This window comes from Thamnophis sirtalis, unplaced genomic scaffold, assembly GCF_051295495.1.
Source record: "Thamnophis sirtalis isolate CommonGarterSnake01/CBP01778 unplaced genomic scaffold, rThaSir2_p1.2 scaffold_3, whole genome shotgun sequence".
NCBI classification, from domain to species: Eukaryota; Metazoa; Chordata; class Lepidosauria; order Squamata; family Natricidae; genus Thamnophis; species Thamnophis sirtalis.
In genome coordinates, this window is record NW_028261383.1 from 47168950 (window position 1) to 47424771 (window position 255822).

A 255822-nucleotide genomic window follows, 5' to 3' on the forward strand; every position below is an offset into this window, starting at 1 on the left:
TGGTTAAAGTGCAGTACTGCAGGATACTTTTGCTGACTGCCAGCTAACTGCAATTTGGTAGTTTGAATGTCTTCAGGATCAGGATTGACTCAGCCTTCCATCCTTCTGAGGTGGGTAAAGTGAGGACCCAGATTGTTGGGAGACAATATGCTGATGCTGTAAACCGTTTAGAGAAAGCTGTAAAGCACTGTGAAGCAGTATGTAAGTCTAAATGCTATTGCTATTGATATCAGGATTAGTATCTGTGGCCATCAAGATGATGTAGAATTGTTCTGTGCTCCCTGGATATTTATACAATAATGGTAAGATGAGGCTAGTTTCAATGTCTCTGTAATACAAGCACTGGGTGCATACAAGTACATTCTCTGTTTTGTTCATGTGTCCAGAGTCAGAGAGCCATTCTCTCCCCAGCTGAGGATTTTCCTACATCAATCTTCAAGGACAGCTGAGGGACATTATGTCAGACTAAAGGCCCATTGTGGTTAGGTACTTCAAGCTTAGTTAAGTATGTCACAGGAGAGACAAAATACCTGTTGGATTTATTGGCAACAAAGGTTGAGGACCAGATGAGGTCCATTTGGATTCTGTGTCTGCTACACATTGTTGAAGGAGTATTTTGATCTGATCATGCTGAGTAGAAAACCTGGAGAGAAGCTCAAGGTTGAGATTTTAGTTGCCACCGATTTTTCCATGTGGAGTGAAAGTCATATTTTGTAGGTAATAAGGCCAAGGGGAAGGAGAGAAAAAAATAGCTTGAACCGGTTGTTAAGCATAAGTACTCATATTCTAGACTCCTCCATCATGAGGCTTTGTCTCCAATCTCAAAATGTCATCAGAGACATTTTGGGATTTGAAGGGCCAGTCTTAGTAATTTGGACTGAACAAGTTTTAATGGTGCAAAGTTGGAGAAGAGGTGCAGCTGGCCAAGAAATGGCACTATTGGCTTGGCTTCTAATAATTTGAGGGATGCAGGTGGTATAGTGGCCATCTTCTGACTCGAGAAATTTGAGGATGACAGATGAACTCCTCTAGGCATTTTCAGCAACATAGTCCCAATGGTTTCTTTCTGTTGGCAGAATATGGGACCACTCCCAGCAGTGGTGGGATATGACTGGTATGTCCCGGTACGGGCGTACCAGTGCCTGCTGGGAGCACAGGTTACCGTTCCGGTACAGTGCTCCGGAGGGCCCACCCGCCCACTCTCCTTACCTGTATTTGAGCCAATCGGGGCTTATGTGCATGGAGTGTATGGCACCTGCACGAGCATCAGAGTGCTGCAGGCAGTAAGTATGAATGCACGCACTGTGCGCATGCTATGTGCATGCATGTGGTGGATGCCCGGCCCCGTTGCACCATACCGGTTGCAATGGGATCCGGAACCGACCACTGACTCCCAGATATTTGAAACACAGTCTTGGTGTCTTGGTGTCATCTATCCTCGAGGAGTGTCTTTTGGGAAATACCATGGTTTTAATTTTCTGAGAATTGAATACAAACTGGTCTGTTTTTTCAACACTGTGTTATTGAAAGCCAACAGTTCTTATTGAAACAATTGTATCATCTAAATAGAGTAAAACCGTAAATTGGAACAGTAAAACCTCCAGCAAGTTTTGGAGTGTGAAAATTCATGTTGAGGCGATGGACTTCATATAGAAATTGAATAAAAGGGAGGAAGGAATATGCAGGCTACCTTGAAGCCTTTCTCAGTTATAATGGCACTGGAGGAATGATCCCCTTACTTTGATTTTCACCACAACTTAACTGGAGATATGGAGTCAAAAGCTATTTTGAAATCTATAAAAGTGACATATAGGGAAGTTATCTTCCAGGAGGAGGATTTTTCAAGGAGAAAGTGAAGATGATAAGCAGGTACACTGTGAGCCAGGGGCTAGATGGGTAATTTTTGCAGGGCAGTAGTTTCTCCCACTGGGAGAATGAGGTACTCCCTGGTCTCCCTTCTCTGCTATCGGTTTGTCTACCAAGACTTAGTTTTTATGAAGGGCAGGACAGTGTATATTCTAGCAAAGAGACCAAACCAATCAGAGAAGCATGAGCAGCAAAATTGTGGGTTCACTGACAAGAAGGGATCCTAACTCTTTAGCAAGGGGAGGAGCATCCTTTGGCTTGTTCAGTGAGAGATGTAAGGAGAGTCAGGTTCCTGCAGGGCCAACAGAGTCTGCTGAAATTTGGAGGTAGATGAAGGTACTAGATACCTGTAGTTTGGATTTCCATAGTCCACGTGATGGCACGTGGAGCCATTTCTTAGGGCATGGGAGGCATTGCCTGTCAGCTCCAGCTGATTTCGGCTTTCATTTTTGCCTGTTTTTTGCCCTCCGGAGGCTCCCCTGAAGACTCTGGAGAGGTAAAAACAACCCAACATGCAAACTGGAAGTTCAGAAATGGACTTCTGGTTTGCCTTATGGGCTGTTTTTCACCCTCTGGAGGCTGCAGGAGGGCGAGAAACATCCCAACAGGCAAACCGGAAGTCGGAAAGCGGGCTGTTTCTAGCCTTCGGAGGGCCTCTGGGGAGGGCAGGGGAGGCTGTTTTCACCCTCCCCAGGCTCCAGGAAAGCCGTGCATGCATGCGCAGGGCAGCAGGGGGAATCACACGCGCATACACTGGGGACACAGTGCAGTGAGGCATTAAGTTATGGGGGTAGACATGCTGAAGATTGTTTCTTTAAAGCAGTTTCTCTTGGGGATCCTTGACTATTGCTGGAGCGCTGAGTCACTGCCAGGGTCACTGTTATTGGTGAGGAAGTCAGAGAGGCTGATGACAATTTTCTCTGTGTGTGTGTGTGTTTGAGTCAAAGATTTAGATGAATATCTCAATGGGGCAGATGTATTAAGTTAGTGCTAGATTTGCATATCACTTCCAGCCTTCAGAAGCTATGTTAGAATTGTTGTTTTAATGTCTGCTAATTTTCTTCCTTGATTTAATGAATTCTGTATTTATATACGTATATTTAGCTTTCTCACTTGGAGTTTGCTTAGCCCCCTTGCTCTTGGCAAGTCTATTTTACTACTTTTGAAGCATATATTTTTTTGGCTCCTATCCGGGTCATGACCATTTGTCACTTTCCTAGTGATGAAGTGATGGATTAACTACTCCTTAAAAATTCTGAGAGTTTGGATATGATGTGTCTGATTCGCCCATTTGTGAGTCAGGTGGGGAAAATGACTGTTTGAAATCCAGGAATGCGAACTTATCATTTCTTGAACTGGGTAAGCAGTGAAACGTTTTCAAATGAATTTGACAATTTAGGGGCTGAGATGGGGATGCACAATAATCTTGAACCTGTTTGAGATTTGATTGAGAAGTTTATTTATATGCCGCCCTTTTCCCTGGGGGGACTCAGGGCAGCTTACAACTCTAAGAGCATTCCAGTAGATTTCTAATTGTTTTTTTTCTGCAGCACACGGTGATGGTTGGGTGCTTTAGGATGCGCTATTGACATAGGACAGGCTGCTGGAATATCAGCATGGCCAGCTTCTGCTGCCAATCTCCCGATTGCCAGAGAGGAGCTGCAGATCAAGGAATGGTTGGAATCTGTCCATGTTGATTTCAATGCCATTTAGCTTAGTGCAACCTGAAAATTAAGAACAAAAGGAAGTTGAAGTGTGTGTGTGTGTGAGAGAGAAAAAAAAAACACAGTGTGTGTGTGTGTGTGTGTGCGCGCGCGCGCGCGCGCGTGCAGGGGACTTGTTCCATAAAGTTATCTCCACTATCTTCCTGGTCTGGGGAGTGACTGGAGCTGAGATCTTGGGAGAATTGTGGGGGAGTAGTTTTGTTAGTGGCTTTTGTGTTGTCATATTCTTTGTGGGGGGTGAGGGGGATCCTGAAACTGTAGATCCATTACTCACATTTTTCGTTGTCCCTGCAGTGGGGAGATGGGAGTAACTCCTCCTCTGTTCCTCAGCTTTGTTGCACTTATAGGCCCCAGTGTCATTATGTTTGGCCCAGGTTCTTTTCTTGCCTTCTTGCATTGGGAATAAGTTATGGGGTGGGTGGGTGAGAGCTTATTTTAGGAGCTGCTGTTTCATCACCATCTTGGTTCCTCCCCTAAGAGCCCTGATCTTATGACCTTCCAACAACAGTGCTCCGAGGGAGCCCATTCAACAGAACAGCTCTATTATGAAATTTGGGTGCCACCCAAAGCATTAGTGTGCAAATCAACAGATCTGCACACAATAAATCGTGTTCATTTATTCTTGCAATCTGATGCCTGCTTGGTCTTTGGTGTGTTTTAAATCAGTTACTGATCTATAATAATATATCAGTGATAAAAGGAATGTATGTTATCAAACATAGTTCTTTCAGTGCCCATACTTGGCGAGGAAGAATAATTATATTGTTTTCCTTTTTTGAAGCAATACTATATACAAGACCGGAGAGCTACCACCTTCATCTAAGGTCTGACAGTTTTATTGCCAATATTTAATTTAATCTTATTTGGATGTAAATTTATCCTACAAATATTTTATCTGCAGGGGTTTTTGTGTGTGTGTGGGGGGGGGGGTAAAACCAGAAACTTCTTATAAAAAGGCATTGTGAAGTAAATATTCACACAACGATGATAGCATAGACTCTTAGTAAGATTTTTTTTATTGTTGGTGTTTTTTTCTCCTATACAAATAATGAAACTATTTAATGGTCCATAAAATAACTCCAACAGTTAATTTAAAGCATTCTCTAATGTGAACTTCTGCCCAAAGTTTAAGAGGACCATAGGTAAAGGTAAAGATTCCTCTCACACATATGTGCTAGTCATTCCCGATTCTAGGGGACGGTGCTTATCTACGTTTCAAAACTGAAGAGCTAGTGTTGTCCAAAGACGTCTCCATGGTCATGTGGCTGGCGTTTAGCCAAATGTGCATGAAACGTTGCTACCTTCCCACCAAAAGTAGTCCCTATTTTTTTAACTTGCATTTTTACATGCTTTCGAACTGCTAGGTTGGCAGAAGCTGGGACAAGTAATGAATGGGTGCTCACGCCATTACACAGTACTAGGTATTCGAACCACCAACCTTTCAGATCGACAAGCTCAGCGTCTTAGCCACAAGTGGACCATATCACTAACCAAATAATGTAAAGAACATTCATGGTTTCAAATATGAAACAGGATTGGATGGACTAATTCTACTTCATTGTAAGGCTGCATTAACAGAATTTTACAAGTCTATAAATACAAACTTCCCACCACCATCCTTTTTAATTGTTTGATCTGTTAGTGTGGGTCCTTTCTAAGTTTCTTCTTCTGAGTGCTAAGACACTGTTAAGATTCTGGCTCTCTTGTCTTATTGGTTTCCTAGGCAGAATCTCTTTCCCCAACTTTTCCACTTTCCACTTACAGATATTTAAAAAGGCTGTGATTCTTGGCATTCCTTCTGGAGAACTATTGACTGATTGATTGTTTGATTGATTGATGAAATTTACTTTCTGCCCCTCTTGTATCCAACAACACTGGGAAGCTTATAATATAAAAGCATTTAAAAATCATTAAAATCATCAATCCTAAAACACAGTTGATAAAATCATTAACAAATAAAAACATTTAAGATTAGATGACAAAGTAGAGAGCCGTACACAATGGGGAAGGAATTAAGTTTAATTAGTTAAGATTAATTTAGATTTTATGGGTGCCTGTTTCCACTAACTCCAAAATTATTTTTCCACTCTACAAAGAATAGAACATTGACTTGTTTGATCAGGAATAAGATAATAAATACTTTTATTGGAAAACCTTTATGGACATTTTGCTGAAAATGGACAGGAATGAGTTGGTTATTTCTGGATCAGAAACCTCTTTCTTCTGAAAGAGGTTGAAGAAGCAACTATATAATACAATTTTAAGTGGGATGAAATGATACTAAGTTTGCACCTGTTGTAAAGAAGATCAGAAATCACTTCTTTAAATGTCTTTTTCTGCACTTTTACCTCTATCTTTTCTTTATTAATCTCATTTTCTGTACTTTTTTCATGTTAATCTTTTGCGTGTGTAAAAATCTCTAAAATATATTTTTTAAAAGGATTATGGAAAATTGAAATTTAAAGTGTAGCAAGGTGAAATTGTTTATCCGTAACTTTCACTATCTGCAGATACCTCCCCTTGAAACTGGCAGACTACATGTCCAACCTGATCAAGTCAAAGCATGTCCATCCATCCATTCATCCATCCTTTGAAAGCTAGTAGAATGAAAAGGCCATCCTCAGTACCCTGGTTCCATCTTTATTTCCAAACATGTCCTATAAGTTCCCACAAGCATTCCAAACAAATATTTTTTTTAAAAAGATATGCTGTTGCATCTCCATTCTTTATTAGGAACACATCCATCTATCCAGAGAAAAGATAAAGGGTAATTTGATATTATAGAGGGCCCAAAGGATGAACACACATAAAAGATACAGCAACCTCAATCTGCTGGTAATCTGCATTGCTCACTATGGCTGCCATTTTGCAGCAAGCCTCCAGCTACATGGCCATTATTATTAAGTCCCAATACATTGAGTGGCTAATTAATGGCAAAAACTATTTTTGATCATCCATTAATTGTCTCCAAGGACAGAATCAAGTAGTATGTGTGTGGGTGAGGGGAGAAACAGCTGCCCCATTAACTAACCCTAACCAGTTATTAAAATTAAAACTCTGAAGCAAAAATGGAGAGCTGTTATCCTGATTTTAAAAAAGGGAGTTCTGGCAAGATTTTGGAATGATGTACGAGCGTCTCAAAATCTTCCTCACAAGATAAAACCCAAGCAATGCTTATTATTCTAAACAACTTTGCTGTTGCAAGAAAATTCCTAAATCCGAGTGAATACATTAGTGCAACATCAACTTCATGTTTTGGGCATTTCTGAATCTATAAAAATTAGCTGTATGTCAATGCAGAAAAAATACATAAAATACAGCAATTACGGGCTCACTTGTGGTAAATTTGTAGGGAAAGATACAGGGATGGATGCATTTAAACATATTTTAATGTATTTCAAAGTAAAGTTGATACACCCAGGACAAGACTAAAAGTGGACTTTCTTTTGTATAAGCTGAAACAAAACAAAGGGGAACTCTTGGGGGAAGATGAGACCAGGAATGAAATACAATTAAAGTAATAAGAAACAGTTACATGTTAGAAATCATACAAACTAGAAAATGTAGCCTCCTAAAGAACTGCATATTAATTAATTATTATAAATAGCAACTAACTGAAAGAGGTTCTACCTTGAACATTGTTTATTGGACCTAAGTATACTTCTAAATAAGTGGTATACAGCAAGCAAAAGCCAAGCAAAAAGAGAGATTCTTCTCACCTACTGTATAAAATTCTAGGTAAAATATTGGCAGTTTAATCCAAAGTCCCCAGATGCTCTGTGTCTTACAATCAATGTTTTCCAGTTTGCTTCACTGGCACCATGAAGGACATTACCCTGACTCAGCTCACAAGATCAGAAATCAGATTAAACGTAGTTAAGCACCAATACAGGCAATTAAAACATACATGGGCAGTCCCCATTCCAAAGATTTTCCTGTACCTTTTGGTGCATTGATATGGAAATCCAAATTAAAAGGTCATAATAGTATATGTGAAAGACAGATTGCTAGGTGTGTTGCTGTACAGTACACTGCTACTCTGTGTGAGTTTATAGATGTTGTCATGAGTAAAGGTTTGAATTTTGTGGAATATACAGTATGGAAGAACAGAGCTATCAAGTTCAGTTTGTTGAACTTGGTAGTTTTTTTCAGGTTTGCATCATCATTTGGTGCACTTCTTCATATGTATACACTTTGGTTTGCAATGTTGATTAATGCAGAGCTTTTGCAAAAAAAAATACTTCGATAGATTGAATTTTTGCATATTGTATATTGTACATTTGCACAATATAGTTCATTAGTCATTAGTGTATACCACAAGTTACTCTCCTGTTTTGGTGATGTGGGACGATGGATAAGGAAATGTAATCTTCCTTTCCAGTAAATACAGTTCATTCACATTCAAGTGTGAACAAAATAGTTCCTTTTTCATTTATTTGATTTCTATACTCCAGAAGTCCATAGTGCATCTGTCCATGACCATCATCAACTGAAAATGCCAGCAATGTATACATTTTATTTCATTTATTAACTTAAAAATGTATTGACTGCGTGTGGACTTTAAATAAGTGGTTTAGCTTATTAATTTCCACATGTATATGGAACTAGCAAAGTGAAAACTGAGACCTCAATATTCCTTGAGTTGGGTGAAATTTCTAATCAATGCTTACATTTTATTTCTGTTTCTGGCTGCAGTGAAACAGAACAGTACTTATAATTCTATTTTATAAATGGGTGGACATGTCTGATGCTGTAAACACTATCTACTTGTAGAACAAGTATTCTCTCTACTCTCTTTAACACTGTACAAATGGAAAGAAACAAAGTTGTACAGACTGTTTACAGAATATAAAGATTGGCATAAGCTACAATTTACTGAGCATAATGTTTTACTTCATGAGCTCATTTAATTCTTATTAAATCCTACATAAAAATATATTGATGTGAATATTTAAACATTAATTCAATTGTCTTTCCTACCATATTCATCTGAATTATTTCTGCTTTCTCATCTAATTATTCCCACAAGTTATGCGAACCCAGTTTGAGTATTTAAATATCATAAATCAGATCCTAGATGATATACTCCACTTAGCGGTTTTGGCTTCCCTTTTTACAATTGTTCATCCTTAACATGAAAGGGTTAGACTTACAGTTCCTGTTTTACAGTTCTTTATATGAAATTTGTGTTTTGAAGAGTGCCATCATCATTAAAAAGAAGGCAGTTCTAGTTCTTGCCAGCTAACTTGAAAAGTTGACAGTACAAACTTGACACTTTCCTTGCCAAGTAAATGTCTCTGTGCAGCAGTCGGGAAATTTGGTTGTAAATCCCATTATTCCAACTTTGACACATGTTTACTTTGTGCTACCGTGTCACCTGCAAGCAAAAGAAAAGAGAAATGAGAGAATCATATGTATAAATATTGTTGCTGGTAATTGGTTTTTAAAACCTCTTCAGAAAGTTTAAATATGCAGAATGAAGATAAAACACATACAAAGATAAAACCAGTACATTATCCTCACAGACAGATCTTTGCAGGAGCATCTGAGAGAACCAATGGCTTGGGAAAGAGATGAATTTGAACCTGTTGACAAAATGTGGTGATGCTAGACGTGTTCCAGTAATAGGAGTAGTTCAACTGCAAATGGTTCAGTCACAGAAGTCCAGTTTTGACCTTTGTGCAGGCTTTCAAACTGCTAAGTAGGCAAGAGTTGGGGCAGGAATGGGAGTGTAAAGGAGTGAAGTCCCGTTCCTGCCCCAGCTCCTGCCGAACTAGCAGTTCGAAAGCATGCAAATACTAATAGATTAATGGGTACCACTTTGGTGGGAAGGTAACAGAATTCCATGGCATATAATCATGCGGGCCTCATGACCACAGAAAATGCCTAAAGACAATGTGGGTTTCCTTATCTAAGAAACAAAGATGAGAACCATGAACTAGTCGGACATGATAGGACAAGGAAACCTGCAAATGCAGTTTGTGTGTTGAGAGGATGTAATGACCTATAAATGATGTGCCATGAACTTCTCTTTTCCTACTTTTCCCATTTTCAATTTTGAAGGAAAGCAATGAACAACTTCCAATCCTGGTTTTCAGTGAATTGTAAAAGAACCAGGGTGGTGCAGTGGTTAGAATGCAGTGTTGCAGGCTAATTCTGCCGACTGCCAGCAGTTCAATTCTGACCAGTTCAAGGTTGACTCAGCCTTCCATTCTTCAGAGGTGGGTAAAATGAGGACCCAGATTGTTGGGGGCAATATGCTGACTCTGTAACTGTTTAGAGAGGGCTGTAAAGCACTATGAAGTTGTATATAACTGTAAGTGCTACTACTATTGTTAATTGTACTTTGAAATTTGTGGTCCATATGGCAATCTGTTTTGGGGAAATGCTCATTTTGTTCTCAAGACAACACCTGTAGTTAGAATCAAAGGTGTTTGGGGATTCTTTACAAGCCCTTCTTTCTAGAGTTTCACAAAATACTGAGTACTTGTGACAATACTGTGTTTATTGCTTTTCCTCTATTTTTCAGAAAGTGGGATCCATTGAGTGTTTTGGAATTTACAGATGGAGTTTCAAAGTCTGTGTTGCTTTTGATGGGTATCATTTTACACTGTGAATTTTCCTTCAGCTAAAAGGACATTGGGAATATAAATCTATATTTACAAACACAAATTGTTCATAAGTAAATTTCATGTTTTATTTCATTGCTTTTTTTCAGTTTACATGGCCATACATCTGAGGTTTATGGCTCGGGGGTTAACAATTTTGAATAGTATAAAATCATAACAAAAACAGAAAAACAAAAAAAAAACACAATCACAAAACCACTGGAATACAAAACAATCCCATCAATCACAAATAAATGTAAGCAATGCACAGGCTCAGGCCACCTCCTGATCTTTAGGCCTAGTGGGGAAGCTAAGCTTTTAAGGCCTTACTAATTAAGGTCAAGACCAATCTGATCTCCAGTGTATGATGTTCCAAAGGATGGGTGCCATGACAGAAAATGTTCCCTTTCTGGACCCAACCATATTGCATTCATTAGAAGAGAGAATCTGAAAGATAATTAGGGGACTGGAGACTAAAACATATGAAGAACGGTTGCAGGAATTGGGTATGTCTAGTTTAATGAAAAGAAGGACTAAGGGAGACATGATAGCAGTGTTCCAATATCTCAAGGGTTGCCACAAAGAAGAGGGAGTAAAACTATTCTCCAAGGCACCTGAGGGTAGAACAAGAAGCAATGGGTGGAAACTGATCAAGGAGAGAAGCAACCTAGAACTGAGAAGAAATTTCCTGACAATTAGAACAATTAATCAGTGGAACAACTTGCCTCCAGAAGTTGCGAATGCCCCAACACTGGAAGTCTTTAAGAAGATGTTGGATAGCCATTTGTCTGAAATGGTATAGGGTTCCCTACCTAGGCAGGGGGTTGGACTAGAAGACCTCCAAGGTCCCTTCCAACTCTGCTATTGTATTGTATTGAACATTTTCTGCCAGAGCTAGTGGGATGGGTAGAAATAGTGGGGATAGAGGTGGTTTCTCACATAACCTGACCCCATTTTGTCCTTTTGAAATAAAAGCCTACTATGATGCTGTTTTGTAACCCTGAAGATTTTAAAGAGGTGATTTATCCAATCACCATTTGTCTGAAATGGTACCAGGTTCTCTGTTTGAACATGGGATTGGACTAGAAGACCTCCAAGGTCCCTTTTAACTCTTCTGTTATTCTAATTCAACAAGAGCTAAAGCAAGAGTTCCCAATCAGTAATAGTGGTTGAACTCTGAAGTGAACTGCAAGTGCTCCATAGCACAGGGGCATTTCTCTTAATAGCTCAAACCTTGCAAATAGCAAATACTGGGAGATTTCAAGCAAGAATACTGACAACTCAATGCTTGACGTGCTTCAATTAAAAGTCACACATCCATTTTTCCTGAAGATTGACAACCTATGAACGTCATCTAGGGTAATGGCCCCCAACCTTTTTGCCTTTGCGGACCAGCGGGGCAGGGGGGGAGGGAGTAGAAGGAATGGTTCCTTGTGAATATCAGGCACTTGTGCACACAGCTCCATTCGCTCAAGTAGCATGTGTGTGTGCCTGCTGCTTACACAAGTAGAGCTGCATGCACACGTGTGCGCTCGCCTGCCACTTGGACAGCCTGGTTCTGAATGGGCCACAGCCCAGGGGTTGGGGACACCTGATCTAGGCAGATCATATATAATATTGACCCTGGTCTTCAAAATATTTCATGAAAGGAGTGTACATGAAGAAAATGGTCCCAATAAAGGGAAGGTAGGTAACAGCAGAGTTAAAAGATTGGTAGGACTCTCTGGAATCAGAGAGAAAAAGAACTTTATTCAGATTCTTAGGTAAATGCTGACAAAAGATAAGGAATATTCAAAAGCTTTTAGTTTGTTTCAGATAACTACCTTGGACTTTAAGCTTTCACAATACATTTTATGCACATTTTGAAACAGCTCAGTTAGTTATGCTTACTGAATGTAAACAATAAAGTACATTCCATTTATTTTTATTTAGTTTTATTTAGTCCTTTCAAAACTGGCTTATGTGTGTGCTAGAATTCATCTTGTCCAAACAGTTATTGTAGCTATTAACAACATGCAAAAGCATCATTAGCCTTGGTTTTGTAAATGCTTTTCTTTTTCTTTTTCTCATCAAATGATTTTTTCAGCACTGCTCCACAGTACAGCTGAGAGGAATAAGTTTCTTTTAAAGAAGCTGAAGCCTTGCTGGATAAAAGCTTTGAGTGACTTTTCAAATACCTAATCATTTATAAGGAGATTTTCATGCATTATACTGAGAATAATGTTCTCATTTCCCTCTCATCCCTGTAAACACCAAAGCTTTCACTCCATGGTGGGCTGCTGCTGGTTCGGACCAGTTTGGGTGAACTGGTAGTTCTGATGATCAGTTGGCCCCGCCCACCCACACCCACACCCACCCTATCCTGTCCTATATTTCCTTCTTTCTGGCTCAGCTGATTTGTGCAGCGCAGCTGATTTCCGACCCTCCACTGTTCTACTTACCGGGGCTGCCTTAGAAGGTGCTTACTGAGGTTCAAATGGCTGTATTTTACATGTTGCGACAAGTGCGTTAAGCAAGTGTGCACACAATCACCAAATCGGTTGTTAAACTGGTTTCAGCCCACCCGTTTTCACTGTTTATGGCACAATCGGTATAATCAATATACAAAGTGGATGCTCACTCTGTCCGTGTTTCACATGGAGGTTAATCATTAACCATCTTCTAACTAGTTTTAAAATTAATACTGCATAAAGTATATCAATATTAACTTTTGTATCATCATCGGAGTTTGAATACTTTCATAAAACTGGTTACTGGCATTAACTGGTTGTGAGGGCTTGTCCTCATTTTTTCTTGAGTAAATTCATTATTAAATGGGCCCTATTTTAACCAAGTTTTGGAAATCCTATGTGGTGTAATTTCTGAACCTGTACACCAGGGCTGTCAAACTGAAGGCCCGTTGGCCAGAGCTGGCCTGCAGGATGTTTAGATCCGGTTGCCCTGGAAATAGCGAAGGATCAGCTTGGGGTGTCTCTACCATCAAAAATTGAGCTTGCAAGGGCTGCACGCAGCCCGCCCTAGCTGCGTTTTCACTGGCAGATGGTTGCAGAAGGCCATTGCAGCAGAAAACAGAGCTCAGGATCCTGTTTTTGCTGAGCGCTCGGGCCACTAGAGGTGCCGACACAAGTGATGTTGAGTTGGCTATGCCCATCCTGGCCACATCCACCCCAGCCCCTTGAGGTCAAACATAATCCTGATGTGGCCCTCAATGAAATTGAGTTTGATACCCTTGCTGTACATCATGGAGATATTATCCACAATCTAAATAGTTATTCATATTTCAATCTGCTGACAATGGTACTTGGTTTCTGGATTATGATTCCCCATTGACCAAGGGATACTCACACCAAGTTTTATATTAGAGTTTGTTCAGCTACTCTCAGAAATATCCAAGTTGTACCAACTCCTGCAACTTGCATATAAGGGGTTTCTTCTATGTGCCCTGATGATTCTGAATAGATAAATGTTAAGACTTGTGCAGGCACTTTGGGCAACCAAAGAATGATGATATCTACCCTGATAATATTCAGGATATTTATAATTACAAAAAAAATTAAGTACCAAGAGCCCAAATTGATACTTCTCTGGGGCAGAGACCTTGAGAGGCATGGAATAGTGACTACATCTATTCACAGCATCACCCTCTGTGACATTCAACATGCTAATAAATAGATTTCCTCATCCATGATACTCAACAAGTGTAGAATAAATTACTTCTCAACTGCATTAGGGTTTGCTCAATTAAGGGACTTGCTCATCGTTTTATTGTAGATGTTTGCAACTGTTCCTTGAATAGAATAGAATAGAATAGAACAGAACGGAATGGAATAACAGAGTTAGGAGACACCTTGGAGGTCTTCTAGTCCAACCTCCTACTTAGGCAAGAAACAGTATACCATTTCAGACAAATGGTTGTCCAATCTCTTAAAAACTTCCAATGTTGGAGCAGTCACAACTTCTGGAGGCAAGCTGTTCCACTGATTAATTGTTCTAACTGTCAGGAAATTTCTCCTTAGTTCTAGGGTGCTTCTCTCCTTGATTAATTTCCACCCATTGCTTCTTATTCTACCCTCAGGTGTTTTGGAGAATAGCTTGACTCAAGTGGCAACCCCTGAGATATTGGAACACTGCTATCATGTCTCCCCTAGTCCTTCTCTTCTTAAACTAGACAAACCCAGTTCCTGCAACCGTTCTTCATATGTTTTAGTCTCCAGTCCTCTAATCATCTTTGTTGCTCTTCTCTGCACTCTTTCTAGAGTCTCCACATCTTTTTTACATCGTAGCGACCAAAACTGGATGCCTTGTAAAAGACAGCAATATCTTTTACTGTATGTGTGATAAGCAAAATATCACATAGTATTTTAACCTTTGGGTGTTGCTGTTGTTGTTATTTGGTGTAGATGTATCAGGAAACTGACAGTTTTATTTTCGGATCTTTTCCTAGGTATGGAATTTGCCTTTTAAGTGACATGATATATTTTATTTTTATTTATTTATTCAAATTTATTAGTCCAATTCCAATGAATAGAAAATTAAGATAAAAAACATAAAACAGATAAAAACATGAAATCAAACAGACAATCCAGACTGAAATAATCTTACAGACATTAAAAATCAAACAAGATCCTAGACAAACAATAGTACATCAACCCAAGGCCTGGGACCAAAGACAGGTTTTCTGGAACTCCAGAAAAAGAGGGTGACATACTGATCTCTGTGGACATGCTATTTTAGAGCGGAATGGGACAACTCACTATGGCCAACTTGCTATGGACAGCTCACTGCAACCAACTCGCCACAGCCAACCTGCCATGGTACAACTCATGATGGCCAATTCGCCACAGGATAACTCTCCTTGGGACAATTTAACAATTCAATTTAATTATTTAAAATAAGAAAAAAAAATATGTTAATTTTTTTCATTCACATTCACAAATGTGAATTAAAACTTGCTTAGCTTATGTATATATTGCTGACCATCAGATTTACAATGCTATTTTTTTTTACATAACTTGGACAAACCCTTTAAGGTTTTTTTTTGGCATTTTATATCTTAAATGCACTTATGTGAATTAATTAATAGTAATTTGGACTTTAAATTTGGTTAAAAACCCATAATATAAAAAAATACCAAAAATTTTAAAAAATGATAAATTTGAAGACAATTTTTCATGTTGTGGCAAATCACGACGTCTAGGAGTTTTTTCAATATTTTGTTTTCAGCACACCAAAATACATGGAAATTAGATGAAAATAATCAAACAGCTTTTTAGTCGCAGACCTGTGAAATATATAGAAATGTACATTCAACTGCACTTCCATGCATTGTTCCATTATCTGGATATTGTATACATGCTGATAAGGAGATGGGGGCTGATCTTCCTTGCCTGTTCTTTTGCACAATCCAGTTGGAAGACCCTCTTAGGCCACTGAGTCCTGCTCTATGCAAGATTTCAGATCAAAAAGCCCAAGAGAGAGACTTTCTTCTTTAAAAATTTAAAACACAGCACCTGCCATCCAAGATAAAAATCTTTCTGACAACGTGCAGGTGTATTATGCTGTGGTCTTCTATTCTGGTTGGTAAGATATGACTGTCCTGCTGGAGCTTGGAGGTCAGCCAACTTACAAAATATTGGCCAGGGAAGTAGTAATCCTTCTGCGTGCTTTCACTTAAGCCATGAATTTTTGAGCTACTGGAACTCACCTTTAATTGTAAGTGCAAAAGATGGGGAGCAGAATACTTGTTATCCTTATGAGTTTTACCTCCTCTACTGTCCATTTATCTTCTATCTATAAAGAGGTCTGTTTGTTTCTCTATGGATCTGTTTGGAGAGGTGCTTTTTGCTAATGAGCTGCTTCTGTTCTCTTAGTTAGCACAGAAGAGATCTGAGCCAGTTCATTCACCGTTATACCCTACACGAATTCACAGTATGAAAGGAAGCTTAACGTCTTATCTGAATATCCCTGCCCCTTGTTTTTTCTCTCCCAGCGAAAAGCATACTGAGACACCAAGAAGAAAAATGGGGAAAAAAAGCCTCATCACAGGCAAATTAGCAAATTAAAGATACTTGCAGCACCTTTGGGTGCAATGCCAACCCATTATGATCAAAGTGAGCTTTGCCATTGACTTCACTGGGGCGCAGATTGCACACTCGGGGCTCTCTTCTTTGAAGAGGGGAGTTAATAGCTTGTTACTTTAATGAAGCAAAGCCAGTTTAAAGGCACTCCCGGGTGCTAATTCAGCACAGTAGTTAATCTCAAACTGTAGATGTGCACAAAAGACCAAATCAGACTTGGAATCTAGATTCACCCTTGTGGAGGAGGAGAAACTCCTTATTCTCATTTGCATTCTATGTAAATGAGCATTCAGCCGGTTCTATCCGGTGCGGGCAAACCGGTAGCGGTGGGAGGCTCTGCCCATCTGCCCGGACATCATCACATCCCGTTTTTTACGCTTTGTGTATGCGTGCATACTAATATTTACAAACCGGTAGAGAAGGTAAGTTGATTTCACCTCTGCTTTGGCCCCTGCATGGACATTTTTTTCTTTAGTTTGTATTGGTTTCTGGCGACTTCCCAAAGTGTTTTAATCACATGTCCAACTGCAGGAGAGGCTACTTGTGATGTCTCATTGCTCCACCCAGTCTGAATAATAAGTGGGCTTGAAACCGTTATGATTTTCATTGTCGTCTTACCTTACGTGTGCGAACAACTCATATGCTTGCCCTTCCCCCTGTTATGCTTTGAGTCTCTTAGCCTGTTATCATTCTTTTTTATGGCTTACACTTCAAATCAGCTTAGAAAGACTTGAATGAATAACCCAGGGTGGCATATACAGCAGGCTCTAGTAATACTGACTCATACTCTTATCGCCATGAATTTGAACATGACCTTATTATCTCACTCTACATGGGGCTTGAAGACAACCTAAAAGCCGTCCCAGATGGAAGAAGCACTGCCTTCCTGCAGACAGATGAGAGGTCTTATTGTAAAATGATACCAATGCTGCGTGAGTGTCGGTGATCTGATCCAAGTAGAATCTGCTTATCTACTACATATGGGCGAAGAAGGCATGTTGCAAAAGTTAACTTCCTGGGATAAGATTATTTTATCTCCAAAGGTCAGAATAGCTCTCTCCCTATTGATGGGTTTTTAAGTCTATAAAGATGGCCCTCTTTATACAGCATTCAGGGTATAAGGCACCAGCACAGATGGCAGATGTCTAACGCACGGTTTTAAGACTGGTTACTTTTGTGGAACGACGGAGGTATTTTTATTATGAACTTTAAAATACGAGGACCAAATGATGTGCATGATAGTGTTTGTGGTTTTACTATTTGGGTTGTTTTTATTAGATTGTGAACTGCCTTGAATCTTGAATGGAACCAGCATAAATTGATAGAAGTAAACTAACAGAAGTACCCAGGTGAAATCAATAGCATTTTCACCTGTATAAAAGAATTTTTCTTTGTCCCTCTTTCCACTCAGATTTCCAGAACAGGCTTATTCTTTCTTTTCAGATCATACATTCCAAAAAAAATTAATTTTCATCTGAGTAATCTCTGATCTTCTGGCACTGGTACAACAGGGGGCACCTCACACCTCTCATTTTGTAGCAGAATATATTGCATCTGCACCTTTTTTTCAAGCTAGCAGAGTTTTCAGCTTGTGAATAGTGACAGTAACCTCTGCATCAAAGCAAACTTCAACAGGTTTCTGAAAGCTGAAGTTTAAATCAATATCAGATGACCAATACAAATCGGATTGAAAATTTCAGCTGGTGTTTTATAATAAAGGCCTACAGCAGAGTTATGCCATGTGTGTGTCTTAGACAGAACCCATACTATATCCAGTAGAATTTATCTTCAGGTCAGTTTGCCTAGAATCAGCATCCTATTTTCAAGCAGGCCAGATCAGAGCTAAGTTCAAATAATTATAATCAAATATTCCTCCATTGAGCCCTTTATGGCTACCATGAGCTTCTCACATATCTTAGCAGCGTCGTCGTGTGTCGTCCCCCCCATCTCCTCTTTTTTAATTTGAGACGGTGAAAAGTGAATCCACAAAGTCCTGAATGCCCAGCCTTTTATTTAGTTACCTTAATTAAAAAACATCTCACTTAAGCTTGGATCCAAGAATTTGGTTTGTCTCTTGGAAGTTCTCTGGCTAACTGGGATGGATCAGTATTAAGGCAAATAGTTCCTTTTTAAGACTTAACCATTTAGACCAACATTAGTGAGTTAGTGATTGCAGTCACATGCTCTCCAATATACGTGCAATGCTTTTGTGAACATGGACTGCCCCATTTATTTCAAAGTAGAAAATGCATGCTTACATGTGAATGCATGCACCATCTTTTTTTTAATTTAACCTAAAGTGACTTCTGGACTATAAGCACTTTGAAGCTCCTTCTTCAGCAAATTACTCACACTGATGGACACACTCTCCCAACCCCACATTTCCATGGTTGAAAACGGTAATCTTCCCTTATTGCCCCTATATGAGCAATCATGCTTTTCAAAGTACCAAATTTTTCAGACTATAAGAAGCACCAGAGTATAAAACACACTAAGATTTTGAAGAAGAAAACAAGGAAAAAAATAGTTTTTGCCCTCCCTGGCCCCCAGGAACTCTGCAGGCCTCCCAAACCCTCTGGGCATCCTATTTTTGAGAAAAATGGGCCCATTTTTGGCTTCCCAAACCCCCCACGCATCCCGTTTTGCCCTTCCCAGCCCCCAGGAGCACTCTGCATGCCTCCCAAACCTTCTGTGTGAAAAACAGGGCCATGTTTGGTGAAAATGGGATCTGCGGGGTGGGGTTTCGGGAGGCCAAAAATGGCAGTATTTGGTGTATAAGACGTACCAACATTCCCACCCTCTTTTGGAGTTGGGGGAGTTTTATGAGTTTTTTTTTATGAGTTTTATTGAACACTTATAGGCCGCCCTTTTCCCTGAGGGGACTCAGGGCGGCTTACAATAATGAGGGAGGGGAGTGCAAGACAAGACATAAAAAAAAATGTGAGTGTGTCTTATACTCCGAAATGTACGGGTATTTTGGTATCACGATCAAAGCTTCCATTTTGTAGGAAATAAAAGTTTGTTGCACAAAAAGGAAAAAGACTTTTCAGAGTTCATGCATATTCCTTAGCTTGCCACGTTTTATGTGCCTTATGCTTTAAATTTAACGCAGGCTTAAGCTGTCGGGAAGGTTTGAAAGCCCATCCTTTACATTCATCTCTGTATAAGAATGAAAAATATCAGTATCAAAAGCAAAGCGTGATTCTAAGTACTGTGAGGCAAAACCAACCAGGTGTTTTAGGAGAGAAGCATTTTTTCCCCTCAATTGACAAGCTAGTCTTGGTTTTATCTATATATTTAGCAAGTTGGCAAACAAATCACAGAGTGCCGTCAGCCTGCTTAGTTGTCAATTCTTCTTCTTTATAGCCTACGTTTATACATCTCCAGTTTTCAGAGAGGTTTTACCTCAGGTTTTCAAATTTGGAATGAAAACATTCCAAAACAAGGACATTGAAACTACGGTTTGCACCTTGCTGGAAGGTCTGAGACCAATCACAAAATCCAAATGATCAATAAATGGCAATAAAGATATGCCCCCCCCCCAAAAAAGGACTCTTTGGTTTGAGCCTATTTGGGTTTGGGTTGTTGTTGTTTGCCATCAGCTTTAAAAATCTTGCAAATGTGTTGAATTTGTCCTCATGGACAGACTTGGCTCACCCAAGGTCCTCCTTATAAAGTCCTCAGGCTGATTTTGCTTTTGTTTTGTTTTGGCAGGAAAAGAGGGAGCAAATGTGTCTATTTCAAAACAAAGCACTGGCTTGGCAAAGGCAACTTGTACCCTTAAAGAGATTTAGGGCCACCAATTCTGCAGTTGGCAATATTGGCTAAGTTGGATGGGTGCTGAAGTGCAAAACCTGTTGAGGACATCAAATTGCTTATCCTACACTTGACTGTATCCATCTACTATTATGTTTTTTTAAGTCTCTAGAAGCTATAGAGATCCCTATGGAGATGATAACCAGGACTGGTTATTTAAAATAATCTCTATACTTTTGTAAAAAAATAAAAAAAAAATCAGGCGTACAGGAGACTTGATGATTGCCACAGAAAATATTCCACCTTCAGACATAGGACATAAAGATGGGACACTCATTGTGCACGTGTAGAGTTCTCCATCCCTTCCATACCAGTGACCTTGGCTGCACTGAAATACCAGACAATGATGTTGCGTGCATTGGTGAGAATTCTTGCTCTAGTATGACCCAAAAATCAAAGTCAATGAGTGGATACTGAGAGAAGGGCAGCATTAATGATTTGTGATGGGTGTCACTTTAAAAAAAGAAAGAAGCTGCAACCTCAGCGCAACCTTGAACTCAAGTATCAGTCTTTTACTTCTTTACTGTAAAAGACTGTCATTCATTCCTTATTATAGGAGGAACAGACCAGTGACTTTGGGGGGAAATTATGGTAATTAATAAAGACTGACCATACACTGCATGCCTTAATCTTCAGTAACTTAACTATTACAGGAGAGGAATTGCAGTCCCAAAAGACTGATGCAATATGCATGTCCCCTTCCCACAGAACTGGCACAAAGGTGAATGATCTTTGCATCTGTTGATGATCTGTATATGCGCACGGGCCTGTGCGCACCATATAGGTCTTTGTTGTAACAATTCCATGCTTAGTGCAGAAAATTATAAAAATGGAGGGAGATGTGACTTGATGTTCCACTTCTGAATTAAAATTGGAAAAGATTGGATTAGGACACAGTTCAGCAGGGATGTTTCCTTAGTACATAAAGCCTCTACCTCTGCTATTTGACCCATGGAGAAAAAACATAGTTTCCATATAATAGCATACATGATTTCCATCCTGGAGAGGGGTGGCAGCAAACTCTATTTCAAATTTAGATCTCAAGAAAACAAAGTTAAACTCTCCTTTCCCACTCCTTTCCCACAGAGTTGGAAGGGACCTTGGAGGTCTTCTAGTCCAACCCTCTGCTTAGGCAGGAAATCCTACACCACTTCAGACAAATGGTTATCCAACATCTTCTTTAAAATGTCCAGTGTTGGAGCATTCACAACTTCAGGAGGCAAGTTGTTCCACTGATTAATTGTTCTAACTGTCAGGAAATTTCTCCTTAGTTCTAGGTTGGCTGATTAGTTTCCACCCATTGCTTCTTTTCCTACCCTCAGGTGCTTTGGAGAATAGCTTGACTCCCTCTTCTTTGTGGCAGTATGATAATCTGGTTTCTCTTGTGCATCCTTTTTTTTAAGGTCAGCATAGCTCCTGATATTGGTCAGCTTGAGAGCAGGAAGTGAGGCCACTCATCCAATCACTTACCTTGGTTGTTTTAATTTTGTTTCCACTGCTGCATGACCAACCTGAGTAATCTGGAAGCACTTTACATTCTTCTCCTTCCAGACAAGGTTCCATATGACACCACCACTTCTGGATAACAATGGCAGCTGGAAAGCAAAAATGAAGTCATTTCAGAACAACATAGCAACAAATGGGAACCAGAAAATGCTGTTCGGAAGCAGCTAATAGCTACTGGATCTTCCCACCCTTGGCATCTCCAAATGTGTTGAATCTGCAGGCCAAAAATCACACTAGATAGGAACTCTGGGAGTTTCATTGCCAACACAACTGAAAGTCTATGGAAATTCTCAGTCATGCAGGTCATGGTTGTCCCAAAGGTGTTTTTCCTCCACCTTTTTTTCCCCAACTGGACTTTCTTGAAGACATATTTTTACTTGAAGACATTTCGCTTCTCATCCAAGTAACTTCTTCAGTTCTAATTAACTTGTGGGAAAAGGAAAAATCCTTTGAAGAGAACAAGATTCACATTCTTGACAGAGAGGACCACAAGCTTGAAAGAGGAGTCAAAAAAGCTATGGTGAAATTGAACAGAGACAGGGGAGCATGGCATCACCTATCTCTTACAGTGCAGTCCTTTCAGCAGTCCCACACTTTTTTGCACTCTGATTCAGGTGACTGGGGACACAAATTAATCCCAAGATGGTTTCAACAATAACTATCGGTGTTAGTTACTGGCTGACTGGGCCTCCTCCGAATTCCATCCGCCAGTCAATGTCGACTGGCGACTACACGGAGGAGAGCCTTTTCTGTTGCAGCTCCGACCCTGTGGAACGATCTCCCCGTTGAGATTCGTATCCTCACCACCATTCAGACCTTCCGCGCAGCCCTTAAGATCTGGCTCTCCCAGCAGGCCTGGGGATAGGTTCCCAATTTTACCCGCCCGAGTGTTGACTGTGGAATGCAAGTTGTGTTTTATTATTTTATTTTGTTCACTTATTGTTTGTTTTTGGTATTGCACTCCCTTCCCTGTGATTGTAAGCCGCCCTGAGTCCCCTCAGGGAGAAGGGCGGCCTATAAATCTTAATAAAATGTCTAAAAAAAAAAAAAGAGTATAAATCATTGCCACTCTCCACCGGTTAGTTAGAACTGAAGAAGCTTCTTGGATGAGAAGCGAAAAATTTTCAAGAAAAATCAAGAAATCAAATCCAGTTGCTGTTTGCAGAAAAGCATATTTGGGACAACACATCTGAAAAGTAATGGCCCTTGCTATATTATGAAATCAGTGTAAGGAAGGATAATAAATTGCAGTTCATTCAACAGATTCCAATGAGAATATCCTCACCCCCTACCTTCTAATCCACTTAATAACTAAGGTTCTCTTGACAAAACAAGATCCAAAATGTTAAATGCTAGGGAAAAAACATTTTAAAAACACATTTTAAAAAATCAATGTCAGTTAAAAACAACAAAACAGAAACAATATTTCTATGCACACAGAGAAATTGGCATTTTTATTTTATTTTCTTCTCCTGCTGAGTAGCCCCTGAGTAGCTGGAAATTGCTTCTGAAACTCTACATTTTTTTTCTTACAGTTGTTTGTGAAACAACAGTCAAGAATAAGTGCCTTAGGGAAGGGCGTCGAGGAAGTTGAGTCACCACAATTTCATGAATGAATTTTTAGGCCCAATTATTCTCATATGCATATCCTTAAGGACTTCCTCTAAGAGGCATTCTGTAAACAGTACCCCTCTTCTCACATCAAAAGGATCTTCAAAAAGAATTCACACATCTCACACATTTTTTCAATTCTCCAAGCTATGGATTGAAAGGAACTGAAATGTATGCATTTAATTATTGATATTTGTATTCTACTCTGGAGATTCTAAGCGGCCAAAATTCAGATAATCAGAAAGATTTAAAATATTTGAGACATTGGGTTGTTGTTGTTTTTAAAGATCTTTGTTCTGTGAAATAACAGGACCATTGGACTGCTCTGGAATTTGGACGTGGGTACATTCCATAGAGATGGGATAGCTGTTGAAAAGAGCTAATTCTTCTGTTCTTGATCCTACTGTGGAGGGATGCCTCAAGTTCAGAAGAATCCCTCATCACCTCAACACACTTTGCTGCTTTGGTTCTGCCAATGTGGAGTCCAGATCTGAACAAGGTGGAGTCCAGTGAGCAATTATATATAAAAAAATGTTTTATCTTTCATATCAACATAAAGAAAGACCTTATGAGCTGTCCTTACTTGCTGCTGCTGGATGACAATCTGCTGCTCATTCCCTACCCAGAACCTTTCCTATATCTGTGCAGTCAACATCTCTTTTTTTCCATGTTCTTCTCTCACCATGGACACAATCAGAGGTGGGTTTCACATAATTTTACTACTGATTCACCGCACACCAAAAATGTGAGCACATGCGCCTTCTGCACACTTTGCTCACACACGTGCCTTCCACACATATGCTTTGCCTCACACACACGCTTTCCATGCATGCACTTTGCTCACACATACGCTTTCCACACATGCGCTTTGCTCACAAGCACATGCCTTCCATGCATGTGCTTTGCTTGCATATGTGCCTCCCACGCATGTGTTCACATACGCTCCTTCCCCACATGCTCACAGCTTAGAAAAAGTGGCTAAATAGGACAGCATAGCACAGGTTGCTACTACCAGTTCACCTGAACCTAGCTGAACTGGCTGAATACTACCACTGGACACAATCCTAATTTTGCATTCCAGGGAAGTGGATAGATCTCTTTCCTCAACAAACCTCTGCCTCTTACTCAAAGATTGCAAGCTTATCACTTACTCTGGGTCTACCCATGACACACAATGACAAAATTCCAGGAGGGAGAGTGGCTAGTATTTGACAGTCTGATTTCCTCATCTGTAGGGGAAAGAGGTCTCTTAGCCAGCTATAAGAATTGCCTCCCATTTCCTCCTGTCCTTCCTTCCTTTCCTTTTGTGAATACTTTTAATAGAAGATGTCTTGGTTTCTACAAAGTACAACTTGCTCCAGCAAACATCTCATAAAAACAAATCCTCTGATTTAAGATTACAAACCTGGATCTAACCATTTCAGTAGGAGGAGTTGACTGAAATCAGGGCATGTTAATTCACATATTATCAGCAAATTCAATTTGCTGGAACTACATTGTGTATGTAGCTACACTTTTGATGTATGTGTATGTATATGGGATTCACTTACCTTCCCTACCGGTTCGCAAATGTGAGCGCGAGTGAGCGCTTGCTTCGCTTGTGCATGCCTCGTCTGCGCATGTGCACCACCCTCTGTACATGTGCAGTGCTCACGCATTATGTCAGGGTGGATTGGCGGAGCCTCCTGCAGCCATTGCTACCAATTCACCCAAACTGGAAAGAACCGGCTGAATAATACCTCTGCATGTATAACCCCCCTGTGAGATGAATTGGTTAGGGTTAGGTGAATTGGTCTCAGAGAGAGAGTGACTGGCACAAAGTCACCCAGCTGGCTTTCATGGCTAAGATGGGACTTAAACTCCCAATCTCCCTCTTTCTAGCCTGGTGTCTTAACTAGACCAAAATGGCTTTCCAGTTTATTATCCAGTTTACTCTACTATCCAGTTAGGGAGTTGAAGAAGAAAAGGATAAAATAAAATTTAAAAATACCACCATCAAAGCTGCAAATGAATGGTGATAGGCTTTTGTCTTACTCCCTTACTCCCCCCACCCTGTACTGGGAGGGAAAATTTAAATTGGTCTTGGACACGGATACTGCCATACAGAAAATATCTACAAGCTACTATAACTACTGATATTATTCCTACTTAAAGAGAATTCAAGGTAGCTTACTGTGATGTCTTTCAAATATTGGGTTTATTACAAGCTTGTGGTGTGTAGGTTGAGAGAGAAAGAGGGAGAGAGAGAGTGGCTCAAGGATACCCAGTGGTCATATGATAATTTGAAGCTACATTACCTTCAATCTAAGTCCTGAACACTAACCAATTTACTGTTTATGAAATGTGACTTATGAGTGCTGTTCCTACTTTTGATCTAAAATAGCTATATTGAAATCTATCCTTCATTATTAACCCATAACCCAAAAAGCTATTTTTGGGTTGTTCTTCAGAAAGTAGTACAAGGAAAGGACTTACCAAGCATATCACTCAAGTAAATTTTTAATGCAACTGAGTGGTTAAAATGCTGGTCTAGAAACCTGGAGACTGTGAGTTCTAGTTCTGCTTTAGGCATTAAGGCTGGCTGGGTGATTTTGGTCCAGTCACTCTTTTTCAGCCCAAATCACTTCAAAGCGTTGTTGTTATGGGAAAAATAGAAGGAAAGAGTATTATGTATGCTTGCCACCTTGAGTAACTTATAAAGTAATAAAAGCATGATCAAAATTGATTAAACAAATGAAGTCAGCCTTGTGAAATATAGTCCAGATAAGAAGCACACATAAGTACTAGCTCTAATTTTATTATAAGATTAACAGAATAACAAGAAGGGACCCTGGAGGTCTTCTACTCTAACCCCCTGCTCAAGCAGCAGACCCTATACCATTTCATACAAATGGTTGTCCAGTCTCTTTTTAAAAGCCTCCAGTGATGAACCATCCATAACTTTTAATACAAATACAACAGCAGAGTTGGAAGGGACCTTGGAGGTCTTTTAGTCCAACCCCCTCCCTAGGCAGGAAACCCTATACCATTTCAGAAAAATGCTATCCAACATCTTCTTAAAGACTTTCAGTGTTGGGGCATTCAAAACTTCTGGAGGCAAGCTGTTCCACTGATTAATTGTTCTAACTGTCAGGAAATTTCTCCTCAGTTCTAAGTTGCTTCTCTCCTTGATTAGTTTCCACCCATTGCTTCTTGTTCTACCCTCAGGTGCCTTGGAGAATAGTTTGACTCCCTCTTCTTTGTGACAATCCCTGAGATATTGGAACATTGCTATCATGTCTCCCCTAGTCCTTCTTTTCATTAAACTAGACATACCCAGTTCCTGCAACCGTTCTTCATATGTTTTAGTCTCCAGTCCCCTAATCATCTTTGTTGCTCTTCTCTGCACTCTTTCTCCACATTTTTTCTACATTGTGGTGACCAAAACTGAATGTAATATTCCAAGTGTTGCCTTACCAAGGCATTATAAAGTGGTATTAACACTTCACGTGATCTTGATTCTATCTGTCTGTTTATGCAGCCTAGAACTTGGTTGGCTTTTTTGGCAGCTGCTGCACACTGCTGGCTCATATTTAAATGCTTGTCCACTAGGATTCCAAGATCCCTCTCACAGTTACTACTATTGAGCAAGGTACCACCTATACTGTACCTGTGCATTTCGTTTTTCTTGCCTAAATGTAGAACCTTGAATTTCATTTTATTAGATAGTGCCCAGTGTTTAAGTTTGTCAAGATCCTTCTGTATCTTAAGCCTATCTTCTGGAGTGTTGGCTACTCCTACCAGCTTGGTGTCATGTGCAAATTTGATGAGTTCCCTATTTACTCGCTCATCCAAATCATTGATGAAGACGTTGAAGAGTACTGGGCCTAAAACAGAGCCTTGGGGTACTCCACTGCATACTTCCCTCCATGTAAATGCAGTTCCATTGAGGACTAAACTTTGAGTGCAGTTGGTCAGCCAGTTACGAATCCATCTGGTGGTGATGCTGTCTAACCCACATTCTTTTACTTTATCTAGTAGTAGGTTATGGTCTACCTTATCAAATGCCTTACTGAAGTCCAAGTAAACTATATCGAAGGCATTCCTCTAGTCCACTAATTTTGTCACATTCTCAAAGAATGCAATAAGATTAGTCTGGCATGATCTGTTTTTGACAAACCCATGTTGGCTTTTGGCTATTACTTTGTTTACTTCTAGGTGTTCGCTAATTTGTTGCTTGATTATTTTTTACAGAATCTTTCCTGGTATTGAAGTCAGGCTGATAGTCTGTAGTTTCCTGGATTTATTTTTTTTCCTTTTTGAAGATGGGAACCACATCAGCTCTTTTCCAGTCCTCTGGCAGTTCCCCGGTGCTCTAGGATCTCTGAAAGATATAGTTCAGTGGTTCTGAGATCTCGTCTACCAGTTCCTTCAGAACCCTGGGGTGTAATCCGTCTGGTCCTGGTGATTTGAACTCGTCTAGAGTAGATAGGTGATCACTTACCATTTTCTTCCCTATTTCAACTTGTATTCCTAATCTGATTTTTGTGGTGCTGTTTTGATAGGTTGGACTGTTTTATCCCTTTGTGTAAAGGCAGATGCAAAAAATAAGTTAAATCGTGGCACAACAAAACTGCGCTCGTCAAAATAGCGGTGATAAAACCGCGTCACTAAAGCCGCGACGTCATCACTGCGCATCATCACCGCCGCGACAACAGCGCGGTGACAGAAGGGTGCTTTAAAACAGCGCGGCGACAGAAAGCCGATTTAAATTAAGGTAAGGGTTAGGATTAGGTTTAGAGGTTTGCTTTAGGGTTAGGTTTAGGTTTAGGTTTAGGGTTAGGGTTAGGTTAGGGTTAGGTTTAGGTTTAGGGTTAGGTTTAGGGTTAGGGTTAGGGTTAGGTCTAGGGTTAGGATTAGGTCTAGGTTTAGGGTTAGGGTTAGGGTTAGGGTTAGGTTTAGGTTTAGGGTTAGGTTTAGGGTGCTGAGTGCTTCGGAAGGCGCGGATTTGCCTCCGCACTTATGTCGGCGCGGATAAGGGCTTCGCGGTTTTGTGGTGGAACCAAGTTAAATAGCTCTGCTTTCTCCTTTGCAAATCTGAAAGTACAACTCTCCCCCTTCACCTTCACAATTCAAGAAATTAGGGAAGGTCCTTCCTGAGAAGCTTGACATGCCCACATTCCTTCTGCAGGCTCAGATGCCTCTTATTTGTCTGTTACCTACTCTGTGGCTCTTCCTCCTGTCTCCCAGGTTATTCCCACATGCCATTTCACGTATGAATGACTAGGACACAACCTCAGGAAGCAAAAATGGCTTTCAATGCAGTATCCTAATGCAACAAGCTAAAAATAAGGGAATGTTTGCCAACAGTGCAACTGAAGATTAGCAGCTATATGTCTGTTTTACAATATTTATATATATCTCATGCAGCAAGACTCAAAGAAGCATTCAAGGAACAACCAGAAACAGAATATTTCAGACCTGTTAAAACCAGCCACACTAACCATCTTAGTATGGATGAATGCCCACAGTCAGCCTAGAGACCAACTGCCTGTTGAAACAAAATCATTTTCAAGACAGGGAATGAAGATCACTTAAAATGATAGTAATGTCACGTTTTGCATCTTTCGAGGAGGGGAGGGGAGTGAAAGAGAGAGAGAGAGAGAGGGATGCTCATTAGAAGATATTAAATTTTCAAAGGGTTTACATTGTTGTAAAACCCATCAATATGGTTGGTGAGGAGGAGACTGCACATATCTGCTCTTCCTACATTGTCACAAGCACCCTGGAGACCATTTCTCACTTTGGCCACCCTGGTGTTTGAAAATTACATGGCTGCTACATCCAGACCTTAATTATCAGTATGAGCTGACTCCTTGTCTCTGGATTATAGGAAAATTCTTTAAATATTGTGGATATTAAATTAACGGATTTGTCCAAGTAACTGGGCAATTCATGGAAAATGTGTTCATGAATTATAACAGAGCAAACAGAATTTCTACACCTTCAGTTCTGTGTTTCTTAACCTTGGCACACATACCAGCTAGGGAATTCTGGGAACCGAAGTGAACACATTTCAATGTTGCCAAATGTGAAAAACATCACTCTAGTCAAAGAGCTTTCTTGCCATCTTAACCACATATTTGCTTCATCAAAGAACACATCATGATAGAGCTCAGGAACACGTGCTTCCTCTGAACACAAAAACAATTCTGCTGGACCAGGCCAAGGTGTACTGAACATCTGAGTTTAGTATTTTGTTTCTCACAAGGGCGGCCAAGCATAATAAGCAGCACATGCACTTATTCTAGGAAGGTCCTTTGTTCTTTCCTCAATCCCCAAATCTCTCCAAAACAATGGGGTCATTAAGAGCTTTCTAAATGTTAACAACTACAACACTGTTCTTATTTCTGAGACTGACCGCTTCCATAGACAAAGCATTCAAGTCCCATGATCATTTTTGATTGTCGTCTTCTCTACTCCCCCCCGCACACACACCTGTTCTATTCCTTTTCACAAAGCAAAAATCAGAATTCTTCGTAACACTCCAGGTACACAGAGTTGTAAACATGCATTGGCACTTTTGTTTTGATTCCATTCCTAATGATCCCTAATCTGGATCGCTGCCTTTTTCACAGGTGCCTCACATCAAGTTAACATCTCCAGCTGAGGTCTGTGACTTCAAAATCTTTTGATGTCCCAGAATTCCTCAGCGTCTATGTAAAATTAAAGCGTTTTCATGCAATTACATTGCTTTACCTCTATGCAAAACACTGAAGTGGGTTTTTGATTTGGTTGACCACTCACACAGTTTAAAGAGGTCCTTTTGGAGATCTTCACAATCACATTTGGATTTTTTTCTTCCCTGGAATCTGGATGATACGGGCAATCATTATTGCAATTACTGTAATTTGTTACTGTAATTCCAAGGTGAGAAGCAATTTACAAGTTGCCATTATGATTCTAAGCACAATACAACACACTTCCAAAATTTGTGTCAGTCTCAGTGACCAAGGAAATGTACTTTTGGGGGAAATCTCACCTGCCTAGTTTCAGGATATGACCTTGTGCCTTAACACTTTATTTCTGTCCTAAGCCTTGCCATCTCTGGAAAAGAACTGAACTTGCCCTATGAGCTCTCTCTCAATCTCACCAACTTTATCAAGGTTTAATCTTTTTCACTGAATAAGCTTTTTCAGATTCCCTTAGTTCTATGTGTGGATAAGTGTAAGCCTCTTCTTGGTTATTTAATAGGTGGCCTCCATTAATAGCAATAGCACTTACGCTTATACACCACTTCACAGTGCTTTACAGCCCTGTATAGGTGGTTCAGAGTCAGCATATTTCCCCCAACAATCTGGGTCCTCATTTTACCAATGAAGGATGAATCTTGAGCCGGTCAGGATCAAACTTCTGGTATTGGGAATGCAGAGTTAGCTTGCAATGCTGCAATCTAACCGCTATGCTACCATGTCTGTAATATGTCGCTAAAAGGGAGATACAACCAGAGACCAACAATATTGAAGAGCTCAGCAAATTTATATCTGGGTAAGTTGCGATGTAGTGTGATGTAGCTGAAACTGAACTGCTGAAATTGCTGTAATCCTGGCTTCATTCATTCATTGCCTTGCAACATTTTCTCAATGGAAGCACTTCTCACTTCACCCTTCTTCCTGAACTTCAGGTCCTGTAAAGAAAATGCCAGCTTACCAGCTGTACAACTGCTTCTCACTAACCCAAATAAAATGCAAAAATAGGGTAAGATAGAAATATTTTTGCTAGTTTCCACCAGATGAGCAGTTCTAGGCTTCCTTTTTCAGAAAAAAAGTGACAAATACTATGCAATAGCAAGAGCACTTAGATTTGTATATCACTTTACGATGCTTTACAGCCCTCTCTAAGCTGTTGGCAGAGACAGCCAGAGGTGGGCTGCACATATGTTAACAACCGGTTTGCCGGAAATGTGAGCGTGCACCTTCCTCAATTTCGAGCAGCTTCAAACACAAAGCAAATCTTCTCAGGCAGCCACAGTGAGTAGATCAGGTGAGGCACGGCAATCAGCTGGGCTCCATGGGCAGGGAAGAAAGCCAGAGAGTGAGATAAATGGGACAGGCTAGCACTGGAGCGGGTGGGCAGGCCCAGCCAGTGGTCGAAACTAGCCCACCTCTAGAGTCAGCATATTGCTCCCAACAACCTGGCTCCTCATTTTACAATCTGGGTCTTCATTTAAGTTGAGGACTACCTGTATGTATGGGGTCATGATGCCAATTTGTCAGCCCTTTAAAGTAAGCCAAGAAATAGCTACAGCGGAGAACTGAGGAATGCCCTTTATTAAGTTAGAATAACGAATTTTAAACAATCTGCCCAAGCCTCACTCCCTCCCATCAATAAAATTAAGAGTTATTTTGTGTTTCCTTCTTGTGTCTTCCTGTTTCTCAAGACTGATAGATCTTCTCTGCAGATCCACCTTCCATGCATCATTCTTTCCTGCAAGGTCAGCTGTACCTTCCTTTCTTTACACAACTTGCCCCCATTTAGACTGATTAGGTTTCTTAGTCATAACCAGGTATATGTGGAACTAAGTCTCACTCTGCTTAGCTGCAATCTATATTCCTTTAATTTTGACAGAAGTTAACCAGCTCCAGGGCACCAGGGCAAAAACAGACAGTTCCTTCTAATAACCAGTCTACGTTTTCATTTTTTTCATTGTGGTTATTCATATTGAGGTTTGTGAAATGAGCTGGCAGGGTAGCTGGGTGACATCTTTATAATCCTGATTGAATGGAAGCTATTCATCAGTTCAAATAAAGTTACTAGACAAGATATTGGTTCACAAAACAAACTCAATTAGAAACTGAAATAGGAAAACAAATATTAACTTGGTTAGCTATTATTATTTTATTATGTCTGTGATATCTGAACCTTCACTCCTGGTTACAATTCCTCATTCTACAGAAGGGGTATAAAATCTCTCTTTTTATATATAAAGATGAAACAGCAGATTATTAATTCATAGGGCACTTTTTTGCTTCAACATCTAAATTGGCTTAACTGACAGCAGATTGATAATGGTAGACTTGCTAGCTTGGGTGCTGATGCAATTATTTCATTTCCCCTGTGCACTTCAGTGCAGGCAGCAGCTAGAAATAACTTTGTCTGAAGTTTACTTAATATCAAATACCAATAATCTCTCCAAAGTCTGCCTGTCTCAACCCCTAACCTTAACACTCACTCTCTCTCACTCCCTCCCTCCCTCTCTCCCCCTCCCTGTCGGCGTCTTTCTGGTTTAAACAGTTATTCCAAGAGAAAACTGCACTTTCTCTGCAGGTGGAATGTAAGCCATCCAGAGTCATTGGTTGAGATGGGTGGCTAAGGCTATGAACAAACAAACAAACAAACAAACAAACAAACAAAATAAATAAATAAATAAATAAATAAATAAATAAATAAATAAATAAATAAATGGCATACTTGGAGCAAGTTTTTTTAAAAAATAGGTGGGTGGGAGGAATCCAACACAACTTTCTCTTCCCCTAACTAAAGGTCCAATTTAGTTTAATGCTTCCAAGTCATTAAATCTGACAACAGTATCTTAATATTGTCAAATTAGCCCTCTAAATCTTGGCAGCAAATCTGGAGAATTTCTGGAAGGCTCCCAGATGTAGAACGTACCATTGGAGGAATACCTGCATCTCTTAGGGCGTCTATCATGGGCTTATCTTATACATGGGTAACAGTTTTGGTCCTAAAGGCTACTTGTTGTTCCAGGTTAGGCTTCCACCCGGGCCACATTGCATATGATGTAAACACATCTGTTCATCTGAAGGTGCTCTCTGAGTTTGCTTGTCTTCTTGCAGACATTTCATTATCCACACTAGTTAACATCATCAGTGCTAGTCTAGCTTGATGTTACCTAGTTTGGGTAATGAAACATCTGCAAGAAAACAAGCAAGCTCAGAGAGCACCAAGGATCCCTCATTTCAACCCTGAGCTACAAATATTCTCCTTTATTAGTATCTATTCACTTTTTCATCCTTCTTCCCAGGCAGGCTTACCCCAAACCAAGGGAGCCTCACTGTTTTCCCAAAGCCACTGGAAAAATCTTTAAAAATCTTTAACTCCAGAGAGGTTGATCAGTATAGCGTCAGTATTAAAAAAGCTCATTTCCCTCACTGCAGCTCCCCTCATAACAGGATTCTAGGCATCATTAAGATTAGTAATTGCCATCACTGGAGAAGACAAACCTGGAGTTTCCTTCCAGAGATAAACTTCCTCACAGAATCAAATGTCTATGCGTGTTTCTTTTTTTCTTTCACATTTTCATATAGGCTACAGAATAACTCCAACACCTATAATGTCAACATCACATTTGCTGAAGGCACTCCAATGGGACCAAGAACTATTTTTACCCTCACTGCAATGAAATGTTTCAAAGTAGTTCTCCTGAAAATGTTTTCTTTAAAAAAACAAAAGGGAATAGGCATATTTTTGGGGAAGACTTTAGGGGGCAACTGAATGCATACTTCAATTATGGAATTAAATCCTTTAGGTTTACACACACTGGGGTGAAATTCAAAAATTTTCCCTACCGGTTTTGTGGGTGTGGCTTGGTGGGCATGGCTTGGTGGTCATATGACTAGGTGGGTGTGGCTTGGTGGTCATGTGACTGGATGGGTGTGGCTGCACAACTGACTCACACACAATGTAAAATCAGCTGGACACAAAATGGCCCCTGCAACAAGCAGGAACCTCACAGAGTCACAGAGAGCTCAAAAACCAATGATCACAATTTACACACACAAAAAACACAAAAGCTGCACAACTGACCTACACCCAATGCAAAAGCAGCTGGACTTCACACAAAATGGCCCCTGCAACAAACAGGAACCTCACAGACAATAAGGCACAGCTGATTGTCGGACAGCTTTTTTTAAAGCATTTTTTTTACTACCGATTGAGCGAATAGGTAGTAAAAAAATGCTTTAAAAAGGTTTTTTTTAAAGCACAGCCGATTGTTGCCCAGCTGATAATCGGAACTTCTTTTACTTTTTAAAGTATTTTTTTTTACTACCAGTTCAGGCGAACGGTAGCATTTTTTACCACCAGTTCGGGCAAACTGGCCCAAACCGGTAGCATTTAACCCCTGTTTACATATCTTTGAAGCAGAGGGTTAGACTAGAGGACCTCCAAGATCCCTTCCAACCTTATTATTAAATATTGTGTTCTAAGACAAATTAGTAAGGGGGGAAAAAAACCCAATGTCTGTAATATTTCATACAAAACCTTTTAGTGTCATGTTGTATACAGAATACTTTGTGGTATGACCGCACTGTAGTTAGACCTTCACAATGTGGGGCTCTCCAAATGTTTGTGGACTACAACCCCACATCACTCCTAGCTTTCTGGCAAACATCAGAATTGCAACCTAAAGTTTGGCAGGTGCCTTGCTTGGGCTATATTTTACTTAATGGCAGGACACAAAGCTTATCCGTCTTCTGCAAAGAGACTATCAATCTCCTTTGAGATACAACCACGCCAAGAGTGTTTATTCTCCCCCCTCCCCCCAAAAAGGCAAGAAGCCTAAATCTCTTGATCACAATGAATTTCAAGTGTTTACTGCTTGTTTAAAAAAGAAACAAGAGGTTGACCTTTAGAGAACACAATACCCCGTGGCTCCACTGGAGCCCTCCGACTGCTGCGAAAGGCAGTTGAAAACCACTGTGGTTCCTCTCCCTCCCTTTCCTTTCTGTTCCGTTTCTTAATTCTTCTTTTCACTTGCTATGCTGCTTTGAGAGCTGAACAAATCAATAGAACTGGGGGAAGCAGGCATAAAGACCATTTTTTTGGAGCCTTGCAGGATCCCTAGGAAACAGAAAGCAGAGACCTGCCAGTGGGTGATTCTGGCTGTAGCATTAAGCTCTCGAGTGGCTACATACGATGAATAAAAGGCAATGATATTGCATAGCACAAAATTGCATAGGCTAATGTATACTTATAGAGGCACAATTAGGAATAAATGCTATAATTTAAATAGTGTACATAATAGGGTTGGATACAATCAATGGCCTTCATGCCTGCTCTCTTGCTTTTGGGTGGGTTAACCCTTGATGGTCCAATCTGGATTAAAGCCCCATGTTCAGTAAAAGGTAGAAACAAAGGTTTCCCTTGCACATAAGTGCTAGTCATTCCCAACTCTATGGGGCAGTGCTGGCCGAAGACGTCTCCGTGGTCATGTGGGCGGCATGACTAAACGCTGAAGGCGCACAGAGCGCTGTTACCTTCCCACCAAAGGTGTTCCCTATTTTTCTACTTGTATTTTTACATGCTTTCAAACTGCTAGGTTGGCAGAAGCTGGGACAAGTAGTGGGAGCTCACTCCATTATGCGGCGCTAGGGATTCGAACCACCGAACTGCCAGCCTTCTGATCGACAAGCTCAGCATCTTAGCCACTGAACCACCACGTCCCTTTCATGTTTAGTAACACTGCCTTAAAATGTAAACTCTTCAACCTTTTCTTCTCAGGGATATAGATGTGGTTTCATGGAATACAGGTAGTCCTCAACTTAGGACCACAATTGAGCCCTAAATTTATATTGTTAAGTGAGAAAATTGTTAAGTGAGATTTTCCCCTTTTTACGACTTTATTCGCCACATTTTTTAAGTGAATCACTGCAATTGTTAAATTAGAAATATAGTTGTTAAGTGAACCTGGTTTCCCCATTGCCTTTGCTTGTCAGAAGGTCGCAAAATAGGATCACATAACTCTGGGACACTGCAATTGTCATATAACTGTAAGTCAGTTGTCAAGTAAATCACATGACCTTAGGGATGCTGCAACGGTCATAAGTTTGAAAAATGGTCATAAGTCACTTTTGTCAATGCCATTGTAACTTTGAACGGTCACTAAATGAATTGTTGTAAATTGGGGACCTCCTGTATAAAAATTGGTTTCATGGAGTAAATAAATTGAAATCAAGAGAACAGTTGACTGCAGACAGATATAGTTTTCATATTCACAGTTAAGGAAAAGATTTAGGCTAGATAAACAGGATATTTCGAATTGAGCAATGAAAGACACAGTGTGAAACTGAATGATGTACAAATGAAGAGCATCAAATTGCCAAAATGTATAAACTCTTGCTGAAATTTGGAGAATGAACAAGTGAAAAGAGTGCATGACAAAATGGACTAAAGGTTTTATCTAATATCACATAACATATTGTTGGAAAATTGGGGAAACATGGTTGAAATTTACATTATAATTCAAAAGAGCATTTCCATAAAATGATGTACTATCCATATAAGACTCCAGAAAATTTAGCCAGAATGTATAGAGGTACTTTATGTTGTGAATGTGGGCAACATAAAGGATATTTTTAGCATGCCTGATGGACTTGTAAAAAAGCCAGAAAATTTTAAGTTCCAATACATACGCTCACATAAAGAATTTTAAAAAATAAGATTCAGCTAAACCAGAAAACTAGAAAGGAGCCATAAAAGATTATTTTTATACATGAACACAGTTCTGAAACCATATGCACAAGATGGAAAGATACTGATATGTCCCCAATGGGAAAGGGGATGATGAAGATGACACAATTAGCAGAGATGGCAAAATTAACTTGTTTACTTAGAGTAAGGTCAACTATTAGTGCCTGGAACTATGAATCTATTTCTGAAAAAGAGAAAAAAACCCTTATGATTTATGAGTTTGATGATTAGAGAGTGCAGATTATGAAAGAAGGAAATTATGATATCATCGTACAGAGAAGACAAAATATAAATATATTTATAACTTTTGTCAAAAGGTTAGGAAGCCATTTCTTTATCTTTTCTTGACTTTCTTTTCTATTTTTTAACTTATTTACTATTCTTTATTTCCTTTGCTCCTTTTCTAATATTGGTATTCCTTTTCTTGTTAAAAACTGATTCAATAAAAATAGCATTTTAAAAAAAGGAATATTCATGTAGTTTGTCAATACCTTGTGGTGGGATTATTGTCGTTATTGTTCTTAGTTTACTTTCCAGTCTAGCCTATAACCTTGGTATTTCCTGGTAGGTCTCACATCCAAATCCCAACCAACTCTCACAACCTGTGATGACCCAGGACAATACACAAAGGTCCCACAGCCAGCTGAGAGTTCAAGCTACCTTTTAATGCTCCAAATTTTCCCCCAAACGTTCCCAACGTTCTTAGCAAGTCTCCGAGCAAAGCGCATGCACAAACGAATAGTAACCTCTGCCTGCGCCCAGTCCAGCAAAACAAGGGAACAGGGGAATGAGTCCACAAAACAAGGAACAAACAATGAATCCACAAAGTAGGGAACAAGCTTCTGAGTCCGCACAGTCAGGAACAAGGCACTAAGTCGGGAAGAAGCAAGCAGTTCTGCAAACTTGAAATGTCTGTACCGGCACACTAAACTCTACCAATTCAGTGTTTGTTCCCAACAAATGCTCCTCCCCAGAGCATCTCCATAAATCTCAGTCTCCAGGTGTACCTTGTGAAGAGGGGGGGCTCTCCTCCTGAATCATTGGGTGGGCCACCTTCTTTCCGTGCTTGGGGATCAGGGGGGCGGGTCCTTGCTCATCACCTGAGCTCTGTTGTTCCTCATGCCCACTGACTGCTCTCTCTCAGTCAACCTGCACCCGTTCCTCCCTGCTAACAAGCCATCCTAATCCTGAAAGGGGCTGGGTTGCATCAGCGTCCTCCCCCCCTCCTGCCACATTCCTCTAAAGCCAACAAAGCTGCCCCCTCGATCTCCATTGTCTCCTCCTCCTCCACAAATTCTGGCTTCAACGGGAGCATGACACAACCCCTGACTTTTCAAGGTAACAAATTTCCCTCTAATTTGGGAACACTGACATATTAATTCTTTTTAAAACTCTCATGAAACTCTTTTTTTAAAAGACATCTTCAAATTGATGTCGATGAATATTTTAAAATAATAATCATGGTGAGTAAAATGAAGTTCCCCTTCTCCTGCTCAACAATTCAGATCCAGATCACGCTATCTGCACATACACCAAAACCAAATACAAAATGAAAGAGAAGCTGCCTGATAAATATTTTACATGTCATATGTTGTCCCACCTCTATTAAATGAAGGGCAGCTTAAAGATCACTGTTCTCCCTTCTTAACGCTCTTTATCTTTGAACTAGACTTAAACCAGACAGTTCTTCAAATATTGGATGACTTCAAACAGTGAACTGCATTCAGTAATTAAAGTGAGTCACCATACTTTCTCCTAGTACTCAGATAACAGCTTTACCTGCTCATCTTCACAAAAAGTACTGTGTTGAAAAATATTCTATTCAAGTCTATTCAATAAAATGAACTCATTCTATTTCAAAGCAGTAAGCAAGGACAAACCAAAGCAAACCACGCCATGCAATATGATCAATTGTGTTATAGTTAAAATAAATAGCACTTAGACTTATATACTATTATACTATTATATGCTATTATAGTGCTTTATAGACCTAAGCAGTTTACGGAGTCAGCATATTGCCTCCTGGCCTTGGAATGATAGGCAGCTGAGTCAACCTTGAGCCATTCAGGATTAAAGTGCTGGCAGTCGGAAGAGTTAGCCTATAATACAACATTCAGACCACTGCGTCACCACGGTCTTTGCTAGATCCCAATAACATTTTGAAGATCATAGGTACAAGTTTCTACCTAGCAAGCTTCTTCTTCACAGATGAAGGGATGAAATGCTGGAGGGTGTGTAGCCATGGAGGTTTTTTTTAAATAAAAAGAAACATTCTTTGGAGGTGGAAGTGAGTCTTATAGGTTTTACCAATAGAAGAGGATATTTTTAGTTTAGGATTAAACTGTGGGGTCCTTGGTGATTTCTGAGCTTGGTCCTTGCAGATGTTTTATTACCCAACTAGGTAATATCACCAGTGCATGTTGATGATGTTACCTAGTTGAGTAGGTAACATCAACATGTTACCGAATTGTCTCTATCATGCATGTTGATTATGTTACCTTGTTTGGTAGTGTAGAAAGTACACCCCAAAAGGACAGTGCCAGAAACCTCACAGCACCAGAAACCTAAGAAAATAGTGCCAAGAAACTCAAGCCAGCCCTCCCTCCAAGAAAATCAAGAAGCACCAGCTGAAACAAAAACTCAGAGCAGTCCTGCTAACAGAGCTGACAATAGAAACACTTAAGTAGAACCATTAAGATAAAGAGAATCAGGCTAAAAACTCAACAAAACCAGAACTCCCTATTTCCTGCCCCTGACAAGATTAAGCCCCATGATAGGAAAGGTCCTGTGGAAGGATTATCCCATTAAGGCAGGAAGACAGGAACCAGGGCAAATAAACCCATCAAGCTGCAGGAGCTACAAAGCGGAATTAAGCATAAAAGGCTCAGAGTCACACCCCCAATCTGCTTGCAAGCCAGGAATTGTGGGAAGTTATCATCCAGCCCTCTCCCAGAAAAATGAAATATCCTAGGAAATATTGAAAAGGCGGAATATTTCTCTGGATGTGAAAAAAACATGTTTTAAAAGACAGAATAGTTGCCTCTAGCTTTCGGCCCATTCCAGTTAATGGGCCATTAAGAAGGCCAGGCTAGCCTACTTTACATAATAAAGACATCTCTGCTGCAGCTGTAGGGGGAAGGGATATTACTCAACTCTCCACATGGCATCTGTGAACTCATCACAGCCTAGAGAGTAGCCACCAGCATGGCACCATGGGAGTCTGACAACCAATCAGAATACATTTCTTACACAGGAACAGGAAACAGAGAGGTGGGACTAAACAGGGTATAAAAAGCCTAGCAAGCCTCTTCCTCAGCCTTCTCCTTCTCTCTTCTTCTTCATCAACATTGAAACATGTGATCACCTTTTCTAGTCAGGGCTCAAGCCATGTGGCCCTGTCCAACAATAAACCATCTTTCCAAGCAGCCTCCATGTCTCCAGTGTCTTCTTCCCCACTTGAACCCAGAAGGACATTTCTTTCAACAGAATGCTCCAGCTGCGTCACTACGAAGAGCCAAGGTGGCGCAGTGGTTAAATGCAGCACTGCAGGCTACTGCTAGATCAGCAGGTCAGCGGTTCAAATCTCACCGGCTCAGGGTTGACTCAGCCTTCCATCCTTCCGAGGTGGGTAAAATGAGGACCCAGATTGTTGGGGGCAATATGCTGACTCTCTGTAAACCGCTTAGAGAGGCCTGAAAGGCCTATGAAGCGGTATATAAGTCTACTGCTATTGCTATTGCTACTTTTCTTGCCTTCTTGAATTAAAGGATCCCTTTTTCTGGCAGCTGGCTTCCATGTCTGTTTCTTCTCAGCACTGGTATCTGCTTCCCAGCTGGGAAACAAACGCAGTAATTTTTTTCCAACAGTAATGAAATGTCTGCAAGAAAACCATCAAGCTCAAAGAGCACTAAGGACCCCATCTTTCATGTTTAAAGTCTCCTCCCCACTCTGGTACGATATCCTTCAAAGTCCCAACACAAATATCCCCTGGAATTTGTTGTTCTTCTCAACAGTATCACACCATCATGCCGCAAGCTCCACCTCTTTTGCATGAGTGTGCAATATGCATGTGCAAAAAAATGGGCAGGGTTTACATCACACCACAGTCCTGAGAAAACCATGTGTGTGTGTGATGTCAAAGCATCTAGTATGCCCAAATATGGCAGGGAGCATACTGCTTCCCTTTTGCCTTTCAGCTCCACCCTAGGAGCCTTCCAGGCAGAAAACCATTTTTGTGTTACATTTGTGCTGATAAATAAATAAAGGGAGACTAGTATAGATCTATTTCAAGCTATTTAGCTTTCATCAGATACCTATACCCTTACTGGGATTCGAACCTGGGCTGTTTTTCCATATTAGGCAGTTGTATTAGTCTCTAAACCACAAGCTCTCCTACCTTATCAGCTGAGCCAAGGAAATGATTGTTATGTCAAAGCACCTGGTATGCCCAAATATGGGAGGCTTGGCTCAGCTGATAAGGGAGGAGAGCTTGTGGCGTAGTGGCTAATACAACTGCCTAACATGTAAAAACAGATCAGGTTTGAATCCCAGTAAGGGTATGGCAAGCTGATGAGAGCTAAATAGCTTGAAATAGATCTATACTAGTCTCCCTTTATTTATCAGCATAAATGCAATATGTGTTGATAAATAAATATGTATGTATGTATGTATGTATGTATGTATGTATACATGCATGAACGTATGAAGTTAAAACCCACCCCTCTCCTAGAAAAATGAAATATCCTGGGAAATATTAAAAAGGCAGAATATTATATTTACCTGGATAAGAAATGGAGAAACATGTTTTTTAGGAAGGAAACAGATTCACTCTTAATGGCCCCCACCTTTGTCAATGGGCCATTAAAGGCCTGGGCCGGTCTATTCTACATAACAAAGGTAGGATTAGCCTTCCACAGAAACTCACTATAAGGCACCTGGCAAAATTACATCAGCCAGCAAGGCAACCAAAGCGTGGACTCAAAGCACAGCCTACAGAGTTACCCCTGCATGGCTCCACGAGAGTCTGACAACCAATCAGAATATAAGATCAAGATCAATGGCCAGAGAGAGCATAAAACCAGGGACTTTCAGCATCTCGGCCCTTTTTCTTCTTCACCCAACACCTTGAAGCATGTGATCCCCCTTTTCTGTTCAGGAACGCAAGCCATGTGGTCCTGTCCACCATTAAACCATCTTTCCAAGCGGCCTCCGTGTTTCCAAGTGTCTTTTTCCCCACTTGGAACTGAACCCAGAAGGACATTTCTTCCAACATATATATTCTCACATATATAAAAGTCCTGTGACATTTAGCCTTCAGAGCTGCAGGAGACAGTGGTACAGTACATTCCACTAGCTTGATAAGAAATGAAGATAAGCAGGTCAATAAAGCCTGCCAGCTGTTTTCAACTCAACCAATTTTCTCTGGCTTTCTTTCCTCTCCCCTCACCCCCTCCTTGCCATTCTTTTCTTCTAATGATCTGCCTTTACTTCTATGGCTACAGTATCTGCCTTTGTAGATGAACTGCTAAGTGTTGTACCAACATTAATTAAACCTTGCAACAGGATAGCTATTATTAGGCCCATTTCACAAATGAGATAGTGTTTAAGTGAAGCCTCAATTGAAAAGACTGGGCTTTCCTTATTTATCAGATTCCAGGCTTCTGGCAGGATGGGTTTTACGTTTAATTACTATTTGAGTTTCTTCCCGCTGATTGCTGTTAGCTCCCAATGATCGCTTTGGCTGTGTTTCTTTCTCTGCTTTAATCAAACACGCGGAAAAACTCTCTCTTCTTTCTCTCTCTCCCTAGAAGCAAAATTTCTCCGAAATAAAACATTAATAGCACACTCAGATTTATGATCTTTGCAAAGCCCAAAACATGGTACCTGCATTTTTTTACTCAATCCTAGCCCTATTTTGTCTGAACCCACGGAAGGCACTAGTAAAATTAGGTGGCAGCAGTCCTCGATTCCCCCCCCCCCAAAAAGGATGTGGTTTTGTGTAAGCACAGTGAAGGAAGGCTTCAGGGAAGCTTCCTGAAGGTCCTTGAAGCCTCCGGAGGGCTTCCGGGGGGGGGCAGGGGAGGCTGTTTTCGCCTTCTTCAAGCTCCTATAAAGCCTCTGGAGCCTGGGGAAGGCGAAAAAGCATGCAAAAAATGGTGGTTGGGGGGGTCGCGCATTGCATTATGGTTGTGGCATGCCTGCACACGACCCCCCCGCGCTCCCCCCCCTTATGACACGCGAGCCAAAAAAGGTTCACCATCGCTGGCCTATAGAGTTGCCCCTTCAGGGCCCCATGGGAGTCTGACAACCAATCCGAATACATTTCTTATACAGAAACAAGAAACAGAGAGGTGGAGCCGAACAGAGAGTATAAAAAACCCAGGAATTCTCAGCAAGCCCCTTCTTCTTTTTCTTCTTCTTCACCCAATATCTTAAAGCATGTGATCACCTTTTTCCCCAGGACCTCAAACCATGTGGTCCTGTCCACCATTAAATAAGGTGACCAGATTTTAACATTGGTAAAGAGGGACACCATTGACCGGGGGGGGGGGGGGGGGTGATTAAAAAAAAAAATTTTTCACTTAACAAATGTGGCAAGAAAAATTGTAAAATGAGGCAAAACTCAATAAATTTCCCACTTAACAACATAAATTTTGGGCTCAATTGTGGTCGTGCAGTGAGAACTACCTGCACTTATCTTCAGTGTTACTTCATTCTGCTGTAGCATTAAATTTCATATAGAACAAGCCTGCTAGCAAAGGAGCTTCCCAGAGTTGCTTTTCTGAGCAACGGGGTGACAGAAGGGACAAAATACCGTCCGGCTGGGACTGGGGGCGGGGCAGGCTTACTTCCGGGTCCGGTCACAAACATCGGGACTTTTTAAGACCCCCCGGGACACAGGATAAATTGTGTGGAAGCGTGCCAGTCATGCGAAAATCGGGACGTCTGGTCACCTTACCATTAAATCATCTTTCCAAGCAGCCTCCATGTTTCCAGCATCTTTTTCCCCACTTGAAACTAAACCCAGAAGGACAGTTTTTCCAACATTACAACCACAATTGACCCGAACATTTATGCTGCTAAGAGAAACATTTGTTACGTGAAATTTTGCCCCATTTTACGACCTTTCTTGCCACAGTGGTTAAATCAATCCCTGCAGTTGTTAAGCTAGTAACATGATTGCTCAGTGAATCTAGCATCCCCATTGACATTGCTTGTCAGAAGGTTGCAAAAGGAGAGCAATCACAGGACCCCAGGACACTGAAAGCATCATAAATAATAAACAAGTTGCCAAGCATCTGAATTTTGATCACATGATTGTGGGAATGCTGCAATGATTGTAAGTGTGAAAATGGTCACAAGTCACTTTTTTCCAGTGCCTGTGTTACTTTAAACAGTCACTAAATGTACTGTTGTAAGTCAAGAACTAGCTTTAGAATCCTCTGCTCAGAGCAAAAAGAATTATAGTAACGGGGAAAGTTTAAAAGATATTTTGTGAGATCTTCTTTAAAAAATCCTGTTTGGGGAGGTAAACTATAAATGAGAAGGTCAAAAGAAAAAAAAACATAGAAAATACAAGCAGAACGACCCTTGAGTATAGATGTATGTTTTTAATTAAATTGTTTCTTTGTTTATTCCTTGTTTTAGTGCAGGTATAAGGCAATAATCTTATCCATTCCCTGTTTCTACAAAGCAGACTTGTAGCCAATATTTTTATCTCACATACTATTTCAAGGGTTCTTAAGGGGGTATAGTACAGCATTTAAACAATGGGAGGCCGAATGCTATTTGGTTACATGGGTGTCAAACTCAACGCCCAGGGGCCAGATCAGGCCCACAGGATGCTTAGATCTGGCTGTCGGGCCACTCTGGAAACAGCATAAGACTTGCCTCTGCCAGCATAAATGGAGCTTGGGAGGACTGCGTGCGGACCTCCCAAGCTAAGCTTTTGACTGGCAGACGGTTGCAGGAGGCCGTCGCAGCCGAAAATGTAGTTCCATTTTTGCTGGCAAAGGATTGCCGGAGGCAATGGCAGCCTAAAACGGAACTCAGGAGCCTGTTTTTGCTGGCAGAGCGCTCGGGCCACCACAGGCACCCCTGACACGAGTGATGTTAAGCTGGCCACGCTCACCCTGCCCCCCCCCCCCGGTCAAACACATTCCTGATTCAGCCCTTAATGAAATTGAGTTTGACACCCTGACATAGCACATTAAAATAACAGAAATTTCATACTTTGTCTCACACAATCTATAGATTTCCTAGGCATTCTGTACTATTCTATACCAGCTTTTCACACATTTATCTGTCTGTCTGTCTGTCCATCTGTCCATCCATCAAGCAAAAATTACAAATTTGAATGAACAAAATGAAAAAACTAACATATTGTATGTATGTATCAGGGGTGGGTTCCTGCCAGTTCTAACCTCTTCTATAGAAGAAGTTCCACAAATCTACAGTGCTGTTTAGAACCGGTTCCAGTTCCCTCCCCCCGCCCATCCGCACATCATCAAGATGAAGAGTGAGGAGGAATACTGGGAGTTGCCACAAGTCTTAAAGCTGTCAAGTTTGAACATCCTTGGGGTTTTTTTTTCTAAAGGGTTAGGGGTGCAAGGGTCTTGTAACATGACAGCTTTAAGACTTGCATGCTTCAATGCCAGAGTTTCTGAGCCAACATTTTGGTTGCTAAGCAAGAGCGCTGTTAAGTGAGTTTCACCACATTCTACAAGTTGGCACGCCCACTCAGTCACATAGCTGGCAAGCCACTCCCATCCGGTCACATAGCCAGCAAGCCACTCCCACCCAGTCACATAGCTGGCAAGCCACTCCCACCCGGTCACATGGTCAGCAAACCACTCCCACCCGGTCACATGGCCAGCAAGCCACTCCCACAAAGCAGGAGAGGTTTTTAAAAAAAATTGAAACCCACCACTGGTATGTATGTATGTATGTATGTATGTATGTATGTATGTATGTATGTATGTATGTATGTATGTATACATTCAGATCAAATTAAATCAAATCAAATCAATCTTTTTTACAGTCAAAGACCAGCATAAGGGGGATGGTGTGTGTGTCTGTGTACACACACACACACACACACACACATACATATTCAATCCTCCTTATGCTGGTCTGTAAACGATTGATTTGATTTGATTTGATTTGATTTGATTTGATCTGAATGTTGGAGGTGAACCCTGGGCGAGGACTCAATTGAATCTCTAACATGAAACCACCTTGTAGTATCTAATATTGGCATTTTTTTTAAAAAAAAAATAGCAAACAGAATGCTGTGAGATTAAACAAGTCTGCTTTGAAAGTGAGACACTTCTGCTGACTTAGTAAGGGCAGCTATGTAATGTCTTTGGCTCTTGTGCCTTTTTAAATAACTCTCCCCAAGAAAATATAACCAGCTTCAGATCGATGCTGAGTTATAAATTATTTCCCAGACCATATTGGCACCCATCACCTTGCCTGGCATGGTGTGACCTGAAGCCTTGACTGACATTGTATCAAGAGCTTCACTTCTTTGTGCTGAAGTAGGGACAATGCGCCTAGAATTTATTTTTCTCTTTTGTGCTTCCAAACTAACGTAAGAATTATCTTTTTCTCTATAATCCTCACAGAGACTAGCTAAATACAGGTAGCGCTCAACCTACGGACACAATTGGGACCAGAATTTCCATTAGTAAACAAAGTGGTTATTAAGTGAGTTGCACCTGATTTTATGACTTTTTTGGCATAGTTATTAAGTGAATAACTGCAGTTGTTAAGTGAATCTTATTTTCCTCATTGACATTGCTTGTCCAAAGCTTGCTGGAAAATTCTCAAAAGACCCTGGGATGCTGCAACCATCATAAATGAATTACAGTTGTAAGGTAATGGTTCCCCTCATACATATGTGCTAGTTTTCCTGACTCTAGGGGGCAGTGCTCATCTCCATTTCAAAGCTGAAGAGCCAGCACTGTCTGATGAAAATTCCGTGGTCATGTGGCCGCCATGACTAAATGCCAAAGGCACACGGAACGCTTCCCACCAAAGATGGTTCCTATTTTTCTACTTGCATTTTTTACATGCTTTTGAACTGCTAGGTCGGCAGAAGCTGGGATAAGTAATGGGAGCTCACCCCATTACACGGCGCTAGGGATTCGAACGGCCGACCTTTCTGATCAACAAGCTCAGCGTCTTAGCAAGCAATCACATTTTGATCATTTGACTGTGGAGATGTTAAGTGCCAGGATCAGCTATAAGTCACTTTTTTCACTGCTGTTATAACTTCAAATGATCGTTAAACAAATGACTGTAAGCTGAAAATTATCTGTATTCCATTTTTCATCTCAAAAAACTGTATCCAGATTTCCAATACACCTTCAGCAATGTAAGCCTAAAGAATATTCAGACATATTTTTAGTTTTACTAGAAAAACATACTACCTAGCAGTTTTATAACCTTCCCATCTCTATGCCCTCCTAAAGGTACTAATTAAATGTTTTAATTACATTTTAATTTAAATATTTAAATAATTATATTTAAAAACTGCACAAGCACATATCTGTGTATAAAATTTTAGTACAAGTTCGGCACTCCTTCATATTTATGTTCACCTTCAGAAGGTAATTTATTGCCACACACCAACCTCTTGAGTCTTTAAGTCATTTAAGATGCAGATGACACTGAAGCAGAGTATTTCTGTCAAATTGTGGGAAATATCTTTGGATTTAACTAATTATTTTAATTTCAGTTTGTCTACCATAAATTGGTAAATAAACTGAGTGGTGGGGCAGGAAGAAGGTACGGGCAATCTGGATATAGTGGGGTGGGAAGAAGTCACCAGGGAATAGCTGTGGCCGCTAGGACCCTAACAACTTTGTGCGGACTGGTGGGAGACTGAGTTGGGATTATAGATAAGCAGGTGGGTGGGAATTGCAGCATCATCATATTTGTAAGGGCAGGCACATTGCCAAGTGCCCAAATTTTGATCACATGACTAAGTTACACCTGACTTCGGGCAGGGGTCATAACTCTCTTTGTTCAGCATCATAATTTCAAACAGACACTGACAAAACAGTTGTAAATTAAGGACTACTTGTAGCAACTGGATGACAGGCAGGATGCTCAGGAAAAAAACAGAATAACAGACTTAGAAGGAACTTTGAAGGTCTTCTAATCCAATCCCCTGCTCAAGCAGGAACCCCTATATGATTTCACACAAATTGTTATCCAATCTCTTTTTTAAAATCTCCAGTATTGGAGCAGCCACAACTTTTGGAAGCAAGTCATTCCACTGATTCATTGTTCTGACTGTCAGGAAATTTCTCCTTAGTTCTAGATTTATTCTCTCCTTCATTAGTTTCTATCCCATACTTTTTGTCCTGCCTTCGGGTGCCTTGGAGAATAGGTGGACATCGCCCCCCACCCCCAGCGCTTCTTCTTTGTGACAGCCCCTGAGATATTGGAACACTGCTATCATGTCACCCCTACATCTTCTTTTCCTTAAACTAAACGTACCCAATTCCTGCAACTGTTCTTCATATATTTCAGCCTCCAGTTCCCTAATCATCTTTGTTGCTCTTCTCTGCACTGAACATCTTCCTTTTTTATATATCATGGTGACCAAAACCATATGCAATATTCCAAGTGTGGTCTGTACTTTCATGGTTGGAAATTTCTATTAATGTAGCTTTACAATAGAGTTAGCTCATGTGGTTGTGGTGCCTCTCTGGTTTACCCTAGAACTGCGGTTCCCAACCTTTTTTTGGCCATGCCCCACCTAAGCATCTCTAAAATCCTGATCCGCTTCCCCCCCCCCCCCGGGGGACATATAATTCTTACTTCACTCAAAAAGTGAAATCTACTCATGCAGAGGAAGCCTAAAAGGCCATTAACTTGGTTTAAACAAGGCTCAAATTACCCCCATTAAAAATCAATTTGGCCCCTCTGTGGGGCGTGGGGCCCACATTGGGAACCACTGCCCTAGAAGACCAAAATCAAGAGATAATAGTTTGCAAAACATTATTACCTTGGATCAGCTGCTTTGTTTTGCATTGTCAGGAAGACAGCAGTCTAAGGTGTCCATTAAATGGTTGGTAGCAAGAGAATCAGTGGTGGGTTTTGGCCGGTACTGCCCGGTACAGCCGTACTGGTAGTAGTCGGGAGCAGCAGCCACCGTACTGGTACAGTGGCTCGTTTGGCCCACCCGCTCACCCGCATTCCATACCTGTTTTTGAAGCACCTGGGCCAATTGTGTACACGCGCATAGTGTGCAGTGTCTGTGCGACAAGCATCTGAGTGTCGCAGGGGTGGTGGAGTTCACGTGTGTGAGCAGCACACGTCAGGTGTGTGCACAGCACACGTCCGGTACATGCACGAATGGACCTCGAGCAGTGTACCGGTAGTCATGGTAAGAGCAAACCACCGCTGAAGAGAATCAAGACTTTCCTACCTACAAACATAGAGATAAACTGGGTGCTAAATTGAAAGTCTGCTTGCCAAGATAACCTAATGCATTTTCTTTTTCAAAACATCTGATTAAAGAACCAGGATACATATCTGTGGCACAAGCTTGTCAAGAGTGAATCAGGCCACACCAACTACTACTAATCTTCAGGATAGATGAGTCAAATCTACAATCATGCATACGGACAACAAAAATTGCCCTCTAGTTTCCAGTTCAGAGCTATTCCACATACAATGTATATTGATATCAAGCACCATCATATGTCAGATGGATTTGTTGAACAGACGTGGTTTGTTTTTTTTGCCCAGAAAAGATAGAAGAAGACCACTCATCAAGACACTGTCAAGAGATCAGTGTAAATTCTTTTGTGAAGTAAGGGGGATTATGAACTGGTGCCACAGCCATTTAGAAGGGAAATGTTGAGATTCGGCTGAATTTACAGCAGCTTTCTGTATCTACAGACCTTGAGGGGCAACTGAGGGACTTATACTTTATCTCTTTCCCGAAAGATGTAATCTGCAGGTCCCTGTGGAACATGTTCCTATTGGTTAGATTAATATCCTGAAAACTTTTATCACTTCCTTCCTTTCTCTCATTTCTGTCTCTTCTGACTCTGCTCTATGGAATTCAACCATTTTAGCTGAATCATTATTTCTCCCTAATGGAGGAGATGCAGAATGCATCTTAGTTGTAGCTAGAGTTCAGTCACTTAAAATTACCAATCAACGTACAATTTCCTAATGAAAGTTATCTTTTTTCACATAAATATCAGCCTCAAGAATAATTTATCACAAAAGATAAAGTTGGATTCCAAGAGATCTCCTGTATGGAGAATTAGTGGAGGGAAAGCGCCCCAGAGGGAGACCATAGCTGTGATATAAGGATATCTGCAAGAGGGATCTAAAGGCCTTGGGAATGGACATTAATAGCTGGGAAAACTTGACCTCCGATTGTTCAGCTTAGAGGCTAAATATGCAGCATGGGCTGCCCAATTCGAAGAGACATTTGTTCAGCAGGCTGAGGCAAAGAGGCAGTCGTGGAACCAAAAAATCTGGAGGCTGGGCAGGAGACAGAATGTATTTGCTCTCAGTATGGAAGGGATTGCCACTCCTGAATTGGCCTTTTTAGCCACACCAGATGCTGCTTTAGGACCTCTTTCCAAAGCACCAGGGACATGCAGTCACTAGAGGCAGGGGAGGCGGGGCCTCACCAGTCTCCTCAGGAAAAGGAAAGAATTTTAAAGAATTTACTTAAAATAATTAAAGCCAAGGTAGTTGCTACCAGATTCCAAGTCACAGTGGCTTGGCGTCTGCTTAGTGTTAACTACAGGAGGAGGCGAGAGAACTCGGGGCCTCCTTTGGATAAGGAATTTTTCACCTTTTAAAAGTTAAGAAAGGGTTAAAAAGCAAAAAAATTTGTATGCAAAGGAGGCACTGATTCTCCTGCCTCCTGATCTGGGAGCAGCGAATCATGTCTTGCACTTGAGCAACTGCGCAATCGAGGGTGATTCTGGAGAGGTTTCTCTGGGCCGCCAGCTGCCATTTCTTCAGCAGCAAGTTCTTCTCTGCCCGGCATTTTCTACTGGGCGGCTTGGCACCTTTGCTGCAGACCCGGGTCTTGGCGGCTGCCAAGCGCCAACATTCCCGCTGCCCTGGCCTGCAGCCAGCCCAGTACCATGCTGGGCTGGCTGCAGGCCGGGGCAGCGGGCGGGCAGCGGCGGGGCACTTTGCGTCATGGCAACTTCATTGGCCGCTTCGGCCGCTGCTGCCGCTTCCTCCACTGCCGTCGCTTTCCCCTCTGCCCTGGCCGCGGCTTATGAGACCCTGTTGTCCCGCGGAGCCCGCCAATGCTTGAGTGGGGAGGAGGAGGAGGAGGAGAGTGGTGAGTTCTTGTGCCGGCCGACCGGCCGGCCAGGCAGGGCCAAGCTGCTGGCGGTGTCCCGGCTCCGTCCAAGCTGCTTCTCGCCGCAGTCGTGCTCCACGCCTTGCCCCTCCCGCCTCTTCTGACGAACAATCCTCCCCTTTCTTCAGCTCAGACGGTGCCGGGACACCCAAGCTGCTGTCAGCAGCGGCGGGGGCCACCTGAGCGGCCATGATCCCCCCTCCCCAGCCAGCCAGTCCACCTACCCGCCGCTTGACCTACTCTCCATGTCTCCGGAGGGGCCAAAAGCCTCTTTCTTTGCCTGCTGTCAAGAAAGAGGCTTTTGGCCGCTCCGGCGCTATGTCCGACATGCCTCACCAGCAATAAACCTCACCACACGTCACTGCAGAGCACGATACCATAGTCTTTTAAGACTGAAGGAAGCCAATATATGCCTAATTTTAGTGTTTCTCCCTGCATGGAATCTTTCCATTACATTAAGCTATCGACTATCTAGCATTCCATTTTGATGTAGCTTTACAGTGGCTTGAATAAATTTAAGGCCATAGTTGATATTTCATTTTGCTCTCAGATTTTTAAGTATATTCATATACACACACACACACACACACACACACACACACACACACACACACACACACACACACACACACACATATATATATATATATATATATATATATATATATATTGTGTGGCTGTACACACACACACATACAAACATGCACAAATGTTCAAGTTACTAAGTTACTACAAGTTACTACCAAATTGGGGGCTATGGGCTAGTTCTTTCAATACTGAAAATAATTAGCTACACAAGTGAGAGCAGGAACAGCCAACCTTAATTAAAAAGCTCCTTTAGGCTACTGCAGTGCAGAAACTTCACAGAGTTGCATTCATCCCCCCCCCACAATAAGATTTGCAAAGTGTAAGTGGACATACATGGATTCTTGCCCTAAATATAGAATAAATTATCTCAGAGTTTATAGTATACTTTTTTTAAAAAGCACTCTAAGCTATCATACTAAAGTGGAAATGCAGAGTTGCCTGGTTTGTACATCCAATACATGCATACATAATATTTCCTTTGTTAAATCTCAAAACATATATAGTAAACAGTTTCAAGAAAGATCTGTTAGGGCAAATATTAGAATATTGTAAAAAAAAAGAAACCAAAGGGAATCTACTTCTGCCATTTAGATGCATATTTTAAGCAAATATCCTAAATTTATTCCACATCATAAGGTATATTGTTTCACAGTGCATAGTATATAAATAGTTGTCAGCTTTGCCTTGGAATAGATGTACACATATACAAACACACACAGAGAGATACACACAAAGAGGGGGAGGGAAGGAGATAGAGAAAGGTAGAGGGAGAGAGAGGAGGAGAGGGGGAGAGAGGGGAGGGAGAGAGGGGAGAGGCAGAGGGTGGGAGAGAGTAAAAGAGATTAAGGTACATTTTGAATTGCTTGCCCAAATATATGAGATACTAAACGTAAATATACAAGCAACATTTAATCTCTGAATAAGAGAAGTTAACATGTCACATTAGGAATAAATAAGATGTCTCAGAGAACTGATCTTATACCTGAGATTTCAACAAATCAAAAATAAATGATGTTCCACCCAACTTGAGATAATGCACAAATGCTTTTGGGGAGATAAAGTTTACTCTGTATTTCTCCGGACTGAGGGATTACTTGTGAAAAGATTGTATTTCAGATATCTTCTGAGGCAATTAAAACATACACAGGTATGTATGTATGTGTGTATATCTGTGTATCTAATGTTTAGAAAATTTATACTCCCCCTTTATGCTCGGATGATCATTTAAGGGAGCCAAAGTTTTTTTAAAAAAATAAAATAAAAATTAAAACATAAGATCAATACAAACATCAGTTACATTATATTCATCTCCGAATGAAAAACTTTCTAACCAGGAGGAAACCAAAGGTCAACAAAGGGACTTAGCGCAAATAATTTTATCCCCCCCCCAAAAAAAAATGGATGAACTACACCATTCGTCCTGCTTTACCCATCACTTGTGAAGGTTCTACATAAGCTGAATCCTTGTAGCTGAGTTTCTGTCTTTCTCAATGACTGGAGGTTTTTAAGAAGAGTTTGGACAGCCATTTGGACAGAGACCATAGGCATTGGACTAGAAGATCTCCAAGGTCCCTTCCAACTCTCTTTTTCTGTATTCTATATCTGCACCTACTGGCAACTCTTGGCGTTTGCCTCCATAATATGTTTTTTTGTTGTTTCAGTTCAGGTTTCTTCCCTTTGTCTTGATGCCTTATCTTACCCTATTTCCCCAAAAATAAGACCTCCCTGGATAATAAACCCAATGGGCTTTTGAGAACATGCACTAAAATAAGCCCTCCCCAAAAAATAAGCCCTCCCCGAAAACATTTCAATGCAGCAGCAGCCATGAGGTGGCCATGTTTGCCGTCTCCTGCACCTCAAAAATAGTAAGACCTCCCCAAAAATAAGGCCAAGTATTTATTTCGGAGGTCAAAAGAAAATAAGACCCTGTCTTATTCTCGGGGAAACACAGTACTAATTCTATCACCCATACAAACATTACTGAGTAGAAGCCCATAAAGTGATGCTGTCTTTCCACAGAACACTTAAGCTACTTGAAAAATAAATTTGGTATCTCTTCCAAACTGTGGAATACATAAACATTAGATAAGGTTCAAATATTAGCAGCACAACTATAATCTATAATTTGACTAGAGCATGTTTTTCCATTGAAAAACCCTGGGTTAATTCATAGATTAAAACATCAGAGAAATTAGAAAAAAATGAAGTTCTGTGTTATTGCTAATTCATTTTATAAGGATATGGTTTTGTTTGGAAAGCAATGAAAAGAGAAGTTAAGTATCTTCTACATAGCTTAATAAATATACTTTCTATGTCAATATTAATTAGCAGGAAGCTATTAAATAACGTACTGTTTTGCTTTCATTTAAATATAAATCTCTTAACATTTTGTATCTTAGGATATTTCACTGCTGTTGACAGAAGCACTAAGTAGAATTTATAGTTCTTATTGCTCAACAAAAAACTATCCAGTAGAAGAGAGAAATCTAACCACTCTGCTGTTTGGGAGTGAGAGGAAGGAAAGTGACACATTAAGCAATTTCTTGATTTTCTTTAAAGCAATCTAAATTTCAGCCTTTAATATACATTTAACTCAAGGAAGGGAAACCCTTCACATTTTCATTGGAAGTCATATAAATATCTGCTGAAGTAATTCGAATAATAGATATTGTTTCAAAATGTCCACCTATCTAAGATGAGGGTGGCTGCTCTTATGCATTGCCAGAGACATTCAGAGGAAGAAAAGAAACAGAAGATATATATCGATATAGAAAAATTCTCATTTAAACACAAAAGCAAATTATGGAAAGCAACGGTAAACAGGAGGCTATCAGAGCTACCCAGCCTGAACGACAAAAATCAAGATGACCTTTGGAAAACAGCAAAGAGAATTAGAGTTTAGTGAACAGCCATCCCTTTCAGCTCAGCTCAAGTAGTTGTAACTACAAATTCACTTTGCTCCTTAGGTTGAGGTTAAGGTTGATGGCTAAATTCAATACCGGTATTCACACATATGGTGCCTCTATCTTTAAACCAGGGTGTAATTCAAATGGCAAGTATTTTTTAAATAGCTGTAAGACAGAAATGCCCATTCCACATGTAATTTAACCTCATAGAAACAGGTCTCATCATTCCCCTCTTCATTACTAGCATGGCCTTGTGAAGGTAACCAGAAGACAATCTTCATTTTCTGCTGACTTCACTGAGTCTCTGATTCTAATTTGCTTTATATGTACATAATGGACCTAATTTCTTTCAAACATGGAAACTCCATGGCCGACTGCGTGAATTGCCCTGTCTCTGACTTAACTTCCTCCTTAGGTATCATGGGGATAAAAGTAAAGCCAGAACCTTGTATAAGTCACCTACAAGAAAGGCGAAATATGGATAAGGAATAGCAACAGCACTTAGCTGTTAGACTTCTATATTGCTCCATAGCCGTCTCTGGGAAGTTTACAATGTCAGCATATTACGCCCAAAAATCTTGGTCCTCAATTTACCAACCTCAGAAGGATGGAAGGCTGAGTCAACCTTGAGCCCTGGCAGGATCGAATTCCAGGCTGTGGGCAGAATTTGCCTGCAATACTGCATTCTAACCACTGCCCCTCAAGGGTTCAATGAAACAGGTAATTCCATTCCTTTTATCAACTACGAAATCCTATTGTGTTTCTTCACGCTTCAAAGTCCAGATTTTACACTGTTTCAAAAGTTTTAGTGGACAAAAATGGTAGATCTGTTCTGGTTTTGTGGAATTAGGGGGAAGGGGTAATGGCCATGTTTGATGGAGGCTACCTGCTCTTGCATAGTTAACTGGGTCAAATTTTATACCCCTCAGATAGGGTCCGTAACCTAGGAGTCCTCCTGGATCCACAGCTGACTTTTGACCATCAGTTGTCGGCTGTGACCAGGGGGGCATTTGCCCAGGTTCGCCTGGTCCGTCAGTTACGGCCCTACCTGAACCGGGAGGCACTCGCAACAGTCACTCGAGCCCTTGTGATCTCTAGGCTGGAATACTGAAATGGGCTCTACATGGGGTTGCCCTTGAAGTGCATCCGGCGACTGCAGTTAGTCCAGAATGCAGCTGCGCGAGTGATAGTGGGCGCACCGTGGTTCGCCCACATTACACCCATCCTCCGCGAGCTGCACTGGCTACCTGTCGATCTCCGGGTGCGCTTCAGGGTATTGATGACCACCTTTAAAGCACTCCATGGTAGTGGATCTGGGTACTTGAGAGACCGCCTTCTGCCGATTACCTCCCTTCGACCGATTAGATCGCACAGACTGGGCCTCCTCCGGATCCCATCTGCCAGTCAATGTCGACTGGCGACTACACGGAGGAGAGCCTTTTCTGTTGCAGCTCCGACCCTGTGGAACGATCTCCCCGTCGAGATTCGTACCCTCACCACCATCCAGACCTTCCGCACGGCCCTTAAGATCTGGCTCTCCCAGCAGGCCTGGGGATAGGTTCTTAATTTACCCGCCCGAGTGTTGACTGTTGAATGCAAGTTGTGTTTTATTATTTTATTTTGCTCACTCACTGTTTGTCTTTTGGTATTGCACCCCATTCCCTGTGATTGTAAGCCGCCCTGAGTCCCCTCAGGGAGAAGGGCGGCCTATAAATCTTAATAAAATGTCTAAAAAAAAATATGTCTAACTAATTCCTTTATCCTGATTTTTTTTTTTGCTAAAACATATCAAATAGGGTCAAGTTGGCCAGTCCCAGATTAATTATCCAAAAGGCCTTTGTTCAATTTAGGCCTTGTTCAAAGTAGATTTTTCCTCGCAAAGAAGTTAAAAATATATCTATTGCATAACAAGAAATCATTCTGGCAGAAGATTGCCTGAACAAATACTTAATTTTTGGAGATTGACCTTTTGGGTTAGGAGCACTGCTATAACTAATTAACTGAATCAATTATAAATTAATTAACAATTACAAAGAAACATATGCCTAGCTTTAATAAAGAGAGACATTTATTCTTGTTATTATCAATTATGAATTCACAATGTCAAGGAGATGGAGAGAGTCTTTGAATTCTGAAGCCAAGAGGGTAAAAGATCCTTACCTTCAACACAAGATGGCCGTGCGTGTGTTGTGCCTGCCACCTGACCTGGGAAGCAAGAGCACTTGACTGTCTGTGACCGCTCTTCAATCCTGTTCTTGTTGCAACACCGATGCACTGCAACCACCTCGCAGGTCCCTTGTTTAACTTGGTTGAGACCTGCGAACAAAAGGCATAGGTTATTCTCTCAGCCCTGATTACAAAGGACATTGTTTCCAGGTTGTTGTTGTTTTTTCAGAAAAAGCAGTTCATGGATGAATTATGAGAAATCTTATTTCAGCCTCCTCATTTTGCATCTTGGAGCGGAAGGAGGAGGACGCGACAAGAAGGTAGTAAAACAGCAACCTTTATTCTAGCAGAGTAAACTATGATTAACCTGGCGTGGTTCGCGCCAAACATTTATACCCCCGGGTTTGAGCAATGAGCCAATGGGGCGTCGAGTGTCTCGGCCAATCAGGGAAGACATTGAACCGGCTCCGCCCGCAAGCCAGTATTCAACACCCCTCCCCCCCTAGTCAAGTACCCTCACGAAGGGCAAACATAGTCCTGTAGATAGGTGGGACGGTGCCGCTCTCGTCCCGACCTTCGTAGCTCCCCGGCAGCTGTCGTCGGGGGGGGAATCGCCAACAGAGGCAAGTCTGTGGCGGAACGGTGATCCTGTGATGCGGCCCCGAGAGATGGCGCTCCAATTGTCTGAGATGGTATCTCCGCAACAGCCGGAGTATCCGACGATGGACCCGTACAATCTGGTTGAAATATATGGTCAGAGTCTCGATAAAGGCTTTGAGGGAAAGAATGGCCAAATGAGGCACGTCTGTCCGAAAAGTTCGTATCGGCTTGTCCCCCGTTCCCCGAGGAAAGGCAGTCCGTTGGGGATAAGGTCATCAAGGGTAGCTCACGCTGAGGGCGAATGTCTGGGGGTCCCGGGCCGTCTATTTCCGCAGGGAGGCGGCGCCTTAACTGGTCCAGGTGGCGCCTCCATTGCGTTCCGTCGGCCAGACCGGCCCTGAAGGAACAGGGGCCAGTCAAAGCTGTGATTGTTGCGGGAACCCACCGTGGATCCCCTGAAAAGGAACGAGCCCAAACGGGATCCCCTAACTTAAACGTATGGGACGGAAGGGCCCCCAAGTTGCTCGGTAAATCCCCTGCATAAAGTGGATGGAGCCTATCTAGGGGGGTTCGCAATCTCCTACCCATCAAGAGCTCCGCAGGACTTTTATTAGTTGTTGGACAGGGTGTAGAGTGCTGGCTCAAGAGATAGGCCGCCACTCTCTCCTGCCAGTCACCCTGGTCCATGCGGCCCAAAGCTTCTTTAGCTGAGCGAACTGCGCGCTCCGCCCTACCGTTACTAGCTGGATGATACGGGGCTGTGGCCGCGTGTCTAATCCCTTGCTCTGCCAAAAATTCTTGGAACATAGTGGAGGTAAACTGGGGCCCGTTGTCTGAAACTATCACATCTGGTAGCCCGTGTGTGGCGAACATCTTACGAAGAGCCCTCACGGTACTCTCTGCCGTAGTGGAGGTCATGATTACCAACTCCACCCACTTAGAGTAAGCATCAACCACTATCATAAAGTTTCGGCCGTGAAAGGGACCGGCAAAATCAATGTGTAAACGGGACCATGGGCCTCTAGGGATTTCCCACTCACGAGGGGCGGCTGTGGGGGGATTCGGCCTAGAATTTTGGCATATTCTACATCGACCTACATAATCTGCGATTTCCGAGTCTAACAAGGGCCACCACACATAACTACGGGCTAAAGCTTTCATTCGCGCTATACCTGGGTGATTTTTATGGAGCGCGGGCAGGATTCGTGCCCGTAGAACTTTGGGGATCACTACCCTATCCCCCCAAACAAGGCAACCCCCGTGAAGGGCAAGTTCGGCTTGTCGTGCCTTAAACGGTCGAAATTCTTCCGCTACCTTTTTTTCGGGCCACCCCCTCAACACCCATGAAGCTACTTGGGACAAAATGGGGTCAGCCTTTGTGCAAGCTGCAACATCCGCGGCTGAAACGGGGAGATCGGATTCAGCAATAGACAAAATGGAGAGAGAAGGCACGAGGGCTGTGTCCGTCTGTGGCAAAGGGCAACGACTCAGGGCGTCTGCGTGCCCTAGCTGCTTACCCGGACGGTATACCAGCGCATATGAATACGCCGCTAAAAACTCAGTCCAACGTGTCATGCGGGGAGACAAAATGGGGGGGGTTGGCTTATCGCCCGCCAATAGGCCTAAAAGCGGCTTGTGATCCGTAACAAGGGTGAAATTCCTACCATAAAGGTAGTCATGAAAACGCTTAATACCGGACACTGCAGCTAGAGCCTCTTTGTCAATTTGGCTATAATTTCGCTCCGTTGACGAGAGCGTCCGGGAGTAGAAAGCTATAGGAGCCTCTGAGCCGTTCGGGAGGACATGGCTCAGGACCGCCCCTATGCCATAGGGAGAGGCGTCACACGTTAAAACTAGGGGCATCCTGTCGCTATATTGAATTAGGACTGCTGACGAGGTTAAAATGTCCTTTATAGCCGCGAACGCCTGCGCTTCACGGCTACCCCATTTCCAGGCCGCTGACCGGTCAAGCAATCGATGTAACGGTTCAGCTAACGACGCCTTGTGGGGAATAAAAGGGGCATAAAAGTTTAAAAGCCCCAGGAACGCCTGCAATTCCGCCCTCGAGGTGGGTGCAGGAGCGTTTTTTATGGCCGCAACTTTCGAGGGAGTGGGGTGGATGCCCTGTGCATCAATAAGGAATCCCAAAAACTCTACTTGGGGAACAGCAATTTCGCACTTGCTGCGCTTTAACTTCAATCCAGCCTCCCTAAAACGTGTAAGAACCTCCCGCAGTGTTTTTAGGAGTTCCAGGTGGCTAGGGGCTGCAACCAGGACGTCGTCAAAATAAGGAACGACGCCTGGGATCCCATGGAGCAACCGCTCCATGAGGCTCTGAAATATCCCTGGGGCAACCGAAACGCCAAATTGGAGGCGGCGGCAACGGAAAGCCCCACGATGGGTAACAATGGTCTGGGCTGTAGCCGCATCATCGTCTACGGGAAGCTGCTGATAGGCCTGTGCCATATCCAGCTTGGCGAAAATGCGGCCTTGCCCCAAAGAGTGAAGTAGATGTTGCACTACAGGAACAGGATATGGATTTGCCTGCAGGGCCAAGTTGATGGTCGACTTATAGTCGGCACATATCCTCACCGATCCGTCGGGTTTGACCGGGAGGACTATAGGGGTTTCCCAAAGGGCATGATCTACGGGCTCTATTACCCCCTGCTCTATAAGCTTATCCAATTCAGCATCTACCTTTGCTCTCAATGCAAAAGGAACCCTACGTGCCTTCAGCCTAATAGGCGCGACCTGGGGATTGAGGCAAAGGGAAATGGGGGTGCCCTTATAACAACCTAATTTCCCATCGAACACATCTGCGAACTCATCCAAAACGCTATCTACGGCACGGGGAACTACCCTATGCACCCCTTCTATAGTGAGGCCCAAAACGGGGAACCAATCTAACCCCAGAAGAGCGGGCAGGTTATCCTTAACAATTAAAACTGGAAGTTTCCCTTTAAAATCTCCGTATTCCACCCGGATGTGGAATATTCCTGCCGTGGGAATCCCATTTCCCTGGTAATCTAAGAGGGAGACCCCGGCAGGGCGCAATTTACTCTGAGGAACCCTAGGGCAAAGGCGGGAAAACAAAGCCCAAGATAAAAGGGAACGGGAAGACCCGGAGTCCACCTCCATTCGGCAAGGCTGACCTTCAAGACGAACGACGGTGCTAATTTTGCGACCGCCGGCAGGGACGTGGGAAGCCTGATAGACTACGCACTCAGCACTAGGGAGCTGGTGGGTTGAATAGCAGTCCTCAGCTCGCCTCGCTGGACGTGGTTGTTGGCGGCGTTGCAATGTCTGACGCTGGTTGCTGGGCTGCATGAACGATGGGGCTGGCAAGAGAGCCCGGCAAACCTTGGCGAGGTGTCCTTCTCCTCGGCAACGGCGGCAGACAGCGGAACGAAACGGGCAAGATACGCGGCTGTGGCGGCCGCCGCATCCACGGCAAGGCATGTTCGAAGCTGGCTGAACGGACGTCGGTGGTTGCTGGTGTGGCCTCTGCTTCGGCTGCGTCCTCATCTGTCCGACGGTTTCCTCCTCCTCGTCTTCCGTGGGGGAGAGGTCGTCAACGAGGTTCGTCTGATTGGAAGGCCCCGCAGCGGTTTGCGTGAAAGGTTTCAGCTGAAGGCGTTCCATGTCGGCCGTGGATTGTTCAGAAAGTTCTGCTGCTCGCGCAGTCTCCACAGCTTGCGCCAAAGTAATCTTGTGGTTCCGGAACATACGGCTGCGCAATTGTACGTCGCGGACCCCGCATACAAACTGCTCCACAAGATTCTCCTCTAGGTCTGCAAAATCGCATTGGGCGGCCACTGTGCGCAATGCCTCGAGGAACTGACTGATAGATTCGCTGGGCTTCTGCACTCGGCGGCGAAAAGTAAACCGACGAGCAATCAAAGAAGGTGAGGGGGCGTAATGGTCCCTCAACCTGGACATTAGCTCGTCCCACCCAAGTTTGTAAGCTGGCCTCGGAGCGGCCAGGGCTCTCGCAGAAGCAAACATAGAGGGCTCGCAGCAAGACAGGAAAAAGCTGCACTTCTCCTCGTCAGTCTGTGCCCTGTTCTTTGACGCGATTAAATAGCATTCAAAACGCTCCATGAAGCCGTCCCAGGATTCTCCCGCAGACCCAAACGGCGCGAAAGGAGGAAGCGCTGTTGCCATTCTGATGCAAAAGCCAGAGAAAGGAAAGAAGAAACAGAGAAGATTTTTGTTCGCTGCCGGCGTTCCTAACCTGAAAAGTATGATTCAAACGCGGAGGCAAGCTGGTTTGTTCTTCTCTGTGGTCACGGGAATCTCATCCCACCTTCGTCGCCAGTTTTGCATCTTGGAGCGGAAGGAGGAGGACGCGACAAGAAGGTAGTAAAACAGCAACCTTTATTCTAGCAGAGTAAACTATGATTAACCTGGCGTGGTTCGCGCCAAACATTTATACCCCCGGGTTTGAGCAATGAGCCAATGGGGCGTCGAGTGTCTCGGCCAATCAGGGAAGACATTGAACCGGCTCCGCCCGCAAGCCAGTATTCAACACCTCACCTCATCATTTCACTTATTACACTGTGTGACTCATGTCATGCAATCCATTACAATGGGATTTTTTTTTTAATGAAATGTGTATACTGTTGTAATCACATAATAAAACCTAAAAGCAATTTGGTATTAAATGGGCTTCCAATAACTAAACACCTGCATGAACTTAACAGGACTAGTCCATGGGCAATGATGCTTAACCTTTTCAGCACCGAGTGCCCTAACTGGAGTGTGTGTGCGCGTGCTGTTAGGAATATAATCTAACGGTTGGGTTGGCAATATATAAATCATGTAACAATGCGATACCTGTTTCTTTAAATCATGCTGTAAATGTGATTGGTTGCTGTTTCCTCAATCGGCCATAAGATGGAGTCAGAATCACTGTAAGATGCTGATCTGATCTGAGTGTTTTGGAAGCTGGCTGTTAGAAGTGCCGTATAGTGATCAGCGTGAGCTATTGTAAGTTTTGCAATTGCTAGCAAACTTTGTGTACCGGACTGTTTGTATGATTATGGACTATGTTATTTGGATTATCCCTTAACTGAAAGACGTTAATGTCTGACTGTCTTAATCGTTATGACTTGAACTGTTTGATGGACTCTGATACCTCTATTTCCACGAAAGTAAAAGCCTATTTAAACTGCGGTGTCTCTGTATTCTAGTTTGTGTTTTCTCCAACACAACTTTCACAACGCTTCTCTGAACGCACTCGCTCTCCCAACGGGGAGCTTACTTAACACGCATCCGAGCACCAGAACCTGGAAGAGAGCAACTGGCCAGTGCACATGCGCGCTGTATTAGCTATGGAACCTGGAAGAGCAGCTGGCGTGGGCCCACAGAAGAGGGTTCTGCGTGTCACCTCTGGCACACATGCCATAGGTTCACCATCACAGCCAAAGGGCATAGATGGCTACCAAAAATCAGTTTCAGAATTTCTTCCCTGAGAGGCACACTGATCAGGTTAACTCCAGCTGAAAAAGGCAATCCTGAAGATACCTAAGAAGCAAGTCATAAAGTGCTTTATAGGGTAAAAACAAGTGTTTGAGCAATTCATGATAACCTATTGGAAGCATTATTCAACAGTTCCACCACAAAACCGCGCTCGACTAAACTGCGCCTGACTAAACCGCGTCGCTGACGTCATCAACAGGGCGACAACAGCGCGGAGACAGAAGCACGCTGTAAACCCTAAACCTAAAATTAACCCCTAAACCTAAACCTAACCCCCCTAAACCTAATCCTAAACCTAACCCTAAACCTAACCCTTAACCTAACCCTAAACCTAACCCTTAACCTAACCCTAAACCTAATCCTAACCCTTAACCTAACCCTAACCCTAACCCTAACCCTTAACCTAACCCTAAACCCTAACCCTAAACCTAACCCTAAACCTAATCCTAAACCTAACCCTTACTTTAAGTTGAATCGGCTTGCTTTCAAAGCGCTTTTAAAGCGCCCTTCTTTCTCCGCGCTGGCTGTTGTCGCCCTGTTGATGACGTCAGCGACACGGTTTAATCAAACACAGCTTAGTCGAGCGCGGTTTTGACGGGTCACGTTATTCAACAAGGTTCTATTTACATCATTGCATTGCAATCCAATCAGGTAACCTTATTTTCTATTAAAGTAGGCAACCTAATGATTGAGACATACCCTTACACCCAGAATTTAATGTACAGATAAAGTGAACTTTTTTGCTTTACTTTCTGATACAGTAATATAATGTACTTTGGGCCTTTATCAGTGTTTGCAAAGATCTAAATAAGTTAATATGTATGTCTAACAGCCACATTTATTCATTTACTAGTAGAATGTCGCAACAGTCTTTTGGAAACAATAAAACATGGTCATTGGGTTGTATGAATATGCAAAGCCAGGCAAAAATGTGAGTTAACTTTTGAAACTAAAGGAATATAGAATTAAAGATACAAGTTCTCACATAAGAACAAAAATACTTTTATAATTTTGAAAGGCCAGGGTCATTCATATTTCTAAAACAGCTTTTAAAATTCCTGTTTACTTCCTCAGAGAGGAGAATGGAAACTAAGCATAAGCTTGAATTAAACCATGAATACCATAATATTTTAAGATGATTTCTGATAGTGATTGATGTGGAGGAATTGCTTCAAGATTTATTTACTCATTCATGCAAAGCGATTAGCAATATTTCTGTTTGTATGCTACTTGTCATTCTGTTTTAATAAATCAAGAGTTCAAAACTAACATGTTATTCAACACAGCCTACATCCTAAAAGAATCAGTGATCGATGCTCATTTACACCCTCAAGTTAGTTTAAAGCTGCATTTTTAACACTAATATTATGCTAAATATTAAAAAAGCACTGAGAACTATCTGAAGTCACTCCATAGATAAATGAAATCGTATAACTGGAATTTGGATCCAATGAAGACTCAGATTAGTCCTCTAATATATTTCTCTACAGCATTTCTATGTATAATAAAGAACTACTACCGAAACAGCAGCACTGAAAACTATGTAAGGGTGAATATGAAACAAATAATAGAATATACAAGATTTTATTCAAGCTCCCCAGCTCCTAGATATCATCATCCCTTTAACAAAATATGCTTCATCTCTGGGATGAATCATCCATTTTACTGAAAGTTGCAAAAAGGTCTATCATTGTACTAAAAAAGTTGATCATAGCCATTAGATTAGATTAGATTAGATTAGATTAGATTAGATAGATAGATAGATAGATAGATAGATAGATAGATAGATAGATAGATAGATAGATAGATAGATAGATAGATAGATAGATGTAGATGTAGATGTAGATGTAGATGTAGATGTAGATGTAGATGTAGATGTAGATGTAGATGTAGATATAGATATAGATATAGATATAGATATAGATATAGATATAGATATAGATATAGATATAGATATAGATATAGATATAGATATAGATATAGACAGCCTGTATATTTTATGGACATGTCTAACATCTAATAGCATTTTTTTTTAAAAGCTCTTTGGGGCAATGGATACATTGCAAAGTGAGAAATAAATAAGCAGGTAACATCTTTATATCTTCACATCTTTCAAAAAAAATCAATTCCTAAAATCTGTTGTGAATATTTCCAAGCTGCTATAATGGAAGATTTTGTTTTGCTAACAAATAAAGAATAAGTACTGTTCTGTACACTTAAATGACTTAAACAGGTTAATAGCTTGCTAATAATCTTGCACCAACGGGAGTTAATGGAGGTGATTATTCTCTTGATAATTTGTGTAGGAGAGACCTGTTGATATTTTTTAAAATATAGGATTCAATCTAGCCTAAGCAAGTTTTAAGCAATTGCATGTTGAATTTAGAGACTAAGATTATGAGGAGTAAAACTCACTAAGATGAAGCACTATGGAGTAAAACAGTAATAGAGCTTTGTGCCCTGAAGTCATGATGTACCACCAGCATGTGATTCCCAAAATTAGCAGTCAGAGAGCAGTGGGGGGTGGGGTGACCATTGTAATATCCTGCTTATTTCTTTTATTCAAACTGTAGATTCGGGTCCAGGAATCCCAACTGCATCAAGTGGAAGACAAGAATTGTTTTTAATTTAAGAACCTAAGCCAGTATGCATTCAAATCCATTAGAACCCTTCACTGATTCCCAAATTCCCCAATGAATACATCCAAGCTTATTGTTGGCGTTCCAAGTAACAACCTCCGAAGACTCCGAGGCTAGCATTTCCTCAAAGATTCATTTTATTAGAGGTGTCATATTGGCACATCTGAGAAAACCCGAATCTGAGAGTTCCGGGTTTTCCCCACCCAAAGGGAAATCAAAGATTCATCCCCTGCACCCACAAGTCCATCACATGCCCAATCATGTCTTTGTCCCGACTGGAGACTATCCCCAGTCACTCCCCTCCAGGTGCAGGGCAAACGTCCTTGACTCCCAGAGACAGGAATGTTGTGGCTAATCTTCCACCGCTCCTTACAACCCCCCCTCCCACTTTTCCAGGCACTAAATGTGGCAGCCTCAAAGCTCCAAAGAAGAATGTCTTCCAAAGCTGACACTTACAATCATATATGAGCACATCCAGAACAGCATCACAGAGGGTTTTCCAGTTTAGAAAGTTCTGGGTACATCATGTCTTAGTTTAGAAGGGCAGTTCAGAAAGCAGACATAACTACTCAGAGCACCTCTTACTGCCCAGAGCTTTTGGGCAGTACAGAATATGATGAGTGGGTGGGTGGGTGGGTGGGTGAGTGAGTGAGTGAGTGAGTGAGTGAGTGAGTGAGTGAGTGAGTGAGTGAGTGAGTGAATGAATGAATGAATGAATGAATGAATGAATGAATGAATGAATGAATGAATGAATGAATGAATGAATGAATAAATGAATAGTATGGGAAATGTTAGAGGCCTTGGGGTCAACAAATAATGCTTAATGATGGGAAATTCTGAAGAAACAAAAATAAGTCTTTCTTCACACAGTACACAACTGAAATTTGGAATTCCCTCAAATATAGTCATGACATTCAGTTTGGGTGGCTTTAAATTAGAGAAATTCATAAAGAATGGAGCTATTAGCATTAAAGGCTAAATTTTATTCTGCAATCAGAGGAAGTATGACTCTCAATATCATCTGCTTTACAACCTGTATATAGAAACCGATTTCAGAATCATAGAGTTGGAAGATGTCTTAGAGGTCATCCTATCCAACCCCCTAAATCAGGGGTAGTCAACGGTTTTATACTTACCGCCCACTTTTGTATCTCTGTTAGTAGTAACATTTTCTAACCGCCCACCGGTTCCACAGTAATGGTGATTTATAAAGTAGGGAAGTAACTTTACTTTATAAAATTTATAAAGCAGAGTTGCAACAAACCCCTACCGCCCACCATGAAAGCTGGAACGCCCACTAGTGGGCGGTAGGGACCAGGTTGACTACCACTGTCCTAGATCATTGTAGGACATCTTTGAGAGACACATGGCTGTGTCTGGCAGACCATATAGACAGGACAACTCTTCCCATTCTCTAGCCTGGATCTGCTTCCTTTTAGTTTAAGCTCACTGATTCTAATCTTGCCCTCTGGGACCATCAAAGTCCACTCCCTTTTCCAAGTGACAATTCTTCTGATATTTGAAGGCTATAAGATAGCTATGCTTTTGATGTAATCCAGCACAGTGTTTCTTAGCCTCTCATATTTACCCCCGTTTCTGCTTATTAAGACATGAAAACAGTGATGTCCATGCAAAGCAGAGAACCACATGAATCTAACTAGTGTATGCGCATTCATGAACAAAAAGCATAATTTTAGGTCCTCTGCTGCCAATAAATTTTGTCAGTGGAATACATAAATACATCTGTGTTTTCAAATCAAGTCACTCCCTCTCCTTGCATATGAATTTCGGAGGTTCTTTCTGTGCTAATGAGGGGATCTTTTTTTTCAGAGAGTTTTGCTTTTCCATTGGAAGCCATAACACCCCTGGTTGTTCCCATGCCCTTCTCAATAAGGAACCTGAGTAGATTTGAGAAAAGATATATTCCTTGATTTGCCTGAGGAACTCACCAGAACTCTTCCCACAACACTCTTTAAAGATAAAGCATTAAAGCCTTTTGGTACTGTCCTTGAGGTTTTGGTTTTCCCATGGCTATGGTTTATAACCATTTGACCAGTGGTGGGTTCCGGATCCCATTCCCGTACGGTTGGAACGGGCCCGGTGTTGTCCATATGCATCTTGCTGTCCAGCGACGCCTCTGCGAGCCTCCGCAACACTCCAGCTACTCAACGGAGCGTTGCACAGGCGCTGTACACATCCTGCATGTGTGCAGAAGCACCGAAGACTTTAGACAGGTAAGGAGCGCGGGCAGGCCGGTGGGCCCTCTGGACCACCTTACTGGAATGGTGCTTGAGAATCAACCCACATTTTTGGCTCTCTCGTAATCACATGACCGTGTTTTACAATATTTTTGCAAAAAAAAAAAGGCATTTACTTCCAGTTTTTGCAAAAGTAGCCCACACTGAACAAATCGATTTGTGCATTGACCACTGAATTCGCTTAACAACTGGCATGTTTACTTAACAACTGCCACAAAAAGGTAATAAAAGCAAATCAGTCATGTGGATAACCCGTTTTACAACTGTTATGACTTATATCTGTAATGGGTAGGCTCTATTTAGGCCATAAGTCAAGTACTACCTATACTGTGTAAAAGATCTGAACTGCTAAGGGGGACCCAAATCGCTGAAAAAATTGCCAGAACATTTCTGACATGCTGCAGCTTCAATATATGTTTGGTATTTCACAGCACAGAGTGGCATTACAAAAAGAGATCTCTAATTTGTACAGTGTATATTGCTGTCTGGAGAAACATAGCAAGGTCATATTACAACTGTTTAAAGAGCCTTCAGGTGATGATTCCACACTGCAATATTTTGTTCAGTAAAACCTCAATTTAATGGACTATTTGGGGAGCAGGGGTGCTTGTTAAAGCCAAATGTCTATTAAATCCAAATTTACCTAATTGATGCAATGTATATCATTTGCATAATTATCGTTCTTGACATTTTTATATTGCATGCATCAATTTATGTTACTTGTGCAACATCAATTATATAATTACACCAATGACAAAAAGAGATGCAAATGTCTATAATGCAATTAAGGAAATTAGGGAAACTGATACAAATGACGTAAAGCATCTATTACATCATTATGCAAATGATGTAAATTGACATATTGACATAAATGGAATACATTACATGAACTGTTTGAACTATGCCAAAAATCCTCAGATCTGTTTGTGAATGACGTTCACAGTAAAATTCATCTGAAAGTCCATTGAATAGGGTGACTGCCAAGAGAGGTATGGTGAACTAAAGACAGCTCTGCAAAGGCGTAGCTAATGACTATGGCAAAGACAAGGAACTGGTAAATAGACTATTTCCTTGGAACCTCTCTAGATTAAGACAGGATGGGAGATCACCCACATGAGCTCCAGGCAACTGTTCCCCATAAGGAGAATGTAGTCACTTTTCCATGACTTTGAGCACTAGGAAACAATGGAAATAACCATCTTACTCATAAACATGATGGAGACTTTAAAAGTTCACAAAAGTTCACAAACCTCACTTTCTAATCACTTTCAGAAAATGTTCATTAATTGTTTCTAAGCTATTAGAGGAAGCTTTGGAGCCGCATGTGGCTCTTTCATCCTTCTGCTGCGGCTCCCTGTCGCCAGTTGACTCCACAATTGATAGTGCTTTTGGGTAGGACAGGTAGAGGAAAAAGGATGCCGTGCTAGGAGGAGACTCTATGGTGGGGGAACTGGACTTCTGGTCGGCTCCAGAATTAAATCTCGGGCTTCCGGTTAGGACCTTTGTGGTTCTTTGAGTGTTTAAGGTTGCCGACCCCTGTATTAGAAACTCTGGAAATAACAAGTTTGAAGCTGCCTTTAATTCAAAACAAATGACAATTTTAGAATTTAAAGAATCCAAAATAAATAACATATAAATAAATAACATACAAATAAAATAAATGGAACTCTGCATTTTTTTTTAACACCGGCATGAATATTTGTAAAATAAATAGAGTAATGAACAACTTTTTCATTCCCTGTCCCCTGCACTTTGTGCACCGCCCACAGAATGAAGTCCAACTATTTTTCCCTCTGTCTTGATCTGACTGAAAGAAATGAAAATAGGTGGTATGGGCAGAATGCTTCTCCCACCCTTTGCTTCTCTGTCCTTTTATGCGGCTGCTGTTGCGCTTAGATCTGTGCCATCTGGTAACAAGAAAATCGGGGTAAGAGGTCATGCAATTATATGATGTTTGCTTCAAAGTCATCGTACATCCTTTCCTCTCAGGCCAATAGCTTCCCCACAAGCACACATGCATCACACAAAAGTGGACATCGGAGACCTGTTTCACAAACTTGCAAGCAATTCAAGACAATTTATCTTGTTGTCAGCTCCAAATTACTGATCTGGTTTGGACATGGAGAATTCCAACAGGAGCAGCCTCATCTCTCTATGCTTCAACTTGAGTTCCATTGCTCTCACTTCTCCCTTTGTAGAAATATCAACGTACTAAAGGAAACATCCTGGGCATCCAGAAGGAACTTTGAAGAATTAACACAAATGTTTAGAGAAAAAGCTAACAACTGAACAGGAAAACATGATGATAAAGACTCAAAATATAAACATGCAAGCTTGCATTATGGATGGAAAACGAACACCAATTAATTTTATTATCTTTCATCCCACAAGTATACAAAGTTGAGAAAACTGCCTGCTTCTTTCAAGCACATTATTAGTACGAAATTAGAAAGCTGAGGGAAGGCGGGTGTAAAATGAAAAGTCAAGGTGGTCACCTTCAAGTCCTGGTAATTAAGAGTCCCAAGAAGTTAACTAAATCAAAAGCCTGACCTTTCACACGTACCAACCAAAGAAAATGCTGACAATGTAAGATGAGATCATAGTATAACAGCATTTACTGGTGAACATCAGAAGTCACATCTATATGGAGATTGAAGTCCCCTGAAAATAAGTAGTGCAGGTGACCTTAAATCAGATACAAGTCAAAGGCTCACCTAGGAAAAGAGGATAGCAATGGCTGATAAATCAAAGCAGATTTGACATAACCATGTGCTCAAAGAAATTGCCAATACAGTTAAATATTCTCTCACTCACACACACACACAGACACACACACACACACACACACACACATAGCATAATACAGTTATAAATGCAAGCAATTTAGTGTGCACAGGGGCCAGCATCACTTGAATCAGGTTTGCTTGAAAAACAGGCAAACGTATGGGATACTATATGCTCCATTCACAATGACCAGGAATTGAGTAAATAACAAAGAAGTGAAATGGGCAGCAAGCAAATCCAATGAATAAAATATATTAATTGATTAATAAAGGATGCAACCAGCTCTTGTGATCGCAGGATGTAATTTATTAAAAGTACTCTTTTTAGAAAGAAAGGAAAACAGCCTGTTCTATGAGAAACCTCTGGGTCCATAGTTTTTGTATGAAACCAACATCAATTCCAGTGTCAATGCACAAATGTTCAAATGAAAAAGAGTGTTCAAGATTGATTTTTTTCCCTTTTTTCAAAAGAAAATGCTGTAGAGATTTGAATAGTAATTTGTAAAATCAATACCACCATACATGCAATAATATGCAAGTATTGGGTATTACTGTGCACACTGGTATCTTCGGTTACAAAATATATGACTGTATGCCAATAACCATCCAAATATTAATATGCTAAAAAATATTTTCCAACAGTTTTGTTCCATACACAGCTACCAGGGTGTGCACAGGGACCAGCATGCTGCCTGGCACCATCCTTAGTGCCCACCAGAGTGATGGGTTCCTATTGGTTCAGACTGCTTTGGCCGAACCGGTAGTGATTTGGTGGCCTGAGTCATTGGAACCGGCAGTGACCCAGGCCTGCCATGTCCCCGAACTGTTTTTTTGCTTTTGCGCATGCACAGAGCAATTTTATTGCATTGTGCATGCGCGCATGTGGCGCACCCACAAGCAAACCAGTAGTAGTGACTGCTGGAACCTACGCCTGGCCCACTGGATACCCTGCACTTGGCATTATTTTCTTTTTTCAAATGCTTTTGATTCACTTGGAAGACAGCATGTTATCATCAAATAAAGTGACAACTCCTGTATCATACACCTATACAAAAGTTTCTGGAGTTGCCACAGAGACGTGGATACATTGCTTTGCCTGTTTGTGAATATACCCTCCTACCAAGGAGAGGTGGGGGAGGGAGGCAGTAAAATATGGTGTAGTAGGCACTATTGTGTATTTCCTTGAAATACCTGAACAGTAAAATTGGGAGATGGCTACTAATCCAAGATGCAATTTTCTCTTTTTTCCCTTCTCTTTCTTTATAGGAAAAGGGGAAAAAACTAGCTGGTTCTGGCACATCTACCAATTCCTAAGAGGATTTCGATAACTGTCTCCCTACGTTATCTATTTAAAATTATCCTGCATAAGCAATCTACACCTGGTGAATCCTCCTGAAATAGAAGTATCAAGGTGTCAAAATTGGCCACTAAGGATATAAATGCACTATCTATTTGAATCTGTACAGTGGGAATAGATAAATGTCTGCTAAAGTCACATTAAATAAAAATGGTTGGTATTGAAGATAAGTACCAGGGAGTGTCCTGCTATTCTTCATATGAACTGTTTAAACAATGATTTTCTTGCTTTGGTCGCCAAGCATTGTGATGATTTGCTAATATCTCTTACAGAATAGAAAGCAACCGAGGTGGCTACATGACACCAATCGACTTGGGTTTGGAAGAAGAAGTAACATTTTAATAGGAGAGGTATACATTACAATCTAAGACGACTGGATTCTCAAGAGCTACTTCTAGCAGGCTGGGCTGGAGGCATTAGTTGCTGCTTGGCTAATCATTAATCTTACAGAAAGACCCAGCACTTTGCAAATACTAGAAAACTGCTTTCAGTGTTTGCCTCAATCTTTAAGAGGCCTTTTTTTAGTTAAAGCAGGCTTATTCAGATGAAACAAGTAAAGGTAATATTCCAATTATGAAGACGTTAAAAATCTATTTCTTAGCCACCATTCCCTCGCTTTCTCTCTCTGTCTCTGTCTGTCTCTCTCACACACACAGAGAGAGAGAGAGACAGAGAGAAAGTTTGCATATAGACACATGCACACCATAGGGTGAATCTTGATTCCTGAGGTCTGCCTGAACAAATCCATCCACTTTTTCTAGCTATTCTCCTAAGGCCCAAAGATACCCAGCAGGTTTTATGATTTAAGGCAAGACACAAAATCATGATCTTCTGGTTTCTATCTGGGACTGTTAGCCTTTCCCTCTGAGGCCCAGACCCATAAAGAGAGCCCATTTTTTAAAAAAAAAATTATTAAAAGAGAAATGTATAAGTTTAGCATCGATGTATTAAATATTCTGGTATTTAAATTCTGAATAAACCCATTTCTAGAGAGAAAATCAGAATGGAACTGCTTAAATTGCCAGTTGTGTTTTTAAACCTATCAACTGGAAAAAGTGATCTACATTCCATTGGATCTCATTCCCAATATGTACTAAGGACTACATGACATCACCATAATCTAAGAATATTACCATAATAACAGCTGTGGTGGCACAGTGGTTAGAATGCGGTACTGCAGGCTATTTCTGCTGCCTGCTGCCTGCCTGCAATTTGGCAGTTCAAATCTCATCACGCTAAAAGTTGACTCAGCCTTCCATCCTTCCGAGGTGGGTAAAATGAGGACCCAGATTATTGGGGGCATTATGTTGACTCTGTAAACCACTTAGAGAGGGCTGTAAAGCACTGTGAAGCGGTATATATGTCTAAGTGCTATTGTTATAATCATAAAAATGCTTAATCTTTTCTCAGAGACTTGCATTACAATCCATATTTTGTTATCACTTGAACCAGGTTTGCTTGAAAAACAGGCAAATGTATGGGATACTATTTGCTCCATTCACAATGACCAGGAATTGAATAAATAACAAAGAACTGAGACTTTAAAAATTGACACCATACTCAAATTTTTAATAAGACAAAATAGGACAATCATTCAAAACTGGAGTTTTCTGTATCATAAATTAAAACTGGTTCAAATATAACTTTTTGGCTCTTTTATCTGGACCAGCCAACCCAAATTTTGATAGTTGCCTTTGGAGTGCTGTTGAAATTTAAATGTGATTATTTATTTATTGATATCCCACCTTTATTATATTTCTAAGCAATATAAAGGTGGTGAGTATACCTAATTCTTCTTCCTTCTCCTTTTTGCCCCCACAAGAACTCAGTGAGGTGAGAGAGAGTGACTGGCCCAAAGTCAGCTTTCATTTCTGCTTGTCCTAAAGAAACATGTACATTCTGGAAACATGATTTAAATGAAACACGAACAATTCAACCTAATGACAATCACATAACTTCTTAGCAATAGTAAGAAAATAGTCCTATTTACTTGTCACTTAAAAAATGTCCTGCAGGTGCTTTCAATGCAGCACAGCATATTACACTTGAATGCCTGCAAAGAATGCTTGATAATTTAGGTGAGAACATTTGGGACTTTCTGAATAATGAAAAAATCGGAAAGAATGTTAGAAATAAAGGCAAATACCCAAAGCAATTTATTTGCAGAATTTTATGTCACAAAAAGTAGAGATGGGCAGCTGCTTAGACTGACTTAAAAAGAGATTATGTATATTCAGTGAGATGTCACATAAGAGCTACAACTGATAATAGCAACAATAGGAAACCCATGGTTTCCAGATCCACGAATGAGCTTTTGTTTACTCTATTCTTTCTTCTGCTTCCCATTATTGAAACAAAGGTCTGGTTCTGATTTACTTATCAGAATTAAAAGAAGCTCAATTGCTCAGTTTAGATGCAGAATTACAGTAAAAGGTTGTTTAAAGAGAGCCTGTTTGGTTCAGTGGGTAAAGCACCAGGTTGCAAACCAGGAGATGAGTTCTAGTCCCACCTTAGGCAAGAAAGCTGACTTGATAACTTTGGACCAGTCACTCTCTCTCTCTCTCAGCCCATAATATCAAGCTTGGGTAACAGATTGGTGGGTCAATTCCTGTCACAACAAATGGATAAACACTTGGTTGATCAAAAAATACAGGGATTACGCACTCAGGGGAAAACACCAGGAAAAAGAAAAAAATGGAACAGCGGTTTAAATGAAGACATAATCGGTTTGCAAAATTAGAACATATGAGAGGAGTGTATTTCCAAGACCTGTGGTGAAATGCAATCCTGATTTAGAGGAGGGAGATTGTCAGAGTTTGTTGCCAAAATCAAATCCAGAAAGCACACACAGATTCAGAAGGACTCATTAACTTCTCTTTATATACAATGAAACACATAAGTAAATATACAATACCAACAAGTGATTCTTCAGTTTCAGATCAGAGCAGCAGACCAGTTTAGTTCTCAGCACAGACTAGTTTCAGTTTCAATTCTCAGCACAGTATTCAGAGCTGCAGGGCTAAACCATGCCCAGACTCCAATCTGTTTCAGCTCCCATTGGCTGATCTTGTTACCATGTCTTTGCCAGTCATGAATATTCTGACAATGAGGGTGTTCCAAAGGACCAAAAGACAGAAAAGTTTAAATAGTTTGTCTGGGAGGAAGAGAATCAAAACAGCTCCTCCCTAGGAGTACTCAGACTATATATTTGATGGCGTAAGTAGTCAGCTTTAGTTTGGCAAAATTCTTGTTTATAGGTGGGGAATGATAAAAGAAACTGCTTAGAAGAACTTTCTTGGGTTTTGGGAAGCCTGACAAGACTCTCTGTGATCATGTTCATAATAGTGGCATCTAAAGCTAATGGTTTTCTTTTCTTTCTTTGGGCATTTGATAATCTTGTAGAAATTAAGAGCTGGTGTTACATTTCAAGGTCTCTGAGTTTGTTTATTGAAAATGATAGTGGGATGAGCACGAATTGTTTATACAGGTGCTCCTCTGGGGTACTATCAGTAGCTGGACTGGAGTGAAAAGAAAGCTTGGAGTTGAAAGGAAGAAGATTGCAGTGAACTTGTTTGGAACTTAATAAAAAAGCCTTGGATTCTATATAGTAGCAGTGTTTACTATCTGGAGGAAAAGATCAATACAGATGATGTTGCAGTATGAAAAAGAAAAGGAAGTGACATTGCAGATGATTATGCAAGAAATTAAAAAAAATACAAGTAAGAACAGAGAACATTGAAAAGAGAACAGAGAATATTGAACAAAGAACAGGAAAAACAGATGAAAAAATTGAGAATATCCACCAAACAATGATGAAATATGAGGACAGATTTCAAAAAATTGAAGAAAAAGATGAACAAAGAGATAAGAAAATTGGAGATATTGACAGCAGATTGAGTGTGGTTGAAAAAGACAAGAGTGGAATGGGAGATCGACAGATCAGAATTTTACCTCAGATTCCAGAATTAAGAAGAAGAAAAGGGAGAAAATTTGGCAGAAGTAATTAGAAATTCTGGCAGAAGTATCAGTGATAACCAAAGGGAAGTTGATGGAAGGAACAGATGAGAGGTTTCGAGTCTTTAAAGATATGCAGTGAAAAAACAAGTTGCCAAGAGAAGTCCATATAAAATCTACCAAGAAAGCAATTAGAACACAAATACCACAAATGGCAAGAGATAAAAAATTGTACTACTATTGGATGGATACAGGCTGATATAATGAAATGCTATAATAAAAAATAATTTAAATTTATTTAAATTTATAATATTATGCATAAAATGAAGTAATAATAGTTATAGTCAAATAAATGATTAACAATGATAATAATGTATACATATATACTAGAGTGATAATATGAGATTTTATATAAATTGTAAGTGAGGACTATGGAAAGGATGCATAAAAGTTTTCTAACCAAAGATAAACAATTTTATATAGAATATAATATAAAGATGTACTACTACTGGATGGTTTTAAGATGATGTAATAAAATGCCATAATATACATTTATTCCAAATTTAAAATATCTCACATAAAAGGAAGTAATAATATAGTCAAATAAATGTTTAACTATGATAATAATTGTATGCATATATATCAGATTGGTAATATGAGATTCTATATAAATTATAAGTGAAGACTATGGTGAGGAAGCACAAATGTTTTTTAACCAATCGATACACTGTATGTAACTGGAAGATAGTTTTATGTTTTACGTTTGTCTGTGTTTGTTTAAAAATAATTTTTCTATAAAAAAAATAAAGCTAACTATTAAGTGTACATAATGATGCCTTTCAGAAATGATACATTGGCAGATAGAATTCGGCACATGGGGATCAACAAACAAACTCCTCCAAGACATGCTATGAAATCCATGAGTTCAGCAGCTGTTCTAGGGAGTCCATTGAATATAAATGGGTGGAATGCAATGGTGGAAAAAGACCAACATCCAACGGATGTTGATGAAGATTCTCAGTCATCCAGGTAGATTTATCTGGAAGTTATCATGGCAATTAGTATTATTTTTTCATTGGTTTGTTACTTTTTGCTGCTTATCCAAGTACCTTCTTCAGTCTGAGCAAGTTGGTTAGGGGCCATCTGAGTAGGCAGAGTCTCACTGGAATGTACCAACTTCTAAATTTTTTTAGGGGTGATTAAATGTGACCTGCCTGGCGAACCTCTAAAGTGGTCTTAATGTTCCCATTTTGGACAGGGAAAAATAGACCGTTTGAGAGAGATGTTCTAGGAAGTTAGCACCCACCTCTCTCCTAGAAAAATGAAATATCCTGGGAAATATTGAAAAGGCAGAATATTATATTTCCCTGGATAAAAAATGGAGAAACATGTTTTAAGGAAGGAAACAGACTCACTCTTAATAGCCCCCACCTTTCTCAATGGGCCATTAAAAGCCTGGTCCAGTCTATTCTACATAACAAAGGTAGGATTAGCCTTCTACAGAAACTCACTATAAGGCACCTGGCAAAATTACATCAGCCAGCAAGGCAACCAAACTTGGACTCAAAGTACAGCCTACAGAGTTGCCCTGCATGGCTCCACGAGAGTCTGACAACCAATCAGAATATAAGATCAAGATCAATGGCCAGAAAGAGCATAAAACCAGGGACTTTCAGCATCTTGGCCCTTTTTCTTCTTCACCCAACATCTTGAAGCATGTGATCCCCTTTTCTGTTCAGGAGTGCAAGCCATGTGGTCCTGTCCACCATTAAACCATCTTTCCAAGCAGCCTCCATGTTTCCAGTGTCTTTTTCTCCACTTGGAACTGAACCCACAAGGACATTTCTTCCAACAGTGTGAAGGAATCTATTTATGCCAAAGTGGAAATTTGTTTCCATAGTAGATCTGGAGGCCTCAAATACAACCTGCCCCCCATTTATTATGATGCTCATTCATCAGTTTTCAGGAAGATTAAGACTTCACTTGTTCACCAGAAGGGCCACACTTAATGACCCCTTGAAGCAGCAAAATGTATCAAACCAACACAAAATAATAAGTCCAGTTGCCATGACTCAACTTCCAGATATCCCTTCACAGGCTTTCTTGGGATTGGAGTTATTCCTCGGGCTAGAGTAACTTTTTAGCTGTCTGCAACTCGGAAATTCAAAGGCTAGCAACTCAGTTGCTAGAGAATGTATTACTACAGAAATATCCTACTTATGGATTCCAGCTGGCTACTGTGAGAAAAGAGTGCTGGACTAACAATCCTTTCATCTGATATAGCAATGCTCATTAATGGGTGAAATCCAAATTCAGTTCTACTAAGAAAACCCCCCACTGAAATCAGTAGGAGTTAAATTGGTCAAAATATGCCTAATGTATGACTTTTCCCTGGCAGAAGATTAGGTCTCTATATACCTGTTCTTATGGTACTCTACAATGGTTGCTTCAAAATAAACTGGATTCTGTTTTTATGTTTTTATATCACAGGAACGCTACAAGGAAGTACTCATGAGTTGAAGTCAAGTGAAAGTATATTTTGCTTCTTTATGCCTACATGTAAGCCAACCGAAGGAGGAACATTTCTGAAACCTCGGCCCAATGGCCAAGCTTTTCTTAGTGCAGGTACGATTAAAGCAGCAAAATTATACAAATTAGTTAACATTCTTTAGCATTCATTTATCTTATTTTATGCTCTGAAAAATAAATGTGCTGGAAATGCTTATGGAAAATTCAAAAACCCTATGAGAAAAATTCAAATGAAATGCCCAATTGCAATGTAGAAAGAGGGAATGGGCATCATGAAAAGGAGAAATAAAGATAAACAGATACTAGTTTTGAGCCAAGCTTGCGGCATGTCAGCACTGAGAAATGTAGATATTTGACAGGTTTTTCAATCTGTCTTTTTGAGACTATCAGCAGGGGCAAAGACAAAGATAAAAGCTCAGAAAACAGCTTTGTTTAAACAGAATCCCAAACAAATGGCTCAGTAGTGTGACATGTTTAGACCAAAAACAGGAAAAGTGACATATGTCAAGTGCTTTGCTTAGTTGTAACAGTAAAATTACAAGGGAAACTTTATCTAGTAATGTTGCAGCACATTAGTATTACTTGAGCTGAATCTGTAGGATGAAAAGAAGGCTTAAAAAAAATACAATGCAGAAAGACTACTAAACAATCACTACCAAACAGTTGTTAATGGTGTATGTCCTCCAGTTATTTATAGGAACCAAAAGCCAATAAACTTTACAGAAATTAGGCAGGGACAGTTAGATTGATGTAAAGCTTATGCTTTGCACTTCCATCTCAGTTTGTGTTTGCCGATATGTGTGCAAAAAACCCCTAAAACATTAAAATAAAAGCAAATTTGAGTTTGCCCAAGTGTGTGTGACAAGAGTGCAATGAAGGTATGGTGCAAAACATAGATCAGGAAGCTGAGTACAGTTAGTCCTTGACTTACAACAGTTCATTTAGTGACCATTCAAAGTTACAATGGCAGCGAAGAAAGGTACTTAGGGCTGTTTTTCACACTTACAACCATTGCAGAATCCCCATGGTCACATAATCAAAATTCAGATGCTAGGCAATTGACTCTATGTATGTTGGTTGCAGTGTCCCAGGATCATGTGATCCTGTTTTGTGATCTTCAGTGTGGAAGCCAGATCCATGTAACAACCCAGTTCCTAACTTAACAACTGCAGTGATTCACTTAAAAACGGTGGCATGAATGATCATAAAATGGGACAAAACTCATTTAATAAATATATCTCTTAGCAACAGAAATGTTGGGCTCAATTGTAGTTATAAGTTGAGGACTACCTGTAATTTTTTCCTTTTTGTTTATTAATTGTTTAATAGGTTTACTATACAAAATATATACCCCAAATGTGTTAAACCTATTATCTACAACCATTTTGCCCTTTTTATTGTGTTATTATAAAGCTTGGTATATTACATTATTTCAGTACAACAATATTTATATAGTATAATTAAATTATTGATATTCTGTTAGATACCTTAAATGGTTGAAAATAAGGAAGAAAAAACGTGTGTTTTTTTAAGTATGTATTCTATCAATATTAATTACAATTTGGGATATCAGTGTTAGGAATGTGGCAATAATTTGGTTTTTTTCATTCATTAAATACTGCATAATGCTGGAAAGCAAGAAATGAAACAAGAACATGTTGAGACATGCATCAATGATATACTGTATAACCAACATTTTGGTCTTAAACTAAATTACTTGTTATTAAAATCTCCATTGTATTGTTACTTGGCATATTTGTATTTAGCTATTAAGTGTGTGTATGTGTATTCTTTTATATACAAGTCCTGTCACTTGTAAATATATCATTAGACACAGACGAGTAGTAAGTTGTCTACTGTTCTGTGCCTAATGATTTCAGTAATAAATGACAGTACTTAACAATATTACGAGTTTCTCTTTTTTCCACATTCATTAACTGTCCACTTTTAAAATCCTGCTCGCTGAAGTGTTTTATGAGGTCCATATTGTGATCATTCATCTCCAATTCTGGTATTCTAGCGAGAACAGAAAAAGACACATCTCAATATTGTATGAATCCCAACCGTGGTTTTTTCAAGAGACAGCTGGATTTCCTGTGTTTTTTTTTCTTTGAAGACATTTTGCTTTTCATCCAAGAAGCTTCTTCTGCTAGCTGGATGGTGGGGAATGAAAGGATTGATACTCCTTGCAGACAACTGGTATATTTGCATTCTTTTAGCGAGTCATTAAGGCCACCTGGATCTGTATCATCAGCGTCACCTAAGTGGTACAAATGGGTGTGCAGCTTTTTGGGAACTGTTGAAAAGACTGTGTTGTAGACTAGAGGTAGATTATGTCGTATTATCCCTCCCCCTCTATTGAGAGAGAGCTGTTCTATTTTGACATAGATGGCCTCTCTTTGACCGCTCTCTCAAACCAGCGGTCTTCTATGTCTCAAATGTGCACTCTGCTGATGAGTTCCCAGCCCCACTCGAATTGTTGATTGTTGTGTGGGTTTTAACTTGTCTTTGTATCCTGTCTTGTTTTGTTCGTTTTTGTATTCCCCCCTTCCCCATATGTCTGTTCGCCGCCCTGAGTCCCTCCGGGAATAGGGTGGCATACAAGTCTAATAAATGGAATGGAATGGAAAAAGAGTGGCCTTTTTCTTTTAAATGCAGATGGACTGCTGAATCTAGTTCTGATGGCTTTGTTTTCTTATGTTGTGTCATGCATTTCTTAAGTGGTTGTTTTTTCCCCCCAATATACAGATCTGCACATGGCTCGCTGCATTGTATTGCATATATCATGTTTGGGTCTGGCTGGTTTATCCTTGCCTCTTGAAAAAGCTGCCTCTTGAAAAAGCACCTTTGGGACAACCATGGTCTGGATAATTGAGAATCTCAATAGACATTTTTGAATCTCAACATTTAAGTAATTCACAAAATTTGCATTATTCTCAACAGAACAAAAGCAGATTGTGGATCCAATCTAGAAAGGTGTGAAATATTTCGTAAATATTTAGGAATCCAAATATTAAAAAGTGTTCCTCCGTCAGAATGACCCTGATTTTAATGTGAAAGATAATCTGATTCACTTTACCCAATTACTTCTTCCCAATACAGGTAAAATTGAACAAATAACTCTGATTATTTTGTTTCTTCTTCATGTTGCAGAATGGACATTTCAGAAGGTATCCATTTTGTACAGTTCAGAATTTTCTCACAGGCAATTATATATTCATTCTAATTCTTCTACTGCATCCTTTCATGTCAGTGATGTTGATTCTACTATGTTCCAAGGGCATTGAGATAAAATTAGAATTGTCACCAAACAAGAAAAAAATAAAAAGTCTTCTGAGTACTAGCCTCAGGTTCTTCTGCTATGGTAACGCTTGAGAAAATAGATTGAGCTAAGCTGAAACTGCTATTTACATCCAATCTCAATTCATACAACCATTGTTAGAACTACCATGAATCCAATATGGTTACCTCAAATGAAATTTCACACAGGAAACATTTGTTTATTCATTCATATCAGAGGTAGGTTGCTACCAGTTCGCATCTGTTCAGGCGAACCAGTAATGGAAATTGTGACTGGGTTACCGGTCAGGAACGGCCAGATGGCTATGCCCCTGAACTGGTTTCCCCGGTGACCCATGCCATTGTCGGCATGTTTTTTACTCCTTTTTTCATGTTCTGCGCGTGCGCAGAACAATTTTTGGTACACGCAAACCAGCACTAATGTTGGGAGCAACCTACCCGGATTTATATTTACTTTTTTTAACTATAATTTATGTTCTGGGGCCCCCTTGATGGCTCGTTAACAAACGCAGACAATTTAACTTCAAAGGAACTTTTCTTTATCTGTTCACAGTTCAAACTGGCTTTGAGCCCAGAAATAACATAAACATAAGTCTCCGATAAGAATTCAAAACAAAAACTCTTACAAGCAAATGCACTTCTTCCAAAGTCTTCATGAATCAGGGTTACAGGGAACACCAAAGCACTTATCCAAGTGTAACAAGCAATAAATCACGATTAATCATCAAGCAATATTGTACCAAACAAGGAACACACGAAGGAACGACGTTGACTCCAGCGACTGGGGCGTGGCAGCATCTGTCCTTTTATCTCCAAACCTCCTCCCACAAGCCCCAGCTGCATACTGAATTTTGTATCCTGAAAAAATCTCTCAGCAGAACTGCTGAGTCACAACACTGAATTTTGTATCCCGAAAAAACTCTCAGCAGAACTGCTGAGTCACAACAAATTTATATCAAACTTTTCTAGGTAACACAAAAGTTATCAATAAATTACAAGCAACACAGCAAAATAATATAAAACAACTAAGAAGTACTCACATTGAGAATAAGAGAAATATAAGTGACCGTCACATTGACTGACTCAATCTGGATTAAATCCAATTCAGATCTATGCAAAACCATCCAAATCTGACATAAAATCATCCTGAAGACAGCCAATATTATCAATATGTATGCAATACAAAATGCAGAACAAAACAAAGTGAGGCAGTAAGAATGAAAAACACTGTTAATTCCTTTCCTTTGTCATCTACCCAATTCAGTTTTTGGAACACTAAATAGCCTTTTAAGAGAGCACATACACCATCTTCAGTGAAGGTGTAATCTTCACTGATGCAGAGAAAAACATTGTCCATAATATCTCTACAGTTCTACAATCTTTCTCACTGACTTTGTTTTTCAGGTTCTGGGAAATGTGGTTTATTTATTTATTTACCTATTTAATTAAAAACAATTCTTGTCCATTCTCAAATGCTCTATGCTTTGTCTAGTTAGGGCTTATAAAACAGTTGTCATCCATTTGCAGCCTTTTGCAGCCTGAAACGCAGCAGCTTGATTGGCAAGTCAAGAAATGTTCAAAATCTATAAGCCATATCCAGCTCTACTTTCTTTAAATCTCCCTAATCTGTAACATCTACAAAAATTTCAGTGTAATTTCGCTTTTATTTTTTTAAGGACTAGTTCTAGAAATCTGCCACATAGAAAAAAAGAATGTTTCTTTCTCCTTGTAATAAAACTATCCATAATTTCATTTTTATTTTATTGTGAGCAATTAAAATAAAACAGTTCACGTTCAGTATTAGAAGTGCTATCCACCATTGTAGAATAGGGTAGGTGTGTCATATCCATCAAACAAAAAGTACAAACAGTTTCTTTTAACTGGAACTACAAAATTAGTCAAGTTGCTTATTTTCCAGATTCATGAAATCACAGAGTTGGAAGGAACTAAGTTCACCTATTTCTCTATTCAATATAAGATCTACTAGAGTGCTTTAACAGATGATCATCCATTCTCAATTTGAAGACTTTTAATAATAAGTTCTTTTCCTGTTCTATGTAACAACTCTGAGGGAGATGGGCGGTTTAGAAATGTGATGTCTATATATAAAAACAACACTTCTGATGTTTGAAGACTGTATTCTATCTTCTTTTAGTTGATTTTTCTGTAGACTAAACATATCCAGATCCTTTAAACCAGAGGTGTCAAATACATGGCCCATAGGCCAGATCTGACCCATGATAGGCTGCAGAGTTGGTCCCAGAGACAGCAAGGGACCGATCCCTGCTGCCCCAGGCCCAGCCAGGCCCACCCAGTCAGTTATGATGACCAGGCCATGCCCACTCCAGCTCCCGAAGGGCAAACAAAATCCTCACTCGGCCCACAACAGGATCGAGTTTGACCACCCCTGCTTTAAACCTTCCTCACAGGCCTTGGTTTCCAAACTCGTCACCATTTTAGAAATCCTCAGCTGAAATTAATTTCACTTTTTCTTTGTGCTTTTTAGACTGTCATGTTCAGTTCTGGATACAGTATTCCAAATGGCGTGACCAGCCAGAGTAGGATGGAGTAATTACCTTCCAGATCTAGATTTTATGCTCCAGTTAATGTACATCAAGATAATAGCTGCCTTTTTAGCAGCTGCATGACACTGCTGGCATAGAAAAGTACAGCCAAATTCAATAATACATCCAACAATGGAAAATAATTATTTCTCAACATCCATTTTGGTTTTGAAGCATATCAAAATTTCAAAGCTGTTATGAGAAATATCTATTATTCTTCTTGTTCTAAGAAGAAGTCAAAAGAGCATAAGTAATGATAAAGCTTTTCTACAGCACTCATGCCATGCGGATCAATTCTTTCACTCCATTTCCCAGAAAGAAATTCACTAGAGAGAAGTAGCTTCCCCAGAGGGGTATATAAAGTTGCCATACCCCTTGCAGTTTTTTTTATTGAGATCCATACTTTTAAACATATTCATAAGTGATCTGGACTTGGGGACATGGAGTGAAATGGCTGTGTATGTTAATAGAACCAGATTAAAAAGGTAAAGATTTTCCTGAAGGCGTGTCCAACTCTAGGGCATGTTGATAATCTATGCTACTCGGCCACTGTTTCTTTTGTATTTTTATGTATTTTATATTAAAAATGAAATAATAATAATAATAACAACAACAACAACAACAACTCCGCCATTGCCGGTCCCAAGCCCAGATGAGAAAGGAGGAGGGTTGGGGTCAGGTTGGCAACCTGCCCCCCCCAAAAAAACCCGCCAACCCATACAATATGGTGAAAGAAACGAATAAAAATTCTATACCACATCAGTCGTCACGTGGGTTAACAAGGGCCGCGGCAGATGTTGGGGTCCCTGGACATCCGTCTACAAGTGGACCAGCCAACAAAATGACAAAAATATAGTGCAGATGAAAACCGTGCCATAATGGCCTGTTACTACAACTTAGAGCCAGAAAAACGAGGTTATTTAAAGCAAATGTGTGAATTATGGAAACAACAATATCCAGATTCAAATGTTAGTGAACAACGACTAGCAGATCAAAGGAAATTTATTATACGGAATAAAGTGTTTAGTGAAGTTGAACTTGAGGAAATTCAGGCTTATTGCAAACCCAAAAAAAACAACATCACAAGCGAAATAACTGATATTCAAGACACAACTAAAGACATTATAGTAGAACTCCCAGAAGAAGCTGTCGGGGAGGAAATAACAACACTACCACTAGAACCAGTTATCACTGAACCAACTGATGAACTAACTCAAAATACAAAAAGAATTGAAGGATAAGATCATGGAGCATTTTCTGCTTAATGAGGAAAGGCAACGTTTACCATCACTAAAAACTGTGCCTAAGAAAATTTTGGCCCCTATCATGAAAATGGTTAATGCAGTGTTTTCAACAATTGAATCAAGATCCATCTTGGAAACGAACCAGTTAATGTACAGCACAGCTGTAATAGTCACTAATGAACTAGGCATTAAAATCAAAGTACCTAGTCACACAGCGGAAAAAGCATCAAAGCCAAAGTGGAAAATCCGATTAGAACAAAAAGTCAAAAAATTAAGGGCAGATGCTAGTAACTTAAAGAACATGCATGAGCAATGGCTTAAAAACAACAAAATCATAGATCAACTAATCAGAAGATATAGATTGGATACAAGAAACATCAATGAAGCTGTAGAGATTGTACTGGTGGGAACATCAACCTGAAAAAGTCATCGAAAATCAGATGGTCAAGATCTTGTGGGATTTCTGTATACAAACGGACAAAATACTGGCGCATAATACACCAGACATCACACTGGTTGAGAAAAACAAGGTTATAATCATAGACATTGCAATACCAGGTGATAGCAGGGTTGATGAGAAGGAATGTGAAAAAAATCGCAAAATACCAGGACTTAAAATTCGAAATTCAATGACTATGGCACAAACCAGCAGTGGTAATTCCAGTGGTAATCGGCACACTGGGTGCTATTCCAAAAGCACTGGAATTACATTTAAAACAGTTAAAAATTGACAAAATCACCATCAGTCAAATGCAAAAAGCTGCACTGCTTGGATCTGCACACATATTAAGAAAATACATTACGACGTCCTAGGCCCCTGGGTGGGGCCTGATTAGTAATCAATGCCAAATCCGGCGAAACAACTGGCCGCTGTGATACAATTCTGTTGTTGCGATAATAATAATGAAAATGATTTGTGAGAAACACCAAAAAGGTAATTCTAAATTAAGTGAAAGGGCTCTAAAGCTGCAAAGGCATAAACATTTAATAAATAAAATTAAAATTAAAATGAATGATGTACATGGAACGAAACATCCTACCTCAAAATATATAACAATGAAAATAAGGGACAGGGAATATGATAGCCACAGCAATAGCACTTAGACTTATATACCGCTTCACAGTGTTTTACAGCCCTCTCTAAACTATCTCTAAGTTATCCAATTGTATCTCATGGGAAGAAATGGATGATGAGAATAATGCATAATGCAAAATCAACCAGTTCCTAGCAGGATCCCAGCATGTTACCCTGAAGTTTGGAGAAACAATGTTTAGGTTGTCTGTCTGACTTTCCCATTCACTTCTTTTAGTTCCACCTCATGTACGTGTATTTTTAAGGGGGGGGTAGCATATCAAAAAGAAAAGCATTTAATTGCTGGATGCAAAGGAAGGCTTTGGGGGAATGGAGTCTGAGCTTATACAATTCAGCAATAAACAGAACAGATGAATCTGGTGATCCAGAAGAGAAATTAGCCTTTAGCTCACAATTATCAAATCTTTAATTACATATAATAACAGCCATTCAGCCACGATGAACAATTGTTGGCCAGTCAGTTAGTTCCACTGAATTGCACTGGAAGTAGAAACAAGATGCGTGAGACAATGCTCAACAGATGTGAATCTTGCCTATGTTTGAAATCAATCCTTATTTAGAGTAATCCTGAGAAACTGATTCTCAAGGATAAACAACAGCAGGATTTTAATTAACATTGGTAAATGCTAGATCATATGTTAACAAAATGTATAATACTAGAAATTCTATTCCTTACACTAGGCATAATAAGCCTGAGAAAACTATGTTTATTAGAATAGGCAAAGTTCAGTATTTGCAAAAATAATTTGCATTAAAAAAAACCAGCCATCTATATGCACAAAATTATAGGGTGCATTCTGTTTTGAGGAAGGATGTTTATTAATAAAAAATTGAAACATAATTTTTTGCATAATTGTTAATGAATATATGAAGGAGAATAAGGAATGGAACTACTCTTCTACCGTACTTATACGTTGCCATGGCAGATTAGCAAATTAAAACCAAAGGACTAATCAGAAGTTGGGTCAAGAAACAAGCCAGAATACAGGAACAGAAAAAAAGGTATGGTTCCAAAGTAAACTAGGAGCCTAGAGTGTGGGATAATCATCCTGTTTAGGACTAAGCTTTTCCTCATCAGTATAGTACTGAGTGACTCCATCAGGAATCTCTTTGGCCAAGACCAACAAATAGGAGGGATGAGGAACCGATTTTCTTCCGGGAACTACATTCCTGACATAGAATAGAATAGAATAGCAGAGTTGGAAGGGAACTTGGAGGTCTTCTAGTCCAACCCTCTGCCTAGGCAGGAAACCCTATACCATTTCAGACAAATGGCTATCCAACATCTGCTTAAAAACTTCCAGTATTGGAGCATTCACAACTTCTGGAGGGATGTTGTTCCACTGATTAATCGTTCTGATTGTCAGGAAATTTCTCCCCAGTTCTAAATTGCTTCTCTCCTTGATTAGTTTCCACCCATTGCTTCTTGTTCTCAGGTGCTTTGGGGAATAGTTTGACTCCTTCTTCTTTGTGGCAGGTCCTTTACATCTGAGGTCCTTTACACCTGAATTCTCAAAACTCAATGTGTGTCAACTGCTGCCCATCAAAGATTGTTCTTGAATACAGAAGTTCTATTATGTTCTCCAGTAGATATAATTTAAGCACAGCATCAATTGAGTTTAGCTTCTATTATCTGCACTCTCTGGTGTTGGGAATCTGTGAAGGTGCAATGCTTTTTATTTAGCACTGTTTAATATTATTATATGTTATTTAACTTCAGCATTTAAAGCTACATCTTGTGCTGGAATTATACAATACAATATACAAAACTTAAAAAATGCAATAGGATATGGTTCACTTCTTATTGCCAGCTGAACAAGAGATTTGGGAACGACAAGCAGGTAAGTGTCAAAGGATCTGCAGAAAAAGCACAGGAAGCAAAAAGAAAGCATTCACAGAGAAGGGAGGCATAATAATAACCAAGGACATCAGAAATAATAATAATGAGGAGGAGGATGGATGGATGGATGGATGGATGGATGGATGGATGGATGGAAGGAAGGAAGGAAGGAAGGAAGGAAGGAAGGAAGGAAGGAAGGAAGGAAGGAAGGAAGGAAAAGAAAGAAATCTGCAAAAATAAGGGATGGAGAAATTCCATCTCTAGCTCCAAACATTCATTATATATGGCTTTGAATTTCTTTGTGAAAAGAAATTCATTGTCAAAAGTGGAAGGCAGCCTTTAATTTTCTGCTTAGATGAGTGCCTATTTTTCAGTTATAGAGGAGGCAGTTTTAGAATCAGATGTTAATCCTGTTATCTACTTCTGATAGCCACTGAGAATCAAACCTAATCCTTCTAACTGTACAAGGTTTTGTAGCCAGACTGAAGTATGATAGCTTGTTCAGGATTGGCCTTTATGTGTACAAATTTCAGTATTAAAAAGTTAAGAGGACTTTGGATAGTATCAATTGGAAGAAGAAATGGAATGTTTAACATTTAATAAAACAGCATTCACTACATCATTTAACAAGTATAATTAATACAGCAGATCAAAAAAAATGTGTGGCAGTGTAAGGAATAATGCATATACAGGGTTTTCTGATAACTGATAAGGTTTTCTGCTAATAGTCTATATATTGATAGTTTAAGGCTGGCTTGTTTATTTTAATCATTTAATGCAGAGACTGAAAAAGGTTAATGATACCCACAGCCTTCTTTGTATTTTGAGCTACTGCTTTCTAATAAAAGGCAATCAGCATTTAGTGCTGAGTCTGTGTGCATGTTAGCATAATACACTGGGTTTGTAATTGTTGCTTCCACTAGAGGTAATTTATATAGCTGCATTGTCATTTCTCACAAAAGACTATTGTAGCTTTTCAAGGGGAACAAAACTATATATTAGGATAAGCACTGATCACAACATTTGATTCAGCCTAATTTGATGCTTTGGAAATTAGTCCAATTTGACTTGAATTGAATTAGAAGCTATCCAATTCAAATTGGAAAAGTTCCAGTCTAGCATTTTGGAAGCTAACATTTAGAAGGCGCCAGTTAGGGAAAAAACCTTTTTCCTGAATCAAATTATTTTTAAAACTTGAAATATGCCAAGAGACCGTTCTGTTCAAAATACCAGTGAGCTACATAAACCATGTTTAAAGTAACTTTTGAATTTAAATTATTTAGATACCTACAACCAACTTCTCCTCGTCTTAGGACGAGGTGTCTCAACACAATTAGAAGTCATTTCTGAGGAATGCTCAGAATGAAACCTAACTTCATTGGACAGCATAAAAGTAAATGATCCAGTAATGAATTTATCATTGGATATTTCCTAGTTAGCTATGATACCTAATGAAAACAGTGTTAGGAAAGAACAATATAGGGATTTTAGGATTATAGCAAAACTATTCTGAAGCCAAGTGAACCAACTCGTAACCAACTCATATAAGTCTGTAGAAGTTCTCAATCATCCAGGTCATGGTTGTCCCAAAGATGCTTTTTCAAGAGACAACTGGACTTTCTTGTTTTTTTCTTTTGAAGACATTTCGCTTCTCATCCAAGAAGCTTCTTCTGCTTTGGGGAATGGAAGGATTTATATTCCTTGCAGACAGCTGGTCATTTGCATCCTTTTAGAGAATCATTGAAGTACTTGTAGGTTTATATGTGTCCTCGGGGTCACCTGAGTAGTGCTCCTAGTCCTGTAGTCTTCAATTTTTCTCTGGAAATCCATTGACCTGGATGACTGAGAATCTCTACAGACTTTTAGTTATACAATTTGGGATGAACACCATTGGAATGGTGTGCGAGTAGGAATGAATTTCCAAAGGAAAAAAATTCAGGCTACAGAACCAGGAGCAGGTGACTCAGGTGACTCTGAGAACACAGATAACACCTCCAAGAGCTTTAATGACCATCTAAAAGGATGCAAATGACCAGCAGTCTGCAAGAAATATAAATCCTTCTATTCCCCACCATCCAGTCAGAGCTGAAGAAGCTTCTTGGATGAGAAGCGAAACGTCTTCAAAAAAAAAAAAACAAGAAAGTTCAGTTGCCTCCTGAAAAAGCACCTTTGGGACAACCAACTCATATATTATTGGCTTCAAAGCTTTTAAAATTTGTTGGAGCCTTGCAAGTTCCAAGAGGAAATAAGGATATCCATGAAATAGATGGCCATGTTCTTAAGTTTACAACAGCAATGCTGAGTCTGCTGAGCAAGATAACCAAGAACGTTAAAACTAATGCTATCGTAAATTAAGTAATAACCGAGAACAGCTTATTAAACAATGAAGCATCTTTGTCATTTACAAAAGGTTAGCAAATAGTTTTGGAACTTGTGATTCATCTTTGGAGTTTACCCAAGTAATTAAAATTGGATTTTCATGGAAATACTGTACATGCTGTAACTTTTTCTAGTGTCTGTTTAATCTACTATGCAGCTTTCTTTGGGAGCATTGTTAGTTTTTGTTTAAAAGCTCTGTATTCAAAGTATCTTTTCTCAGATGATAAAGAATTTTAAAACAGCAGGAAAATGATTTTCTATGCTGTTATGTGGGGAAGACCTTGGAAGACTGGCCCAAGAGACACTGCTAAGGGAACAATGAGATAAGAGACAGCATAACCCTCAGCTGGATAATGGGTGGGGCAAGAAGTTAAGAAGAGACCTTCCCTGGTTTCTTGGTCTATAAATGGGGGAAATTGTACTTTCAGACTTGCAAGATTGAAGTTGGCCTTCTGAGATACACCAAATAAAAATCATAACCATATGAACTAAGTCTACTTTATTGTACAGCTACATTGACAAAATCTCATAGTACAGACCTGTTCTGTGAGGTCTGTTTAATCACTTTTGAACTTTACTTTTTCTGGCTTCATCATCATGTCAGTCCTTTCTCATACCCAGTTATATGACATTATGACTGGTTCTCTGTGACTGCTGTTTCCCACACATTCCTTGCTTCAAAACAGACCTATGTGAAATTATTTTCCATAATGTAATCTACAGAAAGTGCAATTATCCAAGCTGGTTGACGCAGGCCAATTTTAATTAAAGCTGTAAAATCACTGCTTACCTTCTGGTATACAGACTGCATTCAGTCACTGACAATGAAGGCCCCCATAGGCCGTAAAGGGAGATTTTTCTGTCTCTTGCAACTTTAAAGATTATTTGCCTCAAAAAGCATCTTTATTGCCTCTTCTAATACTCAGGACTATCACAAATATGTTTATCGTCAAACAATATTAAATGAAAGAGTTTTTTCAGACTCGACATAAAATTCTATGTAGACCTCTATCCATTCCATAAAAGAAACGCACATTAGACATTTCTTCTTAAATCCTTTAGAAGCTCCTTATTTTAACAAGTATATCAGGGATTTGAGGCAAGTGGTAGTTCTTCCCCAACCTAGATAAAATTGTGTTTTGAACTTCGTTTGCTGGGTGATTATTTTCCTTTGATCTTTTCCCTTCTCTTTATGGCCCTCTCCTGGGGGTCAATAACAGGCCTGGAGAATTTCAAAGAGGAAGAGAGAACCAACTCACTCAGCATCTTCATTCCCAATCGTACCGGCCCTAATTAGTAGACAAAGATTAACATGACAACTTTTTTTAATCATTATTGGCTTATTCTTTCAGAAAAGGAGGAGGGGAGGAACACACGCACAAATAAACAAAAAAAAAATAAGTTAAGCTTTCTAACCTCAGATAAACTGTTGAAGTCAGCAGCTTGCAGCAGGAGCGGGTAGATAAAATCAAATTTATAGGGAATTTTTACTACAAAGCTCCCATGCCTTGTGGCAATCTTACTTGAGAACAAAGTTCTTGTCCAGCAGGCAGGTATCATAATTAGGTCACTAGGGGCAAGAATGGTTAGAACCTCAGCCTCAAGGAATCAGCAAGAATTGTCAAATTAGGCTGCTCGAGGTTCTGAGGTTAGGCTGTCCTCTTCTCCCTGCTGGGTTTTTCAAAGCTCTGCAGAGTGATTACCCAACCTCCTCCTCCTCCAGTGGCAACAGGCAGAGTAGTCTGTGCAGATCTGCCACAATTAAAGCTTCCCTCATCTCCGTTTCCAACATGGCTGAATCTGAGGTTCAAAATGACTGATGCCACATGGTTTGAAAAACAAAAAACCATACATATCTGCTCCAAAGACCTCTTGTTTTTCACTGGTTCTTTTTCCCACATCCTCTGATGTACATCAGACCGATGGTTTCACTAACATCATCATGGATGGATATGGATAATTTGACCAGTTACAGAAAAATAGCAATTTCTTGCAAGCCAACTGGCTAGAATTTGGGTTATATATAAGTTACTGTTGGAAGAAATATTCATCTGGTTCAGTTCCAAGCTGGGAGAAAGATACTGGAAACATACAGGCTGATTGAAAAGATGGTTTAATTATGAAGCAGAACCACATGAAGTTGAGAGTGAGGGTATATCTTCTTTTGGGCTTTGAACTTGAGCTTCCTGTTCCTGTGGAAGAACATGTGTTGTATTGGCTGTTGTCAGACTCCCATGGGGCGATGTAGGGATGATGTTTGTCTGAGCTAGTTTGGTTGAAGTTTGCTGGGTGATGCAATATCCCCAGGTGATTGTGCCATGTAGTGAGCTCTGCTGCTAGATGAATTAATCCCATTATATCCTGAAAGGTTTTATCTTAATCCCATCACCCTGGATCTGGAGGGCTTTTGTCTTGTAGATAGGCTGGCTCAGTCTTTCTTAATGGGCACCAAATATCTGCTGGGGGCAGGAAGCTGCTTTCTATCTTTAAAACATGTTTCTTCTTTTATTATCCAATGAAATATAATATTCTATCTTTTTAATATTTCCTAAATATTTCATTCTTCTGGGAGGGGAGTGGTTTCCCACATTTCTCTGAAAATATTTTAATGGGTAGTAAGTACAATTTTGTCTCTTAATGAAACAATGTACATGACTGCAGATGGGGAAAATTGATAGTGTTTCCTACTCTGTTTCCCCCAAAATAAGACCTCTTTGGATAATAAACCCAGTTTGAGCGCATATGTTAAAATAAGCCTTCCCCAAAAATAAGCCCTCCCTGAAAATATTGCAATGCAGCAGCAGCCATGAGGTGACCATTCTCACCACCTCCTGCACCTCAAAAATAATAAGACCTCCCCCAAAATAAGGCCAGGCGCTTATTTCGGGGGTCAAACGAAAATAAGACCCTTTCTTATTTTCGGGAAAATGCGGTATTCCAAATCCAAGTGAGGCCTCGGTCAAGACAGGAATGGAATAACAAAGCAATGAATGGCCTACAGCAAGTTATCCACAATTAGCTTAAATTAGCTTAATTAGCTTAAAGAAAGGTGTATATTATAAAACTATCCACCTATTAAGTGGATAGTGCTTCATCCATTTCTCAGAGTAATAAATCATCAGATCATCCATTGATACTAAATAGTCCTTGACTTAAGGCCAGTTGCTTAATGACTTTTCAAAGTTCAGACCAACCTAAGAATAAGAACTTATGACTCAAATTCGAAGTTCTGACAGTCGGTCTCCCTCCACATCATGACTGAGTATCAAATTAGTCAAGAGAAAAATGCAGAATAATAATTTCTTCAGCTGAAAAACTTCAATAAAATAAGTCTCATACACTCACTAATGCATTATTTAGAGAACTCTGTAATGCCAATAGTTTGGTCTCCATAACACAGGTAAACAAAAGTCATTCCCCACGCACAAATATGTAGCACTGGATCCTTTTTATCAATGAATAAATGAAGAAATAAAACGTTTTCAACTCCTATGTTTAATTGGGGGCTCTATATCTAGCTTTAGTATTCGTGTGGAGAACAGGTAACATTTTAAGTCACGTTTATGTAGAAATATTTAACATTCAAAAATGTTCACAAACTTTTAAGCTCTATGTTTTCAGATGTTTCAATATGGAATGATGAAGTAAAACAATATGTTTTTAATCCTATTACACTTCCCAATATAATATTATAAGTAGGTCACTTTCATTCTCATTTTAAGATAGGAAATGAAAAAATATTGTTTTCATATCACAGCAGAATGAACCACAGCAGAGGCATGAGATATGTATAAGAAACTTCTGAATTTTAATTTCATCTGCTAAAATCTTCCCTCCCAGCTGGGAGGGTTCTCCCCTAGACCTATTCTCATAACTTTGTGACATGGGTTGAGCTAAGAGTGTGGCTTGCCAATGATATAGTACAACACTCTTTTACCAAATGGAGACAATTATGTGAATCTCCTGGTTTAAGTGAAATATCTTGAGACCACCACCTGTGGGGCCAAACATAAAAAAAAACCCTGCTGCATCCTGACTTTATGGTATTCCATCTACTATGAGAGAATAAATGTAAAGATTTCACCTCAAGGATCTTCACCGCAAAAATGTAGAGCTTGGTACAAGTGCTAAAGGCAAGCATCTTAGGGGGCTCCATACTAGCAGTGGGTAGCTTTCTACGTATTTTATTTATGTTTTATTTATTTGATTTCTATAGCCTCCCATCTCAGCAAGTGACTCTGGGCAGTGTACATCATAAAAATAAATAAATAAATTTTGCATTGAGATATCCTACACTGCTGAGTATAAATCCCCCCCCCCAAACCCTCACAAATGAACAACCAATGATCTACTGCCTGTGGATTCTGAAATCCTTTCTGCAATTTATAATGGGCTTGAACGGGCTTACCCCGTCACTCCTTTCTCTGCCATTTTCAATTTCTCGTCTCCAACTTGAACCGTGAAAGCTCACAGGACATCTGAGGAGCAGTTTCCTATTTATTTCCTTCTCTTTCCCTGACAAAAATTACATTCCTCTTCATGCTGAGAACAAGATCAGGCTAACATTTGATGGCAGGGAAGTATTTTGGAAGTCCAGAGGTCTTAGTGGATAATGTGATCGAATAAAGTAGATGGACGTCCATCATACAAAAGAGATCTTTTGGGATTCTCTCCCATTTTTGTGAAGGAATGAGCTTGTTTTTCAGCTGTTTTATGTTTTATGCCTTTTAAAAATGTTTTGAACTTTCTGCCCCCCAAAAAATCTGGAGAAGTGCCTCAGCAGTCCACAGAATCCTTAGGTTACACAAAAAAGAGGAAGAAGAGAAGGAGGAGGAAGAGGAGGAAAAAGAAAAAACACAAATGTTCAGCCGTAGAAATTGCAATACTGATGAGAAGATCACTCAGGTTTTCTACCTTATGTTTTACTACACATAGTACAGATATCCCATGTTTCCCCGAAAATAAGACAGGGTCTTATTTTCTTTTGTCCCACGAAATATGGCCTTCGGCTTATTATAGGGGGAGGGCTTAATGTTTTGGGGTTGCCGGGCTCCCAAAGAGCCGAGCACAGCCTCAGGGGCGAAGCAGCCATGAGGTGACCACGCTCACGAGCAGCTGCCCAGCAAACCCCCACTCTAGGCAGGCAGAGCACTATTCACTGACCTAGGGGGTATCCCTAAGGCGCCAAGTCACGTGGTGCCCTGCCCACAGCTTGGCACATTCAAGATACCCCCAAGGTATCCAGATGCCGGACAGAGAGTCTTCCCGCAGCTAGCCCACAACCATAGAGCGCACTCCTAGAGCGGTCACTGCTGGAAGACTCAGCAGCTGAGTTTTGGAGTTTGGAAGCTGAAGAAGAAGTTATGCTTGGAGTGCGGCGGCAGCAGCAGCCTGCCCTGCAGGGAGAGCTGGGCCAGGACATGGTGAGGCTGGGAGGCATGCTTGCTGGGGGCGGAACAGGTGCTTGCACAACCCCATTCTCAAGCTGGGCAGAGCTCCACGCACTGACCTAGGGGGTATACCGAATGTGCCAAGCCGCGGGAGATGGGAGGCAGGCAGAGAGCTACGTGGCTTGGCACCTTAGGGATACCCCCTAGGTCAGTGAATGGCGCTCTGCCCAGCTGGAGAGGGGATTTGCCAGGAGGCTGCTTGTGAGCGTGGTCACCTCATGGCTGCTTCGCCCCTGAGGCTGTGCCCAGCTCTTCGGGAGCCCGCTCGCAAGGGAGCAGCTGCCTGGCAACTCTCCCCTCCAGCCAGGCAGAATGCCACTTCCCAACCTAGCGGTATCCCGAAGGCGGCAAGCAACGTGAATGCCTCCCCCCTTGGCTCCCACGGCTTGGCACCTTCGGGATACCGCTAGGTCGGTGAGCGGTGCTCTGTCTGGCCGGAGGGGGGGGTTGTCCATGGGGCTTATTTTCAGGGGTGGGCTTATATTTTTGTCCATGCGAAAAATGTGGCAAGGCGTTAGTTTCAGGACAGGTCGTATTTTTGGGGAAACATGGTATAACATAAAATTTGTAAAGCAATGTCAATTTTTCAATTATTACAGAAATATTAATAATAAAGTATGCATTCCCATATAATTTCTTTTTTTAAAAAAAGTTTTTTTATTTTTTGTTCTCTATATACAATTATAGGTATACATTCACATAAGTTATTATTTTTTACATTCATCGTCCTTATATATTTGTCATTCCATTTACAGGGTTCTAACATACCATTTGGATTGCTTTGTTTACCATCCCTCGCCTGTTTTGACACCACCTTCTTTTCCCTTTCTTTTCTCCCTCCCTCCTTTCTCTACTTACTTCCTTCCTCTCTCCTTTCCCTTCCTTTTTCCCTTACCTCTCCCCTACTCCTCCCTTCCATCTTCCTCTCCTCACCTCTATCTTCCTTCCCTCCTCTTCCTCTCCTCTCCTTTCTTCCTCTTTTCCTTTCTTTTTCTATTGTTGTAAGTGTCTCTTCCAGCTCTTAATTTTTATTTTCTTGGGGTGGTATTTCTGCAGAACCAAAAATAGTTGAATATCATTTCTTGTTCCCTTTCCTTCTCAAATCTATCCTGAATATGTTTTTCCCCTTTGTATCTTAGTTTTAAATATATACTTATATATTATTATTTTCCCTATTCCCCCCTCTTCTACTTAATGGCATATCGTCTGGGTTCATATCTTCCCCTTCCTTTCTTTTCTGTATGGCTTTCTCTAACCATTCATAAAATCTTCCCCATGTCTTGAAGTACATCAATTCCTCTTTATCTTTATTTTCAAAGTCAATCTGTTCATTTCTGCACAGTCTAGAATTTTTTTTAATATTACATATACTTTTCTAATAGCTTGTTTACCCTTATATTACTTGAGTGTCAGGTTTTCCAAACACCATAGCTGGGTAGAGTTCAAAAGTACAAGTTTATTTCATGCTACTTATACAAAAGAATCTAATCTACTAACATTCAAGGCAAAGTGGCATTAGATAAGAGTCAACAGAATTTATGGGGGAGCGGGACTTGGGGCAATTCCAAACCAATGATGCATTTGACCCTGCTCTCACCCTGGTCATCTCCTACATTATGACACATAAAAGGAGTAATTTTTGAGGTTCAATCACAAAATTGTGTTAACCAGTCATCTTTGGCACCATTTATCTTAATTAAAAGAGTAGGATCTTTTTCTTCCTCCCCACACACCCCTTTTTTTTAAAAAATCCTTTTTTTTTAGCTTTTCTACCATTTGGTATATTAATTTAATCCAAACAGCCAGATAGGTCAATCTTAAATTCCAACCCAGCTTCTCCTGCTGTGTTCTGCAAGATAATTTATGTAGCATTAAGTAGCATGCCTTAGCACATCAATAATTTTCGCAAATGGAGATTGTGGCATTATTACTATTTATATTTGCTATCGTTGTTGTGCCAGACAACTTACAAAGCAGTTTCATAGTTGAAGTTGAACAACTTGGCCATTAAGCCTTAAAAGTCTACCGACACAATCAAATCCATTGTACTACTTATAGCTACATCTGGATGATGCAAAAAGTAGGACATGAACCCCTGAATCATATTAAAGTCCTGTGGAAAGTGTTAATACATGGTTATTTGCTTTTTGAAGCTGAATATCTGAGGGGGTGACTTCATTCAGTAAGAACTTCACAAACATTCAAATAGGTAGGAAAGAACCTATGCAATACCACAAAGGTTGAGAAGGTACCACTTCTCATCCAAGAAGCTTCTTCAGTTCTGACTGAATGGTGGACAATGGAAGGGTTTATATTCCTTGCAGTCCTTAAATCCTTTCATTCTCCACCATTAGTTAGAACTGAAGAAAAGTCTTGGATGCGATGTGAAAAGTCTTCAGAGAAACACAAAGAAAGTCCAGCTGCCTTTTGAAAAAGCATCTTTGGGACAACCATGACCTGGATGACTGAAAATCTCCATAGATAACCTGTGAAATATACCTATGTTTTCCTATCCTATCCATTGGTAACACAGTTATGGTATCTTCCTGCTCAAATTATGGGGTGTGCTCGCTTGAGAGTTGAATATACTCCCCATTTTTAAGATCTTCCTTTTCAGCCAAAACCTCTGAGCCAAACAAATAATCATTTTAGTTGCTATTCCTAGATTTCAGTTGTCTGTGCTTTGTTGTAGATGGGTAGGTGCCTTGAATGTGCTATAGGTAGAAAAAAAAATGGGGTATAATAAATAAATTTAATAAATATAATAATTCAAAAATTCTGATTCTGTGCAATCACATCAAAGCTTGCACTATTAAGATCAAGGACACTTATATCCTCTTTGCCACAGTGACGTGCAGCCTCACCTCTCTAATCATGAAAAGAAAAAAAATGTAAAAGGAAAAAGGTGAGTGCTGAGGTGAGGCTAGTTAGCTGCTGCCTCACTGTGGATGTCTCTGCTTAACTGTTTAAAAAAGCCTCTTAAAAAGCGACCTCTACTTTGAGGCAGGAGAACTGCATTCCTCATCTAGTCTGACTTTTTAGGCATTTTATGATCATTCAAGCAGAGTTAAGCGAGGCTTAAAAGCCGAAAAAGTCCCGAGGTAGGTGAGGCACGCAGTTCTCCTGCCTCATAGTAGAGGGCGCTCGTTCTTCCTGTGACTCAACGGCACCGCCGCTACCCCTCTTCCCTTTTTCTTCCCTTCTTGCTTGCGATACAGTGATAATAAATCACTACCTTAATCTCTTCATTGATTTCCCTTTTTCCGGGATGAGCCAGCTTCCTGCTTTTTTATTTTCTGGAGGTCTCACTTCTTTCTCCATTTCTGCCATTTTTAATTTTATTTTATTGTTTGTTTTCAGTGCGTGTGTGTGCGTGTGTGTGTGTGTGTGTGGCGCGCCCGTGTGTGTGTGTATCTACTTTGGTGGAGATGAAATTGCTGCTGGTATTATTTGGGAAAAAGCTTTCAGGGGAAGGTTGTGGAGAGGAAGGGAGGGAGGACGGGGGTGGCTTTTAGTGCTGATTTGTTTCCCTCTCTTTTCCCTCTCTCCCATTCTCTCCTTCCAGCTCTCTTTCATTTCTATCTCTCTCTCTTTCTCCCCTTTTCTCTTTCATCTCTTTCTTGCACGTGCAAGCAAAATACCCCAGGATCACAGCAGCGGGGACAGCGACTCCTTCCGCTGCCGCCACTGAGAAGTTAATACCTGGTTGCGCTGCGGAGAAGAGCCATGCTGTGCAGGAGACACCTTAGTGCCAGACTCAGGTCAGCGCGAGCCACGGTCCCCTTCATGTTGGTTCAGGAAGGAGGGGAATGGCACCGTGGCTTGCGCTGACCTAAGTCTAGCGCTAAGGAGTCTCCTGCACAGCGGGGCTCTTATCCACAGCACAGCCAGGTATTCACTTCTCAGTGGCGGCAGGGGAAGGAGTCGCTGTCCCGACCACCGTGATCCCAGTCCAGAAAAGTATTTTGCTTGCACGTGCAAGGAAGAGATGAATTTAAAGGAGAGAGAGAGAGAGCTGGAAGGAGAGAATGGGAGAGAGGGAAAAGAGAGGGAAACAAATCAGGGGGAAAGAAAGGAAGAGAAAAGAAAGAAAGAAAGAAAGAAAGAAAGAAAGAAAGAAAGAAAGAAAGGAGAAAGAAACTAACTTTCTCAGACCTATGATGAAAGCAATGGCAAGCTAGATCTCTTGCCAAGAAAACTGTAGTTTGCCAGAAGGCGCAAATTAAAAGCAAGTCTGATTTTTTAAAAAGAAAATAACAGAGATGGCAAAAAAATGCATCTGAAAATAAGATTATTTATAATTTTGGATAACATATTATATTGTCAAACTCAAAAGGCTTTTGATACTTAATTGTCATCATCATCATTATCATCATCATCATCATCACCATCATCTCTGTCTCCTCCCCCCCCCCCTCGGTGGGACTGTCGTCCCTTGTGGAAAACACAACAAAGAACTTCTCGGCTCCTTGCTCCCCACCCAAAAAAATCTCTTTTGTTGTTGTTGTTGTTGGCCACTGGTGGTCACCGCATATGGTCCTTGGCGATACGCTCTTGCCCGCCACCCCTTTGAAACGCGCAAGGATGGGACAAAACAGTGCGGATCCTTTTATTAAAACCCCCTGTATTACAAAGACATTTTAATAAAAAGATTGTGATGATGTCAGTGCCTCACCAGCCATAAACCTCACCGCACGTCACTGCTTTGCCATCCCTGCCAGCATGGTCAGTGGTGAGCTAAAGTGTGACTTTTAATTTACCAAGATCTGAAGGCTACAGATTCTATATCAAAAGCAAAGCAAACCTGCTTTTTATTTGGACTGAAGTGATTCCTGCTCAGGAGATTATTCCCGTTAGAGCTGAAAACATCTGAGAAATCCACTTAGCTGCAACAAACCTAGCAACAAATAGTACAAACTACATGTTGAAACATTTTCATCTGCAAGAGTCTCATGCTATGTTGATTTTAATATTTTGCCTTATTTCATTAATATAGAGAAACTAGGCAGAGGAAATGGTATACAAAGGCATTAAATGGGATGGTTGGATAAAATATGCATATATATCTGCCTTTCCCAACTTTGGTTCCCTATAAATGTGGCATATACATAATGGAAGGATCTGTGACAGTGGTGGGATTCAAAAAAAAATTGTACTGGTTATGTGGGTGTGCCTTGGTGGGCATGGCAGGGGAAGGATCCTGTAACATCTCCACCTCACCCCCACTTCCAGGGGAAGGTTACTGCAAAATCCCCATTTCCTCCTGATCATCTGGGATTCAGGAGGCAGAGAATAGATGGGGGCGGGGCAAGTCAAAGGTGGTATTTACTGGTTCTCCAAACTACTCAATATTTCCGCTACTGGTTCTCCAGAACTGGTCAGAACCTGCTGAATACCACCTCTGATCTGTGAGCTGTTTCCAAAACCACCAAAGGAGCCTCAACAAAGGACACAGCTGTTTCATTGGTTCAACAGGGACACAGTGTAAATGCTTCCATGTTTCACAGCAATTCTTTGGAAGAGTTTGCAGAGACAGTCAGCAACATTTTCTAGCAGGAACGGGCAACCTAGCTGCTCTGCAGGTATCTTGAATGCCTTCAATATTCATCAACTCAGCCAATTATAAAGGCTTGTGGAAGCAAAGCTCCAAGGATGCCTACCCTTCTTGAAGGTCAGCTGAACGCCTCCCCTGAGTAGTATATTCTGAAATGTAGTCAGCATTGCTGATTCTGCAGTCAGACCTTTGGCAAGGAAGGACAAAGGATCGTTGCCAGGCAGCAATGCTTTCTGTAGGAAGAGAACGTCTAGGTGGCATCCTTAAGAGAGAAGGGTCCTATCTCAAACGGGCTTGTTCTGTTCCAAGCCTGAACCACTTGAGATTGTCATGGACAGAATCTTCTGCAATGAAAGGACAATTTTATTCTAAAAAGGGGTCAGCAACCACATGGAGCCACATGTGGCTATTTCATCCCTCTGCTGCGGCTCCCTATTGCTCAAAATATGCATCACAACCGCCAATGTGCAACGCCCGCTGGCACATGATTTATTGAGCTTTTCAAACCCCGGAAGGTCAACCATGGTTAAATCCAAGAAAAGAAAAGTTTCAGAAGAAAACAGAATGTTTAATTCAACTACATATACTATGTTTTGTGGCCGCTCAGGAAATAGTCAGGCACGCAAAGGGTTTTGTAGTTCCCGGTGTTTACTTTTCTGTGGGAAACGGGTCCAAATGGCTCTTTAGAGTGTTTAAGGTTGCCAACCCCTGCTCTACACACACAAGAGGTGTATATATGTAAAATTTAAATAGGAGACATAATGTAAGACTGAAGTAAAATACACATCGGAAGTAATCAGAAAAAAACTTGATCCTAATGCTCATATTTGTGTTGAATAATTAAATAAGCATTAGTCAGCATTTAAAGAGCATGTATTTGTCTCTGTCACGCCAAAAAGGAATAACCATTTAAAAAGCTATCAAACAGAAGTCAAACAAGCCATCAGACCCAATAACCATCTTTTTTTTATGGCAAGGCTCATCCAGTTACAGCTGTTAAAGGTAGTGATCTAGGATTGGACTTCTTTTCAGAACAGAGCAAAACACCTCATCCAAGTATATCAGTGTTACATAAGATTCATTAGCTACTGTAGTTCTCCCAAGATTGTTGGACTTCAACTCCCATCATCCTCACCATTGACTAAGCGGATTAGATTTCATGGGAGTTCAATAATCACTGGAATTCAATAACATTTAGGTGTTATATTTCCCATGGCTATTATGAAGACAACGAATATACAGCATAAAGAAGAGTGGGTCTCTAAGAATCTATCTTAACAATATCTTTAAAAAGACACAGAATATAACTGAATTATTAGCTATCGAAACTTCAAGTGATTACACTCTCAAAATATTTAACTATGCTGAATGTGTCATTGTACCAAAACTTTCTAATTAAAGGGCAGATGCACCAGCATAATGACAACAGAAGCAAACAGAAATCTATATTGTATCCTCAGTATAATCAAGATTCATAATTAATTTCTCCTTAATATTGCACAGAATTGGCCCTGGGCTGTGGTAAAGAGGCTGAATTGTTACATCTTTCTAGTCTGTGAAAAAGACACAAATTTAGTTCCTTTGCATGTTATAGGTGGAATTACTTTAGAACAGGGCTGCAAGCAGAGGTGATATTAAGCCAGTTTGGACTGGTTTGCCCAAACCGGTAGTGGAAATCGTGGGTGGGCCTGCCCACCCGCCCCTATTCTATATCGTTCTTTTTAGGAACATTTCTTTTCACCAGGCGCATGCATGAACCAAGTGCGTGATAGCAAAGTACATGCACAGAATGATGGGCGCATGCGTGGACGGGGCATAGGCAAGTGTAGCGACCGCACGCACTCACACATTTGCGAACCGGTAGGGAAAATAAGTGAAAACCACTCCTTGCTATAGGTATTAGATGACCAAGTCTACTAATGACACCAAATTGTGGCACATTAAAAAAAAGGGGGGAATATGCAGACCTCTATAAGATGTTTTCAAAGTAAAATAGTGAAATTTCACATAGCAAATACACCTTAATACAAGCAAACACAAAATGACGCAGATAGATGATAGATAGATAGATAGATAGATAGATAGATAGATAGATAGATAGATAGATAGATAGATAGATAGATAGATAGATAGATAGATAGATTAAAAAAACAAAGTTCACATATAAAGAGGCTACAGCTGACAGGAACTGAGCAAGATTTTGAAGTCATGCCAGATAATTTAGTGAAAATGTCAAGGCTGCTAAAAGAAAGAAGAATTTCCAGCTAGGAATTGCTCAGAAGATTGAAGTAAAACTGCTATTAATCTATGATATGATATCTGAATACTCTGTGCACAAACCTGGTTACATCAACTGAGAAAGGATAGTATGCAGCTGTAAAAATGCAGAAAAAGGCAATATCTAATAATTAAAGAATAGAGCAGTTCCTCATTTAGAGAAAATTAGAGTGCTTCAGGTAATTTAAAGTAAGAAGGCTATACCATTGATGTTTTAAATCTTGCATATGATGCAAAAACTGTCTGCAGAAAAGTTATTTTCATTCTCTCTCCTAATCTTAGAAAGTTGCTGATTAAAGTTAAATGGATGCAGATTCAGGATTGGACTGCTTTTTATGTAACACTTAACTTTAAGAAAGTATGAAATCTGCTGTGATTTTGAACATTTGTATTGATTTTAGTTTTAAGGTTTTAGTTTATTTTGCTCATTTCTATTTTTGTAGTGTATTTCTATAAAACATCTTCATGTATAATTTTTCTGTTGATTATCTTAACTTATTATGTTTAGTTGTCAGCATCATTTTTAACTCTAAACCACTGTCAGATTTTTAAGTTGGGAAGCAGCACTGAAACCGTTTAAATAAAAAAAAAACTAGTTACATCACGGAATATGCATTGCCAAGCATGACTACCATATTTGACAGTTTTAAAATAGTCCTAGATAGCTTCACTGTTACCTATCTGTGACTGTCTGCTGTAGCTTCATTAAAAACTCTAGAACAGTAAATTCATACTTTAAAAAACACAACTCATGCAAATGATACAAAACGTCTATTTAACATATTTATAATGGGAAAGCACAATATTCCAATAAATCAATAACCCCAAAGTGATAAGATATCAAACTAGCAATATATGGCAATATGATTACATCAATCTGCCACTTTCAATTTGTTTTTCTTAATCAGGAGCCTATAAGAACCCATCTGGTGGTGCCATGGCAGCTGTGATGCTGTATCATGATGGCCTGCTATCTCCATTTGAAAGCAAACTTGTGAATCGAAGCTGGGAAGTCTCTCTTTCATGTAATCGGGGTTGTCAAGCTGGCAGCACTGCGCACCAGATGGGTCACACATAGGCCATGCCCACCCCAGCTCCGCGAATGGGAAAAACGTCATGTGATGGCAACGTGACACAGCAAGTTTGACACCCACAATGTAGATGCTTTGTCTAGCAGAGAACTGAATTATGTTGTTGCAGCTATTCTTTAAATTAATATCCTGATTTTCTACACAAAATACATTCAATCATTATCCCTATGCTCTCTCTCAAATTGGTGGGGTTGGGAGAATAATCTGGATCCAGGAGTTTCAAGTGTAACTGGGAAGACCTTTACTAGACAAATCTCACTTTTATTGTTGTATGGCATTTGCAGGCAGTTTGAAAAGTGTGAACTTCTTCATGATGGATGACTAACTTTTGCTAATCACCATTTCAGAGCCAACACTCTGTAGCAGAGAGATAGGGGCATTCATGCTGGGGGGAGGGAGGGATCAGTACAAGAAATTGATGTTTGGTTGTGCAAAATTCTCCCATATTACAAATATGCATCATCACATTTTCTTGCCAATGGAAGGACTATCTACAAGTAATACTGGAAACAGAAAATGTCTCAAGGGCATTTTTTTTTTAATTTGAACGAGGTAGTTATGGTGTTGTAATATTTAATTCTTTTTTGTTTATTTTTTTTAGGAAAAGATCTTTCTGTTTGATTTTTATGGAAACAAAATTTCTATACCTTTTAATTAAAGCAGCTTGATTTGCATCTAGATGGATTTTTTCCCCCAATAAGATTTTTACTAGACTTGACTCTCTGTTCATTCCAGGAATATGACCCATGAAATTCAACCTGGCATATTTGTAATAGACAAGGTATGACTCAGCCACCTGCGTCTTTAGCTACCAGCATGGGAATATTGGGTTTTTTTCCCCTTCATCCTTGTGGTAATTATTGAATTAAGGCACTAGTCTTACCTCCTGACCGCACGCAACCAAATTTTGGGTGGAGAGAAGCTGTGGTGCTACAAAATCAGGTGGTGGTAAAGGTGTAAATGTTACATGCTATTTATAAATTAAATCCTCATGTACTTTCTTTCTGTGCGTTGTTCTACTGCCATCTGCTGCTCAGGACAAATATCAAAACATGTTAAGAAAAGTTGCAACTATGTATATATAAAAAGTACTCTTATCTTATACCTAGTCCTAGCTGATTTGTTATCACAATGTAGAGAATATCAAATTGGTTGTTTCAGCACCCTGCACAATATAATTTGATATGACAGCAGAACCATGAGGGGCAGTAGTTCAGCTAAAAATCTTTAGATATCAAACATAATAGGCTTAGCGGTGTGCAGTTACTTTTGTTGCAGATATCATGTTACTGTGCAGTACAGAATTAATTTAGAAATGAACAACATTATATTGTCGGAATATATTTCATTTATATCTATGTGTATGTCAGGGGTGGGTTCCAGCAGGAACTACTGCCGGTTTGCTCATGTGCATGCTGCACGCATGCTTGGTGCACGCTGTGCACGCAAGCGCAGTAAACTTGTTCTGCACATGTGCAGAACTGAAAAACAATATGGCTGCACCTATGGCACCACAAGGAGAACCGGTGGCATGCCTGGGTCACTGCCGGTTCCCGCGACCTAGGCCGCCAAACCACTACCAATTCGGCTGAACCGGTAGGAACCCACCACTTGGTGTATGTGTCTATATGTGCATATAAGGTGTAAGATTTATTTATTTATTTATTTATTTATTTATTTATTTATTTATTTATTTGTCTTGTATGCTGCCCACTCCCGGAGGACTCCAGGCGGCTCACAAAAGACAAGGGAAAGGGGGGAACGAGACAAAGACAACATATTAAAAACAAAACCAACATTCACAATTTCTGTGGAGGTAGATGCTTCGCAGCTCCCCCCATCCTGCTGGAACAGCCAGGACTTGGTGGCTTTGCGGAAGGCCGGGAGGGTAGTAAGGATCCGGATCTCAACAGGGAGCTCGTTCCAGAGGGCCGGAGCTGCAACAGAGAAGGCTCTCCCCCGGGGAGTCGCCAGCCGACATTGGCTGGCAGATGGAATCCGGAGGAGACCCAACCTGTGCGATCTAATTGGTCTGAGAGAGGTAATCGGCAGGAGGCGGTCTCTCAGGTAGATGATGGATGGATGGATGGATGGATGGATGGATGGATAAGAGATAGATAGATAGATAGATAGATAGATAGATAGATAGATAGATAGATAGATAGATAGAACATCGGGAGGCTCTCACGACAGTCACTCGAGCCCTTGTGATCTCTAAGCTGGAATACTGCAATGTGCTCTACATGGGGCTGCCCTTGAAGAGCACCCGGAGACTTCAGCTAGTACAGAACGCGGCCGCGCGAGTGATAGTGGGCGCACCTCGGTTTGCCCACATAACACCTATCCTCCGCGAGCTGCGCTGGCTGCCTGTAGATCTCCGGGTGCAATTCAAGGTCTTACTTACCACCCATAAAGCGCTCCATGGTAGTGGATCTGACTATCTGAGAGACCGCCTCCTGCCAATAACCTCCCTGCGTCCCATCAGATCGCATAGAGCGGGCCTCCTCCGTATTCCATCCGCCAGTCAGTGCCGACTGGCGACCACCCGGAGGAGAGCCTTCTCAGTTGCTGCTCCGACGCTATGGAACAATCTCCCCGTGGAGATTCGTACCCTGACCACAGTCCAGGCCTTCCGCACAGCCCTTAAGATCTGGCTAGCCCGTCAGGCCTGGGGATAAATTTTCTTGCCCCTCCCGAATGCTGAGTGAATGTTGTGTTTTAGTACTTTTTGTTATCTCACATTTTTTTCTGTATTTGTCTTTCACTCCCCTTCCCTTACTATTGTAAGCCGCCCTGAGTCCCCTCAGGGAAAAGGGCGGCCTATAAATGTTAAATAAAATCTAAAAAATCTAAAAAATCTAAAACATGTCCAGAGTTGACTTTTTAAAAATAGTAAGAGAAGAAGCAATATTAACCTCATCCTCAGAGACTTTAATGGTTTCTGGAATAACTATGCAGGTCTAGAGGTTGATGATGACAGTCAGAAATATTGTTGTGCCCATCACCTGAAGGACTTCTATCAGGTGACACTCTTCCAAGCTGTAGCATCCCAGGGTTACACTAGCTCTAGTTACACCTATCATGATACAGAAAGTATTTGGATCCTCTGATTCTCTTCAGGTCTTTCCTTCCTGGCTAACTCTGCAGAGAAACTTTGGAAGAAAATTTGGGGAATATCAGACAAACTTTCCAGGTCAATTTTATTCCAGGAATCTGAAAGATCATTGCTAGTTGCCACTTGAGGTGCAACATCTGACTAAGATTTTTGTTTAATAGTAATTTACATTGATGTGTTTTGCATGGGAATTGATACTTGATTATTTCTTTCAAAGTTGTATGCATTTTTATTTTAGGAATTCTGTATCATTTATCTGGTCCTGCTATCAGCCAAAACTTAGCCACTGGAAAAATTGTATCTTTGTATCGTAAGAGTTTTAGCAATAGTATCAGTGCATTAGAGAAGATGGGCTGTGTATTCAAAGTATGCTATGAGGAAAAGAATAGGACGGGATAGGATGGGATGGGATGGGATGGGATGGGATGGAATTAGCAATGGCAATGGCAATGGTAATGACAATATGATCCAGCCTGCTACTCAAGCAGATAAATGATCATTTCAGACAAGTGACTGTCTAGTCCAGTGTTGGCAAACCTTTTTGGCACCGAAACGGGAGGGCATGTGCACATGTGGAAACACCCAAAAATGGAAGACTAGGTAACATGCGCTGGAGCGCTGGAAACTGGAAGAGCAGCTGGTCTTTGTGCACTCGGGAGTGCTAGAAACCAGAAGAGCAGCTCCCTGGCACGCCAGAACCTGGAAGAACAACGAGCGACTGCTGGTGTGCCCAGAGAGACATTATGAAATTGTACGAATAGTTACAATAGGGGTATTTTTTTTTCCTTGAAGATGTTTCACTTCTCACCCAAGAAGCTTCTTCAGGGTTAACCATGACTTGGATGATTGAGACTCTCTGCAGACTTAATGTTTTGCTGGGTTTTTTTTTTCTTTCAAATCATATGATCTTCCTTAGTGAAACTATTAGCCCTTCATGTTCAGTGCAGTTTGGTACTGGAAGGCAGCAGTTCTCCAAGGCCTTTGAAGGACATTTTCTACCCTCATATGGAAATGGTAAGATTTAATTTGATACCTGCTGAATAAAAGGTATCTGATATGTCACTGAACTTTCCCTCATAAAAATGCAATAAAGACACATATACCGTGTAATTTTATTTTATTTTGACCCCCGAAATAAGCACTTGGCCTTATTTTCAGGGAGGTCTTATTATTTTTGAGGTGCAGGAGACAGCAAGCATGATCACCTCCTGGCTGCTGCTGTGTTGCAATATTTTTGGGGAGGGCTTATTTTTTGGGGAGGGCTTATTTTAGCGCATGCACTCAAAAGCCCAATTGGGCTTATTATCCAGGGAGGTCTTATTTTCAGGGAAACAGGGTACACACATATTCCTTCCCATGACTGTTATAAAAGTACATGAAAAGTAAGAGTTATGGTCACAAAATTATTAAAGTTACAATTGTGTTCTGTATTAATTCAGAAAATAACCACTTAACTATGGAGTCAGAAGGGGTTACATAGAGGTAGGTTGGAAATATTAGTTGTGTCAACAATCAACATTTCTTTACTCCCAAGGCTGAGAAGAACATAGCAAAAATAAACCATGGGGAATATGTAGAAAGCTGCAGTAAAATTAAAAACCCTGCTGGTCTCCAATTGATGTTTACAGAAATACATATACAATACAATACAATAGTTTCTCACTTAGGCATGCCGTATCAAATGAGTAACATCTGCCAAATTTGCACCTTCTGCCAGGCAACTTGAGCCAAGTTCTCACTAGCTGAGGAAAAGCTGTTCTGAAGATGAGCCCTCATTGAGGATTGCAAAAGTCATCAATCACCTCAAAATAAAATTGTCTCAAATTTTGTAAAATTGTGGAAGTTTATCAGATTTTGCTTCCCCTGTGAGAACTTGTGTAAGAACGCTGACAGCTTGTGAGTTTCAAACCCTCTTGTGAGATTTTGGAACTTTTAAAAACAGTTTAATATTTTTTTAAAATAATAATAATGATTTTGGAATTCTGTGGATGACATTTAGAGATATAGAAGATGTCACACTGTCAACTCCTTCCGTAAGACACTGATCAGCATTAGTTATACCTATAAATGTGCAGCTTATTCATCTTCCATGTGTTAGTCCTATCTCTCCCAAATCCTAACCTTGCTATAGTAAATAGCATCTACCTCATCTTGAAGTTATCAGTTGCTCTGGAAGAACATCCGTTAATATTGTTGACTATGGGAATACAGTTGACAATACTTTGACTCACTCTACTGAGCCAAGCGGCATCACAACCTATGTTCAAAATGTTCCCCAGGTGTAACAAACACTTCCAAGCATATTTAAGAGCATATATATATATGTGTGTGTGTATGTTCCAGCATAAATCTGGAACCCCCTCAAGCAATTTCAACCAAACTTGGTACACAGATGACTTACTCTCTGGAAATAAATACTGTGGGGGTAAGGTACCCCTAAAACCTCTTGGAATATGTGTTCTGTAGATGCAATCTGTTGTGCCTTAAAATGGCTTTTACTGTGCAGCATAGTGCAGTTGCCATGGTAACGGCTTCACATTACTCCACAAGGGGGCTCCTTCTGGTAAGGGGGAAAATCCAACATTAGAAATTATGTTTGGTCTGGATATTTTCCCTCTATAAATAAATACCCAGGCAACACCGGGTTAACAATTAGTTGTCTTAAATATTTCAGTCCAGAAGAGATATCATCATTAAAGGAAACTTATTTATCTACATCACATTTCATTTCCCAGTAATTTAAATCTGATTTCTGATTCTTAGTCTGCTTATTGAGCAATACCCTGAATTCCTGTCCTTGCCAAAAATGTTTTCCTTTTCTTTCCTTCTACAATGTCATCTCTTACTTGATTTATCAATTCAAGCTTGATGTGTCTTCATTTCTCAGTGCCGTACATTTCAGTCCCATGATTTATGGTAGTAAATAACAACAACAGTATCAATAAAAGCAACTTCTTTAAAATTGGATACAACCATAACAGAAACCATTTGCAAAATTCTCTTTTTATCATTTTTTTCCCATGTTTCCATGCTTTTCTTTCTCATCACTTTGTGATGTAGGAGCAGCATATCCGCCATTTAACAAGCAATCCACTGCAGCAGTCTACTGCTCATTCCCATCAAAAATCAGTAGTCACAGAGTCATGACCAAAATACACACAAAGGTTTGCAATATTTAGTCAAGAATAGATAGATTATAATAAAGGTCAAACAAAAACAAGGTGAAAAAAAAAAAAAAAAGAATAGATAGATTATATATATATATATATATATATATATATATATATATATATATATATATATATATATATATATATATATATATATATATATATATATATATATATATATATATATATATATATATATATATATATATATATGAATGAAATGAGGAAGTGATAAGCCACCTGGGAAAGCCAAGGGAAATCATCAAAACCATCAGACCATATTTTGGACATGTGATGTGACACCCGGAAAAATACAGCACACTTCACTTAATCCTCCAGGGAATGATTGAAGGCAAACGAGGTCCAGGCAGAAGAAGAACATCATGGCTTCAAAATCTAATGGACTGGTTTGGACAAAACTCAGCAGCACTTTTTTGTGCGGCTCTTGGTAAAATAGGATCGCCAACATGATCACCAACGTCCGAAGACAGATGTGGCACAACAAGAAGAAGAAGATAGATAATATAGATCCTTAGACTTGGAAAGAGTCACTAAGTCCAATAAACAAATTCAAATTAAAGAATCTTTGATGGATAACCGTCAAGCCTCTGCCTGAGCATATCCAGCAAATGGATAATTGATTCCAAGGTCAAACTGCTTTTATTATTTAGAATGTGTTTGAACATTCAATCAGAAGGTTGACATACCTATAAATAATTCCTTAAAAATGTATTCCAATAAGTTCAATTGGAAATTAATCAATGATATCAAAGGAACTGGGGGTTACTCAGAACACCTAATTGGATAATAGTCCCCATAATAGCAATAGCACTTAGATTTCTATACCACTTCATTGTGCTTTACTGCCCTCTCTAAGCAGTTTACAGAGTCACTGTTTTGCCTCAAAAATTCTGGGTCCTAATTTTACCAACCTCGGAAAGAGGGAAGGTTGAATCAATCTTGAGCCAGTCAGGATCAAACTGCTGCCAGTGAACTGAATTAGTCAGCAATACTGCATTCTAACCATTGCACCACCATGACTCTTGGTAATCAAAATAATCCTGCATTTTATATTAAGTGAGTCAACATAAATATCAGGTTTCATTACTGAATTTTAGCTGTGTTCATAGAGCCAGACTAGTAATAATGGGTGGAAGAAGCTACTATAGCAAAGAAGAGATAATCTGAATGATGTGGAATCCATGATGTCATTGATCATTATGGATAGCAATAGCACTTAAGACTTATATACCACTTCATAATGTTTTTACAGTCCTTTCTAAGTAGTTTATAGTCATCATATTGCCCCCAACAATCTGGGGATGTGTCAACCTTAAGCTAGTCTGGATCGAACTCCTGGCAGTGGGCAGAGTTAGCTTGTAATACTGCATTCTAACCACTGTGCCACCAGGATGATGATGTCATTGCCAATGCAGTAGATGTTTAACTGGCATCCCTACTCCACCATATCAGTTAGTGCACCAATGACGTTTTTAATTTAAACGGGTAACTTATGTGAACGAATGAAAGATTTGGTGACTTCATTCAATCATTTGCATGTGTTTGTTTAGTTCTATTTTGATGCCCATACCACCCCATTCTTGTGGGCCACAAGCAGAACCCACAGGATATGAACCATTGTCTTAGAAGCATTAATACTGGGTATCTCCAGTCCAGAGATGGTAGTCAGCCAGTTTGGACAGGTTCTGGAGAACCGGTAGCAGAAATTTTGAGTAGTTCAGAGAACCGGTAAATAGGCTGGCCTTGCCACTGCTGCCTCCCAGCTGATCTTCTTTTGTCGCCCTGAACAGGAGAACGGAGCTGAAAAGCAGGTTAGCGGCGTGGGGAGGGAATGGGGATTTTGCAGTAACCTTCCCCTGCTACACCCACAAAGCCACGGCACATCCACAAAGCCACAGAACCGGTAGTAACAAAATTTGAATCCCACCACTGTTCCAGTCCCCTTAAACGGAAAACAGTGAAACAAAGTGAAATCCTTAATCAGTGCTTTGAAAGTGTTTTTTTTTTTAAAGAATGGTCTGAATGAGTTTCTTACTCCTTGGACTGTCATAGAAACATTATTTTGATCAACAATGTGAAACAGCTAAGGGATATATTTTCAGCACATACTTTGTTCTTTTTTGGTGCAAACAAACAAGTCTTCCATTCCAATAGAAGAAACGTCTCTTGCAATTAGCAAAATAGAATTATGTTTAAGCGTCAATCTATTACTAGGCTCTTCATGTGAGGATCAGAGCCTTGCTGGGTCCTCAAGACTCTTTGCTGCAGCAAATGTCTCCCAAAGGACCCTCCGGCAAAAAACAAATTCCCTTCTCTTTCAGCTCCAAAGATGTAAAAAGCATGTTTGCCCTCTGCCCAGTATCCATTGGTCATAACTGCTTTTGACAGAAGTGTCCTTCCATCTACGGTTCAAAAAAAAAAAATCATTTTGGATCATTATGGATAGCAATAGCACTTAAGACTTATATACCACTTCATAATGTTTTTACAGTCCTTTCTAAGTAGTTTATAGTCATCATATTGCCCCCAACAATCTGGGGATGTGTCAACCTTAAGCTAGTCTGGATCGAACTCCTGGCAGTGGGCAGAGTTAGCTTGTAATACTGCATTCTAACCACTGTGCCACCAGGATGATGATGTCATTGCCAATGCAGTAGATGTTTAACTGGCATCCCTACTCCACCATATCAGTTAGTGCACCAATGACGTTTTTAATTTAAACGGGTAACTTATGTGAACGAATGAAAGATTTGGTGACTTCATTCAATCATTTGCATGTGTTTGTTTAGTTCTATTTTGATGCCCATACCACCCCATTCTTGTGGGCCACAAGCAGAACCCACAGGATATGAACCATTGTCTTAGAAGCATTAATACTGGGTATCTCCAGTCCAGAGATGGTAGTCAGCCAGTTTGGACAGGTTCTGGAGAACCGGTAGCAGAAATTTTGAGTAGTTCAGAGAACCGGTAAATAGGCTGGCCTTGCCACTGCTGCCTCCCAGCTGATCTTCTTTTGTCGCCCTGAACAGGAGAACGGAGCTGAAAAGCAGGTTAGCGGCGTGGGGAGGGAATGGGGATTTTGCAGTAACCTTCCCCTGCTACACCCACAAAGCCACGGCACATCCACAAAGCCACAGAACCGGTAGTAACAAAATTTGAATCCCACCACTGTTCCAGTCCCCTTAAACGGAAAACAGTGAAACAAAGTGAAATCCTTAATCAGTGCTTTGAAAGTGTTTTTTTTTTTAAAGAATGGTCTGAATGAGTTTCTTACTCCTTGGACTGTCATAGAAACATTATTTTGATCAACAATGTGAAACAGCTAAGGGATATATTTTCAGCACATACTTTGTTCTTTTTTGGTGCAAACAAACAAGTCTTCCATTCCAATAGAAGAAACGTCTCTTGCAATTAGCAAAATAGAATTATGTTTAAGCGTCAATCTATTACTAGGCTCTTCATGTGAGGATCAGAGCCTTGCTGGGTCCTCAAGACTCTTTGCTGCAGCAAATGTCTCCCAAAGGACCCTCCGGCAAAAAACAAATTCCCTTCTCTTTCAGCTCCAAAGATGTAAAAAGCATGTTTGCCCTCTGCCCAGTATCCATTGGTCATAACTGCTTTTGACAGAAGTGTCCTTCCATCTACGGTTCAAAAAAAAAAAAAGTCAATAACAACTCTGGCAGGAAAAGTAAAAGCCATCTCCACTTCTGCTTGGGTCTCCTGGTTTGATTCTGAAGAGGCCCATCCAATGAAAAGAATGAAGTCAGCAGCAAAAGTTCACCAAATTTCCAGGAAGTGACAGTTCAAGGATACACCCTTGTTGCTAAACCTTGTAAGGAGGAAACATAACATAGCAACAGCAATATCACTTAGACTTATATACCGCTTCACAATGCTTTTTACAGCAGTCTCTAAGCGGTTTACAGAGTCCACATATTGCCCCCAACAATCTGGGTCCTCATTTTACCCACCTCGGAAGGATGGAAGGCTGAGCCAACCTTGAGCTGGTGAGATATGAACTGCCAAACTTCAGCTAGCAATCAGCTGAAGTAGCCTGCAGTACTGCACTCTAACCACTGCACCGCATTCAACTGGCATTTTATTAAGAGCAGAATGTTCTTTACAATGTATCCTCGGCAGACAGAATGTGTTTGTCCCACTCCTCCTTGGGCTAAAGGAAATGACTCCATTTTTTTTTCATAACACATTTTATCTTTTCTATGACAGAATGACCTACACTGTCATAGCCTTGATTACTGATCATAACTAGGCTAGAAGAAATACTTGCTAAAGCAGATTATGTACTTTTGGTGCCAAAGCAAGATATCTGAAAATTTGTGTGTGGATCTGTAACATCTCTGTAAGATCTCTCCAAACAGCACAACAATGAAAAATAAAGCATCCCTCTTTGCTGTTTATCCTATTGCCTGCATATCTATCTGGGAATTGACTATAACATTATATAACAACATTATAGGGCAAGGTTTTTGAGGCCAGCATCTTTCCTCTTTCTATAGTTAGACTATGTGTTCTTCTGTGGAACTAACAACATTTCTGTCTGTGTCTGTTTCTCACAGCAAAGGAGAAAGCATTTTCCTGGTACTTTTGAAGAACTAAACAGGCTTTTGAATCTTATATAGAAATAAGAAGAGAAACTCCATACTATGTAATGCAAATATCAATGTTTGAGCTCCTTGGACACTTTTTTTATTTATTTGAGAGTATACCGTTAAAAATTGCTATCCTAGAAAGTTAATGGATACCCAATGTTTGTTCCATTCTGTTCTGACAGATATCATTTCCAGTCTGATGAGAAGAGATTACCTAGCAGAACACACTCTGATATATCTAATCTCCTACTTTCAACAGGCATTGCCCTCCAACTGTCTTTTGCGTGTGTGAGTGAAACAAAGCAGTTCAACTGCAGTCAGAAAAAGATAGCTGCATTACATTTCTTTGAAGAGAGGTTTCATGAGAATGTATTTAACTGAAATCAAACTCAAAATTCTATAAAATTACTCCTTGTTCTGAGAGAGTTGTCCATATTGCCCACCTAGCCTCTTAGGCAGTCTAGAGAGAGACAAAAGTATTAGACGAATGGGACAACACAGAAATGGAGGTGATTTTCAGAAGTTCACCAACCTGCAATTTGAGTTCTATAAATAGTGGCTGAACTGTTCTGTGACATGGCATTCATCCTACAGCCAACAAATAACAATTGCTTTTGAGCTGCTTTAGAACTATAGTATTTTAAGCAGTGCTACATAGAACCGACCCTATATTGAGTTAGACCATTAAGAGACAACAACAGCTAAATGACCTTGGGGTCATCACTCTCTTCAACTCTAGAAAAGAGGCAATGGCAAACATTTTTGAAATCTTGCCAATAAACACTGTAGGGACTTGTCCAGGTAGTAACCAGGATACCTCACTGACTTGAAGGCACCAAAAATAAAATACATTCCCAACTCATAGGTAAAGGTTCCCTTCACACATACAGTATGTGCTAGTCACTCCCAATTCTAGGAGGCAGTGCTCATCTCTGTTTTAAAGCCAAAGAGCCAGCGCTGTCCGAAAACGTCTCCGTGGTCATGTGGCTGGCATGACTAAAAGCCAAAGGCACACAGAATGCTGTTACCTTCCCACCAAAGTGGGAAGGTAACTATTTTTCTACTTGCATTTTTACATGCTTTCAAACTGTTACATTGGCAGAAGTTGGGACAAGGAACAGGAGCTCACTCCATTATGCCACATTAGAGATTCGAACCACCAAACTGCCGACCTTTCTGATTGACAAGCTCAGCATCTTAGCCACTGAGCAACCGCATCCCAACTCATAATCTGCCTTATACTGAGTCAGACCAATGGTGCATCAAATCCAATGCCAATTAAGAATGGCTTTCCATGATTTAGAGTTGGGCCTTTTCCAATCCTACTTTAGGTCATGGAGATAGTGAACATGGGACCATCTACATATCTCTGCTATTGAATAACAGCTATTATGATAGACAATGGGGTAGACCTTGAAGAAAATTCTATAATTGCAAGTTATACACACAAATTAGTTTGTAACAGCCTATTTGACATGCAAACCATTGAAAGAGAAAAATCTCCTCATCAAACAACTCCAAAAGAGCGAGAATTCTGTATATGTTTACTTGGTATCTCAATGCTCAACTTGAAGAACATCATCTAGCATGAGTCTATCACTTTCCAGAATATTTTGAGAACACACTCTATTTTGAGGGCTAACTTACCTGTGGATTGCTTGAGACAATACCAGTCACAATATTTCTGCTTAGTAAAACCATCAATGTGAGCCTCTCTCTCTCTCTCTCTCTTAAAATAGCTCAGAACTCAAACATGGTAATTTTCCAGTTTAGCAGATAACTGTCTTCCATATACAGTGTCTCTAATTACCAATAGCATTTAGACCTATATACCACCCCATGGTGCTATACAGCACTCTCTGGGTGGTTTGTAATGTAGAAGCATTATTTGCATATTGCCACCAACAATCTACTCCTCATTTTATCAATCTTGGAAGGATGGAAGGCTGAGTCAACATTGAGGATCGAAGTCCAGGATGTGGGTAGAGTTCAATATTATATTTCATGTTATGTTATATTTTACATTGTATTTTGAAATTTGGGTAAAATGTCAGTTAAATAAAAGTTGCGTGCTCTGCAGCAACCTTGAAGTAATTTTGGAGTAAGTAGGACTACCCTACTGGGTAGGGTGGAGAAAATAAGATTCAGATATATGGAGCACAGGTAAAGAAAAGCCAGAGTTAAGTTGACATTCACTGCTTGAGCTATGATAATTTAAGTTCACTCCACATATCTAAAAGGAATATCATTCTTTCCTAATTATTATGAAACCTGACCCTTGAAACCTACATATTAATCATCTAGTCTGTAATTTTTTTCCAGCTTCCTTGAATATATAAATCTATTCCTACAGTAACACATTGTAAAGTGCATGTTCAGAGAAACTATACCAGAGGCTATATTTTACATTATAAAAGACTAAATTAACACTGAATTATTCCCAGGAGAAAGTTTACCTATGCATTTAAATGAAAGACTTTGTCAAAAAACCTATCCTGGGTGTACTATGTCCCCTATAGTATTTAAAACAGATACAATTATAGATTCCTTTTTTCCCCCTTCCTCTCTTTATTTTTCAGTAACAGACATATTCCAAAATCCAGTATTCATTATTTACACAAAACCATTTTTCTTACAGATTTTTTTTCATTTTATTATCTCCAGCAAGTTGATACAGCCTTCCACCACCACAACTAGCCTTTTTATTCATATTTTTAAAGGAGCAACAATATCCATAAATATACATCGGGAATAAAACATTAAGACATCAAAGGAGCCAAATACAAGAAAACGGCTGGAATCTTCCAAGCCTGACCTATGAAAAGGCAAACATCTTATTATTATGCTTATTAGCAAATTGCAGCATTGTGACTTTGATTCTTTGATAGGGAGTTGGGTGTCTGGTTTTTTAATCTTGCAGAGCCCTCTAGTGGGTTTGACAGGATTGCAACGTTTTTAATTTCATTTTTCCCCCCCACTAGCTATGACGGACAGTGAGACTTGACAAACTACAAAACAAAAGAGAAGGAAAGGAATCATGCTGAAGGATTGTTCTGCGTGGCCTCCTTTCCTTCGCTAAGAAAGGCTGGGTGGAGGCACAGGTTCCTATATTCAGAAGAGTCCTTCAAAGTAGCACACAGACTTCTTTATGCAAATTACGCATGGATCTGTAGAAATCAGGGGTGGGCTCCTACGGGTTCGCCCAGGTTCAGGATAACTTGTAGCTAACGTTATGGCCAGTTTGGAGAACCTCCAAATCTCACCCCTGGCTGGCCCTGCCCACCCAGTGGTAGGTTTCAAAAAATTTTAGAACCTCTTCTGTAGGTGTGACCTGCTTTGTGGGAGTGGCTTGCCAGCCATGTGACCGAGTGTTAGTGGCTTGCCAGCCATGTGACCAGGTGGGAGTGGCTTGCCAGCCATGTGACTGAGTGGGAGTGGCCAACTTGTAAAATGTGGTGAAACTCACTTAACAATGCTCTTGCTTAGCAACCAAAATGTTGGCTTAGAAACTCTGGCATTGAAGTGTGCAAGTCTTAAAGCTGTCAAGTTACAAGAACCTTTTCACCCCTAACCCTTTAGAGAGAAAAAACCCAGGAGTGTTCAAATTTGACAGCTTTAAGACTTGTGGACTTCAACTCCCAGAATTCCTCCTCTCGCTCTTCATCTTGATGATGGGCAGATGGGCGGGTGGAGGGAGCTCGAACTGGTTCTAAACAGCACTGTAGATTTGTGGAACCTCTTCTATAGAAGAGGTTAGAACAGGTAGGAACCCACCCCTGCGCCCACCCCACCCAACCCCTTCCAGGAGTCTCCACATGACCCGTTTTGGATGCGACGTAAGTGCAGGGCCCATGAGGCGGCTTGAGGAGGGGGGAAAATGGGCCTCCCAGAAGTTCTGGAAAGCCAGAAACGGGCTCATTCCTGGCCTCCGGAGGGCCTCTGTAACTCGGGAGGCAGTTTTCGCCCTTCCAGAGGCTCAAGGAAAGCCTCCAGAGCCTGGGGAAGGTGAAAACAACCTCTCTGTCATGGTTCAGGAGACCAACTAGGCCATGCCCACGATGCCTAAGCCCACCCAGCAACCGGACAGAGAACCCGTTGCTGAAATTTTTGAAGCCCACCCTTGGTAGAAATGCATTTAATATCTGAATCCTGCATAGTCTAAAGTGGGAATTCTGTAACATCTTTGGACTATGGGTAGTCCTTGATTTACAACCACAATTGAGCCCAAAATTTCTGTTGCTAAGTGAGATTAAGTAAATTTTGCCCTGTTTTATGACCTTCCTCGCCACAGTTGTTAAGCGGATCCTTGCAGTTGTTGAGTTAGTAAAATGGTTGTTAAACAAATCTACATTCCCTTTGCTTGTCAGGTGCATAAAAGGTGATCACATGATCCCGGGTCACAGCAACCATCATAAATATGAGTCAGTTGCCAAGTGTTTGAATTTTGATCATATGACCATGGGGATGTGCAATGTTTGCAAGTGTGAAAAACGTTCATAAGTCACTTTTTTCAGTGCTCTTGTAGCTTCGAACAGTTGATAAATGAATTGTTGTACATTGAGGACTACCTGTACTTATGAAGCTTTTCACAAAATCACTTGTCCTGAGAGGTGCAATCAACCATCCAGAAAGCAAACCAAATGAATATGCAGCCCCCAACCATACATATATTTCATCTCTATCAACTTAGCTTCAGCTTTTTTTCTTGGGCATCTGGAGACATGTTTCAACGAAGAACTGGGCTGCCATCACCAATCACTCCTCAGCCTCCATGTTTCTGAACCTTGGCAACTTTAAATGTATGGACTTCAACTCCCAGAATTCCCCAGCCAACATGCTGCAGCATGTATTCACTCACTTGTATTCAGTCTGGTTTTCAGCCATTATTCATCTAAGCATCTTTATCTCCGCTTCTTCTTCTGCAGCTCTTCTGCGGACCAAGGAGTTGTTTGGGATTGCTGAGTGGTGAAAGATCATGCAAAAAGAATCTCATCTTTAGACTTTAGATCCCCTCTTGGGACCAAGCAAGTATGTGATAAGGCTATCTGTGAAATTGTTAGGAAAAGCTCCTTCTTGATTCTTCAGATTTATTAAAGCTATGGCTGCTTTAATAAACAGCAGAGAGGTTCTGTGTTCACATCTATATGAAGTTTTAAACACTTCACCAAATCATTTTTGAACACATTCAATCCTAATATAGCAATAGCACTTAGACTTATATGCTGCTTCATAGTGCTTTACAGCTCTATGCAGTTTACAGAGTCAGCCTATTGCCCCCAACAATGGGTCCTTATTTTACTGACTTCGGAAGGATGGAAGACTGAGTCAACCTATGAAATATTTCCTCTCTTTTCTTCATAATGACAAGCTTGACCCCAATGAATTTCACTGGTGGTAACCATTATACCATGGTGACTCTTCAAGTGGGTTAACATGATACTTTTGCTTAAATTTTCATTAGCTTTTCAGAGGGTATAGATTCTCAAAATGCATGCAACTTTTACCAAGTTTAAACAATGCACACATGTAAAATTCCCCACAAATCTTAAATATTCAGAACACAGATCCAAATATACTTCTGAAGATCATTTTACTGAAAAAGACCTTTCAGACTAGACGAATGAACTACCTTGCTTTATTTATACGTAAATAGCATGAGAATGAGAGACAGAGATGGAGAAGTAGAAATCAAGTAAGTTAAAATGGTGAAAAGCAGCATCTAAACACTCTGTAGGCAACTTCCAATGGTAACTGTAGAGCAGATTCAAAGGATGAATCAATAGCATGCCAAATATTGTCTTTCACTACTCTTCTCTCCTGCTACCTTGTTTTTGAAGAAGTTTGTGAGTCGTGAGTCTCCGACTACAGGAAGTATCAAGTCTGTTCCACCAAATTATTTAAGGCTAGGATCTTTATTGTGTTTCCTTGAAAGTTCTTTCATGGTCCAATATTTCATGTTCTTGTAAATGTCTAGACTATTCCAGTGTTTAAGGGGAAATGTCTCGCATGGCTCCAAATGAGATGATGAATGAAAACAGTGGTCACAGAAATCATAAAGAGTTTAATATGTAAGTAGGTACAGTCTCAAGTGAGTTAAGAGCTTGCTTGAGAGCACAGTTGGTAAAATGCCTCATTTTTAATTGGAAAAGAGTTATGTCTGGGATGAGGTGAATACCAAGACAGAAATCCATCTTAGGCTGCTTAGCTATTAGAGGTCCCACCATAGAAGATTTATTATTTTATTTATTATTCATTAATAACATTTATCTACCCTGAGGGAGTCTGAATGGTGTGGAGCAACATAGAAACAAAATACAAAGCCAGCCGGACAATAAAAATCCTTTAGTCAAAAGATCTGTGATAGGTACCCTGAATCAAATCAGCTGAATAAAAGGTTGATTGAAATTCTACAGATTTTACTTGTTTACCAGATATGAACAAGGTTAAGGGGGATATGTACCTAAAGGGGAAGGGGCAAAAAAACCTTCAAAGAATAGGGGATGCTGTAGAAAAGCCCTGTCATTTGGTCTTCTCCCCTGTATTTTTCCCCATTTAGAGTACCCCAATTATAGTTTCAATAAGATATACAACCTTTAGTTAACTACAATAATAACAATGAAATGTTAATGGACAATATTTAATGATACATACAGGTGTGTTGGGGGGGGAATGCTCAGATATCCTACTTAACCGAATTAATTTTAGAATATGTCATAAAGGTGTAATGGTATTGGAGATATATTGAAATTGCAAATGAACGCCAGTAGATGGTTGTGTCTTCTAATATAAATGATTCTAGATAAAAACATGTTTAAACAATGGTAACCAAATGAGAATTAAGGTACAGGGATACCTTAATACCTTAATACCTTAATACCTTAATACCTTAATACCTTAATACATAACACTTATCCTCCGCGAGCTGCGCTGGCTACCTGTTGATCTCCGGGTGCGCTTCAAGGTGCTACTTACCACCCATAAAGCCCTTCATGGTAGTGGATCTGCGTACTTGAGAGACCGCCTCCTGCCAATTACCTCCTTACGACCTATTAGATCGCAAAGATTAGGCCTCCTCCGAGTTCCATCCGCCAGTCAGTGTCGACTGGCAACTACACGGAGGAGAGCCTTTTCAGTAGTAGCTCCGACCCTTTGGAATGATCTCCCCATGGAGATTCGTACCCTCACCACCGTCCAGACCTTCCGCACAGCCCTCAAGACCTGGCTATCCCGTCAGGCCTGGGGATAAAGATCGTAATCCGTCCCCACCCGAATGATGAATGTTGTGTATTATTTTTACTTATGTATTGTTTTATGTCTTACTGTCTTGTATTCCCCTCCCTATATATTGTAAGCCGCCCTGAGTCCCCTCAGGGAAAAGGGCGGCATATAAATAATAAAATAAAAATAAAAAAAATAGTAAAATATATAACTTTTCTTTCTTGATTTAAAATGTACATGATTTGAATGAAGTATATGTAAGAACTGTGGAAGAAACGCACGGAATATATTTGTAACCAATCGATACACTTTCAACAAGATGTAATGAAAGATGATTTTTTTTCTTTCTGTTTAATTAAAATAATAAAGAAAATTCTTAAAAAAAAAATATACAAGATGAGATATTGGTATGCCATGAATGACTGTCTAACCAAGATCACTTTATATATGTAAGATAAGGGGTCCCCCGCACATGCATGCTAATAGTTTCCGGCTCTAGGGGCCATGCTCATCCCCATTTCTAAGCCGGACAGCCAGCACTGTCCGAAGACTTCTCCATGGTCATTGGTCAGCATGACTAAACGCTGAAGGCGCACAGAACGCTCCTATTTTTCTACTTGCATTTTCAACGTGCTTTCTAACTGCTAGGTTGGCAGAAGCTGGGACGAATAATGGGAGCTCTCTCCATTATGCGGTGCTAGGGATTCGGACCGCTGAATTGCCGACCTTCTGATCAACAAGCTCGGTGTCTTAGCCACTGAGTCTCCACGTCCCTATTATATATGTTCTATAAGCCAAATAAAAACTGTGGCCCATCAAATTCCAACCGATACTTTCTTCCCAGAACTATCCGTGAGACCTACTATTTTTGCCAAAATGGCGGGAGGCATCACAATGTGTATGAAAGAGGTAGAACTTCCATTGTACTGGCACGATGCTACCGTCACCACTGCACTTTGCCCCTTGATGACACAGTTTTTCCCTTCCCTCCTTTCCAATCTTTCTGCTCTAAAATTACTTGCAAATTTTGATTGGAGATAAATACCTCCATTGTATATGCATGCAAGCTTGGGGAATGGCACATGAACTGCTGTCAAAGTATTTGTCTAGGGCCTAATCACTTTGAAACCCAGGGGAAACTTATTTGGTTAGATTTAGATAAAGAGAGAAATATATTCATCCTGAACATTTCTTGCCTTAAATTAACTTCAGATTGATAGTGAGGAAATAGAAACAGGGTATAAAATGGAATGGATAACAGAAGGAGGGGTGAACGTATTAACTTCAGCTTTCCTCCTACTGTCCTGTCAATGACACATATTTTTATCTCCACATGATGCAGCTGTTTGTTTAGATGGAGAACCAAGCTGTAGGATTGACACATTCCTCATGTCTCATAACAAAGTCTCTTCTTTCTGATTACCCATAGAAGCTGGCATCTTGACATCTATAATTTTACTCTGGGCTTTAATCCTGTATTAGGAGGAAGTATGGGGAAAATGCCTGTGTCAGGCCTGGAAGCCATCTTGGGCATTGGATCTTCAGGCCTGCCACATTTAGTCTGTGGGAAACTGGGAGGGGGGGTGTATGGAGCTGGGGAGATATATAGTCATAATAACGTTCCCTTCTCCAAGAGTCAAGGACATTCTCCTCTGCACCTGGAGAAGAGTGACTGGGAGGCATCTCCAGTTGGAATGTGCTTTGATTGGACTTGTGAGTGCTGGGTAGATGCTTGAACTTTCTTTTGGGTGGGAAAAAAATGGAAGTTTCAGATTCGGGTTTTCCCAGATGTGCCAGTATGACATTTCTAATAAAATGGAACTTTGAGGAACTTCAAGCCTCAGAGTCTAATTTTGTTGGTGGTGTTACTTGGAACCCTAGGTGATTTAAGCACCTGAAATCTTATGGGGAGGGTGCAGCAGTTCTCAGAAGCTATAAAACTGGCCTGTATCATCGAGGTCAGCAATATTAACTCAAGTAAAATCTTCTATAGAATTTCTGCAACTTTGGGCTCAAAATCCTGTTGTGCCATCAATTTTTGCTTACGAGTGAGCATTTCTAGTCCCATCTTTCTTACAAGACTAGGAAACCACTTGGGGCTGATTGAAAATATTATTGGGAATGTTGAAAATATTATTTGTTTGTTTGTATCCCACCTTTTATTATTTTTACAAACAACCCAAGCCTGAGAATATATCCAACAGATCTTCCTCCTCTTTCCTTCCTTCCTCCAATACATTTTTTCCCACAAAAACAATTCTGTGAAGTGAGTTGGGCTGAGAGAGAGGAACTGGGCCAAAGCCACCCAGCTGACTTTCATGGCAAAGGTTTGAAATAATAGTTTTCCACTTTCTAGAATGGTGCCTTAGCCACTAGACCAAACCAGCTCTCACAAAATCACTATTATCTCACAAAATGGATGCCACAGTGAATGGGTAAATTATACATAGGTGATTGTAAACAATTTGTTTACCAGAAGGCAAACATGAGAGGCTATCCTCCACCATTCCCTCCAATATCCTAAGACACTTTCTACCAGGCTAATTTATCTTTTCCTTTGGATAGATGGAGAGGCCTTTTTCTGAACAAAGTGATGTATTATAGCCAGCAATAAATTTTAATTCAAATTCTAGAAATGCCTTAGTTACATTCCTGTATATGAAGATTCTAAGTTACCATTTAGAAGATGGAGTTTTAAAAACATAAAGAGGAGAATCAGGGAGAGTAGCATGAAGCTGAGTTTTCCAAGGACTGCCACAGGTATCTCATTGCCTACTCCTGCCTGCTTGAAGAAATCAATCTGCCAGGCGTTGCTAAAACTGGCAGTTGGGGCTGCTAAAACTTGCCTGGTGTTAGTGAACTGAAGAGCAGGAGAAGATTCCAAGGAATAAGTTGAGCACCTTGCTCAGAAATATTAGCAACTGCCATGACCACAAATCAAAGGCGTTCCTTGTATAAGTATTAGCAATAGGGCTCAACCTTTGTTGTAACAGCTAACAGTGCAAAGTGCAAGGCAACTCTTTATATAGTACCTGTCAGATGGCTGAACAAATCAGGAGGCTGCGTTTTCCCACTGAAAGGCTGCCCGCGTCTTAGTCAATCAGGTGTTCTGCAGCCGGCATGGCTTTTGATAGAGTCGTAAATCCGAGGACTTAACAAATAGAAATAGCACTTAGACTTATATGCTGCTTTATAGTGCTTTACAGCCCTCTCTAAGAGGTTTACAGAGTCAGCATATTGCTCCCAACAAGCTGGGTCCTCATTTTACCCAACTCGGCAGGATGGAAGGCTGAATTGACATTGAGCCTGGTGGGATTTAAACTGCCAAATTGTAGGCAGCCAGCAGATGTTTTTATCTGCAGCCTGCAGTACTGCATTGTAACCACTGCACCATCATAGCTCTTACTGAAACCCATAAGGTACAACCTGTGTACCAAGTAAATCTTTTACTGCTTTGATATGATTAAATGCAGTAAAAATTCCTGTAACAAGAGCCCAGAAGCCTAACACTAGGATCTAAGTTTCATTTCTATTCTCTGGGATTTCTATTTGTCTAGACTGAGCATCTCAAACCTCTGCTTTTAAACTTCCTGGCTCATTCCATATAATTTTATTATCAATTTATATTGATTGTTTCCTGATTGCTTATTTGTACCCTATGACTATCATTAAGTGTTGTACCTTATGATTTTTGATGAATGTATCTTGTTTTTTTATGTACACTGAGAGCATCTGCACCAAAGACAAATTCCTTGTGTGTCCAATCACACTTGGCCAATGAAGAATTCTATTCTATTCTATTCTATTCCATTCCATTCCATTCCATTCCATTCTATCAAATCACCTAGTACTCCTTGCCTTTTGCAGTTTGGAGAGAATATTCGGGTATATCGCTCTCTTGACCAATTCTTTTTCTCAATTACATCCTTGATCTTAACTAAATTATCTGCTTCTTTCTCTCAACTTTTTTAGTTATCTGACCCTTCCTTCAGCCATTCTGATTTCTCTCTTTTATCTTCTCTTCCACTTATTTATTCTCTATTCTTACTTCTTATCCACCAGCCTCTGTTTTCCTAGGAACCCTCCCCCTTTTCTGTAAATCTCTCTCTCTCACTCCCTTCACAAAGACTTCAAGGTTTATCAACATCCTAATGACTGATCTCAACCTGAGCAGTTAGAATGTGATGGAATATTCTGTGACCTCAAAGCAGTTTAGCAAGGTTATTGGGGGGGGGGAGAATCTCAGCCAAAATGTGGCAGGTTGCGTTTTAGCCTATGTGATAGTCTAATCTTCCATTCCACTCAAATTTAATCTGTTTGCTTCAATTCCCAAGAAGAAGCAAAACTTAGCAATGACAACAGTATATTGCTTGTGTGTTCTTTGAGGTTTCCAGAAGCAATTACCTGTAAGGTCATCTATTTTTCTTTCACATCAAGTGGTTCACATTTTGCAAAGTCTTAAATATCAGAAGGTGCATTCTGGAAAGTCTAAAAGTCGGTCTTAATCCTACCAAAATGTATAATCATAATCTAAAGTTAAAGAATTTGCATTACCTATAATGAGCACTTATCTTCCATGCACACAACACACAGCATCAAATTCCCATCACAGGTATTTCTCTTGGGACTGGATGGTGAATGAATTTTAAAGAAGTGTGATTGAGTCCTAGGTTGGAAACAAATTCCAATGTCAACATGTTTTTGCCACTGCATCTTCTCTTGCATTCCAGAAAAATAAAACCTAAAATATAGTTGGAACACTGTCTAGACGTTGATGGCTAACAAGCTAAACAAGGATTCAGTTGTGTTTATTTATAGGCCGCCCTTTTCCCTGGGGGGACTCAGGGCGGCTAACAACTTATGGGAGGGGAAGACATACAATAACATAAAAATACAGTGTGTAGTTAAGATCAAACAACATTCATTCAACATTCGGGCGGGGGCAAACTATGATCTTTACCCCCAGGCCTGGCGGGATAGCCAGATCTTGAGGGCTGTGCGGAAGGTCTGAAGGGTGGTGAGGGTGCGAATCCCCACGGGGAGATCGTTCCAGAGGGTCGGAGCTGCTACAGAAAAGGCTCTCCTCCGCGTAGTTGCCAGCCGACACTGGCTGGCAGATGGCACTCGGAGGAGGCCTAATCTGTGGGATCTTATGGGTCGGGAGGAGGTAATTGGCAGAAGGCGGTCTCCCAAGTACGCAGATCCACTACCATGAAGGGCTTTATAGGTAGTAAGAAGCACCTTGAAGTGCACACGGAGGCCAACAGGTAGCCAGTGCAGCTCGCGGAGGATAGGTGTTATGTGGGCGAACCGAGGTGCACCCACGATCACTCGCGCGGCCGCATTCTGGACTAGCTGAAGCCGCCGAATGCTCTTCAAGGGCAGCCCCATGTAGAGCACGTTGCAGTATTCCAGCCTAGAGGTCACGAGGGCGCGAGTGACTGTTGTGAGAGCCTCCCGATTCAGGTAGGGTCGCAACTGGCGCACCAGGCGAACCTGGGCAAATGCCCCCCTGGTCACAGCCGACAGGTGGTGATCAAAAGTCAGCTGTGGATCCAGGAGGACTCCCAAGTTGCGAACCCTGTCTGAGGGGTGTAAATTTTGACCCCCCAGCCTGATCGATGGAACACTAGCCAAATTTTTGGGAGGGAAACACAACAGCCACTCGGTCTTTTCTGGGTTGAGTACAAGCTTGTTAGCCCGCATCCAGTCCCTAACGGCTTCAAGACCCCGGTTCATCACGTCCACCGCTTCATTGAGTTGGCACGGGGCGGACAGATACAGCTGCGTATCGTCCGCATATTGGTGGTATCTTATCCCGTGCCTCCGAATGATCTCGCCCAGCGGTTTCATGTAGATGTTAAATAGTACGGGGGACAGGACCGACCCCTGCGGCACCCCATATGATAGGGGCCTCGTGGTCGATCTCTGACCCCCGACCAACACCGACTGCGACCTGTCCGAGAGGTAGGAGGAGAACCACTGTAAACAGTGCCTCCCACCCCCACCTCCCGCAGTCGTCGCAGAAGGATACCATGGTCGATGGTATCGAAAGCCGCCGAGAGGTCGAGGAGAACCAAGATGGAGGCATGGCCTCCATCCCTGGCTCTCCAGAGATCATCGGTCAATGCGACCAAAGCGGTTTCTGTGCTGTAACCAGGTCTGAAGCCGGACTGGAAGGGGTCCAGGTAATCGGCTTCCTCCAAGGACCGCTGGAGCTGGTAGGCCACCACCTTCTCAACAACCTTCCCAATAAAGGGGAGGTTGGAGACTGGACGATAGTTGTTAAGTACGGCTGGATCCAAAGATGGTTTCTTCAGGAGGGGTCTCACCACCGCCGTTTTAAGTGCGGCGGGGAAGTGCCCCTCCCGAAGCGAGGCGGTAATAACCGCTTGGATCCAGCTCCGTGTCACCTCCCTGCTGTTAGCAACCAGCCAGGAGGGACACGGGTCCAGTACGCAGGTGGAGGCACTCACAGCCCTCATGGCCTTGTCCACGTCCCCGGAAGTAACATCCTGAAACTCAACCCAGCGATGGTCAACCAAATCATCCTCTCGTGCCTCTGCTGGCTCTGCAAAGGTGGAGTCCAAATCCGACCGAAACCGAGCAACTTTGTCCGCCAAGAACTGGGCATAATCCTCAGCCCTACCCTGCAAGGGGTCCCCCGTGTCCCTCTTATTTAAGAGGGAGCGGGTTATCCTAAACAGGGCGGCTGGACGAGACTCGGCGGACGCAACCAAGGTGGCAATATAAGATCTCTTTGCTGCCCTAAGTGCCCTGATGTAATCCTTGGTGCAGGTTGTTAAGAGTGCTCGGTTCGGTTCGGATTTATCGGACCTCCACAAGTGCTCTAGGCGTCTCCTCCGGCGCTTCCTCTCCCGGAGCTCCTCGGTGAACCAAGGAGGCCTCCGGGATCCGCCGCCTCGGAGGGGCCGTAGTGGCGCAATCCGGTCGAGGGTCTCCGATGCTGCCGAATGCCAGGCGGCAGCCAGAGTCTCTACCGGACTGTGGGCGAGAGCATCAGGAATAACCCCAAGCTCCGTCTGGAACCTCAAAGGGTCCATAAGTCGCCTGGGGCGGAACCACTTGGTCGGTTCCTCCTCCCTACAGTGGGGGTTTGGTCTTCGGAAGTCAAGCCTCAGTAGGCAGTGGTCTGACCACGACAGGGGTATGATCTCATTACCCCTCAGACCAAGATCACAAGTCCACTGCTCCGAGAGGAATACGAGGTCGAGCGTGTGACCCGCAGAGTGAGTTGGGCCTCGGATTATCTGGGTCAAGCCCATGGCTGTCATGGAAGCCATGAACTCCTGCGCCCCATCCGAGTGTTCACCGAGCGTAGGCAAATTGAAATCCCCCAGGACCATAAGCCTGGGGAACTCAACTGCCAGCTCGGCTACCAACTCGAGGAGCGAGGGGAGGGCTGCTGCAACGCTGTTGGGAGGCAGGTACGTTAGCAGCAGACCCACTTGACCCTTGAGGTCCAGCTTCACCAGCAGGCACTCACACCCGACAAGCTCCGGAGCAGGGATCCTACGAGGAACCAAAGACTCCCGAATAACAATAGCCACACCCCCACCCCTTCCCTGAGCTCTCGGCTGATGAAGCACCTGAAATCCTTCTGGGCACATCTCTACGAGGGGGACTCCTCCCTCCGGGCCCAGCCAGGTTTCAGTAATACATGCCAGGTCTGCCCCCTCGTCTAAAATTAAGTCCCGGACGAGGGGAGCCTTGTGAACAACAGACCTGGCATTTAGCGACAACAGCCGGAGACCAGGGTCCTGACTACTCGCGCCATCTGGCCTCGGAGTGGGACCCATAGGGCCGGAAGGAGGGATCGCTGTAACATAGCGAACCCTCCTTCCCCGGTAATGGCCAGCCCTAAAGTCCCCGCCATATCTGCCCCTCCCCGTTATGACCGTAATGCTCCGACCCACTCCCGTGTCCGTGGTTCCCCCAACCACACCTATAGCTCCCGCGTTCCCGGTCAGGCCCTCCGAATCAGACACACTCATTCGTTCACTCAGACAGTCCCCACGTAATAATTAAAAACACACAAATACAACAATATAGGATAATAAAAGTGGGCGCTTTCACTCAATCACATGCAGTCTCATACACTCAACATACCAATTTAAAATAAAAAATTTTAAATTTAAAAATTAAAAATTGCGCAATGTGCAAAAAGCGTATAAGGCTTATATAAGGTCTTAATTGTCTTAATCTTCTCTTCTACAAATCTGGTGGGAGTTCTGGCAAGAGTTCATTGAGTTCAATGGGGGGGAGCAGTCCAGAGAGGGGTATTCCGTCCCTCTCCCTTCCTCCACGTCCCAGAAACTGTGCCCTAAGCAGGAAGGGTTTCCTCTGAAAGGGCTGAGATGACATCTCTGGGCCTCCATAGATAATAATAGACCCACAAGGTGGCCAGATTGCAAGTCCAGGCATCCAACTGCTGTGAATAAATGAAGGGGGCCAGGTGGCAGAGAGGCCCCGAAGCCCCGAAGCCGTGGAAAAATTCACACAGGACAGGCCACACCAAAGGGAAGGCCAGTTCAAATGGGGCGAAGGGGGGGGCATCCAAGAGGGGCCACGAAGGTAACAAAGACAACTCCCCAATCTCGCCCAGTATTCTGCCAAGGCAGCCCCTTCTCTGGGATAGTCTAGAGTTCGTATAGTCTATAGTTCGTATGGCATAGGAGAGCAAACAAAGATTGTTAAAAGGAGCCGAGGGCGCCGCGTTTCGCAAGCCAGTAGAGCCGATAGAACAGGGGGGGGGGCGCTTAAAGAGGCAGCAGTCACAGCAAGCAAGCCGACCGCCCAGCTTCGTCCAGCGCCGTTTCAAATCACCTACCGCCTCCCCAGAGTTAGAGTTACAGCTGCCAAGCACCTTCCAAGGCTCCTCACAGTCGACGGAGGGAACGAGGCCAAGATTGTAAGAAGAAGCCTCCAAAGACGGCGCCGCCAGCGCGCCGCCGCCACGATCCTGGTTTATGCCGCCGAACGTTGTCAGAAATGCTGCGGGCACTTTCCTTGTCAGAAATGCTGCGGGCAGTCTCCTGGCCCCAAGGCTGCTCAGTCGCGACGACTCTCCAAATAGACGATGGTTCAGGTACCCCAAATGTCGCTCTCCCGCTGGGGCTCCCTCCTGCATAATTTCGAGCCAGGTCGTTAGTGTTTTTTAGGTGTTTTCCGCTCACCCAGACCGGAGAGAAGAAGGTAGCGGCCATTCGCCTCGCACATGCGCAGCCAAGATGGATGTTTATGCATTCAAAATATGCACATTTATTTTGGTCACTAACCGTAGATGGTGTTTTCAAAAGGAACCCTGAAGTTCATCCTCAAGGACAACTTTGGTACACTTCCTATAGATCAGTGATGGCTAACCTTTTTGTAAAGGTATGCCAAAACTGTGGGCATGCTATTACACGCAGGCCCACCCACCCGGGCATGCACGAGTGAGCCCCCTCCCCATGCATGCACGAGTGTGGGGTGGGTGGAAAATTTGCCCTTCCCAGGCTGAGGAGCCTTTCCAGAAATTTGCCCTCCAGAGGGCCCCCAGGGGCTGGGGGAGGCCGTTTTCGGAAATCCTCCAGAGCTTGAGGAAGGCAAACTTCCAGTTGGACCGTTGCCCCTGTTTTTTGCCCTCTCTTGGCTCCAGAGGCTTTTCTGAAGCCTGGGGAGGGTGAAAATGGCCTCCCCCAGCCCTCCGGAAGGCCGAAAATCAGATGGCAGGTGCACACATGCATGTCGGAGCTGAGGGCTGCCGAGGGCTGCTGTGCCAGCAAATATGGCTCCGTGTGCCACCTGTGGCATGTGTGCCATAGGTTCACCATCACGGCTATAGGTAATCCTTGACTTGTGACCTCAACTGAGCTCAAAAGTTATGTTGCTAAGCAAGACAGTTGTGAGTTTTGCTCCATTTCACGACTTTTCCTCCCATAGTTGTTAAGGGAATCATGGCAGTTGTTAAGTTAGGAATACTGTTGTTAAGTGAATCTGGCTTCCGCCAGATTGACTTAAGTCGTCAGAAGGTCACAAAAGGTGATCACATGACCCAGGGATAATGCAACCATCATAAATACATGCCAGTTGCCAAGCATCCAAATTTTGATCATATGACCACGAGGATCATGCAATGGTATGAAAAACAGTCATAAGCCAGTGCCGTTCTAACTTCAAACTGTCACTAAACAAATGGCTGTAAGTTGAAGGCTACCTGGACTGTACTTTCAGACATTCATATGTTAGACACGCCTTATGATAAGAGCACACAGATCTCTGCGCATCGAATTGTTAGATGTGGGACTAGGTAAATGAAGTCAGGGATTGCCAGCAATCACAGATTTCTTAAAAGACAGATGGTGTTAATTAGAACTTTCACACAGAACCATAACATAGACATTTGGTTTTAATAAGGGCAATAGGTAATAGCAGCAAAATAGGCGTTTCTAAATTTATAATTTACTGAAATTTCATCTTAATGCTGCAATGCATCTGGCTGCTATGAAATGAAAGAAGAGGAGTGTACTATCCAGGAAAGCTGGATAATTCTAATTAGAATTCTAATTCTGATTCTAAAGCTGGATTAATTCTAAATTAGCCTGTCCTTCCCACAGACACACATCATTTCTGCACCTTGAAAATATTTAAATAAGCTGAATTTACTTAGCTTAATTTGCTTCACAAATTCACGGATTTTTATCCCCACAGAAGCTACAAGATTCCCTATATCCCAAACACATAACATTCAACGCAAGACAGGCGTCCTTCCCTGGTTTTTTTTTCCAAAACAATCAGAATATCAAGTACTGTTCTTACTACAACAGATACATTTTTATGAACATCACAGCTCTATTTAATTGTTATCCATCCCAAAAAAGCATGGGCCACATCTTTCCCCTGCCCCATTCAGGGATTATTTTTATTTGCAGAAGTACTCTGTAATTTTGACCTTATCTATGGATAGAGACTGACCCTCACCGCAACCCCAACTAATATGGGGTTAGGAGAAGCCATGCAACTAGAGGGAATTGCTAAATGTATGACTCTCTTGTTTGTGTGGTGGCTTTTTGGAAAAGTAGTGGTTGGTTTAAGGCTTTTGCACAGTTGAATTTCCATGGCTCATACCCTTAAGTAGAATGCTATCTTCAAACAGACGGCTGGGTTAGCCTTCTCCGCTTTAAGCTTTGCTTTCCACTGAAGAATAGACTAGAATAACAGAGTTGGAAGGTACCTTGTAGGTCATTTAGTCCAACCCCCTGCTTAGGCAGGATACCCTATACCAGAGGTGCCAAACTCAAGGCCTGTGGATGCTTAAATCTGGCCCATGGGGCCATCTTGGAAATAGCAAAGGACCGGCCCGCAGTGCCTCTAGCAGCCAAAACAGGGTGTGGTGGGGCTTGTTTTGGTTGGCAGGGTGCCGTAGGAGGGTGTCCAGGCCAAAAATGGGGCATGGGGAGGGCACACAAGCCAGGGTGCTTCAGGACACGTCTGTCTCATCTCCCTCCCAGCCAGCCCGCAGAGGAGAACTACAATGCTGATCCAGCCCTCTAAGAAATCCAGTTTGACATCCCTGCCCTATACCATTTCTGAAAGATGGCAGTCCAGTCTCTTCTTGAAAGCTTCCAGTGATGAAGCTCCCACAACTTGCGAAAGCAAGCTATTCCATTGGTTGATTGTTCTCATTGTCAGAAAACTTCTCCTTATTTCTAAGTTGAATCTCTCCTTGACCAGTTTCTATCCATTATTCCTTTCTGGCCTTCAAGTGCTTTGGGAAATAGGTTGACCACCTTCTCTCTGTCTCCCTTAGTCATTCTCTTCACTAGACTAGCCATGCAAAGTTCCTGTAACTGTTCTTTATACATTTCAGCCTCTAGTCCCCTAATCATCTTTGTTGCTCTTCTCTGTACTCTTTCTAGAGTCTCGACATCTTTTTTGTAGCGTGGTGACCAAAACTGGATGCAGTTTTCTAGTGTAGTCTTACTAAGGCTTTATAGAGTGATATTAGTTCAGGAGGGCTGTAAAAGCACTATGAAGCAGTATATAAGTCTAAGTGCTATTGCTATTAAGTATTCAGTTGTTAAGTGAATCTGGCTTCCCGCATTGACTTTGCTTGTCAAAAGGTCACAAAATGAAATCACATGACTCTGGGACATTGTAACCATCATAAATGTGAGTTAGCTGTCAAGCATCACATCATCACAGGGCTGCTATAAAGTTTGTAAGTATGAAAAATGCTAATAAGTCACTCAGTGCTTTGAATGGTCACTAAATTAACTCTTGTAAGTCGAGGACTACCTGTATTCAAAAGTATGTCTTAATATTGTAAATACCCCCCTCCGAAATTAGACCAATTTTGCTCACTGAGAAAGAGATGTAAGGGGTCATACAATTCTTTTTTAAATAAATCTATATGAAATCTATGTGCCATGCACTTGATACAAAACCAAAAGCATCAATAGAGGCAATATACAGTATATTAAAACAACCATGGTAAAACAAAGAAAATATCTATAGTGATTATTAAATTAATGGCTGTATTAATATCTTCAAGTTCAAACATTGTTGTTTAACGTTAACATAATGTTTAAGCATTTATCTATTGCTTTTGTTTCTTTAGTTTTCTATATGGGTCCTTTAAACCTTGTTATGAGATTTTTCAGAATAATTAAATAAATAAATATGTGGACAATGAAACAATTATTTTTGAATGATTAATCTAATCATTCAAAAATAATTTAATCTAATCTACAATCCTGAGATTTTCTGGTTGTCTCCCATTCAAGGGGCGACCCCATCCAATCCTGCTTAGCCAAGGTTGGCTAGATGCAGCTGTTCACACTCTTATGTCTACGCCGGCGGGAGAATTGCAGCCATCCCATTGGCCGGCCACCTGACAGTTATCAGTATAAATAGCTGTCAGGCGGCGCTGTCCAGCGCGCGTGTTCTGAACTTACTGTTAATGCTGGTTCTCAATAAAGGTTCCTGTTCAGTTTACCTCAGCGCCTCCTCATACTTAAAAACCTTCCTCTGACTTTACTCTCAAGTCTATCCTGATTTCTCAATTGTTCTTTTCTTCTGGCAGCTCTGCGCATGCACACACTGGAAACAGGCTCTAGCTGTTCCTCTGCCTCACTGCTGTCAAGCTCCGTAGGCATCTGATCACTGCCAGACGGCCTCCGCCCCATCTCTGCGTCCAAGCCTTCACCAGCCTCCAGGACTGGCCCATGCTCCTCCCCAACCTCCTCACTGTCCGACTCTGCTGCCAGTTCCATTGGCTGCTGGCGGGCCACAACATCATCCAAATAACCTTATATTTATAGCACAGAGACAAGTTTCTCAGAGCAATGCATTTCTCCCATGGGAAAGGTATTGTGGGGATAATATTGTCTCCTATGTTCAACATTATACAGGCAATTCAGAGCCAAGCCCTTAAGGGTGTTGACGTTGTAAATCTGCTGTGATGATCCCAGCATTCTTCAAAGCCAATGGGCTTCTTTGAAGAGGGTTGGGGTAATGCCAATGCAAATATTATGATGTCATTGCATTCTGCAACTTGCACCTGAAGTCGTGATACAGGTGTTGTATAAAACTGCAACATTTGATGATGACAACCTCCAATGCAAGTTATTATTTATTTTTTATTTCATTTTATTAGTTTGCCAAACGTGTACAAGATAGCAGGCATAGGTATGAACATGGACATGAATAAAGGAAATGAATACAAATAAATGAGGACAGTAAGACAGGGACGGTAGGCACGCTGGTGCACATGTGCACACTCCCTTTACAGATCTCTTAGGAAAGGGGTGAGGTCCACGTTAGACAGTTTGAGATTAAAGCTGTGAGGGGTTGAAGCTGTGAGGGGTTGTAACAACACAGGATGTTAACAACTATATATTAAATATAAAAGATTTTCCTATCAGTCGTATCTGACTCTGTTTTTGACTGGGGTTTCAAACCCGGGCTATCAGCTCTCCAGCTGATATGCTCAGCATCTTCAACCGCTGAGCCATCGCGCTTCAACCTTAGTTCAACATTATTTCTACATTATTATGGTTTGATATCAGTGCCACTGCCAAAGCCTTGCGTTTGGACCCAAATTTAACTGAAAGCCCTCCCATCTTTTCCATCCTTTGAAAGCTGATTTATTTCTCTAGGAGGCCACAGCATAAGGCAACTTGTTTTTATCTCTTTATAGATGAGAACATGCCAACTGCTCCAGATCGCAACAGCTGTTCAGGAAAGGATTTTTTTTTTCTATTCAGGTAATCAGTGTAAACTGTTTGCAGGAGAACAATATCTCCTCTCCTCACAATTCTGGAGAATATTTCTTCTACTTTTTGGTTCTGCTTTGTGGCGGGGGGGGGAGGCGGGGTGAGTCACATGAAAAAGAAAAACATGCACATTTGAAATCCACAGAGCCTCATGAATTCATTCAGGAAATTGTCTGACACAGACAACACCATGAACTGCTTCAAAGGCTTAGCAATAATTCATCTGCCTTTATGCGTGAGTTCGTAACCTTCTCATCTCTTTCACTCCGATCCCAACCGCATTGCCAAACAGTTTCATCAATTATCTATGGCGAAAAAGTGGACTTTAACATTTGGAGAGTGTTATTAATTGGCCTCGGTAGTGCCTAATGAGTTTGAAAGCTCCTACCTGCCGGTCCCCGAGGAGGATGGCTACTTGCGGACAACAATTTACAGCACACCATTAACACATATGCCAGGAACAGCCACTGAGATGGAAGCATTGATTTGGCACAGGAACTCATCCTGCAGAAAAGGAGGGCAGGGGAGTGGGGGGGGGAGGAGGAAAGAGCTGAGAATGAAAGAACAATAATAATTTGGGAACAGGGTAAAATACAAGGCAAAAGCTATAAAAAGGGGTGGGAGAGGAAAAGTTAATGAAGACTGGAAATTAAATGAAACGGATTAATAAAAACATAATACTTAAGGGGGTAGAATCACATTCAAACCTAAACCGAGGTCGATTCTTAATCAGTCATGCTTTATAAGAAAGGATGAAGAACAGCACATCTTTTCTTTCCAATTTCTGTCTCTGGAGATGCTCTTTGTCTGATTCCATTATGAGGCTGAGACTATGAGCTCGGTCTGGTTCATTATCAGACTTTTGAAGACACTTACCCCGTCACCAAATAACATCCAAAGGAGGCAATTTTTGGGAGGAGCCTATTCCAAGAAGACCTCAAAATGCAGGTAGTCCTCAACTTCACAACCACAATTGAACCCAAAATTTATGTTGCTAAGTGACACATTTGTTAAGTGAGTTTTGCCCCATTTTCTGACTTTTCCAGCCATAGTTATTAAGTAAATCATTGCACTTGTTAAATTAATAACTCAGTTGTTAAGTGAATCTGTCTTCCCGATTGACTTTGCTTCCCAGAAGGTTGCAAAATCTGGGGATACTACAACCGTCATAAATATGAACCACTTGCTGAGCATCCAAATCAGTTAACATGAGGATGCGGCAAATAGTCATAAGTGTGAAAAATGGTCATAAGTCACTTTTTTCAGTGATGTTGTAACTTCGCAGTCACTAAATGAACTGTTGTAAGTTGAGGACTATCTGTACCACCATTGGGGGGGAGGCCTTTTTTTCACTGATAAAGCAATTTTAGAAAATGGTGGGGATGATGCCCCTGATGAAGGAAAAAAGAACAAATCCAGTACTAGAAATAATTTTGATCAGCTAGAAGACATGATAATGAACAAACTCATTCATCTAAATTCTGATAACAGGTGTTCTGTACCCATTGACAGCTGTTTTGGGAATTGGCAAAGCTCAACACGCAGAATTTTTTGAGATAACACCTACAGTCTACTTTCAAACTTCCAAAGAGACCAATCCAAAAAATTTACTAGTCTGTTGTACATTCTCAAGCAAAAAAAGGAAGGGAGAGAGGGAGGGAGGAAGGGAGGGAGGGAGGGAGGAAAGAAGGAAGATTCACAGAAAAAAGAGCAGCAAAGATTTAGAATGTTTTGAATCTCTTCATTTCTACCTATTGATTGCCTAGACTGTTGCAGCCAAGATCAAAAGTTAATGAGCAACAATTAATTAGAAATTGTTGTATGTCTGGATTAAAGGTTTTTTTTTGGTTATTGTTAATTAAAAAGTGCTTTTATAGTGAAACAGTATAATCAGGCAGTATAGATTCTATTGTCATAAAATATAATTTATTAATATCTAGCATTCTTACACAACATTATTTAAGAACTTGACTATATCGTGTTTTTCAAACTTGGCAACTTTAAGATGAGCAGACTTCAACTCTCAGTATTCCAAAGCTGGCTGGGAAATTCTGAAAATCTAAGTCCACATATCTTAAGTTGCCAAGTTTGAAAAACCCTGGGGTAAATGGTCCACAAACTCCTTCCAAAGCATAGATCTTATTTATGATTTAAAGGAATACTGAGCAAAAATCAAGTAGAAACCTATTTGCAAACCTCATTCCACCACAATCACGCACAAAAAGTGTACAAAGGAAAACATATATACAGTACAACACATAGAAATTTCCTATTTAAATACGATATTCAGACAATTTGATTAACATAAGGTTTAGATTTTTAAATCACCCAGAGTCACTTTGTAGGGGACATGGGCATCATCATTATAAATTTGAACAATTTGGATTACATTTTTAGAAAAGCTATTCTAAAGAAGGATTTCACTAGATGCTGCAGCCTGCCTCTCTCCCGCTCCTCCTACTACCTCGCTCACTTCTTGCCTCTCTGTGCTCTTGCAGTGCCAACCCAGGTGAATTCTTCTGGGAAGAATACAAAACAATGTTTGGGACAGAAGTGGGCGCTAGAATGTTTCTCTGCATTCTCTGCATGCACAGAAGCCACTTGCCTCGAAGCAAAGTGGTTGTGTGAGGTGGGCTGGCTCTAAGTCAACTTTTAGTGACCTCCAAAGGTTGCTAGGGATTCGAACTGGTGAATAGCCGACCTTCTGATCGACAAGCTCAACGTCTTAGCCACTGAGCCACCGCATCCTCTAAAATAACATTGGCATAATTCAAAAATAAGCTGCAAAATCCCCCCCCCCCCAAAATACCCAGGCTCACTTAGCCTTCTATAACTCCATCCACATAAATTGTGGCCCCATTAAAGGTTGCAGATTGAGGAATTCTGGGAGTTGAAGTACACAGGCCATAAAAGGCCTATAGTTGCCTACTCCTGTTTTAGAACAAGGTTCCCCAAAGTGGTCAAAAATGGCTGGGAGTCAAGGAGATTAGTAAGTACAAATCTTTTACCTTCTTTTTTAATAAGGATGGAAAGTTGACTGGGCTCAATTAATCTTTTGGGGCCTCTATAGAATTCCATGCCAGTCCCTAAGATTGAAGGTGAGGTAGCTACTGACAAGGCAATCTTGCTCAGCATTAAATGGTCAGCCATCAGTGTGAGTAGGCTTCAGTTCCCATTATTATTATTATTCAAAATACTACATATTTAAATAGTATTTATTAAATTATTGTCATATAATAAATGTTTGGGGGTTAATGAAATGTCATGAAGGGGTCAATGAGCTAAAGAGTTTGGAGGCATCTGCTTTCGAAGGAGGCAAAGTACTTCAAAGAACTTTATTAAGCTTATGCGATCATCAAATATTTCAGAAATCTCAGGATCTGTTTAAAGGATAGGGAGCACTTCTTACCTTGATAATGTTTTCAGGTTTTTATTGCAGGACAGCAATCTTAGCAGCAGGTACCTTCTGCCAGAAATGCAGATTCCCATTTGTAAATATATCCGAGCATTTCTGCACCCAAATTTTCCTACACATTCGAAGCCTAGAGAAGAAATGGAATTGGGAAAATATTGTATTATTATTGAGGATATGGATTGGTTAAGTTAAAAACTTTTTGGGAAAATATTGTATTATTATTGAGGATAGGGATTGGTTAAGTTAGAAACTTTTTTACATTGTTACACAACAGCCTACCAAAGAAAGGTATAATAATCTCTTTAACATTATTCACATGATTCTTCCATATCTAGGTATGAACTAAGGTCTTTAGGAACAGTAATCAAAACATGTTAGTGATGCATCTTCCAGAGCCAGAAATATACCTAGCCTCCTAACAATGAAAAAACTTGCAATATTTCAACATCTTGCCAAATTTCAGGGACTTTTCAGAAGATCTTAGATGAGAATGCTGACATCTCTATGCCTGAGTTTTGTATCAATAGTGGGATCTGCCTGTACATGAGGCAAGTATTATAATCCAAACCACACCCTTAGGTACATGTGTCAATGTTGCCTACGTATACAAAACAGGCAGAGCTTAGATTGTGATACTGCACCCACTCCCGCAGATGCCCTTACACTCTATAATTCATGCATGCAATCTCCTTCTTCTCTTAACCAAGTGTTAAATACTGTTTGAAAACTAGCATTCAAGTAGGCTGCAATAAATTCAAGAAAATTTCCAGTAAAATGGTTGCCACAGACATCAGCAAGAAAGTAGATACATATTTTCATAAATTCTGCACTTTCCTGTTCCTCTATCTTGTCTATGTGAATGAACATTTAGAGATGGTAATGCTACTGTATTTTGACTACAATAAAATAGAAGTACAATGCATTAGACAAGAGCATAAAAGGTCGTATTATTATTATTATTATTACATAGACAAAAAACACAGCTGCCAGTTCTTTAGCTGATGTTGGCCTTCATATGCATCAAGTTCTTTACAAGAACCTGGGTCCTAGGATATTGCAATGTAATGGCATAGTATATGTGCAGATCCCAGCAGTGTGGTCTTTTTAATTGTGAGATGGAAATTTTATCAATGTGCATATGATGATGATGATGTCACACAGTCTGTCACACAGTCAACCAGATGTTTAGACTGAACCTGGCATTTTTATATACCTACAGAAACTTTCCCAAGGACCTGGGATAAGCAGATATTGTTTAATAAGATTAAAAGTATTGTCATAGGACGTAAACTGTTCTGAGTAAAGCTGTTTTTTTGCAATTGACTGATGGTGATTTTATCAATGCTGACAGTGCTCAAGTGATGTTTTGGGATTGCACCCAAGGCTCTCAACACTATTGGTGCTTTCCTTTGCCTCAGTCATTCAGCTAGATGGTTTTCTATGCTGCCAAATCTTTTCAGAATTATCAATTTTGCTGTTCTGCTGACTGGATTACAGTAGAGACTTATAGAGGTTATTGTACTTGCAGGCTTCTTCAATCTATGTGTCTTCTTCATGCTAAACTCCTTTGAATGCCCAACTGATCATGTGCTCTTCCATAATCAGAGGGGCATTTCCAGAAGTACTGATGTTTCTTCTTTGTGTCTCCAGAGAGAAAAGAATTCATTTTTCAATCACCCATTATGCTTCAGTCATAAAGACGTACTAAGCTGTGTTGGAACCAGTTAAGATGCAAACTGAAGCAATACTCTACGTGCTAGATCACAGCAGCCATTCCACTTCACTTTGAATGTTTCTCTGCATTCTCTGTATGCACAGAAGCCACTTGCCTTGAAGCAAAGTGGTTGTGTGAGGTGGTTTGGCTCTGAGTCAACTTTTAGCGACCTCCTCCAGCACTTTCCTTCAAGAGCTAAATTCAATCAACAGCAAGCTCTTTTGCTGTTAACAAATTAATAGCAATAGCAATAGCAGTTAGACTTATATACCGCTTCATAGGGCTTTCAGCCCTCTCTCAGCGGTTTACAGAGTCAGCATATTGCCCCCAACAACAATCCGGGTCCTCATTTTACCCACCTCGGAAGGATGGAAGGCTGAGTCAACCCTGAGCCGGTGAGATTTGAGCAGCCGAACTGCAGAACTGCAGTCAGCTGAAGTAGCCTGCACTGCTGCATTTAATCACTGCGCCACCTCGGCTTCACATAAGACATGTACCCATGCAATATCCCACAAAGAATTCTCAGGTGAGTTTTAGAGAAGTATGGATGCTACCAGAGTTAAGTTTATAAGTAGCATTGTACTGCAACATCTAAATCTGTTCCATGAGAATCAGAAATGGACCTTTTTCTACATTCCTAATCCATCTTCTCTAAATTGATCCCTAGCTACATTCATGTGTGCGGAGACAGCGGAAGCCAGCGCTGGACCTGGCCGGACACAAGGCAACGCAATCCGAGGCGATACCGACGAAGCAGCCCAGAAGAGGCAATAACCTGAGTGCAGCGATTCAGTGTAAGATAGTTTGCCCCCTACAGTGCACCAACGGTAGGCATGCAAGCGCCAAACAGAATGAGCTAGCAATTTAAGCTATCCAGACTGCGTTGCGGTGGTGCAGTGGTTAGAGTGCAGTACTGCAGGCTACTTCTGCTGATCACACCTTCATTGCCTCCAATCTTTATATGTTCAATAAAATTAATTTTGAAAGATTGTTTGTAAAGATTGCTAGAGTTATTCTTCATATGAGCCATGGTGGCACAGTAGTTAAGAGTGCAGTACTGCAGACTCCTTCTGCTGCCTGCTGGCTGTCTGCAATTTGACAGTTCAAATCTCACCAGGCTCAAGGTTGACTCAACCTTCCATCCTTCCGAGGTCGGTAAAATGAGGAGTCAGATTGTTGGAGGCAAAGATGCTGACTCTGTAAACTGCTTAGAGAGGGCTGTAAAAGCACTGTGAAGCAGTATATAAGTCTAAGAGCTATTGCTATTGTATCTAGCATTTGTGGATTTCCCTGTATGGCATATGCTAAATAAATAAAATAAATAATAAATTGATCCCACACCTGTCACGCATATACATTCCTTTCCAAGCATATAATACTTATAAAATCTTCAATCTCCCCACTCTCCCCCATCTCATAATTCATTTCTTAAATAACCTCAAGAAGCATGGGAAAAGTAGCAATTAAAACCTGTCATTCCCAACCTATACGGAGAAATGCAACCAGTTGCTTGCCACATTTTATTAAAAGAGACAATTCTGTCATGTTTATTTCCTCAGCCAATGTGTGTAACTATTATTGGGGGATGGGGGGGTGGACTGTATAATTCATTATTATAAGCCTGGCTTGAATGGAGCTCCTGGGTAGCTGAAGGTCAAGTTGAGCCCAGGGACTGGAAAGGGAGGAACAATAAACAATTGCAACAAAAGCTTCTGCATTTCTATGAGATGGAAGGAGCTTCGCTGCCTCATTATTTTGTGGGACATATGTCAGTAAGGACCACTGGGACTTCTTTGCCAGGCATTTCCCAAACCCAAAACCTGCTTGTACGGAAGTCGAGTGATGGGATTCAAGGAAACACTGTTCCAATGTAACTCGGAAGACCCCCTGGCAATTATCCTGAACCAGCTGCATGACCAGATGTGCATCCGCTACCTGAACTTTTCCCACATAAATAGAAAGCACTAAGCCCCCTACTCTGCATCCCATTTTATTACTGCCTATTAAATTGGATTGGCAGTGTGAGATGAAGTGAGAAGACAAGAGGGTTCACTTGGGGAATATGCGAAGGGCTGCCAAGGCAGGAAATGTAACATCCCATCCTGCTACTTCAGCTCTTGACAACGGAATAGCGGCTTTGATTTATTTGACCTGATCAATTATATCTGGGAGGTGCACAGCTGAAGCATGAACACTGGTAGGTCAGGTTGATCAGGGACCGCTCCTGTATTCCGAGTTGCATGAAACAGTCTCCATTTTCCTTTTTCTTCTCTCTCTCAAACATCTTGGCTCAAACCAGGCCAAACAAATAGCAGAGGCATCGGAATTGCATGCTGCTTTTTTTCCTCCTTCCTTTTTTTCCCCCATACCACAAAACATTCCAACTCATGTTAATTTGAGGGTAGTGATTATTTTTCTTTATTCAGCACCAACAAACTTGGTTCTTCTTTTTCCCCATGAAACAACTCAACATAATTGGCTCTTTCAGTCACAGCTACAGCTTGAGCCGGTTCTCATACATGGCCAAATAGGTAGTATACTTGCTCCCCGAGTGAAAGTGCGTTATTAGACAATGATGGTTCTGTAATTATCAAATTCTTTTATCTGTTTTATGGTACTAAGTTATGATTTTAATACCACCAAAAAATTTTACACCATCAAAAATTGTTCTGGGGTGGGTGGCTGGATGGATGGATATTAGGTAGGTAGGTAGGTAGGTAGGTAGGTAGGTAGGCAGGCAGGCAGGCAGGCAGGCAGGCAGGCAGACAGACAGGTAGACAGGTAGACAGGTAGACAGGCAAGCAGAGGCAGAGGCACATGCACACACACACACACACACACACACACACAAACACAAATGTCCAAACTTGAGATCCCAGTCCTATTGATTGGAGCTGATAAGTGAAAACTGTGAATGATCCTACAGGGAGGAGGGGGAGCAACTAAAAACCTCACTTCAAAACAACTTCACCAATGTTGTCTAACAGGATTAAAAAAAAAGAATTCTGCAACTCTCAACATAAAGCTTGAAAAATCTGACGAATGCAATACAATTGCTTGTCCTTCTTGACCTCTCCACTAGGGTAAGGGCAACAAATGGTACCCATGGTCTTCCTAATGATAAACATACCCTGAAAAAATGTATAAAAATAAGTATTTCATAAATGCTTGAAGCAGAGAACAGAATGCCTAATTTTGCTACATGTATTGATAAAATCTTGATCCCACCCATATTTTCACTGGGTTTCTATTTTAAACAATCTCCAAATGGAAGGAAACCTAAAGTAAATAAAGGTAGCATCCAGAATAAGACCAGAAGCATGTGTGTAAGGGGAAAGTCCTGCTAGATGAGGTGTTGTTGTTTTTTGGATAAAGTACTGCATGCACTAGACATGGCTATTCTGGGAAAGCCTGTAATGACTCTCACATATAGCATAAACAACACAATCTTCTCCTGACCTTCTGGAGCACTGAGGTTTTTGACTGCAGCCAGTCCCTTGAGCATTGGTGTCATGGTAAAAGAAAGTTATTAATTAGCAGTCATGTTTACGCGATGATTTGCACAGGCCCTACTCCCAAATGTGTGGTCTGCAGAAAGAGGCAACCCAAGTTGAGTTCTTGTTCTTGTTCCTGTACTGTAAGTTTTACAAACCCAACAGTGCAGGGGTGGATTAGTGCCAGTTCTAACCTCTTCTATAGAAGAGGTTCCACAAATCTACAGTGCCGTTTAGAACTGGTTCCAGCTCCCCCCCCCCGCCCATCCGCACATCATCAAGATGAAGAGCAAGAGGAGGAATTCTGGGAGTTGAAGTCCACAAGTCTTAAAGCTGTCAAGTTTGAACACCCCAGGGGGTTTTTTCTCTAAAGGGTTAGGTGTGCAAGGGTCTTGTAACTTGACAGCTTTAAGACTTGCATACTTCAGTGCCAGAGTTCCTGAGCCAACATGACTGCAGGAGGAATTCTGGGAGTTGAAGTCCACCAGTCTTAAATCTGTCAAGTTTGAACACCCCTGGGGATTTTTTTTCTAAAGGGTTAGGGGTGCAAGGGTCTTGTAACTTGACAGCTTTAAGACTTGCATACTTCAATGCCAGAGTTCCTGAGCCAACATGACTGCAGGGGTTCCACCACAAAACCGCGTTTGACTAAACCGCGCTCGACGAAACCGCGGAGCTGACGTCATCAACAGCGCGACAACAGCGCAGAGACAGAAGCACGCTGTAAACGCTAAACCTAAAATTAACCCCTAAACCTAAACCTAACCCCCCTAAACCTAATCCTAAACCTAACCCTAAACCTAACCCTAAACCTAACCCTTAACCTAACCCTAAACCTTACCCTTAACCTAACCCTAAACCTAATCCTAACCCTTAACCTAACCCTAAACCTAACCCTAACCCTAACCCTTAACCTAACCCTAAACCTAACCCTAACCCTTAACCTAACCTAAAGCTAACCCTAAAGCTAACCCTAACCCTAACCCTTACCTTAAGTTGAATCGGCTTGCTTTCAAAGCACTATTTAAAGCGCTCTTCTTTCTCCACGCTCGCTGTTGTCGCCCTGTTGATGACGTCAGCGACGCGGTTTAATCGGGCGCGGCTTAGTCGAGCGCGATTTTGTCATGCCACCAACTGCAGGAGGAATTCTGGGAGTTGAAGTCCACAAGTCTTAAATCTGTCAAGTTTGAACACCCTCAGGATTTTTTTTCTAAAGGGTTAGGGGTGCAAGGGTCTTGTAACTTGACAGCTATAAGACTTGCATGTTTCAAATGCCAGAGTTCCTGAGCCAACATTTTGGTTGCTAAGCAAGAGCGTTGTTAAGTGAGCTTCACCACATTTTACAAGTTGGTCACGCCCACCCAGTCACATGGCTGGCAAGCCACTCCCACCTGGTCACATGGCCAGCAAGCCACTCCCATAAAGCAGGCTACACCTACAGAAGAGGTTCTAAAAAAATTGAAACTCACCACTGCAACAATGAGTCTCACTGTTTTACTGGTGTAACTAGAATAACTGTTACTTTGATAGGATTTATTTTTACTGTAGAACAGGGGTGTCAAACTGGACTTCCCGATGGAGGGCCTGATCAGCATTGTAATTCTCCTTCAGCCAGAGGGAGGGAGAAGGGGCAGGAGAGATGGGATAGACACCTCCTGCAGCATCCTGCCAGCCAAAACGGGCTGCAGAGGGACCACAGGCGTTCCTCCCACATCCCCCATGCCCCGTTTTCCTCTATAATCATTTATTCTCAATGCAATTTTACACACACACACACACACACACACACACATCTTGTTTAATGGGTGGGATATTTTACCCAGAGACACGCACAGTAATTAAATATGAATGTGGATTTGAATATGAATTAAATTATGAATGTGGATTTAATCTGAATTATTCCCCAGTTTGCCTTCATGTTTTAAAATAAGTGGTCCATTGCTTGTTCTCACTCCCTCTACAGTATCACCATTTTAAGAAGTGCTTGTGTAACATTTATAACTATGAAATAAACAAGTATACCATGTTTGCAATGTTTACAAAATGAAGGCTATTAAAAAGCAGCTGAGAAAGAATCTATTATCACCAAATGTTATGTAAATGAGCTACATTTTCTAAGAAATGTTAGAAAAAGCACAAGCACAGAGGGGGAAATCAACTCATGCTTCTATTGTTCAGGTAGCTTTAAAAATCATCCAAGCAAAAAAAAAAAATAACGAAGTAGAACAAAAATGCACTTACCAAATCCTTAACATAATCTGCTATCCAAGTCAGACTCTCCTTTAATAGCCTAAACAAATGTGAACTGTAATGGATAGTTAACATTGAATCCCTAAAGGCCAATTATCTGTTTCTGTTCTACTTTTTTAAATGATTGGACCTTTTTTTAAAAATTGGGCTTTAGCCCTAACTTCACGTACAGTGAGTAAATTTCCATGAATGTGAAAAAATAAAAATAAAAAAACAACACTTGCTCTTGAGTTATTATGATTTGATTCCTTAGCTTTCTCTTTTCTGATTAAATATATATATATATATATATTGCCCATGATTGTGTGTAATAGCATGTGAAAATGACCTTAGGAGACAGAAGGATGAGCCACAGACTAGACCCGTGATGGCGAACCTCTGGCACACGTGGCACAGGTGGCATACGGCGCCCTCTGTGGGCACGCAAGCCGTCACCCAGCTCAGCTCCACCGCAGTGTGCAGTGGCGCCCCCCCCCATGCCCCATTTTTGTTTCAAGAGGCTTCAGGGAGGCCTGCTAGACCCAAAACGGGCCACAGGGGGTGCAATGTGCCCCCCGCACGCTATTTTTGGTCCCAGGAGGCTTCATGAAGGGCTGCTAAGCCCAAAAGAGGGTGTGAGGGGTCACACAATATGCAGGGGGGTCATGCACATGTGCAGGGGGGTTACAGAGAAGTTGTGCACATACGCAGGGGGGTGGGGCACATTGCATTGAGGGTGTGGTGCACAGAAATAAAACATGAAAAACCCACAAAAACAATAAAATTCAATAACTTAAAATAGATACAAAGTAAACACACTTCTAAGGTTAATCTTTGACTACCCCAAAATCATTCTGTTCAGGCTTTCATCATGCCAATGAAGGAACTATTCAAGGGTTGGCGATACATTTCATCAAGCCAAAATGTTGGTATCTGGTGCACAAATGTCTTTCCAAGAACATGTACATGTTCCAAGAACAGTCTTTTTTTGCAATATTCAACAGATCCAAAGTTCTCCGTAAACAGATAATTCCAAATTTGGGGACTATAATTCAACAATTAATTAAATCTTTAAATCTCATCCTTCAACCCGATTCGCCATATTAAGGATATTCAATCAAAATAGAATGACCAGAGGGCATGACCAAATCAATTAGGATGATCTTCATTTGTCCTGCTGCTTTCATTAACATCTCTTTGTCGAATTACAGGCTTCCAAGGGATTTCCAGGAATCACTGAGACAGGATGAAAAAGGAGCTCCCAAAAAAACAGCAGGTGTTTGAACCCCTATGTACCCATGAACACATCCTCTCAACACATGCCAGGTTTTCCTTCCTTCATTTTCATTTTCAAAAGATTGCTTTAATTAAAAACAATAATAATTGAACAGGAAGCTGTGCTGGCACAAAGGGAAGTCACAGCCTTTGAAGTCTCTTGGTTTTTAAGAGAGCTTGTGTAGCCCCAGCCTGGTTTCATATGCCATCTTAGAAGATACAAACAACCGCTGATGCCTTATTTAGATGTCTCTCCCTCTGGCCAGAAAATGACAAGACTAAGCTAAGAAAGCAGAGAATATATTGGGAAGTAGGGAACATCTTCATCAACTGGTCAGAGCTACCCAAGCAGCCATCTTGGGAAGCCATCTATTCCAATGGTTGCCATTCTTGGGGAATATACATAATCCAGTCTAAATGTGCCTACCAACTCCAGAGTGTTGTCATCCTGATTCCGTATCTTCATAAATCAAGATTTTTGATGAGGAGAATGTTATGTCTGTAGAAACCTCTTATCTACCTGAATAGACACAGATGGTATGGTTATGCAAATCTTTAGAAAGAGATATTTCGGAGCCCAAAGGAAGCATCTCTTTTTTAATAATTAAATCAGCCACAGGATTATTCAACTACAGGTAGTCCTTGACTTCCAACCATTTGCTTAGTGGCGTTCAAAGTTACAAGGGAACAAAAAAAAAAGGTAGTTATTACTGAGCCTTGAACTTATGACTACTTCACCATACCCATGGTCATGTGATCAAAATTTAGGTGCTTGGAAAACCATCTTGTGTTTACATTGGCTGCAGATTGGTTGTGCCATTCCACTTGGCTTCTGAGGGGAGCCAGATTTGGTTAACAATCACATTATTCTCTTAATAAAGTGTGGGGTTTCCTGCCTAAGCAGGTGGTTGTACTAGAAGACCTCCACGGTCCCTTCCAACTCGTTATTATTATAATATATTAATTATATTAATATTATTTTATTGTATTGTATATATTATATTATTATATTTATTATATTATATATTATATTATATTATATTATATTATATTATATTATATTATATTATATTATATTATATTATATTATATTATATTATATTATTATATTATATTAATTATATTATATTATTAGTATAGTATAGTATAGTATAGTATAGTATAGTATAGTATAGTATAGTATAGTATAGTATAGTATAGTATAGTATAGTATAGTATAGTATAGTATTGTATTGTATTGCATTATATTATATTATATTATATTATATTATATTATGTTATATTATATTCAACTTACTTAGCAGTAACAACTGCATGTAACTTACAAATGTGGATGTAAATCAAGGACTACTTGTACTCTAGAAGCTGTTTCCATTTCCCTCCACACCGTGTTTCATTGCTGTACATGCTTAGCCTGCTAAGAGTTGCCACTATGCATACGCGTCTCCCTTTAGTGCTGTATTTTCTTCATAATTCTGATCCTTACTTTCAGATGAAAATTTTAAAAATCCACTATATGGACCTTCAATGAAGCATGTAGACTTTTAAAATTAATTCTGAGCAACCTGACACCAAAGTAGAATTGTCAGTTTGTCAGGAATCTACAGTTCTACCAGCTCTCTGAACAGTAGGTATTAACAGGTGTTTTTAACAATTACATTTGTGGTATAAAATGTTCCAGCCTCAGAGCAATTTTCTCTCCAATATGTTCGGTCTAAAGTGCTGTTGCCATTTTTAATAAATCTGCTCATCTGATAACACTGAAACAGATTTGCAAAATTGGAGACCCCCATAGTCAGAGCAGTCCTTTGAATGCTCCTAAATTCCACTAAAAGTTCCCCCCCAGGGTAATTTATAGTGTGATAAAAAAGGGGGAAATCATTATATATATATATATATATATATATATATATATATATATATATATATATATATATATATATATATATATATATATATATATATATATATATATATATATATGTTTTCATTCTATACAATCACATATTTACTGTGCTTGATCAGGGCATATAACATTGAATAATAAACACGGCCTTCACTTATATAGAAAATGCCCTCTACAATACAAACCCAATATACCACCTTGGCCCACCATACACCCTCTTTCAACCCCCTCCAACTTTCATTCTTCCTTCTCACACACCCCTCTACGCCTACTTCCCCTCCCCTTCTTTCTAACCCTAACCCTGTCACTCCCTCTAATCCATTCCCTCCCTCCCTTCTCCTCCTCCTCTCTCTCACCCTCTCCACCCTCCTTCTTCTTTCACTCGACTCTTTCCTTCGGTATATTTCTATTATCTTCCAGTATATTCGGTTTGTTCTATTTTCGCACTAACATTGAAAAGCCACAGTATACAAATGCAATCATGGAATTTAACACATATTGTATTTCCCCCCTCCCCCCTCCCCCTAAATCCCCACCTCCCTTCCCTCCCCCCGACTTCCCAAAGACCATACGTGGTATAACTTTTGGACAATCACAGTCTAAAATATCTTTACATTGAACTCAGCTCCTTACTGTTACCCAAATTTTAAACAATTTAAATTGTTACTGATACTAAGCATAAGCTATCTGGAGTTTCTTAGTCCCATATTTACTTTTTATGTAATCAATCCATTTTTTCCAGTCTCGTTTATATCTCTCGTTTGAATGTTCTTTGAGATATGCTGAAATTTTGGCCATTTCGGCTAAGTTCATAACTTTCAAAGTCCATTCTTGAATTGTAGGTAAATCTTTCTTCTTCCAATACTGCGCCACCAAGAGTCTTGCTGCCGTTATTAAGTACAGAACCAAATTAGTCTCTGCTGCTGTAAAGTCAATACATATACCCAGTAGGAACAACTGGGGGGTGAATTTTATCCTTCTTTTGAGGATGTTTTGCAGGATCCACCATATTTTTATCCAAAATGCCTTGACATTACGACATGTCCACCATATATGAAAATATGTAGCATCACAGAAACCACATCTCCAACATTTAGGTTGAACATTTGGATACATAGAGGCAAGCTTTTTAGGATCTAGGTGCCATCTATAAAACATCTTATAAAAATTTTCTCTCAAGTTTTGTGCTTGTGTAAATTTCACATTTCTTACCCAGATTCTTTCCCATGTTTCAAGCATTATTGGTTCCTCGATATTCTGAGCCCATTTTATCATACAATCCTTAATCAGTTCCGTTTCAGAATCCATCTGTATTAGTACATTATATATCCTCTTTATATGCATTGAGCTTTGATCTCTTATTTGTTTAAACAAATTATCCTCAACTTTTACAAAGCCAATTTTTTGATCTGTTTTCCACCTAGCCTGTAGTTGACCATACTGAAACCACGTTTGAACTACCTTCTCTTCTTTAAGTACCTCTAAAGATTTTAGTTGCATCACCCCTCTTTCTGAGATAAGAAGTTGTCTATAGGTGGTTCTATCATGTTTTTGTTCTATATTCATATTTTCAATTGCATGTCTAGGAATTGCCCATATGGGCACTTTATCATTTAGTTTATGTTGATATTTTTTCCAAACCCACAATAAAGCATTTCTTAAGATATGATTTTTAAATTTCTTATCCATTTTTTTGTTAAATACCAGGTAAGCATGCCAACCATATAACAAGTCATATCCCTCGATATTCAAAATTCTGTCATTAGTTAGATGAGTCCAGTCACTAATTGCAGATAATGCCACTGCATCATAGTATAATTTTAAGTTAGGTAATTTCAATCCTCCTCTTTCACGTGCATCTTGCATTATTTTCATCTTTACCCTCGGCTTCTTTCCTGCCCACACAAATTTGTTAATACCCTTCTGCCATTCTGAAAGATTCGCATCTCTTTTAAGTATTGGTAACATTTGAAAAAGAAATAAAAATTTTGGTAAAATGTTCATTTTTACTGCCGCTATTCTACCCAGCAAGGACAAATGCAGTTTTTCCCACCTTTTCAACTCCAACTGTATACTATGCCAAAGTGGTTCATAATTATGCTTATATAATTTCCCATTTGAGATTAAAATATTAACTCCAAGATATTTAACTTTTTTAACTACCTCACATCTTAGCATCGCCCCCAGTTCTTCCTTCTGTTTGATAGTCATATTTATAGCTAATATTTTGGTTTTTCCTAGGTTTATTTTAAATCCCGAGACTTGACCATATTGATTGATCGTGTTCAATAATACCCTACTAGATTCCTGCGGTTGTTCCAATATTATGACCAGATCATCCGCAAATGCACGGACTCTATATTCTTGCTGTCTAGTTTTAATCCCTTTTAGACCGCCCAAGCCCCGTATCTTATTCAACAGTATTTCCAAAGTTATAATAAACAATAATGGGGACAGAGGACAGCCCTGTCTTGTACCTTTTTCAATTTGAAAGGAGTCTGTCAGACTTCCATTGACAATGATCTGGGCTGTTTGCTGCTGATATATTGCACCAATTGACCGTAAAAAGCCATCTCCTATCTGCATTTTTTGCAATGTCTTCAGCAGGAATTGCCAATTAACTTGATCAAAGGCTTTCTCCGCATCCAAAAATATGAATGCGGCTGGGATTTGATTGTTCTTTCCCAGGTATTCTAAAGCGTTAATAATTAATCTAACGTTGTTCTTCATCTGTCTGCCCTGTATAAAACCAGTTTGATCGGTATGTATCAATTGTTGAATTACCACCATTAGCCTATTTGCTAATATTTTAGTAAAAATTTTATAATCTACATTGAGTAATGAAATAGGTCTATAGTTTTTTGGTTGGGGAAAAGGGGGAAATCATTAAGACATGAAAGCATTTTGAAAATGTAGTTGAGGAAAAAAATATTACAATACACGGAGTTCTCGACTTACAACCATTCATGAACAACCATTCGTTTATTAAAAGTTACAAAGGCACCAGTGGTGGGATTCAAAAATTTTTATTACCGGTTCTGTGGGCGTAGCTTGGTAGGCGTGGCATGGCGTGGTAGGCATGGCAGGGGAAGGATACTGTAAAATCTCCATTCCCTCCCACTCCAGGGGAAGGTTATGCAAAATCCCCATTTCCTCCTGATCAGCTGGGACTCGGGAGGCAGAGAATAGATGGGGGTGGAGCCAGTCAGAGGTGGTATTTACCGGTTCTACTCAACTACTCAAAATTTCCGCAAATGGTTCTTCAGAACTGGACAGAACCTGCTGCATACCACTTCTGGAGAGCACTGAAAAAAGTGGCTTAGGGACTTTTTCACACTTGTGACAGTTGTAGCATACTTATGATCGAAGTGTGGATACTGGTCAAGTGGACGGTATTTATGGCAAATGCAATGTCCTAGGTCATGTGATCACCTTTTGTAACCTTCTGACAAGAGGAAATCCCAGAGTCACTTAACAACCGCGTTACTAATAACTGCAGTGATTTACTTAACTAGTGTGCCAGAAAAAGTTGTAAAATCACTTAACAACTCCCTTGCTTAGCAACTGAAATTTTGAAGTCATAAGTAAGTCGAGGACTACCTGGGATTAAGTATTAATATTATTTTAATTGATTCAACTCCTTGTTTCATCTTTACACACACTTTTATAGTGATCATTGTCAGCAGATTCTGAGATTTTTTTTGAAAAAAATGGTGATATGAACCAACACACACCCCCACCCCACCCCAGCATTCTCTCTTCTTCATACAAAGCATTTGGATAAAGGACAGTACCATGGAATTCACAGGCAGCTACTGTATATGCAACCTTCCTGCTGGAGCCCATTTAACCCGTGGAGTGCTATGTGGGAATGGCCTTGGGAGAGGGGAAGGGAAAAAGAGCTGCAGCCTAGGAACAATCAGATAAATGGATGGGGGAGACAGCACAAAGCTGCATAACAGAAAAAAATTTGGGATCCTCCCTAACCGATCAGGATGTAAAAAGAGAAGGCAAGACATTTGTGCTTTCAGACTTACGAGTTTCTTTTAATGTAGCCTTGCAATAAAGTAGAATTAGTTTCATCTGATCATGTTACCTATCTGAGCTACCTCAGAAGGTTGACACCCTAGGCCACTAGTTCTCTATAACTGCGCTTTAAATCTCTTTCAATTAGAGATTTGATTTGTTATCGGTAGGGTTAAGTGCCTGCAGGAGGAGGAGGAGGAGGAGGAGGAGGAGGAGGAGGAGGAGGAGGAGGAGGAGGAGGAGGAGGAGGAGGAGGAGGAGGAGGAGGAGGAGGAGGAGGAGGAGGAGGATTATTGATGGTGTTGACTGATGATGATGATGATGATGATGATGATGATGATGACGATGATGATGATGATGATGTTGTTGTTGTTGTTGTTTTACGGTTCCAAACCAAGCCAGCAAAACAAGAGGCCACACTGTGAGCAGAATGGGTCTCTTTAGTGGAGTCTCATCTTGGCATGTGGTGAACATTATAAGTAAAAGGATGTCTAGCCAGTATTACTGGCTTCTGCTAACCAGCTGGCTATACGGACTCAGCATGCCCTGCCTTCCTGTTCCCAGTTGCTCCTGGTTGGCTCCAGCAAGTACTTTTTGGGCCTGGCTACAACAAGTACTCTTTGATCCCCGGTTGCCACCTGGCCAGCTCCAACAAGTACTCTTCAGACTTCTGAACCAACCACAGTTGGCTTGCCTTCCTGGCTCCTCTCCCAGTATGAGTCCCATCACCCGACACCCATCTGTGGCCCCCATGCACCCCCTTCTCCTGCTTGCATGCGACAACTCCAAAACAGCACTTTGTGGCAACTTTGAACTATGCGCTGTCTTGGACATCGACGGATGATTGACGTTGATGATGATGATGATGATGATGATGATGATGGAATTGCTTTAACTGCCTTTTTGTTGGTTATTTTGTTTAAAGTTTTCTATGTGAACCACTGAAGTTGTTTTGAAATATGATGATATACAAGTATTGCAAATAAATAGGACAAAGACCATCTGTGCACCTAACATATTTTCTACTATTCAGTTATGACTAACTCCGATTTCCAAGTCAGAACAGTGATTTAGGCTCATTGGTGGTGCCATAGCTCCTCACCACTGAGATGGTCAATGACAAATTATCTTCTACCAGAAAAAAAAAATTGGGGAACTAAAAAACACAATAAATCCTCAGGGATATTGAAAATTAACACTCAGCAAAGACTAAGCGGTATCATTTCAGCCTCCTGCTGCACTTTTGCAGGAGCAAAACCCTATGTGCTCAAGGTTCAGTGTGCACACTATGTACTGCATCTAGTAGGTATAGATTGAGTCATGCTCTCTCCAGAGACAAGGCCTACTTGGCTAGGAAACATTTATACCAGGTACAAGAAATCCTTGACAGCATCTGAGCAAGAGGAACGTTACAAATGTATAACCCAGCCATCCATCAAATATTTCACACCATTTTACAGAAATGCCTCTCCATGGGGGGGAAAAAAGCCATGGGCTATCTTTTCTCACTTGCTCTCATCCCAACCCATGGCATGTTGTTATTGCCTGAATTCTTAATCTGCTTTTGAGTTAATTCCCGCAAAGCATACTGGGATTTTCTTGCCACTTGCTTTAGTCCAATACCTTTGAGATGACAGACAGATAGACAATAGGTATAGATAAATGATAGACAGAAAGACACATACATAGGTGATGACTGGTAGATAAATATCTTTAGACAGACAGAGGTAGGTAATAGATTGTAGATGGTAGATGATAGTAATGGCTGGGTGGGAGGGTGGGTAGGTGGGAGGGTGGGTGGGTGGGTAGGTGGGTAGGTAGGTAGGTAGGTAGAGATAGATGATAGATAGATAGATAGATAGATAGATAGATAGATAGATAGATAGATAGATAGATAGATAGATAGATAGATAGATAGATAGATAGATAGATAGACGGGCACAGAAAGACAATAGATTTAGATAAATGATAGACAGAAAGATACATATACAGGTGATGACTTGTAGATAGATACCTTTAGACAGACAGATGAGAAGACAGACAGAGATAGGTAATAGACAATAGATGGTAGATGATAGTAGTGGCTGGGTGGGAGGGTAGGTGGGTGGGTGGGTGGGTGGATGGGTAGGTAGGTAGGTAGGTAGGTAGGTAGGTAGGTAGGTAGGTAGGTAGGTAGGTAGGTAGGTAGAGATAGATGATAGATAGATGATAGATAGATAGATAGATGATAGATAGATAGATAGATAGATAGATAGATAGATAGATAGATAGATAGATAGATAGATAGATAGATAGATACCTACCTACCTACCTACCTACCTACCTACCTACCTACCTACATACATACATACATACATACATACATACACATAGGCACAGACAGACAATAGATTTAGATAAATGATAGACAGAAAGATACATATATAGGTGATGACCTGTAGATAGATACCTTTAGATAGACAGATGAGAAGACAGACAGAGATAGGTAATGGATTGTAGATGGTAGGTGATAGTAGTGGGTGGGTGAATGGGTGGGTAGGTAGGCAGACAGGCAGACAGAGATAGAGGCACAGAGAGACAGACAGACAAAACTTCCTAGAAAAAATCCATAAAGTTTACAAACATCAGGGATCAGCTTAAAAGGTTGAGACAGCCTAACTGCACCTGTATATAAAGCATTTTAGCATGAACTCTGCAAGTTTACTGTGTGAATTTCTGACTTGAGCGTTACAAGGTTGCCCTCTTGTGGCTTTCTAAAACAGAATCCTCAGATCAGCTTCAGCAACAGCAGCTGCTGCCAGTTGTAGCTTGCACACTTCATTATCATTTCAGTGGTGCTTTAAAAATAATCAGAAAAGGTCTGAACAAAATCTATCCTTGTTCTCAGAGTCCAATTAAATTATTCCTGCCTTCTGGGAAGTGTAAGGACGATCATTAAACTATATACATATAATTTACAGCGATAAAAAGATATTTAATATTTCTAATTTGGGTCATAATCTCATTACCACTCATTTCATAGAATGCTGTGCAATACTCTTCTATTCTCTCTACTCTTTCTCGTCCTCCAACAAATCCTTTCAAAGCCATCCACCCTTGCTGCAAAACTACTAATCTGAGAATTTTCCTTTGTGCAGATATGAATCACCTATGAAAATTAAATTGCGCCATTCTTCATATTCAGGTGCCAGGGCTATCACAGCCTCGCATTCATCTTTTTCCTTCTGCACTGTGCCAGTTACCAAGCCACTGAGACAGAAGCTTCCCAGTCATTAGCATATTTATGTACCTACCTGGTTCTCTACTCTGGCCGGACCCACCATGGCTGACCACTCAAGAGACTATTTCCTGAAAGTTGCTCCTTTTCAGAGTTACCAAGCTTTATCCTATTTTTCCTTTCATGGAAGCAAACTGGCCTCAGCAATAAACAGCTTAAGCTACACAACCAGGCAGCGGCCTTCCCTCCAGCAATTCACCTTTTACCCTCAATCAAAAACCAAGGCAGCACACACGGTGCCAGAAAGGACCCCGTGATCCCAGAGGAGGGGACCCCACACAGCTGCTGTGCGATGATAGCTAGCTACATAACTGGTAAATAAGGTCCACGACATCCTGACCTCAAGACTGTCAATGCACTGACTGTCTGCTCAGGATTGTGCACGGACAGAAAATTGAACAGATGTAATGGAATGTCCTGCTCCTCCCCTCAGACCAGGATTCGGAAGTATCAAGCGGTTGGTTACTTTGGCGCGCCTCTGTTTTCAGGGACCAATTTCCTCTAGCCCACCTGCCTACGCTGCTTTCCTCCCTTTAAATTGTTTTTCTTTTACTGAGAAGAGCAGGTTCTAGGGGAGCTGGTTGGAAAGAGGAACAATACTAGCCTTTATATCATTAAGAAGTACAGGTAGTCCTTGAACTACAACCAGCGGTGGGTTTCACATTTTGTTACCACCGGTTCATCCCATGTGCGGGTGTAAGCACCCTTTCCACGCATGCATCTGGCATAAAAAAACCTGCCTAAATAGGATGACACAGAGCTGGGGCGGATGGGTGGACTCAACCGCGATTTCCACTACCAGTTCAGACGAACCGGTCCAAACCAGCTGAATACCACCTCTTCTTACAACCACAATTGAGCCCAACCACTATGCCATCGCGGCTTAAGTAAATTTTGTCCCATTTTACTGCAGTTTCTTGCCACAGTTATTAAGTGAATCACTGCAGTCGGTAAGTTAGCTTCCCCGTTGATTTTGCTTGTCAGAAGGTTGCAAAAGGGGATCACATGACCCCAGGAAACTGCAACTGTCATAAGCATGAGACAGTTACCAAGCATCTGAATCACGCTCCCCCCACCCAGCTCTGTTTTCACTGGCAGAGGGCTGCAGGAGATGATCAGGGCAGAAAACAGAGCCTGGGAAGGCTGTACATAAGCTGCATTTTCACTGGCAGAGGCACCATGGGCTAGTCCTTCACTGTTTCCAGGGCATCCCAGGGGGCCAGATCTAATCACCCCGCAGGCCAGATGTGGTCCATGACTTGAATTTAACATTCCTGCTTTATTGGGACCAGTATGATGATTCTGCTGCTATCTTTGTGTATCCATGGACTACTAACAGAAAAAGCCAAAATCCACAAAAGTGTACAGCGCCTCCAATCTCCTAAGAGTGAAGCAGGGGGGTTGCCTAGAAGACCTCAAAGGTTCCTTCCAACCCTATTGTCCTACGTTCTATGCTCTAAGAGTCTCGCACACAAAATAAATGCCCAAGGCCCAAAGTAGTTGTGAGATGTTGGATGCTGTGTGTTGTTACACGCCCCTCTTACACTCACTTAGTATGCGGGCCTTAGGTCAGAAGCCTGTCAAAATATGATTCAGTTGCCATCCTATGCTCAGGATGTCACCACCAAAATGTCCTGAGCCAGTTCTGAAGCTTAGATACCGTTTCAAGGGATCTTCACTGTTATCAGGTTGTCACAACATTTCAGAAATTTTATTCTGTGTAAGGAGCACATGGTGTAAAGTGACAGACTCTTGAGAGTTGTGAGATGGTGGTAAGCATTTTAGCTACAGCTACTGACACTGCAGTTGAAAACTACTTTGGGCCGATACTCTGACTCATAGAAAGTAACTCCATAGGAGCCAGGAAGCTATATAATTATATACATAATCCCCAATCCTGATAAACAGATATCAGTAGCTGTTTAGTCGCTTGTATTGATCAGGAGAGCCAGAAAGGGTGATAAATATTCCTCTGCCCATTTCTTGTTTTAAGGAGTCAGCTAGGCAGAGATTTTGCATTTAAAAATAACTTGCCTTTTGCATTTCCTGGGCTATTGTCAGTTCTACACATTGGTGAAAGATGAATTAATGTTCAAGGCAAAGTTATGTACTTAAACTGCGATCTGATCTACGAATCAGTTTTGAACTGTATCGCTGTACTTAACAGTGGCATCTCATCTGGGAAATTTGTATTTACGGTATCTCTGTAGATGGACTTACTTAGTAAAACAAAGCCACTTAAAAAAGCAAGAGAAAGGTTGCTGGAAATCTGATTCCAGGTAATTTTCATTTTATGAAAATAATCAGGGGCAGAATTTTGGTTGCTAAGCAAGGTAGTAAAATATTCGGGTATAATCCATCCAAAAATTTACACAGAAACTCTTTACTAGCTATGATTCTGCAAGTGTGAACAAAGGCTGAAGATCAGCATGCCAGACAGACCCACCAATCTCGATCTAGCTTTCAGTCTTGAGCTACTAAGCAGAATTGAACACACTGGAATCAAACAGCATTACAAAAAAGAAAATTGTGCTGTAGTAAAAATCACCTAAAGAAATAGCAGCTGGTTTACAACACGTTAAACCATTGTGCAATTTCCTAGCTTTGCCTTGGCAGGGGCTCCTTTGCAGCCCAAATTTGTGGCTCAGTATCGAGTGTAAAAAAAGACCAAAACAATGATAAAAACAAATCCCTTCCAGTGTTACACAAACTTAACACAAGTCCTAAATTTTAGTGCATAAAACCAACTGACCCAATAGCTCCATGATAATATAAAAACCCTGTTTTTCCATTTGATTTGCAGGGAGTCCTCGAGTCCACCAAGCTACACCCACAGAACCGGTAATAAAAAAATTGAATTTCACCACTGGGTGGAGCTGCCCCAGGCACCCCACATCATCTTACCTCAGGGCCCCAGCAGCCAGGCAGACAACCCCCCCCCCAAAAAAAGCCCTAGTGCTTATTTTGGGGCTCATAAGAAAATAAGATCCGGTCTTATTTTGGGGGGAAACATGGTAGCCATTAACAGATTAGGAAGAATGTGTCTCTTGTTTCGTTCTTTCAACCTGAATTGTTCTAAATTATTTCTTTAGGGGAAGCATTGATCTCACTGGCAAACTATTTCTTTCTAGAGTTAAGGACTACGTCCATTTCAGAGAATGCATTTCTAAAATTATCTTGAAAGTATAAAATGCCATTTTCCCCTCTCTGCATCTTCTAAAATGGGAGAACATTGGCACTGATTTCCATGACTTCTTCATCTGCTGCAGTCTGGTAACTATTCCCGAAGATGGCATGTTTAATGTCACTCTTCATTTTCTATAATTCACAGACTGAAAGCAAAACACAGGTAAGAGGCTACAGAGGCATTTGTACCAGTGTGATGATTCAAAGCCTGATCAATAAATAATTGCACTTAAAAGATTAACCCAATCTCATCCAATCTTTTTCCTAGTTAAGTGGCTAAAATACATTCAGAAAAGAGTTCCCACATATCTTTATCTACTTCTGGTTTACCAATATCAGACAGGGCAACTATAGATGATGTTACACAAGTGCTTTCAAAATTTATGGCTCACTGGAGCATTGATTTTTTTTTCCCGCCGGGCCTCTGCTGCAGGAGGCCAGACACTGAATATTGATAGCCTAGATACCTCTATCTCTTCTGACATTTTTTTTTTAAGCTCAGCATTGGGGAAAATCCAGGGACTTAATTTCAGGACCTTTCCAAGACCATGGAAAGGTATTAAATGATCCTAATAGGTATAATATCGAGGTTATATCGTAACAATCAACTTGAAATTATATTGATAGTAAACTGTTCCATCCAAGTAGGATACACCGTGATACTTAAAAGCAGTATATCAGCATAATCTTTTACAAATTAATGTCATGAGATCCTGAAGAAAGTACACATTTTATTAAAAGTTTTCATAAATATTTACAATGGCATCATATGCATTTAGGTTAACCACCATATGTTTTCCTAACAAGTGGGTCCTGGGCTTTTTGGAGGTCCTACTAAGGTGAACCCAGTTTCATATATTCTTGACTGAAGAACACTGTTTAGGATGGTCATCTTCTTCCACTGAGCCCACAACTTTGGGGAGACACCCACAGCTTTGGGGAATGGGAGAGGAAAACACAGGCCTAGCCAGTCAAATCAACTTAATCATCCTAGAGTGACAGGTGTGACACCCAGATCACCGATATGTATTCAAATTCACCACTGAAAACCTACAAGACTCTACAATTGTCTATGGAGATTCTCAATCATGTTCCAAAGGTACTTTTTGAGACTTTGGTTTTTCTTCTTCTTCAGAACTGAAGAAGCTTCTTGGATGAGAAGTGAAACAACTTCTTCAAAACAACTGTACTTTCTTTGTTTTTCCTTGAAGTCGTTTCACTTCTCTTCCAAGAAGCCTCTTCAGTTCTGAAGAAGAACTGAAGAAGAAGAAAAAGAAAAGTCCAATTGCCTCCTGAAAAAGCTCCTTTGGTACAAGAAGAAAAATAAAAACATATAGACACAAAACGGTCTATAGGTAATTCTTGCCTAACAACTGGTCACTTAGCATTTCTTCAAAGTTATGAAGGATCCCCCAATAGGTAAGTTACAACCTGGATTCAGCTCTCCCCCCCCCCCACCCGCCCTATATCTAATTGCATTTAGGGTTTTTAACCCTTTGGGTTTTTTGCCAGAAACCAACACTTATTTCTGATTTCAGGCAAAACAACAACCACCCCACTGCAGACAATGGATTTTCTTAACAACTATTGTGTTTGCTTAATGCCCATTGAAGAATAAATGTCATAAAATCGGGTCAGTCACATAATGACTTGCTTTATTACCAGCACATACTACAACTGGGCTCATTTACCACTATAAGTCAAGGACTGCCTATACTCCATAACTGATTTCACTTTTTATATATCTCCTACAAGAATGAAGGCGAATATACGTATCCCAGGATAATGCTGCAGGATCCAATCTTACAAGAACTGGAGTTTTTCTTCAGGGTAAGTAATGTGAGTGTGTGTGGGGGGAGAGAGAAACAGAGAGAAAGAAACAATAGTCCTTTCTAGCATAGGACCTAACTTCTGTTCCAGCTATTTCATTCCTTATATCCATGATGGCGAAGCTATGGCACGCGTGCCACAGGTGGCATGAAAGAGCCCTCTCTGCATGCATGCAAGCCGTTGCCCCAGCTCAGCTCCACTGCGCATGTACGTGCGCCTCCCATTGGCCAGCTGATTTTCGGGTTTCTGCCACGCATTCACGGGGGGCGGAGTGCATGTGGGAGATGCACACACATGCATGGGGGGAGCGGGGAGTCGTGTGCACATGCACAGGGCACAGGGGGCAAGTGTACATGCATTGGGGACGGGGACACGTGTGCATGCATGGGGAACATTTTTGGTTGCAGGAGGCTGCGAGGCCTACTAGGCCCAAAATGAGGCGCAGGGGGAGGGTGCACGGACCTGTGCCTAGGGTGGGGAAAAAGCGGGGGGATCGAGCCCACAAGCACAGAGGGTTGGGGCACAGGGTGAATCGCATGTACATTGTATTATGAGTGCAGGGGTGCATGCTGTTGCACACACACTTTTCAGCACAGCTTTCCCTCCCTAGTCTGGCATAGACTTTTCCACTACTAGCATTCAGTCCAAGATTAATTCATTCCTCTGGCTGGGGAAAATAAAATAACCTCCAGTCTTGATCAATTATCCAGTTGGTCTCCCAACAATGGCAACTGGATGGAATGCATCAGCTGCTGTCACTATTGGCTCACTGCAAACAAGCATCCATAGCCTCCCATCATGGAGACTTGATATAACTCCTCATGGCTCGTATTGACTGAGAAATTTTTCCTCTCTGGAAGATGTCATTTTTACAGGTCACCTTGAGAATCCAAGCATTTGAGTACTATATCAAATCATATCTTTCAAAATCTCCACACAAGATTAGCTTTACATGAGATAAGGTGCACATTAAGTAAGATTAGAGCGTATAAAGAAGGCAGATCAAATCTGTTATCTGGTCTTATAATACTGCACTCAGGGAGACCTTCTTGCTTTTAGCATATATTTTGGAAGGTCACCCAAATGAATACAAATGCTAAAATGTCTTTACATGCTTCTTTTATCTTTGGTCCGATGTCCCCAGTATAGCAGGGAAGCAAAGCAGCCTATATGTCTATGGAGATTCTCAGTCACTCAGGTCATGGTTGTCTCAAATGTGCTTTTTCAAGAGGCAACTGGACTTTCTGGTTTTTCTTTGAAGATGTTTCACTTCTCTTCAACTCTGAAGAAGCTTCTTGGATGAGAAGTGAACCTCTTCAAAGAAAAACCAGAAAGTCCAGTTGCCTCTTGAAAAATCACCTTTGGGAAAAGCAGCTTAGAGGTTACAGCTTTTCCTCGCGGTAGGTTCCTTACATTAAATGAGAGCTTAAAACTTGTCTCAGCTCTGTTCTATGGAGAGATTCAATGTCAACACTGAGACCAGCCAGTGAAAACTTGGAGACTTCATTCCCAGGTACTATGTCTTGAGCTGCTGCTTTTCAACAGGCAGGAAACTCTCCCACAAATTTTGCCACGTTTTGGAACCGTTGCAATGGTATATAGATGAATGACAGAAATCTTGACCTGGTGGTGAATTTTTGAAGGCTGTAATTCACAATATCTATTTGAGAATCTTATTTCAATTGCTGCAAAGCAAAATGAAATACACGTGCAAATTTTTATATTGTGGATTAAATTATTACATATTAGATATAGATGGGAGAGATTCGAGGTGAAGGTAAAATTCATTTCCTCCTATTTATAATTGGCCTTGTTTTTTCTTCCTAGCGTTTTTCCACAAGTGCAGGTTTGACTTTTTTTTCCGATTAATCAAGGGTTTATTCATTGATTGCGACAGAAACTGAATCACCAGCTTATTGTCCGAGCCTGATAGCATGAACTGAGAAAGATTGACTAGTCCAAAATCATCCAGCCAGCTTTCAGACTTAAAGTGGATCTAGAATCCAGTGTCTCCTGCTTCCTAAACTGGTACCTTAGCCACCAGACTAAAAGCTCACTTTTTCATGTTGCCTGCTCTCATTCCAAACAAAGAGAAATTGTTATTAATTATAGCTGCAGTTCTCATGAGTTTGCTATGAAATGAATACAGGTAATCCTCGATTTACAATGATTTGTTTAGTGACTGGTCAAAGTTATAACAGCACTGAAAAAAGAGCTGATAAACAGCCCTTGCAATCAATGCAAGCGTCCCCATGGTCACGTGACCAAAATATGGGTGCTTGGTAACCGGTCTGTATTTACAATGATTGCAGTGCCCTTGAGGCCACATAATCGCTAGTTTCTGACAAGAAAGTCAATGGGGCAAGCCAGATTCGCTTAATGACTACATGATTTACTTAACAACTGCAATGATTTTCTTATCAATTGTGGCGAAAAGGTTATAAAAATGGGCACAACTCACTTAACAACCTCCATCTTAACAACAGAAATTGTTGGTCCAAATTGTGGTAAATCGAGGATTATCTGTGAAGAAGTACCATATTTTTTGGACCATAAGACGCACTGGAGTATAAGACACACCATGATTTTGAAGAGGTAAATAAAAAAAGATATTTTTGCACTCTGTAAGCCTCCCAAACCCTCTGCCTCATTTTTTTGCCAAAAGAGGGGGGCGCATGCAGAGCTTTGGGAAGCTTGTAGAGTGCTCCTGGTGGGGGGGGGAGGCAAAAACAAGCAAAAAATGGTCCATTTTTTGCTTGTTTTTTCCCTGCCAAGCCCCCAGAAGCATATTGCAAGCCTCCCAAACCCTCTGCACATCCATTTTTGCAAAGGAGGTGGGGTTTCGGTAGGCCAGAAATGCTGTATTCAATGTATGAGATGCACCCAGATTTTCACTCTCTTTTTGGGAGGGAAAATGTGCATCTTATACTCCAAAAAATACAGTACATCTTTACTGTTTACCTCTTAGGGCTGTGTGGCGACAGGAAGGGCATCTGGCCAGTAAACACTCAGCTTCATTCAGTTACCCAGATTCCACCCCGCAAGGGATTATGGGGTTATTAAATGGAGATGATCTCTTAAGGCTGCATGGAGCTTTTGATATGAAAGGGAGGAAAGTAGTTTGGAGTGCACAGAACTACAAATGAACTGCCTTTCCAGAACTCCTTAAAGCAGCCTTATCTTTTCCCACATCTGTGTGGCTGCTTCACAAAAAATGCTTTTTGTTGTTGTTATTTTAAAGGAGTGCAAACAGGTGCAACATTTGCATCTATGTGTACTTTGAAAGATGTTCACATGCTAAAGCTTACATAGTTGATAATCTTTCATGGATTACCAGCCTGTTTATTTTGTAAGAATGTAAACCTCTGTTCACATACTTTCTCCACTTTTTGTTACTTTATAGACTTCCAAAAATAATGTTGGCCACCCTGAAATGCAGATAAGGCAGCAAGCGGAAAAGGCAATTTGGACAGTCTTAAAGACACAATTCATAGCTGTTGGTTAATCTTGTGGGCTCATATTATGCCAATGTACTATTAATTTCATTAGCGCTGCAGAAAGTTATAAAAATATCTTGACAGCTCTTGATACATAAGCATCACTAAGAGGAGAAATTTCATAAACAAAAATCACTCATAGTGCACTATTTTCCCCCAAATCCTCTACGACATTTTATCAAAGTTTTTGAAAGTTTAGGGAGCTTTCCAGTTCAAGCATGAGATTGTTTTTAAGGCCCTGATGCTCTCATTAGGAGGCGCAAACATGAGCATTAATTTACCATCCAATGAGAATTTTAGTGTGGGGGTGAGTTTTGCTTTTAATTTCATGCGGCAAATGAACTGCAATCCCCTTTTGAAAGTGATTCTTCTTGTAAATCAGCCAATTAGGCCTGCTTAACCTGCCAGAGAGTCTCCTTTAATGATTGATGTGGTGGGACGTAAAAGTGAAACCTTTACACGTTACAGTGATTCCTTGCTGAACTCCTTTCACTATTCAAGTTCTATAAGAGTGTTTTAAAAAACAACAACATCCAGAAGCAGATGTTCCTGATTCAGACACAAAGTTTATAACATGGGTAGCCCTGCTTAGCAATACAATACAGCAAAATTACAATTAAGGTAAAAGTAAAGGTTCCCCTTATTCATATGTGCTAGTCGTTCCTGACTCTAGGGGGCAGTGCTCATCTCCTTTTCAAAGCCGAAGAACCAGCACTGTCTGAAGACGTCTCCATGGTCATGTGGCCAGCATGACTAAATGCCAAAGGCACATGGGTCACTATTACCTTCCCACCAAATGGGAAGGACAGGTTAGCCCCCCTCAGCAGCCACCGTTCAAGAGCCAGGAGGTCAGATGGATCCATTGGGGCTCCGGGTGAAGCAGGGCCCCCTGCCACAAGATCACCTCCTCCCATGGAATCCTCCATGGAGGGGCCACCGACAGCTGGACTAGGTCTGTGAACCAAGGCCTCCTGGGCCAATACGGGGCCACCACTATGACCAGGGCCTTCTCCGCTACTACCTTTCTGATGGTTCCCGGGACGAGTGGAATGGGAGGGAAGGCATAAAGAAGGTCCGAGGGCCACCATTAAATTTTTTTTTTCTAGTGCCATTGTAACTTTGAATAGTCACTAAACAAATGATTGTAAATCAAGGACTAACTTCTAGGTTCCTTCTCCCTGCCTGGCCCTCCCAGCAATTTTTTTTATTCCTTTGAATATGAATAAGTATTACTCACAGCTATGTGTTCCTTACAAGCTTTTATTTAACCAAAGCCTGCTTTTTCCTTGATGCTAGCAATTAGGAGGAAGCAGTTATCTTGAGCAAGGCAAACTAGAAGTGTCAGCATCTTTCCTCCTAATAATCCTAACCAGAGTTTTGATGGCAGGGAAGCAGCTGTGGGAATACGGAAGCCCTGCTTTCTCTCAACCATAGGAGGAAATGGTTTGGGCTTTTGGGAACTATGGAAAGAATGGCCAAAGGTTGATACAGCCCACCCATGTTTTATCACATGGCTTGGATGTTCATCCTATTAAAAATAATGACTTTTCCAACAAAATGCCATGAAATCTAGGCTTCATAACTTTAATTACTTTAATTCATTCATTCATTAACCCTTGTTCTTTCTGCCAACAAGTAGACTTCCTTGCTTCACTTAATAAATCTACACTGAATGGTGAAAGCCCTTTTTCTACCTATCAGATTAGTGAGGTTTCCTGATTCATCCTTTTTTTGTCTAGAGACATTAACAGGTTGCTTAGTTAAGAATGCCAATGCAACACAGAGGGATCCATAACTTCACACTGTGGTCTAAGTTGGATGCATCTGCAATACAGCAGCACGCGGAATATATCCTTGCTCAGAAAAACCTGTTAAACAGAATACTAGAATTGCCCAAGTAGCGAAAGGAACCTATAATTGCTGGTACTGAAAACAGTGGAACATCAAACACCAAAGCACCTGAAGGCAAGACAAGAAGGAATGAATAGAAACTAACCAAGAAGCAACCTAGAACTAAGGAGAAATTTCCTTAGAACAATCGGAACAGTTAGAACAATTAATCAATGGAACAACTTGCCTCCCAAAGTTTTGAATGTACCAACACTAGAAGTTTTTAAGAAGAGATTGGACAACCAATTGTCTGAAGTGGTGTTGGGTTTCCTGCCTAAACTGGGGGTTGGACTAGAAAACCCCCAAGGTCCCTTCCAACTCATATTATGTACTATACTGTACTGTACCATTCTGTTTCATTCTAAATATGCAACATGAATTCATCTGCCTTGTCTTCTTGGTTTAACATCATCAACTTGAGAGACCGCCTGCTGCCAATTACCTCCCATAAACCCGTTAGATTGCACAGGGTCAGCCTCCTCCGGGTTCCGTCTACCAGCCAATGCCATCTGGCTACCACCCGGGGGAGGGCCTTCTCTGTAGCAGCTCCGGCCCTTTGGAATGAACTCCCAGCGGAGATTCGGACCCTCACCTCTCTCCAGGCCTTCCGGAAAGCCGTCAAAACCTGGCTGCGCCGGCAGGCCTGGGGTTGATGAGTTCCCCTCCCCTCTCGACTTGTATGGCTGTATGACTCTTGTGTATTTTAATTACGTGTATTGTGTTTGTATCCCCTTTTGAGTTGTTCGCCACCCTGAGTCCCTCCCGGAGAAGGGCGGCATACAAATAAACTAAATCTTAAATCTTAAATCCTCCAGCCTATATCTAGGAATTTTCTGGTGGTCTTCCATCAAATTACTAATCAGATCTGTGTGTGCTTAGCTGTTTTCAAAATTAACCATAATTATTAGCTGCTTAATAGAAGCTTCATCCAATTCTTACAGCTAAAACATGCTTTTTACTACTAATCCATTAACATTTCTAATTAAAAGAACCTAAAGAAAAAAGAAAACCAATAGATTGAGAAAGGCTGAAAGTCACCAACATCTGTCCTGTAAGTATTTTTGTGGTGTTGTATGACACCATGTACCAATAGTTCCTTTTTCTTTTACAGTTCCAAGAACAAATAAGATTGAAAAAAATCTAATTTACTATATTTTAAATTATTCTATTTGGGTTTTGTGGTCAAAGTTCAAAGGGGTAGCCATGTCAAATGTCCACATATTCTTCTTTTTATTTAAAATCAGCTGAATACCCTTGCTTCACGACAAAACTATGTGATCGGGCTATGCAGGAGAAATTTGGCTCACAATCCGTTGGTTCAATGGTGGTCGGTGATTGAAATATGTAAGAGAATATCGCTCCCACCGCCTTGAGTCTGGAAGCAGTTCCATAGGTGGAAAGCGTAGATATTTTGGTGAGGTACTGACGTTTAGTACTGTAAGGAGCCCCAGACCACTCCCAAGTGAAGGAGTGGAATGTCTGCCAGTTTGAACTGAGGTAACAGAATGTGAGGCAACTGGCAGTTGGAACAGAGTTCTTTTCAGGTAGAGAGGGGGAGTAGCATGTCTAACTCCTTATCATCAGAGCGTATTAATATAAGGCAACTGGCAGTTGGAACAGAGTTCTTTTCAGGTAGAGAGGGGGAGTAGCATGTCTAACTCCTTATCATCAGAGCGTATTAATATAAGGCAACTGGCAGTTGAAACAGAGTTCTTTTCAAGGGGGGAAGGGGAATAGAACTCCTTAGCATCACAGCATGTTAATTGCTGTATAAGAAATACTAATGATCTGATGGTCATTTCAAAAAACTCTTTCTTAGTGAGCACCTAGAAGCCAAGAGGAATTTATAGGTGCCAAATTTCAAGTTTGTAGGCTTTACGGTTCTGGAGATTTTGTGATGAGTGAGTGGTATTTTGCTTTCATATATATAGATAACTGAATAAGAAAATGATCAGGTGGTGGCAGAGGGGATGAAGTTGCTAGCTTTGGAAATGCACTGCAGGAAGCATCACATCCAGTTATGTTACTTGATTATACCAGGATCTATGTTCAAGAGACAGAGAGAGGGAGAAAATTTTGTTGTAGTGAATCTTGCGCAGTGTTGGGCCTGATGACCTCTTAGATACCTTCCAATTCTGTTTTTCTATGAAAAGATGTTTCCTTCTTTCCATACTGAAAGATTTTTCCTTTTTTCCCACATTCCTATTTTCATATTATTAAATGGCTACAGAGACTTTATGCCTTAATTAATGAAGACGAGGCTGAAGCATGATAACACAGCAAATTAGCAAGAATAATTCCCAAAATAAGAACACATTAGATTATTTCCTAAACATTTAGTAAGGAGAGAACAATATTACCCTTCTAAATATAGCAAGACTTTCTTCCAAGCAAATATGGACAGGATTATTGGGTAAGGTAGTGTAAGTTTTTGCAATTTAAGTTGATTTACTATTCTTATCAAGTCTTACCGAGACTTTAAATTCATCACTTGCAATTTTAATCAACTTAGACAGACTTTAAACAGCTTCTAATTTATTTTATTTTTTCTTTACTTTAATATGACACAATTATTTCTTCCATAAACTACCAGGTTTATTGAAAAGGAGGACTTTCTCATTATATTACTTTGCCAATCTTATCTCTGAAGCCATGTTTTCAACAACTGGAGGAGAGGGAGCTGACAAACTAGATCTGGCAGGTTTACAAAATGTTCAGCAGATCTTATTTACATCTTTGATTCCGATAGTTTTCCATTTTGTAAACTAAAAACATCACCTCCCATTCTGTGCTTCATCTGTAGCTAAAGCCTTATTAAAGTAGCAGGTGTTTATAACTTCTTTGCAGAGAAACCAAATATATGTTTAATCAAAATTAGAACTGGGAGATGTGCCAGAAATAAAAAGAAGAAAAACAAAACAAAAAAAAGAACAAACAGCAGCAAAGAACAAACAATGATGACTTTTTTTAAAAAAAGAAAAAAGAAAATGTTTATTCTTTTCCTTACCTGCATAGAGATCTCATTGATAACCAGATGGTTTGGCAATAATGTGCATGATGAATTAACTGGGTAACTTTAACTACAATTCCCAGCACGCTTCACCACTAGCTACATTACAGCATTTCATAGATCTTTCATGATATTCTCTCCAAGTGCATCAGTAAAAAATATTGGAGAGAGCCAGTGTTCTCTCCAATATTTAGTCAGAAGAATACATCATTAAATTTTCCTCAAAGACATCTAATCCTCTTGCATACTTTTAACAAAGTGGAAATGCTAGTGTTCTTATAGCATTGGGCACTTGGCTATTGGGTATTTTATTTGTCAGCATAATTGAAAAGAAACATAAAATAGTTCCCTTGTTCAAAGCATGGTTTTTGATCCGGGTCTGTAAAATCCAGGTGACCATTAGATGGCAGCAAAGTCATACAGAAAATGCTCCATTTTGGAGGCATTATCTGTAGTTTGAATCTCCACAAAAATATGGACGTCAATCTCATTGTTCAGATTATTTGCACCAACGTGCATCACTCTACGTTGGCTTCCTTTAAACCCATTTCCCAAGTAATTTAAAGAATATTTGATTATTTTAATAGCCTTAAACAATTTGAAGCTGCTTTATTGCTCTAACACAAGCCCCTAAATTCACAATTAAGAGTCCATTTCTATGCTGATGTTTAAGAGCATAATCATATCTTCTGACATCTTAACAGTACCATAGTTGTCACACAACCTAGCAGGAGAAAAATGAAGCATACGCGCTAAGCATATGCATATAAAATGCTACAGACCAGAGACTGTTTATATACTGGAAGCCCATGCTAATAATCATATATACCTTCAGAAAAGAAGACAGATTTACATTTATTGTGGATGCCAATGACATACTTGCCAGCAAGTGCCATGCTTTTTGGTCACATTTCATCTAATGATGCCTTTCCATCTGCCGAATGGCTATCGTTTTTAAGATAAAAAATCCCAGCCAAGCAGATGGCTGGTTATAGAGGGGTGCAAGAGAGGATAAATTCCATTGCAAAAGCAGGAAAAGATACTTATTCAGTCAAATTGTGGCTTTATTTATACAGATCGTTATATTGCCCTACTTCAGAATCCACAAGGCAATTTATAATCAAATACAAACAAAAACAAAATAAAAACAAACCCAGGCAGAAGGAGGATCAACCACATAACCCAAGCAAATTAAAATATTGAGGCTGCCCAGCTAAGTGGCGCAGTGGCCTACAGGTGGAGCTCTCACCTCACGATCAGGAGGCTGTGAGTTTGATCCTAGGTAACAGCAGATTTGTCTCTCTGGTGGCAAAGAGAAAATATCAGCTGTGAGCTCTGCGTAGGCATCAGGAAGGGCATCCGGCCAGTAAACGCTCAGCTCCATTCAAGTCACCCCAATTCCACCCTGATGCAAGGGATTACAGAGTCTTTGAAAGAAAGAAAAACAATTGAGGCTGCCCAGCTACGCCCCTGATAGCTAAAGCCAACCATGCAATGTTTTTAACCATGTTGTGAAAAGTGAACAAGATGGAATCTCCCAGCGCCCTGGGGGAAAGGCTTCCAAGAAGATACCTCTCTAGGGCTCCATTCCTTTGGTCACAGATTAAACATATTTACACCTCCATCTTCTTTTAGTGGAGGAAATGAAAATTAAAGTGACTGGTTTGGAAGTAGCATTATTTACTATTATGAAAATAATAACAGCCTCACTGCATTAATGTCCAAAAGTTTGTTCTGAACATAGGCCTAAGAAAGCAGCACTTTAAAAAATGAAACTGTCTTCCTGACTGACACACAACACATTACAGTTAAAATATCGTTACACTGCTCTATTCTACGTATAGTCAGTACAGGAAACTGCAAGCTGTACTTGACTTACGAACATTCGTTCAGCAACCAATAACTACAGTACTGAATGGAGAGACTTGAAACCCTTCCCTGAAGTTATGGCGCTCCCATGGTCACATGATCAAAATGCCTGCACTTACAACCGCAGAGAAACCTTGCTAAGAACACTGCAGGAACTTGTTTATGCAAATGCCAGGAGTCAAGACTGACTAAAAGGTATCACTTCCAGGGGTGAAATCCAGCAGGTCCTGACAGATTCTGGAGAACCGGTAGCAGAAATTTTGAGTAGTTCAGAGAACTGGCAAATGCCACCTCTGGCTGGTCCCAGAGTGGGGTGGGAATGGAGATTTTGCAGTATCCTTCCCCTGCCACGGCCAACAAGCCACACCCACAGAACCGGTAGTAAAACAATTTGAATTTCACCATTAATCCCTTCCCATCAGTTAGGTTAGGGGTCAGCAAACTTAAACACTCAAAGAGCCATTTGGACCAGTTTCCCACAGAAAAGAAAACAGCAGGAGCCACAAAGGTCCTAACTGGAAGCCCCTCATTCAATTCTGGAGCTGATCGGAAGTTCAGTTCCTCCACCATAGAGTTTCCTCCTAGCGCAGCATACTTTTTCCTCTACCTGTCATAACGGAAAGCCCTATCAATTGTGGAGACAACTGGAAAATCCTCCCCTTGCCATAGAGTCTTCTCCTGGTGCACTGTGCTTCTCTCCCCCCCCTCCCCCCGGAAACTCCTCTCAAAATTGTGGCGCCGAGCGGTGAGGAAGCTGCAGCAGAGGGAGGAAAGAGCCACATGCGGCTCGAGAGCCGCAGTTTGCTGACCCCCGAGTTAGGTGACAATAATGTATGCTGCATCTGTATAACCAACTTATCTTCCCCTCCTCCTCCCCCCACAGCCTTCCCCCCAGTTTCAATCAAACATCAGTCATTCTATGCACCTAATGAAATGAAGCAGTTCAGGGGGAGCTTATACCTTGTAATGTGGTACAAATTCTTGATTTTATTTTATTTTTTAATTTTTGGGGGGGACCATCATAGACTTAGATCCAGTTTAGTACTGTGATTAAAGGCATCAAGCTAGACACTGGGGATTCTAATGCCGCATTAAACATGAGGTGACTTTGAGCCAGTCACTTTCTATCAGCCCTAGGAAGGAAGCAAGGGCAAGCAACTTCTTAACTCCAGCCAAGAAAACTGCAGGGATCTTTCCAGAAAGTCTCCAGGAATCAACACTGATTCAAAACCAAACCGAAACAACAGGAACTCTTCTCCATTTTTTAAAGCTAATATGCTTGAAAGCTCATGTTCATTTTATATGCCATATAGAATTTAACAATATTTGCATATCAAAATATACCGTTTTTCACACTTGGGATCCTTCAGCTGTAACTATATAAAAAAGTAAACTTTGAATCCTAGTTTCTTCAGAATGCTGTGATTTCTGCATCCCCTCCCCCATTTTTCTTCCTAATCATTGCAAAGAATCTTTTCAGGGTGACTTTAACTTTCATATTTTTAAAATGCATGGTGTTTATTTTTGTGGGTGGGTGCATATGTGCCGACAATCAATTCCTTTTGGTGTAATGATTATTTATCTTCTTTATATATTAGAAAATATGGTGACAGAAATCTGTTCAAAAGCATACATTTATTTTTTTAAAAAGACTGAGCTATTGACTATTGCTGATTTAAACGGATTTTTGTTTATTCCAAATGAAGAATCAATTAATTTTTGCTAGAGAAAATCCTCCCCTCTTTCTCCCTCGCTTTCTACCAATGCCACAGGGGTTTTGTACGTCTTTTGTAATTTCACACTTCTACATATTTTTATTCTAAAACACTGCTTAACACAATTCAGAAGGAAGCTTTTCCATATGAACATCTCATAACATTTGCTAATGTTTGGGGGGGGGGGAATGCTATACTCTGTTCCCCTTTAACTGATGATGTTTGGCAATATTTATGTATATTCTGACAAAAAGTACATTGTTACAATTCACACAGAAGGGTCAATCAGCACCAAAAAAAAAATCAAGCACAGTTCAATACTTTGATGTTTTGCATTACAGACTATCAGCACAAGTACTTCCCACAAAGTAATGACTATAATGAATAAACATGCCGTGTTTATGAAAGTCTTTGATCTAACAAGCAGATCAATCGCTAATTCTATTCCTTAAGCAGATGGTAAAGTGTCCTTCTGTCAGTACATGAACCAACTCCTGTTTGTGAGATTAAGACACCAGACACCATCTCAATATCTTCCAAACCTTCTCTTCTTCTTTCAGGCAATTATATTGTTAGTATTTCAATTAGCAGCATAAACAAGTTCCTCTAAAACTTTTAAAGCCATTGTATATCAACTACAGAATGTGCAATTAAAGGCAAACTTGTTATTGAAAGCAAAGTCATCTGGATATCCATTTTTCTCATGTAAGCTTTGTTAACCTTATTGACAATAGTCATCTCCAAGAATAGATTCAAAATATGCCTTTTTCTCTGCGAAATCTTTTGCTTGAGGCCCGCAAACAGCAAAGCATTACTTTCACCAAATCCATAAAGGGATTTTTCTTTTTTAAAAAAATGTATCTTCAGTAAAGCAATTTAGCTAAAACTAGTAAGGAATAATAAAAAGCAAAGGAATAAGACTGTTTTGTGGGAAGAAATATATGGCAAGAGAATCTTTTAGCATTATTACTATCTACTATACTGTTCCAAATTAGATTAGATAATTTATTCATTACTGAAGTCACATTCAAAAGTAGAAGAGCCATATAATTAAATTTGCGGATATAGTGAAAGCAAAATATGGTTTTGTTAACTTTTTTCAGCAAGCGGTTATTAATTCTAAAAATAAAATTAAGCAGGGATAGTTGGGCAATAGGATTATTTGACAAGTATGATCTCAGAATGCAAAAACAATCCTTAATGCCAAACAGCTAAAAGTGTAACTACTGTCGCAATGCTACAACCACAACAATTTTATACCCCTAAACCGGTTCTGATTGGTTTTGCTAAATGTGGACTAAACAGATACTTTAAAGCTCTCCGCACCTGCCACAAAAATGCATTCCAACATGGGGACAGTCACCAAGATACGAGAAAGAGCTGGTAGTTTCTCTCTGACAATAAAAACTAAGTACCGGTAATCCTCAATTAATGACAATGCAGTAATTCAGATCAGAATATGCATCATTAAGCAATGTGATTGTAAAGCATGCTGTCACATAACTATATTACATAGTGATGGCAATCCTAGGACTACTCACTGTTGTAATTAGGCAAAGATTGTGGCTTTCTAGCAACTAGCAGGCAAGTAGGGCACTGCACGTGGCCTTACTTCCTGCTACCTGCGCAGTGGAGCCACAGGTGGCTGCTGCCAAGCAATGGAAGATATGAGAGTGGCCCACGAGGTGCGGTGCGAGGGTAGGCTGCTGCTGGGTGCGAGAGGGTGCAAGTGACTTACCAGAGTAACTTACAACCTTCCCTGCTAGTTTCCCCATTGACTTTGCTTGCGTGAAGCCCATAAGGTCACATGATCAAATGGTGATCATGTGACCATGGGCTGCTGCAGCCATCTTAAGTATGAACTGGCTGCCAAGCACCCAGATTGCCATCACATGACTACAGGGATGCTGTTACAGCCAGAATCTTGAGAACTGGTTTTAAGTCTCCCTTCTCAACATTATCGCAACTTCAGTCACTGAATGAATGGTTGTTTAATTGAGGACTAATAAAGTAGGCTTACTGGAAAACTCAGAAGAGCATCATTAGGGCTGAAGCAAAACACACTTTAGTAAGAGGTATGTGTGGATGGACGATGCAAATAATGTATCCTTATGATTTATATTGATATTGTTTCCTGATTGCATATTTGTATCCTATGACTATCATTAAGTGTTGTATCTTACAATTTTTGATGAATGTATTTTATTTTATTTTATTTTTCTTTATGTCCTCTGGGTGTATATGCACCAAAGACAAATTCTTTGTGTGTCCAAGTACACTTGGCCAATATAGACTGCTATTCTATAAATGAATAATTAGAACAGGGGTGTCAAACTCAAAGCACGGAGGCCTGATAGAGGGGCCAGCCCACAAGGTGTTTAGATCTGGCCTACAGGGCCTCCCTAGAAACAGCGGCGGCCCTGCTGAGCTGTTTTCACTGGCAGAGGGTTGCAGGAGGCCGTTGCAGCCAAAAACAGAACTCGGGAGGGCTGCAGGCTCCCTTTTTGCCGGCAGAGAGTTGCAGAAGGCCACTGCAGCCCAAAGAAAGGAGCTTGGGAGCTCATTTTCACTGGCAGAGTGTTCGGGCCACCACAGGCACCTCTAACACAAGTGACGTCAAGCTGGCCAATCCCACTCCGCCTCCCTCTCCTAAGGTCAAACATAACCTTAATGTGGCCCTCAATGAAATTGAGTTTGACATCCCTGGGCTAGAATATGAAAATTGAGGAAAGCAGAAAAAGAGAAAAGCAATGACAGGTTCAAGACTATTAACAAAATCTGCCTGGAATAGCTACAAACTTTCACAAAGTACAGGGCAAGATAGAGGCCATTTGTTTGTGGCCAAAGGTCAGCCCTTTCAATTATGCCAAGTCAGGATACAGATGACACAAGGATTACAGCGCGGGTGTCAAAGTTGCGGCATCACGTTGTCATCATGTATCATGACCTTATATTTTGATGTATCTGGGACAGGGGGCAGTTTGACACCCCTGGATTAGAGGAATACTACGGTATGTTGTGATAGGATAAGAGACTCTTAGAAATGTGCCAGTTTGAATGAAAACAAAACAAATTAGTAGAGTGAATGTATCCTACTGATGAACATCTGAGTTTAAAGGGATCTCCAGTTGGACAATTTATCCACAAAATTTAAAGAATAAGGATCTTGAACATTCTCACCAATAAGCAGCACCTGGGCAAGCAGCAGATTAAGCAAACACAGCAGGTGCATCCTTGGAGTCTTCCCCTTTGCTGCATCTCTTTAAATTCTAACAATTATTCCCACATTTGCATCTGCATATATCAATTAATACATGGAAATGTTATGTAAAGCGTCATTTATTTTTGTAAGGAACAGGTGGCCACCCTAAACATCGCAATTCCTTTCTGATAAATTATATAGATAACCCATTTTCATCCTCCAGATGTTGACAGCATTGCAGAACACAACAAAATAACAGAGCTGGAAGGGACGTTGGAAGTCTTCTAGTCCAACCCCCTGTTTAGGAAGGAAACCCTATACCATTTCAGACAAATGGTTATCCAATCTCTTCTTAAAAACTTCCAGTGTTGGAGTACCCACAACTTCTAGAGGCAAGTTGTTCCACTGATTAATTGTTCTAACTGTCAGGAAATTTTTCCTTAGTTCAAGGTTGGTTTTCTCCTTGATTAGTTTCCAGCCATTGCTTCTTATCCTGCCTCAGGTGCTTTTGAGACTAACTTGACTCCCACTTTTTTTGTGGCAACCCCTGAGATATTGGAACACTGCTATCATGTCACCCCTAGTCCTTATTTTCATTAAACTAGACACACCCAAATCCAGCAACCATTCTTTATATGTTTTAGCTTCCAGACCCCTAATCATCTTTGTTGCTCTTCTCTGCACTCTTTCTAGAGTCTCCACATCTTTTCTACATCATAGAGACCAAAAATGAATGCAGTATTCCAAGTGTGGCCTTACCAAGGCATTATAAAGTGGTATTAACACTTCATGTGATCTTCATTCTATGCCTCTGTTTATGCAGCCTAGAACTGTGTTGGCTTTTATGGCAGCTGCAGCGCACTGCTGTCTCATCAGCCAGTGTTAAGATGCCCCATTTAACTGGCTCCAACCTGGCTGAAGATTTCTCATACACTCAACAAGGCAAGACTACTAAAGTATCCTTAATTCACCCTAGGAAGAATGTCACTTCAAACAATTGGACTGATTTTTGATAGCTAAGATTATTTATAGCTTCTATCCTGCTCTTCTCCCCACTGCCCCTGGTTTACACAATTCCCTCTCTGTGCTAAATGACAGCTGGTTATTGACAATTTCATCCTTCATACCTGGAGGAATACGTATCTATCTTCAAATGTATCTCCCATATTCAAGATCCACTGCTGATTTCCTAAGATTTTCTCTCCTTGCCTTTGCCATCTCCCCTATGGTATTGAAGGGAAACATGGCTGACATGGCTTGATCACTGGTGCAAAAATGAAATGGGCTACTTGCAGGCACGACAAGATGGACCCACTTAACTTTTTTTCACCTCACGCACTCTCTCCAAATTTAGTTCAGGTTGCAATCCCAGAAATCTGCATTTTAATAGTTTCTTCCATTAAAAGGATGGCACTTGCATGCCCTGGTGTAATTCTAAATAAAATGGACACATTAGATCATTCCTTTTAATAGGTTCCCAATGTAATCTACACTCATTAAATGTGTGTAAGTAAACCATATATTTTGTTTGTATATCAAACTGCAGAACATTAGATTAGAAACAGGGAGACTAGATCATGAGTTCTAGTCCTGTCTTAGTCACAATGCCCACTGAGTGGTTACCAATCACTCTGGCACTGGCACTGGCAAACCATTTATAAAAATATTTTTGAAGAAAATTGCAAGCAGTCACCAAAAGTAAAAAAAAAGCTGACTCAAAAGCCAAAAAAAGGAGAATGTGTGTGTGTGTGTGTGTGTGTGTGTGTGTGTGGGTGTGGGTGTGGGTGTGTGTGTGTTATCCCGAAGTCATGACAGACTATCAGTGGTACTCAAAATATATAATATAACCTTATAGTAGAATAATAAAATACAATAAGGTAATAATAAAAAGATGCAATACATTAGATTATATTAGATGGTGCCATTAATTTAATAAACAACATACTGTTCAGCTACTCCTGGAAGGCATTCAGGCATGCCAAAAGGGAAAGTACTATCTTGCCCCATCAACTCCTAGAAAGAATGCCTGCTTTCACCAAACATCTCAATTCCAGCGGCTATCAATCAGCACTTTCAGCTTGCATGAAATGTAGAGGCAGAGTCTATCTGTAACAAGAACTCTGAGATATCCAGCTCCCAAAAGCTAGATAGTGGTGATAACCATAACTGTAAATACAACCCAGAAACTATTGATGGGTTTCCATTATTTTTACTACTGGTTTGCTTGTGTGCGATGCTTCTGCAGCTGCGCAGAAGTGTCCGGGTGGGTGGGGGGAGCCTTCAGTTGCCGACACTACCGGTTCACCCGATCCAGGACAAACCAGGAGCAACCCATCTCTGCCAGAAACCTATTGATAACCAGTGAAAATTGTGTAATATTATTCTGAGTCTGAACCATGACCACATCAGAAAACTGAATTCTGTATTGATCATTTTCAAGATCAGTTCCATTAAAGCAAATTATAATAGCACAATCAAAAGCTGGAAAAGGTATGAAGTGCCCTTAATTCCAGGAAAGGTGGCAACTAGCATACCTATGAAAGCTGGGTGAAGCCTGTCCCAATCATGTTTTACCTGCTCTTTTTCTGTAGCAGGAGCCTTAAGTCTAGAAAGACATACACACACACCACGCACAAACAGATTCCACAACTATTTTTAAATAGAACAGTCCTCGAACAACTCTACCTTGCTTGGTTGAATCCAGACTTGCCTTTCTCTTGAACGGTCCTTAAACACTGAATTAGGATTGCACCACAATCTTACACTGAGTGTAGGGTAGAGATATACAACTGAGTCTCTCCCCCTCTGAACTCATCAAGAGGTTTCATGGAGAAATTGAATAAAATGTGGAAGAGGACAAAGCTGTAAAATGTAGTGCAATTAAATGTTCTTTTAGCTAGTATAATGTAACCAATCTCAAACAAAACATCTCCAAGCAATTAGATATACTGACCTACTAAATTTAATCCCTCCTCCTTATATTTGTTAAAGAGTTCTTCTGCCTTACAATTCTTTTCTTGCATTTTTTTTCCCCTCTAACATTGCAGGCTCTGTAAAGTCTGCTCTTCTACTACTTCCTTATCTATTCATTTGCCTCTATAACTGAAAAATCAAAGGTTCTCTTCATGGAAGATGACTTTTCACTACAGCATCATGCTTCCTTCCTGGAATTTTGTCTCAATTCATATAGGGGATTTTGCGCAACATTTCAGAGAATAGCATCAAGCAAAGTATTGAAAAGGTTCTTTATTCTCACCAAAATACTTCCTTAAGCCAGGAAGTATATTCTATGTGATAATTCGTTGATGTGCAGATCAATAAAAATCCAATCCATATATCAATATTGTGTGCGCTTAGTAATTAGTCAGTTCTGTCAAATTTTATAAGAATTGTCTTTAAGAATAAAGAAGCTATCAAAAGACTACAGCTGTGATATCTTTCCTAAATATTTTTTTGAATCTGCTCAGCTTTCCTAAATGTTTACTTCTTTGTGCAGGATTTTCCAAATCCGTACTGATTTGAGTCTGGAAACATGGGAAGATGTACCAACAGATTTGTAAACTGCGCACCTGTTTGTGCAATGAAAAATTCCATTTTGGAATTGATGTGTGATTTTTATTTAGGGAGGGGGGGGAATCTGTAAGACGATTCGTTCAAATCACTATTCCCAAGTACAAAGCTCCTGGTGTTGGCAAAGCATTGTGCTGTTAAACTGGAGAGCTAAACCAAACACAAATGCAAATGAATTCTTAGACTATAAATTTCATCCAAGCTCAGAGGTAACAAGAACAGTACAGTGGTTAGGGTATTGAATTAGGGATGAGATCTCAGGTTCAAATCTAACCTCAGTTATGGAAATTTATGGAATTATTGGACAGCTATTGTATCCCACTTCAACCAAACTTACAGAGCACCTAACCAGTCTGTCACTATACAAAAAATATATATTTATATAGAAGGAATATATATGGATGAGTATTGTGTGCTGTATGTTATTTTTGAGATTACGGAGGTTGGAGAAAAAAGGATCACAACTCCTTCCTTTTCACGGCTTCATCTATTGATATCCTCTGAAGGTCAGGGGCACCTAGAAGCAGAGAATGCAGATGAGGTGATGCACACACACACACTCTCCATTAAAAAAATGTTTGTGCATGTGCTCAATTGAAGTTCTGGAGAGACAGTAAGCTTTAAAATACAAGTTCCAAGAAAGCAAGTGTTTGTCAACCCTTGGAGATAGGCCAAAACTAGAAGTTGGCAGGCTAACATTTCTTATTGTAAATGTGGAAATTCATTGGAGCAAATCACAGAGAGTTTTTGAATTTTATCACTATGAATGCTAGATGAGATAAGGGAACAAAACCCCTTTTTCATTTTTCTTCTTTTTAGAAGCACTGATGAAGTTAGCCTGATGACTGTCTCTAATTATTTAATGCTTGAAGCAAGCAGAATTAATTTCTGTGTGTGGTATTAGCAACTTACCCTGCTGGGATATTCTCATTGTTCCGCTACAGTGAGCTGTAGGATCACTCACAGCCATTGCATATCCTTTTAAAACAGGTAAATCTTAAATCAATCACATTATTAATATATTATGTTCATTGTAGCAGCAGTGAGAGGCCAATTGAAATGTGGTCTCCTACTGTGCTTACTGTATGTCTGTTTGGTTATAGCATATTAGCTCCCTCTGCCCAAAATAAAGAAAAGGGGAAAAATGGATTTCATTTTGCAAAGGTTCTGCTCATTTGCAATTATCTACATAATCTTTTTCCCCCAAAATATTATTAATTCCAATTTTCCCTTCTCTTAGTGTGTGCTTGGGCACCTATCCATCTACTGCTAAGAGTCAGATGGATAAAATAAGCTTCTTCTTTTTCTTGTAAATGGAATATATAACTTGAAACCCCAGGCCAATAGGCTCATGAGAGTCTTTGATGACAGTCCCAGAAATCCTGCAAAAGACATCAGGAGTTTGTCATGTACTAAGTGACAAAAGGGAGTAATCATTATGTGCTTAGAAAGTCAATAGTAAACTAACTCTTAGTTTAATTATATTTAAATTCAATTCAAACACATTCAGTATTTTGCTGTCTGCCCAATTCTTTGTACTTGCTGATCTGGCACTTTGAAGCTTTTATATATCATTCAAAGAACTGTGGTTCTCAGCCTAAAAAACTTTTACATCTCTTACAGTCCACAGCTTTTTATGATCCACTCATGGCCAATTTTTAAATTATTTTCTAACCATTTTATGTTAAAGTGAATAATATAAAATATACTGCATTGAGCAATCAAAAAATAAAAGTTTTCCAGTTGTCCTATTGTCTTCCTTTCTCCCAAGAAGTGTATTTTTATAAATAAATTTAAAAAAAGAAGAACCCAACACAAACAGAAAGGAGGGAACTATTCATCACCTTGAGTTATTAATAAACATAATAATGGTAGGACATAAATAAATAAACTAGGAAGTCACTGTTGCTGGGAAGGAAGAGAGAAGACAGAGAGATAACTTGAAGGATAGTGTTCAAATATTAATAGGATAAGATAGCAGGAAAAAAAGGAGGAACCATAACACCAGTAATAAGATGGCTAATTTTGAACCTTTGATGAATTAATGGGATTGCATTGTTGTCTACAACGATGAGTGAATAGGGATAAAAGTTGGATGACGGCAACCATTTGTTTAATAATGGGTCAAAATTACAATGGCACTGAAGAAAGTTACTTATGACCAGTTTTTATATTACCAATGTTGAAGTATCCTCATGATCACATGATCAAAATTTGAACTCTTGGCAACTGGCATGTATTTATGATGGTTGCAGAATCCCAAGGTCATATGATCACCTTTTGAACCTTCAGACAAGCAAAGTTAATGGGGAAGTCAGATCCACTTAACAACTGTGTTACTAACTTAACAACTGCAGTGATTCACTTAGCAACTATGGCAATAAAGGTCATAAAATAGGGCAAACCTCAATTAACAACTCTCTTGCTCAGCAATGGAAATACTGAACTCAATTGTGGGTCGTAAGTTGAGGACGACTACCTGTATTTCATTGTTACTTGCCGCTTTACAATTATACCTGGTAAATCATTCTGGAGACCTAAAAGATCAGCGTGTCATTCTGTGCTCCACTTGAGTGTTGTGGTGTCTCGATTTTGTAAGAAATATGACATGTCATGTTCTCTCTCAAAAAAAATAAATGGAAGACAGATATGGCTTTAAGCTGTTATGATATGGACATGACATTAGGAATAAGAAATGTACGTATAAATCAAGATAATAAATCTCCAATAGGAGCCATTTTTCTTTCTAATGTTAATGCTTCTGGTTTCTCTCTGTAGTTTTAAATGAACCTTTCTTTATCCTTAGACTCAAGGACTGGCTGTATATGCTCCATCCCATTCCGCTAGCCACACTGGGTCCCTTCATACATTTTGAAACCAGCAGGGAGCAGGGGAGGAGAAGAAAAGTACAGATTGGGTCTGACTTCACAGAGAGTACATGGTTTTTAAAAAAAAAAAAAAAAACTGTGAATCTCAGGTTAATGACCAAATTACCTCCTGCTAGAAGAAATTAGGAATACAAACTAACGAAGGCAATTTACCTATAAAATTACCAATAAATAAAATCCAGCCTACTCATGGTTTGCAGGACAAGTAACCTTGCTCTTCTATAACTACTGAAATAACCAGGAAAGGATTTGTCACATTTGTTATCATTCTACTGTTTACAAAATTCCAACTGCTTTTTCGTACCTATTTTGTCATAGATGCAAACTGTGTAATGTTAGCACCCCTCTCCTAGAAGAATGAAATATTTTAGGAAATATTTAAAAAGGCAGACTTACATTTCCCAAAGGGAGAAGTAGGGAAACATGTTTTTCTTAAAAGATAGAAAGCAAACTCTATCTCCCTCCCCCACCCACCCCACCCGCAGATATTTTGTGCCCATTGAGAATGATTGAGCCAGCCTATCTACAAAACAAAAGACCTTCAGATCCAGGGTGATGGGATTAAGACATGAGCCTTCAGAATGTAATAGGATTAACCCACTACCATCTAGCAACAGAGCTCCCCACATTGCATAATCTCCTAAGGACATTGCATCACCCTCCAAACTTCAACCAAACTTAGCTCAGACAAGCCATGACCCTTACATAGCCCCATTGGAGTCTGACAACATTCAATAGAATACATGTTCTTGCACAGGAACAGGAAGCTCAAGTTCAAAGTCCCAAGAGAAGGTATAAAAACCCCTCACTCTCAACTCCATGTGGTCAGCTGCCCAGAACCCAGGACTGCTGGTGGTTCTGCTCCATCATTAAACCATCTTTCCAAGCAGCCTCCAGGTTTCCAGTGTCCTTCTCCCAGCTTGGAACTGAACCACATGGATATTTCTTCCAAGAAAACTAATACAATTATTAGTTCTTATATTTAGTCTTCCCTCTCAAGTTTCTAAGCTGCACTTTTCATTCTTAACTGATCATCATAGATATTAACAATTAGATGCAGTATAAAAAAAAACCAAAGCCAATTCTGAAATCATAATATTGGATCTTCTGTCAGTTGAAGTTAACAAAAGTTAATTTTAAAGAAGTTAACAAAAAAAGATCCAAGCAATGAGGTCATTCATGCATTTACAGGTAGATGACAAAAATGCCTTTATTTTTATCTAATACTTTCTGTTAAGACAATTGATGGGATTCGCAAGAGAACTTTAAATTAAGTGGACTTTTAGCTTTCTTGATATCTGCCGAAGGATCTGGGAAGCTGGTCCAATAATGACTGGAGGGCACAAGAAAGATCAAGGGCAAATGATAACACTTCAGAGTAGGTGCTACACAGAGGAAGGCTGAATCATAGATTTAAACTATAGGAAGGTAGATTCTTCTGGAATACAGAGCAAATCTCTAGACAATACGAGACTCTGACAGCAGTATCAGTCACAAAGGGAAATGGGCATGCTCTCCATCTTTTAATGTTTTAAGTCCGGATTTTTATAGGCACACATTTAGTCCTCAGTAGTTTTAATGGCCTCTTCCAACTCGGTGATTCCTTGCTCCAGTACTTAACCTTGCCTAATTGCTGATGTGTTGAACTACAGTTCCTATTTTCTGTAATCAACGTGATTGTTTTCTTCATATAAATCTAATATACACAAGTACAAATAAATTAAATCAAGGAATTCACTGGCCACCCTTTTCTACAGAGTTTGTTTCATCCATGCAAGCTGCCAAGGAAAATACTTTTCTTAATTGGATTAAACAAATCTAATGGCCTCACATATTTTGTATGCAAAGACTAGAGTAGGCAACTTCAATCTCTGGTAGGTTTTATTCATGTCTGCAAATATTAGAACTATAGCTTCCATAATCCCACATCACTGGCCATATTAGCTAGATAATGGAAGCTGATGCCCAAAACATTTGAAGGCCCTACCCCTACGATAGCACAAAAAAAAAAGTTTCATATATTCTACCCTGGTGGCTTGGTAAAAAGATTAGGCTATGAATACTCCCAAATCCAGCTTTTATTGCATAATGTACAAGTTCGAATCCCTAGCACCACGTAACGGAGTGAGCTCCTGTTACTTGTCTCAGCTTCTGGCAATCTAGCAGTTCGAAAACACATAAAAAATGCAAGTAGAAAAATAGGGACCCCCTTTGATGGGAATGTTACAGCATTCCGTGCGCCTTCAGCGTTTAGTCATGCCAGCCACATGACCACAGAGACGTCTTCGGACAGCACTGGCTCTTCGGTTTTGAAACAGAGATGAGCACCGCCCCCTAGAGTCGGGAACAACTAGCACATATGTGCGATGGGAATCTTTATCTTTACCTTACAAATGGCCTGGTTTAGTCACAAAGTATTTATTTTGTTAAATTTATATGCTGCCCATCTCACCAATAAAGCAACTCTAAATGTTATATATTAGGTTTATATTCCACTTTTATTACCTATATAGCTCCCAAATAGAGGATATAATGCTACCACTTTCTATTTTGCCCACAACCATTGAGTTGGTTGGGCAGGCTGATTGAGATTTGTCCCAAATCACCTGGCCAGAGTTTGTACTGAAGGGAAAACCAGAATTCACAAGTCTCCTAGTTTCTAGTTCAGTACCTTAATCACTACCCAAGTTGTTCTGGCTTTTCCTCAGCACCTACTCTCCTATTTTTTCTGATAGTCCGAAGGGACACCACCACTCTCAAGGAAAAAGCACAACTGAAGGACAGTGGCTTAGGGGACGCTGGTCTAAAGTATCATCAGTGGTGCTGCTCTTCATTGCCCTTGATGGACCACATGAAGGTTTACATCAGGTAGAAGAATCAACCAGCACAGATACAATTTAATTACCATATTTTTGGATTATAAGACGCATCTTTTTCCTTCAAAAAATAGGCTGAAAATCTAGGTGCGTCTTATACACTGAATACAGAATTTTTTGCCTCCTGAAACACCGCCTCCTTCACCAAAATGGCCATGTATAGCCTTTAGGAGGCTTTCAGAGTGCTCCTAGGGGCTGGGGAGGGCAGAAATGAGCAAAAAATGAGCCATTTTATGCTCACTTTTGCCCCCCTCAGCCCCAAGGAGCACTCTGAAAGCTTCCTAAAGGCTATGCATGCCCTTTTTTTGACAAAAAAACAGGGCCATTTTCGCAATAGCACTCTACAAGCCTCCTAAAGGCTATTCATGCCTTTTGGGGGGGAAACGGGCCCGTTTTCACAAAAAACCAACCATTTTTGGGAGGTCTGCAGAGTGCAAAAACTTTTTTTTTAATTTGCCTCTTCAAAATCTTGGTGCATCTTATACTCCGGTGTGTCTTATACACTGAAAAATATGGTATCTGAAAAATAGAGCTGGGCTGGGCAGGTAAACAAAGCCAAGCATTATTAAAGATGGTCAATGTACAAGTCACAATAACAAAAATACCATTAACATTTACAGCATACTTGCCAGGAAAGTGAAATACAGGCTATCCTCGACTTACAACAGTTCATTTAATGACCATTCACAGTTACAACAGCACTTTAAAAAGTAACATGACCATTTTTCACACATGACCATTGCAGCATCCCCATGGCCACGTGATTTACATTCCGATCCTTAACAACTGACTCACATTTATGACGTTTGCAGTATCCCCGACTCATGTGATTCCCCTTTTGCGACCTTCTGACAAGCAAAACCAATGGGGAAGCCAGATTCACTTAAGGACCGTGTTACTAATTAACAGCTGCAGTGATTCCAAGTCGTAAAAATGGAGCAAAATTCAATTAAACAAATTTCTCACTTAACAACATAAATGTTGGGTTCAATTGTCGTTGTAAGTTGAGGACTACCTGTATTTGATCACATCAACTTGCTTTCCTTAGAGGTATTCATATCCCAAATGAGTTAATGTACAAATGTAAAATAATGATAATCAATGAGGCAAAAAGACAGATCCAGGTCAAAGCAATAGATGCAGTACTGATTTTGCTACTTAAACATGGCCTTCACTGAGAAGCATCAAACTCAAATGAATTAAACCTTCCTGGGGTTGGCACTTAACATTCAGGGTAGCATGACAAAAACAGCACCTCTCTCTTTCCTGCACATTTAACTCCAAGGAACAAGGATTCCAAAATTAATGGTAACATTCAGGCAAACACATTGAGAAATGAGACATTTAAGAGTTTTAATAGTAAGGGGAAACCTAAACACACTCGGTGCAATTGAACATGTCTTTCTTCAGGAAGCAATCCCAATTTTCTGCTTTAAGCAAGGTTCTTAAAAACTGCTATGGGAATCTACAGGCATATAGATACATATGCACACATATAAAAATCCTTTAGGTTCTTAAGAGCAAAGCTGAAATGGCTAGGAACTACTGTGGGATACAAAAATCTGGATGACCAATTAGCAGCAAAAATCCTTGTTCTTGCTGCCATTTCTAGTGGGATCAAGATCTTTGCATCCCAGGTCTAGTAACGCCAAAAATGACTGGATTAAAAAAACCTCGTGTTTGAGTTCGCTTTGATTATGACACAGCGCATTTCTAACAGAGGACGGTCCGTTTTCTCTTATTAATAATGTAAGCACAGACTTGATTTCTATTAAGTGAAGTTTCAGCATCTATTAGGCATCCTCTCAGGCAGCCTACAAGCAAAAATATTCTTCTAAGTGTTAACGTGGAGAGAGTATTGCTAAGCTACTAACATACTTCAATAACCTGTTGAAACATTAAGGGAGTTTGGCATAAAACAGTATGTGGTCACCAGGAAAGTCCACAGTTACAAAAGCTTTTTTTCTTCCTCTTTCCAGAATTTCCTTCCAGGAAAATTTAAAGTTTTCCATAGGATTTTGATAAATAGCAAGGTTGTGAATATTATGTACCCTTAATGTGAGTAAGCTTTATTGAGCTCAGTGGCTGGGTTTCTGTACCATGTTAAATCATCATGTAATTTGTTTCATCTTATTCAATAAATTATGATAAAATAGAAACTAACCATGTTATAGTTGGAGGAGGAATGGCTTAACATAGTATGTTCACACTTGTAAGGCATCTGAGCAGATACATATAGATGCTACACATAATCAAAAAACACCTGATTCAACATTTTCAAGAGATGACATATTTAACAAGATAACCAGGTCATGAAAATATTCCAAACTCTAAATATATAGATATGGATATTTCAGTGATACAGTGAGTTGTTAATAATTTTCCATAGAAGCAGCAGACTGCCTGCAAACAGCCAGATGGTCTCTTTGGAACAGACTATCTTCACAGTTCATTATCATTTTTTGCTTTAAGTTATCACAATAGACATATTGCTATTGTTTAGTGGGCAGGGTGACAGAGCTGTTTACTTCTGCCAAATAATATGAGATTTAGATTACTTACTATGAAAAATCACGCTTACTCAGTAGAGCACTACAATTAAAAACTATGAATTTAGGGTGCTTTCCTTCAAATAGCCCTTTCAAAATATGCAGAAAATGAATGCCAGCTGTGTAAATGCAACTTGTTTAGGGGGGGGGGGAGAATGTGTCAAAACAATTTGGAAACATGTCTATGCAAAGGTATGCATGCAATTATTAAACACGTATCTTAGAATATACTGTCTGGTATACTGCAAATATCAGTGTTTGTAGCACATGGGATTAAAATTGGATGTGTTTTTGGTGCTTATTTCAAGTGATTACCTAAACAGTCCAGGAATTACTAATTGAAGCTTTAAGGGATAGAAATGCTTTCACAACCAAATCTGTTTATGTTCCCTTTTAGGTAGTCACTTTGGTCCAGTAGTTAAGGCATCAGGGTAAAAACTGAGGGAACTCCAAGATTCAGTCCTGCTTTAGAGACAAAGACAGCTGGGTAATCTTGGACCAGTCCTCTCCCTCTGCCTCCCTCCCCCTCTCTCTGCCCTAGGAAGGAGGCAATTAACAACCACTTCTGAAAATGTTGCCTAGAAAACTGCATGGAATTATTAAATACTGGTAGTTATCCTAGTTCAAGCCTTGGTACATTCCAAACCCATTCTGAAAAAGTCAATAAATATTAATTATATTGAAGTTGATGCTGCAATGTTGATACTAGAGTGCAGAAGCAAAGATGTGATCAAGAGAAGGTTGTATATTCGTAAGTATTTTTATATTACATTGCCTTTATAAAGGTCTGCATTTCTCAAGATTATGTTCCTAACATTCCATTCCTTAATAATCTACCACATTACTTGGAAGAAACACCCACAGAATTCAATCAATGCATGTCACACAGTATGCAGTTGCACCTGAACAAAAAATGTTCTTCTGTAGGATGTTACTGTCACCGTAAAGTTGTAGATGCAGCTTGTGAGGAAAGTCCACCAATATCACAAGAACACAAAACATTATGGCTGTATTTCATCAGCAAAGCCACTCCTTCCCCAGTTGTGACAGGAATATAAAACTTCAGAAGCTGTACAGTAGAACTTAGAAAACTAATTATTCTTTTGCAGCGGGGAATAAATGAACCAAAACTTCCCCAGTTTCTTTGTCTTCCAACAAAAGGAAGGATCCTCCGTATCCTATTAGGAGCCTCTATAGATGAAGCAAGCTAAGGCTTTGTTTTGCTGTGGACAACCCACTCCACCCACGCCAGAAATCTCATCTACCTAGCTTGGTTTATGTCACGGCCTGGGGGGGGGGGAGCGTCTCCTTCTGCATAGCTCCTTCCAACCAGGTTCAGGGTGTACGGAATGGAAGCAAGCAAAAGCGAGCGGCTTGCTGAAACAGAGATGGAAGAGGGGGGCAGGAGATCCATGCCCACCAGCCATGAACACCAACGTCCCCGACCACTCTTCACCTCTGCACGCCAAGGCACCTCGCCAAAACGGGTTAAGAGGTGAGTCTAGGAGAGAACAGGTGGAAAGGAAGCTCCTGACTTGCCAGGAGGAGGGACTGACCTTTTTGCTCTCACATGCCCTTTGAACGCAGGATAGGGCGCAGTTACTAGGATAGGGCGCAGTGACTCCTCGATCTTTCCCTCTCCCCCAACCTACTCGGTGCTGCTTTTCAATCAAATTCGTTGGCTGAGCAAGCCCGCCTCGGGATAAACACCGCTGCAACCACCCAAAGAGAACGAGGAGTCACCCGAAGAGAGGCGAGCAGGCTGCGTCTGGGCGGCACCGTTAGCCCGATCACATGTTCGAGAAACAAAGGCTCTCCTGGGCACAGGAGCAAACGGGCGGCCGAGGCTTTGCTGTTCGCTCCTCGTCCCCGCCAGCCGAACAGCGTTTCAGGCCCCCCGCTTTCCAAGCCGGTGCCTGGGTTTCTTCCGGCGTCAGACACTACCGTCTTGCAGGCCGCTCCCTTCCCTCCAGTCTTGGAGCGAAGTTTGCTGGAACTCCGTAAGGCTGAAGCCTCTGGAGTAGAAGCGCCGGCAATGGGCTGTCCGCCAGCCTTCACTCTCCCGATACGCTGGACTACGAGTGACCGCAGCTTCCTTCCCCAGTCGAACTATGGAGAAAGGGGTGGGGGGGTCTAGACAGCCCTATGTTAAAGTAAAGCCTGAGGTGGAAGGAAAACTCCCAGCAACCTTGAGAGGGGTCATATCGCCACAAAGCCAGTCCTCGATTTACAACAGTTCATTTAGCGACCGTTCAAACTGACAAGGCGCTTGAAAAAATGGGACTCCTGGCCGTTTTTCACAGTTATGACCTTGGCAGCTGTCCCCGTAATCAAAATTCAGACCCTTGGCAACTGGTTCGTATTTATGACCGTTGCTATGCCCCCCCAAGGTCATGTGATCCCCTTTTGCGACATCTGAGGAGCTAAGTCAATGGAGGAAGCCGGATTCACTTAATAACCGGGTGACTCATTTATCAACTGCAGCGATGCCCTTAACAACGGTGGCAAGGAAGGCTAAACCCACTTCTCAATGACTCATTTAACAACAGAAAGATCGGGCTCCATTATGGTCGTAAGCCCAAGACAACCTGTACATCCAGGGGGGCATAGGCTATTTCTCCAAACTAAGCGCGTGGGAAATGACACCCACCGGGCTCCCGAAGGTCTTCTCCCATCGCTCCCGGAGCAGCGAGCTCTCCAAGTTGCTCGGCTCAAGTTCTCCGGGTCCCTAAGGGGAAAGGAGGAACGGCTCTGCTCCCAAAGCTCCCAAGGTTTGCAAACTCCTTACTCTGCCGCCCGCTAGCGCTTCTTCCTCTCGCCGCAGCTGTTTCTTCCCCCGCAAACCGAGCACAGCCCGCCCTTTGACTGGACCTGGCTATCTCCGGAACAGAATGAGAAGCAGCGCTCGATTGCTAGCAGCAGTGGATTCCAAACCCGCCCGATCGATGGAAAGAAGCGATGGAAAGAGGGTCAATGTCACCCACGGAGACTCGCAAGTACTTTATGTAGGAGGTGAAACACCAGCACGCAACTTAACGACTGCACCGGCGCCACTGATATTATACACCCCGTTTGCAGGACTTTCCCCCGCCCGCTCGCAGGAAGGAGAGAAAGCGGCGCGCGTGCCCACGATCCTTACCTGGAGCGCGTTTCGGAGGGATGCTCAGGATGCAGCCGCCTCGCAGGAGACTGGCGCCAAACAGCAGCAAGGCTCAATTCAAAGACGCCCTTGCCTTTATTACGCCCCCCACCCCCGCCCCACGGTAAAGCTTCGGTGGCGCCAAGGAATCTTTGGTGTTACTTTGGCGTTCGCGGCTGGGAAAAAGAGCAGGATCAAAAACAAAGCTGAACCCCGGGGGCGAAGGGAATTGGATGGAGCCCGGGGGACAAGAGATCCGTTCGCGGTCTTCGTCGTCGGAAGAAGTGAAAGCCAGAAGGAGAAAGGAGGGAAACAGCAATAGGGTCGAACGGGGAGAAAGAGCAGGAGGAAAAGTTCCACCACGACGAGAATCTGCGACCACTGACAGGATAGCAGAAGCCGAGCAGCCACCGGCTCCGTTTGGAAAGCCGGCAAGAAGACCACGAGCGCTCGCTTGAGCTTCTTTCAAAGCTCCCCGGGTCGGGCGGCCCTGATTGGGCGACAGGAGGAGCTGCCCGCCTCTTTTCCCAGGCTCTGGCGTTTCTTCTCCGCCTCAAAGTGAAGGCTTGTTTGCTTTCTCTCTCCTCCTCCCCCCCACTCCTCCCCCTCTCTGGTGCACGTCACTATCCCCCGTGCCCAGTTCGAGCTAAGGTCGAAGGAGGGAATTCTGATTTCTCCCGGAGACGCGATGGAGCGCTTCCCGCCTGCTGGAGAGCCTTGTCACAAAGGCTGAACGTTGAGTTTGTTGTTGGGTTGTCCCCAAAACTGGGCTCTTACTTGGTGTCGAAGCCGATAAGTCACAGACACAAGGTGTGATACAGAATTATACTTTTATTTTGGTATCAAGATATAAGGACCCGGTTTGAAAAGCTAACCAAGGGCCAAGATTAGGATCTTACAGCAGTTTTTATAGTCAAGAGATGGTGGCATTCAACCCTTTGCCCTTCTCCTAATAATGCATGCATAACAGATAATATTGATTGGTTATTTGGATTTCAGCCCCCCCTAAACCCTTATGCTTGTTATGTTAAATAGCTAAATAGCATGTCACCCGTTTTTCTTATGTGAGCTATTCTTGTTCATAATATCCTAGCTAGGGTTTTAAAGTGCTAACTTCTATCTTGATGTTCATGTGCACCCCCCTCCCCCATTGCAGAGCAGAATAAAAGAACAAATAGTTTTATCTGAGGCAGCTCCCCCGTGACCCCCCTCCTGCAGAGAAAAGTAGAAGCAGTTTAAAACTTTTGTCTGATGCAGCAACACACACACCCCATTCTTCCCCTCCCTCTTCAGTGAGAGAGACAGGAAAGGAGCAAAGCTCTTAATTGTCAAGGCAAAGAAATGAAGACAAGAGAACATGTTTTATCAGCATTCATATTCCTCACTCTCATGTCCATTCCATCCATACCTGGGTCCTATCTCCACATGTGGCCCTTCTAATCCCCAGGGCCTCATCTGTACATACATTCCATCCTCTGATCCTTCAGTTGTTAGTTGCGAAGTTGTGTCCAACCCATCACGACCCCATGGACAAGGTTCCTCCAGGCCTTCCGGTCCACTACCATCCTCTGGAGTCCATTTAAGCTCACGCCTACTGCTTCAGTGAGTCCATCCAGCCGCCTCATTCTCTCCCGTCCCCTTCTTCTTTTGCCCTCAATCTTTCCCAGCATTGGGCTCTTCTCCAGTGAGTCCTTCCTTCTCATTAGATGGCCAAGTTTCATCTTCAGGATCTGGCCTTCTAAAGAGTAGTCAGGGTTGATCTCTAGGACTGACTGGTTTGGTCACCTTGCAGTCCAAAGGATTCACGGAAGTCTTCTCCAGCACCATACTTCAAAGGCCTCAATTCCTTGGTACTCAGCCTTTCTTATGATGCAACTTTCACAGCCATACATTGCAACTGGGAAAACCGTAGCCTTGACTATGCACTTTTGTTGGTTGAACATTGAGTTGCACTTTATCTAGCTAGAGATCTTGGAGTTGAGGCTGTCCTGTGCCGGCCAGTTGTGAAGCAGGCGTATCTCTTCCATTTTTTGCCACTCTTCCAAGTGCAAAACAAAACTACCAAGTAATCCTCGACTTATAGCCACAATGTAGCCCAATATTTCTCTTCCTAAGTGAGACATTTGTAAGTGAATTTTGTCCCATTTTTCGGCCTCTCTTGCCACAATTGTTAAGTGAATCACTGCAGTTAAGTGATTTCTCCTCCTCCCCCTTCAAGCACTTTGAATGAAAGCAAAGTTAAGCTTGATGTTGTTAGCTTGGAGTTGTTACTCAAACATAGGAAGTTGTGTGGGCTTCAAGAGTATTTATTTAAGACAGGTGTAGTATATAGGATTGTAGCCCCATTTCTTACCTCGGTGCTTAATGCTGAAACCCCAAAGGAACATCCATGTGTCACTTCCTGAGAAAAAGAACACATTGCAAGGAAGAACTTAATTAAATGATCTGCAGGTGATGCTTTGTTCCTGCAGGACTTACCCTAATATCTTTGATCATAATCAGTTTTTAAAAAGGGCTATGGACCATGGAATCCCTGCTTTCAGCTGTGAGGAAAACTCCAGCACTGGAGTTCTGTTAGTGGCTGTTAGTTATTGGTTGTTAGTGATTGTTAGTTGCTGTTAGAAATCTCTCCACCTTAGAGAAGTGATAATTCCTAAGCTCACTCTTCACTTGGTTCAACCTAATTGCTCTGATTCCTAAGCAAAGTTTTTCTCAGAGTAATTGCATGGAACAATTGCAGACATTCATCAAGAATCATAAGGTACAACACTTAATGATAGTCATAGGGTACAAATAAGCAATCAGGAAACAATATCAATATAAACTGTAAGGATACAAGCAACAAAGTTACAGTCTTGCAGTCATAAGTGGGGGGAGATGGGCGATAGGAACTATGAGAAGACTAATAGTAATAGAAATGCAGCCTTAGTGAATGGTTTGACAGTGGTGAGGGAATTATTTGTTTAGCAGAGTGATGGCTTGGGGGGCGGGAGAAACTGTTCTTGTGTATAGTTGTCTTGGTGTGCAGTACTCTATAGCGTTGTAGTGGTGGAAAGGGAGATAAAATAATATTTTATAGAAGTTTACACATGTTGTAGAAAACCACAGATATACTACACCTCTATTCAGATTTAATTGAACCTTGCATTTTTTAAAAATTTATATCCTGTCTCCACTCAAAAAGCTGAAAAAAGGAACAAATCAAGACGTTGATTCATAGAAAACTATGAATAAGAGTAGAAGTAACTGCTCCGAATCATTGTTCTGACATGAGTATTCCTGAAAATCATTAAATAAATAAATATTGAGAGCCTACTGCTTATGTATTTCCTTTGTTGCGAAGATTAAAACTGCTCTTGGAGAATTACCACTATAAGCAATAACAATATAATATATCACAATCAATTCAGCAGCCAAGGCAATTGAAGACATGTCTGAAAAAAATAAGGCAGTCATCTAAAAATCCTTCATAATATTTTATTTGCTAATCCAGTGTTTCTCAACCCTGACATCTTTAAGATGTATGGACTTCAACTCCCAGAATTCCTCAGTCAGCATGCTGACTGGGAAATTCTGCGAGTTGTAATCAGTAGTGAAATTCAATTTTTTTTACTACTGGTTATGTGGCCGTGGCTTGGTGGGCATGGCAGGGGAAGGATACTGCAAAATCCTCATTCCGTCCCAACTCCTGGGGGAAGGATTTTGCAAAACTTCCATTCCCATTCAACTCTGGGGCCAGCCAGAGGTGGTATTTGCCAATTCTCCAAATCACTCACAATTTCCGCTACCGGTTCTCCAGAACCTTCTGAATTTCATCCCTGGTTGTAATCCACATATAATAAAAGTTGCCAGGGTTGAGAAATAATGGCTTATCAGTTGTTTTCGTCAAGTACATCTAACTCAAAAGAATAAAAAAAATTTCCTGTAGTTTCTATTCATTCTTAAAGTTGAAACAATTTAGCCTTCCAGCCTTCTTTTTATGTTTCTTTAGGGTACCACTGGCCAGAATTTGATCAGCCTTGCAGATTAATTCCACAGGTTCAGTGGTGGGAGTCAAAAAAAATTATTGCCAGTTCTGCTTTGTGAGCATGGTGTGGCTTTGTGGGTATGGCAGGGGAAGGATACTGCAAAATCCCCATTCCCTCCCCACTCCTGGGGGAAGGTTCAGGAGTGAAATTCAGCAGGTTCTGACAAGTTCTGGAGAACCAGTAGCAGAAATTTTGAGTACCGTAGTTCGGAGAATCAACAAATACTCTGGCTGGCCCCAGATTGGGGTGGGAATGGAGATTTTACAATATCTTTTCCCCAGGAGTGGGGAGGGAATTGGGATTTTGCAGTATCCTTCCCCTGCCATGCCCACCAAACCACACCCACAGAATCGGTAGTAAAAAAAAATGAATTGCACCATTGGGAAGGTTACTACAAAATCCCCATTCCCTCCCCACCCCACTAACCTGCTTTCCAGCTCTGTTTTCCTGTTCAGGGCAACAAAAGAAGATCACCTGGGAGGCAGCGGGGTGGGGCCAGCCTATTTGCCGGTTCTCCAAACTACTCAAAATTTTCGCTACCGATTCTCATGAACCTGTTAGAACTGGCTGAATACCAATTCTGCACAGGTTCCTCTCTTATCATCCCCTCCATTTCCACTTGTGGTGGTTAACTCAGCCATTGAGAACTTTTGGAAAGCCTAAAGATTTGTATTAGTTGCATCTATTTTTGCACTCTTAATTTCTCCATTCAACCGATTGTACCGGAAGTGTCTTTGGAATGATATTTTTGGTCAAGATAATCCTCAAAGGTGTCAACATGGCCAATTATTTCAATTTCCAATGTTGAATTCATAACTATATAGGGAATAGTCTACTTCCACATACTTCCTAATTATCTAAGATCAATCTGAAAGTGAAGATTTTTGTTTTCTGTTTTTTTTCCTGGAATGATTAAAACTACTTTTGCCACACTTGTTTTCTTCTCAAATTGGCATATTTCATTCTCATAGCATTACTATTTTATAAGTGCTAAGTATTCCTAGCATGCAAAAATGCATACTGATAATAGTCCTTATCTTACAACCTCAATTAGGAACCAGAATTTACATTGCTATGCAAATCGAATGTTAACTGAGTTGCACCCAATTTTACGACCTTTTTTTTGCCATGCTTAAGTGAACTGCTACAGTTGTTAAAGGAATCATATGGTTGTTAAATGAATCTGGTTTCCTCCTTTGACTTTGCTTGTTGGAAACTGACTAGGAAAGTCATAAACGGCAATCACATGACCCCAGAACACTGCAACCATGGCAAATACATGCTGGTAGCCAAACAGATGGATTTCGATTATGTGGGGATTCTGCAAAGATGGATCAAAAGCCAGTTTTTTTCAATGCCTTTGTAACTTCAGTCACTAAATAAGTGATTGTAAGTTGAAGATTACCTGTAGTCCTTCCTTTTACTATATATAGTACTGTGTGTGTGTGTGTGTGTGGTCCCCGCGAACCGGTTGGTCGGTGAACCCGGAAGTAAGTAACTTCCGGGAACGGCGAAGGGCCAACCCGCCCGCCTGTGCTCCTTACCGGTCTTTGAAGGCTTCTGCGCTTCCATGCAGGCGCATGGCACATATAGCGCCTGCGCGATTCTCTGCGAGCAGCTGGATGGCACATACAGCACCTGCGCGAGTCTCCGCGAGCAGCTGGAGCATCGCGCAGGCGCTAAGACGCATTCGTGAACTGCACGCGTGCACGAGGACGCCGCCAGCCCCGTTCCAACCGAACCAGTTGGAACGGGATTAGCAACCCACCCCTGATACATACATACATGCATACATACAGCAGACCTTTCTCCATTCCTTGCTTATTATAAACAGTTTACACACTAATCAAAATATTTCATAAATGAGGATCACTGTGGCTGAATATCAATGAGAAGCCTGATTCCATTGCTCAAGAAAGAATGAAATGAAGTCACCTGTCTTGTTCAGGGATTACTATCTGGAAGGATGAGATGCTTATGGGAAATTATGCTCCTTAAACAAAAATAAGCCTTTTGTAGTCTACGTTTTATGCAGGTTTAGCGACATAGAAAGTCACAGTGTCAGCAAAGCGAATGGGGCAAACATGTTGATACTCTTCTTTGAGAGGGGGAGTTTAATTCTTCAAACAAAAACTGACCCAAATGTATTTGAGATCTTAAAAGGTGTAGCAGATACCTTATGTCTTTACTGTAAATTGTTCAAATGTATATATGATTGTGAGAAAAAAAAATAGCTGAACTGGATTTGGTCTGTAGTAATTCTCTATTTTAGGTGAACCTATTTTATTGCATGTTTAAACATATTGCATATATTTTGGTATGCTACAAGCCTTTTAAACATCGTGCCCATATTTGTGCACGTAGAAATTATATATATATACAACAAAGGCTAATTAATGTCCTCATCTTTCCATTCCTGATCACATTCCAATCAAGCACTGATATCCATTTCTCCCTGATTGTTACTCAGCTACACAACACATTTAAAAATGTGTTTCCCCACGACCTGTTCTAATTAGTTTCCCACAAGTTCACTCTTGTTATAACAAATCCAATAAGCAATTGATCACTTTGTCTTAAATATAGTAGTAGTCTACTAAGTATAGTAATCTATTGTGATTTTTTATTGTTGTATTTTAACAGTTTTCCATCACAAAATCCAATTGCAAAAAAATGGAACTAACACCAGTTGGTTATCAAGATCAGACAAGTTTATCTGCATGAGCAAAATAAGAAATCTTAGTGGGGAAAAAAATTAGCTCTTCAAAAATGCTAGGTGTGATTTTATTAATTAAATTGGAAATGAATAGTAAGAACTTCATTTTATAATTCTGAAAATAAGATTCTGTTTTAATAAACAGCATGTATTTCAGTTTCAAGCATGTTTGTCATTAGTTATTATTTTGAAAGAGCAGTTTTATTTGTTTATGTATTTATTGTAAGAGCCAAGATGGCACAGTGGTTAGAATGCAGTATCGCAGGTTAACTCCGCCCACTGCCAAGAGTTCAATCCTGACAAGCTCAAGATTGACTCAGGCTTCCATCCTTCCAAGATCAGTAAAATGAGGACCTGGATTGTTGGTGGCAATACACTGACTTTATAGACTGCTTAGAGAGGGCTGTAAAGCACTGTTAAGTGATATATAAGTCTGAAATGCTATTGCTAAGTGCTGTTTATTTATTTCTAAAATTTATTGGCCCTCCACCTTACCACAGAGGAACTCTGGGTGGAGTTTTCACACACAATTAGCTTAGGCAGCATTGTGGACCAGAAACAAGAAACATTGGGGATATTACCACCATGAGATGAAGCTTGTGAAGCGGGTGAATGGATGAGGCAGACTCAGGCTTCAGCAACAACAGCTCTTTATTAAGTAACAATTATGTATAGTGTCTGGCAGCAGCCCTTTTATAGGGAGCTGTCAGACCCTTCGACCAATCAGATTTGAATACTGTTCCCGCTGGAACAGAGGACCCTGGTGGAAACTCCCATGCTGATTGTCAATATGTAACAAAGCTAACGTTTTAGCCACTGAACAGAGAAGGTTATAAATGATCTACTACCGGTAGATTGCTGCCAAACTTTTTCATATGGGTCAGTTCTGCTGGGCTACAAAGAGGTGTCACCGGACATGGAATTGTGGTAATTCCTAAGCTGGTCAGCTGGAAAGAAAATGCTCTCTTAATTCCAAATGCTAAAATAATTTTCAGTACTTCGTGGGAAGATGACTTTTTGCATATCGTAACAGTAATAGCTCACTTGGGAGGACATTGTGACTGTTCTGGCTGAAAAGAACATTCAGATTGTGAATCATCCACCTAGATGAGGCACTTTCCTTCCTGGAGGTATGTGTACCGTGAAATAATATACTAGAAGGGGCCATTCTGTCTCAAGCGATCCACCTCACAAGTAGGAGCTGCTCAGTAACAAGACTGTTGTTACCAAGCAAAGTGGGATGTCTGTTTCGCTTCTGCTTATTGAAAACAGGGCAATGCTTCATTCTGCAGGCTTGTTTTATTTAGATGACCCCTTAGAGATTTTGTGGCCTGCCAGCAGCCAGCAGAGCTGGCAGCAGAATCAGAAAGTGAGGAGGTTGGGGAGGAGCATGGGCCAGTCCTGGAGGCTGGGGATGGCTCGGACGAGGCTCTGCGTTGGCGGCAGAGATAGAGCCAAAGCCATATGGCAATGATCAGGTGCCTACGGAGCTTGACAGCAGTGAGGCAGAGGAACAGCTAGAGCCTGTTCCCAGTGTGCGCCTGTGTAGAGCTGCCAGAAGAAAAGAACAACTCAGAAATCAGGGTAGACTTGGGAGCAAAGTCACAAGTAGAAGGTGATAGGCCCCTCCATAGGAAATAAAAGGGGAGTGGATTTTTGCAGGAAACAGTTCATTCAGTCGTTAGATTCCTTTCAGGAGTGTGAAGATCTGTTTGTGAATCTCAGAGACTCTCTGCCCAGTCTTTCCTTGCACAGCACCTCCTTTGGAAAATATTTACATGGCAGCTTTCCAAGATAGATAAGGTCTGTAGTCATAAATATTCCTTTGAAAGACTGTTTGCAGGTCTTGCTGAATGTGAATGAGAAGGATTCACATTTGTTTAATAAAAGGGGTTTTGTCAGGACTAGAACTCTGCCTCGTGCTTTTTGGGGAAGCCTAGGTCAGAACAGATCTACACAGTTCTGCTGCCTCACACACCACCCCTGGAACCGCCTGGAAATGTGTGCTTTGGCTGCTGAAACTTTAAAAACAGCAGACTTCCGTCCATATTTGATCTTCTGTCACTTGCAGTCATGTGTACTTTAAATTAAAATAGGGGTCACAGACAATTCAAACCACAGGGTACTTGAGTCGTGGAGTAATGGGCCAGGATTAGATAATTCAGCATTCTTAATACCGTGGTCCAGACGCTATGTCAATATTATCTACTCAGCTGCCCAATGATTTTTAAGTGCATCTTTTCCAATGTTACTTGCATTCACTACATCATTCAGTTCCAGGAATGTTGAATTGTTATCAGGACTCTTGCACATGTGGATGTGTCTGTAGTGCTGGCGTAGATAGTAAAAGTAAAACATTAAAGTCACAAATCAAATTTCACAAGACTGAAACTCGAATCACAGCTAACACTGGAATGGATTAAAAAAAATAAAACACAAATAGGCCATCTTGCAACCCTTCAAATGTTTAGAAAACAATCCTTTGTCTTCTGGCTCCTGTCTTTTCCAGACCGAAAGATATCCAGTTGCTTCAGCATCTTTGAATGTAAAGGTAAAGGTTCCCCTGGCACATATGTGCTAGTTGTTCCTGACTCTAGGGGGCATTGCTCATTTCCAGCCAAAGGACCAGCACTGTCTCTGTGGTCATGGGGCCGGCATGACAAAATGCTGAAGACACACAGAGCACTATTATCTTCCTACCAAAGGTGGTTCCTATTTTTCTATTTATATTTTACATGCTTTCAAACTGCTAGGTTGGCAGAAGCTGGGACAAGTAACAGGAGTTTACTCCATTACATGGCACTAGGGATTCGAACCGCTGAACTGCCAACCTTTCAGATCGACAAGCTCAGCAACTGAGCCACCACATCCTATCTTTACTCCTGGGTCTTTTTGTCTATAATATAAAAATACATAATGGACAAACTAATTTCATCCATAACAAGCCACACTGTCCTTCACAAATCTGATACTACAATTCCCATCATTTTCAGTCAACCAGCAACAGCTTCGGAAACATCAGGTTGCAGAATGGTGATTTTAGAGCAAATCCTTTTTATAGGCTTATAACAAGTGCTCCATCTTTGCACGCTGCAATTAGGATGACAGATAACGAAGTCTAACAAATTATTTGATTTACCCAGTTTGCTGCAGTCATGGAAACCTTGATTATGATACCCGTTTGAACATTTGTTTTATTATTGTTATTATTGTTATTATTCAGCACTTGTAATAAAAACGAAAGAGCTTAGAGCTCGGTGAGAAACCTCATCTCTAACTTTACTACTAATTTTAAGCATAGGAGTGTGGGCCATGATTATTCGGTGCCGAAGATAGGGCACTCTGAACCTGTTCAACATGCTTTTGTCCAAAAGTTCCAAACCTAATTTAAAATTCCAAAAATAGCACCATGCCAATCTGTTTGCTGCCTTGTAATATGCTCCACTGTGAAGTCAAATGAATTTTAACAGGAACAAACAAAAATAAAGAGGTGAGAATTCTGTTCAAAATCCTTAATGGAATTTTGAGAAGGAGCAGATGGCTTTGCTTTGCAGGAGGTTATTATGGTGGAAGGCCTTTTTGTCCATCAACTTTAAAAAGGCCTCCTAGATGCATTTGTGTTGTAGTCCAGGTAATCTCTATCTTGCAACTCCTTCTGGAAATGGATCACCAGAGCCTGCAACATTGATTAAGGGGGCACATACAGTTGTGCAGAGACAATGATATTCAGAAGTCGCTGCATAATAGAGGAGAGCTCCCATACTGATATAACAGGTTGTCCTCGGCGTACGACCAGAATTGAGCCCAAACTTTATGTTATTAAGTGAGACATTTTTAAAGTGAGTTTTGCCCCATTTTATGGCATTTCTTGTCACAGTTGTTAAGTGAATCACTGCAGTTGATAAGTTAGTAATCTGATGGTTAAGTGAATCTGGCTTCCCCATTGATTTTATTTGTCAGAAGGTCACAGAAGGGGCTCCAGGACACTGCACAAGAATGAACCAGTCACCACCCATCTGAATTCTGATCACATGATCATGGGGATGCTGCAAAGATTGTTACTGAAAAATGGTCATAAGTCACTTTTTCCACTGTCATCATAACTTTGAACGGTCGCTAAATGAACTGTTGTAAGTCCAGGACTACCTGTATTAGCAAAGGAATGTAGAAGAGTCTTTTTTAATATAAAAAAATGAAGATACACCAACACTGCCACCACCACCACCTTCAGGGTTAGGCAACCTTTGTTGCTTTTCACGTAAAAGTTTGATCTTTGCAAAAGTGGTAGTAGTAGTCCTTTTTTAAAGAGAGTTGTAAAGGATTTCCCCAGGGGTGAGATTGAAAAATGTTAGCATCTGGTTCTCTGCTTGGTTGCTGGGTGGGTGTGGCCATGGTGGGTGTGGCCTACTCAGTCTCCTGCACCACGGCACGGGCGGAGGGCGTTTTCACCCTTCCCAGGCTCTGGAGGCTTTCCCTGAGCCTCCAGGAGAGCGAAAACAGCCTCCCCTGGGCTCCGGAGGCTGCAAACGGGACTCTTTCTGGACTTCTGGGAGACCCATTTTTTTATCCTCCCTGAGCCTCCGCGCAGGTCCTGCACTTACCTGGCATGATGAACGGGCCATGTGGAGATCCAGGGAGGAAGCAGTGGGCAGGGCAACAACCACTTCAGAGAACCAGATGCCAAATTAACATTTGGTTCGCCCAAACCGGCCCGAACCAGCTGAATCCCACCCCTGCATTTCCCCCACCTGATGGGTAATCTCTCAATTCTGAAAGCCCAATAATAGTTTTATAGCAAGAAATGTCTTCATAACATGGGATTTATTGGGAATCCCCTCTTCCACTCCCACCAGAGAAACGGAGCTGTTGCTCTGATTTAATGCTTTCTGAAAGAATAAAAATGCCATTGTAGAGAGAGAAAAAGAAAGAAGACAACCTGTTGAAAGGCTGATTGGATTACAAATTACATCAAAGCTGATCACCTTGAAAGTAGATGTAAAAAGATAACATATTTGTAAGATACTCAGAACTTGGAAGCCTCTTGTAAATTTCATCTGTGTGAAGGGATGATTCTGCATTCCCTAGCTGCCCTCAATTGAGTGCATATTATATTAAACCCTTACTAAGAAGCTCTTTTCTGACTCTCTAATTGAGAATTGAAATCACTTTGGATCTTTGCAAATGGTTATATTTTCCATGTCTTCTTAATGGACAGGATGTTGGCCTAATCAATGTGACCACAAGGTGGCAGGGGCCTGTCAAGATCCTTGACTCAGTTGGATTTGTAGTCACATCTCCAGGAAAGTGATAAATTCAGCCCTCCTGGTTTGTTGCCCTCTTAAACCTCAGAAGCACAAGCTGCCCTGAGTTGGTGATTGTAACCTGGAGGAGTCTGCCAATTTATCCTGATCAGCTACTCCAGATCAGCCTTGCTCTTCAGATCTCCTTTTCCTTTTCCTCCTTGTCCTGCTGAATTCTTGACTCCCAAAACTAAGGTAGATGTGTCAATCTCCTCTTTCCCAGGTTATCCAAAATTCTCAAAAGCAGAGGGGATGGCTTGAACAGAGCAGGGCTTGTTTTCACCACCAAAGCTGCTATTCGATTACTGTTCTGACCCCCTCCTCCATCCAGTAACAAATGCCGAGGCAAGCTTAACTGGAATTTCACAGCACTTTAATTAACAGGAAACATAAACTTCAGTGGCTGAAAGCCCAAGCATAAACAAATAGATAAGAACCTTGCCAGCAACTCAGACTTCGACATAGACAGATAACAACTTCTCCAGCGTTATGAAGTTGAATCCTGCAAATCAGACTCCTCCCTGAGTCCCTCCTTAAATACAATCTTGAGAGGAGCCTAATTACAACCAGCTGAGTCCAATTATCTTTTGTAACTGCATAGCTGTTTTCTTCGTCGATCTGCCTGGCGTTGCCTGGCATCCAGGACCACCTCCCTTGTCTCCTCATCACTACTCCAAGGCCTGACATCATGAGCACACTCCCTTCAGCTCTCACCGCTGCTCCATGCCTCAGGTGCCTCCTGGTGGCCAACCAGCCTTTCTGCGCCCTGCTCGGAGTCAGAACCCTGTCCAGGATCCTCCACCTCTTCCAGAGCTGACTCATAAGGCCCTTCGCTGTCGGAGTCTGTTTGCAGCTCCAACGGCTCCTGCTGGGCCACAACAGATTACTATTGGTTACTGGTGTTATTGCTTGCTATTCTCTCAGTACTGCTTAAATAATGTTTGCCCAGTGACTGCCATTTTCTCCTTCACTGTCATTTCCCCTCATGCCTTCAGGTTATTCCTGCATAAAATCCAGCCCTTTCTCTGAGGCAGGTGTGATCTCCAATCCTGAGATGCACTGTTTTTAAATATGCCTTTGTTATAAGAACTCACCTGTGTATTGCTTCTGACTTGATGGTAGCTCGGTAACAGAACAAAGACATTCCAGATTCCCAAGAGGGCTAGGTCTGGGCCCAGCAATGAATGAAGATGTTTTGTTGTTGACTTTTCCATAAACATTATTTAGGGAACCTAAACAGTGATAGAAAGAAAATGTCTCTCAAAAGCAGAAAACAATGGACAGATTTTTTTTTATAAATAAAGCTCAGCTTTAAAAAGAATGTCTAAGGATGAGCCTTCTATTCAGTTTTCTTTAAGTATCACCACTGATTTTTGTTTTTAGGGTAAATTGGATTATTTGAATGCCATCAAGAAAAGATCATATTATTCACTCATTTTAGAACCAGGAATCCTGTAGGAGAAGAGCTGCAGAACTGAGAAGTTGGAGTTAAGCAAGTCATCAGCCTAGAGTCATCACATTCCCACAAAAGGTCTTAAGTCCAACCCCTCTTGAATTCCATTGACCCTTATCTAGCACCAATTTTGTACTGAAGGTTAATTGACCTGCGGATAGGCTTGAGCAATACATCTTTTTAACTGCAACTTAGCCTATGGTCCTGATTCTTTGCATCTGACACATCCTTTCTAGCTCTTAGTTCTGATTAAGGTGCTCAGTTTCATTCCTCAGCTCCATTTCATCCTACCCACTGGCCATGTGGTGCAATTGCAATATTTGCTGAGTGCAGACACAGGTTTCAGGAAATATATGACTTTTTTTTTCGCCCTTTCCAAAAGTGATAGGCAATGCACCTCCAATCACAAGTGATTCACTAGCAGATTTCAACAACCAGGAGCTGCAGTCACATGTAGCTCACAGATTCCTATGTTGTTCATATGGGGGAAGTGGTGAATTGTCATCACATTTCAGTGACATAGTGCATTTTTACCTTGCCAGTTCACACTCAGCCAATGCCATCTCTTCCCATTATGCTGCCATTTGGAGCAGAAGGAACCTATTCTTCTTTCACTATGTTAGTGTTGAGACTGTGAGAACCAGCTGCCCTATTACTGTATGATCTTTTCCAGCATTCAGTAATGTCTGAAGGCCAACAAATGATTTAAAGAAGGACCCTGAGATCTCAGAAAAGTTCACTTACAAAGCCTGTGAAAGGATTCTTGTTGCAAATTAGAAAATGGAAGGTTGCTGGTGGGACTTCAGTGTTAGCTACGGTACACAAATTAATTTTGCCCCCCTTGGTTGTATTCTACTGAGGTTGCTCCCACTCAAAAGTACACTGTATTTTTAATAAACCCGACATTGATATTGTTATTTTTGCTGTTACATAAATATTTCTGGCAAGTTACAGAGCAGTTCTTCAATTTTCTTCCCTTCCTATATTTGCTGCACGAGATGGTAGAGATTGTCAGCAAATGGAAAATATTAAACAATTGCTCATTAATCTGTGGTTCAAGGGAGGAAATAAAAAGCATCCTCTTCCCTTTGTGGGGCATTTTATTTAGAAGCCTAAATCCTGTAACCTAATTGAATGCTAATGGAAAACCTCATAATAATTTACAAGAGCTAGCAGGGTCTGATTAATTAAGAACAGAGAGGCTGAATGCAAAAGGCTTAAAACATACTTCAAAAAAAATCTAATTCAATTACACATAAACTGAATATAATCAAAAAACAAACTCTTCTGTACATCCTGCCCTCTTTTGCTACTAGCACTCTTTAACTACAGCACTTCTGCACAACAGAACAACTATGTCCCATTGCAGTGCTCAGAAACAGGTTTCAAGGAGCCATGTTGCCCATTTGGATTATATCCTGGCTCTTCAGGATATTATTACTATCGCACATTCGCTCTTCAGGATACACATAGTTCTCGACTTACAACCATTTATCTCAATGATTGTTCAAAGTTATACTGGCACTGAAATTGTTTTCTGCCGTTATACTCAGGACAAAAACTTTTCAATCTCATTTACATTCATTCGGCAATCAAAAAAGTACCACTTCTGGTGACTATATGGACATTTCTATTCTGTTTATTTGGCCCAATGCATAAAATTGTTCACCAATGTCTGGGATGTCTCCATTTTGAGTGCCAATCCATTTTTCATGTCTGGGATTTCCTCTTGATCCTCCAATCGAAGCCCTAACCACATTCAGTTGTGCTTAGTTTTTGTAAGATTAATTCAATGTTGCTGCTGCTACTGTGATCATTGGAAAATGCAACAGTGATCGATTGATGGTGTGCCACCAAGTCATTTTGAACTCCTAACAATGTTTGTCTATGATAAACAATCCCTAATTTGATCCTTGAGATCTTCCATTCACGGCTACTGTTAATTGTATCTACCTATCTTGTAGCTGGCCATCCTCTTCTTCCCTTTCCTTCCATCTTTCCCAGCATTGGAGACTTCTCTAGAGAGCTGAGTCTTTGCATAACGTATCCATAGAATAACATGAGATTGGTACTTTGTGCCTCAAGTGACAACTCTAGTTGAAATGCAACAGAACAAGGATCTGAACTTTGGGGTACTGTATGAAGACGTCATAGCTTTTGAAACAAAAACAGCCAGATGTTTTTAAAAGACTGCCATTTCTTCGATGCTGGCCTGCATCCCACCCCCAAGTAAAGGAATAGATTTCTTCTGCAGCAACATCTAATTCCTCCTTTTTGGGAAAGGAATTAAGTCCTACCTCTTCAGCTAAGCATTTCCAGTGAAGTTAATAATGATTCTAGCTGCTCTTTATGAATTTTACTGGTTGATATTATTCTCTGTGTATAGAGTGAGTTGTTTCTTTTGCTGTTTCTTTTTTTTCCCCCTTTGCTTTTTGTCTGATGTCGTTGTTGAGAACCCTAGGGATGAAAGCATTGTCGGAATAACAACAAATAGCCAATGACTGAAACAGCCAAAATTGCTCTTCGGGTTGCCGGGAAGGTCCGGTGATGCTGTTGCATACTGAGATTCTAATATTGGTTTAATCATTCAATGAGACAAGTCCAAGAATCAGACTGTAAAACGCAATATCATTTGGGGGAATGGCATATTTTCCCACATATGATAGAGACACTGGATGGAGAAAATAACCCGTTAGCATTTTGCAGTCTGATGCCCTTTGGTCTCATCAAGCTTTATCATTGGCTTTTTCATTGGCCATGCTGTCCAGCATTAATGGGAGGTGTAGTCTAAGAGATCTGGGAGGAATCACACTAGAAGAGACGTAATCTATACCTGATCTATACCTGAAATAATTGTGTGGCGTCCCATATTCCCTTTCCCCATAGCCAATATTTTGCCATAATTTCTGCAAGAACAAATTAGTCAATCAAAGTCTCTTATTCTGATGGGGAAGCAATGACAACTCTTTTTAGTTAACCGTGAGCTGCAAAAAACACTGAACCCTAGCAACTGCATGCAGATGCCTGTATTCCATTTATTATAGTTCAAAAGTGTTGAGGAAAGGCCACAAAAACAATGTTGGTCATATCCGCATTGTTTAATGTTTGGCTGAATAGGAAGGATAAATACTGTCATTCTCCCATGAGCTATGTATCAAACGTAGATATGAATCATGATGTTCGGCTGTAGCACTTTTGTGTCTGCTTTACGTGTATGAGGAGATTCTCAGTCAATGTTTGTTTGTTGATGCTGGGTATCAAGATCAGATTTGTTTTATTTTGTTTTTTCCTTTTCTCCCCCCCCCCACCCCGACCCCCTTTCCACCCCCCTCCACCCTTCTCAGTGAAAAATTAATCAGGATCCATCTGTTTCTTCTTTATCCTGTACAATTTCATTACAACTAAACCAAAGATTAGAGGATTCTCGTACCTTTTTTAGATTTTTTTTTAACTCCCCTCTGTGTAGTTCTGGTGCTCTCCCTGCTGGGCGATTAAAGTCGCTTGCCGTTTGGTTTAAGTAAGATTATTTCCAATCTTCCTTTCTGAAGGGAGAAGCATAATGAGACCAGCTAGGAAACAAAAGCCATTCTCAATTACCCGGTGTACTAAAATACTGCAACTCCATTTAGAGTAATCGAATGGTCTCTAATGGAAGCCAGGTCTTTCTTTTGAAATTACGATTTGCTTGGCTTTCTTTGAAAAAAAAAAAAAGAATATGCTGGCGCTCACAATTGGATACTGGCAAATGCCTCCAGAAGATAGTTTGTCATAATTTAATATTTCTCCTTTTTCCTCCTTATTGACTGCTATTGATTTTGAAGTCTCAGGAGCATCAAATTGTTCTTTTCTATGACATCAGTCATGCAAACCTGTTACCATTCCTTTCCAACCACTTCCCTGACCCAGACCACTATCTTGCTATTAATTCTGTATTTATTCTTTTGTGTGTGTGTGTGTGTATTATATGTAATTTTGTGCCTTTATTCATTTAAATGCTATATACATACTGTAGAAAGCGTATGTTGATTACAAAAGACTTTCGTGCATCTCTTCCACAGTCATCAACCATAATTCATATTAACTCAGATATTTATATATATTACCATCATACCTCCATTTTCATTTGACTACAATTGTTTAAACGTCCTTCATCATAAAATATATTGAGATTTAAAACATAACCACATACTGGCATTTCATTTGCTATTTCTAATATCCTCCAAAAACACTGAATTCTTATGGCCTATTCTGGCTAAACGTCCATAATATTTAGTAACAAAAATTTCTAATCCTCCTTTCCAAATCACTGTTTACAATTTACATCCACCTTCCTTATGTTGTACCCATGCATATATTATCATTGTTGTTATCATTATCCCTCCTTTATTTGACTATGTCCTTTATCATAATATTTTTCCCCTTAATAAACAAAACTTAACTAAATTTAACTTAGTTCTTTTTTATTAACCTTTATATATAACCAAAAAATTCTAATCTTCCTTTCATAGGTACCATTCAATATTCATATCCAATTATTACTTATCATAGCAATACATATGTATACATTATTATCATTATCAATTATTTATTTAACTATATCTATTGTGACTAAATTTCACTAAGTTTAACTAGTTTTAGATTATACCCTTTCATCTATCAACCTGTATCTTTCCTGTAGCAAAACAATATCATGTCTTCTGCCATTTGCAGTATCAGTCCTCTAATTATCTCCTTAATCAAATTTGTATGGACTCCTCTTTGCGACTCATTGCTTATTAAGTCTCTCATGTAATTTCGATGACCTTCTTCTGTTTCCTTAATCAACTTATCTTTAATTGTCAGTGGTGTTATCAATGATGTTGCTAACAAAATTTCTCTCTTTAAATCCATAAATTCTTTTATTTTTTCTTCTTCTGTATCTTGCCATTTGGGGTAGAATTCCCCTCCATTTAATTCCTCTTTCCGTATTCCACTCTTTCCATTTCCAATCACAAACCAATCACCATAGATATCAGCAGATTTAATTTCTTTGTAGTCATTTTTCTCTTCGGTTTTTAGGATTCTAACCTCCACTTTTTCCACTTGATAAACATCTCCAACTTCTTCATCATATTTTACTGTTAAATGCTCTAGATTTTCCAACTTCTTCTCCATCCTCTCAAATATGTTTGATAATTTCTGAATTTCTAACAATATTTTTTGCAAACTTAAAGTTTCTTTCTGCTGTTGAGATTGTGCCATTATCTCCAGCTGACAAACACTGCTGCTCTGACTTGGAAGGTTTTTACAAGATTAAGCATACATTCACAATAAGGTCTTATTTTCACTTTTCTCTGATTAAAGATATACTTCAAAGGAACATCTGTATGCTTTTTTTTCTTATCACTCTCTATAAACAAACAGTGAGACCTTGAAGTGCCAAGCCAGAATAATCAATGAGGAAAGTAAAAGTGTTTTGTTTCCAATACACAAACCTCTGCAGTAATGAAGAAGGAGAATTTTAGTCCATAGGTTGCAAAATATAATAATGAAAAAGAATCCATTTGTTTTAAAAGGCTTGCATGAATTCCATCCATGAAAATAACATTTAAAAAGTAAGATAACCCACTGTCCAAAACCATTGAAAGCTTAATTCTGCCGCTTATTTCTTCTGTTCTCAAATTTAAATTAACTTTAATTTTTTTATAGGCAGTCTCTGAAAACAGTAAAAATTCCTCACCAAATGGAAACACTCTCTCTTTCCATATCCTTCCATTTTGGAGCTGTCCCGACTTCATCAGCCTGGTAGCTGGACTTTTTGTTGCCGGCTTGAAGAACTTCTCTTGGATCGATCAGGGACTTTGCAATGTCCCTGAGATAAGCAAGACGTATTCTTCCTGTTCACCATCTCTGCGGGACAGTTTAGGTCCGATTGGACCACCCAGCAGCAAAAGTATCGGCTGCGGTCTCGGAACATCAAGACCGCATGTCCGTATCATCGTGACGTTGGCTCCTCCTCCCTGTATTTATTCTTAAACATCTGTTTGCAGGACGATCCAATTCTCTAGGGCAATTTTAACAAATTGAGGCCTATTAGATGGACTGGACTTCCACACCATTTATGTATGTATGTATGTATGTATGTATGTATGTATGTATGTATGTAGCAGGGGTGGGTTCTGGCAGGCACTACTGCCAGTTTGCTCATGGGCATGCTGCACGCTTGATGCGCTCTGCACACCCATGCACAGTTCAATAAAAATTGTTCTGTACATGTGCAGAAGCAAAAAATAAGATGGTGGTAACTATGGCGCCACCCGGAGAACTGGTTCAGGGCTGTGGCAGGCCTGGATCACTGCTGGTTCCAGCAACCCAAGGCACCAAACCACTACTAGTTTGGCCAAACTGGTCCAAACGGTAGGAACCATCACTGGTATGTAGGGACGTGGTGTATGTATGTAGGGATGCGGTGGCTCAGTGGCTAGCAGATGCTGAGCTTGTTGATCAGAAAGGTCGGGAGTTTGGTGGTTTGAATCCCTAGTGCCGCATAACAGAGTGAGCTCCCATTACTTGTCCCAGCTTCTGCCAACCTTGCAGTTCGAAAGCATGTAAAAATGCAAGTAGAAAAATAGGAACCACCTTTGGTGGGAAGGTAACAGCGTTCCATGCACCTTCGGCATTTAGTCATGCCGGCAAAATGGCCACGGAGATGTTTTCGAACAGCACTGGCTCTTCAACTTTGAAACGGAGATGTTCACGCCCCCTAGAGTTGGGAACTACAAGCACATATATACAAGGGGAACCTTTACATGTATGTATATACTGTATGTATGTATGTATGTATGTATGTATGTATGTATGTATGTATTTATTTATTTATTTATTTATTTATTTATTTATAAGTTTTATTGGCCTATCTTACCTCAGGTACTCTAATAATCCCCTTCCTCTTGTCATTTAGGGGATTGCAACTTGAGGCCTATTGGATGGAATTGAACTTTATTTATTTAGAAAATTTATTGGCTGTCTATTTTATCTCAGGGTAACTCTAATAATCCCCTGCCCCTTGTCAGTTAGGGGATTGTGATAATATACCACACCCACGTGGAGGTTCTTAGCAGCTGGGGAGGGCTGATCTAAATACTCGCCCTCAAATTACTGAGCGTGCAACAAAAACCTGGAGGCCTTTTGCCTCAGCATTAGACCTAAGTGAACAATTAGCCAAAAATACTGCTCAGTGTTTTCTTTTGTAAAGCTAATGGAAGGGAACAGCCTATTATTAATTTATAAAAGCCAGTGAATGCCAGGTGTTCTGGCTGCAAAAAGCATAACACTGATTTCTTTTCCCCCTGAAAGCATAATAGAAACTGGGTGATCAGGATTCAGAACCCCAAAAAGTATCAAGTCCAGTGGGTTGGTCCCCATTTCTTTTCCTGTCTTGAATGAAGAATGAAGGCATCAGAATGAAGACAGAGCTTCTTGTATCAGTGCTCCCTATGACATTAATATAATCAGTCTTATGGGACATGGATACACACACCCACTATTCAGCTGGTTCAGACCGGTCCACCCAAACCGGTAGTGGAAATCACAGGTGGGCCCAACCATCCTGAGTGGGCCACCCACCCCGGCTCTATTTCCCGGCACGTTTTCAAGCCAAAGCACATGCCGAGCACATGCGCTCACATTTGCTGGTAGGGAAAGTAAGTGAATACCACCCCTGCACATATCAGATGATCCATATCTCCAAAGCGGACAAGTGTAGATGTTTTCTACATCATCTCCTATATACTTAAAGCAATATGACCAGTCACAGTAAATATTGGGAACTAAGTAGGTCAGACATCTGGATGTGATGCTAAAAGGGCCAGGGAGATCATGAAAATCAAACCCTTATTCAGCCGTGACGCTGATTAAGAGGCTCTGACATTTAGTTTAGTCTGTTTTACATGTTTCATTAAAGATAAAATAGAATGATCTGTGTATCCAACAGAGCTCCTTGTAGGAAAGATAAGAAATCAGCGAATGATTTTTAAATCTGAGTATCCTCCATAGCGATTAATTTTCTTCAAATGTCTGTTGAAAACCTACATCTAGGAGTTACCTGAATACATGATATTCAGTCTAGTGTGAAGCATCACTAAGGAAAGAGTTATTTTAAAATGTGCACTATCTGGGTAAATTTCAGATTCTCCACATGAAGAGTAATGCGCAAATGTTTTTCGTTTTTAAAATGTATTTTATGTGTAAGAATGAATGTGGGCGTCATAATCAAAACAACGTTTTTAATTCTTATCCGTCTTTTTTCAACTTGAAGAATAGAAAGTTTGGGAATGAAAAAGTACTCAGTTCTCTCTGTCAAATCATCGGTTAAAAAGCCTACATTTAAACTTACCAAATGCAGCTGGCAATTTCACAGTAATTAACAAAACACATTGCAAGAGTTCTTGCAAAAATGGATTAAGAAGATAAGAACGTAAGCAGGGACCCTGCTGGATCAGCAGGGGTGTTCATGGGAGGGTTATTTCTCCCTTTGTTATTTTTTGAAGAATCATTTATTCTTTGCAACCCAATAATGTATAGAAAAGTAATCATGTGTGGAGGTTGAATGTTCTATTCATCATCAATACAATAACTCTTCAAAATCTGATCAGAACGAGACCAAAATTGATATGGAAGTGAGCCTGCAGAAAAGAAAGATCAACTTCGAAAATGATCCCAATCCAGCTGGGAACCATGGGAGGGAGGCGGGGGAACCCAGCACATTCAGATTGGCTGCCTCTTCTCAGTTGTGCAACCCATAGTAAGTATTTCTGTAGCATTCTGTATGTATTCAGTGCCCATGTTTACAGAAATGTTTGGCATCGCTGATAATAGAATTCTAGGAGCCATGTTCTGCATGCTTTGCCTACCTTTTTTCATTTTTCTGAATGAAAGTATTTCTAAAGCTTATAGGTCAGATAATAAAAATCAAGGCAATATCAGTATCCTTTTGTCCAGAGAAATAGCTGAAGAAACAAATAAAGCTGTCCCAGAAAGCTATATGCTTCAACACCCTACAGAAGACTTACGCCACCCAAGTTCCATACTAAAAAGATAAATATTTGGAGTCCCGAGAGCTCTCCGGGATTGTTTTCTTGCAGATTTTTAATTACCCAACTAGCAGTGGTGGGTTTCAAAAATTGTTCGAATCTACTCTGTGGGTGTGGCCTCCTTTGTGGGAGTCGCTTGCTGCCCATGTGACCGGATGGGAGTGGCTTGCCGCCCATGTGACTGGATATGAAGATGCCGACGACACTTGTCAGAACCACCTTAAATTACCTCACACACAGCACTGGCATGCATAAGAATATGATGTAAACTTGTTTTTTAAAAGGCATCTTTGGTTTGCGTTAAAACAACTTCAACACACGCAATGTTCTGCTTGCACCACAAATGCAGTAGTCATCCTTACCTTTCACAGAGGCACTGAGTTTTATAAATATGAGCATGATAGTATAGAATAATCATATCCAAGGACCAGTGGTGGGTTTCAAAAAAGTTTGGAACCTCTTCTGTAGGTGTGGCCTACTTTCCGGGTCCACTGGTGGAACCTCTTCTAACCGGTTCGGTAGATTTGATGAACCGGTTCTACCGAATAGGTGCGAACTGGTAGGAACCCACCTCTGCCAACTAGGTAACATCATCAGTGCTACCTAGTCAGTTAATGAAATGTCTGCAAGCAAACCACCAAGCTCAGAAGGGACCAAGGACCTCACAGTTCAACTAAGAACTACACATGTTCTCTTTTATAGATACATCTTTGCCTCTTTCCTCTCCTGGTGGTCCTGTACCTGCTCTTTACACAAACATCAGAGCAATATCAGTTTTCTCTGCAAGAAAGCCGAATCTGCTGAGTTTTACATTAATTTTACTTCAGTGTGATTTTGAATTGTCTGTTGAAATTGACAGGACTGGAATTAACTTAATTCATTTATTATTTACCTTTGTTTAGAGTTCATTGAAACTAGAAAAAGGTTTGCACATTACTCGAAACCAACAATAAAACATCAGTGGCTACAGATGTAGAGAGACTAAGTACAGTTCTAAGCCCTTGTAGAAACTTTTTAAAAGCACCACTGTCCATTTTTGCACATTAAAAGCCACAGTCAAATTTATTTTCTACATTAACCCCCGTCTCTTCTCCCTCACAAGATGTTTAACTATTAAAATATTCATCACACAGTCCAAACCTTAATGCCAACTGATGTTTTTCTAATATAGCCTTTAAGGGATTATTGTCTACAAAAATGCCTTTATATATAAACATTATTTTGCATATGGGAAAATAGAAAAGGAAATAAAGATAACATGAATCATATTCTGAGAACGAGCACATGTGAATTCACTCAAGGTAGACATTTATTTTCTCTGAGCTAGAAAATGAGGGAATTCTAGAGTTCTTAGGTTAAGAACTAAAAATAAAACAATCTGACGCTAATTCTCGTGGGAATTTTGTTAGTTTTAATGCTTTATTAAGCATTACTGTTACTAGCAAACCAAATCACATTTTCTTCTGTTTTTGCTTAATCAGACAAAGTTTCTAGCTCATATAATTAGAAGAAACAATTTCAGTATTTATTCCAGAGATTTACTTTGACCCCCAGACGCAACTGACAAAATCCATTACTGTTCATGTTTATGATTCTTAAGTTAGTACAGGTTGTCCTCAACTTACAACCATTCGTTTAGTGACTGTTCAAAGTTACAATGACACTGAAAAAAGTGACTTCTGACCATTTTTCACACTCACAAGCATTGTAGCATCCCCATGGTCATGTGTTCAAAATTTGGACACTTGGCAACTGGTTCATATTTTTGGTGGGTACAGTGTCCTGGGGTCAAGTGATCACCTTTTGCAAACTTCTGATAAGCAAAGTCTTTAGGGAAGCCAGATTTGCTTAACAACCGTATTATTAATGTAACAACTGCAGTTATTCACTTACACATATAAACAAAGGTCGTAAATTGGGGATAAACTCACTTAGCAACTGTCTCACTTAGCAACAGAAAATTTGGATTTAATTGTCTGTGTAAGTCGAGGTCTACCTGTACATAACTTTCATGGATGAGAATTTGTAATTGCTGGTACTGAAAACAGTGGAACATCAAACACCAAAGCATCTGAGGGCAGGACAAGAAGCAATAAATGGAAACTAATCAAGGAGAGAAGCAACTTAGAACTAAGGAGAAATTTCCTGACAGTTAGAACAATTAATCAGTGGAACAACTTGCCTCCAGGAGTTGTGAATGCTCCAACACTGGAAGTTTTTAAGAAGAGATTGGACAACCATTTATCTGAAATGGTATAGGGTTTTCTGCCTGAGAAGGGGGTTGGACTAGAAGACTTCCAAGGTCCCTACCAACTCTGCCATTCCTATACTATTCTATTTGTATTTGTATTCTATTATCACTGAGTACAGTGACTGAGAACACAAGTCCCCCCCCCTTCTCTTTTGCTCAGTATATCTGAAACTTAAGAATAGATGCTATCAAAAAATATCAGTCATTGTGAAATCTTATTGCTCATTCACAAAACAGCTGCCACATGAATCACAACATACTCATTTACCAGAGAATAACCAGTGAGGATGCTGCTCCAACAAAGACCCTGCCTTCCCAATGTTCTATACAACATACCCAATTTACATTTTATGAATGGGTAAAATGTTCCTCCATTCAAACTACTAGACTGCTGCTATGTGCAGTTATTATTTTCTAAAAATACCAAATAAGAGAATTTGGTTCCAGAGATAGCCTTGGAAACAAACAAACATAATGCTGTAGTAAGCCAACTCCGTTTCATTTTCTTTTTCCAATGGTAGGTGGGATTAAAGATTTGGCAAAGAACAAGAAAGTATACGCAGAGACATTGGCGCCCATTGGCACTGTACTTGGAGATTCCCAAATCATGGTCACCTGGCCTTCTAAAGGTCACATCTTGGTCACCTCTTAGTTCTACATGTCTACATTTCTGTTTACTGACTGTTGTCCTCCTCTGTGCAAGTCTTCTTATAGATACTTGGCATGTGATTCATTTTTATCTGGTTTCAGAGATACACAGTAGCAGCTAGTAAATGTGCAACGGATTTATTAGTCAGCAGGGATAAGGTTGTTATTACTTTGGGCAGCCCTTTTAAGAAGTCTCAGTTCAGGCATGAAAGCAACCAAGATCTGCTCTTATAAGACATTTTGTCTGTGTCATCTAGAATTGTTAGTTCCATCTGGTGGAGGAATTAATTTTAGATCTTCCATATGCAAGTTTAATTTGAAAATATTGCTTTGCTATTTTCTGCCCACAATGGTTGATATGAAATAAGTTTAATTAGAAAATGGTATTGCTCTTATGACAGAAGGTGTTATCAGTGTTTCTTAGCATTGCTTCTTTTAAGCAACAGATTGTCTCAAGCATTTGGATTGGGGTGCAGCAGCTAGTGTTAGATTAGCCACTGCTGCTGGTGATGTCTCATCCTATTTTTTAAAAGACACCTCAGCGTTGGCAGTAAAATTTAATTAGCCATGCCCACCTGCATGTCCGCTAGATGTGTTAAATTCCAATCTCAAAATTCCAAATCGAGTGTATCCAAAAGGCAATTTTGGAAATCATACAGGTAGTCCTTGACTTCTTACGACCACAGTTGAGCCCAAAATTTCTGTCGCTAAGCAAGACAGTTAAGTGCGCTTTCACCGCATTTGACAATCCTCCGTGCCACATTTTTAAGTGAATCACTAAAGTTACTAAAGTTGTTAACTTACTGACACGACTTCTCCATTGATTTTGGTTTGATTTTCTCTTTATTTATTGATTTATTGATTCTCTTATTCTACATGGGTGTGATGTAGAACCTAAGGTGCCAGAGGTGACATGCAGAGCCTTCTCTGTAGATATGTGTGCCATTGCCAGCTGCTCTTCTGGTTTCCGGCTGATCTTTGTGGGCACTGGAGCACAGGAAAACAGCTTGAAAATGGCCTGAAAAATGGCAAAAATGCCACAAAAACAGGCATGCGCATACTGGCTAGCTGGTCTTGGGTTTTCTGGTGCTCCGGAGCCCGCGAAGACCAGCTGGCTGGTGTGCATGCACGTGCCAGAAACTCCAAGACCAATTGGCCAGCACGCACATGTGTCAGGTATCTGGTGCTCCAGTGTGTGCATGCATGCACATGAGCTCACATGCACACGCATTCTGGTTTGGTGCCGAAAAGGTTCTCCATCACTGCTGTAGGTCACATCAACGTACAAAGTTCAAACACGTATTACCAATAAAATCCTATACAAACAATTTTAAAAAAGAGTAGGGTAAAATACAACACTTATAGGATAAAATGCAACAATTTAATACATAAATATGTAAAATAGAATAAAATGACATAAAATGACATTTCTCTATCACCCCTGCAATCTATGCCAATCAGGCCCACAGGGGCCGATCTCAGTCAGACCCTTTGAATCAGAAATTGTGCTGTATTAAATGTCGTTTTCAAATCCTGGCCACACATGAGGTACGTTGTTTTAATATGGGACTCCCACTGGGCCATACGTTTCATATGTGGATCAAAGTACTTATCTCTCGCCCCCTTAAACAAACAACAATAGAATAATATATGAGTCAGCTCTATTAAGTGAATCTGGCTTCATTATCCGTTGATTACCTTGTGCAAGAGAAGATCGCAAAAGGTAAATCACATGACCCCAGGGCACAAACAACTGCGATAAATGTGAGTCAGTTGCCAAGCTTCTGAATTTTGATCACCTGACTATGGGAATGCTGCGATTAGAAGGATGCAATTAGGTTGTAAATGTGGAAAGCAGTCATAAATCACTTTTTGCAGCGACATTGTAACTGCAAACAGACACTAAATGAACTGTTGTAAGTCAAGGACTACTTGTAGTCCAAGACACTGAGGAAGATACCTAGTGGAAGGAGATTAGTATGTGTGTGTGGTCATGTACTGTTTGTGGAGTTCTGTTCAAGTTCCTGGATGAATTTGAAGGTCCCACGGATGAGCTAATGATGAGGATAAGAGCTCTGCGAGACTACAGACCGATGGTGAAATTCAATTTTTTTTTACTACCGGTTCTGTTGGCATGGTTTGGTAGGTGTGGGCATGGCAGGGGAAGGATATTGCAAAATCTCCATTCCCTCCCCCCTCTGGGGCCAGCTAGAGGTGGCATTTGCCAATTCTCCAAATTACTAAAAATTTCTGCTACACATTCTCAGAACCTGCTGGATTTCACCCCTGCTACAGATCCTCATGCCATCTACACACAGAAATGACCACTTACGGTAATAAAACAGAATACTTTGCTGCCTGGAGGAAACCCATATGCCCCTTCTCCACCAAAGCTTAAGCTTCAATAATGCCTATTCTTGTTTTCATACACACTCTCCCCCGTTTGTGACAGCACCTGAATTTGGCATTTTTACTGAGCTGATCAAAAGCTCAGCCTTTAAAGAGAAAGCTGGCAAGGGATTAGCTGGGATTAGCAACATGATCAAGTCATCTACAAAACCAGAGGAGCTATGGATTGCATTCGTTTAGTATTACCCTAGTACAAGCAGTCCTCAACTTACAACCATTTGTTTAGTGATCATTCAAAGTTATGGTGGCACTGAAGAAGTGACTTACTGACTGGTCCTTGTATTTATGACCAACACAGCATTCCCACAGACATGGCATCAAAATTCAGGCACTTAGCAAATGCCATGTTTGATAGTCGCAGTATCCCAGGCCATGTTATTGAGATCTGAGACTTTCCCAGCCAGCTTCCTACATGCAAGGTCAATGAGGGAAGCCAAGTTCACTTCACAACCATGTCATTTACTTATCAACTTGTTGTTTGTACAATTGTTGTACAATTGTTGTTACAACTGTTGTTGTAAATTGAGGACTACCTGTAACGGAACATGGAAGGAAAGAGATGAAACTGTTAAGACCAAGTCCCTCTGCAGCTAACCAGTTGGGATGGAGGGGCTTGAACCATAAACAGCCTTCTCTCTTTTTGCTGATTGGTGGCTTTCATCCATAGAACAATCAAAATTACATACAGGATTATATGTATGGCTGTGTTCTGACATAGCAGCACAAAGCCAAGTCCTTGTCCCAATAAACCCCTTTTATTTAATTTACAGTGAATTCCTCTCCAGCAAAGTCTTTCCTCTCCCACAGTCTTTCAAGATAGCTCACAATTACCGACCTTTATCAGGCTTGGAGAGTGGCCTGGCCGATATGTTTCAGATGCTACAATGCTTGGCAAGAACGCAGGAATGAACTAATTGTCTCCTGTAAACACCCCTCCCCTTTCGCTCCGCTTTTATTTTATTTATGGGAGGGGCCATTCACCGTCCATCTGTGGCCTTACTCCCAAGTCGACCCTTGTTCCTTAGCTGTTCCCTTCATCTAGCAACTCTGTGCATGCGCACACTGGAAAGGTTTCCAGCTGTTTGTCTGCCTCACTGATGTCTGACTGTGAAGGCAGCTGATAACTGGCAGAGCCCTCGTCAGAGCCTTCCCCAGAGTCCAGGAGTGGCCCATGTTCCTCCCCAACCTCCTCACTGTCCAAATCTGCTGCCAGCTCTGCAGGCCGCTGGCGGGCCACAACAGACTGATTGGAAACTGATCTGTTAATTATACTCTAAAGCAGGGGTGTCAAACTCGCACCGACCTGTTGTCATGTGACATATCACAACTTTTTTTTCCCTTCGCAAAACCAGGGGTGGGCATGGCCAGCATGTGATGCATCCAGCCCATGGGCCACGAGTTTGACACCCCTGCTCTAAAGCATATTTCCACTCCAGCATCCTCCTGATTGCTAGATATTAACTCCCATAATCAATATTAAGTATGCCAGCTGAGGAATATGGGAGTTGAAGTCCAAGCCATTCACAACGTATGGATGGGAGGAGCCTGTTCTCTTTAGGCAGGCAGGTATATGTACTGATCTCTCTTATCTCACTACTGTGTGCAAACCTAGTGCTTTGTGGAACAAGCTATTTTCCCCTGCTTTAATTTTCTGCAAATCCGTTGCTTATTCTTACTGCATTAATCTTAATGCTACAGCCTGTAACCAAGTTCCAATCTTCAAGTTCAATGACATTATCTTTTAATTAACCCGGGGAAATTAATGCTTATAGTATTACAAACTATCTACAGTTTTTTTTTCAGTAAGTGGTTATTTTAGATGTATACAACCATTCAAATAAGCTTTTAAAACTACAAAATGCTTATGGAGGAGCTAGCAATCTTAAAAAATGGTTTTAGGTGCACCCAGAAAATTTTATTTATTTTTAAACAGCACGCCTCATTGCCGTATCTAAAAGTACTTTGAAATTCCTTTCAATTTCAAGAGTAGTTTGCAATATTGGAGAAGATATGGTGTCCTGTGGTCTAACGCAGCGTTTCTCAAGCATGACAACTTTAAGATGCATGGATTTCAATTCTCAGATTTCCCCAGCCAACCTTGGCTACTTGGGGAATTTTGGGGGTTGAAGCCCATGCATCTTAAATTTCCCAAGGTTGAGAAACATTGGTCTAATGGATTAGAGAAAGCCTCATCAGGGCTGCCTAGGCTCTTCACCTTTGCTAAAAATCAGGGGCATAGTTTCCTACTATTCTCAGGCAAGACTCCCTTAAACATTGTATTGTAATTGTATTTGAAATATGCCACTTCCAGTTAATAGCAGTGGTGGGATTCATTTTTTTTTTTACTACCAGCTCTGTGGGTGTGGCTTGGTGGGTGTGGCATGGCTTGGTGGGCCTGGTTTGGTGGGCGTGGCAGGGAAGGATACTGCAAAATCCCCATTTCTTCCTGATCAGCTGGGACTCAGGAGGCAGAGAATAGATGGGAGTGGGGCCAGTCAGAGGTGGTATTTGCTGGTTCTCCAAACTACTCAAAATTTCCACTACCGGCTCTCCAGAACTGGTCAGAACTTGCTGTATTCCACCTCTAGTTAGTAGGTACTTCATCCCTTAGCTAATCACATGGCTATTATGGCTAGTGGTCACCATCATGTTAAGTTCACCATTGCATTTCCATTTCAAGCAGCCACAGGCACTAAAGAAAGGGTAACATTTTATTTGGTTGGGTTAAACTGTTTGTGTAGGCATTCCAATGGATATTCCACTTCTCTCAGCTCCCATTAATTCTGACATGGCTTCTTTATGGCAGAACTCGGCAAAGAGGTCTAGGCATACAACAGCTTGGCAGGGTTCCATCACTTTATTATGTTCCATCTCAGAGGGAATTGCTCTGTGAGTGAGATGGGTGGTTTCTAAATTTTATACCCACAACACCCACGCACACACACACACACACCAGACATAACATACATAGACAAACATACACATAAAACAGAGAGGGCAGATTGAGGTGTCCTTCCCTGGCTGACCAACAAATTAACAATGATTGGCTGAGACATTTCTTTTCTTAGCTATTGACTAGAAAGGGCAAGTGCTTATAGATCGTAAATGCTGCACCCTTGCAAATAAGTAGCTGTGCTCATTTCTATAATGCCCCATATATCCATCAATCCGTTTAAATTCCTATTGGAGACACTTAGCTCTTCCCCAACTTATTATTCAGGATTTAGCAAATGCCATTTTTGGTTCATTGTCTAGTACTCTATAGACATACTATTAGATGCAGGTCAATTATCAGCGTAACAGACTAGAATATGACAATTTGCAATATAACATTTTATGGTACAGAGAACAAGTATCCCACTGAAAAAACTTTTGACCAGTATAGTACAGCCCACTTGTTCTGCTTTATGGTCCTCTAATTCAGTGGTTTAGTGATAAGGAAGGAGGAGAGCCTAACGTTGGGAAAGATTGAGGGCAAAAGAAGAAGGGGACGACAGAGAATGAGGTGGCTGGATTGAGTCACCGAAGCAGTAGGCATAAGCTTAAATGGACTCTGGAGGATGATAGAGGACAGGAAGGCCTGGAGAAACATTCTCCATGGGGTCGCGATGGGTCAGACACGACTTCACAACTAACAGGAACAAAAAATTCAGTGATTACTGAAAGCTTTTGAGAGCAACCACATAAACCTGGGGGTGACCATACTTGCAAGCATCATAAAGATACTGGTAGCATCAAGAAAATTCCAAAACTGTGTGTCTTTGAAAATGATATGGGAAAATGCTTTCTGATGCTTATTTATATGGTGGGGGTGCATCTATAATCCTGAAAAGAGAAGAAACTTACACTAAATCAATCAATTTTAAATTCCCCAATATCCATGCTTGTTCTTGGAAAGAAAGCAAAAGAGCATTCAAAGATGGTTGAAGTAGTTCAGGCCCAAGGCCCTCAGGACTTGAATGAATAAGCATGCAGTGGCAATACACTGGACCCTCTGGTACTATAGATGTTCAATAAAGTGAAGGTAACACTTGCCACTATAAAGGGCTAAAGGGCTAATGGTGCATCATCTGTCAGAGTCCAGAGCTTCCTTGTCACTGACACCAAAGTCAGTTCACAGCCCTGAAGGAAGAGGGGATGAAAGTTTCAAGGATGGAAGGCACTGTCTGGATAAAATACCAGAATCTTGATCCTATTCCCATGTTATTTTAAAAACCGAAGGAGATAGATAGGTAGACAACATCACTTTGCAAACAACACTTTGGATATTGAAGTTACATTGTCACAGAGCCAAAGTTCCCTTTCCACTAACTTCATTTATTTTCAGGGCTGTACAAATCTTCCTCATAATTTATTTACCATGGTGCTAAGTTACTTTAAAATATCACATCTGCCCTTTCAGCCCTCTGACATCTTCCTTTGATGCATCATTATTCATTATTGAAGAAGCCTAGATCCTACTGACTTTTTAAAGCTCCCTTCCCTTCACACCTTGTAGTCTAATGCTGACATCAAGATTTTTACATCATCTTATAAAAAAAAATTCCATTTCTCAACTCAGACTGGTTAGTGATAGATTCCATAAAGGCAACCATTTAAATTCAGCAAGATATTATTATGGTCTTCTAAAAGTTCACCAGCTTATGTGATAATATATTTGTTAGACAGAAGATTTTTTTTTTTAATTAGGCAGTACTTTCTTGTTCCACTCTGGTTTAGAATGAAACACAGTTGGATGATTTTGAAAACAATTTAAAAACATAATGGCTGGCATGGAGAGAAAATCCTTTTATATGAATTTTAAATGCCTCAATTTTGTGTTATGTGTCCATATGGCCATATTGATGATTAGGAACTCAGGGACTCACAATGCCATCATATCAAATGTGGTTGTCCTATTGTTGTTTTCATCTGACTTACAGCTACTTCTGGCCTGTTTCAAGTTTTGGAATGTTTGCACTAAGCAGTAGGAAAAAGGACCATTCAAACAAATGGTCTACCCCAGTTCTTTCTACCAATAGGTGAGTTAGGGGATCAGATAGTAGCATAATCTCTTTTCATTTTTATCCAGCATTCTTGCTTGCCTAATCCATTATGATGGATGGGAAGAAAGAATGAATATGTGGGGGCATCAAAGAAGAAGATCAACTGGCAGTAAAAGCCTGTAACATTTGTTGATGAGTTTCTAGTTTGGGATGTGTATCTATGCAAGTATTCAATAATGTCCATTTTTTAAAAAATATAAAAGGGAGGAAAATCCCATCAACCAATTTCTTCTCAGTTTTTCAATGTGTGCATGTGCACACACAAACCAAAGCAAAAATATACATTTTTTGTGGAAAAAAGTTTCAGTCTTCTTTACAGATCTAAAGACATGTTGTTCCTTTAGTATATTAAAGGATACATATATAATTTATTTTACTCATAATGTCATGACATTGGTATATTAAATTTAAAAATGTTTCACTTAAAAGTGTGGTTAAGAATGATTTTGCTGCAAAATATCAGACTAGCAAAAATTGCAGTTTGGATTTAGTTTGATGTTGATTAAATATTGTTTAATATATTAAATTCAGAACTCTTATTTTCTGATCTCCATGGGAAAATATTTTACAGATATTTTTACATGTTATATAAAATAGTAATATACTGTGGGTGTTTATAGGCATTTTAAAAATCTTTTCCTCCCATATGTTACTGGTAATTTTGCTTATTTATTTTACTTTCTGCATTTCTACAATACCTAACGGCCAAGTTTCTTAGGACTTCATTTGTTATTTGTGAAGTAGCATTTGTAATACTACTATTAAGTGCACAAATGTAATAACGCACTATGTAAAATCTAAAATAAATTAATTAGATTGAAGCAACTGTGAATTAAAATAAAAGCCAAATAACAAAGGGTAACAGCAGTGAAAGGAACTTAATTGGAGAAAAATAATCAATTGCAACACGATAAAGTGGTACAAAATTATATTTGCTTGTAGGGAGGGGGATTGAAGAAAAAGTATTTTCCCCCATTCTTGTTCCCGTTTCCCATCCCTTTTTCCAGATTTTTGAGCGATCCAATGTAGCCGAATGGCAAATAATTCAGGGCAGATGAAAGGAAGCACTTTTGCACAAACCCATAATTAACCAGGAAGAGTTGCTACCACAAGATATTGTGATGACTTGGATGGGATAAAAGGAATGAGACAGATTTATAGAGGAGAAAGCTCTTAATGGATACTAATCACGATGGCTATACATTATCTCCAGAATCAGAAGCTGTATATAACCCCAGTATCTGGGGAATGTCTTCAGAAATTGCTCTTGGTGTCCTGCCAATGATCTCCTTGAACTCATCTGAGTGGTCATTTGGAGAAGCAAATACTGGACAAAAGTGGCCCTTGGTCTGAATCAGCACAACTTTTTCTTTCTTATTTAGTTATATATTTATTTGCAGTCATAGTGAATTTATATTTATTTATTTATTGAAAAAAAATTATATCACTCTTTACCTATCATATTTATTATATTTATATTACTCTTGAGGGCTTGTTGAGAGTAGAGAAGGTCAATCTATTCTCCAAAGCATCTGAGGCAGTGGTGTGATTCAAAAAAATTTATTGCCAATTCTGTGGGCATGGCTTGGTGGGTGTGGCAGAGGAAGGTTACTGCGAAATTCCCATTCCCTCCCGATCAGCTGGGAGGCAGAGAATAGGTGTGGGCATGGCCAGTCTGAGGTGGTATTTACCGGTTCTCCGAACTACTCAAAATTGCAGCTGCCAGTTCTCCAGAACTGTTCAGAACCTGCTGAATACCACCTTTGATCTGAGGGCAGGATAAGAAGTAAGGGTTGGAAACTTACCAAAGAGAGATACAATCTGGAAATAAGGAGGAATTTTCTGACAGCAAGAAGGATTAATCAATGGAACAGCTTGCCCTTCAGAATTGTGAATGTTCCAGCACTGGAAGTTTTCAAGAAGAGACTGGATAGCCATTTTTCCGGAATGCTCTCTAGGTTCTGTTTGAGCAGGGGGTTAGGTTAGAAGACCTTTGCATTCTTTGACAAAGTGACAAAATTAGTGGTCCAAAGGAATGCCGTCGATATAGTTTATGTGGACTTCAGAAGTAAGGCATTTCATAAGGTAGACCATAACCTACCACTAAATAAAGTAGAAGAATGTGGGTTAGACAGCATCACCACCAGATGGATTCGTAACCTGCTGACCAACCGCACTCAACATGTAGTCCTCAATGGAACTGCATCTACATGGAGGGAAGTATGCAGTGGAGTACCCCAAGGCTCTGTTTTAGGCCCAATACTCTTCAACATCTTCATCAATGATTTGGATAAGGGAATAAATGGGGAACTCGTCAAATTTGCAGATGACACCAAGCTGGCAGGAATAGCCAACACTCCAGAAGATAGGCTTAAGATACAGAAGGATCTTGACACACTTAAACATTGGGCACTATCTAATAAAATGAAATTCAATGGTGGAAAGAGTACGGTTCTAAATTTAGGCAAGAAAAACGAAATGCACAAGTACAGTATAGGTGGTACCTTGCTCAACAGTAGTAACACTGAAAGGGATCTTGGAGTCCTAATGGACAGCCATTTAAATATGAGCCAACAGTGTGCAGCAGCTGCCAAAAAAGCCAACACAGTTCTAGGCTACATAAACAGAGGGATAGAATCAAGATCATGTGAATTTTTAATACCACTTTATAATGCCTTGGTAAGGCCACACTTGGAATACTGCATTCAGTTTTGGTCACCACCATGTAGAAAAGATGTGGAGACTCTAGAAGAGCCGTGACCCGTCAAAATCGCGCCTTTGACGTCATCACAGCGCGACGAAAAAGATCGAAAAATTCAAATAAAAATTAATAAAAATTAAATTAAAGCAAGCCGATTCACATAAAGGTAAGGGTTAGGTTTAGGGTTAGGGTTAGGGTTAGGTTAAGGGTTAGGGTTAGCTTTAGAGCGTTAGCGTTAGCGTTAGGGTTAGGATAAGGGTTAGCGTTAGGTTTTTCGTTACTTTAACGGTTAGGTTTAGGGTTAGGTTTAGGGTTAGGTTAAGAGTTAGGTTTAGGGTTAGGTTTAGGGTTAGGTTTGGGGGGCTTAGGGTAAGGTTTTCGCTTTATTTTTACATTTTTCGATCTTTTTCGTCGCGCTGTGATGACGTCACAGCGCGCTTTTGTCGAGCGCGATTTTGTCCTACGTGCTTTTGTGGTGGAACCAGAAGAGCAACAAAGATGATTAGGGGATTGGAGACTAAAACATATGAAGAACGGTTGCAGGAACTGGGTATGTCTAGGTTAATGGAAAGAAGGACCAGGGGAGACATGATAGCAGTGTTCCAATATCTCAGGGGTTGCCACAAAGAGGAGGGAGTCAAACTATTCTCCAAGGCATCTGAGGGTAGAACAAGAAGCAATGGGTGGAAACTAATCAAGGAGAGAAGCAACTTAGAACTGAGGAGAAATTTCCTGACAGTTAAAACAATTAATCAGTGGAAGAGCTTGCCTCCAGAAGTTGTGAATGCCCCAACACTGGAAGTCTTTAAGAAAATGTTGGATAGCCATTTGTCTGGAACGGCATAGGGTTTCCTGCCTAGGCAGGAGGTTGGACTAGAAGACCTCCAAAGTCCCTTCCAACTCTGCAATTGTATTGTATTATTGTACCTCCAAGGTCCCTTCCAACCAGGGGTGGGTTGCTACCGGCATTAGTGCCGGTTTGGTGCCAAACATTTTTGTGTGCATGTACATTTACACCAAAAAAGTTCTGCACATGCACAGAATGTTAGAAAAGGGGGGAAATGTACATTTCTGCAATGGAGATTGTTCTGTGCATGCGCAGAACCAAAATTCAAGATGGCGCCACCGACAATAGAACTGGTTTCTGTGTGTGGGCGGCAGAGTTACTACCTACTCGGCCGAAGCGGGCCGAACTGGTAGGAACCCACCTCTGCTTCCAACCCTATTGTTCTATGTTCTACTCTGACCCTCCTCTATATTCCAGATGGTTCCCAACAGTTGAAATCGGATTTTAAAATACAAATATAGAACCCAGTGTGAGCATTAAAACAAAACAACAAAACCCCTTTAAAAGAATTTTAAAATCCAACTCTTGAATTTATGAGATTCTAGTCTTTCTCTTTACAATGAGAAAGGACTGAGAAGAGAATGTTATTTCATCTTTTTATGGTTGTTAATATTCCTCCCTCAGCCACAGCTGCAAACATGTTATAGTTTCTTTTTCTTTATTTTCCAGACAAATGCAGTGCCTATGTAACTATGTGGCTCTGCAAGTTCAGATGATCAGTCTTTCAGGAAAAATCCTTCATGACTGAGATGACCATGAAGGGGAGTACACACTAATGCAGCTTGATTTAAATTAGTAAGCATGGAAATCAATAAAAGCAGGAAATGTTTGTACAATAATGATCTTTCCAAAAAAGAGAAAATATTTAGTTTCTGGAAGACTATTACTGAAAATACAAAAATGGGTCCATTTTGGAAATTCTAGAGCCTAGGGCAGTAGTGAAATTCATTTTTCGGTTCTGTGGGCGTGGCTTGGTGGGCGTGGCAGGAAAAGGATCCTGCAAAATCCCCATTTCCTCCCCACTCCTGGGGAAAGGATATTGCAAAATCTCCATTCCCTCTCTATCAGCTGGGACTCGGGAGCCAGAGAATAGACGGGGACAGGGCCAGTCAGAGGTGGTATTTACCGGTTTTCTAATTACTCAAAATTTCTACTACCGGTTCTCCTGAATCTGTCAGAACCTGCTGAATTTCATCCCTGGCCTAGGGGCAGCCAAACATCATCTCTTTTGTCATAGTTAGACAGATCTCAAAAGATTGGGAGATGCACATCATACCCTCCAAAATTTATTTCATTTAGACACGTAGGTTTCTACAGGAAATGCTGTTCCTACCCAACACATTGAGATTTTGCCTAGGAGCAAACTGGAAGCCAGTGCAGGTTTTAATGCACAGGTCTGCGACTAAAAAGTTGTTTGATTATTTTCATCTAATTTCCATGTATTTTGGTGTGCTGAAAACAAATAAAATATTGAAAAAACTCCTAGACGTCATGATTTGCCACAACATACAAAATTGTCTTCAAATTTATCAAAAAAAATTAATTTTTGGTATTTTTTATATTATGGGTTTTTAACCAAATTTAAAGTCTAAATTACTATTAATTAATTCACATAAGTGCATTTAAGATATAAAATGCCAAAAAAACTTAAAGGGTTTGTCCAAGTTATATAAAAAAAATATAGCACTGTAAATCTGATGGTCAGCAATATATACATAAGCCAAGCAAGTTTTAGGTCTGTGCTTCTAATGGTAGAAGGGGTTAATCTTTCCTGAAGAATCCAGTGGGAGGGAGACACAGGGAAGTTAGCAGCATTTCCAGTCAGTGCAGGGGGCGTGGCTAGCACTGTGACGTCTCATGTACAGACACAGAGCTGCTCTCTCCTGCATGCCACACTTGTGCACAAATCATCATCAGGTTCTTGGTTCTAGGCTGTTCACACTTTTTCATCGCAATTCATGTTAGCTCGTCATTCTTCAACCATTATGTTATGGCTCCACAAAAGTGTATTAATTCGGCAGACAGTTTCTGTTTCATCTGTGGTGAATATACAGTGTTGAAGCAACAGCAGAATATTACAGACTTTGTGAAAAAAGTATACTTTGCATACTTTGGACTAAAAATTGGAGATCAAGATAAAGTTTGGGTGCCTCATAAAGTGTGCATACGGTGTGTTGAGAACCTCCGAAACTAGTTCAAGGGTAAGAAAAAAAAATTCCGTTATGGTATTCCTATGGTATGGCGAGAGCAAAAGAACCATAGTGATGACTGTTACTTTTGTTCATGCAATGTGAAAGGGTTTAATTCCAAATGGAAGCATTCCATTACATACCCCAATCTTAACTCAGCAATTTGTCCCATCCCCCATGGCACAGATATACCAGTACCCAAGCCCCCTGCTACATTGGAAGAGATACCTAGCTCCGATGAAGCTGAAGTCATACCCAAAGCAGATGACAAATCAAGTTTTGACTTTGAAGATGATACAAGACCAAAATTGTTTTCTCAGGAGGAGATGAATGATTTGGTAAGAGACTTGAATCTTCCCAAAGATGCCGCTGAGTTACTCGGATCAAGGCTGAAAAGCAGGAAATTATTGTTGCCAGGAGTGTCATCTTCATGGTTCAGACATTGTGAAAAGGAGTTCGTTCCTTACTTCACCCAGGAAGACAAGTTGGTTTATTGCATCGATGTCGAAGGTCTGATGGATCAATTTAAAATCCAATATGATTCAAAGCAATGGCATCTTTTTATAGATTCTTCAAAAAGAAGTCTCAGTTTTACTCCACAATGAATTTTATGCTTCCATACCTGTAAGTCATTCCATACACTTGAAGGAAACCTACGAGAACTTGGAATTGGTTCTTCGTAAACTTAAATATGAAGACCATGATTGGCAAGTGTGTGGGGACTTGAAGGTCTTGTGCATGCTGCTCAGGCAACAAGTGGGGTATACCAAACACCCTTGTTTTCGGTGTCTATGGGACAGTCGAGACCGACAAAATCACTGGACCAAGAAGAGTTGGCAGCCGAGGGTGCTAACAGTCGGTGAAAAAAATGTCTTCTGAGAAACTTTGGTACCTTCCCATAAAGTTCTTCTACCACCTCTCCACATAAAATTGGAATTGATGAAGCAATTCGTAAAATCACTTCCAAGAGATGGAGAATGCTTCAAATACTTGGTCACCAAGTTTCCATGCCTGTCGGAGGCAAAATTGAAGGAAGGTGTGTTTGTCAGACCAGACATTAGAAGGCTTATAGTTGATCAAGAGTTTGTCAATACCATGACGGATCCTCAAAAAGAAGGGTGGATTGCATTTAAAGAAGTCATACAGAGATTTTTAGGCAATAACAAAGATCCTCACTACAAAAAGATCGTCGGAAGAATGCTGAAAGCATTTCAAGCTTTAGCTTGCCTGATGAGTTTGAAAGTGCATTTCCTCCAGTCCCACCTTGACTACTTTCCTGAAAATTTGGGAGCTGTGAGTGAGGAACAAGGTGAACAATTCCACTAAGACATTAAAGAGATGGAAAGGAGATACCAGGGAAAATGGAGCATTACAATGATGGCAGACTAATGTTGGATGCTTCAGAGAGACATTCCAGATGCTACTCACAAGTTTAAATGCACCAAGAGGAGCTTCACAAGGAAGAAGAATCGAGTTTAGTGTGTGTAGGTGAGCTCATTTCAATTCAAAAAAGGATTTTCATGAAAATATTGTAATAAAACTTTAATTTTATAAGTCTATTTCCATTTATTTTGAGGTATTGCCTTATTTAAAATAGTTACCTAAATTGTCAGGAAACGTGATGTCCTATGACAAAATGGAGATCATTTTCGGATTCAGCACACCAAAAAACATAAAGATTATGTGGAATAACCAAAACAGTTGTCGGAAAAGAAATTTCAGACCTATGTAATGTTTCTTCATGGTCTTTCCATTTTACCTCAATTTTTTCTTTCATGAAGGTTCTGGAAAGAGACCGTGAAACATCATTGCTAAGCTAGAACGTTATTGTTTTACGGTATTTAATGTCACATAATCAGCGTCAAGAGGCTGTGATGGTGGGGAATGCAAATCAATTTGTATGTTGTGAAGTCTAAGAGCAATGCATTATGCCAGTGGTGGCAGACCTATGACAAGCAAGTCAAAGATGAAACACCATGACATTTTGAGTGACATATCAGCATTCACCAACAACTGTTTTTGAAAGCATGCCTTATACTTATGGGATTTTTGTAGTTTGTGGAGGCCACATGAGAATGGGGTGTGCTCTTGTGGGGCATCTGGACCCTCTAGAAATTGCATGAGAGGGCCATACTTTTGTATGGTCTTTGGAATCTCTGAAAATTGTGTGAGATCAGGGTGTGCTTTTGTGCATTTTTCCAAGGCTGCCGAAATGGCATGAGCATAATGGGTGTTCTCATATAGTCTTCAGATCCTCTGAAAGTCGTGCTAAAGAGCCATTTCTCTTTTTTGTCACAAAGAGTTTTATTAGTTCATCAGAATATAAAATACAAAGAAAATGAAAATAATGAGAAACCTAAGGGAGGGGAAAGGGAAAAGGAGAAAGTATTGGGTTTCCATTTGGAAACCACTTCTGGATTTTGTCCTTGGGATGGAAAAAGTGACATTTTGATTTTGGTGATAGGTGTCCTGCTATAGAAATGACTAGGGTATATTATTGACTAAAAGTTAAAAGTTGAGTAATGTTTTACTCTGCTAAAGAGAGTCTGAAGTCAACCAGACCAATTTCTCTTTTTATTGGGCTCTACATCAGCGGAGTCAAATTAGGCATTTTCCAGATGCTGGAAAATTTGGGGCTCAGATGCTGAACCCAAAACCTTCACCGTCACCGCATTATGCTGTCAATGGAATGGAAGGGAGAGCCCATTTCTCCAACAGATATTGGACTTGAATGTGGGACCTCTATGGAATGGAATTGGTTTTTCCTTAGTGCATTGCATTCTAACTTTTGTGAAGCTTCTTCTCTAGTAACATTGTACTGCAAACTAGGGCATACAAAACCTTTGCCAGACCAATTCTCAAATACAGCTTGTCTGCATGGAATCCACAATGTATACTGACATTAATACAAATGAGCGAGTCCCGAGGTATTTCACGAGAAGAGTACTCCACTCCTCTGCTTACAATAGAAACCTTATGCCACCAAGCTTGAAATTTGGGGCTTGGACAACCTAGAACTACGCCACCTACAGTCTGACCTAAGCATAGTACAAAAAATTGTCTGCTACAACATCCTACCTGTCAACAACTACTTCAGCTTCAACCACAATAATACACGGGCAAACAATAGATACAAACTCAAGGTAAACCACTCCAAACTCGATTGCAGAAAACATGACTTCAGCAATAGAGTGGTCAATGCCTGGAATGCACTACCTGACTCTATTGTTACATTCTCAAACCCCCATAACTTTAACCTTAAACTGTCTATTGTGGACCTCACACCATTCCTAAGACATATGTAAGGCGGCGTGCATAAGCGCACCAACATGCCTACCGTCCCTGTTCTAATGTCCCCATTTATTCATAACCATTTCCTGTGTTCATGTCCATGTTTATACTTATGCCTGTAATCTCGTACATGTTTGACAAACTAACTAACTAACTAACTAACTAACCAACTAAATAAATAAATAAATAAATAAATAAATAAATAAATAAATAAATAAATAAATAAATAAATAAATAAAATAATAAAATAATAAAATAATAAAATAAAATAATAAATAAATAAAATAATAAAATAAAATAATAAAATAAAATAAAATAAATAAAATAAAATAAAATAAAATAAAATAAAATAAAATAAAATAAAATAAACTTGTTGAGGCAGCCTGAGGGGGGGCACCCATCTTTGGATATGTTTGACAGGATACAAAGACCTCATCCCATGCTGTTCATCTGTGAGTCCTAGTTTGTATAGCTTTCAAATTTTAATTTGCATCATTTTAATATTTTAATCATTTTCAAGTTGTCTTTTGATAATTCGTAAACCAACCAGAGTCAACTTACAAGAAAGATGAGTGGCATAAAAATTTAATAAATCAATCAATAACTCAGCAGGGCTTGTATGGAGCAATATCTTTAAACTCACCTTCCCCACTCACTCAATTTTTTTTTCCTGCTCAGAAAATAAAAAAAGAACTATCACCCAAATCCTAGGCAGAATATTAAACATGTCATTAAAATACAGCTAAGTAAACGTGGAAGAGAGTTCAGATGCTGCAAAGCCACCTTCCAATGCCCTTGGTTACAAGGCTGCCTTTGATAATATCTGCTCAGCATTTTTAGTATTCAGCCCTTAAGGAAAAAAAATGAGAATATGAGACCTTTTAATTCGGTGTTCAAAGCCTACACTTTGGAATGTTATGTAATAAATCAATCATTACTACACTTAATAACCTTAATGATTTTCTTTGAAGCAGGGAATCCAGGAGAGAGATAAGTGTTTTGAAATAAAAAGGAAAAAAAGAGGAAAAATATTGTTGCAGTCATTTGATGTAAAACTCTTTTATTGATTAGATCAGACTGTTTTGAAAACAGCTTTAGGTAATGGCTGCAATTCCGAATGATGGAAAGAAATAAAGCATTCTTCATAGGCTCTAGAAACTTGATCTTTCCCAAATCCATCATTATCCCATCGTGTCTAAATTCCTTCCATTCATCTTGTTTATGCCCAGGACACAATATAATAATCTATCATGATTTTCAAGAAACTTTTGTAATAAGGAGATCATGCAGCATTTAAAAATAATCTGATTGCATTTTATTTTAAGCAGAAGAAAGTATGATCTGTTTATCCCTTTACAGAACAAGCTATACAAGCCATTATGCCCATTATATGCCAGGTATAGATTTCTATATTCAACAGAAGCATTTCCTGGTACAACAATTTCTTCTACCTGAATTCTTGAAGGATTACTGAATATCGTATTGGCTGTCAGGACTCCAGTACACAGAGGATAATTCCACTTTTACTGAGTTTGCACAGACACAGTGATTCCAAAACTGTAATGAGATTTCAAAGGGTTTTGCCGCTTTTCTGAAATAATATTTAAAATCCGGTCAAAGGATGAATCACAAATGCATGACTATATATCCTAAACAGATACAAAGAACGCTTTGGACTCATAAATTTAAACTTCTAATTTTTATCTAAGCTGTTAAAATGCCCAGGTGCTACATTTTGGTGCAAAAGGAAGGCTATGGGGGACAGTGCTTTAAGAGATGAGATTTGATTTGATTTGATTTGTTCTTGCATTAGCAAAATGGATAATGTGAGCTGATTGGATGGGTGGGTGGGTGGATGGATGTGTGGATGGATGTGTGGATGGATGGATGATGAAGATAGATAGATAAATGGATGGATGGATAGATAGATGATAGATAGATGATAGATAGATAGATAGATAGATAGATAGATAGATAGATAGATAGATAGATAGATAGATAGATAGATAGATAGATAATAGAGAGACAGATGATAGAGATAGTAAAGGGTTTACTGCTTGAGCATAGGATTGGACTAGAAGACCTCCAACGTCCTTTCCAACTGTTATTCTGCTATATATAATTTCTTATTTCTTTTTAATCCTTCTTTTCCTGCCTGGAGGAGTTCAGTTGCACCCTATCCAAATAAGCATCAGAAAGCGCTTTCTCGATTTTATTTTCAAAGACACATATGAACACAATTTTGGAGTTTTCTTGCTGTCATCTAAGATAGCCCTGTATCTTATAATGTTTGCAAATACAGCGTTCAGTGACCAGTGGATTAGAGGACCATATAGCCATATAGAACAAATAGACTCTAGTAGGCTGGTCAAAAGTCCTTTCAAGGCAATGCCTATTCTCTATACCATAAATGTTGTATTGCAACTGTGATAGCTTGCTATCCTGATAACCAGACTACATCTGGTAATATTTTTATAGAGTAGTAGACAATGTAGTAGGAAAGCAGCATTTGTTAAATGCTGAATGTGAAGTCAGGGAAGAGTGCAGCATTGATGAATCCTGCACAATTGTCCCCATGTGAAATTCAATAGATAGATAGGGATATGGGTGTTATGGAAATGAGCACAGTTACATATTTGAAAATGTGCAAGATCTTGTCAGCCAAGGAATTGCAGTTCTCAGGGTCAAGATGACTCAGAGGACTCCCAAGGGATAAGGAGAATCAGGAGGCTTCCAAGTACAGTAGGGCCAACCCTACTGTAAGAGCCTCAGTGCCGGAGTGGTTAGAGTGCAGTAATGCAGGCTACTTCTGCTGCCTGCTGGCTGACTGCAATTTAGCAGTTCAAATCACACCAGGCTCGAGGTAGAGCGAGTCTTCCATCCTTCTGAGGTGGGTAAAAAGAGGACCCAGATTGTTGGGGGCAATAGCCTGACTCTGCAAACCGCTTAGAGAGGGCTGTAAAGCACTGTGAAGCGGTATATAAATCTAAGTGCTATTGCTAAGTGCTATTGCTACTTAAGACCACAGTTTTGACCAGAATTTCTATTGTTACGCAACATATTTGTTAAGCATGTTGTGCCCAGTTTGACAAGGTTTTTTTTGCCACAGTTGTTAAGCAAATTACTTCAGTTGTTAAGTGAATCACATGGTTGTTGAGCAAATCCGGTTTCCACAACTGATCTTGCTTGTCAGAAGCTGACTGGGAAGGTCACAAGTAGTGATCATCAGGATGCTGCATTAGTTATAAGTACATGATGGTTGCCAAGCTCCCAAATTTTGATCACATGATTGTGGAGACGCGGCAATGGTTATAAATTTGAGGAGTGGTGATAAGTCACTTTTTTAGTGCCACTGTAACTTTGAACAGTCTTTAAATGAATGCTTGTAAGTTGAGGACTACCAGTACACAGTATAGCAGACCTCCCTTGTTTCTGAAAGCTGCCTCCCATTGCTAGACCTTACACTGGCTCCCCCTTAGGCCCCAAACTCCATATAAACAGGAATAAGCCATCTCTTACTATTTGTCCCAGTTCGCTTCAAGATATGGTCCTATTTACTGTGTATAATACAATGCAATCAATAAAACAAAGTTTATTTCTATTCCCAAAGGTGTCTACATCAGTGGTGGGATTCAAAAAAATTTACTGCCGGTTCTGTGGACGTGGCTTGATGGGCATGGCTTGGTGGGCGTAGTGGGCATGGCTTGTTTGGCATGGCATGGCGTGGCTTGGTGGGAGTGTAAAATTGCCATTCCGTCCCACTCCAGGGGAAGGTTACTGCAAAATCCCCATTTCCTCCCAATCAGCTGGGACTCAGGAGGCAGAGAATAGATGGGGGTGGAGCCAGTCAGAGGCGGTATTTACTGGTTCTCCAAACTACTCAAAATTTCTGCTACTGGTTCTCCCGAACTGGTCAGAACCTGCTGAATGTCACCTCAGGTCTACACGTCCCAAAAGTGCTTTTTCAAGAGGTACAACCATTAACCTGGATGACTGAGAATCTCCATAGACCTTTTTTAAATGGCTCTTTATGTTTTGTTTTGTTCTATTTTGTTTTTTATTATGTGAATTTCAAGACCCAGATCCCCAATTAAGGAATCCTTAGCCCCCAACTCTGGCTGCATGGATCTTTGAATGCATTTAAGAAAGAGTGGAAAACATTTTATTTATTAAAGTAAACTGATTAAAGGAAGTGATTGCAAGCAGATGCCAAGAGTAATAGCAGGGCTGTTGTGCTGTAAATCTTATTAGCAATGTTAATAAAGTAGGCTGAGGATTTTATGATTGTGCATTATTTTTATTGTGGCTATAAATATATCATGTTGTATATTGATTTTTAGTTTTTCTCTAATTTTAATTGCTTAGTTTTTAATTTTTTAATGTTGTTAGACATGCCTGGGTGAGAAACACTTTATAAATAACATTAGTGCTTGTTGAAATACTTTTTTTTCCAAAGCTGAATCTGCACTGAGATGCTAGGAAAAACCAGAATATTTCCATATCTTTTCTTCTGTAGAGCATATTAGTTTTGATAGAAGACTTGAAAGAGAAAATTTTACACTCCTAATATTTGAAAACCTTGACTGAAATATTTGTTTTATTGCATGTAAGATACCATCCCACCAAATAAGAATTTATATGCATACTTACTGTATGTCCTGAGAGACATAGGTAGTTGTTAGGAGGCCTGGGTCGCTGGAACTGGCAGCAACGCAGGCCTGCCACGCCCCCAAACCAGTTGCTCAGGCAGTAGAGCCATCTGCATGGGGCTGCCCTTGAAGAGTATTCAGCGACTTCAGCTGGTCCAGAATGCAGCCGCGCAAGCGATCGTGGGTGCACCTCGATTCACCCACGTAACACCTATCCTCCGCGAGCTGCACTGGCTGCCTGTTGATCTCCGGGTGCGCTTCAAGGTGCTACTTGTCACCTACAAAGCCCTTCATGGTATTGGATCTGGGTACTTGAGAGACCACCTACTGCCAATTACCTCCACTAGACCGATAAGATCGCATAGATTAGGCCTCCTCCGAATTCCATCAGCCAGCCAGTGTAGACTGGCAACTACCCGGAGGACAGCCTTCTCGGTGGCTGCTCCGACCCTCTGGAACGAACTCCCCGTGGAGATCCGGACCCTCACCACCCTCCAGACCTTCCGCGCCGCGCTTAAAATCTGGCTATCCCGGCTGGCCTGGGGTTAAAGACTCTAACCCCTACCCGAATTGTATGACTGTTGAGTTCTTAAATGATGTAGTGCTTTTATGTTATAAATTGTTTGTCCTTCCCCCCCCCCTTTTTGAACTGTGAGCCGCCCTGAGTCCCCCCAGGGAAAAGGGCGGCATACAAATAAAGTGACTATGACTATGACTATCTTGTTTTTCAGTTCTGCGCATGCGCAGAACAATTTTAATTACACTGTGCATGCGTGCGCAGCACACACTAAGCACGTGCATGCAAAGCGCACTCATGAGCAAACTGGCAGCAGTAGTGCCTGCTGCAACCCACCCCTGATACATAGGGTCATTTTAACCACCTTTTACAGTTTGCAGAAAATGAAATTGAAACGAAATTGAAACAAAAATGGCTGCCTTGGGTTCGCATCAGACAGTCTATATTTAAACTTCCATAAGTGGCAATGGTCTCTTATAACAATATCATACAGTACTCCATCTACCGCAGGGTGGACCTACTAAATCTGGTTGAAATATTCTGGTTTAGCACAAATGGCAGCAAAGAGTTACATGTTTTCATGTAAGAGCCCTGGTAGCACAGTGGTTAGAATGCGTATTGCAGGCTAACTGTACCCACTGCATGGAGTTCAATCTGGATCAGATCAATGTTGACTCAGCCTTCCATCCTTCCGAGGTCAGCAAAAGGAGGACCCAGATTATTGAAGGCAATATGCTGACTCTGTAAACCACTTAGAGATTTCTGTAAAGCACTGTGAAGCGGTATAGACATCTAAGTGCTGTTACTATTGCTATTTGGGTACTATCTGGATTAGCGCTAATATCATGCTGCTAACAATCAAATGTAAAGAGCCCAGGACTAAGAAAAAGTTTCAGCTTCCTTTGTCCACATTCTCCCAAACTGCTTTCCTGCTAATTTTTAAAAATCATAAGTGGTTGCCACTCCAAATGGACACTTAATAATTAATACTGTTATTTCCACTTCCTAATTATTTAATTCAAACAATTTAGCTTCTCTTCTTCAGCCCAAACATTTTCAAAGTGGCTACCATTTAAAACACAATAAAATAACAGCAACAGAAATCAACAAGACATATCAACCCACTCTTGATTAGGAGGCATTGCAGAGATCAAAATGAATATATTACCAAGACTAAATGTTTAATTTCGAATTACTTCAATCTCTAGTGAGTAAAACGACATGAAATGACTGGCATTGAACAATAATGGGCTATATATAGACTAACAGAAGCCAAGGATTAAATTCAAGAACTCATAGGATTCCATAGAATGAGATGGTCTGGCAGATATTACTATCATACAATTGTGACAGGGATATTATAATTAATTCATTATTAATTTATTAATTTATTTATTAATTAAATGTATATGCCACTCCTCTCGATACCCATTATATTTCCTATGCCTCCATCACCTCAATATAATGAGCCGAGGTGGCGCAGTGGTTAAATGCAGCACTACAGGCTACTTCAGCTGACTGCAGTTCTGCAGTTCGGCTGTTCAAATCTCACCGGCTCAGGGTTGACTCAGCCTTCCATCCTTCCGAGGTGGGTGAAATGAGGACCCGGATTGTTGTTGGGGGCAATATGCTGACTCTGTAAACCGCTTAGAGAGGGCTGAAAGCCCTATGAAGCGGTATATAAGTCTAACTGCTATTGCTATTGCTATAAGAGACAGAAATTTCAGAAGACTGCATAGTTGTATTTGGATTGATACACACAGAAATAAACAATTTTCAAGGGACTTCATAACATTAAGTAACTTATGAAATGTTTGAGTGAAAACAGGAAGAGAGCAATCCAAACTGTCTCCTCTTCATTATTTAATTTATGTTGAGGCAGTAGGCAGTAGGAGTACTGCTCTATGTTAAAGGGTCTAGACTCTGGAGGCTAAACTATATGAGGAACAATTGAGGGAACTGAGAATGTTTAGTCTTATAAAGAGAAGGCTTAGGAATGATAATGATAGCAGTCTTCTAGTATTTGAGAAGCTGTCATGCAGAAGAATGGGTTGACCTATTCTCCAAAGCACCTGTCCTGAGGGCAAGACAAGACATTATGGGTGGACACTTGTAAAAGAGAGATCCAACCTAGAACTGAGGAGAAATTTTCTTACAGTGCGAACAATTAATCCATAGAACAGCTAACCTTACAGAGGTTGTGGGTGCTTCATCCCTGGAGGTTTTTAAGAGTAGGCTGGATAGCCATTTGTGTGGAATGGGGTAGGAGCTCCTTCTATGGGCAGGAGGTTAGACTAAAAGACCTCCAAAGTCCCTTCCAACTCTTGTTATGCTGTGTTCTTTGTCTGTCCAGCAGGCATTGCCTTAAAATGAAATATTGCTTTTTTGAATGTCTTGTTGGAGGGGGGGGGACTAAGGGTTTGGGTTGTTTTCACAACAGCAGTCATTCAAACTTTCATGTGTTGTGTGACCTTGAAAATTGTCTGATTCTTTCTTTCCCTTGTCTGTTGACAGACTTTACGGACTAGATTTGCATTATTCATTTCCCGATCCCAACAATTGGCTTCAATCCAACCCTTCAAATATATGATCACTGTAGTCTGTAGATCACATGATTTGTCACGTTTCTATGAAGTTTTAAAAATGTATTGGCATGATACTATCCATAGCATGTGTTTGTAAAAATAAAGATTTGTTGGAAAAAATATTGCAGTTGAAAAAAAAAGTTTTTTCTGATACTGTATATATAATTTATAGCCCTAAGTACATTTGTTTGCTGTTTTTGCTGTAACTTTTGTTATGGATATCAAGTTTAAAAAAATGAAGAAATCCCTATGGATGAGAATGTGATTAGGAAAATATTAGAATGTGTAGAAAAGAATAGGTTAACACTTGAAATTAAAGAGAATGAACAATCTGATTATTATAACATATGGGAATTATTTTATCAATGTATATAGAATAAATATGAAAAGTGGAAAAAAGCAGAGGAATGAAATAGAGAAAATGTTTTAAAGAAGTTAAATAAGTTAAGAAGAGGATTGTTATCGTATTAGATATGGTATATATTAGTATTAGTATTAAGGTAAGAATAGATAAAAAATAAATATGGCTGTAAATTGTAATTGTTATTGTATAAAATATTTGCACAAAATATATGTACCCAGATGATACACTGTTTAATGAAAATGATGTTTGAATGAAAATAAAATATTTTTTTTAATTTTAAAAATTGTCCTCCTTATCTAATTGTCTGCGCTCTCCTTTGCCTGTTCAGATATCTAGAACCTGTATGAGGAAGGAAGTTTGCTTAGACAAGAGATGACAATTTGCTGAGATTACAAGATTTTATTAACAGGATAAAATTAAAATTGCCTTAACCTGTGAAGTTCCACCTTTAAAGTTTCAATATTTTCACATCTTGCAAAGGGATTATGGAAATAGATCTCCTTTTTTTTTGCAAAATGCCAGAAATCCAATGAATAGATTGGATCCTTCTTCCATATGGAGTGCCAGAGTTGCAAAATGCAACAGTATTGGAAAAGTTTTGAAAGTCATAATTCCATTCCATCCTGAGATATGTTTATTAAACTTCAGCAACCCACATATTTCCGTGAAGTATGTGTATTTGTAACAGTGGCAAGGATTCTGTATGTTATTTTTTAATCTGAAAAGAATCTTTGATCCCCTCTATGGTAAAGTGTCTAATGAAACCATGGGAATAGATTTCAAAGACCTAAAATAACTGCATGTTTAAAAAGTAAAAGTAAAAACTTTTAAAAAGTTTAAAAAGTGGACTGCTATAGCCTAGAGGTGGAGCTCTTGCCTCACATTCAGGAGGTTCTGAGTTTGATCCTAAGTAGAGGTAAATGATGTAGTAAGGTCCATTCCAACTCCGTTAATCTGTTAAACTAAGTAAATCTGATATGCAAATTAATTTTATTTGGAACCGCTCTACACACGAAATGATGCCAAGTCCAAAATGTAGTTTATGCTTTAACATGACACATAATCTACATATTTTTCAGTGTTCTTCTTCACATATTAATCACTATCCATAGTTTTTATTAGGCATACAAGTTTTTTTTCCATTATTGACTATCAGGTCCTGTTTTATCACTTAAAGGAAAGGAATTTTATACCAACAATTGTTAAAATATAATTTCGCACATGTGCTTGTTGTTTTTTCTTTTTCTTGTGGATAATAATACCCAGCTTGTAAAATTAAATGGGAAAACAAACACTTTAACAGTATACCTGAGCAAATTCTATGGACTCAAATCAACGGCAAATATAAAAGTATTTTTTAAAAAATCATTTTTTAAAGAATCCAGTGGAATTCTTCCATCTGTACTTGGAAATCTGAGAAAAGGGGAATGGATTTTGCATGCAAGATTTAGCCTATTCATATTTCCCATTGATATTCCTATTTACTCACAAGGGTGTGAAGATTTCATCTCCCCAAAATCGGCCACCAACGTAGTTAATGCTGAGAATTCTGGGGACTGAAGTCCACATAGATATTGATAACTAGATGTATTGCTCTGTTCCAAGTCCAACTGGGCTGGGTCACAGGTACTTTACAGTTGAGAAACAGTGATCACACAATAGGAGCATTTAAGGCTTTATACCAAAGCAATATGAGAAAATAATATTAAATACCAATTAAAGAATATTGAAGAACACAATTAGAAAAAGGAGGGAGGTATGCAGCAGAGCTCTGTTTTAGACCCAGTACATATTCATCAATGATTTTGACAAGGGGATAGATGGGGAATTAATCAAATTTGCAGACAACACCAAGCTAGCAGGAATAGCCAACACTCTGAAAGATAAGCTTAAGGTACAGAAGGATCTTGACAGACTTGAACATTGGGCACTATCTAACAAAATAAAATTCAATGGTGAAAAAAGTAAGGTTCTATATTTAGGCAAGGAAAACAAAATGTGCAGGTACAGTATATGTGGTACCTAGTTAAATAGTAGTAACTGTGAAAGGGATTTTTGAATCCTAGTGGACAACCATCTAAATATGAGCCAGCAGTGTGCAGCAGCTGCCAAAAAAGCCATCACAGTTCTAGGTTGTATAAACAGAGGGATAGAATCAACATCACGTGAAGTGTTAATACCACTTTATAATGCCTTGGTAAGGCCACACTTGGAATACTGCATTCAGTTTTGGTCACCATGATATAAAAAAGATGTGGAGACTCTAGAAAGAGTGCAGAGAAGAGCAACAAAGTTGATTAGGGACTGAAGGCTAAAACATGAACGGTTGCAGGAACTGGATATGTCTAGTCTTATAAAAAGAAGGACTAGGGGAGACATGCTATCAGTGTTCTGATATCTCAGGGGTTGCCACATAGAAGAGGGACTCAAGCTATTCTCCAAAGCACCTGAGGGCAGGACAAGAAGCAATGAGTGGAAACTAATCAAGGAGAGAAGCAATCCAGAACTAAGGAGAAATTTCCTGACAGTTAGAATAATTAATCAGTGGAACAACTTGCCTCCAGAAGTTGTGAATGCTCCAACACTGGAAGTTTTTAAGAATAGATTGGATAACCATTTGTCTGAAGTGGTGTAGGGTTTTCTGCCTAAGCAGGGGGTTGGACTAGAAGACCTCCAAGGTCCCTTCCAACCCTGTTATTCTAGTCTATTCTAAAAAGAAATTCCTTGCATCCATTCTGCCAGTCAGGAACTCCAGAGATGAAGCTAAGCTGAGGCCTTCATAGACAGCTGCAATGCACACCCTCCCAATTATGTCTGTATTATCAGCGCATGTATTATATGCGTTGAAATGCTATCGCATGGAGTTGTTCCAACTAGCTCACATAGGCTCTAACACATAATAAATTACACCTGTTTTCAATGGATCTGGGTTTTACTTGATTTTGACAAGGACAAAAAAGATAAATCCTGGTTATCTTTTTCTGGGAATGCTTTACCTATTCCTGCCAAGGGTGAAATCATGAAGATTAAGGAGCATTTGTTTACAACAAGCAGCAACAAAACCATCTCAAGACTTTGCTGTCAAGATGGAAAAAAGTCCTACTCTATACAGGTGTCCCATATCAAAGACTGGACAAAACAGAATATAATCATTTACTGACTACAAATAAATGACTTTTAAAATTCTACTTAATTATTTTATGTCAATTTGATAGCAGTTATGACACCAGGCTAGAAATTGGGAGACTGGGAGTTCTAGTTACATCTTAGGGATGAAACCTTTTGGGTGATCCATGGCCTTAGGAAGCCTGAGAGAGGAAATAAATGTTTTTTAGCCAATGTTAAATCCCTGCCTAAAATCTTGCCAAGATAACTGCAGAAACGTGTCCAGACAATCACTAGAAGTCAAGACTTGAAGGCCAACCCCACCAAAAGTTATATGGGAATATATTTTGTGTATTCAGCAAGTTTAGGGAAAAAGGCACATAGGTAAAGGTAAAGGTTCCCCTCGCACATATGTGCTAGTCGTTCCCAACTCTAGGAGGCGGTGCTCATCTGTTTCAAAGCCGAAGAGCCAAAGCCGAAGACGTCTCCATGGTTATGTGGCTGGCATGACTAACTACCGAAGGCGCATGGAATGCTGTTACCTTCTCACCAAAGGTGGTTCCTATTTTTTCTCCTTGCATTTTTACCTGCTTTCAAACTGCTAGGTTGGCAGAACGGGAGCTCACTTGGTTACGCAGCATAAGGAATTGACAAGCTCAGCATCTTAGCCACTGAGCCACCGCGTTCCTCAAGAGGCACATACCACTATCCAATTCTTCTTTGCCAGTCCTCTGGTGAAACCACTGCCACTAAACTAGATTGGATTGGAACAGGTTAATTGAAATCATTTCACTCAGTTCTGGTGATTAGGACAACCTGTTCTACCTTCTGCTCATGGAACAATGTGAAAACCTAACTTGGAAAGTTTCACACCTGCATATAACAGCCAAGTCAGCTGACACAGATGTCCAATGTATATTTGATTGCAATTCTGTTTGGTCCTCTCCCTCCCCCCCTTTTGCAATAACCTTCCCAACCTTTTCACTTGAACTTACATTTTGAATAGGAAACCATAGTAGCCTTGCTTGAATCAGTAATCACTCCTTCCCTTGCCTCCAGCTGCCTAGATTAGTGTGGAAATCCCCACTGCAGTTATAATCAGAATGGCCTTTAATTATGACTGTCAGAGCCAGCATGTTTCTTTTTCTTCTCCTCTATAATCTAAAGTGTGCCTGTTAATCAGGTCCAGAATCATTGGATTGGATTTACGATAATGAACCCTGACAAACAGCGGAATATCAGCTCTGGGCACAAGCCTTCAATCCTGAGCATCATCCAAACACTTATATAGATGCCTATATAAATAAGTCAGCAGCCCCTACCTGTTTGCTTGCTTTATGGGTGTAATAATAAGAGATGGAATCTGCTGATTGAGGAAGTAAAGGTTTAGAAACTTAGGTTTGGCTAAACAAAGTATTAAGTCTGAAAGATTAGGATGTTATGTATACAGAATAGAATACAGAACAGATGAGTCTTTGGTGCTCTCTGAGTTTATATTCTTGCAGACATTTCATTACCCAAACTAGGTAACATCATCAGTGCTAATAACTCATTTCAACCTTGAGCTACAGATATTTTCTTTTATTGATACAGAATTGGAAGGGGCCTTAGAGATCTTCTAATCCAACCTTTGCTCAGGCAGGAGACTCTATACTATTCCAGACAAATGGCTGTCCAATCTCTTCTTAAAAACCTCCAGTGGTGGAGCACCCAAAACTTCTGAAGGCAAGTTGTTCCACTGATAAATTGTTCTGTCAGGAAATTTCTCCTTGGTCCTAGGTTGTTTCTCTCCTTGATTAGTTTCCATCTGTTGCTTCTTGTTCTGCCCTCAGATGCTTTGATGAACAGATTGACCTTCTATTTCTCTGTGACAGCCCTCAAATACTGGGAAATCTTATCACCCCGTCCTTCTCTTCAATATGTAAATAATGTATGTCAAAGTTCTGACATTATTAATTGTCACAAAGTTAATATCCAAATAAATAACAGTATTGTTAAAAGGGGCTTTTGATTTGTTTACTAAAAAGTTACTCATTTGGGGGAATTTCTATTTATTTTAGGTATCTGTATATATATTACTCCCATTACTTGTCCCAGCTTCTGCCAACCTAGCAGTTCGAAAGCATGTAAAAATGCAAGTAGAAAAATAGGGACCACCTTTGGTGGGAAGGTAACAGCGTTCTGTGCACCTTTGGCATTTAGTCATGCTGGCTACATGACTACAGAGACGTCTTCGGACAGCGCTGGCTTTTTGGCTTTGAAATGGAGATGAGCACTGCCCCCTACTGTCAGGAACGACTAGCACATATGTGCGAGGGGAACCTTTACCTTTACCTTATGAAGCCTACTAATTTATCATTTACATATATAGATCCCAATGTCTGTAGTGATTCTGGGCAGTGTACACTATAAAAGAATCCAAATAGATAAATATCAGTTGAAAATGCAAGCAAAATAAATTAAAACATTTTTAATGTCAAGGAAAATAATACAGAAAGTGCATTTAATAAGCCATCATGCAACAATTTAGTACGTTCCTTTCTATAATAGGATCACCAAGCCACTTGACACAACTATGATTTGAGGGCCTCCCAGAAGCCCCGCAATGTTGGAGCCAGCCTCACCTTGGGAGAAATATTGCTATACAACAAGTCCAGGAATTCTAAGACAATATGAGTTCCCTCCAAAATTTGGATGTGCATCATCAAGAAATGGCAGCCAAATTGTAACTTTTAATGTAGCAGAAGAAATAAAGGGAACATTAAATAGATTAATTTTTAATTAATTTCATCTCATTTTCATTCTTCTGACAAATGCATATACCATCAATTATTTGTCCTGAACTCTAAGATTGTTTGCTTCCCCTCCCAATTTAAATAGTCAAGAATGGTCCACATCCCTACTAATTGCATATTTATGGTGACTTCACAGTTCTCAGAGGTGATGGATCCTGTGTCTGGGCCTTGTCTGAAACGTATGTTGTTTTCAATTGTCATGGAAAAAGCATGGCCTGTTAGCTGTGGCCTGTTCTATACTAAAATTTATCTCAAATGGAAATAATTGGTTTAGATTTTTTTTTCTCTTTGTGTATTAGAAATGGGAATGACATACTTAATGGAAAGGATTATTATTTTTTGCTTGAACTCCAAGTCCAGGGATAGAGCCAAGGTGGCGCAGTGGTTAAATGCAGCACTGCAGGCTACTGCTAGATCAGCAGGTCAGCGGTTCAAATCTCACCGGCTCAGGGTTGACTCAGCCTTCCATCCTTCCGAGGTGGGTAAAATGAGGACCCAGATTGTTGGGGGCAATATGCTGACTCTCTGTAAACCGCTTAGAGAGGCCTGAAAGGCCTATGAAGCGGTATATAAGTCTACTGCTATTGCTATTGCTATTGCTATAGATTCATTAAAGAAATCTGCCCCCAATGTTAGGAGTTTGTAGAAACTCGGCCATTAAAGATTTATTAATATTACTGTCAGTTCTGCCATTTTACTGACAGTTGTCTGTTATGTTAGAGTAGAATCCTTCCTTAATGACTGCCCTGTTTAAAGACCATTCAAATTTATGCTTCTGAAAAATTAATTTTACATCAGACTTGTGAATATCGAAGCATCCCATAGTCATGATCAGTCATTGCATACTTCACAGCTGGCTTCCAACAAGCAAAATCAATGGCTTGCAGTAAAATTGTGAGTCATGATCATGTGACATCTTACTTAATAACCACAGGTGAGTCACTTTGGTAAAAGCAAAGCTGTAGGTCCGGCGTGGTCATGGGATGTTTTGCTAGACAACAGAGTTGCCAATCCCAATTGGGGTCATTAAATGAGGTCTATTTATAGTACATTTTCTTGTTGTGATTCACAGAGAAATGGTTTGGCATGGAGAAACAAAGCAGTGGATCATTTTACAAAATAAAGTTATAAGATGTCCCTTATTTCCTTCTGTCAAAAAGTGCTGGCACCCTTCAGCAACAGAGAGCTTTGTGACAGAGAACACAGTCAGAAGGAATATAATAATTGACAGAATTATTACATGTCAGGCATCATATTTCTTCATAAAGTAGAAGGAAATCCCGCATGTGCAGCCATTCTCATCCCTATCATGATAAACTTGTCTGAGGACAGAACTGGAAAGGTTAGCACTTGATCTGATTGTCAGCTAATCTATTTAACCTATTCCATGGAAAGACAAACAATTTAAGCTGTGGCCATCCAAGGATGACACAACTGCCTTTTTACTAGTAAGCGATCCTTTCTGCTTTGTAACCTGCAGAATTTGGAGCTTAACTTTGATTTGTTTTTAAAGAAGGAATGGCTGTGATTAAAGTGGCTGGAATCTCAAATTAGTCTGAACAGCCAGTGGATTTACATGAACAGTTAGGTATTAGTAGCAAGGAATGTAACACATACACAGACATATACATCACCCTGGCTTAAGATACATTTCTTATGACAGTTATTGGAATATAATTCTTCGCTCCTCAAGACAATTAAATGCATTATTTGTCCAAGTGTGATTAGACACACAAGAAATGTATCTCCGTTGCAGAAGCTCTCAATCTACATGCAAAGCAAATCTACATGCAAAGCAACAAGTAACGAAAAAGGGTTCACCGACAAAAGGGCGAACGTCAAAACCGTGCCCGACTAAACCGCAGTGATAAAACCACATGTTCTAAAACGCTCCGACAAATGAGCGCTGAATCGCGCCGACAACAGCGCGAAGACAGAAGCGCGCTGTAAAACTAAAACTAAACCTAATCCCTAACGCTAAACGTAACCCTAAACGTAACCCTAACCCTAACCCTTAACCTAAACCTAACCCTAAACCTAACCCTTAACCTAACCCTAACCCTAAATCTAACCCTAAACCTAACCCTTAACCTAACCCTAACCCTAACCCTTAACCTAACCCTAACCCTAAATCTAACCCTAAATCTAACCCTAAACCTAACCCTAAATCTAACCCTAAGCCTAACCCTAAACCTAACCCTAACCCTTAACCCTTAACCTAACCCTAAACCTAACCCTAAACCTAATCCTTACCTTAAGTGAAATCGGCTTTCTGTCTCTGCGCTATTGTAAAGCGCCCTTCTGTCTCCGCGCTGTTGTCGCCACGTTGATGACGTTGCGGTTTTAGCAATGGGGTTTAGTCGGGCGCGATTTTGACGTTCGCCCTTTTGTCGGGTCATGACGAAAAAGGACCACACTGTACAAAATAGTTTTGTAGGAAGCCATGTGACAGGAGGATAAAACATATGAAGAATGATTGCAGGAATTGGATATGTCTTGTATAGATATAAAAAGAAGGACTAAGGGTGACGTGAGCATAGTTTTCCAATATCTAAGGAGTTGTCACAAAGAAGAGGGGGGTTCAGCCTATTCTCCAGAGCATCTAAAGGCAGGACAAGAAGCAATGGATGGAAACTAATCAAGGAGAGAACCAACCCAGAACTAAGGAGAAATTTCCTGACATTTAGAGCAATTAATCAGTGGAATGGCTTGCCTCCAGAAGTTGTGGATGCTCCATCACTAAGGTTTTTAAGAAGAGGACAACCATTTATCTGAAATTGTATTAGGGTCTCCTGCTTGAGCACAGGGTTGGACTACAAGATCTCCAAGATCCTTTCCAACTGCTATTCTGTTACGATTTGCAGAACACAGAGGTATGGAAACAGGGGGATTCCATAGTGAGCCCTTCTGCTATAGGACTACTATAAGAACAATGCTAACTGAAAATGGATCAACTCTGCAGCTAGGAAGGACTGAAGTAATTGTATTAAAGCTACTGCCATGCCATTCTTAGTGCTGGTTTTAAGTCCAGAATCATTTCTGCAGTACTGGACTTGTATAAAAGATTTGAGTTGTCATGTGAAGATTTAATCACATTACGGTAAATGGGATTCACTTGTGGTGTATGTTTTGTTTTGTTTTGTTTGAGCCAGGTAAAAAACATCTTTCTGAAATGCCCTTCACAACCAATTGTTCTTTTTAAAACACCAAGAGGCAATATATTATCTTTATATGCACCTCTGCATCCCAACACAGAACATGCAATAAAGATACTTCACCAAATGTTTTCAGTTGGCCATATCTTCTTCTGCCACCATTTGGGCAGTATTTCATGAAAGAGATTATAATAGAGATATTTAAAATCCCAAATGTACAGTTAGTTTTTAAAAAGCCACCTACCCATTGTATAGATTTTTATCAGACTAGTCTTCCTGGATACAAAGCTCCCTCCTCTAAATACCACACACAGATAAAAGTTTTTGGGGACAGTGTTTTTAAAAACTGAGTATTATAACGCATAAAATGAATGAGTGACTAAAATATATGCAATTGTCCCATTCATATTTCTATACCAAATTATCAACTCTGTCCTTCTATATTGGGTGCACAAGCTGAGATACAAGACTTACAAGAGGCTCCAGGAAAAGTATCACCAAGGGTCACACCAATTTTAACAGTACAATGTAAAATCAGAATAACACAGTTGGAAGGGACCTTGGAGATATTCTAGTCCAATCCCCCGCAGAAGCAGGAGACCCTACAATTTCAGGCATATGGCTGTCCAGCCTCTTCTTAAAAACCTCCAGTGATGAAACATCCACAACTTCTGAAGGCAAGCTGTTCCACTGGTTCATTGTTCTGTTAGGAAATTTCTTAATTCTAGGTTGCTTCTCTCCTTGATTAGTTTCCATCTGCTCTTTCTTGTCCTGCCTTCTGGTGCTTTGAAAAATAGGTTGACCGCCTCTTCTTTGTGGTAGCACCGCCTCAAATATTGGAACACTGCTATTATGTCACCCCTAGTTCTTTTATTTTATACAAATTGATTTTATACATATCTGTACTCATGAATAGTTGATCAGTTTAAATCATGTGTCAAATGCAAAGACAAAATATTTTCAGCATGCCTCAGTAGTGTAATAAGATTGGCCCATACTTGGTCATTAGGGGAGGGCACTGCTTTTATTTATCAAATTTTAGCCTGCCTATTAATCTAATTATGCCTTCTTTATCCAGTATTATACCGAATCTCCTCCACCAAATAGGTGTGATACTGAAGTAGTTATGCATGGGGATGGTTGGGTAACTTCTGTGATCACATAGAACATTCCTGTTTGCAACACAATTTGGAGAAAACCTTTTTTTTCTTTTTAAATGTAGACAGTGCAGCATGCAGATTTTGGAAAGCAAGAGTTAAGAAGGAATGGTAAGGAGGCAAATCTAAATTCCTTTGCCTTTCAAAACACGTTAGAGGTTAGCTTGAACCAGGCTACAGCTGAAGAATTCTCTAAAGTTCTTTTATATTGCTTTTGCTTTAATTCCAAGTTCTGGAAATTAGTGGCATTTTATTTCATTGCTTACAGGCTATATTTCTTCTTATCATTTGTTGACTTTCATTTGACTTTTTCAGTGGAAATATTTCCCTTTGTGCTAGGAGGGTTTCATCCTGCACAGAAAAACTGCATTATAAATGAACTGTGATTGAGGAGTGGGTATCTATTCAAAACAATTTCATTGCTAATGATTTTCCACTTTCCTATTCACCCATTAGTAAAGCAGAAGGCAAATTTATTCAAACTGCCCTCTTCAAAACATTCTGCTTTGTAAATGGATTCCATTAGCATTGCAAATTCTGATCCTTTAGGTCCTGGGGTTACTAACTAGCTTAGGATATGGAAGGTTAAAATATTTAATAGAGTTACATGCACTGTTTATCAATACACTAGAATCTGCATTGTATGTGCATAATGTATAAGCATTTTTCTGTCTACAGGATATATGAATTGGCACATTTTCATCTTAGTGCAGGGGGAGAGTATATGAGAAACTTGGTAATGCATTTTAAAAGTATAACTAATTTAATCTTTCGGATGGATCCAAAACATAGACAAGAATAGGGATCTGATATTCACACTATGAATAAGCTTCGACTGGCATGCTAAACCATGTTAGTTTGCCAAAGTAAACAAGCCAATCTGCCATATAGATTCTTAAAATATTTTTGTGTCTGTGGAAAAGAAATTTTATGTTTTGAGGTTGATTGCTTACTTGCAGGCATTTCAATACCTATCTAGGAAATATCATCAGCAGAAGTGAGAATGGGTTTGCTGCCAGTTTATATGCCGTAGCTTGCCTTGTCAGTTTTTCTGGGGATTGGTCTGTTTTATTTATATCAATAAAGGTTTGCTATTTTTGCATAACTCAAGGTGGCAAACATATTCAACACACCTGCCTTCTATTTTCCCCACAACGGCAACCTTGTGAGGTAGGTTGAGCTGAGAGAGAGTGACAGGATTAGAGATTTTGGACTCCTGCTTTCTAGACTGAGGCCTTAATGACTAGATCAGCGTGGCTCTTTCTTTTTCCTACACTTACCTTGGACGTAGGATAAGATCAGCAACATAGGTAATTGCTGACTTGTACGACAGGGAGGCGGTGGCTCAGTGGCTAAGACGCTGAGCTTGTTGATCAGAAAGGTCGCCAGTTTGGTGGTTCGAATCCCTAGTGCAGCGTAACGGAGTGAGCTCCCATTACTTTTCCCAGTTTCTGCCAACCTAGCAGTTCAAAAGCATGTAAAAATGCAG

General features: G+C 40.5%; 1 protein-coding gene across 1 annotated transcript; it reads right to left on the reverse strand.

Moving 5' to 3' along the window:
• Nucleotides 1-7214: 7214 nt before the first annotated feature.
• TAFA4 (TAFA chemokine like family member 4) lies at nt 7215-194570 on the reverse strand. The gene is made up of 6 exons (XM_087708856.1): nt 194058-194570; nt 140910-141042; nt 137889-138004; nt 56692-56847; nt 21562-21686; nt 7215-8967 (listed from the first exon to the last, which is right to left on the reverse strand). Exons 2-6 carry the CDS (start codon nt 140987-140989, stop codon nt 8956-8958), a joined length of 489 nt encoding a protein of 162 aa, XP_087564982.1. The 5' UTR covers nt 140990-141042; nt 194058-194570; the 3' UTR covers nt 7215-8955.
• Between the last annotated feature and the right edge of the window lie 61252 nt (nt 194571-255822).

Excerpts from the sequence above, each read along its gene's own strand:
- TAFA4 (XM_087708856.1), bottom strand. The coding sequence starts at position 140,989 with ATGGGAATCTGCATTTCTGGCAGAAGGTACCTGCTGCTAAGATTGCTG. Across the intron at positions 138,005-140,909 it reads AACCTGAAAACATTATCAAG|GATGAGTTCCTGTGCCAAAT; the intron begins GTAAGAAGTGCT and ends CCTTTTCTGCAG. Across the intron at positions 56,848-137,888 it reads TCCTCCTCGGGGACCGGCAG|GTCTCAACCAAGTTAAACAA; the intron begins GTAGGAGCTTTC and ends TTTTGTTCGCAG.